Source organism: Brassica napus, chromosome A5, assembly GCF_020379485.1.
Source record: "Brassica napus cultivar Da-Ae chromosome A5, Da-Ae, whole genome shotgun sequence".
Taxonomy (NCBI): domain Eukaryota; kingdom Viridiplantae; phylum Streptophyta; class Magnoliopsida; order Brassicales; family Brassicaceae; genus Brassica; species Brassica napus.
The window spans coordinates 25,205,362-25,471,245 of record NC_063438.1 but is presented as its reverse complement, the minus strand read 5'-3'; the positions used below and the strand labels follow the sequence as shown (position 1 = coordinate 25,471,245).

Sequence of the window (265,884 nt, the reverse complement as noted above, 5' to 3'; positions counted from 1 at the left end):
TAAACTGTTAATAATGCAAGTCTAACCCTGAGAACAAAAAAACGGTACGGAAAATAGAACAAAGATTCTCTTTGAGAAACCACCAAAACAGAGAAAAATTTGGAGAATACGAATCGACATCAAAGGTTTAAGCTTTTTTTTTTTATTGAAAACATAAAAAAAAACTCTTTTTTCAATAATAAATAAAGCTGTCGTCAGTGGAAAAGGTACCAGCTTGCTCACCTATACGGGAGTCAGATACTTTATACGTGTCGTTTTGAGAACAATGGCTTGTCTTGGTAACCAAAAATTTTTCTCTTTAAAATCTAATCAGAGCATAACTTGAGGAAAAAAAAAAGATACCAAAGCTAAAGAAGAAAAAAAGATCATCGTCAATGGCAAATGCTTCAGCTTCCTCACCGACCAATCCACATTTTTTCAAGCCTCTTCTTCCCAGTTTTCAAAGCCACCTCGTAATCTATCTCACTCTCTCTGAATATGCATGGCTCTGTTTGTTCTCTTTTTTCTAAGAGTTTCTTTTGTTTCAGAACATTCCAATGACTTTCTTCTCAAAGCACATAAGGGGAACAACAAACGAGGACAATGCGGTGGTAACACTAACATCAGACGCTTCAGATAAGACCTGGGAAGTTAAAATGGACGGTCGGAGACTCACCCGAGGCTGGCAAAATTTCGCCAACGGTCATGGTCTCCGAGTCGGGGACATAGTTATTTTTAGACGTGATGGAGACTTGTTGTTCCACGTCACGTCTTTTGGACCTAGTTGCTGTCAGATTCTATATGATGACGTCATACAAGTATTCTCCGGTAAAGTACTTTGAAACTCGATTTACTTTTGTTTGGATTCTTATTTGTAAAGTTGAAACAGATTCAGATTCGGAGAAGTATCATCAAGACACAAGAGAAGAAGGATCTCCATCAGATAACTCCTGTTTTGTAGCTCGTGTCACCGCGTCGAATCTAAGTAGAGATATGCTGGTGAAAGCTTTTGCTTCTGCTTTTGCATTTACTTACTATTTTTTGAACCTAAACAACATATTAAACTTTGCAGTTTCTACCAAGAGGCTTTTCAAGGTCTAATGGATTGACGAATCGTAAATGCGAGATCATTCTGTTGAATGAAGACGGGAAACCATGGAAAGTGTTCATGAGTTACCACAAAACACATGGTCGTGTGTACATCAGAACTGGCTGGAGAAGATTCTGCCGCCAAAATAGGAGAAGATCTAATGATTTATTGACTTTCAAACTTGTGGAGACGGGTACAAAGCCTGTTCTCCAGTTGTGTTCGTCCGTGTACAACCGAGACTGTCTCCGAGATTCTTCTTCAACAAGCCAAGACAGATTCTTGACATTAACTCTCACACCATACAGCATCAGGAAGTCTAAGTTGGTAAGTTTTCATCAGTCATTTGTAGCTGAAATGTTGTAATGTTTTTAAGTCTTTGTTTGCAGTGTCTACCAGCGGCATTTTTGAAGTCGAATGGTATCACGAACGCAAGGAAGATAATTCTTGTGGATAGATACGGTATCAAGAGGACAACGAGTCTTAAACCTGATAATAACAATGGAGCAATGAGAATGGGGAAAGGGTGGAGAGAGCTCTGTAAAGCTAATGGAGTGAAGGCTGGTGAGTCCTTTACGCTGGAACTCATCAAGGAAGAAGGAGAAACAGCTACTCATCTACTTAAGTTCTGCACCAAAGTCTGAAACTCTATCTGAGTTCTTTTGCTTCTGTAATATCTACGTGCAATGTAGTTTGTATTTGTTTTTCGGTTGGCTTGTAACATGCAAGGCTTTAGCAGTTTAGGATGAAAAAGACATTACCCTGATGTTCCTCCAGTTCATTGACATTGCAATTCTTTTTTTGCTAATCTCATCAAAAGCTTCTTTGGGGGCAACTCAGACTTATCAAGTATTCATAACCTTCCAATAATCTGATGCTTTTTAGACATATAAGAATCATTATCAGGATCCCTAGTGAGGTTAGATTGAAGAGAGATGCTATTTTTGGACACAAGTCTTCTTTATATGGGTTTTGTTTTATAGAGTTGATTAAAATCTGTAACTAACTGTATGAATATAATTTCACAAACCACCCAAACCATATACCATATGTCTTTTTGATTATTTCCCTTGTACAAATCTCTGTTTAGCTCATGTTTTGATCTAGTTTTTTCGTTTATTTACAACCAATCAGCGAACCTTGCAAAGCCCTTATTGTGAAGTTGACTAATTAAATTAGAATTAAATTTTGCTAATTATAACCTTCAACGACATCGTTTAATAACGTGCTTGACAAGGAGGATAAAAGAAACCCTCTGAGCGATCCAGAGGGTTACATAAGACTTCTTCTAGTTCTAGCCGTCGTCAAATTGTATTTCTCGATTTGCCCGAGAACCCGGAATCCAACTCTCAGCTGCTTCCCTCCGTGTCCCATGGCGAACCCGACCGAAAACCTCGACCCGAATCCACCAACCCGAGAACCAGAAGACGAACTAGAAGAACTGAACGGAGACGAAGGAGAACTAGAAGAAGAGGAGGAAGACGAAGAGGATACAGTATCCAACGCGTACAGAACCAAGACGGAATCGCTCTTCCGTCGCATGAGATCCGCTCCTGTGCCTGTGCGCGTTCACGACGTGATCGTGAAAGGAAACAGCAAGACCAAGGACCACATCATCGAGGCGGAAGTGGAAGCTGTGATCAGGGAAGCGAACACGTTGCAGGAGCTTCTAGAAGCCTCTAGGGTTGCCAATTCGAATCTCCGAGCGCTCGATATCTTCGATTCCGTCAACATTACGCTCGATTCCGGTCCTCCTGAGCTTCCCGGTACAACCAATGTGGTTATCGAAGTCGTCGAGAGCAAACACCCTCTCACCGGCCAAATCGGCGCCTACACTAGAGCTGAGGTATTGCTCTAATTAGGCTTGGTTCGGTTAGTTCCGGTTACTGGGTTTGGATAGTTCGGTTTAGTTCAGTTTTTGAAATATCATTGATTTCGGTTAGATTTTGGTTTAATTTTGTTAGAAGTTTGGATAAATTTGATTAATTTGGTTATTTTGGTTAGTACCGTTCAGGTTTGGATAGTTCGGTTAGTTCAGTTTTTGAAAAATCATTGATTTCGGTTAGATTATGATTTAACTTTGTTAGAAGTTCAGATAAATTTGGTTAATTTCAGCTAAATTTGATTAGTTTGGTTAGTTTGGTTCAGATTTTTTGGTATAATTTTTGTTAAAAGTTCAATAAATTTGATTAATTTCGGTTAAATTTGATTAGTTTAGTTATTTTGGTTAGTTCGGTATGGTTTGGTTATAAATTTTTTATTTTTTTAAAAGAAGAAAACCGAAATAACCGATTGCTAAACCGAACCGAAAACTGAATATTTTAAGAAAATCTACCGAATCGAATCGTACTTCTAAGCGAACTAACCGAAATTTCAATTTCCGGTTCGGTTCAAAATCACAGGCGTAGTTCTAATCTTAACAATTCACTTGTGTGCGATCTTGTTTGATAAAATTGTAGACTTGGACATGACTGTTGATGATACTCTTTGTTGTAGGCTAAGTCATCAAGCGTTGAAGCATCTTTGAAGTACAAGAACTTTTTCGGGTATGGAGATATATGGGACGGGTCTATGGTCTATGGACTCGACAGCTCTGCTGAGGTTGGCTTGGGGATGTATCTCCCTAGGCTCAAAGGACTCCCTACTCCTTTTAGCTCTCGTCTTTACCTCTCGACGCAAGACTGGCTTAAGTTTTCTTCTTATAAAGAAAGGTCTCTCGGACTTTCTCTCGGTCTTCTCTCTAGCAAGTATCACGAGCTTGTCTACACTGTCGCGTGGCGTAGCCTCATAGACCCGTCTCGGTTGGCTTCAGAGTCAATAAGGAGGCAGCTGGGACATAGTCTGCTTTCTGCGTTGAAGTATACTTTTAAGTATGACCAGAGAGACTCTTACCTGAGGCCGACGAGTGGGTACGCTTTCAGTTCTACTTCTCAGATCGGTGGTCTTGCCCCTGATAGCAGAAGCCTACGGTTTTTCAAGCAGGAGATTGATCTTCGGTGTGCTGTTCCTTTAGGGTTTTACCGAGCTGCTCTAAACTTTGGTGTGTCTGGTGGTGTCTCGTTTCCGTGGGGAAGCGGATACAGGAACCGCGCTTCCTCTGTGCCGGAGAGGTTCTTCTTGGGTGGGAACTCATCGCCTGTGTGCTCTTTGAGTGGGCCATCGGCGCTGTGGGGGTTCAGTACCAGAGGACTCGGTCCCAACGAGGCGAGGAGGAAGGGTGATGTTGAAAGAGATTTTGTTGGAGGAGACGCTGCGGTGACTGCGTTTGCGGATCTCTCATTTGATTTGCCGGTGAGGTGGTTGAGAGAGAGAGGAGTACACGGTCATGTGTTTGCTTGTGCGGGGAATACGGCAAAGCTAACGGAGAATGAGTTTAGAAACTTGAGTGCTCCAAAGTTCATGGAGACGTTTAGAACTTCAGTTGGTGCTGGGATTGTCTTACCAGTTAGTCTTTTCCGTATGGAGGTTTGGTTCACATCACTACCCTCTCTATATTATATCGAAATGAATGTGAGATGACTAACAGTAGACTCCATCTTTTGTTTTGTTTTTGTTATGAGACCAGATTAACTACTGCCATATAGTGAAGAAACAAGAACATGATCGAGCAAAATCTGGTTTTTTCCTGACATTCTCGGCCTGAGGAATTTATAGTTGGAAGAAAGCTATCATCAGCCTTGCCGCAATTTCTGGCAGAATCTTCAGTTTCAGGCAGTTTGATTATTATCTTATCTGATAAATTTTAGAAAAGAGTTGATTCTTTTGCCATGTTTGCCTCACGAGGAATGGATTATCAAGTTTCTTTAAAAAAACTCAAGTTTCTTTGTACTCATTTACATAGGTTAAAAGATTTCAAGTTCCTTTGGTTTTGTAAAATTGCTATTCTTATTTACAAAGGTTGAAATTTTTGAAGATTGTTAGGATTTTTGTATTATAAACGTTTGATTTAACAAAAGATGGAATTTTCTTGTGATTGGTATATTCACAATGATAATGAATGATGAGTAGAAGAGGAGGAAGAAGAATGAATCTGGATAGTGAAGGGGTCGGTGGTGGTGGTGGTGGTGGGCTTCTCATTCCCTCACTTATCTTGTCAAACGTCTTGTCTTCTCCATTTCCACACTCCAAATTCTATGTGCAACTTATGATTTATTCGCTTAAATATGCACATTCTATATAGTCCATGATATAAATACCAATGTGAATGAAATCTATATCATATTCATTTTTATATTGACTTTTTCGTCTAACCAAAGTCTCAAACAACTGATTAGTTACTTTCAGTTGCTCTCTCTCTGCTCTTACAACGTCATCCTTTGATTTTTCAACATTATACTCAATACCAAAATCTCAAAGATAAACTACTACATGATTGTGACTTATGACCTACGAGCTAGAACTCAAACCCACGAGCCAATCATGTAATTAGCAAAAGAAAAGATCAATCCAACACAAAAATGATGAATAGGCCCATGCCTTGTCCCATTATGTTCCCTTCTCAATTACTACAACAACACTCTTCTCCACACACACACACAAAAATGCTAATAAAGAATCCAATAATATATAAAGGGAACCACCAGATAAACCTTACAATCAACCATAGCCTAACATTTTACCACCCAAAAAGAAGGTTTGAGATGAGAGGGCATGAGCCAAGATCAAGCTCCTCATGTGCAGCTTGCAAGCTCTTGAAGAGAAGATGCACGCCCACTTGCATCTTCGCTCCTCATTTCCGCTCAAGCGACCAGATAACTTTCGCCAAAGTCCATAAAGTCTTTGGAGCCAGCAACGTCAGTAAGCTTCTCAGCGAGGTTCCTGAAGAGCAGAGACAAGAGACCGTTAACTCCTTGGCTTATGAAGCTGACGTTCGTCTCAAGGATCCTGTCTACGGTTGTATTGGAGCTATAGCTTCTCTTCAGAAGAAGATGCTTGAGCTTCAACATGATATAGCCGTTGCTCGCAATCGGCTACTTGCCCATAATGCTGCTGGTGGTGTCAACAACAACAACAGCCACGTGTTGTTGTCTCCTTTGGTTGATGATTCTTCTCAGCTTGCTGCTTTTCTTGATCTTGTGCCTTATAGTGACTTGATGCTGCTTGATGGGTCTGGTCTTGATGCTTACTTGTTTGATATTGGACAGCCTCCTTTTGTATAGGCCTCTCTTATCTCTTTTATCCTATGTATTTCACTTGCTAATAAGTTATCTTCACTAATGTAATATTAATCCTAATATGAAAAATCATTTGCTTACTTCATCATTTTGTATAAAAGCTGAGATTAAATGCAAAATGAGCAGACTAACGTAGATGATGAGTGTCCTTACCAGTTTTGGACCAAGCGGGTAGGCCATGATGAGTAAAGTTAGGTTTCTTGTTTTTAAGATGCAGAGCTTCTTCATTGTAAGTCAGGTCTAAAGAAGAGAGCACATGCTAATGTCAGCCCCCAATTTTACCAAACATGAAACGTTGATAGATATGGTTCTGAGATTTTCCTTTTGAGAAGCTTCAATAATACAACCTGATGTGTCACTTCTTGTCCATCAGAGTGTCACAAGAGTCTTGTCCTTGAGATTCTAGATTGATGCAAAATCACATAAGCAAAAAGCCAAATCAAATAGCTTGTGGTGGGTTTGATCAATGATGTATTGTTGTTTTCCTGGAGCTCATTGTGTGTTAAGTTTGTATAGCTATTCCTGAAACTTAATTAATCAAAAAGACTAATTGCACATAAATTAATACACAAGCCCCTCAAACATTAATACTTCACAAAAGTACATCTTGATATGTCAGATTACTACATTTCTTTCACCAATCTGCATTGCTATCAAAGTACCCTACAATGGTAGAGAAGAGAAGGTAAAAGAAAAAAAAACATTGATCTAACTTGAAACCTAAGGATTAAGAAAAATAAAAGTTTCTCCAATTTATATGAGCTCTCAGATCCAACCATTGCTCCTTGCTTCAACACAGTATAGCTTCTCCACAATCTAAATACTACAACTTCTTACCTGTACATCAACAAAGCACAATTCAAGTTTTCAGTAAACTTATAATACAACCTTAAGAAACATAATTTAGAGTAACTGCACCAAAGTTCCATCTCAAGATTCAATCTTTAACATGAGATAAAAATTAAAACTTTACCATATATAATTCAAAATTTGCTTAAACAGAGAGACCAATAAAAAGATTATAATTTTTTTTTTAAAAACCTGAAGCAGCAGCTCTACGTTTGCCAAGCTTAGACTTCTCAAGCTCCATCTGCATATCCATCAACATGTTCATACGTTGTAACTCAATCTCCTTGGCAGCTTCCATCCTCTGCTTCTCCAACTCAATCATCATCCCCTGCTTCGCGCTCTCGATCCTCTCGTACACCTCTCCTAGCTTCAGAATCGCTCTCGCTAGCTCCCTACACGACGATCCTTCACCCGGATCTGGACATAGATCTTCATCCTCCACTCTCCGATGCTTCCTCGCCACAAACCCCCAATCACCCTCCACGTCATCATCATCGTCATCGTCATCGTCGTCAAGAGAGCTTCCACTCGAAATAGATCCGGCCTGATTCAATTTCAAACCAGCCTTCGTCGACGGCGATTTGAAAACTCCGGCAGGACCGGCGGCGGTGGATTTCTTCAGCGCGACGGGGCCGATGAGGAAGTCTAGCTTGTCGAAGAAGCACCAAGACGACGGAGAAGGCTTCGCCTTCTCCGTCTTGTACTTCTTCTTCAGCGTGTCGATCCGGTTCTTGCACTGCACGTCGGTCTTCGGCCGGCCGTTGTTGCCGTGGCGAGAATTGACGGCGTCGGCGACTTCTTTCCAGTCGTTCTGCCGGAGGTTTCCGCGGCTGAGGTGGACGTATCGGTCTCCCCAGGCTTCGATCAGCGTCGCCGTCGCGTCCTCGCTCCACCAGTCTTCGCGTCCCGGCGGGAGACGGCTTGAGCCGCCGCTCTTCGATTGAGTCTCCGGCGTCGTGTCCATTAGGAAGGAGGGAGGGAGAGAGAGGCTAACGTGCGCGGAGGAGGAGGAGGAGAAGGAGAGGCTTAGGATAAAGGATAGGAGGAAGAGAAATCGGATTTTATGATTGGTTGATTACCGGCGGTGACGTCAGCAACGGCGATTATCGTTTTCTAACCGAACTAATCTCTAATTCATACATCGAACCCGGTTTGGTCCTAACTTGGGTCCCACTAGTATTGGTCATTTTGTAAAGCTTTGTTTAGTTCGTAATTAAGTAAGTGCTAATGATATGACTAAAGTACCTTAATTAAACTCATAGACGGGTGATTTACGTAATGACGGTTTTGGGTTTCGATTGTGTTTGCTGTTATCAACTGGATGGGATTAGTCTATTTATCATTGTAAAACTCTACCTATCAGGGGCGGATCTATAAACATTTTTAATCGGGGACACAACATTAAAAACAGCAAAAAAACTTTTTGTTGGGGCACATGTTCTGTTCAGTTTTCTTCAGTAAACTAACAATAGTTAGTCAAATTAATTAATGTTATTCAACAAGAAAAAAAAAACAAAAATCAAAAGGGAGTAGAGATGTCAAATGGGTAGGTTGGACCCATTTGGGTATGTCTATATAAAAGTGTTTTTTTGCTGGATATCTTTGGCCACCGACACCCAAATAAGATCATATAAGATCATAATTTGTTGGGATGTCTATTGAGTTCAGACGTCCATTTAATATAAATAACCTAATTTTTATTGTAAAAGATGAAAACATATTAAATTTCATATATATTATAGACTTAAACTTTATTATTTTGCAATTTGAATTTTTGACAAAAAAATTGATTTTAAATCTTTTTGTGATTCTGATGAAAATTATGACTTTTGATTTCAGAAAAATGTGATTTTACGGTTTTGACCAAAAAAAAATAATTTTAACGGAAAATTGCGTTTTTGCAGTTTTGACGAAAAACACGATTTTATAGTTTTAATGGAGAAAATACAATTTTTACAGGAAAATGTGATTTTTTAGTTTTAACAAAAAACTCGATTTTATGATTTTGGTAATACAAATTAAAACTGTATTTTTTCTCCCTATTTTCTAAACCTAGATATTTTAGTTATTTGGACTACCCAATGGACCATTGCCCATGAACCCAATCGCGTTTGTTCATTTAAATCCATTTAATTTTGGTCTATTATGGATATGTCCATATTAACCCATAATAATTTGGACAGGGGGGCACCCATGTACAACCCACCCATTTGACATCGGTAGGGCTCATGACCCCGTACCGTAGTAAGTACGTCCGCCCAATGTTATAGTAACATAATAAGAAACTTTGGGTATTCATGTGGAGGGGTCATGTACGTTAGGATGTAGTAACGATGGACGTATGAGAGTTTGGAATTGGAAAAATTTAAGATGGTGGGATATAGTTAAAGGAAAGAGGTGAGTGGGCTAATAGTTAGGTAAAGGTAAAGAGAGATCATCCAAAAACGTGTTAGGTCTATCATAGACTATATAGTGTGTATGTTTCGTGCCGTGTCTTGTCTATATGTCTTTTTGCTATCTCACACCAATTAATATGCCACTCCATGCCTAATCACTACTCATAGAATAGAAGTGGTGTTAGTTGAAACGTTTATTAGTTTGCAAATCGTTTTTATTGGAGTGGGGTTTTATGGTTATTAATCATTGTTGCTAACCCATCCAATCCATATACATCAATAGAGTTTATAGGACTTTACGAGGAAAATTTGACACTCTTTGGATACGAATCTCTAGTAGTAATGTAATCACTCCTATAGTAATATAAGGCAAACAAACAAACAAACAAAATGGCTTCCAGGACGGTGTAGTGTAGCTAAGAAGAATCCAAAGGATCATCAGGATTATGATCAATATATCATTTCTCTTGAATCTTCAAACTGATTCTTGAAGACGTCATATCACGTTACATTTATTTCAACCACATCCTTCATTCCAACTACTAGTACTACAAGTAATTGCACTAGTTCAAAACATCAAATATGTGCTCAAGATCAAGTATAGCTCTATAGGTAAAAAGAACAAAAGAAGATGAGATGGTGTACATTAATTAGAATCTCCTTTTAGCATGATAATAAAAGCTTAGCTAGTATATATATTTTCTGTCATAAGTAATTTGACTATCCTGGTATGTTGCTACACCATTTGAAAACTGAAGAGAAATTGCACCCTATACACAAAACTTTCTTGCTAATTAGGTGAATATCCTAAATCCTATATAATGGTACTTTGATTGCTAGACACCAAAGTTTACTGTTATAATTTACTGTTATAGGCAGATTGTTAATATCCATGTTCTTTTTGTATTATGAGCAAATTGACTCAGAAACATAAACGTGCTTGGCGCCTACAGTTATCTAATTAATTTAGTCCCAAAGCACTCTAATAGGTAAAGAACTAATTAAAGAAGATGAGATGGTGTACGTTAATTAGAATCTCCTTTTAGACTGATGATAAAAGCTTAGCTAGTATATATATTTTCTGTCATGAGTAATTCAACTATACTGGTACGTTGATACCATTTGACAACTGAGAAAACATAAACGTGCTTGGCGCCTACAATTAGTCTAATCAATTTAGTTCCCAAAGCACTTTAAGAACCTAATAAACAATTTTTAAAGCCCACTTTCCTCCAAACTTGACGACTTGCGGAAACTGTTAACACTGGTTAATATTTAAATGCAAACAATCACGTGACTAACATTAAGTTGCATATATACACAGTACCCATTGTGCATCTACAAAATAAAACGACCAATAAACACCATCAATCACCACCAGAGAAATGACGTCATCATCACCGTCTCCAAGAGCCTCTATGCTTCTGTACTGGCACGAGAACCAGTACGACGACCGGAACTTCAAGATTCACGGTCGGACAGTTTTCTTCGTCGTGGCTTTATTCTCCGTCGTCCTCTTCTTCGCGTTACTCACTCTCTACATCCACCGGAGCTGCCTCGTTCGCGATCTCACCGACTTCCACGCGCCGTCTCCTCCGTTTACGCCGTACGTCAGCGGAGGTCTTGACCCGACGGAGATTCGGAGTTTGCCGGTGGTGCTGTGCCGGAGAGAAGCGGAGGAGGAAGAGAGGGAGTGTTGTATATGCCTCGGTGGTTTAGAAGAAGGAGAGAAGATGAAAGTGCTTCCGCTCTGTCGCCACTGTTACCACTGCGAATGTGTGGACCGGTGGCTTATGACCGAGTCGAGTTGTCCGCTGTGCCGAGTCTCGATCAGAGTCGACTCGTCCGTGTCGTTGCCAGTGCATGGGACTGAAACGACAACGTGTTGAGTGATAGTGATTTTAAGATATTTGTGGTTTTGTTTTTGTCATGGGGTTGAGTAAAGATATTTTAGAAACACAGACAGACAGGAATAGCAATGGTTATAGTTTATTTGAAAAACAAAAGATTATTATGTAAATGTCTATATCATGTGATTGTGAAGTTTTTTTATCACTTCTTCTGCAGATATTTTTTTAATTTGTATGATTAAGATCTTTGTTGTGCAGATATTTTAAAAGTTGAGAAAATAGAAGTCTGAGTTAGTAACTAGTACCCAAGAGGTTTGGCAACAAGTTATAATCTTCAAGAGGCTTTATTTATGGGCTTTAATTTGGTTAAAAACAAGGATCGATAGGCCCAAGAAAGACGCAGTAGGAGCCAGATGAAATTAAACAATATGCTTAATGATCATTGAGACGCTCGTAAGTTGGATTCGACTGGGAGACCTATACGATGATTGCTTATCAGATGCTGAAAATGGGAATATAAAGTCCAGTAGTAGATTAGTGGTCGCACCTAGCTAAAGATTGGGGTGAGAGCCTGAGCCATATAAAATCAAATTGTTGACTGCTTTTTTGAACTAATTTAGTTCAATCTTTTTTTTTGTTGATCAAAGGCACACCAACAAGACAAATCAAGTCGAGACAAACAAACAAAAAATTCACAAAACTCAAATGTATTAAATGTAGTAAAATAGCCTTCAACCAAAAATGACTCTTCTAAAGACCCCAAAGAATATTATTACAAACGGAAGTGTAACGAGATTATTATCCACACCCCTATAAAATCAGAGAAAAAAGGAAACATTCCGTACGAGTAACGGTCACAGTTCTGTAGTAGACGCAGACGAATACCACTGTGGTAGAGATGAGTTTTTGTTTTCGATAGTCTTAGTAGCCGCCCATCGGTGGCATTCCATATGGTGGCATTGGAGGCATTCCAGGCATTCCTCCCATCTGTGGTGGCGGACCGTAACCGCCTCCCATCCCTGGACCTCCTCCCATTCCTGGCATCGGTGGGGCAGGTAGAGCCAGTGGCAATAACTGGGCGTACATGTTCTGTTTTCATTACAAAATCAAGACGTGTAAGTGTGTTTTTCGACTTATATATCCTTTTAGCAGTTTTGGGATATGGTGTATGAGTGTAAGCTGAAAAGAGTAGTACCTGTTGGGACATGACATCCTTCTCTTCCTGCTCTTTGGCCTTCACTTCTTTCTGTGCCTCTAGCTTGTCCTTGATTAGTTCGTCCACTTTGCCAGAGTACTCTCGGATAAACTGCCATAAAAGAAAAGGGAGAAAGAGAGTGATTATATATAGCGTTTACATGGTTACTATATCGTTTTGAGTAATTTGGAGGATAAGTCACCTGGAGGAGATACGGGAAGGCAAAGTCGAGCATATTGTTGATCCAAGCATGTTCCAGAGCAACATCTGGTCGGATTAAGTCATAGCAGACAAAGAGACATGTGGCAAAACATTCCTTCTTCCCCTGTACAGAAAAAAACCCCAAAAAAGATTCTTAATTTCATCTTCTCTTTTAGCCAATTTTCTCATAAATAAATGGCTGTTGATGTACTCATGCTTGAAATACATATTATAAATACCTGTTCAATGAAGTAAACCAGAAGTTGTTCTGCAAGGTCATGGTCGCCGGATTGTGAAGCAGTTTCCATACAGTCCTTGTACATGTTATCTTTCTTCGACAATGCAATTGATTGCTTCCATCTACCAGCTTTCTTGTAGATATACGCAGCCACACGTCTCATTTCAACAAGCTCGTGTTTCTCAATCTTCGAAGATATAAAGATTAATGAGTATATATATAAGCGAAGATATAAAACGTTATCACGAAAGGTAGACTTAAAACTCTTACCTTCTGAGCGAGGCCTATCTGGTCAAAGCTGTCATGCAAATCAATAGATTCACGCAACCTATCATAGTCTTCTTCTTCTACGTATATCTCATTCAGAGCTTCATTCACAGCGGAAACATTATTGCTCTGAACTGCAACCATATAGGGCTTGATAAGGCGCAGCTGACCAGCCTGAGATCAGGAAGAAAAATATCATCAGAAATCAATCATTATTAAGCCACTGCTGATAATAAGCTTCAAGGGCCAAAAAAAAAATCAAGGGTCAGCCTCGAACCTTGCGCATAATATCCACCACACGTGTGTGATCTAACCGCAGAGCAAGCACATTGAGAAGATCGTTGATTATATCAGGGTGCTCTTGCAAGTAGAAGTGAACGGCCTTGTAGTAAAGCTCGACATTTGCAACCTTGGCGACAATGTCTTTGAATTGCATGTGCTCCCACGCTTCAGGAGAATGGTTCATGACAGTAGTTGCAGCATTATCAAACTCATCATATTGAATGTACAGATAGGTAAGTTCCTGCCAATGCTGTTGCTCATCACAGGCGCGGATAAGCTTGGGAATATTGAGACGAGTCGAGAACAGCTTGATGTGTTCCATAAGCTTCTCATAACGATATCTGGCGTACAGTACACCCAACTCGGTGAAGATCCCCATGTGAGCCCGTTCCAGACCAAGTCCACTCTCCATAAGTGAGATTAATTCATTGAAGCATCCTCTGTTCTGGTAGTACTCGCTGACTTCTTCCAGGTCATCCACCTGTTAAAGGATAAAAAAGATTAACCCGTGGATAATAAAATCATGCAAAAGTGAAGAAAACTTTCATCAAGATCAGGTCTTTGTTCACCTGTATGATAATGTTAAGTCCACATATTTGAGCCAATCGGAATTCTTCTGCATCAACACAAGCAAAGCAGACTTCCTTCCAAGTCTTTGCACTGTTCGCTTTCCTTGCAGCATCAACAGCACCTTGGAACTGCTGCAACTTCACAAGTGTGACGGCTAACTTGCCCCAGTTCGATATGAACGCATAGATTATTTTTGCAGCCTCATACAAAGCTTCATCATAAAGGCGATCGCCCACTTGTTGTAGGTTAGCAACGTTCGGCATCAGAATAAACTCCTCTATCTCACCCAACCTTTCAATCTTTGCATAAGCATATATGAGTTCACTATCAACCTTGGGTTCCTTCACCTTCTGTCTAACCATAAGAAGGTATTTGACCAAGTCATCATAGACATTAGCATCTTCAGTAGCACGTATGACCTCCAAGAAATGAGTGGCATCATCAGCTCGAATAAAAGACTCAATTGCATCACTGACTAGCCCATCCCTGAGTTGAGCTTTGGCGACTTGGCTCCAAACAGAATCTTCTTCGACCCGGAAAGCAAACTCAACAGCACGCTCAATGCTTCTGACGTTGTCCAGCAATACGTTGACAGCCTGAACATTTAAGTTAAACTTCTTAAAAATTGCAAACGCTTCTTCATATAATTGGGCATCAACCGCCACATCTCCAACAGCCGGACCATCAAAGTTATCCAGCCTGTTAATGTAATCCATAACTCTAGACGGATCTGCCTTGATAGCTGTCAGTATAAGCAGATTTTGCAGATTGAAGTTTCCGCTGAAGGCAGAATTTTGAAGCACAATCTTTTCAAGAAGCTCGATAAGCTCGTGTGGCAGATCAGCAGTCATGAATGCTTTAACAGCTGCAGAAACTTGCTCTGGGCTCTTGCTTTCAGGTAAAGCAGTAGACACAACTTGGTCAATAAGTTGTCTTCTATACTCATTTTCTTCCAGAAGAACCTTATCCCAGAGGTCACCATCCATCCTCTCCACTACATACCTGCAGTTGAAAATCCGTGCATAAGCTAACTACAGACGACCCACTGTTGAATAAGTAAGAAGTTTGGTTAGTAGTAATCCAATACCTGGCTTGTAACTTGAACAAAGAGTTCTTGTTGGTGACATTGATGAGCTCCTCATCACATTGTCCTCTTCTGTATGCCACAACAGCCAGGGTGGGATCACGTTTTTCACAGTACTTACCCACAACCTTAGAGTCGTAGTAAGGGTTGGTGGTCAGGAAATGCTCAGGGTTGTTGTTACTGTCTATGATAATTTTACCCAAGGCATTATGGACATGCACATCTTGGCTTCCCTCACTAACTAGATGCTCCAAGAACTGAGTGAGGAGACGGAGTCGATTTCTGAAAAGACATACATATTAGCTTTAAAAACAGAGGGGCATATGATGGGAAACCAAGATGACTAAAGAGATTGACACCTTTTCTCGCATTCGTCGACAAGGGGCTCAACAGGAAGCAATGAACGAACAGAAAGAATGAGGCCTTTTATGAAATCTTCTGGGCATTCGTCATCAAGCAACTGCCCCACAACCAGGGGAGCATTCCCAGGGTTCACCTGCGCAAAGAATCACATTATGATTATAATGCCTAAAATGCAAAACTCCCACACATGACACATTAACAGTAATCTCAAGAAACTCCATACCTTCTGCACGTAACCTTCGATGTAACGAAGCATGTTGTTTGTGTACAGGTAATGAGTAAGATCAGGCACAAAGCCAAAACGGTCGCAGACATTTATCAAAGGTCTGGCATCAGGAAGCTTAGCTTCCATCAAAAAGTTCTTCGTCTTTTCAGCATCATAAAAGTTAGACTCTCTAGTTACACGCTCAACTTCCTTAATTTGACCCGTCTTGGCAGCTGCTTCAATGTACTTGAAGTGAATTTCAGGATCCTCACTATCGCACAGAAAGAGAACATTATCATCATAATACAAACACAAGGATTTTGCTTATAAACATGAATGATAGTATCTGATAAATCACCTCATACTCAAATATGAACCTAGGAAAAAGTATAGCCCTTCATAAGACTTGAACTGCTCAAAGAGTTTAATGCATGAATCAACACCAAGTTGCTCGCAGTACTCCTTGCAAGCCTGCAATGATATGGATATGTCAGTGTCATATTAAAGAATACAAACTTCATATAATACAATAGCACATCACTTACCTGAACTATTATCTGAAGGTTGCCTCTCAGGTTGACCAGCAAAAGATCCTTCATGCACTCCATAGCCCACTCGCTAGAAAGAGTGCCAAAAAACTCGACAAGAGCCTGCATTTTGAGCAGAGATATGTTCAACAACTCGACCATTAGGAGTTTAGCAACCAAATATTAGTTCAGAGGTATTACCTGGGGCTCAATAGCATGTGTGTTCACAATTACACGTTTAATATCAGGTAACTCCGAGTAATGCTGCACAAAGCAAAGGGAAAAGAAGTTAGGGATAAAACATAATACATCTATTAGGCCAGCCAAAAAAAAAAAGTAAACATCGAGCAACAACCTTTAAAGATTGGATATAAAGTCCAGCCTTTTCACAAAGCTGAGCAACACGAGGCCGGTCATAGTGGCTAAACATCCCATTTGCTAAAATTGCATCAGCCACATTGGGAAAGGTTACCAAATTGATCTCCAGAACCTAAGTTGACAGTGGAATAAAGCTCTGAGAAAGGAATATGAATAGGAAAACCACAGCCAGATACAATGTGGCAACTCTTTTCAACCTTAGTTTGCAGAAAAGCATGCTCAGGTAAATTTGGCTTCAGAACATCCAGAAGGAAAGCAGTCGCTTCACGGATCAGGTTTCTCTGTATATGCACAAGTAAATTAATACATGATAATTCTCTTGTAATGAGCTATATATATTGTTGTATACACTATTTAAACATATTTACCGACCTGAAGGAAAAGATCAGTGATGGTATTGTAGTCAACTGGACAGCCTCCTTCCATTTGGGACATCATTAAAGCAAAATTTACTGCTCCCTGCACAATAAACAACATCAGGTTAAAAAGTAATCAATCGAAGTTACTTCTTCATGACTCTTCTTGAGCGTACGCAGAAAGCATCCAGTAAACCTGTTTTTCAAGGGTTAAGATGTTGCAAGTTTAAAAATGCACCATACTAACCTGGGGATCCGTACGGAGTATGGTTTGCAAAAGAAACATGTAATCAGGTGTGTACCCAACCTAAATTCACAATACAAAACAATAGTACATTATTAGTACAATTAACTTCTGGGTAACCATTACATGGGAGCGGAAAACATTTAAACTTATAGCTTACCTGCTTTGAGTAAATCAGTATTTTGTCAAACTCCCTTCGCTCTGCAAAAGCTGCTACAACTTTTGGAGTAGCTCGAGCTTTGATGTATATTTTCAGAGCAAGGTCATTATCTACAGTCTGGAACAGAATAGATTATCGTTACAAGATGCTAAAGGAGACAATGAAGGACAATGATAAACTTTATGATTACCTTGACAAGGTCTCCAAGCTCTTCACTGCATTCTAATTTATCCTCTGCCAACCAGTTTTCCAAGAGGTTCTTCTTGTTTTGATTCACAACAAGACGAGATAGTTCCAATGACTCATATGAATTGAGCTTCCCTCTAGTCAAAAGGGTCCCAAAATACTGTAACAACGGAGGAGTTTGCCCTGCTTGCACTGGAACACTCTGCAAAATTGAATAGTGCGATGTTGTAGTTTTAGATTGGCGCTACCTACATCTAACATCAGTTAGCATGTCCGCAGAGGATTACTTGTTTAAATATGGAGCAAATACCTGGAATTTAGCCACCGTATCAGGTGTCCGTAGAATCCCCTGAGGAGATTCAGCAGCAAGCTCAGCAGCCTCCTTGTACTTAGTTTGAGCAAATAACTCTTGGAACCGCTGGACAACCTGCAACATTCAAACTGACTATGAGAAATCTAACACAAACGGATGACTCTCTTTCCGTCCAGCTGGCTTCCGTTAACTTTAATTACTTCAGCAACAGAACAGATTCACATATCTGCACCAAGGTAAACATCACATACCAGATTTTCTGCACCAGGGAGGTTTCCTCTTTTAGCCAGATTGACAGCAAGTTCCAAATTGTTCAACTGTTATACAAAATCATAGAGTTGTTAACATGTTATGAAGAAATAGATAAATTGTATCGAGAAAACACTGGAAAAGGTAAACATACTTGACCGCTGATAAAAGGTATTATCGTAGCCTCATTTACTGTAGCCAGGAGAACTTGTCCTCGCCTATTAATGGCATAGAAACCCCCAACTGAAGAAGCTTCAGAAGTCAAGAAGATTGGGTCTGGGCTTATCCGATTTCTGTAGATGGCAGAAGCCGTCTCTAAATCGTATACGAACAACAGGCCAAGCTTGGTGATGACGTATATCAAGTTAAATTTGTGAGAGACCTGTCCGAAAAGGAGAGAAAAGGGTGTCATAAAACATTCACCGGAAACTCACTGAAGTTACTGAACTTCTAATGCAACTACAAACCTGCATGGCTACAGGAAAATCATCAGCAAAATCTGGGGGGAAGAAGAGATCTGCCTGCTTCTTGGAAAATGATGGTTTTCCTGCAAAAAAAATTTGCCCAATGTTAATGATCAGACAACAATTTGCCAAATAGGCTAACAACCATTAAAATATAGAGCAGCTGAGGAAGCTAACCTGGTTGGGCGCCAAGCTCAATGACATGCAATTTTGATGTTATCTGTCCAGCGTTAAAGCTCTTGCTCGCAAAGGATATAAGAATAGAAGGATTCTCATTCCCAAGGACCTATCGTTAATAATGATGCTTGTTATACTACAATTCAAGATCAGACCACGGAATGAAAACACAAAAGAACCGCATAGTTCACCTTAAACTGGGCAAATGAAGCAGCATGTGCTTCAAGGGCCTGACTCCGCTGTTGATCAACAGAGAAAAGCTGCATATTCCCTTTCACCAGTTGTGGTCTCTACAGAAAATAAAAATGGAAAGCTCCAGTCAAGAATATATACGATGCCGGCCATTATAATGTCTTCATCCAACCTAATATGTGTCGCAGTAAACCTACCTCAGGAGAGCCAGGGGCAATTCCAATCAACACCAACCACTTCTCATTAGGAGAGCACTTATAGTTAATAATTTGATTGTTTGCCAAATTGGCCGTTCTATCAAACATCTTAACAGGCTCAGAATCACCTGGAAATATTGGAGCAAAATTAGAAACAACATAAACATGATATGCAGAAGATGACAGTAAGTTAAAGATATAAAACCTTCAATCGACCAATGATACACGGAAGTTTGTGTAACCAGCCCCAACATCTTTGGTGTAATCCATTTCCAAAAAGAAACCTATAAAACATGGGTGGTTAATATCCAAACAAAAAATCCCAGAACCAATAAAATCAGAGTCTAATAAAGGGGCACAGCATGAAAGATAATCGACTAACAAAGAGTTTGTTTCAATGCTCACCTGCTCAGGCATCTGATGTGATTTCAACTTCGCTTTTGCTTCGATGTTAAATATCTGCAGATGATCCTGAGTAGTTCCTGGCACTTGAGCTATAAACAAATTAAGGAAAAAAGTGAGCAACAAAGGAAGAAATAAGTAATAGCTAATGTAACGAAACATCCACTACACACCTAATTTGAACAATAGCACATCTCAGAAACATAGACCTCTACACTGATTACTGAAGTCTCCATTACCCATACTATTGGAACATGAGAATAGGACCGAAAATATGACTGCTTTAAATAGGTTTTCTATCAAATGATGCATCACAACGGGCACTTACGGATTTAAACTTTTATGATCACGCGGGTTTTATTGAGAGCAAAAAATTAAAATAAACCAAAAGCTAACAAAGCGTAGGAGCTATCAATGATAATCCCAAGAAAAAAAAAACTTCAAAAGGAAGCTATTCTCTAGGTACAAGGTTTAGTAACGCAAGGAAACGGTCAAAATACCTTTCAAGGCAAGAATCCTCGAGTTCGGGTTCATAAGAGCAGAATCAGCAGTAATAGGTCTCCTTAGAGGCTGCATCGGCATATTCATATCAATAATCACAACGCTGTTCTGAGGCGCCGTCTCTCGTACACATATGTACTTGTCAGACTCCATAGTAACATTCGTAAACGTGATGAACTGCTGATTGATCCCAATGCTCGGAAGCTGTTAAAAAAATATCAAACAAAGCGTACTTAGTTACTAGATCCGAGTGAATCAGCACAATCCAGGCTCGATACATTGACGTAACACAGATCTGAGCTCGATACAATCCGAAACGATCGATCGCGAAATTCGAAACAGTCATCAGAGATTGCAACTACAGAAACATGTTAATCGTCCAAAATCTAAGCTCGATTCCAGCATATGTTACTAAAAATGGAGGCGGGACTCACCGTTAGGACCTCCTTCATCGTGATGGGGGCGTTAGCTGCCGCCATGCTTGACCTCAGATCGCGGCGAAATCAGATCCACGGCCGGGACGGGACCGTCAACGGCCAGGAGAGAGAGTACCTGGAGAAGATTTGGAAAATCGATGTCAGATCTGAGAGGTAAGTGAGCGGTAAAGGTGAGAGAGAGACGCACCTTTTTTTTTTTCTTAAGGTAGTGAGAAATGACAAACAGCGATCCAATCGAACTCACTCGTCGAATATAAGGGGCGAACCAAAGGAGACGACGTGCTTTTAACCGGGTCGGATCGGGTCGATCTTGATCCGAGTCAACCAATGGGTCGGGTTCTGAGAATATTATGCGTATATATATGTACGTGGAAAGTAGAATAAAGTCAAAAGTCGATCGAAAAGCATATCAGTTACTCGGAGTGTGGCCCTATTATATCAACGAATAAAAAGCCCATTAAGAAGCCCATAAAACTTTCCGCGGGTCTTTTGAAGGGAGAAATCACAAAAATCATAGTGATCGTTTCCGATCATGCAGTTTCATCTTCTGAGACACGTCTTTGCCGAGCTAGGGACAAATAGTATAAGGATAAAAAGACAAACCCTAGCTTCCGATCATGCCGACGAACAATCTGTGATCAGTCAGTCCTCAGGTAGATCGACGATCCTAAAAATATACAGTGCTCGTATTACGGCCGCAACTTCTCTTCATACCGTAGCAGCTACGGTAACGTTATCTGATTTTCGCATGAAATTATTAAACTCGATCACGAGTGTAGGGTTTCGATGCATTCATCCGAGCAAGAACAAAACCATTTTTGCTTATTTTTGGTCATTTGAGATTGTAGAGTCAAGGGAGCAGGAATGGTAGATACCCTAATTCGAGTCACAGGAACCCTTCTAGGGTGTTGCGTAGGTATGGAGAGTGTGCAAGATTCAGTTCACTTAGTTTTGCATCAAGGAATCAAATAAATTAAATCAGCTGTGTGATTTTTTTTTTATTTTTGTATAAACGAAAGGTTATATTGTACAAAAAAAAAAAGCTGGGTATAAGATCTTGAGAAGAAGCGGCAAAAGTTACACAGGACAAAAAAAAAAAATTGAATGACATTGTAACAATTGATATTATTTAACCTTCACCATCTCGTGTGTGCTTATTATTTTCAGCTTGTGAGGCGAGGGAGTCTTTTTGGTACCATGGGGACCTGAAGATCTAAGGGAAAAGATGTGGTCTGACTTTAAGGTAGTAAAGATGTGGTCTGATCTAAAGAAAAAGATGTCCTCTCTTCCAGAGGGAGTAAAGATGTTGTCTGATCTAGGGGATAAGGCTTGTTCTGAACTAAAGGGAGAAGACGTTGTCTGATCCAGGGGAAATGATGTCGTCTGATCTTAAGGATGAAGATGGGGTCTGATCGAAAATCAAACATCTCCAAACTTCGAAGATCATCGTGTGGAATCTGAAATAGTATTTGGTTTCGTTTTTGTGAATTACTTGCGTCTTGCCAATAAGTAGTGTCATATTGGTTCTTAACGATCATTACTGTAAAACCCAACAAAAGAAAGAAGAAAAGGGCGGGGGGTAAGGCCCAACAACAATATTGGCATATAAAAGAAAAACGTAAGCCTATTTGTTTGTGAGGGAAGTGCTATTTGTTTGTGAGGGAAGTATGCCGGAGACATTTAAATCAAAGATCTGTGGAAGACTTGGCTTATGGTTCATACTCTCAAGTATATGATGATGATTTTCATTTTTATGTATCCAACATAACTAATGATCTATATAGTCACTAACAAGTTTAAAAGTAGCTCAAAGAAGAAACTTCAGACATAATTAGTTTTACTTGTTGCAAGGAGTGACAACTCAGTGAACAGAAATGGGGACAAGTAAACTATTGTATCAATTTATCATTCACCCAAAGGGTTGCTAACTTGCTATATGATATAATATTTAGAATGACATGACTTTGCCAATGGAACCAAACACAAGTTTATGTAAACACCATCCTTGAATCCTTACATTATCACCCTCATGGAAACAAGTATCGTCCACAAAAGCAAATAACGCAATATAGTCATATAGAACCAATCACTGATTCTCATTCGGCAACCATCAAAACGTTTTCCTAGAGCACTTCCAATAAAAAAATTCTAGCTATACTAATAATATAGTTTTTAATTTTACAGAAAACTCAGCTCAAAGTATCTAAATCAAAAAAACAACGATCACCAAAATGAAATCAAAATCCACTTTAGGTGTTCTGACTACAGTGACTACTATTGACATTACTGCGAGTCTCCATCAAAATAAAAGCAGAAATTGGTGTAAACATATGAAACAAAGAAACGTAGTTGACTCAAATTATCAAAAGATGGCTTATTCGCCGAAAAAAACTCCTTACTTTTCCCTTCTAACAATATTTAGAGTCATTTAAATAATGTGCCTCAACTCAAAAGGAATAATTATTTTTTGTTATATTTAATGTAGGTCATGAAACATATGCCTCATTGTTTTTCTTTCTTCCACTTCATCTCTACAAAAAAAAAAAGTAAAAAGAAAAGAGAAAGAACAACAACATCAACTAAATACGCGTTGAATAATAAGCATATAAAAATATTGTGGTCAAAATCCAAAACTTCCCCACACGAAACAGAATTGTGAATTTAGTTGCATATAGGCACACATACTACTTGCATAAATGTAATTCTAACTCACAACCTCAGAAAGGAAAACACTTTGTGAACCAGAGAATAGCAAGAGAGAGAGATAAACTGAGAGACGACAAGCAACAAGAAGCACAAGTCTACACCTTTCTCTCTCTCTCTCGCTCAAGTGGAGGAGGAGGACAGATATATATAACCAATCTCTCATTACATTATCTCTTCCTTGCTCTCTTCTCTTTCTATTAACCTCTCATTTAATAAACAGTAAGAGAGAGAGAAAAAAAGAGTCTTTTTTCTTGTGGGAGAGAGAGAGAGTTCTGGTAATGGCGAACTTGGTCTTGTCAGAATGTGGAATAAGACCTCTCCCGAGAATCTACGCCACACCCAGATCCACTCCCCTCTCTACCAACAAACCCACCTCCTTCAAATTCAGACAATCCCCTTCTTCTCCCCGGTTTCGTCTGAACTCTCGAAACTGGGCGTTGAATGTAACCACACCTCTAACAGTCGACTCCTCATCATCTCCTCCAATCGAGGAAGAACCCAAAACGCAGAGATTCGACCCAGGCGCTCCTCCTCCGTTCAACCTAGCTGACATCAGAGCGGCGATACCTAAGCATTGCTGGGTTAAGAATCCATGGAAGTCTATGAGTTACGTCGTCAGAGACGTAGCCATCGTGTTCGCACTAGCTGCTGGAGCTGCTTACCTCAACAATTGGCTTGTTTGGCCTCTCTATTGGATTGCTCAAGGAACCATGTTCTGGGCTCTCTTTGTTCTTGGCCATGACTGGTAAATAAATATTTTAAAAAAAAAATCCAATCTTTTTGTTGATTCCTTGTGATTTGGTCAATTTTGGATGATACCCACTTTTCAATTTTGAACCAACTGAATCAAAATCATCATCATGTTGCTTGTGGACAAAACTTAGTTGGCAACTAGTAGTTAGTTTTGTAATTGTCAAAACAAAACAACTTTTTTTTTTGGTTTCAGTGGACATGGAAGCTTCTCAAATGATCCGAGGTTGAACAGTGTGGTGGGTCACCTTCTTCATTCCTCTATTCTAGTCCCTTACCATGGCTGGTTAGTTTTGCTTTTCTCTCACAAACTACTTGCAGAGTCTTTTGTCTTCTTCATGTTATAAAGTATGAGACTTTGATTTGACCTGCAGGAGAATTAGCCACAGAACTCACCACCAGAACCATGGACATGTTGAGAACGATGAATCTTGGCATCCTGTAAGTTATTAACACAGGTCATGTGGTGTTTCTTTTATTTATTTATACACTGTTTGTTGTGACTGCAGATGTCTGAGAAAATCTACAAGAGTTTGGACAAACCCACTCGGTTCTTTAGATTTACATTGCCTCTCGTGATGCTCGCTTACCCTTTCTACTTGGTAATTAAAAACTCATCTATTTGTTACTTTAATAGCTTAAGCTGACACAAATCAAGTGTAAAAACAAGGCTCATGTTTTCTTCATTATGTTTCAGTGGGCAAGAAGTCCAGGGAAGAAGGGTTCTCATTACCATCCAGACAGCGACTTGTTCCTTCCTAAAGAGAGAAACGATGTTCTCACTTCTACCGCTTGTTGGACTGCAATGGCTGTTCTGCTTGTCTGTCTCAACTTCGTGATGGGTCCAATGCAAATGCTCAAACTTTATGTCATTCCTTACTGGGTAATGCGCCTCTGTTACTCCCCTGTTGCGTATTATGTTATTTGCCTGACGCCACAATTTTTTTTTTATGTCAAAATACAGATAAATGTAATGTGGTTGGACTTTGTGACTTACCTGCATCACCATGGTCATGAAGATAAGCTCCCTTGGTACCGTGGGAAGGTAGTCTCTGGCCTTTGGAGACAACACCATGCTATCTTTCTCTTTAAGGTTGCCTAAAGTCTCATGTTTATCTCGAAAACAGGAATGGAGTTACTTGAGAGGAGGACTTACAACATTGGACCGGGACTACGGATTGATCAACAACATCCATCACGACATTGGAACTCATGTGATACATCATCTTTTCCCTCAGATCCCACATTATCATCTAGTAGAAGCAGTAAGTAGTTGAAACGAAAGTTTGATTTTTGGTGTGTTCATGCTACTACAGAAGCTTAGAACTTATCTCTGTGTGTCTGTTGGTTGCTCTGTTTCTCCTTCTGCAGACAGAAGCAGCTAAACCAGTATTAGGGAAGTATTATAGGGAGCCTGATAAGTCTGGACCTTTGCCATTACATTTACTGGGAATCTTAGCAAAAAGTATTAAAGAAGATCATTTTGTGAGCGATGAAGGAGATGTTGTATACTATGAAGCAGACCCTAATCTCTATGGAGAGATCAAGGTAACAGCAGAGTGAAATGAAGCTGTCAGATTTATCTATTTCTGACCAGCTGATTTTTTTTGCTTATTAATGTCAATTCATTGTGTTACCATTATCTCTGAATACAATCAGATGGAAACCCCAACTTTGTTTTCAATACTTGAAGCTATATATATATATATATATGTAAGATACATTGTATTGTCATTAGATTCACCATTCTCAAGGTTCTTATACATATTTTGGATTTGAGTGATTAAACCAAACATTATTCAGTTTGGTTGGTTTTGTATTTTAAGGTTAGTTTCATTTATAATTTCATTCATGCGGTGAACATGTAACTACAGTCATAGACTATTTCCACAATCAAAGTGAAGATTTGCTTTTGACAAGCAATAGTATACATCAGAGCTCTTCTTCCTTTTATGGAACCTCATGGTAGTAGTACATGTTGGTTCGCTTTTGGGTGGTTGTAGTGAAAAACATAGGACTACTAAGATTGCTCCAGAAGTTGCTAAGTGAATCTTTGAGCTTGATCAGCCACAAAGTGCTGGTAACGATGTTCTTGCTTTGCTTCTATCAACTATTTATTGCAGCTATAGAAGCTAGATTAGTCTACAAACAGTTGTCATTTTAACTTTCCTCGAACTTAACAAGGCTTTCAAGCAACGGTGCCTCCGAAAGGTAGTTGTTTATTGTAAGAGCTGGCTGTTTCACTTCTTGGTGTCAAATATCTATATCTTTTAATCGGAATTGTAAGTGTTGTTTGTTGGTGGTGTGAACGATGATGAGAGACTTCTAAACTTGTTAATGAATGTATTATTAGTACGCTAGTGTGATCATCATCATATCATACTACTTGAGAGTTTAACATAAGACATGATTCATATTCATACACATAAGCCAGAGGGATTCTCTTACAATAATATCAAAACTATACTCTGATTAACATTCAAAATCTATTGTTGTCTTGCACCTCCTGTATTCATCTTCGATACCATCAATAAAAACATCTATTTTCTATAGTTGATTATATTCAGTAACATATCTTCTCTATTAAAAGAGAAGTACCATTTTTATCTACCACAAAAAAGTCATAATAGGTCTATTTCCTTGATTACATATATATTAATTATTTACATTAATCTATTGAATATATAAGATTTCTAAAATTTTAATAATTATAAAGACATTAAATTTAAAATATGTTGAAAAAATCTAACAAAATCTAACTAAATTTTTTAAATATTGTTTTTAACTAATAAATTAAATAATTTTGTAATTAGTAATAAAATATTATTATACTTAATTTTAAATACAACTTTATTATAAAACAAAGAAAAATAAAATTATATGCTAACCTTTTATAAATTTTATAATTATGTATGTATTATATTAAAGTAGACGCAATATATGAATTAAATATTAAAATATCTTCTCTATTAAAAGATAATTATACAATTTTTATCTACTACAAAATAGTCATACTAAAAGTCTAGGTCCATATATTCAAATAATTTTTATTGTTTACATTAGTTTATTTAATTTATAAAATTTCTAAATAATTATAAGAATATTAATAACAATCCATTTTAACTAGGGATAATTTGTAAATTACCCTATTTAAGATTGTAAATTTGAAAAATATACTGTTTTAATATTATTTTGAAAACTACACTTAGTTATGTCTTATAAGACTATTTGGGCCTTTTGAATTTTAAATTCAAAAAATTTTAAGAGTGAAAAACTCGAGATTGTTATTTGTGATAATTTTACTGAATATATAACAAATTTAGCAAATTAGAATATATACAAAATATATATGGGTAACTATAAAACTGTATAACACAATCTTATATAAAGAGTATTCGTAAAACCCTATTATCGTATTTGTTATTAAGTGTTTTTGAACTATAAAACCTGTTGTTTAATCATGAACTTTACGAGAGTTGGGTATAAGAAAACCTAGCGAAGAAATTAAAAGATATGTTATTTGCTATATATGTATTCCAAATTATGTATACTCGTGTTATATTAAGAAAAGCCAAAGTTGTCAAAGAAGCAGAGTGAATAACTATTCTATCTGAGAAACTACTATTGATATCTTTGCATTTCGCCATGATCTTAGAAAGAAATAGAGTCAGAGTTTGACTAATTTTTTGACACCACATTCGTTCTTTTGACAACTACTGATATATTAACTGGAGATAGAAGGCAATCTCTTAATTTCCAAAGCACATGAAGCTATTGTTACGATATGGCCCTAAATTTTGATGAAATAAGAAAACTGTGGTGATTATCAAATGTATCTAAGAGTCTAAAGTTTATAACAAAAAACATCAAACTCCAAAATTATGTTGGCACGTCTTCCTCTTCAGATACAAAAGAAAAAAAGAACTACACTGATTCGATAGTTACGAAAACCAGAATTTCTAAACAAATCATACCAAATTTCCGATTTTCTTGTATACCAAATCAATCGTTTTTTTATTTTTATTATTTTTTTATTTAACTGTTGAAATTTTCTACTTTCAATAAGGTTAATTTAGTCACTTCACTTATAAATAACTGTAGTTTTCAAAAAATTAAAGATATGGTGTAGTTTTAAAAATAAAATCTCATTTTATGGCATTTTTCCAAATTTTCCCTTTTAACTATAAATTTAAATTTTAGTTTGAGGAATAACAAAATCTATTGAAAAAAAATCTAACAAAATCTTTTTAAAAATTTAAATATTCTTTTAATTAACGCACTTATTAATTTCGCAATTAGTAGTATAATATTATTATACATTAATTTTAATTAAATTTTTATTATAAACAAAATAATGAAATTATATGCTAATTTTTAAAATATTATAAGTACATTCTACATTATATTAAAATAGAAGTAATTAATGAATTACATATTAAAATTATGTTTTTTGTGCAAACATATTAAAATTATGTTGAATTGGTAAACCAATATATTTTGAAAAATACTTTAATTATGATGAATAAATAAAATATCATTCACCGTTTAAAGTGACTAAAATATCATTCAAATTTTAAAATGATTATTATTCATAAATTAAGTAATAATTTTTACAAAAAATAAAATTGTTAACATATGTTAAATTTTAATATTTAGAACTATATATCATCTATTAAGTTATTTTTAAAATGACAGCAATATATTATCATAAATTACTATATACAAAATAATATAAAATTTTATATCTATAAATGAAATGTTACCCGCACGGATGTGCGGACTAGAATCTAGTTACACCTTATTACGCTAAAAACATCAGCAAAATTTTATTAACATTCTTTTTCTTTTCTTTGACAAATGCGTAGTATTATTTTCAATATTATTTTAGTTTTAGTTTGGTAAAGAAAAGCATTTATATTTACATTGGCATGCCGTTGGTCTATCTTTTACAACAACGCAACTACCAACCCCTTCGTTATAATGTCTTGGACAGAAGGCGCGGCAGACTACGTGTATACATGCCACTGTGTTTTGATGAAGTTTTACACATTGGCCTTTTCCTTTCCGAGCAACCACCGTTTTTCCTGTTATTAACATAGCCTTAGTTTTCATATTTAAAATAGAAGATGTTTTTTTTGTAAAACATATGTTTAGAAAGTTTTCTGTATATTTATTTATAGTAAAAAGAACTAAACATCTAAACATTTTCTTTTAAATCGTTCATTATTCTTAAAAAATCACTAAACTCAATATTATATAACTAACATTCTATTTATATATGTATATAAACTAATACATCATCAAATGAAATTTATTTTGGAATGATTATATAGTATATTAAGAAAGTTGTAAATGTATATATAAACCTAATAGAAGAATCGTGAGCATAACGAAACCAATAAGCAAAAGTTTAAATGCGTTTTTCATCTTAGATAATGGAATGATGGTGTTTTAAAAATTTGGATAGATACGTACATTTATAGATAAATCACAAATTGAAATATATCTAATTTAAGCAACATAATTTTTCAAATTCCGATATAAAAGGATCTAGTTTGACCAAAAAAACGAACTTTTTTATTTTTTATTTATTTAATAAATAAAAAGTTTATTTCATTTATTTTTAAATTTATTTTAAACATTTCTTGATATATATAAACAATCAAATTTGATTAGGTCACATATTCAGAATTTATATAATACATATTGAGAAAAGAAACAAAAATGACAATTTGGTATGATAAAGTAGAAATATAATTTTGAAGTGAATAAAAAGAGTTAGTTATTTCTGACAAACCGACTGGATTCTTTAGATTTACACTGCCTCTTGTCATGCTCGCTTACCCTTTCTACTTGGTAAACGAACTCTTATGTTTGTTACTTAATAGCTTAAGCTGACACACATCAAGTAAAAAACAAAGCTCATATGTCCTTCATATGTTGTTTCTGTTGAGATTCTTAAATCCCGTGTCCAACTCTATATTCTCTGATTAATACGATATTGTCCACTTTGGACCTAATTGGCAAGTCCGCATGGATTTACTTTTGGTTTCCATCCCAAAAGGTCTCGTACTATTAAAGTTGGACATCTCTTTATATATTAGACTCTCATTGTCTAATTCTCCAATGTGGAACTTAGTTTGTTATATCACATTCTCCCCCTCAAACTAAGGATCACATTCATCTCGTGTCCCACAACTGACTTCCAGGATCTTCTGACTCGATATCTGCTACACACCTCTCATTCCTAACTCATAGGATACCCATTCATCACTCATTCATCATTCAAAGGGTATTTCGGTCTTTCTTGCAGATTTCTCATCAACCGCTCTGATACCAATTGTTGGGATTCTTAAATCCCGTGTCCAACTCTATATTCTCTGATTAGTACGATATTGTCCACTTTGGATCTAATTGGCAAGCCCGCATGGATTTACTTTTGGTTTCCATCCCAAAAGGCCTCGTACTATTAGAGTTGGACATCTCTTTATATGTGGAACTTAGTTTGTTATATCACAGTTTCAGTGTGCTTGAAGTCTGGGGAAGAAGGGTTATCATTACCATCCAGACAGCGACTGTTTCCTCCCTAAAGAGAGGAATGATGTCCTTACTTCTACTGCTTGTTGGACTGCAATGGCTGCTCTACTTGTCTGTCTCAACTTTGTGATGGATCCAATGCAAATGCTCAAGCGTTATGTAGTTCCTTACTGGGTAATGCGTCTCTGTTACTCTACTGTTTCGGATTAAGAAATTTGCGCATTGTTTCCTTTGCCTTAGCTGATAGTTGTTTTTAATGTCAAATACAGATAAATGTAATGTGGTTGGACTTAGTGACTTATCTGCTGCATCACCATGGTCATGAAGATAAGCTCCCTTGGTACCGTGGGAAGGTAGTCTCTGGTCTTTGGAGACAACACCATGCTATCTTTCTCTTTAAGGTTGCCTAAAGTCTCATGTTTCTCTCGAAAACAGGAATGGAGTTACTTGAGAGGAGGACTTACAACATTGGACCGTGACTACGGATTGATCAACAACATCCATCACGACATTGGAACTCATGTGATACATCATCTTGTCCCTCAGATCCCAAATTATCATCTGGTAGAAGCAGTAAGTAGTTGAAACGAAAGTTTGATTTTTGGTGTGTTCATGCTACTACAGAAGCTTAGAACTTATCTCTATGTGTCTGTTGGTTGCTTGTTTCTCCTTTGCAGACAGAAGCAGCTAAACCAGTATTAGGGAAGTATTACAGGGAGCCTGATAAGTCTGGACCGTTGCCATTACATTTACTGGGAATCTTAGCAAAAAGTATTAAAGAAGATCATTTTGTGAGCGATGAAGGAGATGTTGTACACTATGAAGCAGACCCTAATCTCTATGGACAGATCAAGGTAACAGCAGAATGAAATGAAGCCGGCAAAGAGAGAGAGAGAGAGAGAGAGAGAGAGAGAGAGAGAGAGAGAGAGAGAGAGAGAGAGAGAGAGAGAGAGAGAGAGAGAGAGAGAGAGAGAGAGAGAGAGAGAGAGAGAGAGAGAGAGAGAGAGAGAGAGGAGAGAGAGAGAGAGAGAGAGAGAGAGAGAGAGAGAGAGAGAGAGAGAAGCTGTCAGATTTATCTATTTCTGACCAGCTGATTTTTTTTTGCTTATTAATGTTAATTCATTGTGTTACCATTATCTCTGAATACAATCAGATGGAAACCCTAACTTTGTTTTCAATACTTGAAGCATATATATAAAATACATTGTACTGTCATATTCACCACTCTCAAGGTTTTTTATAGATATTTTGTATTTGAGTGATTAAACCAAAATTTATTCAGTTTGGTTGGTTTTGTATTTTAAGGTTAGTTTCAATTATAATTTCATTCATGCGGTGAACATGTAACTACAGTCATTGACTATTTCCACAATCAAAGTGAAGATTTGCTTTTGACAACCAATAGTATACATCAGAGCTCTTCTATCTTTAATGGAACCTCATGGTAGTAGTACATGTTGGTTCACGTGGTTGTAGTGAAAAACATAGGACTACTAAGATTGCTCCAGAAGTTGCTAGGTGACTCTTTGAGCTTGATCAGCCACAAAGTGCTGGTAACGATGTTCTTGCTTTGCTTCTATCAACTATTTATTGCAGCTATAGAAGCTGGATTAGTCTACAAACAGTTGTCATTTTAACTTTTCTCGAACTCAACAAGGCTTTCAAGCAACGGTGCTTTTAAAGGTAGTTGTTTATTGTAAGAGCTGGCTGTTTCACTTCTTGGTGTCAAATATCTCTATCTTTTAAACAGAATTGTAAGTGTTGTTTGTTGGTAGTGTGAAAGATGATGATTCATCCAATTATGGTGAGAGACTTCTAAACTTGTTAATGAATGTATTATTAGTACGCTAGTGTTATCATCATCATATCATACTACTTGAGAGTTTAACTTAAGACATGATTCATATTCATACACATAAGCCAGAGGGATTCTCTTACAATAATATCAAAACTATACTCTGATTAACATTCAAAATCTATATTGTTGTCTTGAACCTCCTGTATTCATCTTCGATACCATCAATAAAAACATCCATTTTCTATAGTTGATTGTAGCCAATTTTATGTTTACTTCTCAATCAAGTTACTAATTTTGCAAACCTTATTTCTGACTGAATTTTAGGATGCATTGTTCTTTTTCTTCTTTTTCCACGAATAACATCGGAGAAAAATATGTGCGTAGCTTTGACGATCGTTGCGGACCTCATTAGTTTAGATGAGACCGTAACCTTTTGTAATGTTATATTTCCTCGTTTTATTTAATTGATTTTTTTTTGTCTAAAACAAAGTTTAAGTAGTCATAAAACATTCAAGGAATATTTGTTTGTTATATAGTTCATAAAAAAAACTATCACAGGGTTTTTATCATGAAACATAGTTTCGTTTTTTTTAATATACAAACTAGTCTCGTTTCTCTTTCTTCTAGTTTCTCTCTCTAAAAGGGCCTTAAGAGCATCTTTATTGCTTTCTTTTGAGCGTCTCTTGGAGGGAGCCCACAGTTTAGAAAAAACGGTGTGTTATGTGTGCAAAATAAGAGACGAGACGTGTGTTGTGTGTTTTTTGCACTGTTTGTAGGTCTTATTGACACGTGGCGGCCTACGATTAGCGTGCTTTTTAATTTTTTTTTGTTAATCAGAAAAAATAATTAAGAAACCTTTAATGGGGTTTAGGGATAAAAATGCTCTAAGTAAATGAGATCCTACCAATAGGAAAGTTCCAAACCAGAAGAAGAAAAAAACAGAACAAGATGAATGAAATAAGTTCATACTTGTCCATCACAAAATTTACCCACACGAACCTGTCATGTTAGTTATGCCTTAGCCCGAGTTACCACATATTGTTTATGAATCATGCTTAATATTTTATTATATCAAAAATGTTATTAGTTTGTGTATTTTAGTTAATGCTTTGCTTTGTGTTTTGAATATTATTTTACATCTTTACCTTTTAAAATGAATAATTTTCAGTAAATTGCTGTTACAATATGTAGTTGGCTACCTATGTACATGTGCGTTCAAATTCAGTGAATCATGTTTCCATTATTGGGAAGTCGGCCTTCTATTCAGGGAACAAACATGCATGGTCAACCGACCATATCTTAATACGAGTTTTGCCATTGTATATCAAAATCGTCTCTATTTATTAAGGATTACACGTGATAATTTAAACTCCACTTAAATGTTCTCTTACAAGTAATCTCGAACAAGAGTAGTTTAAACAATATGGTTGGCAAACGAATAAAGTTTGATTGGTGTGTTGAATATACAACAAGCGCGTGGTGAATATTCCTGGGGCGACTAACTTGCTATTGCATGACAGAAAGTTAATCATCATTTACACTCACGAATTTTTGTGTTTATTGTAATTTTTTTTTTTTTTGTGTTCAAAAGATCAATAATTGTCAATCGCATAGTGGCATAAATTTGCATGGATCACCGACTCGCATCGTCCGATGCTGACATATAATAAAAGCCACCGTCCACTTACGGATGTAAGGAAAATTTACATATGCAAATTCATTTAGCAGAGATGAAAAAGTGACACTCATAAGTTAATGTTATCCAATGTTCTAAAAATAGGTGTAAGTGACACCTAGGCGCTCTTTAGATCATCTTCGCATCTACTCCATAATTTACTCTATAAATAAAGTAATTTTTTTATTTTTTTTGTTCATACTCCATTTTTTACTCCATTTTAAAGTAAATTATGGAATAAGAATGGAGATGTCCTTAGACAGCATTCAATTATAGTTCATAAAATCTGATTTTGTAGCATCTTAAAATTTGATCTATGTGATTCAAATCAAATCGGTTTAACCGTTCAAAATCTATTAAAAATTTTCTACGTCAATATAATTGGTTTAAATATGTTTAATCAAGTAATAATGTTAATACATATTCACATTTTATACGAGGCTTAAAGATAATCTGATTAATCACTAGTCCTCTATAAATGCTTAGTTACTTCCTAACAATTTCTTAAGCATTGTTATTATGTCTAGAAAAGTGTTACTTTTGTAATATTCTTAAAGGAAACAGAGGCATGCCTACAGTGTATTGAAAAAGACATTCGCTTCAGGTCCCCGATTAATATGACTGTTTTTAGAGTTCCAAAATTTTAAATAATTTCTAGTATAGTGATTTAGACTTATTTAAAAAAAAAAAATTCTACGAAAATTAATTAATTCTTTTTTTTGAATTCATGTATTTTTTTATATGACATAATATAATATATTTACGTTATAAACTTATTCTTTTACATTATTAAACTTGTGTATTTGGTGAAAATAATATATCATATTAAAAAAATATTTTCATTACGATTGTAAATAAATTTATTTTTAAAACTTGCCTTAAGCCCCTAAAACTCTTCACATGGCACTGAAAGGAAACAACAACATTGCAAAAAATGGATAACCACTTAAAAGCGTACTATTCCATTGAGCATGAGTCTCCATGTTAGCTCACATGTTCCAACAGAAGGACAACATATATATAGGAGTTATGTGATATGAAGAGGCGTTGCATGCTCGTTATTCAGAGTTCAGACCCTCCAAATCAGCACCTTGTACGGTGAGGAGCTTGAGAAAAAGGCATGAGGTTTTTCTGCTGTGCAAGCAGTTTGAAGTGGCTTCTATCTCCAGCTTGATTTAACAAGTTCATATCAGATTCATTTTGCATGAGGATGTTAAGGAAAAGAAATGGAGATTACTACAACTTAGAGATAGAGTAGACGTCAGCTAAAAGAGAAAAAATGTTGTTCACCATGAAAAAGTCTAGGGAACGTATAAGGGTATGGTTGATGGTGACTCTGGCATGCGCAATGGTAATTAGGTTAAGAACTCTTCCCAGTTTAGCGTTCGTGACGGGAATGTGAACCCCATCTGGACATATAGAACTCGTCAGCTAAATTACAAAGCCACGAGCAAAACAGTTATACACCAATACTAGTTTACATTATTAGGAGCTTATAAAAGAAACTACTGTAAACTATTTACATATTTTTTAATGATAAAATATCTACTAAGTTTTACAAACAGTAACCGAACAAAGAACTCCAAACAAACATGCTATACACGTTCCACGTCATTTTCTATCTTTTAATACCATGTAGTAGAAAACGTTTATATTCACATATTATACACGTTCCATAAATTAACAAACACATGGCCGCAATCCCATGAACTCAACTCCGGATTCCCTCGTCGGTTACGATTTTTGGTTTTCATCGTCGGTTACGGTTTCTTGAGTTACTTTCGACAGAGAACTAAAATGGCTATTTAATATCCACAAAACCACGAGGAAAAAAATCAAGATCTTTTATTTTATTTTTTATTTTATTTTGTCAACCCACAGTTTTTCCCTTCATGGCTTTCTCGTTCTACGTCTCTAACCACGCACTCTATAAATAGATAACAATCCTTCACAACTTAACATGAACAAGTAAAAGAACACGAGCAATATCAATAACTCAAAACAGAAAATATGAATAACCAAGACAAAATCATGATCGAGAAGGAGACCACCGACAAGATCGAGATCAAGAGCAAGAACGGCCTCAACGAACAAGAACTGGAAGTCAAGATGGACAACATGAGCGACCTAAACAAAACCACGAATGGCCTCGGCGAGAAATGGCCAGAACCAATCATCCGAGTGCAGTCCCTGGCCGAGAGCAACCTCGCCACCGTCCCCGACCGTTTCATCAAGCCGCCGTCTCAACGCCCTAATGAAACCATCACTATCAACAATCAACCGGAAGCTGCCGCGATAAATATCCCAGTCGTAGACCTAAGGAGCATCTTATCCGGCAACCAAGAGGAAACGGAGAGGATCTCGGAAGCATGCCGTGAGTTTGGCTTCTTTCAGGTAAAAAAATGAAATTTGATGTTATGCTTTTGTTTTCGTTTTGATTATAGTTTTTACGGGTTTTTTTTTTTTTGTGGTTCAATATATTTACAATATAAATAATTACTAAATATATAAATAGTCTATATATATATATTTCATAATAAATCTTGACTTTAATGTATTTAGCAAAAAACGTGTATATATATGATAACTACAACAATCATGAGGTTTCATTTTTATTGCACCAAAATCAGTTTCGGTTCAGTATTAGAATATGACTGATCGATTTGGTTCGGTTTATACACACATGGTCGTATTTTAAGGTGATCAACCATGGGGTGAGGCCGGAGCTGATGGCCGCCGCTAGAGAAGCTTGGAGAAGCTTCTTCCATTTGCCTGTAGAAGCCAAAGAAGCTTACTCAAACTCCCCAAGTACCTACGAAGGTTACGGAAGCAGATTGGGTGTGGAAAAGGGAGCACTTCTTGATTGGAATGATTATTACTTTCTAAATTTTCTTCCTCTTGCCTTGAAGGATCTCAACAAATGGCCTTCTTTACCATCAAACATTAGGTAATTGATAAAGTCTCCCATCTTCTTTTTCTCTTGTTTTCTTATGGGTTTGTTTATAGTATAATTAACGAACTTTTTGTTTGATATGAAAATTGAGAACTTGTAGCAAGTATACTTGATCTTTGTAATTTAGTTACATTTAGATTTGGATATTTTATCCAAATCCAAAAATAGATCATTATTTTCGCCATAATAATCAATGATCATTATTTTACCCTGATCTTTCAAAACTTCGCCATAAATGATCAGTTTCAAGACCCATCTAGTTACCTTTTTATTTTTAAATAGTCATTTATGGCGAAGTCGTATAAATTGATATTGGACTTTTTTCCTGCAATATTAAAAGAAGACTATCATTATGACAACTAGTTGGGCGTTATGTTTTTCTGTTTTAAAAACATGTTTTTTTTTTTTGAACTTCATTTCATATTAAATTGCATGAGAAAGAAAAATACACAGCCCAAAAGCAGAGTTTTAGAAACATGTTTATAATGGATATTATAGAGAAGTGGTGGACGAGTACGGTGAAGAACTAGTTAAGCTAGGCGAGAGCCTTATGAGGATATTATCGTCAAACTTGGGAGTAAATGAAGAACAACTTCAAGAAGCATTTGGTGGAGAAGACTTTAGTGCATGTATGAGGGTTAACTATTACCCGAAATGCCCTCGACCAGAGCTTGCCCTCGGCCTCTCCCCTCATTCAGATCCCGGCGGCATTACCATCCTCTTGCCGGACGATCAAGTCGCCGGCCTTCAAGTCCATCACGGTGACACGTGGATTACCGTTAATGCTCTCCCCAACGCTTTTGTCGTCAATCTAGGCGATCAAATGCAGGTAACCCTATTTTTATTTTAACGTTTTCTTCTTCAATTTTGGTGTGGCTTTGTTTTCCTTTGTCTATTCCCATTTACTTACAAACCGCAAGATATACTTCGCAAAGCAAAATAGCTAACTAATATGAATATAATGTTGACAAAAGAGTACAAATTATGTTTTCATGCGGCAGTTGGTGAAAGATGATAATCCTAGTATAGTCCCACGTTTTCGACATGTCGGAGAAAATATTAATATGACAATCAGTTTCAACTTTATGGCAACATTTAAAAAAAATAAAAATATCTATTTAACTTTTTATTGAAAAGTTATAATATGTCTCAAGTCACTTTCAACACATCGATTTATATAGGATGATATTCTAAATAAACAAATTGTAACTAGTTGAATAGTCAGTAACCCAGAAAAAAACTTATTCGAGTAGTTTTTCAAAGCGCATTCACAAATCGAGCGTATTGAGGAATGAGGAGGATGGTCATGGCTCTCACGTTTGATGGAATTGAAGCGTGATATGTTAGTTATGCAATATTATAAGCTTTTGCATTTTTGTTTTGACGCTAAAATACTTCTTTTCTTTTTGAACTAAACGCTAAACATGCTTCTAAACGCGGTTTATATATATATATACGATATAGCTATCCTAAGAAAATATTTTTTTATTGTGAAAATTGCAGATACTAAGCAATTCGATATACAAGAGTTCGGAGCATCGAGTGATAGTTAACTCGCAGAAAGAAAGGGTTTCACTTGCATTCTTCTATAACCCTAAGAGTGACATTCCTATCCAGCCACTGGAACAACTTATCAGCTCTACAAATCCTCCTTTATATCCTCCCATGTCCTATGATCAATACAGACTCTTCATTCGAACTCACGGTCCACGTGGAAAATCCTACGTTGAGTCTCATGTATCCCTCGTTAACGGATAAAGAGACGAAATGTAAGTCGACTTGTTTATGTAACTCAAATACTAGTGCCGTATTAATATTTAATCGAGCAATGTGTACACATTAATCTTCTTTTGAGCAATGTGTAAACTGAAGGATATATCATCTGATTAGGCTACTTGGCGAGGACATCGAGGTTATGGAGATATCAGAAAGATACTAGAAGATGCTAATGATCGACGGAGATATATATTGGAGATCAGAATGAATCAATAAAACATCTATAATACTATCGTTGTTTATAGTTCGTGTGATTTGAATAATTGTGGTTGATATGTATTTTCAGTTATTGTAGTATAAAATATATAATATTAATTAATGTGGTATTTTATCATTATCATGTAATTGCTCTTTTTCCAACAACGATTACCTTATTCATATTTAATTGGCCAATAATTGTTTACTAAATGAAAAAATGTAATCTTATATTCATTTTCTGAGGAAAAAAATTGACTGAAAGACTTGACTGATTGTGGATCATTTATGGTGAAGTTTTGAAATTGATATTGGGATGCCCCAAACTACTTCAAAAAAACAAAAAAAAAGACTTGGACGTTTTGTTTTTATGTTTAGAAAAAAAAGTTTATAGTGAATATTATAGAGAAGTGATGGATGACTACGGTGAAGAACTAGTGAATATGTTCAACAAAAAAAAAAAAGAACTAACTAGTAAATCTAGGCGAGAGATTTATGATGATATATTATTGTCAAATTTGAGACTAAAAGAACAACTTCAAGAAGCGTTTGGTGAAGAAGACGCGCATGTATGATATATATGGTTTATTTTCACCGGAGCTTTCCTTCGGTCTCTCCCCTCATTGTGATCCCGGCGGTTTGTTTGGTTTCTATCTTAACCCATTCCTAACCAGTGGCGAAAAGTATAGAGGCCGATCTGACTCCATATATCTCAACATGTCGCTAAGCTTCTTTTTCATCGGCTAATGGACCATTTGATGATCGACCCTCTTGCCGGAAGATCAAGTCGCTGGCCTTCAAGTCCGTTTGGTGATCGTGGATTACCGTCAAAGATCTCTCCCACGCTTTTGTTGTCAATCTAGGCGATCAAATTCAGGTGACCCTATTTTTCTTTTCAACGTTTTTGCTTTACCTTTTTCTCCTTATTTATTACGTAAGGTCTAAGTGTATGTCTTCATTTTGTGTAGATCTGTTATCTGTTGGACCGTTGTGTATTTCCATTTATTTACAAATTACAACATATACTTCAGAAACCAAAACAGCTACGATTATGAATATAATGCTGACAAAAGACTACAAATTTTGTTTGTATGTATGGGCAGTTGGTGAAAGAGGATAATCCTAGTTACAGTCCCACATTTTCGACATGTCGTACAAAATATTTATATGAAAATCAGCTTCAACTTTATGCCAAAACTTTGAAAACATATATATTGTAATATATTTTCGGAGAAGTTATGATGACGCAGTCACGCAGGTCACTTTCATAACATCAAACAATTTATGCAGGGTGATTGTTTAAAAAAACAAATTGTAACTATTTTATTAGTCATTAACCCAAAAAAAAAAACTATTCGAATACATTTTCAGAGCGCACTCACAAAATCGAGCATGTTGAGGAGGATGGGCATCAGTGGCGGAGCCAGTGCTATACCATGGGGTCACATGACCCATGTGATTTATGTAGATTTTTTTTTTTGCTACATTTTCAAAGAAAATTGTGATGAATTAAGCTTAGTGACCCTTGTAAAATACATATCTTACCAAATTGACCCTTCTAATAAAGAATTCCTGCCTCCGGCACTGATGGTCATGGCTCTCACGTTTCAGGAGGTTGAAGTGCAATGTTTATTATGTGTATACATTAATCTTGTTTTGACCAATGTATAAACTGAAGAATATATCATCTGAATAGGTCATTGGTAAGGATATTGAAGTTGTGGAATATCAAAGAGATACTGAAAAGATTCTAATGATCAAGGGAGATATATATATATATATATATATATATTGGAGATCCAAATGAATCAGTAAAATACCTAAAATAGTATCAAAGTTTATTTGTTCTTTTCGATATTTTGTGGTTGCTATAAAATTACAGATTTATTGTATATAATAATAAAGTTAATAAAATGTAGTTTTCTCTTTCTCCTTTCCAACAACGATTACCTAATCCATATTTACTGCTGAGGGTTATATTTAATTGGCCAGTAGTTGTTTAATAACTCTTATCGAAATGACAAAAAAAATGTATTGTTATATCCGAATGACTTGACTGATAGACTTGGCTGAAAGACTTGACTGATAGACTTGGCTGAAAGACTTGACTGAAATATTTGACCGAGAGAGTGAGTACATATTATTTTACAAGTATACGAAAACCATCGTTGAACCTCACCACTAATGTTGCGGTGATCCGTGATCGTTGAAGCATACTAATGGACGATAGTGCTTCCTCTCGTGTTAACAATAATGTAGTTTAGCAACTAATGCACCCGACAATATTTTTTCTATAAAAAGTAGCATTGCATACCAAATGACGAACATGTGAACGCAATGAACATATCAAGTATCTAGTTGTTTTAGTTTCTGTATATAATAAACAATTCGTGTTGACCATATCGTAAGATCTTGTTAGATCCAATTTAAGTTTATTATATAGTTAGGACTTGAGGGATTATTATGAACACCGGTTATGAAGATTAGAAGAGTTGATTGGACGCTTCAATACCATAAAAATTAAAATTGGTGTACCGTGTGGATGTGGTGAGCCACATGCTGGCTCATCGCTCTCATACATGCATCTCTTTTTGGCTACTATTAATATATTCAAGCTAGACTATACTCAAACTAATAGGGCGGTTTATTAGATTGATGATATAGATTGACTTAAAAATCCCACCACAGCATTTTAATCATTCAATTAGTGATTTTAATACTTTAGTAAATTTTAGTGTTATTCAATTAGTAAGTGTGTAGGTTTGAAAATATGTAGTTATCAAATTAACAATTTGAATACACGTTTAGATCTTTATGCATTGAAGAAAAACACATACAGTACTATCATATATATCACATTGTAATTGATATATTTATTTTAAAATATTAGATTTGAACTTGGAGATGATTTGATCTAATGAATGTTTTAGTATGATTGGAAACCTTTTTACCGCCAAGTGTTCCGCTAGCACATTGTCTCCATTGGGCTTTGGGCAATTATGTGTTTGATTAATGTTTGTTTTCAGAAATTTGCTCCAGTATAGATGGTGGTCATTATCTATTTAGTCGACTACAAAGCTAAATGTTTTTACATCTCATTGACCCACAAAGCTCTCTACAATCACTCACCTTTGACATCTCATATAATTTCAAACAAAAGGTTCTTTGAATTATATGAAAAGGGAAAAAATCTTAACATAGACATCAAATCTTAACATAGTTTTTTCTTAACATCAAATCTTAACATAGTTTTTTCTTAACATCAAATCTTAACATAGCTACAATCATTCACCTTTGACATCCATATAATTTCAAAAAACAAGTTTCTTTGAATTATATGAAAAAATACAGAATCTTAACATAGATAAAAGACCTAGCAAGACCAACAAAAGAAGATTAAACAGTGCATATACAAATCCCATGAAACATTTGATGGAACAAACCAGTCGTCTAATATGAATAATAATACTCAAACAGTTGCTACTCTCTCTTAACTTCTTGAAATCTCTTTCTGGAGATCTAAAGAGAGAGAGTTCTGTATGCTTTGAAATTAAAAGGTCAAAGAAACAACAACAACAAAAAGAAAAAAGGGTTGATTAATATATCATTAAGACATGAGAACCAGAATCTGTGTGGGAGGTGATCATCATCAGTTCATCACTGTCTTCCTTTCTTTGCACAGCAAGGAGGGCATTTATACTGCTTGATGCTATCTGCTTTGGCAGGAGTGATCTTCACGCATTTTCCGTGATACCAACGCTCACAAACATCACAGCAAATCCAGAACTCATCTTGTGTGTAATTGCCTCCACAGATTCCACAGAGAGTGTCTCCATGCTCGTCTTCTTCTTCGTCTTCATCTTCATCCTCGTAGCTCCCTTCCATCGGTTTTGGTGTTGTGCTCTTTGGCTGCCCTTCTATTGATCTCTGCAACAAACCCCATTTTTGTTTTTTTTTTTAAGAACAGGAACACAAAAAATCTACAAATCAAAACCGTTTTCAAGTGTACCTTAGTGCCGTTTCTGGATTTACTTCCGGAATCCGAGCTTGGTTTGTTGTCTTTGATGGGTTTCCTACCAGTCACTACATCGAAGAGAGTTGGGAGATCGTTGATCAAACTGAATAACCGCTTCCTGCAAATTGAAAGTATGAGTTTATGAACATAAAACTCCATCCATGAGTGAACAATACATTGAGAGATAGCTACAACTTTGATTAAGGGAAAGAAAAAACAAAGAGTCTTCATATCAGTATACCAATTGTGAGTCAACGTGATGTTTATTTAGCATTATATGTTTCTAACAATGTAAGTTTAGATTCTCCACCCTCAGGAAAATAAAGTCTACAACGTTCTTTCTACTAGTTCACTGAAGATAACACCAAAGAACTAAAATGATAAGATAACTATGACTGTAGAAGCATGTTCATGTTTAATAAACTAGTGGTGGCTGGTGAGCTATAAAGCAAAGTCTAGCTTCCATTATATGCCAAAACCAGCTTCCCTCTTAAAGAAGAAAAAGTGGAAAAAGATAATAAACCAAAATAAGATCTTTTTCTAGTATAATAAATATATAAGAATGAAATGATCTCACTGGTACTAATGAAAGAGCCATTATTTTGTCATTATACAGCTTTCACATATCCAATTTGCAGCAAAGTTCATGGGAATTCAATGAAACGGTGAAACTCATCAATCGGAAATGTCTGGCTTTTAAGATAAGGGAGATCAAGCAAGTAACAACAACAACCAAAAGATACGTTTCAGGTTTTGCCATTACAATATCCTAAAGATGTCAGAACTAGCTGAGAGAAGCTTATACAGATGAAGTAACAAAGGAATCAACACGACCATAGAATATGAGTCAAAGCCACATGAAAAAAATAGCCAAAGAAAAGAAAACAAAGATCCACACACATCCAAGGGCAAACGCAGCAATCAAAAACAACCTCATTCAAACCAAAGTCAATAACTATCACAAAACTTTCAAGTTTCAGACTAAAGATTTTATCCTTACACAGCTCCTAGTCAGGCCTAAAAGATCCCACAAAAAAAGTCCATTGAGACCAATTAAAAAGTGTTTTAAGACTTTAAAACTTAACATTATTGAGATAGCTGAATCAAAATTGTCAAGAGAGAATAATACCTCTCGTTGCGATTAAGGCGAGCACCAAAGTAGAAAGAAACAGAGAGCAACCAACAATCACTGTGAACAGCAACAAGAGAGAGCCAGTCTTTCCTCTGCATACCATCTCTAGCGAAGTTGATCCCAAGCGCAGGCTCAGGAAGCTCCGGTGGAACTTCCTCCGCCGGTAGATTCACTTCCCACGACTCGTTCGGGTGTCCGTACAAACAAAGATTCTCCTTTTCTACACAAATTCGAGAATAACAAAAATCAAAAAAGGAGAGAACTTTATTGAGCTGAGTGGTTAGAGCTTGACTTACCCGGATCGCATTGAGAGTAGAAATCATCAACATCTGGAAGAAACAAAAAAAATAAAATCAAAAAGGCATTAATTAGGAAGAAAGATAGGAACTTTCGAGATGGGTTTTGGTTTAGAGAGAGACCTTTGGTAAGAGCACGGAGAAGAGCGGAGCGACGAGAGGTGTAATCTTTGAAGATCTCTTCGACGGTGCGAGGGTTAGAGGAAACGGCTGCCATAGCTCTCTGTACAGATAATATTAAAGACTTCTTTTTTTTTAATGTGTATAGATCAGTTTCTAGTGGAGAAAGATCGAGGGTGATAGCAATTGTTTCTCAGACACGATGCGTTCGTTCGGACATAGAGAGAGAGTTTGGAAAGAGATGGAGAAGAGAGAGAAAAGTTTCTTATTTTTGGGAGTTAGGTTGCGTCAGCGAAAAGGTTTGGTAATTGAAGATGCGTTCGCTTTAGGTAAGGATTCCTTATTGGGCCGTATGTTCATAAGCTCAGGCCCAAACTAATCCAGTCTTCTAGTTGTAAAACTAATTGCAGTGATTAAAACCGAATATTTTCTAGAAACTTTTAATTCTATCTTTGATTAAACCTAAAGTGTATGTGAGTGAGAATGTGATAAATAAATTTTCTCCTTTTTTTCAAAAATATAAATAAATAAGTTTTGCCCCTTATTCCAATGAGTTCTAATGATTTGACTAAAGGTTCATTAATGCTTCTACACCAACATTTCTATGTTTCAATTCTCGAAAAAGTGATTTATTAAATAATTATGCAAGTTACGAAAGAAAAGCTTACAAATGACTTTTAACATGGTGCAAGTAAACTGTGTCATGTGTGTTTTTCATAGGACAGCTCAAGTGATGCAGTTAGATTTAGATCTTTGTAAGACAGGTGGTATTATCGGTTACCGGATTGTCTATGTAATATTTCTCGTATTGTAATATCATAATAAATAAACGTTAAAAAAAATACTTTTTTACTTTTTTAAAATATAAATATTCTTACAAGTGATGGGAGAGGTTAGTCAACATTAGCATCTCTTCCACCTTTTGACCATTATAATGGAAATTCAACTTTCAACTTTGTAGACTTTTTCTTCTGAAGCCGTCTAACTTTAAGATAAGTAGACAAGAAAAAAAAATCTATGGAGATTATTAGATAGTATTAAGATTCAAGGAACTAATCAAGCGCAAACCTATCTACCAGTACTTCTTAGAGAAAGAGTAAACGCAAAAAGCATGACAAAACACAAACACTGATGAATAATAACGTTAGAATCGAAATAGCCAAGGCAAACAACAACACATTCTATAAAGGTCTTCTTCTTGTTATTGTTGTGTGTGTGTTGTAATGTTTAATCCCACTGTTCTTCCCAGAAGTACGTCCACTCTGAAGAGTTGACCGTGCTTTTGCCATCTGCTGAAACAAGATCGTAAGGTGAGTCCTCAGAGAACTCGGTTGGCATCGATTTCCAGTGAAGCGACGGTGTCCACTCCGCTTCTTTGATCACTCTCAGTATCTCCGCAGCCACCAGCTTGCTTCCTTGTGCTGACAAATGAATCCCATCTCTGCAAGAAAGCAAAACATTAATTTTAGTTATTCAAATATATCTAAATATGTTTTTAGAGCACAATGGATCATGAATACGTACGTGAAGCAAACGGTTTCCCAGTCATCTGCTTTCTGAAGAGTAGAGAAGAGATCAACTACTTGTAAGCCGAGCTCTTGGCACAGCTCCACACAAGCGTCTGAGTAAGTCTTGCAGAGCTCGTTTGTTCGGATCACCTCGCTCAAGTATGGGCTTGTGAGAGCAAATAAGATTATTATTGAACTTTAAGTCAGGAGCAAGCAACAGAGAGATGGTGGAAAAAGGCAAGGGAAGTTTACCTTTGGTTCTGACGAAGTTTGGCCTCGTCCACTGGAGGGCAACTAAGGAATATGATACGAGTTGTGTCTGAAAGGCTCTAATGAAAGCAGAACATAGAAAGAGAGGTTCAGAAGTGTATAATGGAAGATAAGCCTTTAGCCTAAGGAAGATTAAGAATCAATAAGTAACCTGAAGATGAAGAGCGATGTTCTTCATGTTATCAACGTATTCAGAAAGAGGAACGTGAGGTCCTAGACCAGAAGGGTGAGGAGCCATTGAGTCGTTTCCTCCGAAATAAACAACTACAAGAGAAGGTTGTACCGCAGCATCCTGCATTCATTTACAAGTTAATATACTATTGCCAAACTGTAAATATTCGCTAAACTGTAAATATTCATTAGTGAAAATGAAAGTGCTACAAGTTATATGCTATGAGTCTATGACTGCCATCTTTTGGCAACACTGTGGAAGAAAATATTAGTATTCTACACTGATAGTTCTTTACAAATTTAAGCTCTTCCTACCAAGATTTTAAATGATGGGAACATGGAGAAAACAAAGAGACATTTCACTGGCAACAGCTTTTAAAAGTAGACGCTTGGGTGATCCTTTTGAGAAATTTTAATTGTAATTTTTAAGGTTTCCAAAGAATTTTAATTAGGTAACTAAGATTAAGTTCAACATCTTATACTGAACGGTCCATCATAATCTAGTAGTATAAAGAAGGCTAAGGATCCAAAGGAATCTATACATTTCTCAAGAGAGAAGTAACCTTAAAGAAGAGTACCTTGGGGAAGACTTGGTCCACAACTTCCAAAGCACGAGTTGAGTTCCATCCATAGTATCCTCTCAAAATGATGTCAGCCTATTCTCACGTTAGTTCACCGTAGATAAAAGTCACAAGGAGCCCACATTAATAAAGTTCTCACAACTCAAAATCCTCACCAAACTTAGGTTTTTGCATTAAATGCATTTTTGTTTTGTAGTATCATTCCACCGCAGACCAAAGACAACAACATTGGTAATGATTAACTTTTCATTTCCGACATTAGCTAGGGAAAGAGAAACACAACACTCAACAAATGGAGAAAATAATAATAAGCATCTGCAAAACTAAACTTGTCTATTACGTTGCCAAAGCTCATGATTTTTCCAAGAATCAATGCTTAATATTCAGGGGAAAAAAAGACGAATCTCGAAGGACATATGTATGATTAGAAGAAATAACAAACAGTAATTAGCAACAAAGGCGATCCGCTTAAGATAACTCTGAAAGCCAAACAAAGAGTGATCACGCGAGCGACATTATACCTTACGAGCATAGACCTCGGAGAGAATGGCCCCCCAACCTCCATGGCCGAAGCTCATCTGGACGATGGATGATCCAAACAGAACGATCTGAGGCCGCGACGGTCCAACCATTGTCTCTCACGCTCAAATGCACAAACCACACGTGTCTTTCTCTCTTCACAACAGCTGAAACTGGCTGTTTTTTTTTTCCACCGCAACTGATTCGACCGCTGAGAGATCTACCTCTCTCTCTCTCTCTCTGTATCGATCTTGCACACTGTTTGTTATAAAGGTCCGAGTTAAATGCGCGAACGTCTTATTATTATTTTTTTATTTTAGAAATATAAAAACAACAAAAAAACAGACAAAACAAAAACCTAGCTACATCCTCAGCAAGTCATGACTCATGACTGTTAGGGCATCTCCAACCTCACTCCATATTTTACTCCAAAATTAAGAAAATAGAGTGGGAAATGGAGTAATGAACAAAAAATAAAAGGATTACTCCATTTATAGAGTAATGCTTTTATTTTTTGTTAATCACTCCATTTCCTACTCCATTTTTTTTTATTTTGGAGTAAAATATGGAGTGGGGGTTGGAGATGCTCTTATTTCCTTTTCTAAACAATCTGTTTCTTATAGGCCATAATATTCTCTATTTTGTATTTTTTTTAAACAATATTCAATTAAAAATATATACAATGTTATTATTATTACTTTTCTATGTTTGAAGCTACCAAAATAAAAATGATGTGAAAGGTTTTATATTCTGAAATTCGTTGTTTATGAATATCTCTTGGACATTTGGGAAGAAAAGTCAATAGAGTACAAGTAAAGGAAGATTGATGAGGCAGTAATTCAAATGATATGGTTTGTTGGTTGGTAAGTAAAGGAGCACCAAATATATAGATCAACCACAATTTTGAACACCTCATTCAATGCTCCAACTCTTTATCTTCTTTATTATATAACCATGTACTAATCTGTAAATATTTAATTATATTGAACGCTGAGTATATACTTAGCATCTATTATTGGTCGTCAGACTCAGAGTTTCATGAATATGATAATACACAAATGAAACAAAATAGATTTCAGTTTCTGTAACTCAAAAGACGAATTGTAGATACACTTTTAGCTAATGTGATAACTGTTTCTTCTGACCGAACACTATAATGGCCAGTTTCTGAAGTGAAGTCATTTTAAAAAGCAGCTACGAAGAAAATGAGAAAAAACTAACTCATTAACTCAGAAATCGAGTGCTCCGGATTTGGATGATCCAGAGCAGCTCCCAGATGTGCCATACGATGTTCCACTGGATCCGTCTACAGGGGCTTGATTCAGACACTCTAGAGCCAAGAACCTTCTCTTCTTTAAGCTCATTGAGAAGGTCTTTGCCTCTAGAATTACAGGCACCTGTTCCATTAAACAATTCCAGACATAAACCAATGTTTTGGATAACTTGATTGAGTAGAAATTTTGGACTTCATAGGACTTTTCTTGATTGAATTTATTTGATTGTGACTCTGAGGTAAATAGCATGCCTACAATGAGATAATTAATACCTGTGTGTTGATACGCGCAACCTTGTGTACGTTGAGGAATCCATTTATGTCCTTATAGCCAGTGAGAAGCTTCTCCAATTCCTTGTCACCATCTGGAGAAAAAAAAGGTGAGGGCACATGTCAGACACAACGAGGTTAATCTACTAACGAATAAGAAGATCAAGGGGGACAAACCTGGGATCGCTTTGATAGAGAGTAAGGTATCCGCCATGTGCTGCAGTCTTGTTGAGGAAGACGGGGAGAGCATGGAAGGCGGGAAAGTAACAATGGCTACCGCATTTGAAACCATCAGCATACTTTTCAGCAATCTTATGAATGAAAGCATTTCTGATTCCTGTGTTTGACAGAAATAACAAATTAGAAAAAAAACAACAAAATAGTATCGAACAACATGACCCTGGTACCAGATATATTGTTGAATTAAAAAAAAAATAGGCTAGAACGTTATAACGAGCTATTCGACCTTAATTTACCTTATCAGAATACTCACAAAGGGGAGAGCAGAATGACTGGATGGCGATGCGGCCAATGGATGCAATGTTACTGCTGTTTCTGTGGAAATCATCACACAAGTTCTTCAGAATGAAGTATAGGCTTCTTAACAAAGCCAGAAAAAACTAATATGGATTTGAAACTAAAGAGAAGTAAATGACCATCAAATAAGAAAGAGATGATACACAACCTCGGAAATTTTGATAAAAAAGTAGCGCAATGGTCCTCAGCAACAGAAAGATCGGAAGAATCTAGCAGACTGACACAATCAATCGGCCGTCCAGCAAGAAACTGCCTCTCCAATGGCTTTCTCATATCAAAGTCATTGGAGTAATCATCTGATCCATAATTAGATAAAAAAAAGGATTAGCTTTCCACAGAATGATATTAGCCGAGATAACTAGATTACCAATAGAACTCTTCTGGTTTTCCATATACTTCCGATACTGCCAAGCAATCCTCAAGCTCTCTCCCTAAAATATAGACATCCAACTTGTAACTAACTCTTCATGTCATGCCAGGAAGAAAAAAACAAGTAAACAGAACAAGAAAGAAGCACCTGATCAAGGTCTGGGGCAGTAGGCTTATCTTCTTTGGACGATCCGGGATTCGGCAAAGTACCAAGAAACCCTCTAGGATCTTTGGAAGGACTAGCGTAAAGAAGTGGCTGGTTGTTAACAAGCCCTTGAGACATAAAAGTCCTCAGGAGATCCATATGATGCGGCGCTTCAGGATCTTCCATCACCATCACTAAGCTTCCCAAAGGATACCCACCACCTAGTATCCCTGGAAACAAACAAACGAAAAGACAAATCCTTTTTAGCAACATTCTCTCATCCTCAAATGTAGAACTTATAAGAAGAAGGAGAAAACTCACTGTCGAGATCACGAATCCCAGTGGATATGAAAGTAGTGCCATTAGGACCGCATTTGAGACCAGGTATTTGAGGGGATGAGGAGACAACTGATATGTTGCGAGAGAAGCTGCTAGTACGAACGTTGGGTGCAGCCATAGCAGAATCAGAGTAATCACAACAAGGAACTCGCTCCACGTTCAAAATCTATCAATCCACAAACCATTGATAAGCTGTTAGGATGATACACGAACAAGTTCAATACTTTTTTTTAATTCATTCAGACATTCCATCGAACATCTACCCTGCAGCTTATACTAGGACCGTACATAGACTCACCAGTAGTTCAGAAGCTCTTTGGGGGCCTCCAGTGACCAACTGAGAGTCAGCGATGAGATTTAACTTGGACGACGAACGAGGGAGAAAGATGCGGTTGCGTCAGTTGCGGGCTCTTGTCGTCTGGTTTCCGAGCTAGTTTGCGGCGGCTTAAGACGGAGATTGGAGAGCCTCTAGTAAAGACTCTCACTGAGGCAGAGGGTTTAGGCTTACTTGTTTGTAATTTTTAATGTATTAGGGGAAATTTGGAAAAACCAAAAACAAATGAATTCTTTTTAAAAAAAAAAATGTAAAAGATTTATTACCATTTTCAGAATTTTTAGATATAAAAAACAGAAATGTTAAAATGCAACTAAACAGAAATTTCTAATTAAGTTATACTAAAATTAACACAACGATCAAAGCAGAAGACACATCAAAAACTTAGTACAATTAGCTTGCCACAAAAGAAAGAACTGCAATTAAAATGAGATTTAACGAAATTGGCTTGCCTAACAGTATAATAGTATATTCTTATGTATGTATGATATACTCTCAATTATACATTCGGTCACGTACATTCATTCCATCAATCTAGTAGCAATATGAACACAGAAAAATCAGAAAACATAGAAGTAGCTCTTCATGATAAAAAAAAGGCCTATTTAGCTAGAAATCAAAATTGTGGGTGGTAATTGCAGAAGTGTGCAAATATTTTTAATAATTAGCGAACCATGATAATTTGGACATGAGTTCCCAATTCTCTCCTTCAGCCCCACATTCGTGGTTACCTGCTACCCGGGTTGCTCCCAAATAATTCAAGTTGTACAGAAAACGCAAAATACTCGGAGAAACCGGATACATTCATTTAAAACTATGATATTAGATATTGCAACCGGATGTAGCTCTAATAATTAAAGAGAGAAGAGTTTTGATATATTTTACAAATTGTTAGGCCGATCACTTGATTAAAAAAAACAGGAATGTAATGGAGCGAAGTGTTGTCGCACACGACGGAGATGCAGAAGATCGCCGAGAGTGCAAGAATCTTCAAAAACTGACGGCGGGAGAGGATGTGCTGACAGGCACGATTCCGGTGATGTTGATCACGGCGGAGCTGTAGGCGGCGCAGGAGAGCGTGTGCGTCATGGTCAAGAAGATCGGGTAGCAGAAGCCGTAGTAAAAGAGGAGGTACTTGTTCAGGAGGAAGACTTCTATGTTGGAACCGAACCAGGCGGTGACGCCGCCGTAAGAACGGAGGGAGATACCGTTGGGGAGGAGAGGAAGAAGGGTTTTCCATTGGAGGAGGCGGAGGAGTGTGGAGGTGTTCCGGGGATGTCGATGACTGTTGGTGTGGTGGTGGCGGCGGCGTCGAACCTCGGGTTGCTCATCCGCCGCGTCGTCCATGATTGAGCTTCCATCATTTTGGTTAGAGAGAGTTTTTTTTCTTTGTCTGAGATCTGAGAATGTGGTGGTAGCAAGTAGAAGAAAGAGGGAGATGAATGTATTATTGGACGGTGGAGATTCAGATTTACCTGTAAACGTGTTGAGTAATAAGGACAATTTTGGTATTACCTCATTTTGCAAAGTATCTTTACCAGATACCCAATTACCACCCATAACTTTACTATCTAGTGCAATTTCCCTAAAAAAAAATAGTTTTCGCATATTCCCAGGCCATGACTGGGCCAGCTCCACGAGGTGAGCATATTTTTTGAAAAAAAAAAATAAAAAAAAATATATCGTCAAAGTAGAGAACACTGAATTTTCTCCATTTTATTATAGTTTTCTTTCTTTTCACCGAAATTGATAAAATCCTAAAAACGCCGTGGTCCGTGATTAAATGATCGCTTGCATTATACAATTTTATCAATCAGCACAGTCTCGTTGATTTCTATAATAAAGATCGGTTCCTAATTGGATTTTGATCGGTTTCTGGAAGAAGAAGAAAGGATGGGGAGATTGTTCTTGGTGAATTTGGAAGGCAAGTCTTACAGTTGTAGGCACTGTAAGACTAGTATCGCTCTCTGCGATGATGTCGTCTCCAAGGTTTTCTTCCGAATCTCTAGATTTTGCTGCTAAATCTTACTAATCTGTGATATTGTTTATTGCGATTTATATCACTGATCATCATCATATTATTCAAATTCACTGATTGATTGATTACATAAAATCAGATGATCTAAATTGATCGGTGGAGAATCGGTGTCGTTGCTTGCATTGTATTTTTTTTGACTATATTGCCTCTTTAATTGATGATCCGATTCTCAAATAGCTCATCATTAGATCAACTTTTTTAAGACTCTTTCTCTCCTATTTGGCTATGTGAATCTTGAGACACTGTCTCAATACACATTTTACTGATTTAATAGGTCTCATCTCGCGTATTAGATGCTAAATGCATTCGACTAGTTCATTCTAAATGCTTTTATGGTTGTATAAAGACTAAAATGTTTGGTTTGGGTTTTTAACAGTCGTTTCAATCCCGCCATGGGAAAGCTTACCTCTTCAGTAAGGTGTAAGTTTTTCTACTTCAGAGTTTGGTTTCGCGGGTGAGTTTATGCATGTTTACTAGTAGTGGATTTTTTTTTTGTGTGTGTGGACAGAGCAAATGTGTATGCTGGGAAGAAGGAAGATAGGATGATGATGACGGGTATGCACACCGTTGTCGATATTTACTGCGTCAAATGCGGCTCTTATGTTGGATGGAGATATGTAAGATTAAAACCATCCACGTCTTCCTTGGCTAATCTCTAATGTTTCTTGGTAATCAAACCTTTTGTTTGTTTTTTTTAATTCAGGAGTTTGCTTTTGAGAAGAACCAAAAGTACAAGGAAGGCAAATCTGTTCTCGAAAGGTCTGTAGTGCCCTGATTCATCTTAATCCCTGGTTTGGTTTTTGTTGGAGTTGAGATGATGTATTTGTTTCGTATTCATTTTGACAGGTACAAGGTCTGCGGACCAGATGGGAACAACTACTGGGTGGCGGCTCAAGAAGTTGAAGCCGGAGATAGTGATACTGATGAATGAGTGAATGAAATGATATTGCTTCATCATCTCAATAATTCACCATATCTGATTTGTACATTCTATCCTCCTTCCTTCGATTATTCTTTTTATGTCTTTTTTCTCTTTATGTGAACCATCTTTATCTTCCATTAGTACAAACTTCTTCAGAGATCAATTGGTTTGTGTTGCAACTACTTGTGGAAACACATGCAATTATAATATATCTCATTATCTTATCTGTCAAAGCGTTTCCTTCTCTAAAGTTCTTTACTACATGAATAAGCTTGGATTCATTCCTAGTCTTGACACAACTAGCCAAACTCACTTTGGTTTAAAGCATAGTTCCATTCTATAATCATATTGTTTCACTTTGTTTTACTGAGAAAACATGACAAGACGGAGAAAACATGACAACACTGAGATTCAGTGATATATAGTATCACTGTTATTAATGTTACAAAAGAGTATTAAGTGATCTGAACCAAGCTTAGCTTAGTGTTACTGTAGTTCATACACCATTCTCTCCGAAAGCTCAGCTCCCACGACTTTCCGGTAACTGATAAACATCGGTTCCAGTTGTTTACGAACTGCCATGTTTATGATCCGTAGTAAATCCTTCAAAAAACAATTTTTAACAAAGATTCAGAACTTGATGATCTGGTAAGAAACAGGAGCGGCTGCGGAGTAGTGAACTAGTGATAGGGGTATTACCTTGTACCGAAGCCTAGCTCCATTAAGACTGATAAGGATATTGGCAATGTCATTGCCGTTAACACCAGAATCGGAATCTGAGTCTTCATCAGAGTTGTTCATCTCCATGTCTTCCCGTTCCCTCGTGGACTTCACTAGTGTTTCAGAAGCTTGAGGTGCAGGTGATAAAGAAGCTTTAGTGAAATCAGACAACACAGAATACCGCTTTTTGTCAAGTAGAGGCTTAGCTACTTCAAATGGAACCCATCTGAAAACAAAACACAAGATCTCTCTCTCAGAAGTGACAACAAGTAAGAGGAGTTTAGTAGTAAACTTACTGGTAACGGAGAGGACATAGAAGCTCGGAAGGACGATAAGCTGCTTTATATCTCATCTTGTTGCAAGAATGTATATAGTAACCAAGATAGTAATACTCAAGAGCAGAGCAATGAGCTTGGTTCTGTTTCACCCAATCGATCTCTTGTAGTGCTGAGTAGTTTCCAAGAGACAAGGATGCAAAATCCGGATCCCAGAATAGGTATTTACTAGACAAACATTTGGGAAGAATGTCGATTACTCCCACAGCTATAAGACGTCCATCAACTCTGTATTGTTGATGGTAAGAACCAAAGCCACAAGGAGGAACGTTTTCATCATCATCATCACCATCACTTGAAGGGAGAACTTCGATCAACGGAGTGTCCACCAAAAACCTTTTGTATGAAGTTTTTGAGATGCTTTCTGGCTCATCGTTATGAACTCTAAGTTGATAACGTTTGTATAACTCATACTCCTCTGGATCAAAACTTGACCGTTTCAAATGTATCTCCAGCTTCTTCTTTCTTACCTGAAGGTTTGTGGAACAAGACTTTGTAGTTGTTGTAGCAGAGGGGAGGCTTTCACCTTGATCTCTCTCTGAGGAAGTGACTTGTGTAGCTGAAAAGAAGTTGATATGGCCTTTGCAGACCTTAACAGCCAAGCCAGGGAACTCTCCCACCTTGTTCATTTCACTTAACAACTTCTCAGAAACAGTCTCTGCGCTGTTGCTTCCCTCGCCTTTATGAGATGTTTGTGTTTGTTTTATAGCAGCTACAATTGGAAAAGCAATGTTGCTGGTGTACAAGAGTTCTTCTGACCCTTCAGCTAGCTTCTTCCTTTTAGCAGAGAGAACTTTCTTCACCGAAGATTTTGGAATCTGAATGTTAGAAGGAAACTCCCCGCTCTGTATGCATCTTTGTACCGCATTATCAATTTGTTCAGACAAATCTTTCATGACTGGTTCCACTTCATTGTTTTGTTCTCTTTTACCAGAACCAAGTAACTTTCTCACCGGCTCTGAAACTTCCACATCTTGATCTTCCGCTCGCTCTCTCGGCTTCAGATCTAGCTCACCATCCAAGAACCTTTATATACAGCATCACAGAAACAGTTAAAGAGAGAGAGTAAGTTTATCATTCAGAGACTACGTTGAACAAGTTCATTGACATAACTTACCTTGGTAGAGCTTTCATATATTGATCCATATAAATTAAAAAGGAAGCGGGCATCTAAAATGCAATACCTTTCTAGTCTTCTACGGACTCGTTGCTGCTCCTTAGAGGGAACAAAATCATTTGCTCTCAAGCGGATAGTGTAAGAAGGGCAACAAGTTTTAGCCATCTCAGGTTTGTAAAGGTAGCAACCAGACCGTCTCCATCCACGGTCAAGAAGAGCTACTCAAAAGAAACACACATCAAAAACGATCACTAAGCTCAGATAAGAATCAAAATGATAAAATAATAATTCAAAACTATCATAAAAATCAAAACTTTATTCCACACTTTGTATCTACACATATCAAAAACTATGAATCACAAGATGGATGCAACAAACCTTGATAATCATGAACAGTGAGTCTCTCTGTCCACAAACCTGCATTGGAGATAGATACATAGTTAACAATGAATAAGCTAGAAACATAAGCAAAGGTCGCATCTTTATCGATCAGATCATCGTTGTAAGTATCAAATTGAATGGAGAGGCGACGAACCGTGAGAGATGCTGGAGCTGGTAGGGGATTTACAGTAGCCGCAAGTGGATGTATTGCGCCCACAATCAGCGACGATACTCTCTCCACCACGGCTGCTACTCGCCTTCGACGACATGATGATCGGAGAGGTTCCGATACAATTAAGCCGATGAGAGTCAACGGTGGCTCTTATAACCCTTTAAAGCTCTTTCCCGGAGAAGAAGAATTGGAAGAAGATGTTTCCCTCAGGAAATAATAATGGGTCAACGCCGTGTGATTTTTACCAATGTAAACGACACGAAGTTCCCTTCGTTGTTGAGGAAACGTCACGCGTGTTTTCTATAATTTGTTTATAGAATACACACACAAGAACTAAAATAAATATATTCTATTGTTCATTGTGATTTGTCAATAGTTTAGATTCAGGTCAGAATTTTTAACAAAATCTAACTTTGAGATGAAGATTTAAGGAAATTTAAAATTTATATATACATATCTATACGAGATTAAATGGAGTAACATATACTTGGAACCACTGACTTACTACACGATGAAGCTATCGAGTGGTATAAACACAATTACTTCATATATGCATTCTGAAGGCTGCACTGCATCAACGGGCCATAGAACTGTGTGTTTTGTGAATAATCGGTCAATTGAGAAATTACTCAGTTTTTGCATGCATGTCTATATATTTTTATGGTTTGGTCAGAAGTTCGGATGCTCTGCTCAGAAGAGATGCTGGTCCAAACCGCGCGCTGCCACGACAATCTGAAGCTTCATGGCTTTGCTTTATCGCTCGTTTGTCGTCTCTCATGATCGTATTTTATGGCTAATGTCGCAAACTTTTTTTTTTCAATTAAATATTTACTTTATTAATAAACCCGAAACGGGGATTCAAGTTTCGGTTCAAACAAAATGAAATGTCACAAACTTTTACTTTAGTTGTTTCCTAGTTTTCAAATTCTCTTTATTGAGCTTGTAAATAACTTCTTTTGTGTCGAATAGATATTACAATGAACCAAAAACATAATAAAAAGTTTGGATCCACCAAGTGTATTTTAGGCTAGAAACTACTTCGTGAAACCTTTCAAAATTATGCGTCTCTATTTAAGTTCAATCATATAAAGAACATTAGGTTTTCCTTCGGCCAATACTTTTCATTATTATGTTAATTGAAATATCTTATATAACTGCAGTAACAGTTGAATTATTGAAATACAAATTTTGATTATATATTTTGAACTACCCGAACAAATAACATAACCATCAGTAGGTAAATAATTTTCTTATAAGAAAAATCCGTAATACAGTTATGCAGTACTACACGATATTTCAAAGTTTCTAGAAGAAAATAGTAGAAAAGGGAAAGCTACACGTTTGGCACTATTAATATAGTAATTTCTTATAAGAATTGGTTTTGAAACTTTTGATAAGTAATGGGAAAATATGAAACCTATTAAGAAAAAAAAGTTAGATAATACTACGACATTGACCTAGTAGTTAGAGCCTAAACATCACTTGCCAAGAATTAGTACCCAAATTGAAGTCATAGTGTTATTCTGATAATATATTCAATTTTCTTTTTAGATTCAAATATTTAATTAGCGTGTATATTGTATTTATCGGAATTATGCATGGAACATCATAGGGAATTGAATGTGAGTTAGCATTTCAATGTGAGACCGTCCTCAACTTTTTTGACTCGGATAAGAACGCAATTCTCGCTCTCTGAGAAATATATTTTCCTATAAAATACTGAAAACATATAGCAGACATGTTCATCTGATTATACTAACCGAGATGATTTTTAGAGCTGTACAATTTGATATAACTCCAGTGGTGCCTGTATAAAGATAGATGTGGATTTGTTGATGGTTTAGGATACGATCATTTTGCTGTGTCATGAATTTTAGAGATTTCTTGATGGTGTCTAAATATATATAGTCATGTCCAATTTTTTTTTTGCGATAGTTAATAAAAATTATGAATCGAATTCGGTTTGCATTTGTACAATCATAAATTTCACCACAAATACATATATGTATTTTCATATTTAAAGTTAGGAAACCACTTTCTTAAACTTAGTATCTCGACTATTATTTGGTAGTTGGTTCTCACTACTATAATGGAGTAGAAGTTTTTGTTCGAAAAGTTGCCACACATCAGTTACTTAAATCAAGATTGCTGTCCATTAAGGGCAGAGCCGGGCTTGAGCATACACCCACGAAACATTTGAATGGGGCCCCCATTTTTGTGGGGCCCCCATTTTACAAAAAAAAATTATTTATACATATATATTCATATATATTTATATATAAATGTAAATATTGAATTAAAAATAAACAAAAATACATTTATATTATGCATAAATTTAACTGAAAGTAACAGGTCTTTTCTTATTATAATTTAAAAATGAATAATTCTTTTTGATAAACAATACAATACATAATTCAAACTAAGTTTTGCTGAAATAAAAATTAATGAAAATATTATTAATTTTTTTTAAAAAAAATTTAAATAGGGCCCCCAAAACTTCAGGACCGGCTCTGATTAAGGGCTAAACAACTTCCATAGGTGTGATTGCACTAACACAACAGGATTGACTGGTTGCTCTCTCAATAATAGTTTTAATAATAGTAACACAAATAAACTTAATTTAGAAATCAAAGTTGCTTTTTAAGGTTCCCAAAACTTGGAACCCGGACTTGTGTTTAAAAACAAAACACTATGCAAACTAGTGAATGTTCATAATAAAGGCACGCATATACAGCTGAAAATATTGTATAAGATAAAGTATGAAATATTTGGAAATATATGAGTTTTGTATAGAAGAGTTTTGAAAATTCTAATCGGCGACAAGCAGACAGATATATCTAAACCTTTTTGTGCAGAACTCATAACTTTTGTTTGCCATCCAGATCCAGTAATTGGGTGCATGCCTACTTTTAGATCGTGAAAATCTGTTTCTAAGAAATCAAGGGTAGCTAATTTGTCTGCACAAACGAAATAAAAAAGTATAGCTAATTTAATTATGCTTATGATGTTATGATGTCTATTAAGAAACTTGATGTAAGTTAACTGGCCGGATGATTCCAAATAACATAAGCCATGTGAACTTTGACTTTGACACCGAATTAACCTGTTTTGAAAAAAATATAAAAACAAAATGCAAATTTATATGCAAGAGAGACAAATATATTTGTAAGTACTGTTATGTTGTTTAGTGAAGAGTTACTTTGTTTCTAAAAACAATGTTTGGTTTTATTCACATTGTCATTTTATTCCTTGGACCATTTTCTTACTTGCTTCGCATCCCGTGCATGTCTCCTCTAAATCACCACCATTGATACATTTGTATATACCCATGAATATAAATAAACGGCAGTTAAAAAGAAAAATAAAACAAAATGAGATTTAGTTCGAGTTTTCCTTTTCTGTTTTAAATTATTTTTGCTTGTTAAATCCCTTTTGTATTTGGCTTCAAGTGTCATTAGGAATCAAAAAAAAAATTCTGTTAAAACTACTAAACATGCAAAATTGTTGTTAAACGAAAATAAATATTTGCTTTTAATGTTAAACATATATTCTTTGACACCGGATTAAACTTAAGGAAGGATTATCCATTTTTGTACCGAGGGATGACTATTTTTCTACATATTACATTTTGTAGAATTTTAATGAATTGCAAACCGTTATATATATTTTGAATGTTATATTTTCTTGTATATATAAGAATAAGATTTTGAATTTCCTCCCCTCTGCAGTTGCCGACCAAGCTCCCTCAAGTGTCACATCTTTGTGTAAAACAAAATACAAAACTACCGTTAAATAACTTGTGAGATTGAAGTGTCATTTCTTTTGTGGAAAACAAAATAAAAACTTACTGTTTAATAACTAGGAAGTCAATCTGTTCACACAGTGTCGTGTTATGATTATTCCTTATCATATTCATGTCATCATTATTCATTGTCATGATGTTAATATTTGCGGGTATTGGTCAATAATAACGATCGATCATATAGAAATTTACGATATGGTTTATTTTTTTACCTTCGAATCTGCAACAACCTCTGACCAAAGACAACGACTAAACCATCCTCTATATTTTGTGCAATATGATCTCAAATCCAAAGACCACTTCGCATTTGCACCCCTAATCTAGAATGAAATATATTTGAGTTTATTTCAATCGTTAGAACGTCCCATACAAAAAAAAAAAATTATGCAACATGAACATCTATACGTGTATATACATGGTAACATCATGGGACGGAGGCCAAGATAGGTTAGGACAAGGATAAAGAAGAAATCTGCAAAGATCAGTCTCTCCCAAATCCCAAGAAAAAACAATGCATTAAGCATGCATTTCGTAATAAACAACTCATCATAAAACGACACATAACTCGAAAACCTCTCCCCCGACAATTTATCAATTTATTTATCTTTTAACTTGAACACCATTACTAGATCTCCGCATTTATATACGAGTATACAAGTAACAAGCCCTAAAACGTAAACACTTGATTAAGGATTATAACTGAAAATGTCTTTCCCCCTGAAAGTTCGTAGCGTACGTGGCAACAATGGAGGAGGAGGAGGAGGGACGGGGACAAAGTGCGGGAGGTGGAACCCAACGGTGGAGCAGTTGAAAGTATTGTCTGACTTGTTCAGAGCCGGTCTTAGAACTCCGACCACAGACCAAATTCAGAAGATCTCTACAGAGCTCAGTTTCTACGGCAAGATCGAGAGTAAGAATGTTTTCTATTGGTTCCAAAACCATAAGGCTAGAGAGAGGCAAAAACGCCGTAAAATCTCCACTGATTTTGATCATCATCATCAAGAAAATGACTATATCTCTCATCATCATCATCGTCAACCATCAACTAGAGGTAACCTCTTATGATTTTTGCGATACCAATCTATATCTAAATGTTTTTCTGGTTATTTTCTATTTCCCCTAACAAGTCTTTTAAAAGAATTAAATAATTTCATGATGATATACAAAAATGTATTTAATTTGTTAAGGATGATAATTGGTACTACTTGTAGATGTTTTGGAAATAAACGAAGACGAGGAGGAGAGGGTAATAGAGACGTTACAACTCTTTCCGGTGAATTCATTCCAAGAATCCAAAGTGGAAAAAATGAGAAGCAGAGTCAATAACCAGTACCGTGAATACATACGAGAGACCAACACGACCACGTTTCTTTCCTACTCATCATGTGGAGCTGAGATGGAACATCCATCGCCGTTGGAACTTCGATTAAGCTTTCTTTAAATTCGTGATCACCTAAATAATGTCGTGGAAGTCCGATAAAATTCTAAAAGAAGTCATGTTAGGAGATCTTATGTATTTTGAATTATGACTCAGAATATCCAATGTATCAATTATGACAACAAGTCTAAGCTGCAGCTTTAGCAAAAACAAAAAAAGATATCTAACCTGCAGTTACTTACTTTCTGTTAGTTTAATAGTATATTGTAAGAACTAATATCATGGAAGCTATTACAGAAGTTTGACATGGAAAATTATAGTCTACCATGGTACACACATAAAGAGCTATTTGGTCCGAGACAAAAAGAGAGAGAGAACAAGTTTTAATCTAATGCATCTTTTATTGTGCTAAGTATTTTTAATACTAATTTTGTACTATTCTATTTAGGGGTGTTCAATCCGGATATCGGTTCGGTTTCGGTTCGGTTTTTTTTGGTTTTCGGTATTTCGGTTAGTAAAATATAACTACCATTCTAAATCCATATTTACTTCGGTTTGGTTCGGTTTATATACCGTCGGTTTTCGGCTTATTCGGTTTTATACCAAAAAACATAATTATTTTGTTTGAGATCATATTATATGAATTTTAGAGTCATATTGTCAATACAGTCATTTATTAAAAATATATTACATGTTCAAATAAATGAACAAAAGGTAAAAATGCCTCCACCATCAAATAAAATAATCAAATCTATAACTAAAATCAAAACTTGAAATTTTAAAAATAAAAATATGAAACAAAATAGAAACATGAAAGAAAAGTTTTTCCACTTCTCCATATTTAGTGTTCATTAAAGTTATACTTTTTCAATTGAAAAATTTCCATTAATTATTGTCTATCAAATTTATAATCTTCATATTAATTTAGTGAAGACTAAAATAAATAAAAAAAATCAAAAAAGACTTAGAAAATAAGATGTATGAATTGCGATGTATTGTTATTTAGTTATAGTTTAAACATTTTACAAATTAAAGTTTTTTATTACTATAAAATTATGGTAATAGTTATTAACACAAATTTAACTTATGTAACAAATAGATTTTCATGTATTGTTATAAAATAGATACATATTTACATGTTTCTACTTTTAATCGGTTTTGTTCGGTTTATTCGGTTTAATCAGTTATATACCAAACCATATCCAAATCCTACGGTTTTTATAAAATTGTATCCATTCGGTTTATATGGTATATACCAAAACCAAACCATATTGTCTATTTTGGTTCGGTTCAGTTCGGTACGGTTCGGTTTTACCATATTGAACAGCCCTAATTCTATTCAATAATGATAATTATTATATTCATGATTTTAATATTAGATCATTTTATGCCATATATTAAAGCATTGCTTCAAAGTATTTTCGGTAACAAATCAATTTAATTTTTTTTCTCATCACAAAGCACTTCAAAGTATTTGGGTAATTAATCAATTTACATTGTTTTTTCTAGTCACAGAGCACTTCAAAGTTCAAACTGTCTTTTTGGTAACCAAATCAATTTACATGTACACCCAAACCGGGCCAAACAATAAACCAAATTATTTTAAAATAAAATGTTTGCGAGACAAATATAATTGGTTGGTCGCATCCCAAGTATATAACTGGCCAAGTATGACTGGGCTTAGAATACAAAAACCATTATTTGATTTAGCCCATTAAGCTTTGTATATCTAAATAGATATACGAGAGAAGATATTTCGTTTAAAAAGTTTGTTTCTTCACCTCCATAAGGCTAATCCATTTATATGATAGATGATCAAAATTTTATGGAACTGTTTGTTTGTCTATTCAAATACTTGTCAAGATGAATTATTTAAATAGATTTACGTTTGTTTCTTTATTTTTATTTCCATTCAAATGAATTTAATAAACCATTTACTAAAATAGTTTTGTTTTGATTTAATCAAATGCAATTCTCTTAAATAGTTTTTTAGTCTTTGCCACAGAGAAAAATGACAAAATAACCAATTTTTATTTTAAAAATTTTAATTTTAAGTTTTTTTTTTCAAAAAAAAAGAAATTGAAACTTCATCCATAATATCTCACCCCTCAACTCTAAACTCTAGATTAATTAACCTTATGGTATAAATGTATATTTATCGTTTAATAAAAATTATTTTGGTCATTTCCCCTTTTTAAGGGCTATTTTGTGAAAATAAACTAAAAATGCTTCCTAAAAAATTTCTCATTAATCATATCTTATTTTTGTTTCACTATATTAATTATCTAAAATATAATTCTTTTAAAATATGGTTTTAGCGGAAAATATTATTTATGGTTTTTGCGGAAAAATACATATTTTTGATTTAGGTGAGAAATTTAGTTTTGCGATTTTAACGAGAAAAATTAATTTTGTGGGAGTTCGCAGATAAGAAGAAAGTGAAATGTGAATCGGAGTTTAGTGTGTCTATGAAGCAAAAGGTTTATATGGTGGGCCTGCATGGGAGAGTCAGTACGTATAGTCCGAGAGAAGGTATAAACAATGAAAGAACGGAGGTGCTAAGAAAATATGTGAAGTTCTTGTGTGTGGTGAAGAATGTACTCTATGCTTGTTTTGGGTGTAGTGGGTTAATGTGGTTTAACACAAAGCTCAAGGTTTGGACAAGAGTGGTTGATCGTGATGGCAAGGATGGGAAGTTAGAACTGTATTCATCTACTGCTCAAAAAATGGAGGAATACGAGGGAATGAATGATTGCGCTTTTTTGGCCACTACCTAATATTGATCGAACGAAGAATGATCTTATCTGTAAACTGATCGCATTGGATAGGTTAGGAGAAAATATTCGTGGGAGGATTGAGTGGTCTGGTATTGCGGCCACATTGCCGCATAACATTCGTTTGAAGGATTGTTTAGTTGTTGCCGGTTGATGGGCTTATTACATGATTTAACGTGCTATACTATTAAGTCACAAGTTGTTATGTGAAATGCATAAAGAGTGGCACATATGACATATGTTGAACTTTCTGATAGCCCAGACAGAGCAAATTATCATGTCTATTTATCTTTACTAATTTTGTTTATTTGTGTGCATTACTATATACATATATACCTATCTTCGTTAGTTTACTTGTTTTAAACCGTCTGATTCTTATGAACAACAAACACCTCTGACAACATCGGGCTACTGCCCACAAACAAATGCACACGATGTCTTCACCCCTCGTGGCTTTTCGGTGTTTCCATTCGGAACGTTAGTCCGCTGGCGACAGAGGCTCGTAGCAAGGAACACCAATGTCCTTATGCTTCTTCTGGTAAGCGCCTTTGGGTGTAGTGGCTACTGGAAAAGCATGGTGATAAAGTGTAGTATCCGGTAAGCTTCGTAAAATAGATATAAGAGAGAAGAGAGTTCGTTTAAAAAGTTTTCGGCGAAGAAGCAAACTCAAGCTCCGTCGGAGAGAAAACTTAATCAAAAAGTTCAAATTTTGATTGACCAATGATTTATAAGAACAAAAACTTAATCAAAAAGTTCAAATTTTGATTGACCAATGATTTATAAGAACTAAAGAACCTTAATCTACTCTGTGATATTGTCATGAAAATAGAAAAGACAGAGGCTAATTCGAGCTTGGGAGGTTGTAAAGAGGGTTGGGTTAGGAGCAACCGGGTTCGGTCTCGTCCCATCGATCTTGTCTTCTCCCTCTACTATTGTTTCTTCAATAGTAATGATAATTATTTTTTATTTGTTTATTCTCCATTCGGTGTTTCATCTATAGTTTTTTTACAGGGAAATTTGATCTAATAATCAAAGAAAAATTATATTTCACTAAATAACTATATCACTCTTTTTTTTTAATCTTTTTATTCTTATCTCTCTCTACCTTCTTACTATAAATCAGATAGTTTCCTCCAATATTAGTCATTCTTTATATTGTCATAAAAATAGAAAACGAAAAAGAAAATAAGGAAAATTGCATTTTATTGGAAAATAAAGTTTAACTAATGACGCATGCTTCGTGAAAAGGATATGATGATAAGCAAGAAAAGAAATGAAATTAGGAAATCAAGAACGTGCTTTGTTACGCAATATTTGCTTTTAAGCCTACTTTTGAAGGAACATTCTTTTTTCTTGATAAATGTTGTGATTATTTAAATTAAAGTCTACAATTAAACAAACTGTTTGCATACAATTTAATATGCTCATGATTAGGATTAGCCTTAGGTCGCAAAGCTTCTCGATGATTCTCGTACTTATTTAATTGTTTCAATATTCGCCATGATGTTATTATACTCACGCAGTCCCTTTGTGCATATGTCGCTTGGTATAATACACTAATAGCTACATGTAAAAGATGGTTTCTTTCAGTGCGGGTAGTGTGTTCATACTTGGACATACATAAGAAAATACAAATTTCAAAAATAAATCATGCATAAAAAATTCACGATTGTTATATTTAAAAGTTAATATAACAGTTCTTTAAATTTGGTACTATACTTTTGCTATGGAAAAGATCTAACAAATCGTCATTCCAATCTAAATCTATATTTTATTTTTCTCCATGTTGTTCTCAGAGTTATCAGTATCATCGCAAATCTTAGTCATCAAATAGTGGATACACACACACTCACAATATATATCTGTACCAAATAGTGTATACTGTATAGTATATATTAATGCATGTATGACGTAAGAACATTGAACGTTTTAGAGATTGGTATACATCAGTGTTAAGGCATGTAGATCCCATCGAGGCGACCAGATCGAAAGTGACAAAATAACTAAAGGTTGGCAAAAGAAATAAAGCCACAAAGTTGCGAGAGGAAAATAACAACTTTATTTCCTTTCTCTATCCGAAACAGGACTAGCAAATTGCAATGCCATATCACAATTGATGATCAAAATTCATCTAATATAGACGAAAAATATTTACATGAATTCGACTTATTTAATGTGAATGATGATAAATCATTAGCTTGATTAAGTTTAGTCATTGTTATATATAATCGGCTAGCTAGCTAAATCTAAACCCTAGACTAATTTCCGAGATATGGAACAATGTGTATTTTGTCACTTACAACATTCATAATAATTTGTTGGGGAATTGCCACTAATACCACTTTCCTAATACCACTTTTCAACTTTACACTTTTCAATTTTACCATTAAAATTTTAATGGCTAAAGTACCATTATACCCTTATTTAATCAAACATACACCTATTTTCTTTCTCCCAGGATTCAAACAGTTCCCAAATTGAATGACGAGATTCACGACTCCGAGGAGATTCTACGATTATGATGATTTCTCCGGCGAGATTCGACGACTCCGGCGAGATTTGAAGACGCTGACGTCCGACGAGATTTGGCGAAGACTACAAGCTCAAACGAACAAAACATGACGAATGCGTAACAAAGGTGAGAGGATAATAATATATGGTGATTTTCGTCTCTTTCTGTAGTTTAATCTTTGATTTCTCAAAATCGATCAATTTCTGAGAAGGAAGACGAAGTCTTTCTCATAAAGTTTTCAAATCTCAAATTTATAAAACTTTATAAATTTATCGATCAAGAACATAGTGCTTATGAATGAAGACGACTAACCACCATCAAGTTTTTTCGATTGTGTTTATGAATTCCATGGAAGCTCCACTGTTTCAATCTCCTTCTTACTTTCTCGATTCAACTTAGTTTTACAATCTATACCAAAATTCCGTAAAAGCAATCACTAAAGCTTTTGGATATCGTTTTTGGTTTCGGCTTAGAGTAATCAGAAGAATGCTGAAAGAACCCTCCTTTATCCACTTGTAAGTCTAAATGAGACATATAAGCTTGTTTGGTAGTTGTCTCAGTGTGAGATGCTTTTATCTTTGGGTTGCTTATGAATTCTTAGTTTAGTATGTGTCTCTTGCTTCAGTTTATCCATTGATATTCCTTGTTAATTTGGAAAAGTTTGTTAATTTGGTGAATATCTTGTAGTTTCAGGGCTAACTGCAACTCGATATGTGTATATTTTATGTTATACAGAAGTTTATACTACTTTTCTACTAGTTTAGCTAATAGAATGTTTTCATTGGGTAATTATGCATTTTATGTACTTGTGCTGTGGGTATATATATGCTTTGGTTCCGCCGTTCCAGTCTTTAGTAGTCATATACTTTGGTTTTCAAAGCAGGAGCAATCCGTTTCTTTTGCTCTAACATTTTAATTATCAGGTGTGGCAATGTCAACTGGGCTAAGCGTTTAAAATGTAATGTCTGCAACACCAATAAACATGGTCAGAATGAATGTGGTGTGCGGTATGACTCAATGTCAATGACAACTTTCATTTGTATTGTTCTTTAACAGTATTCGAGCTGAGGATTGGTATTATAGATGCTTTTGCGGTGAATTTAGGATACATTTATAAGATTTTTGTTCGATAATGGTAGTCTTCGTGTCAGCTTATTCATCTTTAAACATGGCCTCGTAGATAACTGGAAAAGGGGAAACAATATTATCTTCTGAAATTTGACCGAATGCTTTCTTTGGTAATATGTTCAGTATGACAAAGCTCCTAATGCATCAAAATGTGCTTTCTCACTTGAAATGTTTTGGCCAAATTAGTTTTGCATTAAGAAACGTTATGTTTCAGCCTGATAGGCTGTTGTTCACTGTTCTCTTGAAAGACCTGTGCTTATTCATTTATTTTCTCCATATAGGGGAGGTCGTGGTGGTGGCTACAAGGAATTGGATGAACAAGAATTAGAGGAAACAAAGAGACGAAGGAGTGAGGCTGAAGAAGTAATAGCATATGCTTCTAATGCAGAGTTCTTTGTTACTTCTTTTGTTGCATTTAGTTCTTTTATAAATGTTTATAAATCATTTTTGAGTTCCTTGTACTCATTTTGCCTAGCATTCCTCAAAGACTTCCCAAGTTCACACATTTATATGTTTTTTATAGACATATGCGATCCACTTTTGTTTGAAAACTTCTTTATAAAAACTTATAAATAGTCCAGTTGTACTTTTAACAATATCCTAAAATTCAGATTTATAAGGAATTATAGTTCTGTAAAAATGTAGTGTTCACTATCCGAAAATCTTAATCTTAACCAGAACTATTCAAATAACAAGTTAAGCCTTATTTGTTTTTTTGGATAACAGAAAGAAGCAAATCCTAAAATTAATTGAACTCTTGTTTAAATACTTCTTTATAAAGATTTATAAATCGTCGAGTTGTACTTTTAACAATATCTTGAAATCTAGATTTATATTTATAAAGGTGTAAAAAAATATTTGGAACAAATTTAATTTTTAGTAAATAACTCTTGTTTCCTTCTCCTAAGGTCTCTGACACTGTTGTTGAGCCATATAATGCAACGCTCTCTGTGCATCAGCTCGTTGAAAACGCTGACGAGTGTATTGTTCTCGACAATGAGGCTCTCTACGACATCTGCTTCCATACCCTCAAGCTTTCTGACCCCTCCTGTGAGTAAAAGACTCTGTATATATTAACCTTAATGTAACATTTGGGTCTTGACTTGTTTGTTTTGTGTGATTTGCTAGTTGGTGATCTGAACCATCTCATCTTGGCTACAATGAGTGGTGTTACATGCTGTCTTTGTTTCCCTGGTCAACTCAACTCCGACCATAGGAAGCTCGCTGTGAACCTGATCCCTTTCCCAAGGCTCCACTTCTTCATGGTGGGTTTTGTTCTGTTGACATCGAGAGGATCACAGCAATACAGTGCCTTCAGTGTCCCTGAGCTGACCCAGCAGATGTGGGATGCGAAGAACATGATGTGCGCTGCTGACCCTCGTCACGGACGATACTTAACTGCATCCACTGTGTTCCGTGGAAAGCTGAGCACTAAGGAGGTTGATGAGCAGATGATGAACATCCAGAACAAGAACTCATCCTACTTTGTGGAATGGATCCCGAACAACGTCAAGTCCAGCGTCTGTGACATTGCAACATTAACTCTTATAATATTTTTATAAACTCTTATATACAGATTTATAAGCCTCTATAAAATTTTATAAGACTTCATAACATAATTACCTTTTGAAATTCTACAAATCCTCATAAATGATTTTATAAACCCTTATAAATAATTTTAAACATTCTTATAAATGATTTATAGACCCTTATAAAAAGTTTCTATATATTCATATAAATGATTTTTAAGACCTTATAAATGAAATTACCTTTTTAAATATTTATAAATGATTTTATAAAACCTTATAAATATTTGGTATATTCTTATAAGTGATTTTATAAAGGTTTATAAATCATTTATAGGAATATATATAAACTATTGATAAAGGTTTATAAATGATTTCTAAATTTTCATAAATGATTTATAAACATTTATAAATTATTTATTATCTTTATAAAGCCTTATAAGGATTTTATTATGATGATATAATTTGATATGGTTTCTCTGCCTTTTCTTTATAAAACAATTATATCATTTCTCAGATTTTCTTAGCAAACAGAGGTACATCATTAACATCATCTACAATCAACTAAAGATTATATATATAGACTCGGTAAGGTTCAATCATGATTCATGAGCAAATCTACACTCAAGAACGATTCAACATCCAGAAATATTCTATAATTCACCACAAAACAGCCACAAAGATCGTCTGATCCACATCTAAAGCCGCCTCCGGAGACTTCTCCAACACTCCCCATTCTTCTTGGAGACACTCGCTCTTATTCTTAGCTAAGAACGCAACGATATACAGCAAACTCAATATCCCCACGAACCTCTGCTGCCTCATCTTGCTGTTTTCCACCACATGAGAAATATATATGAACTATTGATAAAGGTTTATAAATGATTTCTAAATCTTCATAAATTATTCATAAATATTTATTAATTATTTATAATCCTTATAAAGCCTTATAAACTGATTTTATAAACTCTTATAAATGAATTATACTTTAATAATATATTTAAAAAACTTTATAGACTGATTTTATAAAGTCTTATTAATTGTTTTATAAACCATTATAAATAATCTTTTATTTATTATAATAATTTACAAACATTTATATTAGAATTATAGACACTTGCTTTATGAATATTTTACTACTAAATGTTTGTAAAGATTTATAAACTCTTGAAAAAGATTTATTAACTCTTATAAATTGTGGTATGAAGATTATTAAACTCTTATAATATTTTTATAAACCCTTATATACAGATTCATAAACTTTTATAAATATATTTACAAAACCTTATAAATGATTTATAAGTTCTTATAAATAGTTTTATAAACCCTTATAAGAGGTTTCTAACATGCAAGATAATATAGATTAGCTAGAACCCAAGCTGCAGCAAGACTACCTTCCTTTCCCTTGTATCAGAACTTTGCAATTGATCAACCTTCTCAGTGGGAAGATAAGGGCCAGTTTCATCCATCCTTGGACCAACAGAGCCTCTCTCACGTTTGTCTAACAGATGCTGGAGAAGGAGGAACATGCGAGTGGTTCCTGTTTGCATTCCGAGGAGCTTTGTTTTCCTTCATTGTTTCGTTTGCAAATGAACATCCCGCATAGAACTTATCCGAAAGACCATCTTCTGGATCTTTAGATTCCACTTCTGCTAACATCTCAACGGCTCTGTCGTAAGACTTCGTGAACGGTTCATCTCCGAACTCAATCTCTGCAGAAGAATCTCTCACAGCATCAATCAGAGATTTAGCTTCTGGGATTCGACCCATACGCATCAAGCAGATGGCCAGGTTGCACTGTTTGTTTTTGTCTGGCTCCAAACACAAAGCTCTCCTATTCATAGATACATAAGTGCATATAAGGAAAAGACTCGCAAGGGCAAACACAAACTAACAAGAACCAAACCTTGTAAGCATTGAGTTGTACTATCAACAATATCTTAAAACCCACATTTATATGAGGTTATAATTTTTTAAAATACAATGTTCACTATCCGAAAATATTTCTCCTAACCAGAACTATTCAAATGACAAGTCTAAATCAACCTTATTTGTTTTTTGAATAACAGAGGAACGAAAATCCTAAAATTACTTGAACCCAGATTTATAAAGGTTTATAATTTTTTGAAAACTCAATGTTCACTATCAAAACTCTTTCTCTTAGATCGACCTTTATAAACCAACCTTCGTTGATTTTTTTTTATAACAGAAAGAACAAATCCAAAATATTACTTGAATCGAACAAAACAAATACACAAATTAAAAACATACCAGTGTGAATCGTGGAGAGGAGCCAACATCTTTGAAGTTTTGAATCGTGATTCTCGTAATTGCTTATCGCTAGATGCGTGAGAGAGAGTGACGATGGAACTCAACGGAGACGACGATGGATCTCGTCGGAGATGACGACATATCTCAACGGAGAGAGAAGAACGATCTCCACAGGGAGAGAGACGATGGATCTTGGAAAGAGAGACGGCGGATCTGACGGAGAGAGAGACGGTGGATCCGACGGAGAGAGAGACGGTGAATCCGAAAGGAGAGAGAAGAAGGATCACGACGGTGGAGAAGAAAGAGACGATAGATTGAAGTGAAGATAAGGTTAGTTTAGTCTTTTACCAATTAATGAATGTGTTATTTATGAAAATGTCCTTTGAGTGGTGGTATAAGTGAAAAGTGGTATGATGTAAAGTGTATAAGTAAAATTTCCCCTAATTTGTTTTAGATACTATAGAATAACCATTTAAAGAAAAAAGAACTCGAAGTATTAATAACTCAACTTTCATGATAAATCTTTTAGCTATTATACAGCATGAATTAGTATACTTTTATTTTTTTTAGTTATGTTGATCCCTTAAATTATCAACTTTGAAGGTGAATCCTGATAATTTCTAAATGATTATCCAACATTCAAATCATCTTATAGGCAGTTTCCATTTTAGAAAACAAAATTAAAATATGGGTCATATATTATCATGCAGTCAGTGCATATCACTATGCTTTATCGTTATTCATATATGATTGCATATATATTTTTAAAAAAATTGTTTCAAGTTGCATAATTAATTATGTGACGAGGACTCTTAGTAGTATTTTGGAGTTGAGACTCGCATGAAATTCATGCCAGAAAAGGAGACACGCATAAGAATATATAATTGAATAAAACAAGTTGTTTTATAGTATTTTGTACATATTTTGTTGAAAAGACAATATATTTTCACTATTTAACAAAAATAGAAAAAGAAAGTAGACTTTCATGTCGACAAAAAAGAAGTAGACTTTCATACCGCTGTTCTGTTTTTGCTACTTCTGCTAGGATTCTTGATTGTCTAACCTCTGCCTCTTCTGCTGAGATAGTCTGTTGTTTTGACTGAAAGATTAGTATGATATTTTGTTTGTCTTTGTTTTTGTTAATCGGTTTGTAGTTTGCTTCCCATGTTTAGTGTCTTCAAATCTGTATTTTTCTTTGATCTTCATGGTTTATTAATGAAATTTACAGATGAAAAAAAATCCATACTACTGTTCGTAATCTGAACGATAGATTTGCTGAATATGGTCAGCAACTTAGTTATTTGGGAATATCTTTCTTTTTATTCTCTTGGTGATTTGATTGGGACAATAAATATTTTGGAAACAGCATAAATTAAAATTTATTTATTTGTTTTCTTTGTCGAAGGTCTAATAGTGACACATTTATTTACAAAGTTCAAAAAAAAATCAGAGGTTTTTCAAGTGATTTCTTAGTTCCTTTATATTTTTTCCTTTAATTTTACAAAGAGATAATTTCTGCAATGATGTGATGAAAATATAATTTTACTAAGTTTACAGAGGTTAAGTACTAAGTATTTTATTTCTTAAAATAGCTTTCAAACTACTAAGCATGGTAAATATTTTCTTAGAACAGCATAGTAAATAAATCATTTTATTAAGCGTATGCTTAAAGTACACAACAATATATTTTCTAATAATATTGTAACCTATTTTTGTATCCAAATGACACCATTTTATTTAACTCTAAATATATATGTGGGGAGGCAAAGGGGTTGGTGTAATAGATGAGAAGAATGAGATTCTTTGGTCAGAAGTGGAAAGCAGACTCAGCCTCTATTGTATACTCAAATCAATTGTTTATACCTTCCACCTACACTCACTCAACATTTCTATTTCCCCATATTAATTTGTAAATTTAAGTATTAAATAATATTCGGGTGAATCCGTGATCTTGTTACTAAAACTATAGAATTTCTCTCATACAAATCTAAACAAAAACATTAAACTTTGAACAAATCTCTCATTTATGTGTGGTGCTGGATCTTCCTAGTCTTGATATCTTTGCATTTAGCTTCATAAAATAAGTTGTGGTTAAATGTTATCATAACCCACGTCCTTTTAACAACACTATATTAATGTAGTAGAAAACATTGAGATTATAATTTTTAATATAGATTTCGTAAACACAAACAAACACACACTGACGCACATACAACTTCACATTGATGTATAGAAAACAAGATTGTGACACAACAACATATATAAACTTGAGTTTTTCATTAAAGTTTTACAACGCAACTTCATTAGAACTTTTGAGTTTGGTGATTATATCTTACTTTACGCTCCGGCACTAAATGCATTTACTCCAGCAAAGTTAAAGGCATCATCAAAGGGAGCTGATGATGGAGAGAAAAGATTCGGACTCATACACATTAGTCCCTCGGCATTATCCTTTTCGATAAACACTAAATCAGGGAGGATATCTCTATGATCAGAAAAGGAACGGTTGAGATTGGCATTTAGAAGATTGCCGGTTGTGATGTCATGGATGCTTGGCCGGCGCTTATCCTTGGCTCCTGAGAGTTGTCTCTGGTAATACTTTTGGGCATGGCTTGCCACTTGCGTTGGGGTCTTAGACACGACGAAGTTTCTCGATATGTTTCTCCAATCTCCTTTCCCGTACTTGAGAAGCCCGAGCAAAAATCTCCTGAAGAGAACAAGAAACAGCAATGTAAGCCCTAAAAACAGGGGAATGACTTGTGTAACAAGAAACATAGGAGGAGTGACTTGCGTGAAAAGAAACCAATATAGGGCAAAGATTTTCTTAACCTGTGTTCTTCCTCTGTCCAAGGGACTCCTTTCTTTCGATCGTGATCAGATCCTCTGGCTCCATTAGGTCGCTTTCGATACGTGTCTTGTGCTAACCCTAAGGGAGAAGGGTAACCAGGAATGGGGACGCGTCCTTCTTCAATATCGAAAACGTCTTCTTCGAGCTTACTGTATTGCTTCATAACATCAAAAACAGTCTTTCCAGGGATCATGGAAGCAATCTTGAACCAGCGATCGGGGGAGTCTTCAGGGTAGATGGCAAGGGCTCGTTCAAACATCTTGTTCTCTTCTTTAGTCCAGATGCTGCTCGGGCTTTGTAAGCTCATCATATCTTGACCAACAAACCGGTGATCAGAGATAGGCACGTGAGAGAGTGGATTCAGAGTCTCCATAGCTAAGCAAAAAAAAGAAAGAAAAAGTTTAAACTACAAAAACATCTCAAAAAAGTCCATTTCTGTGTGTGTGTGTGTGTGTGAACGACTGATGAATGATTTGTGGTATGTCTTAGGAAAATATGGAAGCTTATATATATATATATATATAGGACTAGTTTAATGATAAATTATATTAGGAATCAAAGTGAGAAAAAATGACAAAAGGGAAGGTAAAATCAAGAACCATATACTGAAGGAATCAAGAACCTGATTTGGGTGAGAGATTTCAAGCATATAAAACCGACCCCCCGAATCTGGAAGAGACTTAGAGCTTTGAAGAATCTATGAGAATCTGCAAAAGTAGGTCGTCTAAGGAAGACAAAAGACAGCAAAGCCACCAGATGAGAATAATGAGAAGTTGAAGCTGTGATGATGAGAAGAGTCGGAGTGTCAGACTCACAAACTGAAGACTCAATTATAAAGGACAAGGAGGAAGAGTATTATAGAAAGAGTCACTATTAATTTGGAGGCACTTAGGAGAAAAAGGATAGGCTCTTTTGTTTTTTGTTTTAATAAGTGAAATTTGGCATATTCTGAATGGAGAAAAAGTAATTGGTTACCACTCGGATTCTTGCGGTTCATTAGAAAAGATTTATTGATTTGTTTAAATGATTTTAGTAATAAAATAGTCGGAATAACACGACAAATTTATTCTATCGTCACTATTTCTTCTGGTGGTCACACGGGTTGACTATGTAATTGACAAATTTATTAAGTACTTTATATAATATTTTACATAGTTAATGGTGTAAGCATACAAGCGCCTGTAGCTCAGTGCATAGAGCGTCTGTTTCCTAAGCAGAAGGCCGTAGGTTCGACCCCTACCTGGCGCGTATTATACATTTTTTTTTTGTTTATGGGCATTGTTCAGTGTAATAACCATTCGGTTCTGCGGATATGAGATAAATCTTTTTTATATCCAATAAATCTTTCGGTCCGGTGTCGGTTTGGTTTAAGATCGGTTTTAGATATTCATTTAATATTTGAATCTAATATATTTTTAAAATAAATTAGTTAATATGTTAATCCAAGTGATTTACTGGTTACACTATTACATTTTTGTCAATTTAACCAGAAGTGTTAATTTTATACGTATTTTAATATAAAAATATAGTATATATTTATAATATAAATAATACATAAAAGATAATATGATCTGGTGGTAACAATATCCTCACTATTTATGTTTGAGTGGGGTTGATGATATTTTAACTTATATCAAAAAGTTGAGACTTGTTTTTGGATATTGAGTGCCAGTTCGGTTATTTGAGAGTTTCAGACATTCCGATTCAGTTTTTCGGTTCTAATTTTTTTTTCCCAGGACTATTTAGTGTATCTATGTCGGCCGAGATATTTTTACAAATTCAATAGTTAAAGCTCCCACCATCTCTCCATTTAAAGTAATTTTTACTTGTTTGATGTTTAGAAAAGTTACAGATTGCTTTCCCTAAACAGAAAAATCCAATGAACTCCACCACCTATTGTTATTATTACAGGTCTACCATACCAAAATTTAATCTAAACAAAATATTATATCGCTTTACAGCTGAATCGACATTGCATAGCATGATAAACATATATGGTTACTGGTTATCTAAGTAGAAGTCTTGTAATTTCATTTATGTTTCAATCATAAATTACTTTTTTGTACAAACTTAACAAGAACAAAGAGAAAGAACAAAGAGAAACAAAGACCTGAGAAACATAGAGAAAGAAAATAGGCAAAAGACCTGAGAAAGTCTTCTAACTTTTCAGGCTATTGAATCTTTCTTGATTGCACAAGTAACAAAACAATTCTCAAAGCTCAACATATGAAGAAGATCTCTTTTAGCATTTGGGAAGATCACTTGGAGGCGGTGGAAGTTTTTCATTAGAATCTTTGCCGTCTTCCACTAGAAACGCCATCTTAAGTCCCCAAGAAGTATGCACTTCCAAGTGACAATGGAAGAACCAAACACCTAACCCACATTCAAAATTAGTTTGAAATCACTTAAAACAATATACATATGTTAAATTTGAGATTATCATGGACGTTTAAATTAATTGGTGATGGATTGATCCTAATATTTTATATTTTAATTTATTATTTATTATTTATTATTTCTCCAACTACGACTGATGTAGTAACAATATACTTCAAGATTTGTTACCTGGATTGTCTGCTATAAACCGAATGGCTGTCCATCCAGCAGTAGGGACACTAACAGTGTTCCTCTCGACCGGATCAACGAGGTTAAACTTCTTAGGATCCATCAACGGATCAAAGTTCCCCAATCCCTTACCAACCACAAAGAAGTTTGATCCATGCAGATGCGTAGGATGGCTCTCCGGTGCTATAACACTTGTCCCTTGGATAACAATCTGTACCGTTGCGTTAAACTCAAGTCTATATACTTGCGTTCCGTTCTTTGTCTGAAGATTACTCAACGGTATACTATTATTACCGCCGGTGTAGTCAAACGGCGTCAAGGGTCTCCCCGGAAAATCATCGGTGAAAACGCCTTGGCTTTTGTTGAAATAATGTGCTTGAAGCAAAGCCATCGTTGGCATCACAAAGGTAACGTTGTTGATGTCGGCAATGGTCTTGGTTCCGTTAATGCACGTGGCACACGGGTTTACGCCAACTCCTATAGCGAAGAACAGCGAGTGGTCGATCTTTAAAGGAACGTTGGTCGGATACTTGAGCGAGTTTAGGCTTCTTAGAGAGTCTGAGAAGTTTTGAGCGATGCTTGTAGCGTTTATTGGAGGAGTCTTGGACATAGTCAAGGAGTCTGTTGTTGTTGTGTTTTTGTAACGCAAAAAGGCGGTTGCGGTTGCGTTATCAACGGGGACAACGGTGTCCATGAAGGGAGAAATGGTCATTAAGAAGTTTCCTGTGGGATGGTTAGCGGTCAAGACTGCGTTTGCTGTTTGGCCTGGACCTAAGAAAAGCGTTTCGGTATTATACGGTTTAGTGTAAGATGCGTCTACTTCAACCACGGTTAAGTTGTGTTGTGCGATCTTGAAGAAGAGCTCGTCGTTAACTGCAGCGTTTATGATCCTTAAGAGGTAACTCTTCCCGGTTTCAACGTGTATTGTGTATCCTGCGATCATAGACAAACAAACCTAAAATAACCAAACCGGATTAAACCAAATAGCATAATGTTCAGCCTAGTACATACTACATACCATGAGAGTTGTTGCAACCGGTGATTGGACCGGTTAGTCCGTTAATGGTGTGAGCGTCTGAGAGATTTGGTGGTAAACCGGATTGTGTTGATTGCTTAATCACATCTTCAACATCTGACTTCCACCATTCACCTGAAATATTCATCTCATAAAATAAAAAGTTGATTGAAAACAACAAAAAAAAGTGAAAATAAATTCTATTTTATAAAAAATATTAGATGAATTTTATATTGTTATGATTTAGATATAAATAAACAATATACTATGAAAATTATATTTTTTCTTAAAAAATGTTTATGACATTTATAAAAATATTAAATAATAGGTAAATATTTTAATTTTTTTATAAGGTACCAAAATCTCATGCTCTGCTAGCTAGTAACTAACTAGCTATATAAAGCTAACCGAAAACGATGACTTTATCGGTATGAGGCCGAGGAAACGGGTAAGGTACACCGCGTTTTGGAAGAATGACTATAGCACCGTGGACCGTAGCTCTAAGCCACGAGATATGAGCATGCCATAGAAGAGTTCCTCGTTGTCCCGTGAGCGTGAAATTGTATATAAAATTTCCTCCTGGTTGGACCGGACATTGCGTTATATAGGCCGGACCATCGGACCATCCTGTCCTTAACTGTTTCACACCATGCCTGGAAAAAAAAATGGAGAGATATGTCAAAGATTTGTTTAAACAACTTGAATACATGGAGTCACTCACTCTTTTTGAGTTGTACCTACCAGTGGATAGTGACGTTGTAGCTGACGTTGTTGGTCAGGTTAACGATCACATTATCATCTTCTCTTGCGTATAGAGTTGGTCCAGGGAACTTGCCATTAATGGTAACTATTGGTTTGGTTGAACAGAGCTTGGTCATGTTCTTCATCACTACCTGTCTCATAAAGGAGAAGATTAAACTAGTTGTGGATTACTTGTTCTCCAAGAAGACTAGCAAATGTGTAATACTTACATTGAACTTGTAGTGACGAATGTTTGCCTCAGCCAAATATAGCAAAGAGAGAAACACAAGAAGAAAAATTCTAGCACAAGAATAAGTCATTTCTCTCTCTCTCAGTCTTTGCTTGGAACTGAAGTTGTGACGACGAATCTATGAGTCTATAAATAAAGGCTGTGTGTGTAGTCATTTTCTAGGTTTCATTATTGAGTTTTTTTAACTTTAAAATTACATAAAGAAGAGAACGCTACATAGAAGATAGGATAATAACACTTTGAAGTTAACTTCTCATCTGCAAACTCAAGTTAAGAGAGTAGAGCTACAACAATTCACAAGTAGCTTTCCATGGTGGAACTAGAGACAAAGCATACCCTTATAATATTTCCAACTGTCATTAAATCTCTCTTCGCTTAGATTAGAATCCACCTACCTACTATGGAAGATTCTTGTCAACTTCATTTTAATCACTCAGATTTTCAAAAACTAATAAATAGAAAGAAAAAAACATGAATAATTAAATAATTCAAACTGTTGTAAAGAGATATCTTGCTCTAGGTTACTCCCAACATATTTTAGTTGTCCCAGTCTTCATCACTAGCACCGAGAGTGTTTCACTCAGAATCCCATTTCATACAGCACACTGAACAAGCCTACGCCATATTTTCCATTGTTTCAACATTGCCTCCCAATGATTCTTGAGCTGCATCTTGTTAAAACCTCGCTCTACTCTGCTGTTGAAGAGGCTCCAATATCTTTGGCTAACTCCACGAATACTCTGCGGTGTTCAGGTTCCCATGCAGCTTTCACATTCATAACTTATTTCTATATATAGTATTTAGACAAGAAAACTAATAAGTTTAGTGATTGTTTGGTTTTCTGTGATATTAATATCCTTTTAGCCACCTGAATAAACTACAACTATACATGCATTGATGCACATATACACAATATGCCTTTTATCATTGTGTGGCTGGACCATTATAGTCAGTATGCTCTTGTTCTCTGGAAAAGACTGAAGTGTAATTGGTTTGGCAAGACAAAACATTGTTGCAGAAGAATAACACCTAGTCTTGTCTGGTGTCACTTGTCTTGAATAATCTTGATCAACATATATAAGGCCAATTCTATTATATGTTTGAAATGGAAACGCTGACTTGAGATATGCACAATCCAGTGAAACTACAGAACATAAAGTCGGATTCACAGACAGGTGAAAGAAAAAGCCTTTTGTCTTTTCCATTAATTAATCAGTGTTTGTAAATTGTTGATATCACAAAACTAGATTGTAAAAGAATCGACAAAAAAATAAGGAAAGCTAAATCCAAGTTACTCTCGGAACAACAACCTACGACAAAAGCTGCAGAAAACACAAAAGAAAAAGAGCAAAGAAAGGGAAAAAAATATCACGTATTTGTCATCAAGTCCTCTAAATGATTGCTTGTTGGAACTCTGATCCTTTGATGCTTGGTCCCAAGATGCTGTGTTAAGGTTTCTTGTTCACAGTAAAAAGAAACTTCTCATTTGCTTCGTTTCTTGGCTTCACTGTAGAGGATAACTCCGCAGACAGTGAGCGAGTAACCCAACATTCCAGTCACTGAGACAGGGTTCTTGAATATTAGGATCGAAACCACCACCGCTACTGCACCTTTGGCGTTTCCTAGCACCTGTCATAGAGTAATTCATTAACTCACTTATTAGCTGATAACATGTGGTCACGCACAGAATGGCTTCATATGATAGAAATGATGCCAATTTAGACAAATGTATAGAAGAGATGTATTGTTGTTACCTGCAGAGTCAAAGCGCTGGTGTGTTTGGTGACTAAGAAATTGGTCAAGTTCACGAAATAAGCGAGAGCAGAATTGAAAAGCAGATACCAAACGATTCTAAAATCGTCTCTGGCAAGTGCGATTGTGATGCCAACAACGTTCTTCTCCATGATAAGGGTAGCAGGAAGAAGGAACACAACAGCTATGGGAGCCATGTAAAGCAGGAGATTCATGGAGTTCAGCTTCTCCCTTCAATACAAAATTTCAGTAAGAAACTTTCAACACCACTCTTACCAAAATACAGACTCATCAAAGACGATAAATCTTCATCAAAGATGATATTATCTCTTACCCTTCTGAAGATAGCAAAATCCCTTGAAGAACTGATTTAAGCGCTCTCGCAGCTGTAGCTGCAATGCACATAATGAACCCAAACAGGTGGAAACTTGGCTCACCCTGACCAATACATCAAAAACGAGAAAAGAAATAAGACAGAGAGTCAACTCAATCCAGATACGAAGCTCAAAAGTGAAACCAAACAGATGCCAAGGGTAAGCATACGCTGCACACAAACAAGAAAAGCTTCTCTTCTAAATAAAACTTTTGCACATCATATAAAATTCATAGTGAAGTCATTGAGTAAGAGTAATAACAGAACTCAGCAATCCCAAAAGTTCCCTAAGATGAAAAGTTCCCTAAGATAATCTATCAACATCCAAATATGAATTAAATCAATCAGATTCAAGCTCGTAACACTCTATTGCACTTCAACTTCACAATCTCCACCTCCCTAAAGCTACACACTTTCATCACCTACCCAAGACAAAACCCTTGATTTCAACATATGCTATGATTCACATCAGAAACCATCTCAACTTTAGGGAGATAATAATCCCAAATATAAATTTGAGTATATTCGAGCTTAGATCAGTCCCAAAAGTTCCCTAAGATGAAATATGAATGAAACCAATCAGATTCAAGCTTGTAATCCTCTCTACTCCTATAGCACTTCAAAACAGTAAAGCTACAAACTTTCATCACCCAAAAAAAAAAAAAAAATCAAAAAGATCACATTTTTAATTTATTTCGAAAGTAAAAAATTACCCCACTGGCAATGACAACACCGGTAACGACAGGGACGAGCGTGACATAAGTCAACCAAGCCTCCCTCTTCATCGTTATCAAATACGCAAACACCGCCGTGAAAAACGGCGTCGTGGCACCAATCGCCTGGTTAAACGAAACCGGAAGGAACCGGAGGGAGATGTTCCCGAACACCACCGACACGCAGAACACGAGGCTCAGCGCCGCGATCTTGAGGAACTGAACGCGGGATCGGACCGTCTGCATAGGGACCATCTTCATCCACGCGATGGCCACGTAGCTGAGGAGCGAGCACGCCGTCATGTGGCACATCGTGAGGAAGATCGGGTACTTGAACCCGTAGTTGCTCAGCAGGTACTTGTTCAGGAGCAGCACCCCGATGTTCGACGAGTACCACGACGCCACGAGCCCGATTGTGAAGAACCGGCCGTTCCCCGCCGCCGCCATCTTCATCTGATTGAAATCGACCGAATCTGATCGAATCGATTGTTGATTAGGTCGATTGGAGAAGAAGCAGAGAGATTTTTTGTATTGGTTAAATCTTCTTCTTCGTCTTCGTCGGGTCTCTCTGTTTGGAGTTTCATGAGAGTTTTAATGTATATTTTTATAAGCTTTTCTCTCACTGGATACCAGTTTCTGTAAGTATTTAATTCTTCAATAAATGCATTCATAAATTAAAAGGAATTGTTTATTGATTACTCGAATAATAATCAAAGTGGTCATGGATCATATGTGTATGAACCAAGGAAAGGAACGTCTTTGACTTTTTACTAGTTTCTCCATTATATATCAAATAAAATATAATTCAGATATATCTCGATTGATCCGGTCGGCCTAAAAAAAACGCAATTAGTGATATAGAATGAATTAGTTAGACATGAATTTAGAATACTTTCTGTGTTAGAAGTTAGACCGATCATCTGTTACGATCTAATATGTAAACTATTTGGACCGAAACTCAAACTCAGACTAATCAAAATAGTGTTAATATATTAATTCATGACTTTTTTTTTGTCCATTATATATCAAATAAAATATAATTCAGATATATCCCAGTCGATCTGGTTGGCCCCGAAAAAAACGCAATTAGTGATATAGAATGAATTAGCTACCGCACTGTGTGACCTTGATCTAATATGTAAACTATTTGGACCGAATCTGAGTTTGACTGACCAAGTAACGTTAATATATAATTCATGACTTTTTTTTTTGCTAAAATTTGCTGCATAATTCATGACACTTTGAGTTTACTATAGTGACAAATTGATGTAATATGTAACTATGATACCTGCTCAGTTTTCTAATAGAAATGTAGGTTGATTTTCAAGAGTTGGCAAGTTTTGTAAACTCACTAAACTGTATGGTTAACAAAGCACTAAAAGGATTTAAATAGTTAATAGACAATGCAGAGCAAAGTATATATTAGTTCCAGATAAGTAGTTGAAATGTCAATTGTTCGGTTCTCACAATAATATATAACCTATTCAGATATTCGTTTATAGTAAAATAAGAGTATTTTTTTGGTAATATTATACGACTTTGTGGTGACACACCAATAAGACACCATCTTGTCTATGAAAACGTGTTTTAGGGGTCATCAAGTGGAATATCATCCGTTTATGCCACGCACTAGGCACGACCTTTTTGTCTATTGACTTGAAGAAACGCGCTCAATCTTATTACCCACCGACGATAAACTGAAACCACTAAGTCGGTGAAATTAATGTTCAGTTTAGTGCTGTTGTGCCCCCATTATATCAGACCAAAGAGGTATAGCATCAGTAGAGAATCACCATTGCCATGTCTCTGGAAAGATCAACGGATCCAAGACGCGTTCATCAAAATAAGTAGAGTGCTTCATGTTTCTCATATATTAGATTAGAGTCATTACATTTTTAACTTTGATTTTTTACATAAGGAAACCAATCAAAAGAAAGCTCAAACACAGAACTCAGTTAAACTCCTTTGAGCTTTTATTAACCCACAAAACATAAGCAAATTCCGTGAAGGTTTGATTTTAAAGTATGAACCTAAAGTTAAATGACAGGGCATGACCTATCAGAAAGAATCAAAATGGTAAACAAGTAAAGAGTCCTTCATTATATACTCTAATGAGAGAGAGAACCAGCTGAAAGGAGCAGCACCACCATCTCTTTGGAAACAAAGAGTTATTCGAAGTCAAAAGCCACACATTCATAGCTTCTGCTCAAGGTAAGAGTCTCGAGGAGAACCCGATCCCAGATACTCTGAAACATCTGTGACATATGTTTTCAGCTTGGACGTGGTTCTGGTGAGCCACCCGGCGTTTGCCTGCTCCATCTCCTCCTCCATTTTCCTCTTCTCCTCTTCTTCAAACATACTTATCCTTCTCTTTCCCATATACATCTTCACCACTTCTGCACCTTCCTTCACCACTTCCTCCGGTGGGACCACGAGCGGGTTCTGGCTCACATTCAGTTTCGTCAGGCTTTCTAGTGAGCCGAAAGTGTCAGGGAGGGCGTGGATCTGGTTGTTGCTCAAGTCGAGCTCTTGGAGATTTATGAGGTCCCCGAATGAAATAGGGAGCTCAATGAGATCACTGAAGTTACTGCTTAGGTTTAAGTACTCGAGGTTTGCGAGCAAACAGAAAGAATCAGGAAGGCCTTGAAGCTCGTTGAAGTGGGCGTCGAGGTACGTTAGGGATATCATTTCGCCTATACTGCTCGGGAAGGATCGGATCTTGTTGTATTGGATCATGAGCTTCTCTAGGTTCACTAGCTCGGACCCGATGTTGGTTGGTAAGTAGGTGAGACGGTTGAAGCTCACGTCCAAGATAACCAACGACCTGAGAGTTTGATGTAAGAAGTAGTTAAAGTGGATTTAAAAAAAAAAAATGAAAACTTGACAAAGTGAGAGTTATGTATTACGTACCCACAACGGCAGATGGAATCAGGCAAGACGGTGAGCTTGTTAGTAGAGACATTCAGAATTTTCAACTTGGAGAGTAGACCGATAGAGTCTGGTAATGTCTCCAGAATATTCCCAGAGACATTTAACTCAACAAGATCATGCAGTCCCGCTATTGAATCAGGAATAGCCTGTTGGACAGTGGTAAGACAAGTAAACACACAGAAACTGAGCTTTTGGAAAACTCATTATGTATCACTAACAAAGTCAAGAAAACTAATGTAGCTTGAGCTATAGATTATAACTCAGAACAATCAAAGAAAACATATTTATATAGTTAACAGGATTCGTTTGCAAAACGTGAATAATTAACCCATTAGGCCATACCTGAAGCATAACTTATTGAACAATATCAATGACGGCAGAACCAAAACAAGCAAATGGGTAGAATCTCTTTAAAACTACACCAGACTACTAGACATCATTTCTTCCAAAATCTCAGAACGCAAAACAAAAACAAAAACAAAAACACATATGCCGGAATCTCTTGAATTCCACATCATACTATACTAGACATCATTGATACAACATGTATTTGCATCACAACAGAAGAAGGCATTGTTCGCAGCTCAATAAAGTAAGGGCAGAATCAAGTGCAAGTATTAATAATGTGATCACTCGTTATATTTTACTAAAAGGATTGCCCATCAGCCATTGAACAATGCTATCCCAATAAATTAACCTTTACGCTACACTAAAGATTACCAAACTCCCAAACCCCTATTGGCTATTAAAACCCAAGTTAACTTCTTCGCCATCCAGAAAAACCAAGAACAGATTCAAGACTTACCCTTTAGGCAAAAATGTAGCAGATTATGAATGACAAAAGAATAAGACACTGTTCTTCACTCAATAGAGTAAGGCCAGAATCAAATGCACCTAGTAATCTTGTGATCTCTCTTATTATATGTTAAACTTACGCAACTCAAAAGATTACCCATTCAAGACTTAACACCCATGTAGCAGATTATGAATAACATAAGAATAAGGCATTGTTCGTTACACAATAGAGTAAGGCCACAGAGTAAAAACGCACCTAGTAATCTTGTTATCTCTCACTATATCTTTTACTCTTACACTACACTTAAGATTACTATATTCCCAAACCGTATAGGATCTTAAACCAAAGTTTTCATCTTTCAACATCCAGAGAAGCCAAGAACAGAGTCAAGACTTACCCTTTACGCAACTAGTAGTCTTGTGATCTCTCTTATTATATTCTACACTTACGCAACTCAAAAGATTACCAATTTCCCTAACCCTATAGGATCTTTAACCAAAGTTGCATACTTTAACATCCACAGAAGCCAAGAACAGAGTCAAGACTTACACTTTACGCAACAATGTAGCAGATTGTGATTACAGAAAGGAACAAAAAAAGGTAACCTGGAGCTGATTGTTGGAGAGATCAAGAACAAGCAACCCTTGGATCCTCCCAAACGCTTCAGGTAACAACCTCAGCTTCCTCCCAGACAAATCCACACGCTCCACCCTATTATCCAACGCCTGCTGCAGTATCCCCACAACCTCCTCATTAACCTCCACCGCCGCCGCAACGCCCTCCTCACCCCCCACCACCTCAGCTTCATAAATCCTCACCAGCCTCTCCTCCGCTTCCTTCAACAGCTTCTCATACGAATCATGAACCTCGTCCAGTTTCAAAATCGACTCACACACAGTCTTATCCTTCCCCATCTCTTCCCTCTTCTTCTCATCCTCATCCTCGTCCTTCCCCTCGTTGATCGCGATGTCGTTAAGCGATTCGGATAGAATCCCCTCGATCTCCGAGAGCTTGGCGCGCGCCTTGTCCACGGACTCGTGATCGGGCCTGGGCCCGAGGGTGCGGAGGATGGATCGGGTCTGGGCCACGTCGGAGATGGCTTTGGTCATGGAGGCGAGGACGGAGGGGTGCGCCAAGTGAGGCATCTGGGTGACGATCTCGATCGGCTGCTCGACATCGAAGGCGGGAGCGGAGGAGGAGGAGGAGGAAGGGGAAGATGATTTGGTGGCGGTGAAGGAAGGGAGACGAGACAGGACGTAGGAGAGGACGGGGAACTTGTTGGGGTTGGGATCTGCCGCCATTGTTGTGGTGATGATTGGATCTGAATCGAGGAATGAATGATGAAGATGATGTTTGCTTGGGTCTCACGCTATCTTGGTGTTTGCTTGCCTCTTATCTCTCTGCTGGTATCTGGTGCCGAGTCGCCACGTGTAAGCGAATGTTGCTGACTGGATGATGTCGTTATTATCAGTATATATTGAGAAATTATCGTATTTCAGAAGTGAAAACAAAAGGTGAAAGGAAGCATTTATCAAAAAAATAATTATCTATTCTGAAAAAACATAGAGAAGAAAATTTAAAATACATTTGGAAAATAAAAATAGTGAAAAATAATGTATTATTAGAAGATTACAATTTAAAATTAGCAATCTTTTTAGTCTTAAATCATATTCTCTTTATATATTTAATGTTACTTCAAAATGTAAAATACTAAATTTTATTCAGTATATCTCATTTATATTAAAAGAAACTAAAACTTGTTCAACTAATAAAAATAGCATTGCATAATACAACTGATCACAAACATCAAATTCATTTAGATTTTGCATATAAACTTAAAAACATCATTTAAACTAAAGAAAAAAAAAACTTTAAAACATCACCTATGAAATGAAACAGAGAAAATATTATATAATTCTATAATTTTGTTTGTCCGTTTTATTTTATTTTTTTTTTTGAAAGAATTTTAAATTTATTCAAATCAAAAAAAAACTTTTGTACAGAAGTGTTTTACTGCCTCATTTTTACAAGTAGAAAATTCCTAAGAACATACTACTATCCTTTATCCTCTTCCAAACCAAGCCTCCATAGTCTTCTCATGTTTGTCCGTTTTAATTAGTTAAAGTATTTTGTTTAAGATAAAAAAACACCAGATATAAATATAAATAAATGTTTAAGAGAGTGTTATTTATCTAATTTTACACTTAACTTTTGCATATAAATTTGATACATCATGTAAACTGAGAAACAAAAAAAAATTAAAACATCAACTAAAATGAAACATAGAGAATATTATATAATTATGTAATTTTGTTTGTCCGTTTTAATTAGTTCAAGTAGTTTGTTTAAGATAAAAAAAATATCAGATATAAATATAAATACATGTTTAAGAAAGTGTCATTTATCTATTTTATCTTCTATTTTTCGACTTTGACTCACGAGGTATTCACAACAAATATTAATTATGCTTAAATCACGTATTCTTTAAATTTTTCATATAATATTTTTCAGTTGAGCTAACAATAATTACTGTTAAAGAAATCATTTATCTAAAACGCATCTAAAGAGAAAACTATTGGAGATGATATCGACCATTTGCCAACCTTGAAAGCTCATGTTGGTCTCTCTCGGCTAAAAACCCATTTAACCATTTTGGACTCATATAACCACCAGTTCAGTACATATTAATATTTATTTGGTTTGAATAGTTTAGTTAGAGAATCTGAGTCGAGTATAGATTTTATAAAAGCAAGTCGTGCTCAAAAACTATAATAAGCCAAAGCCAAAGTCAACCAGTTTTGGAGTTTTGTTGCAAGAACAGTCATTGCTTTGTCATCTCATGTTCTAAAACATTGGTTTCTTTTCTTTGATCAACAAAACCCATTTTGGATTGTTTTTGTTTGATTCATTGATAGAGCTCACACTGCAAATAACAGAGTAAGTAGCAAATTCATCTTGAGATACCAATTTGAATTTGAGTTTTGCTGGCCATCCTCATTAACATACAAATTGTGAATAAAAGAAAAAAAAAGATTCAATGCATCAAAATAATCAAATAGGAAAAAAAAAAAACTTAATTTATTTCTTGAAAAGTGTCTAAATTTAAGATATAGGGTTTTTTTCCTAGTATGGGTAAAAGCTGGCTACAGCTCAATTTGTATATTATTTATTTTATAAATTTAGAAAGAAAGTACCACCAAATTAAACACATTCACATGTTATGAAAGATTGGTAACCATGAACATGTTAAGGTAATAAATACGAAGAAGAAAAAAAACGAAGAAGTATTATCCCACATGCGTTTAGTCATTCTTTAACAACAAATAGACATAAATATATTTAGACTGAATCAGCATGATTACGTATTTCAGTGACGCAATAGATGTCGTCGTCTTAGTCGCCAGTGCTACTGCACTTCTCTATAATAGTCAAACCCGTATGAAGCAGAACAACACATAGAGAAACACAACAACAAAAAATGGTGATTAGAGAAACAAAACCAGTGATCTTTCTCTTTACTTTCCCTTTACAAGGTCACTTAAACCCAAACTTCCAGCTTGCCAACATCCTCTGTAAAAGAGGCTTCTCCATCACAGTGATTCACACTGAGTTCAACGCTCCAAACGCTTCCAACTTCCCTCACTTCACTTTCGTGTCCATTCCCGACGGTTTGTCTGAATCTGAAGCCTCGAATCCTGACGTCATCGAGCTTCTCCATGACCTCAATTCCAAATGTGTTGCTCCTTTTGGTGATTGCTTGAAGAAGCTTTTGTCTCAAGAACCAACTGCTGCTTGTGTGATTGTAGATGCTCTTTGGTACTTCACTGATGGTTTAACAGAGAAGTTTGGTATCCCAAGGATGGTTCTTCGGACGGTTAACCTCTCAGCTTTCGTTGCTTTCTCAAAGTTTCATGTCTTACGAGAGAAAGGGTATCTTTCTCTTCAAGGTATGTACCAATGTTCTCAAAACCGTTTTAGTCGCATCTAGGCACTGCTTAGGCGGCAAATCAGTCATAATCAATTTTTTTAAATCTGATTTATACGATTCAAATTGATCTGAACCGTTGTAAATCAGTTAAAATTACTTTAAATCTATCTAAACTGGTCTAAATGTGTTTAATCAAGCAATAATGTTAGGACAAATTATCAATTTGTCTAGTTTTCTTTTATATATATATCTAAATTTTGTAATCATCAAAAAAAAATTAAACCAAAAAAAAGTTAATAAGTTAAATATATTTTTAAAACATATCATTTTTTTTGTTATCGGTCAGCCTTCATCTAAACCCAGTCTAGTCACTAGTTTTCTATAAAGCAATTAGTTACCACCTGCTGATTTCTTAAACATTGGTACTTACAAATCGAAATCAAGATTTAATATCTGAACTTTGCTTTATTCTCGTTGACTTTTTTTCTCTCATCTTGGCAGAGTCTCAAGCCGACTTCCCAGTTCCAGAGCTTCCACATCTTAGAATGAAAGATCTTCCCTGGTTCCAGACAGATGATCCAAGATCAGGTGATAAGTTAAAGAAAGGTGTGCTGAAGTCACTAAAGTCATCATCAGGAATCATATTCAACGCCATTGAAGATCTTGAAGCAGAACAGCTAAAACAATCCCTCAAAGAGTTCCCGGTTCCACACTTCTGTATTGGACCCTTTCACAAGCACGTTTCACTTTCATCAAGCAGCTTACTTACACAAGACATGACCTGTCTCGCCTGGCTAGACAAGCAAGAACCTAACTCTGTGATCTACGTAAGTCTCGGAAGCATTGCTTCAATAGATGAATCTGAGTTCTTGGAGATTGCTTGGGGTCTAAGAAACAGCAACCAGCCTTTTCTATGGGTGGTTAGACCCGGTTTGATCCGCGGCACTGAATGGATTGAGAATCTCCCTAAAGGGTTCATCGAAAGCCTTGAAGGTAAGGGTAAGATCGTCAAATGGGCACCTCAGATAGAGGTTTTAGCTCACCGTTCAACGGGTGGATTCTTGACGCATTGTGGATGGAACTCGACGATAGAGAGCATATGTGAAGGCGTACCATTGATATGCAAGCCTTCTTTTGGGGACCAGAGGGTGAATGCAAGGTACATTAGTGATGTTTGGAGGATCGGTTTGCATTTGGAGAACAAGATAGAGAGAGTGGAGATCGAGAGAGCGGTTAGAACACTGATGAAGAGCTCAGAAAGAGAAGAGATCCGTAAGAGGATCATGCCCATGAAGGAAACTGCTGAGAAATGCCTTGAGCCTGGAGGTTCATCGTTTAGGAATCTCAAAAAGTTGATTGCTCATATATTGTCCTTTTAATGTCCACATTCTGTTTGCTTTGTTTAAATTTGTTCTAAACTCCAAAAATAAAGGCACATCTGATTTGTTACATATCACCACACAATTCTTTTAACACTAAAAATTTCACTGATAACCATGGAAATATACAAATGATGGGTACTTCATAAAAAGCAAAAGAAAATCCAATAAATTTCAAGTGTCAAATTTGTTGAGATAAGCTTGAAGAATAAAGAAACTTGAGGAGCAAGTAAAAGACCTAATCCTATTGTGATTGAAATTTATATTATATTTAAGAGTTATCTAGATATGTTTGTTTAATAGGATTAGGATTTTATAATCTCTATATAAGGATATGTCAAAGTGTGACATAACTTGTGGGATTAGAGATTGAGAGTTTGTGTGTTTTAGTTTTTAAGTGAGTTTTCTAAAGTTTAATAAAGAAGAGTGAGTTCTTTATATTTGTCAATATTTGATTCTATATTTAGTATCAGAACCTTAGGAAGAGATGAGTGACATTGTAGCCGCGACCGCGAAACCTAGAGATGGAGGAGGATCTTCTTCAATCAAGTGTCCAATGCTTAATGCAACTAATTATACGGTATGGGCAATAAGAATGACAAATTTTGCTGCCTGGATAAACTTAATAGTTTGAGTTCTAGGGGTCACAATGTTTTCTTGGCATTTTCTGCTGCAGGAAATATCCCACCACAAGTGTATTCTGTACAGTTATTGTCTTGGCAAGACCTATCAACAGTTGGAAAGTGCAAGAGTTTGCACCCAAGACCTGAAGACCGAACACTATTCAAGTAAATCTCACAGCGGTTAAAGAAGAGCGGATTAATAATACGCTTTGGTGATCCAATAAAAGAAGATCCACAATAATATTAACAAACAACATGTGAGTTGGTCGATAACACATTTTACAAGTGTCTATATTTTTTAATCAACCAGTTATTCGTAAGTCAGTCAAGTTGTACCTTATATCATAAAGCATTTAAAAAGATTTAAACAATTTGACTATTAGTTGTTTTGCAATCCAATTAAATAGTCAAATTAAATCCAATAACTCTACCTATTAAAGATCAATCATCATAATGATTGATTTAGGAATATCTCTATATATGGTTACAATATATATTAGCATTAACTACTAATGTAACGACAACGATTTAAAGCAAAACGATACCTCTGCAAACGGTATCCCTACGGTTGTCACTGACACACCATTTGAACCGACATTTGATTGTATACCACATCCAAACCGAAACTAAACCAAACCAATTCAACATACCCGAACTCAACCGTATCAAACCGAAATAGAAGAGTTTCCGGCTAGCTTTCCTTTTCCTTTTCTTTTTTTGTTTCCACATCGGAGAAGAAGAGGAGCAGAGTCCCCCTTCCCGCATTGTTCAGATTCCGAACGATCGTTGAATCGCGAAGTCAAAACAAAGTCAATAATGACTACTAGAAACTTGGTGGAGCCTTCGTGGCGTCTTCTCGCAGCGAGCGGCGGAGACACGGTCAAGCTCTTCGACGTCTCCGCCGGCGCCGAGTCTTGCGATGATCCCTGCATTTTGAGCTACACTCCGACGCCTCGCTCCGTCGTCAATTCCGTCAAATGGAACCATACGAGTAAGCAAAAACCCTTAGATTAGGACTGTAACGGCTTCTTCACCACTGATCTTAGATTTTATTATAATTTTAAGGAAAAAAATCAGAATCTAGGTTTAACTCACTTCCCTTGGGGTTGATGTGCTGCTGTTTTGGGATGTAGATATGGTTGTAGCGAGTGTGGGAGAAGATAAGAAGATATCTCTGTGGCAGAAAAATGGGAAGACCTTAGGAACTGTACCTAAGAACAGCAACGATATCAATGAGGTTACTACTTTTCTCATGATTCTTAGCATTTCTCTAAGGTTGTTGCATTTCACTGTAAACAATGTTAATCTATGTGTATTTGCTTGTGTGATGGTATTGTTCAGGAATGTTTATCAGCCATTAGCTTCAGCAACAAAGGGTCTAGGTACATATGTTCTGGAGGGACTGGGCAAACCGTAAGGATATGGGATCTGCAAAGAAAGCTTTGTATTAAAAATCTGAAGGGTCATACAAGTACTATAACGGGTGTGATGTACAATTGCAAAGACGAGCATGTGGCTTCTATCAGCGTTGGTGGGGATCTGATAGTTCACAACCTTGCGTCTGGAGCAAGAGCTTCTGAACTCAAAGATCCAAACGGGCAGGTTGTTTGGTTAGTATATACATGCTTTCGTTTTTAGTTGAGAGCTTTTTGTTCATCATACTAATTGGCTTTTGGATTGTTGGTTCGAGAGCAGATATTGAAGGTTCTCGATTATTCAAGGTTCAGTCGACACCTTCTGCTTACTGCAGGTGATGATGGGACCGTGCATCTCTGGGACACGACTGGTCGTAACCCAAAGGTTTGATCTATTGTATTGCCATGTATTCCATGTGGGAAATAATATATTACAAGTTCTCACCCTCTTGTTGATAACTGGAATGAGTCAATCTCTTCCCCTACATCTTTTTTTTTGCTGAATCATTGCTCACTGGAATTTCATTTTCACAGATGACCTGGTTGAAGCAGCATTCTGCACCAACTGCTGGTGTTTGTTTTTCTCCATCAAATGACAAGGTTAATGAATCCTTATGAACGGTCTACTTACTTATACATGAACAAGACAGATCAATTTATTTGTATATACATGTGCATAAGTCACGAATTACATTAACCTCTCCATTGCTCTAACTTACGAAGTTTATCTACGGTTTGACAGATTATTGCTAGTGTGGGGCTAGACAAAAAGCTTTACACTTACGACTCTGGTACCAGAAAACCTTCGTCCTGCATTTCATATGAATCACCTTTCTCTTCTTTGGCGTTTGGGGATAATGGTCACATACTGGCAGCTGGAACGGGTAACGGTAGAATAGTATTCTACGACGTACGTGGCAAGCCGCAACCTGTCACTGTCCTCCACGCGTACAGCAGTTCAGAGGTCAATACTTTTTTTTAACCTTAGTTCAATCTTCTAAGCACTTTACGGTTTTACTGTGGTTACATGGATGCCACATTTTGCACTTACTCAATGCAACAGAAACAAGTTTTTTGGTAAAGATGTTTATTCTAAGCTTTTTACTTTGAATTGAAAACCGAACTAAGCTTTTGCTTTTATTGATCAGGCTGTCACAAGTTTATCCTGGCAAACATCAAAACCAGTTATTGTGAACGAAAGAAACTGCACGCCTGAGATGGCTCTTTTTGGTGGTACTGTGGAAGATTCAGTTGTCATTCCAGACCCCTCTCCTGCAACGACTTCATCTTTAGCTTCACATTCCACGGTGTTGCCAGGCTCTCATGGAGCTGCCTCTAGTACGTTAAATCCATCATCGGCAGAAGAAACGCCGAAAAGAAACCATCTATGGCCTGGTGGACCACTGATCAGGCTACAAGCACACCGTGCCAGTGATAGCTCTAAAGATGATATGGACATATTTTCCCCAGTCGTCGGCGTACAATCTGTTGAGAAATGGTCTGACACCGAAGGATTGAAAAGGGATCATCTAGTTCTTGATAAGAGGACTTCCTCCTTGACGTTTCCTTCTTCGAGCAAAGGAGGGTTTCCGTTTGGAGATGACGGAAACAAAGACTGGAAACTGAGTTCCACTTCTAAACAGGTTTGTGTTACTTCATCTTTCCACTACGATTTGGTCTCTGAACTCAACGTTGTTTGAGCTTTAAGGTATTGAATGGTTTAGAAGAATCAATATGATTCAGTCGTGTTTGTTAAATCCTCTACTATTTAGCCTTCATCAGTGTTTAATCTTCTGCTTTTTGTATGTACTATATACAGGATGACACAAGGGCTGCTTTTTCTCCTTTTGGATCAACGCCCACAGCATTATCGAAAAACGAATTCTCTGCTCTAACACCTCCAGAAGCCTGGGGTGGCGAGAAGTTTAGCCACTTGGCTGCTAATGACAAATTTTCTGATAAATTTAGTCACCTGAACCCGCCTCCGCGTCTCGGGATTTCCAGCTCAAGCGCTAGTACATCTGGATCGATGTATTCTGGTTCTAGAGATTTCCCTTTGTCGCTTGGTCAGAACCAGACGAGCCTTGCAAACGTTAGCATTAGCTCAGAGTTCCCTGGCGTGAGAGACTTCAACTCAAAGTTCGAGAAATCCTCAACTCTTCTGGCAGATAACTTCCCATCCAGCCCGTTGCTAACCAAAGGCATCGCAGCTCCGGGGAACATTGATTCATTGAGGCTTTCACCGAGTTTGACTCGTAGGTTCTCAACTTATGCTGAGAGAATCGGCGACGGAGCCTTTCTCTCTTCTGGTTCGCCTAAGATAAAGAAAACAGGAGCCGAAACCAGAGAAGAAGTTCTGAATAATCTGTTGCAAAGACCTGAGAGACTGGCTGCAGATGCAGCAGGAGGTCTTCCGGTTATGAATGTATAAAAAGTTAACGAAACATTTTATTCTTGATCAGTCTCAGTAACTTGACCGAGTTTTTTTTTTGTGGTAATTGTGTTCCAGGGAGGAGGAAGCTTGCAACAGTTGAAGCAGCCTGAAAACAACTTCACGCTTCAGCTATTTCAAAGAACACTTGAAGGAACACTGGATAATTTGAAGAACTCAGTCCACGACGATATGAGGAACCTGCACATAGAGATATTGAGACAATTTCACATGCATGAGGTAACGTTCGTGTTTAGCAACAGACCTTAATCACAGTACATTTTTAGATAAAATGTGTTTTTATCTTTTCTGGTCTTTAACGAGTGGTGGTGAAAACAGATGGAGATGTCGACGGCGTTAAACTCGGTTCTGGAGAACCAAGCAGAGCTCATGAAAGAGATTAAAATGTTACGGAAAGAGAACCAACAACTTCGCCAAATGCTTTAGAGAGCGAAAAAAGGAATGAGAGGTATATGAGTGCGACCATTTAAAAGCTTTAATGTACTCGAATGTTTTTGTGTAGAAAATGCATTTAACTGGAGTGAAACAAAAAGATTAAATGGATACTATTTCACTTTTTTCAGCTGAACTGTTGATGCATCCTATAATTTGTAATTTTCTAGCAGACATATATAATTGTCAAGTGCTAACGGTGGACTGGATCCACAGATGTATATAACTCTGTCTCTGCTAACAAAACTAAGGAGTTTTTCTCTTCTTTTCTCTCTCTCTCAAACATTGGCCTATAGTCTCAATCCTTCGTTTTTTTTGTTAGAGATTTAAAAGGATAGCAATAGACAAGTCGTCTGGGTGGTGTAGTCGGTTATCACGCTAGTCTCACACACTAGAGGTCCCCGGTTCGAACCCGGGCTCAGACATTTTCTTTTTCTGCCGCGTTTTTCGCCATTTATCCAATGCAATGGTGCCACGTAATGATCTGCTACACGCTATATTTTACTTCGCACGCGTTGGCAGACGTGTGCGTGTTGATTTTCACTTTACCTTCAAACTAAACATCCTCTAATCGAATCAATCTAGAAATTTGAGAATCAATTGAAAGAAAAAAAAAGTTCATCAAACCCTTATTTTCAATCTTATTCAGAGTAGATTGTTATTGATTGATTCATCTTGTGTGACAAAAGAGAGATGGATTGGGATAGCGTAGCTGCAGGGGATGTGGTAGAGGCGCTAAGAGAGGTTGAGTGGTCGACGAGTCCTCGTTCTTTAGCAGAGTTCTTCTCCAGATTCGCCTTCCCTCGCTCTTTCTCTAAATGGATGAGCCGCCTCAAATGCAATCTCTACTAGTATCTCACCCTTTCCCTCTCTCTCTCTATCTCTATCTCTATCTCTTTCTATATGTGTATTCGTGTTTGTGTTGATTTTGATTCTATCTGGTTTTCTTGTTGCAGCTATAGGACGAACTACTTCATCTTGTTGATTTTCGTTCTGGGTATGTCAAAGCCTTGAACTTTCTTTCTTTTTTAGCTCTGATTGAGAAATCTGATTTATGATCAACTCTTGAGCTCATCAGGTCTTGCACTTATCACCCGACCTCTTGCCATTATTGGTGCTGCTCTTACTGCTTTAAGCTTAGCTTTCCTTAACGACAGGTGATTTTTGATTTCTCCTTAGTTTCTACTTTTATATCGCTGCCTTACTAATTCATTTTCTGTTGCTTCTCTTGGTAGTTGAATGTTTAGGAAGGGGATCTATATATAGTTAAAGTATTAGCACTTTGTGAATAGTATTACATTCCAATAGATTATGGCGTTGGGTCTTTTAGTTCAAGAGTTGTATTAAGCTTCTCTATTTTCAGTTATTTAGTTTTTTTTTTTGTGTGGGCTTGACCCTAAGAATTGTATGTTTATGTCCTTTGAATGCTCATGCGTTGTGGTAATTTGTGTTGCTCTTTTTGGCAGCTTTGCAGCTACTTTCAATGAAAAGGCTATCCGGACCATAAGGCAATTCTCGCCGCATTTGGCTGCAAAGATGAGGCCTCCCCACATGTTTGTTCTTTTATTTTCTTTTTCATCTCCATGGAAGTTTTTTTTTCTTTAATTTATTACTTATGAACGCTTTTTCAGGCCTGTCATTCGTGGGCGATCTGCGTCTAGAAAGACGGTCTACGTTTGTGGCCAACCACGTTTGGTGTTCGTGTTGCTTGGCTTAACCGGTACTTTTAAAATACTCAAATATCTCTAAACCCTCCTCTTACCTCTTGATATGCAACTGATGCAAAGTATTGTTTTTTTCGTTATGTGTAGCTAGCTTTGTCTTGTGGTTTGCTTCCTGCGGTTTGTTATGGATCCTTTATGCACTTGCCACTGCTCTTCTTAGTAAGTTGTTAAACTTCTTGTGATATTTCTCTAAGTTTTTCGTTTTTGTTTTTGGTACGATTTTAGACCTCTAAAATTGATTATTTTATTTCTGAATTCCCATAGTGATCATGCTTCATGCAAGCCTGAGAACTCCGAACCTCAAGGCACGCTTGAACACATTCCGTGAAGAGTTCAGGGCTGTGTGGCGTAACTACAGTGAACTTTAAAGTCAACAAGAAGCTTTCAAGCTTGAAGCCAAACGAAAGTTTCAAGTTACGCATAAATTCCAAGCCATTCCTTCATGTGCGTGGAAAACAATCAAAGTTATTCTCATCGTGTAGCTAGCTAGTAATTGTAAAGCCACTTTGTCTGGTTTAGTTGAGTAGAATCACAGGGTTGGTTGATAAATCACAGACAAGAACTGTAGTGTTGTGTGCTCTTAAGGTTCATTGTAATGCTTCTGCTGCTCTCAACAACACCAAGTCTGTGTATCCATGGTTCATACTCTTTTACATTGTGTTAGTGATTCAGCTTTTCAATACCTTCTTTTGCTACTTCTCCGCAGAGTTTCGGTTTTCAACATGTGTGGTATTTGCTTGTGGAAAAAGTTAACAGCAAAACAGAAGTTAAAAAACTTTTATAAGCAAAAGCCCAAAATATGCGGAGACTGTATTCGAACACGTGACCTCATGCTACTTTCCCATATTATCTTATTTAAACTCAAAACGCTGCGTTTCAGTCATAGACGGTTACCTGAAGTAGCACACAGATAAGATACGAAACCCTAACAGCTTCTCCTTCAGTTTCAGAATACATCGAAAGAGCATTAGGCGGCGCATCTGAATCAAAACGAAGAAGAAGATGACGATCGACTCACAGCAGAAAACGAGCAAGTTCAAATGGGGAGAGATGGACGAAGACGACGATCTCGATTTCCTCCTCCCTCCGAAGCAAGTGATCGGCCCCGACGCCAACGGATTGAAAACCGTGATCGAGTACAAGTTCAACGACGAAGGCAAGAAGGTCAAGATCACCACCAAGTCGCGCGTCCGTAAGCTAGCTTCCGCGAGGCTCAACAAACGCGCGATGGAGCGGAGGAGCTGGCCTAAGTTCGGTGACGCAGCGAACGAGGACGCCGGAAGCAATCTCACCATGGTTTCTACGGAAGAGATTGTCTTGGAACGACCTAGAGCTCCTGGTCAGTTTAATTTGCTTAAGATCCGTTCGTTTAATTGCTTATTATTGATTCCTTTAGCTGTTTAATTGTGTGAATAGGTTGTTAGTAAAGTCTCTACCTTTATCAATCATGTGTTATAACTTTGGACCGAACCTAAACTCATTGTCTGATTTTATGAACCTAATGACTAGGGTGAACTATTAGCTAATGACTAGGGTGAACTATTAGCTCATCAATTGTGTGAATAGGTTGTTAGTAAAGCGGCTACTCTTTTTGTTTGATTGGTCAGTTTGTCACCAACAATGTTTAAGAAATACTGAAATTGTATTTAAGAAATTAGACTCATTATATGTGATTATTGATTTTTTTTTTGCGCTTACACTCATTTTTTATTTTTTTTAAATCTTACACCGATTTTTAAAAGTTGTTCAATAAAATCTTTTGGTTTATATCTGATTTGTCGACTAAGGCGGCGTCTTCTAGACCGATTTTTAGAATATTGGTAGCCAAATATAGAGTAAAAAAAGAACATTACTGTATATTTCACTCGTAACTCTATTATAGAGTGAATCATTGGAGCAAATCCAACTCTATAATAGAATTACTCTATTTTAGTGTGAAATATAGAGAGAATTTTTGTGTACCATTGGAGATGCTCGCTTAATAAGTTTTCTAGTAAGAGGGTGCTGTCAAGTTCCTTGTTAGTGTTAGTGGGCCTTTCTTGAAATGTTTAGACTTTCTTTTTTCCTTGTTGCTTTCGGATCTAATGGGGGTAATGTGATGTTCCAGGCACCAAAGCAGAAGAATCGAGTGGAGACAGCTTGTCTCAGCTGAGTAAACCTGGTGCGGTCCTCATGGTCTGCAGGACATGCCACAAGAAAGGTGATCACTGGACATCAAAGTGTCCTTACAAGGATCTAGCTGTACCAGCGGATGTCTTTGTGGACAAGCCACCCACTGGGGAGCCATCTGCCGTATCCGCTGCACCTGGACCTGGCAAGGCCTCTTATGTCCCGCCCAGCATGAGACCTGGTGCGGACAGAAGCGCTGCTGGTTCGGACATGAGGAGGAGGAACGATGAGAACTCTGTTCGTGTCACCAACTTGTCTGAAGACACCCGTGAGCCTGATTTGATGGAGCTTTTCCATCCGTTTGGAGCTGTCACGCGTGTCTACGTGGCGATTGATCAGAAAACTGGAGTGAGCAGAGGGTTTGGATTCGTTAATTTCGTGAGCAGAGAAGACGCTCAACGTGCAATCAACAAGTTGAATGGTTATGGTTATGATAACCTCATCCTCAGGGTTGAGTGGGCTACTCCAAGACCCACCCAGTAAAATCTCGTTTTGAGTCATCCAAAAACTCGTTCTTATTTTCTGCTGTGGATTCTTGTTGACCTACCGTTTTGTTTGGTTTTGTTCGAATTAGGTGAGAAGATATTATTTTTATTTTTTTAATACCTAAGGCATGTTTTGAGTATCCAAAAGGTTTTAAGCAATCTTGATAGATATGCAAGAACAAAAGTGTTCTTGTCTCACTTGAAGTTTCAGGTAATAATTAATTTTTTTATGCAAAACAAAAGGATTAGAAGAGGAAAGTTGAAAGAATGATGTTTGTATATACATACAAACTTAAATCCCCATCTAATAGCATTTAGCTATGTCTAGTCAGACTACTTTCAAAATCATCTATCACATGGTTGATTAACCTAAATGTTAATTAATAATTTAACAGAAAAAAAAACAGTTATGCATTGTGTGGTACTTGCATTGTGGTATTTAAAAATACTATTCAACAATTTGACCCCGATTATTTCATTTCTGTGTGTGTTGTGATACTTTGATTACTTGCATCGTTCAAGCTAATATCGCCAAAAGGCTGAACAAGTTGTGGCAAACACATAGGACTTCTTAATATAACACGCGATGTGTCATGTAGCCTTCTTCAATAAGTACAGTTTAAACCTAATGTGTTTAGTAAGAAACAAGATGAGACAACATCATGATATATTGAGAAGAAAAAAAAAGGAAAGAATAATTGAGAAAGAGAGGTCAACATCAAATCTTTGAAACCAAATCTCACATTAGACCAAATAGGCACGTGTCGATGTTTGATTGTCACAAGTATGCATAATCTTATCTTAGATTCCACTTGTGTTGTGTCCCTCTCAGTCTCCTACTCTTTTTTTTTTTTGGTGCCCTTTCGCTCTTTCCACGAACCCAACAGGCACCAGCTGAACCCCATCATTGTGCAATATAAACATTATGCAAGTGCAATCTAAGAGCATTTCCAACCCATTGTTATTTTCACCTCTATAATAGCATTTAGAGGTGAAATTACTCCAACTCACCTCTATTTCTTCTTCTATAATAGAGATCTCTATTTTTTCCTCTATTTAGACCATCTCCAATGTATTTCTCTATTTTTACCTCTAAAATAGAGAAACTTTATAATAGAGATGGGTTTTACTCCAATGTATTTCTCTAAAATAGAGATCTCTATATATAAAGCAAAATATAGAGGAATGCTATTTCTTCCCCTATAAATAGAGGAAAAAATAGCAATCTCTATTTTAGAGGCAAAAATAGAGATGAGTTGGAGTGATTTTGCCTCTAAATGCTATTATAGAGGTAGAAATAAAGGTGGGTTGTAGAGGAAGAAATAGCATTCCTCTATTTTTTACTCTATATTTTAGAGATTGCTATTTTAGGGGAATACATTGGAGCATATCTCACCTCTATTATAGAGTTCTCCTATTTTAAAGGTGAAAATAGCAAAATACATTGGAGATGGTCTAATAGTTTTTGTCTGCTCCTTATCTTTTGATGGTGAAGTCTCTTATTTTCAACCAGCTGTTTCGTGTTGGATTATAGAGTTGATCTCTTTGTACGTAGAGAATGTACATAAACTCAACTTGTGTTTGGTTTTAAACGTCAGGAATGTAATTTTTGTAAAATCACAAAATAACATATATTGAACAATCATCATTTAGAAGGTTGATTAAATTATATTTAAGTTTACTCTAATAAAAAATAAGGTTACTCAATGTCTAAACACTCATTCACCTTCCTAGCCCGAATTAATACGTAACAAACTTTCAAAAGATTAGTGTGGAGGTTTAGTTTGTATACAACATGATTGAATAGAAGAATATTTGATTATTTAAAACACATTAACAATAGTAGATTTCTCTCTCCTCTATCCACATTCTCTCTCGACCTTTCATCTCATCTGCGACTGAATCTTACTCTCCGGCGTACGGACGTCGCGTCAGAGCGCGTGCCGGAGCCGGAGGGGTCTCTTCTCCTCTGTCTCGTCTTCCTCTTTGCTCTAGGTCGTCTCTGCTCTCCCTCTCCCGATATGCTTGCTCTTCTAGGTTCGAGCTTGCGTCGCCGGTGGAAGCTTCAGTCGCGAGGAGCCGATTCAAGGTAGGGGTAGCTCTTTCTCCGGAATTGCGGTGAGGGTCCGGCGAAGTAGAGCGATCTAGAGTCGGCTTTTGAGTTTATGGAGAGATTCACTTTTCCCTTTTATGGATCTCTCGGGTTCTCTGTCGTCGAGGAGTGGTAGCAAAGGGTCTTGTCACGGTGGCTTCGGCGGTGGTCTGCAGCTGCGGGTCTGTTGCTGGTGCTCGTGCTTGTTCGGTTATGGTGGTGTTTGCTTAGGATTTCTTCGGGTCGGAGAGATTCCGATGCTTGGCTTGCCGTAACCAAGAGTTCTCTCAGGTTCTTTGAGGGCTTAGGAGACGAGGGTTGAAGGCGGATGTGATCGTGGTGAAAGTGTCCGGTCTGATTTCTTCGTGCGTGTGTTTTCCGGTTCACCTCGAGTGGTCGTCTATGGCCATGAGAGGTCTTCTTGTTGCCTCGCAACTCTTTCGGAGCTCCTGCTCCTGGCTTCCTGTTTTGTTCTTCTCCGAGAGTAGGTGACGGCTTCACTCGACGAGTTCAAGTCTCTCGCTCATCATCGTCATATCACACCCCGTGGCTCAGGGGTTGATAGTTCTTGATCAAGAAATTGGTCCTTTGGTTCTCAAAGGCCTTGGTTGCTTAGGCGGTTCTCGGGGGTCATTCGCCGCCTCAGAGTCAGCATCCAGTCGAAGCTCACATCCCGGCGCCGTGGTGATTGGTCTTGTTCCTTCTACGGTGGTGAGGCTGGCGTTTCTTGCACAGGTTTAGAGACTGCATTTCAGGAAGTGGCGGTGGAGGCAACTCATCTTTGTACAGGTTTCGTAGATGGCAGAAGCGAGTGCTTGCTCGTTTTGGGATGCGGTCAAAGTGTCGGTGGCGCTTTATACGAGCTGGCCTTGGTGGCATTCGCAAGGCATTGGTAAGTATATGATCTCTCCCCTTCGGTCGTCTTGCGCTTCATAGACAGAGAAAGTTATGAGCTTGTGGAGATCATCGGGAACTAGCTACTCCGGAAATGTCAAGGGATCTCCCGGCATCCGCGGAAACGCGGAGAACCTCACTTTCCCGAGAGTCACGTTGATGGTTGAGAACGGCTACCGATATCGAAGGATTTCAAAAAACATCTTAGCGGAATGCGCCGGGTTTAGTGGGTGGGCGAAGCTAGGTTTGTAATAGTCAGATTTCGATAATTTTGTTCAAAGCGAGCTTGTAACCGTATCTGATTCCCGATCTTTCGGGCAGATTTTATATAAAAAAAAAAAAAAAAAAAAAAAAAAAAAAAAAAAAAATATTTGATTATTTGATTGATCATCGTGGCAACTGGCAAGTGGCAAAGCAATGGACGGTTCATGATGGTTCATATAAATATTTTATGTTCAAGTTGATAAAGTTAATCAACAAAAAGAAAAAATTGAGGATCACCTTTTTTTTCTTTCATTTCCTTCCTTCCAAGTGGATATTAACTAGTCAATTAAACCAAATCCGTTTAATTAATGATTCATTCCGACATTAACTGACATTAAGCATTCGACAAAATGTTGCCCAGACCATTCTCTTGATTATCTTACATTAAATTAAACTAAGTATATGTATTAAATCATTACTTTTATTTAGATTCCAGTGAGTTTACCCCAGAATCAGAGTTTTTAAAAGTCATCGCTAAAATGCTTAAAACTCGAGAATCAACATTATTAGTAAAGCGATTCTTGAAACGTTCCATTTACACAATTGATTTCTTGGTTTTTTTTTTTTTTGGGTCAAAATTGATTTCTTGACTTATGAATTTAGTATCCATGAATATTATTACAATACGATATTTCTTGATTCGAATGCACTAAAACGACAAACGCTACGATACGCCACGCCACGTTTGTTTTCCCATACCAATAAATAACTTTGATGCTTAAAATTTCGTACCAAAGCGGTTTACATTTAAATCGACACTATGAATCTGTAACCATACTAAACCACATCGAACCGGCTAACATTAACCATGCAGGAAAAGAACGTTGCGATCAGATTATCCGTTATAACTTCACTTTGTCATCCATTTCTATGTGTCCAAGAACGCAATTGTGGCTTAGCCAGAGACATGTTTGTGTTTTATCTTCCTCCGAATTAACGTAATACTTGTTTACATCTCTAATTGATCAGAAAAAGAGAAATACACGTATATGATAATAATGCCTAAAAAAAATATGGAAAATAAAAGAAATACGCAACTTTTTAATCAGCTCCTTTCCTTCCTCAGCTTGAATTAAGAGCTGTTTAAAAAAAAACTTAAAACAAGATAAAACTAAAATAGAAAAATAATAAAAATCAACAAAAATTACAATTAGGTATGTAACAATTTATCTAATCTAATACTACTACTAATTAAATCACTAAATCAAGACACTTGATTATTACTCCTCCTTTTCCTCAAGTCAACCACCACGACACTAACGTTATCGGAGCTCTGTCTCGCCAGAGCCAGCTTCGTCAGAAGCAACGAAGCGTCCGAACACGCGTTGTGCGCCGTATCGGAGTCTCCACCATCGGCAGCAGCAGCACCTTGAAGGCACATGCGAGCAACGCCGCACGCAGTCTCGTTCGTCACAACGTCCCAGAGTCCATCACTCGCAAGGATCAAGCACTCGTCGTCGTCTGTTCGATCCGTCACGGTCACCTCCGGATCCGGAATCACATACGGTTTTAAATAGTTATCACCAATAGCTCTCGACATGGCGAGAACTCCTAGAACCCGAGCTCCGTCCCAGTAGATTACCCGCCCGCCCGCTTGTTGGATCCGAATCAATTCATCGGGTCGATCCGGCTGTTACATCAAAATAACAAACTGTTAGAGATCACGGTAACGGTAACGGAAACAGAAACGGATTCTATATGAAGTCGTTATAACTACCTTATGATCTGAAGAGAGAGGGATGGCAACACCGTTACGGCAAAGCACGGCGCGAGAGTCTCCGCAGTTAGAGACGACGATCTTCTCCGGCGTGACTACGGACACGACGGCGGTGGATCCGACGGCGTCGCACTGAGGAGACTGCAATTCGCATCTGCACGAGCTCTTCACGCTCCGACTCGCCGCACCGTTAGAGTCTCGCTGGCTAACTTCTCTATCCATCTTCTGGAAGCTCTTCGCCATCGTCTCCTTCCACTCGTCCTCTCCTCCGGCGGCCATAGCCTCGACGTCCCGCTTCACTATCTCATGCAACCGCTCCCTGCACTTCTCCGCGACGTGAGAGCAGCCGTGGCCGTCGAAAACGCCGTAGAAGTGGAGATTCTCGGAGTTTTTGTGGATCAGCGAGTGGTGAACCGAGACGGCGTCTTCCATGTCTCTTCTCCTCCCGCAAACCGACGTCGTTCCGATCTTAGGCGCATCGGAGACGAAACAGCTCTCTGCTTCCGTCGCGGAGCTCGGAATCAAATTTGAATTCTTAACCGGTGGTGATGATCGCGCCTTCTTCTCCACGTTCCTCTCACTACGTACATTCGATTCCAGATCTTGATTTCCCGACGGTGTCTCACACTTCTGCCGCTTACGGGAGCTCTCGAGTGGAGGAGCGACGATTTTGATCGAAGGGAGTAGATCTAACCTCCGTCTCAGAGAAGCTCGAGTAGAGGAATCAACCGTAACCGTTGGTTCACTCTCCCCAACAACACCACAGCAAATCCCAGCCATTTGATCTCAGCAACAACTTCAATTACAGATCAAAATAAACAAAACAATTCTCAGATACAATCACTGAGACGAAGAGAGAAATAGAGAGAGAGATATTGAGCGTTAAGAAATGCAATGAGGATTCTAAAAAGGAAAGGTTTGATTTAAAAAGGAAAGGAGAAAAGAAAAGTTTTTTTTTTTTCTCCGCATGGAAGGGTAACACGTAATTTACGGGCAGGGGGCGTGAATGAAAGCTTAATGAGTTGCTGACCGTCACCCCCATCGACGGGCAGCATCCGACACGTACCGTTTGGTGTGACGTTCCATTTCCTGGTACCTAGATACAATCTCTGCCGTCCATTCTTCTTTTTTTCTTTTGAGGATGTGTACACGTGTTCCGGGTACGCCGTTAACGTGGCCCAATTAGAGCGCGACACGGATTAACGGTAACGACCGGCCTTTCTTGACACGCATGTGGTCCACCCCTTCGTTTTGTTCTTTTCTTTTCGTTTGTTTAGTTATTAAATAGAGAAAATATGCTGTTAATTAAATAAGTAGAGTCAGAGGTCAAAAATAATGGAAGAGTGACAATCTTTTTTTTTTTTTTTTTTTTGGTAACAATGTTAAAATTCCATTACCATTTTCAGATTTTTTACAGAATGACAGAGGTAACAAAGAAACAGAGAACATAAATAAATCTAAACACATACTCCATCTAAACTGGTTGGGACTGACTAGAAGCTAGGAATCTAAGGCAAAAGATACTTGACAATTTGAACAACGCTTGCCGCAAAATGAAGCCTGCAGTGAATCCGAGAACTGAATCCGGTAGAGTTTGGGATACTCGATGATCAGTTCTTTATAATAGGCTCTTCAAGAACAGCTTACGAAGACATCTTGGCTTGCAGCCTTCACGGATCGACACCTTCGCCCGAGACCAAGACACCCACTCAGACAAAGACGAGCTTTATTTGGAAAGGAGCCACCAAAGCCGCCACACACCACCGAACCTACACCAAATGACAGAGAAAGCAAGCCCCGTCTTAAGTCAAAACGGTCAAGAGGAAGCCCAAGATCAACCCCCTGAAACTTGCAAATCCGCACGCGCCGCCACCGAAAAGAGAACCCGTGGTTGACAACTCCAGCGACTACCTCCTCGCACGCGCTCCCGCTGCGGAGAACCCGCAACAGACCAACATGGCTTGGAACCGGTGGCAACTCCGACGAGCCCCCGAGAGTCGTACTGACCGGCTTAACGAGAACGACACAGACGACCTCCGAAGTAGCATAAGAAACACCGCAACTCAGCTACCCCGGAGACACAGCAACGTCTTCAACCTAGCGAGTCGACTCACCCGAGCCGAGAAAGCAAACCGAAGAGGCAGAGGAAGAGAGAGACCCCGCCTCCGAAATCCAGATCTGACCCAGATCTAGACCACCACCACGACGATTTGCCAGAGAGAAACCACACATCCACTTCTCCGTCTCGATTCTCCGGAGATCCGAAGTCAAAGCGCCAGATCTGAGCCGCGGGTACGCAAAACCCTAGAACTCCAAGAAAGGAACCGATGGGGAGGATGGAGAGGAGCGGCGAGAGGAAGGAGAGATTAAGAAAGAGGGAGGCCCTCCGGCGTCGGAGAAGGCACGGCCACGCCGGAGGAAAAACGGTGGTTTAGGTTTTTTTTTCTTTCGGAGACTTCTCGACTTGGAAACTTTTTTTCTTTAGTCCACTATTTTTTTATAACGTTAAGAGTGACAATCTTGTTCTAAAATACTCGAGCTGCTTATTTATCAACTTTTTTCCATAAAATAATCATCAACCAATAATCACTGTGATATACATGCATGTAATAAAGTCTTTAGTAGTAGAAGGTTATAACTTATAAGTATGTCTCTATATAGTTCTACTACCCAAAGAATTGATAATCACTGTGACAATAATACTTTTACTAGTTCTAAACAATCGATAATAAGTATGACTCTATAGATAAACAAAGAATTGATACCTATAAATTCTGACAATGAGTTAATATCCACAGTTAACAATTAAAACGTGCACTCTAAAATGTTGAAGATTTAGATTTTTATTCTTATAAATCGTAAACGCATGTAAATCAACTTAAATAAAAAAAAAGTGTAAATATGATGGGTTAAATTTCAAGAGAAATCGAGTTAGCTTGTCATTTAGTTCAGGCATTTGCAAATTCACATACGCAGGATTTAGAATCCTCTGTCTATATATATTTCAGCTCGTTCCACGCATTCTGCATGGAGGATGGAGCTCTAATAATATCTGGTTATTTCAGAATACGTGCTTCTATATTTGTTGACAAATAAAATGTTTGAGAAAATTCTTTATCAATAAAGAAAATGTTTGAGATATTTTGGTTTCGTATCGACGACTGAATTACATATATTTTATTTTGTTTATGATTTCCCCTATGCTTAGTCGATGCAAGTGTTGGATAATCGACACGTAGTAATGTGCGTTTCCCACTTGTGATTAGATTCAACCCGCATTACCGATTCACCTTTCACGAAGAGGTGTATACGACCACGTCTATATATTCGTCGTCGAATTTTTTTTTTTTTTTTCACGTCTGATAATATTAATTCAAAAGAGTAATCAAAATTCGGTACAATAGTAATGTACTAAATCTATATATTCGTCGTCGAATTCTTTCTTGTTCATTATGAAGAAAAATGAATATTAAATCTGAAAATATATACTATGTACTAAAATCAAGAAGATATACGTATATTTATATTAGAAGATTGATATATCACTAAGAGCATTTCCAACTCATTGCTATTTTTACCTCTATAATAGCATTTAGAGGTGAAATTACTCTAATACACCTCTATTTCTTCCTTTATAATAGAGATTTCTATATTTTCCTCTATTTATAGAAAAAGAAATATCATTCCTCTATTTTTTATAGAGATTGCTATTTTAGGAGAATACATTGGAGCATATCTCACCTCTATTATAGAGTTTTTTTATTTTAGAGATGAAAATAGCAAAATACATTGGAGATAGTCTAAACTATTCAAAATATCTTAAGTTTTGTCAGAATGAAAGAAAAGATGGATATAAAATCCTTCCTTGCGTGTTTTATATATGTGATTACAAGTATTTGCAGCAGATGAGATCGAGCAAATCTCTTGTTGGGGAAACTGAAAAAATATAATGATCACAAGTTTTAAGTTTTCATGGTGCTGAAGAGCAAATATTTTTTTAAAAATGTAGTCATCTGCCTCACAAAGTCATAACACATATAACCAAAAATTATATATCGATTAATATCAGTTCTTAAATGCTAAACGAAAAATACAAAAAATGATATCATCAACTTTTGTATCAAAATAATATGCTGAAAATACTCGACTTACGTGAATACAATGGTCTGCTGAACAAATCAGCCAGTTGTAATTTTCCTTCCACGTGAAAACATATAAAACATTATTCAACTGATCTAGTGATTATCAGATTCACGTACGTTAATGTTTTCAATCAATCCTTCTGTTCTTGATCAGAGAGAAGTCATCACACCACTTGGAAGAAAAAAAATCTAAACACAAGCGAAAACAGACACGCAATGAAATCGCGCGTGGAAGAGAATATGTCACTAGTACTACTCCTTCGCATTTTATGCTTCGGACAAGTTGTGGGGCATGCATGGTATGTTGCATCTGCACCACAATAACTCCCCCGCATCCAGCTGTGACCAGAATGGAATGCGTTTACGTAAGCCCGTGAGAAAGTCCGAAACACGCGCCTTTTTGTTGGGACCCAAACTCAGTCTGAAACTGACTCCTGCCTGCTCAAAGTATCTTGTTTTTTTTTTATAGATTTTTCTGTAGCCTCCGAGACGAGGCCTGATCGACACGTTTACAATCTGACGTGGACGCTGTGAGATGCTTCCTCGGTGACTTCTCCATGACTCGAATTCGGCGCTTATCCACGTTTCCATTAATTACACGCATATACTTTCCTCTGTTATTTTTTGTATTTATCTTTTAGACCTCATATTAGTTATTTATTTATATGTACAGTTATATTGTTTTGAATCTTATAGTATAACCCTGAATTTATATGACTAATTTTAACTTGGATCCCTTCACCAAAGAGTTTATTCTTTTAGACTTTTTACATTAATTATTGTTCTAACTATGTTTTAAAATTATTGTGCACAAAACTATGTTTTAAAGTTAACATTTCTTCCATTCCAAAAATATAAAACTTCTAAATATTTGTATTGTTCCTGAAATATAAATTTCTAGTTTTTAATATAAACTTCTCGATTTTAAAATATTATATTAATTAATATTAATAAGATATATAATTTTAAACATCTTAATTAAATATATTAAAATTTCGTAAATACAATTGGTTGATAGTTATTGATAATATGTTGTAAAAATAACTTTAATTGTATTTTAATATGTGTAACTAGATTTTGATCCGCGCTTTAAAGCGCGGATTTTGTTTTCTTATTAAAATCTTGCTAAAATTATATATAGACTAACAATACAATGATGCTGGTTCGGATCCAAGCCCAAGGTAAAATACCTATTAATATTTTTTTAGATATGCGGGTCTCTGTTTGAGTTTGAATCTTACTCGAGATCCAATCGGATAACTAATGTACATGAAATGTTTGTGTATATTAGATATATTTATGTATTTCTGTTATGTTTTTGTACTACGAATATTATTTTAAGTTTCGGATTTTGGTTTTTGCTTATAGTTTCAGACTTCAGGTAAAATTTCAAAATTTTAAATATATTTTGATATTTAGATGAAATTTTAGAGTTTTTTTTGGTTTATCTAGTCAAATTTGCGTCATTTTGAGTATTTAAATACTTTTGGATATTTTTGTGTTTCATGTATTTTTAAAGTTTTTGGTACTTTGAATATTTTTTTGATCCTAAATATTTGAACCGATCTGGACCCATTAGGTATCCAAAAATTATACGTAGTTTACATGTATCTTAATTAATTATCCAAACACAAGAAAAACTGACACGAACCCAAAACAAAAAAAAATTCAAATACCTACTTAGGTCTAAATGTCTAGGATCCGAAAGATCCATGCTCGAAAGAAACCGATTTGTATATGATCTGAAGATCGAATGCCTAAGCATACTCTCTTTTCTATTATTATTATTATTAAAAAAAATCTAGGATAGTTAAGTAAAAATTTAAACAATCAAATATTAATTTAGAACTTAAAGTTTTTGATTGGCTACTATTCGTATATTTTAAATTACCTAACCAACATTTTAAAGAAGCCAAACAGTGAAAATTGATTAATAGTACATTTTAAAAATGAGTACTATATTACCTCATGGAATAAGCAAATATATATCTAATATACTAATGTGTGATAAAAGAAAATATAGTATAATATTGTACAATTATATTATTAGGGAATCTAGAAAACTATAAGATTTGGACTGATTAAACCACGAAAGTAACCTATATATTTGAATGCAATGTTACATATCGATATATATACAAAATCTATTTTCAAATGTTATTTGGTAACCGTAATATCTAGATAGTAGATATACATATTTTTAATAGATCATATATGTCACACAGATTTTCTAAATAATGAACAAATATCTAACAATTAGAGAATTAATATATTACCTAAACTATTAGAGAAAGATATTCGCTATAATCTTATTTGGTTGTTATAATAAATGTTATTATAATATTTAGTTATATATTATAGATTTGACTAAAAAATGAAAGGGTGCAACAACTTTTTTTAAGCAGATTTTTTAAAACTCTTTTTTTTTAATAGTATTGATTGTGTAAAATTTTAAATATTTCATTTGTAAGAAAGGAACATATATACATTAGACAAAAAATTAATCTAACTGGTTATTTGGTCAATTACTATCTTCCAAAAACTAATAAAATAATTTGATGTATTAAGTTACAGAAATTATTGACAACAAAAAAAAATAGAGAAATTTATTGAAATTTCGGTACATCGTATTGTACATAACTAGGTAGCGATGTGCAAATACTGAAAACAAATCATTTTCTTGTATGGATTCCATGAGAGCACACAATAATATAGTAGTAGAATACTGAATTTCCAAATAATATTTTTTCATAAAGCGAGGAGATTATTACACATGTCGTCTTTAGGTCTAAAGGAGCAGGTCTAATTTCACCAAAGCTTAGGACAGCAGGAAAGCACGATAAACCACTTGTACTACAACACGTTGCATGTTTCAGCTGTCACGAGACAGACCTACCGCTACCGGCACGTGACGGTCAAAGGAAAGGCGTGTGGCCAAACATTTAAAAAGAGATCACCGGGACGAACCTAACACATCGCGAAAATCGACCGGTCTCGCTCGACACGTTTGCATGTTTTTCTTGTTCGTTTGATAACTCTTTTGCTTTTTGTATTAATCAATAAGTACAAAGAGTTGGCAAGTTAGGTTGATTACATTAAATATTTGAATTAGGAGACTAAACTATATGAGCTAATTTGTACACGTAACCTTACTTAATTGTCTTGGAAACTTCTTTCCATATGATGATTCACCAGAAGGAATACGGCACTTCGGCCTATAGATTATTAAATGATTAGTTTAATTTTAGTCTAATGCCAGACATTCAAATATCATCTGATTGGCCGTCTAGTTTTTTTATTTTATGTTTATATTTCCTACTTTAATCGTTGTTACACTTCAGGTTGATTACGTCAATGTTCTAAAAACTTCAACTACTATGCTTGTTAAACATGTTAAAACTAAGAGACTACGAAATGCACAGCCATTTTTTTTTTTTTTTTTTTTTAAACACACTCAAATTTCCTAGGCATGAAATCTACCGAAAGTTGCTTAAACACAGCTGTGCCTTATTGTATATTTTGATTCTTTGAAGATATACTAAATAAAACTGTTACTATTTAATTAATTGCGTCTACTTTGACATCTGTATAGTAGAAATAATATTATACACAACACGTCGTCGTGGATTCAGCATATCATGCACCGTGACATTTTCCCAACATGCAAGCATACAATATACTTAAATCATTAACAAATTTCTAGTATTGTTCTCTTTTTTCATCGAATCAAACTCCAGAACCTGGGACGACGGGCCCTACCACATTCACTGTAAATTCTACTGTGATCATTCACGTGGTATATTTTTTTTTTTCCGTCAACTGATTATATAGATGAGATGAAACTGATACATGACCAACGAACGAAGGAATGTCCGTGGTTAGCTAAGCCGGCAGACAACACAATATCTCCGGAACTAAAACCCATAAAGGGATGCATAAGCCCAAACAACAACAAACCAGGGCAACTTTAGACTAACACTTCAAACAAAGTAACAAGACTCGTAGACAGCAGGTAGAACTCATGACAAAACAAAGAAATCTAAATGATAGAAAATCTATGAAAGCTGTTTAACGTGAATGCCCCTGGCCAAACCACCGAAAAACCACTCCCTCCTAGTACAACGAGGAAACACCTCAGAACCCAAGTAACACAAGCTTCACAAACCGGCAAGGAAGAATCTCTCAGATTCTGTCAACCTCCGGACACGGCTGAGTCGTACACACGACTGATAAACGCCAAGGAATGAAGCCACAACCAAATCAAATCTCCACGAGATCTGAACAAGAAACTAGGAGCCAAGCCCACCAAATCCGGAGCACAATGAGCACAGGCCACAAACGGCATAAAGACGGATCATAGGAATCCATAGAAACCTCTACCCATTTAGATAAACCTGAAATAGAGAGATCCACACAAGAAGTCCAGAGATATGCAACACAACAAAACTAACCAGGCTGAGATTTGTATAACAAGAGCTTTGTAGCAAGGCCACACCGTTAATCACCAGATTCGGAGCTTTTATCAAAAATCAAACTACAACCAGACAACGATGAAGCAAGACAGAGATTGGGACCGGCGCCGGTGCTGACAGAGCCACCACGCGCCGGTCGTCGGAATTCACGCGTTCGGACGGGAGTGCAGGAGCAGAGAGAAAACGAAGCGATAAGAAAGAAAGAAGATTATTCACGTGGTATATATATATATAGAGAATCGATAAATCATAAATTGTTTAGTCTTCAGACCAACAATGTACGAAAATTTTTGTTACAAAAAATCAATTTACCAAAACAACCCAAGTGTATATGGCCATTAATAATATCACTTTAATCTCATTTAGATGAGATATGTATTCTCAAGTCATCAGCTTGATTGAACGCAATACACGTTGACAGAAAGATTGTAACCCAAATAAAAACGTAGGACAAGAGTCCACGAAACTAATCTAAAACCTAAAGATACGTATGAAAACATGCAAAGAAACTCTAGCTAATATATTTTTAAAAATATGAATGAAGATTTCTAGGTATTATTTAGCTCCAAGCCTAACTTCCTTCGGTTTGGGTTCAAGACTGGATCTGATCATATATGAGGATGCAGCCGGAGCCCAGGGTCATTGTTATCCATCATGTTTACGATCCTCAACACATCATCATGACCCAAGTGCTATATCGCAAAACCAATTTGGAGAGCGTGCCTTGCCAAGGCCCATACAATGGCCCAGTACTGTTGGCTAATAAGCCATTGTTTCTTGGAGCGTGCCATTTCTAAGCAAATATTCTCTCTTTTTATCTGTTTCATGTTTCACCTTTCTATGCTCTTTGGACAGAATATAAATTGTAAAGCAGCACCAACTTTATGGATCCAGAAACACACAACTTTATATTCTTTACACTAAAATGAAAGAAAGATCGAAACTTAATATACCTCAACATTCTCGAAATTGTGATGAACTAACCATAAGTTACAGGGTTTAGATTCGAGCTCCAAATGGAAATGGCGTGTGATGTGGGCAGAATCGTATGAAATTTTTTCATGTATTACGTCCGTTTTCACTCGAACCTCACACACTGTAACATATCTTGACGTATGGTTCGGATATAGACTTTTCAAACACACCCCAATCTATCTTATTTTTAGCTGCTCTAAGCCTCTAACTCTTCTGTATTTATCTCTTACACCAGCACAACATGAATGTCATAAAACCATTCCTAATGGAGCATCCTTGCAATTAATATCTATCTATCTGTTTATATAGTTTGTACTAAAACATGAGACGACGAGTATTTCCTTTTAGGAAGCTCAGTTTGGACAATTCACAACGTGGTATCGACATGTATATTCAATGTCATTATTGGGATGGTTCAAGCATCATAGTGCAGCATCAAAGCATTGTTTCTGACTATATAAATATTATAAATAAATAGAAAATCTATGAGTTAGAGATTATTACATACATTAAAGCTCCGTTTCCATGCTTATCAATAGTCCAGAAATAGTACTTCCTATTTATATACCTTTTCTATAACGCTTCCCTACTTTTTCTCAACTATACGCTTAATAACTAAAGCTCTAACCACATTTTATCCACCCCGTAACATTCTGTTTCTTCTGTTCGTTTTTGTTATAGTTTGAAACTTGATATAAAATCTATTAACGCATATATTCGAAAGTCATCTCACCGTTGACTGAGGCTATCTCCGTCATTTGTGTATCCCAATCACGTGTCTACCTCTTCTTCTTCCTTTTATGTGTGTTAACCTCAGGAGTTGTCACACTTAAAAAAAGGGGGAAAAACCAAAATAGCTTCTAAAAATAAAAATAATCTCACCCACCGTCGGGGGTAATTCCGTAAATTTCCAACAGAACTCCATTCCCGCGGCGTAGCAAGAGGGCAGTTCTGTAAATTAAGCAATATCCACTCGGCGGAGTTAGTTTCACGGTGTCGTCATCTCTCTCCTTCAATTAAAAAAAAAAACATGAAACTGAATCGCGGCGGTGGAGAGCACGGCCACCACCACCACCACCACAACCACCACGAGGCCCTGAAGTTTTCCAGTTTCTTCTTCATGCCGGAGCGGCCACGCGAGTATCTCCTTCTTTTCACTCGCTTCTCCGTCCTCACCTGCCTCATCGTCTCCATCTCTCTCGTCCTCCGCACCACCTTTTTATCCTCCTCCGCGCCGGAATATTCCTCCTCTTACGGTCTCCGTTTCCCCGCCGTGCCACAGAAAGCCATAGCTCTCCCGCCGACAAGATCCACCGGGCCGGTTACCATCTCCCACATCCAGTTCTGCATCGCCGGAGCAGCCGAGACCTGGCTCGATCGGAGCCAATACACCTCCTTATGGTGGCGAAACACCACCCGTGGATTCGTCTGGCTCGATAAACCGGTTAAGATCCCCGATAACCAATCCGATAACCGATTCTCAATCCCGGTTCGAGTTTCCGATCCAGGCTGGACCCGGTTCAGATTCTCCAGCTCGCAAGCCGCGGTTCGGATCGCACGCGTGATCTGGGATAGCTACCGTCTGAACCTCCCCGACGTGCGGTGGTTCGTGATGGGAGACGACGACACCGTCTTCTTCCCGGAGAATCTCGTCAAGGTTCTCTCGAAGTACGACCACGAGCAGATGTGGTACGTCGGCGGGAACTCGGAGAGCGTCGAGCAGGACGTGATGCACGCGTACGACATGGCGTTCGGCGGCGGCGGTTTCGCGATCAGCGGCCCGCTCGCGGCGCGTTTGGCGAACGCGATGGACGGGTGTCTCCAGCGGTATTTCTACTTCTACGGCTCGGATCAGAGGATCGCGGCTTGCGTTAGCGAGATCGGCGTTCCGTTCACCGAAGAACGCGGGTTTCACCAGGTACGTTTCTGTTTGGCACGTGTCGGGGTTGCGATTGGTTGTTTGGGTTACACGTGGAGAACTGTCTTGGTCTCGTTTGTTGGAGTCCGACATATTCAACAGGGTTTAGATGCTGAGAAGTGTTTGAGTTAAGTGGATTTTTGCCACGTGGAATTTCTTGACTTATTTGTGAATAGAAATCTTAGTGGTCAAACGTAATAATTAATAATCACTTTAGGTTGTGCTAATAAAAGAATTTAGGAGTTGATTTATTGAGTAAATTACGCAATTGTTGACCCAAAATAAGAAAATAGTGTCACATTAGGAGGACTTTTGCCTCTGAAATCTGAACTTATATATTACGTTAATCACTTCATTAAATTGAAGTGATAGTTTTATGGTCTAGATGAATACTATCCGACCGGTTTTATTTTTATTTGTTTTTGTTTAATGAATGACCTTAATTGCTTGTGGTCCTATGAAGTGTTGGAAAAAATATTTATTTATTGGAGTTTTAAATATTTTGGTGGAGCACATGATTCTGCCATGTTAGGATACAAAGCTTTTAATCATGACTTCTTTGTTTTAAATCTATTTTTTCAGCTAAAAGCTTATTGTTAATCAAATCTCTGTTTCTAAGATAATAATGTTTATTCATCAACTCTCTATATGCGTGTCATCATCACTACGGCACCACATGTAGTGTCCCTCAATGAAAGTTTCATTTTAGGTATCTAGTGTCAGGGAAATTCAACATCTGCATGTTGTTTTGTCCAGTCTATTATTAAAAGAACCATATTATCTACCATTGTTTTGTTTTTGGACTAACAGTTTGTGTTGTGTTCAAAAATGTAATGCAGCTTGACATAAGAGGAGATCCATACGGGTTTCTAGCGGCGCATCCATTAACACCTCTTGTATCGCTGCATCACCTCGTTTACTTAGATCCGATGTTCCCTAACAAAACCCCCATCGAGTCTTTACAAGCCCTTATGAAACCTTATACGTTAGACCCGCATAGAATACTACAACAGATTCATTGCTACGACCGCAGGCGTCAATGGTCCATATCCATCTCGTGGGGATACTCCATTCAGATATACACTTACTTCTTGACCGCTAAGGAGCTGGATACGCCGTTGCAGACTTTCAAAACTTGGCGGTCTTCGAGCGATGGACCTTTCACGTTTAACACCCGGCCCTTGAAACCTGACCCGTGTGAGCGTCCAGTGACTTATTTCATGGATGGGGCGGAGGATGTGAGGGATAGTGGGACGAGGACATGGTATAGCGTAGGGGATAAGAAGTATGGGCATTGCGGAAAGAGTGAGTATTCTCGGGTGACCAAAGTGAAGAGGATATTGGTGACTTCGATGAAGATGGATCCTGAGTATTGGAACAAGGTTAGTGTTTTTAGCTTGTTCCATATTTTGAACTTTAAATGATATTAGAGTTTGAAGTTTTTTATTTACGTTTTTATTGTTGACAGGCACCACGGAGACCGTGTTGCGAGGTAATGGAAGGAAGAGGAAGAAGAAAGGAGGAGGAAATGTCGATAAGGATTAGAAAGTGCAGATCTGCGGAGATGATATGAAAGCAACGTTTTGGTTAGAGAGATACATTTGCACATACGACTTCTTTTAGATTCAATCATAGTTGGTTTCCTAAATTTCTGGTACCATGAAGTGACGATTTACTCTTATCAAATACCTGGTCTCATGTGTATTTCAGTCTGCAAACGTTTGTTTCTGTGTATTATTAGTCAAATAATATCAAAACTCCATAGTTATACACTTGTACTCATATATGCATGGTAAATATGTCAGGATTTAACCGTTGATAACATTTGTTTAAGGTGTATATTAACTCTTTTGAAGAGGCTTGGACTAGGTATAAACTTCAATACACACGTGAATTTTTAAACTAAGTTCGAATAATGATTTTTGTTAATTAATGTGAATCAACGTGTAGAAATCTTTAGGAGATCCATGTCTATAATGTCCCAAATCCAGTTTATATAGATTCAAATTATGATTTTTGATATATCGATGTAAGATTTTGTTAAAAATTTTGTATGTTTGTCATAGATTTACATCATAAATTAACAACCTCGTCCATACCATTTGGTCATAACTATTTATCTATTTAAGTACATTTATTTAGTATTTTATTCTATCAAATTTGGTTGATAAGAAATCTAAGACACCCTAGCGGAATTCTAACTATTTAATTATATAGTTTTATTAAAATCAAACCAACTGAACCAAACCAATTCTAACAGTAACTAACAAAAAAACTGGTTACCTGAAAACAAATCAACGTGTCTTGTTTTAATTTTGTGTCTTCTGATGAAAGTAGCCGCTTTGTTTCCTACCAAACCTCATCTAACATAGTTAGAGACGACAGATAGGAATTTGCGTCAAGAAAAACGGCTTGTAAACACGCAAGTTTATGTCAGAAATAATATAGACTCGAGGAATTGTGTAAAATACTAATTTATCAGCTGAGATTTGTGTTATTCTTATGTACTGAGATTTACAAGCATTCTCATCTATCAGCTGTAACATTATCGGCCAGGTAGGCAACCAAACCGGACCAGCTTAATTAAACTGAATTGTGATAAGATCAATTAGTTCACCGCCTCACCCGGAAAAGTAGCATATGCAAAGCGTAGAAATCACATGATCTTTTTTTTTTGGGTGAAAAATGTTAACAAATTACATGATCTTTGGAAGAAACCTATGTGGTTTCGAAGTATTATGGGCGGCCTACAACCGGGTATATATTTAAAAAAAATTACTTTGAAATGATCTCACAGACCAACATAAGAAAATCTAACCAGACTAAGATAAATTGAACAAAAAATCAATTCGGTTGGAATATATAGGGATAAGTTCTCTCCAGTCAAATTAACATGCATAAACTATATGCTATTCTCACATGATACGGTCAGTAACCTAATTACTCGTATATTTGCCTGTTTTCACAGCCTAATTTTGGTGCATTATGCCAACAATCTGGACATGATTGGTTAATTTTAAACCATCATTTTTTTTTGCTATCCACATAAGATTACGTGAATTACTTCACCAGGAGGAAAACAGATGACGTGTATAATCGTGTTTTCTTCACATATCTCTATATATAATATTGACTTATCGAAAAAATCAACTTAAAAAAACATGTACAGTTACGGTAGGTGCAATATTGATAAACTGCCATTGTGTTATAGAGACGAGCCAGTCCACACCTTTATAACATAAAACGTTACAATCCATTTTCTTCCATCTTCAAACCAGTCAAAACTCAAAACTAACATTCGATCAAACAAACCGAAAGGAAGAGAAGAAATAGAATTGGTGATGGAGCAAGCAAGAACGAGTTCGGATTCTGTGGTGTCAGAATTTGAAGGGACAATACTAAAGAACCAAGATCCATTCTCTTACTTCATGCTAGTTGCCTTCGAAGCATCTGGTCTTATTCGTTTTGCCGTCTTGCTATTTCTTTGGCCCGTAATCACACTCCTTCACGTTTTCAGCTACAAAAACGCCGCCCTCAAGCTCATGATCTTTGTATCCACGGTTGGTTTACGTGAACCGGAGATTGAATCGGTGGCTAGAGCCGTCCTGCCGAAGTTTTACATGGATGACGTAAGTATGGACACATGGAAGGTTTTCAGCTCGTGCAAGAAGAAAGTCGTGGTGACTAGAATGCCTAGAGTTATGGTGGAGATGTTCTCAAAGGAGCATCTTATAGCCGATGAGGTCATTGGTTCAGAGCTGATCGTGAACCGGTTTGGCTTTGTCACCGGTTTGATACGTGAAACCGATATCAATCAATCTGTTTTCAGCCGTGTCGCTGATTTGCTAGTCGATGGAAGGCCTCGTATAGGTCTTGCGAGACCGGGCAAGACGATTTCTACAACTTTCTTATCGTTATGTGAGGTAAACACTACATCCTTGCATGAAATCATATAAATATACATAGAAAATGTCTCAACTAGCAAAACTTTTTAGCTTATTATCCAATTTAACGTACAAACACGAATCATTGTACATTTTACAGAAAAAAAACATGCATTTCTATATATATATTGTCTACTCAGTTTCAAACTGCAGATCTATTTTTTCAAAAACTAAAATTTAAATATTTTTCAATATTTTTAGTTAATAATGGTTAACTATAACATTCGAAGAAATTATGATAAATAGTTATTCGCAAAATAATATATTTATAATCAAAATTTAAAATATTTTTTTAATTTGTATAAAATTCTAAAATATAGATTTTTTTTGAAACAAGTGAGTATTAATTATTATCAACACTAATGTTAAATCTTCATGCATGTATAGGAGCATATTCATGCACCAATTCCGGAGAGCTACCACCACCACACCCAACAACTTGAGCTACGGCCACTTCCCGTGATCTTTCACGACGGACGCCTTGTGAAGCGGCCGACTCCAGCCACCGCTCTCCTCATCCTCATTTGGATCCCATTCGGAATCATTCTCGCCGCCACCAGGATCTTTCTTGGATCCATCCTCCCACTGTGGGCAACACCGTACGTCTCTAAGATATTCGGCGGCCAGATCATCGTTAAAGGCAAGCCTCCTCAGGCACCAGCGCCCGGACACTCCGGCGTTCTCTTTGTGTGCACACACAGAACCCTAATGGACCCGGTGGTATTATCTTACGTGCTCGGACGCAGCATACCAGCTGTTACTTACTCTATCTCACGCTTATCCGAGATCTTATCTCCCATCCCAACCGTCCGGTTAACAAGAATCCGAGACGTAGACGCCGCAAAGATCAAGCAGCAGTTGTCTAAAGGCGATCTAGTTGTTTGTCCCGAGGGAACCACTTGTCGTGAACCGTTCTTGCTAAGGTTTAGCGCGCTTTTCGCTGAGTTAACGGATAGGATTGTTCCGGTTGCTATGAACTATAGAGTTGGATTCTTCCACGCGACCACGGCGAGAGGGTGGAAAGGTTTGGATCCTATTTTCTTCTTTATGAACCCGAGGCCGGTTTACGAGGTTACGTTCTTGAACCAGCTTCCTATGGAGGCTACGTGTTCGTCAGGGAAGAGTCCGCATGACGTGGCGAACTATGTTCAGAGGATCTTGGCCGCTACGTTAGGGTTCGAGTGCACTAACTTCACGAGGAAGGATAAGTATAGGGTTCTTGCGGGGAACGATGGAACGGTGTCGTATTTATCGTTTCTTGACCAGTTGAAGAAGGTGGTGAGCACTTTCGAGCCGTTTCTCCATTGAAATCAAATTAGTAAACTACTATTCGGTCGATAATTTTCTTTTTTCCAATGCCTTCCTCTTTATTTATTTTTGCATGTGCTTTAAATCTGGATGCATTTTGTTTTATAGATGTTTGTGTTTGTATTTTTTTTTGTTGATAAATGTTATTCTTTTTCAGTTATGAAACTAACTCCCCATAAGTATTGTTGAATAATAAGTATTTGGGGATGAATGTATAGTTTTGTTAATGAGAATTGTTAATTTTTTTTTTCCAAAAATTAGTTTGTTACAAAAGATATTTTGTGTCAATTATTTTCTCTCTCGAAATTTGCAAACTTGCAGTCATCACGCTTTGTTTTAGTTTATGTCTTCTAAAATTCAACAGAACTTAATCTTTTATTAATTTAAGTAGAGGTAAAAATAACTGAACGGAAATTGCATTGTAGTCACGCTTTTTTTTAAAAGAAAAGAAGTTTCTTTAGAACTATATTTAATTTAAAACGTAGAAAATATCTGAAACTAAAGAAATCTGAATACACAATGATATTGAGGAAAGCATGCATTAAAATGTCGGGTGAAGATTATGCTTGGCATCTGGTTATTTTATTTTGTCATCTGAACATCTGATATTGGTTTTGATGTTGTTATCTTATGGAATGTCAAGGTTGGAGTATCACTTTGTTCTTGGTGACACTTTAAATTTTCCTCTTTTCTTTACTCCTTTGCACAATAAAGCGCTATAAGTTATTTCAATTTCTATGTTTGGTTTCTAGTTTGTTAGGCTCTCTTATAGGAATTAATGAGCTTATTTTGAATCCTGGATCTAGCAAGAGGAACATAAGATCGCATCGTTTGATATAAGATAATAAGAAACACATCTATATGTAAACTACGTTTGGCTACTACTACCTCTTCGTTAACATAAATACATCTTGCCATGTGGTTCAGATTATATGTAAAAGATAATTAACATATTTTGACTCGTTCTATCAACAAAAGAGTCATTGTTTGTGAGATACCCCTGCTCTAGAGATCGTCAGTCAAATCCCTTACTCTTTCACCCACCATATACCGTTCATTGAAGATCAACTGGTGCAAGTAGATAATGATCTCAAGCGTTAGCTTTATCACGAACCAGACCACAATCAAGGCTAATGATGCGGGCCAGATAAACCGCTCAGTAGCTGCATTGAAGCTTTGGGAATATCCAAGCCACGGTAACAGAGACTTCACCAGCACGTAAGGGATGGATAGTGTGGTTAGAAGTGTGTTTATGATGGAGCCAATCACATCTCGAAGCAGCCACATTGAAGGAAGCTTATTGATTCCCACGCTCCTGATTCTTTCAAACTTCCTTCGCCATGCCTTGGTTGCGAAACACTTGATAGGCGTGAGCATTGTCTACAGGACCACAAGATAAAGCAAAATATATTAGTTGCTCTGCAAGAAAACTGAGACTTGGTTAAAACCCTTTTGATGTTTATCATACCAGAAAGGTCCAGAGGTGAAGCACCACTACTCCTATCAACCAATCTTGGATCAAGAAATAGAGTGGTGATTCATTAAGTGGCACTCGTGATGGGATGATGATCATAAGGTCGATAAGTACGCCAAGCAATCCCGGTATGATAGAGATCTGTTCATCAGAGTTTACCAAGTCATTGGAAAGTCATAATATCGAAGAGAGGCTCTGATGAAAATAGAAGGTTGTTCTTACCCATATGGAGAAAAGAAGAGCATTTGTTATTCGTATCAAGATATATTTGAGAAGGAAATCACTTCTTCCCGTCAAAATATGATCAAATGCAAAGCAAATGCTGACATAGATTGCTCGTAGGATATAACATCCAATCCAAAAAGCACAAATATCTGCAATGACAAGCTTAAAACTTTATAATCATGTATAAGAAACTGGTCTAAGTAAAGCAAGAAACTAGAACAAACCGTCATGTTTGATTCCAACTCTTCGCAAGATGAAGGAGATAGAGTAAGAGAACACTCTTCCAACCACAATTGGCAAAACCATAAAGGCTGTGCTAACGAGAAACAAACTCAAAGCAGCTAGCATCAACATTATAGCAATCCTCGTCCTATACCTAAAAGTGCATCTTATTCAGTAACATTTCAATAATTTTATTAAGAGATTGTAAATGTCAGTTAAAATTACCTGTTATCTCTTTGCTCTTTGATATCGTCTTCATCATTCTGTGATTTGTAAAAAGTGACCATAGAGCCTTCAGCTAATGAATACAATAGTAACCAAGGGTTATCATCAGCATGTTGTTCAAAAAAAAAAAAAAAAAAAAGGGTTATCATCAGCATAGTGAAAGTCCTCCTCTCCTCGGGGCACTACTAGCAAGAGATCACTCAGCAGAAGCCAAGAACAAACAGTGACAATCCACTTGTGAACTAAGAGTGCGATAGCTGGTTTGGTAAGTTCGATTAACCATTTGGGCCCGGCATGCATTAGGTTGACATAAATTGCGTATGCAACACCAATAAAAGGACTTCTGCCCCTGCGTTTTGTTCAATGTACAATTTAGTTAGCAACAATATAAGGCAAGGGTAAGAGCTAGGGAAGTAAACGACCAAGCTTACCATAACTCAAGAGGGAAAAACGATGGGCTGATAAGTGTAATTGCTTTAATTGGTAAGCGAAACAAAATCACCAATAATACCCCATGAGAGGCAAACACAAAGAAAACGTGTCGAAGATTCAGTTTGGTGATCTTGTAGTCTGGATCTGTGACATCTAGAAGATACCAATAGGCTCGTTTATGCATGATCTGTCAAAAGAAGAAGAGAAAATCTTGATAAAAGAATAAGGTTCCATTAGGATGATGAACCCAAATTTTAAACTATTACCTTGGGGATATGTTTCATGTAAGAGACAGCAATTATCAAGCAAGAGAGTCCTGAAAGCCAACGAAAGGCCACCATCATGCACGGATTGTGTGAAAGAATCTCAAATATCTGAAAACTCCTGGTTCCAAACATAGGGGAGGTGCAGATTCCGAGGAACCAACCAAGAATCCAAGGCAGAACACCAAATTTGAAGAACAAGACAAAAGCATCCTTGATGAGTAATATGTTTGCTAAGAAAGCCAACAGGTGACAAGGCAATGTCACGGTTATGAAGTGAAACCCGAGAGAAAACCAGCGAGCTAAGACTGGAAATGGGTTTTGATGGAGAATGAAGAGGATTCCAAAGTAAGCAAAGCAGATTGACAGCATCATCATGTATCCAAGAATAACAGGCGAGTTTCCAGACAAATAGCTGCCACCAACAGTTGCTAATACAACCCATCCAATAGAAAATGGCAGAAGAATAAAGAGGCTAGAAACATATACGCTGATAGCAAGGACCTGGAGAGAACGAACAAAAGAGCATTATTATTGCATGAAGGAAAACTGAAGAAGAAAGAGAAATATGTAAAAAGACTCACAGCAAAGGCATCATCATCCAGAAAGAAAAGCACCCGTCTGATAACCCCAAACTCATGAAGCGGCGCCTCAGGAGGAAGAAAGATAAGCCGAGGAGGTTGGCCCAAGAAATGTATGAGTTTATGAAAATACCAATCACAAAGGATCTTCATATACTTGGACAACAAGTGCAAAACTGCACCAACAACTCCTCCATTCCCGAAAAAACTATCACCCCGGCCTCCTCCGAGATCTCCTACTTGAATCCTTATAGTAGTGAGAATCAGCATAGAAGAAGCGATGACAGTGCTGTAGAGCAAGGTAGCCCACAAAAAAAGCTAACTTCCGAGACATGAACACTCTCTGGGAGCCAGCAACATATTCTTGGCCCAAAGGATGCAAGGCAATGCAGAATACGTTGAAGAGAATCACCACAATCCAAGCAACAATCAACTTCAAGTAGCGTCCTGCTCTTGATAAGACTCCAATCAGAAACTCGTCGCAAGGAAGCCTCTCCGGAGCATTCTCGGAGTAAACGGGAACAAACGAGTAGCTACGCCCACACACCTGAAGGAAAATTAGAACCATAACGATAATCCCCTAAAATCAGAAACCCTAATTTGTAGATTCTAACGATAAACCCTAAACCACTGATTTCAAAATCCCCCAAACACTTGCAGGTAACCTCGCATTTGTTGTTTCCGCGGCGGCGATTGAGCCAGGTACGAAGGCAATGCTGGTGAACGAACTTGATCGAGCCTCGGCACAAGCACGGATACCGTAACGGGTTTCCTGGCTCCTCCGGCGATCGGCAAATCCGGCACTGGTCTTCGTCGTCTTCCGCTGAGAAACTCTCGTCCATTTTAGGGAATCAAAGCTAGTTCTAGTTCTAGTCGTCGTCACCTGCGTTGCGTGTATTCATTCCCTCAAGCGGCAAATGCATATATATATGACCAAAACCAAGTGATAATTAAATTTATTAACTAAAACAATTTCAAATAAATCTTAATTTACTAATATTGGTGTGATGACTCATGACGATTCCTGAGTAGTTGAGTAAAGAGTTTCTACGTTGCTTCCTCTCATTTTCGCTACAGAAAAAGAATCAATTACCACGGTTAAATTAATTTTTCTTTTAACAAAGATCAATTTTGTGTGACCAAGACCAATACTCCAACTTAATTTTAAATATCTGATATTTTAAAATAATCCAACAAAGCTGATGTTCGATTAAATTTGAGTTATTTTTCATCCACATTAATTTTCTATGTTTATATTCCACTTGTTTCGTAAAAGTCACTTTCATATTTTTCTTACAAATTAAAAAAAATGATTAAAATTTATTTATATTTTAATAGTAATTTTTATTTAACCAATAGTTTTTTAAATAAATAAAATTATTACACTTAAGATTATATTTTTAAAATATATAAACTATATTAGAAAACTTTAAAATGACATTTTCTTCTTTTTCTGTCAACTGATTAAAATGACATTGTCTTTGTAACAAAAAAAATGCGAAAGTAATACTCTTTATGAAATATAAATAGTATTTTTTTTGTAACAAGAAAAAGTGCTAAATAAATACACTGCTTGATAACAAATATCTCATTCAAAAATAAGACAACATCTACCGCAATAGAAACCTAACCATTGCTAACATATTTTGACTTGACTATCAACAAAAGAATTCTTGTTTTGTTTTTCATACTCTCCCTTCTGCTCTAGAGATCTTCAGTCAAATCCCCCACTCTTTCACCCAGCATATACAGTTCATTGAATATCAACTGGTGCAAGTAGATAATAATCTCAAATGTTATAGCTTTGTAATGAACCAAACCACAATCAAGGCTAATGATGCTGGCCAGATAAACAGCTCAATAACTGCATTGAAGCTTTGGGAATATCCAAGCAACGGTAACAGAGACTTCACCAACACGTAAGGGATGGATAGTGTGGTTAGAAGTGTGTTTATGATGGAGCCAATCACATCTCGAAGCATCCACATTGAAGGAAGCTTATTGATTCCCACGTTCTTGATTCTCTTGAACTTCCTTCGCCATGCGTTGGTTGCGAAACACTTGATAGGCGTGAGCAATGTCTATAGGAACATATATAAGAATAAGCAAAATATATTAGTTGCTCCGAAAGAAATCGACTCTCTTTGATGATTCTCTTACCGAAATGGTCCAGAAGGTGAATATTAGTTGCAAATCAGTTCTTCCCGTCAGAATATGATCAAATGCAAATTCTGACATAGATTGCTCCACAAACACATGTTCAAAATTTTAATAAGCATATATAAGAAACTGGTCTAAATAAAGCAAGAAACTAGAACAAACCGTCATGTGTGATTCCAAATCTTCGCAGGATGAAGGAGATAGAGTAAGAGAATACTCTTCCAACCACAATTGGCAAAGTCATAAAGGCTGTGCTAACGAGAAACAAACTCAAAGCAGCTAGCATCAACATTATAGCAATCCTCGTCCGATACCTAAAACTGCAACTTATCAGAACATTTCAAAAAATTTATTAAAAGCTTTATATCAGTTAATTACCTGTTATCTCTTTGCTCTTTGATATCGTCTTCATCATTCTGTGATTTATTTATAAAAAGTTTACCAAGATATCAAGCATTATTTTGTAGTTTAAATCCTTGCAATATATTAGCATCTCGAAAGAACAAGACGTGGTAAAAAAAAAGACGTGATCTTTCTAGTTTGCATCTGTTTAAAAGAAGTGTTTTTTTTTGTGTGGCAACGAGTCAGAAGATGAATACAGGCCTTGGACTGGAGTGGGAAGAAACTGGTTGATGCATTAAAATCACATTATTAAATGAAGTATTAAATTACAAATAGTGGTGTTTTGGTGTGGTGGGTTCCTTTTTCGTCGAGACGTGTACGTATATACGATTATATACCAAAAAATAGTATAATTTGCATTTTGACACATTTTAAAAATATTATTATTCTGAATTTCTGATTACCATTTCGAAAATTAAATATTGTATTTGTTGGGTGCATTCATAAACACGCACACAATTTCGTTTCTCTATGAATAAATAAAATTTCTCCGTAATTGATTATATATCTATATCGGAAAGAAAAAGTAAAATAAAGAAAGGAAAGTCTGCTATGTAATAAAAGAAGAATTAATAAAAGAGTATTTATTTATTTTATTTTATTGCTAAATTTTGATCCCTTTTCCACTTCTGTTGAGCATCCCGAGCTGCTGTGATCTACTATCTCTGTGTATCGTTTGATCCCTCGATTCGATTCTCCGAGAAAACAACGGCGAAGCTTTCCCGCGTAATCTCTCTCTCTCTCTTTACTTCTTTCTAGATTGTTCTTTCCGATACTAGTACTTCTAGATCTCGAATCCACTTGCTCAGATCTCTGATCTTCAATCCCTGCATCGATGATCCGTGGAGAGGCTTAGACTTGTGAGCTATAACGATTTTGTGTATCTTCAGCTCAAACTCGAGCTCCGATTTAGTCTCATGTGATTATAAGAAACCTTTTTAACGCTAGATCTCGTCGTGTGTGTAGAGATTCACTTCCTTGATTGTAGTTTATGAGTAATCGATAGCTTTGGGAAACTGGAATCACAATCTAGAGATTGGGGGTTAGGGTTAGGTTCTTCCTTTCCTGGAGTTCGATACGGTGCCGTTTTCAAATGTCAGAGCTTCATGAATACTACTTTAGAGACTTACTAATATACTTTAGAGAAATTAAAGTGTGTTTCTTGTTTTTTTCTCTTAAACTGGTTCAGGTGGGAGCTTGCTTGATGTCTATATGGTTATTGAGGTGCTGAGGTTTGTATTGAGTTAAGGTAGTAAGAGATGAGTTACACGGCTGAGAGTGATGATGATGGTATGCACTCACCAGCTGGTGATAGTATTGGTTATGGATGCAAGAGCCGAGGGAAAGGAAGTGTTCTGAAGAAAGGACCGTGGACTTCGACGGAAGACGGGATTTTGATTAATTATGTGAGGAAGCATGGAGAGGGGAACTGGAACGCTGTGCAGAAATACACGAGCCTGGCTCGTTGTGGGAAAAGCTGTCGTCTCAGGTGGGCTAATCATCTTAGGCCGAACTTGAAGAAAGGAGCGTTTAGCCAGGAAGAGGAACGGCTCATTGTTCAGATGCATGCCAAGATGGGGAATAAATGGGCACAGATGGCTGAACATGTAAGTAGTATTGTAAAGACCAAAAGGATATTTTGTGGTTGCTACTTGATTATGGTGTTCATTTCATTTATTAATCCTTTTTCTCTCTTACCAGTTGCCTGGTCGAACAGATAATGAGATAAAGAATTATTGGAACACTCGTATCAAGAGGCGACATCGAGCAGGCTTACCACTTTACCCTCCTGAACTCCACGTTGAAGACCTGCAGTGGAGCGAGGAGTATATCACGAGCAATGTCACCAGGGTGAATAGAAGAAGACATCATCAAGATATCTTGCAGTTGGGGAATTCCAAAGCAGATGTCTTGTTTGACGATCTTAATTTTGCTACCAGCTTGTTACCTGGAGCTTCTGACGTATTAGATATGTTCACATGCAACATGTTAGGAACTGGTGCAAGTAGTTCCCCGTACGAAAGCTACATGCCACCAATACTGCCTTCCCCAAAGCAGCTCCGAGAATCTGGATCTCTGTTTCCCATCTGCAGCAGTAACATAAAGCAAGAGTTCCACTCTCCAGAACCTTTTCAGAATCCCAGATCTTGCAGTATCTCGCCTTGTGATGTTGGTCATCATTCTCCTTACGGAAACCAACGTCCATCTGATGTGATGATTTCAGATAGCCATGCCTTTACGGATGGCATGCTTCTTACTTCTAAGCCCTTGTTTGGGGCAGTGAAGCTGGAGCTCCCTTCATTCCAATATTCAGAGACTAGTGGATTTGATCAGTGGAAGACGACACCGTCACCTCCACACTCAGATCCTCTTGACTCTGTTGATGCTTATATTCAATCTCCGCCACCGTTGGAGATAGAGAAAGACGAGTCAAACTGTTTCTCGTCATGCGACACTGGTCTACTAGATATGTTACTTCCCAATGCCAAGATCAAAACTAGTGCAAAGCGTAGTTTGGCTCTCCCCGAGATTCCAATCCCCACGCAACTTAGTGCGGGTGAAAATTCACCAGGTGAGATCAAAGTCACTCGTTGATTGGTATCTAATCTATTCCACTTTCTTAATGATTCTTTAGTTGCTGTCTTGTGGCTGAGAGTTGCTTTATCATATTTTGTTGAAGATTCTGCAGGGAACGTTGTGAAGACAGAAGAGTTGGATCAGGTTTGGGAACCAAAGAGAGTTGATATAACACGGCCTGATGTTTTACTTGCATCGAGCTGGCTAGACCAACAAGGCTGTTTCGGGATTGTTAGAGACTCGAGCAACATGAGTGATGCACTTGCGCTTCTTCTCGGTGGTGAAGACATTGAAAACACGTACGTTACCGTTGGGTCATCATCATCAGGTCAAGCACAACAAGGAGTTGAGTCTTGCACATGGACTAATATGCCTCCTGTTTGGTCCTTATAACAACATGAACCACATCACAGTTTGATCTTTCTGTATTTTTCATGCTATACTTCACTTCCTTCGAGGACTTCATGGTTTGTTATTGTTGGGACTTGAGAAAAGATTTATGAAGTTAAGAAAAGTAAAACTCTGTATGATTTTGATTCTCTCTGGCCATTATACTTTGATTTGTTTGGTTTAGTTTGTAAAATTGACAGATCGGATATTTCAAATCAAATTATACATAAGATTAGATAAAAGTATTAAGTTTGTGATAGCAGGTATCAGAAGCAAATGAATCATTACAAATAATAGTAATAAAAGTTTCAAGGTTTTGATCTTGCAATGTAACAGTGCCCTCATGAGGATTACAACCCAAAATTCTCATGGAGCTCCGATAACATTTTAGACTGCAGTTTTCTTGCTTCTGATGATTTCCTTGAGCTCTGCAAACTTCTTCTTGCACTGAATCACAGTCTTCCCAGGAACAGCAGCAGCTACTCTCTCCCATCTTTGGCTTGTCTCTTTAGGGAATGTCTTCAAAGCCTGAACCAAAGCTCTTTCTTGCACAGAAGACCAACCATCTGTGTCCACTGAACTTCCACTTGCTTCACCATTGCTCTCTGAGCTTTGACCAACAACAACAGTCTCTTTAACAGGTGGTTTCACCTTTGTTGTTGCTCCTGCCGGCAGAGACTCTCCGAGCTCCTCTCTTGTAGAGAGAGGGGAAGCTATTGTAGCGGTCGGTTTCCTCTTCTCGAGGAAGGAATCAAACGCTTTGGCGGAATCTGGTTTTTGGAGAAGAACGGTCTTAGTTGCTTTAAGAATCTCCTCAACTGATCTTCCTGTACCGATGTACTCTGATATAACTTCCCATCTCCGAGACGTCCCCTTTGGATATTTGATCATTCCTTTTCTCAGCATGTCAATCTCTTCCTTGCTCCACGGCTGTTTCTTCTGAGTGCTCTCCAACACAGAAACTCTTTCTGCCCCGCCACCGTTGGGTTTCTCACTTTCTTTCTCTTTAGAGTTGGCTTCTTGGTCTCTACTACCATCTTTTATCACTTTAGCCAACTCCACCCCTTCTTTGTTTCCCATCTTATCGCATAGACTCTGCAACTCCTCGATGTTAAGCGTCATGCAAAGACTCTCTATATCTTCCTCTGAGATGTCAAGCAGACGCTGAGCCACCACAGGAGCTGAGAGGGCTCTAAGACGGTTACGCTCTTTGCGTATGAGCTTCTTCTCCTTCTCCTTAGCCTTCTTCTGCTGCTGCGCAGACTCCACCACTCGCTTCTCCTCTTCTTCCTTTCGCTTCTTCTCTTCCGCAGCGGCGATAGCAGCTTCCTCCTCCTGCTTCTTCTTAGCCATAAGCTTCGCGTCTTTCTTCTGCTGCTTCTCAGCCTTCTCCTCTTCTTTCCTTTTAACAATCCTCGGATCCTTCCTATACGCATTGTCGACGAGAGTCCTGATCCTAGCGTGCTCCTCCTTCCTAGCCTTTGCCGTTGCTCTAGCGTTCTCCTTCTCCATCCACCTCCTCTCCTCGCGCGAGTCCGCTTGTTCAAGATCATGCTCCTCTTCATCAGGAAACTCCCTCCAGCTCTTGAACGCGTACCAGAAGTTGTAGAACCTATCAACCTCCTTGAGCTTCGTGTTCTCGTCTCCCAAATCAGGTATACGCTGGTTCACAGACCACCTAGCGTTCCTCTTGAAAGCTGGACCGAACACCTTGAAAAAGTCCTGCGGCGCGCAGTCCGTGGGGACCTCGTCATCAAACTCATCAGTGGAGTCGAAGATTCTCCTCTTTAACGGATCCATCAGCACCTCGTAAGCCTCTTGGATCGCCTTGAAGCGAGACTCTATCTCCTCTTTTTTCGCCTCCTTGGCTTCTTCTGTCTCCTCCGCAAGAAGGAGACTAGCCATCTTATCAGGATGGTGCTTCAACGCAGCTTCGCGGTAGCTTTTCCTGATCTGATCCTCTGTTGCGAGGTACCTCAAGTTGCTCAGCCCCAAGAGCGCATAGTGGTCTTGCTGTTGAGTACCGGACTTCTTCTTTCCTTTGTTGGAGTATGAGTTGAAGGAAGGAACGTATTCCTTCTCTTTATCGTCTCCTCCGGCTTTCTTGTCATCGCCTTCGCTGTCTGTGGGCTCCTCTGCGCATCCGTGGAGTTTGAGAGCAGCGGAGTGGAAGGCGTGACCCGCAGGCTCGCGGTTTAGAGCCTTCACGGGAAGAGAGTTGGAAGAAGCGTACAAGGGTTTTCCATCCACAAGCTCCTCGGAGTATGTGATTAGTAGCTTAATGGAAGAGTCGCTTCTAACGCTCGGCATGGTGAAAAAATGGTTCAGATTCTGTCACAAATGATTACAGAGATAGTGTTAGCTTTAGGCAGCAACTTTAAACGGATAAGGTCAATATTCATGTAACCTATATATGACTTAAAAAAAGATACACAAGCCAAGCCTGAAATCACAACCCCAACATATTACAAATGAAATTCAAGGCCAAATGATTTGTAATCTGTTGGGATTGTTTATTTGAGGCTTGGCTTGTGTATCTCTTTTCATAGTATCTACATCAAGTTTAACACAAAAAGGCAAATGCAAAAGGAAGATATAAGACTGGAAAGAACAAGGCCATACAGACAAATGATGCAAGTGGTACAGATCCAGCAGCAAAAGCAATAAACAAGCTTTGTTACAAATATGTTTTGAACTCTAAAACACACAACCTCATATGGTTACTAAGGCAAAGAATTTCAAATGAAAAGGAAGACAAAAGAAGCGAAGCCCTTGTTATTGCAAGACATAGTAATAACAAATCCATTTCTCTAAGGACAGTGGTCTCTCAAATCCACGATTTTTAACAAAAAACCCTACTTTTTCGACTTACGCACACAACCACGATATGATATCTTCGATCTTAAGAAAACTTAACGAAAAATCTGATGGCGATAAAAAAAAGCAACCATATCGAAAAAAAAACAGTGTTAAATCCACTTTTCTTACCAGACACTCCGATCTATTGGTCGGAAGCTGCTCCAGCGATCACTTCCCGCACGAGCTTCCTCCAACCCGCGGCGGTAGAGAGAGAGAGAGAGAGAACAATAAGAATACAAGTTCAATCTGCGTTCACAGGAAATGAAATAGCGGCGGCAACGATTTGCTGATGGGAGAAGAAAGGGTCTATCAGATTATAACCTGTTTGGTTGTCTGAATAAAACTATTCTTTTAATGTTACATCACGCAAATAAATTGGGCCAGGCCCATTTAGATAATTATTGGGCCTTACTCTAATTAAGATATATTCATATTACTAGTTTTAACCCCAAACTAGTGATCACCGGCGGAGAAGCAATGGCAACCGGAAGAAGCATCGTGCGGCGAGTGGCTTCGACGCCATGGAACGCGCGTCTGAGAGAGCTCGCTTCCCAATCATTATTCTCCGAATCGATCTCTCTCTACCGGTCAATGCTCCGCTCAGGCTCCTCTCCAGACGCATTCTCTTACCCTTTCACTCTCAAGTCATGCGCCGCGCTTTCTCTCCCTGTCTCCGGCCAGCAGCTCCATTGCCACGTCATCAGAGAAGGCTGCGTCGCCGAGCCGTTCGTGATCACCGCTCTTATCTCGATGTACTGTAAATGCGGTTTAGTAGAGGACGCACGCAAAGTGTTCGACGAAAATACTCAGTCGCATCAGCTCGGAGTTTGTTACAACGCTTTGATATCTGGATACACGGCGAATGCGAAGGTAGCTGATGCCGCGTGTCTGTTTCGGACAATGAAGGAGAGATGTGTTTCGGTTGATTCAGTTACGATGCTGGGGCTTGTCCCTGTCTGCACGGTTCCTGATTACGTCTGGTTCGGGATGTCTCTTCACGGAGAATGCGTTAAATTAGGTATAGATTCTGAGTTAGCTGTTTTGAATAGCTTTATTACAATGTACATGAAGTGCGGATCGGTGGAGTCTGGTAGGAGGTTGTTTGATGGAGTTCCCGTGAAGGGTTTGATTACATGGAACGCTGTGATGTCTGGATGTGCGCAGAACGGATTGGCTTACGATGTTTTGGAGATTTACGAGGAGATGAAATCTTACGGTGTTCGTCCTGATCCTGTTACGTTGGTTAGTGTTTTGTCGTCTTGTGCTCATCTTGGAGCTCAGAGGATTGGTCAGGAGGTGGAGAAGTTAGTTGAGGCGAATGGGTTTGTGTCTAATGTGTTTGTTTGCAATGCGTTGATTAGTATGTATGCTAGATGCGGTAACTTGGCAAAGGCGCGGGGTGTTTTCGACGTGATGCCTGTGAGAAGCTTAGTTTCGTGGACGGCAATGATTGGTTGTTATGGGATGCATGGAATGGCTGAGACTGCGGTTAAGCTTTTCGATGATATGATCAAAAGTGGGATAAGACCCGACAAGACGGTCTTTGTGATGGTTTTGTCTACGTGCAGCCATTCAGGGCTGACGGAGAAAGGTTTGGAGTTGTTTGATGCGATGAAGAGAGAGTATAAGCTGGAGCCTGGTCCTGAACACTACGCTTGCGTAGTTGATCTACTCGGGAGAGCTGGTCGAATAGATGAAGCCATGGGGTTTATAGAGTCAATGCCTATTGAACCGGATGGTGCTGTTTGGGGCGCTCTATTAGGTGCCTGTAAAATCCACAAGAATGTGGATATGGCAGAGATAGCTTTTGCAAAGGTGATTGAGTTTGAACCGATGAACATTGGCTACTATGTGTTGATGTCGAATATATATACGGACTCAAAGAATCAAGAAGGAATCTGGAGAATACGGGTGATGATGAGAGAGAGAGGATTCAAGAAAGAGCCTGGGTATAGTTACGTGGAACACATGGGAAGAGTTCATTTGTTCTTGGCTGGCGATAGAAGTCATGAGCAAACAGAGGAAGTCTATAGAATGCTGGATGAGTTAGAGGCTTCTGTTATGGAGATTGAGGGAAACACAGAATGTGATAGATGCGGAGAGGTTTCTAGCAGTACGCGTGAGCACAGCGAGAGGTTAGCAGTAGCGTTTGCGATCCTCAACACTAGTCCAGGGGCAGAGATTCTTGTGATAAAGAACCTGAGGGTTTGTGAAGATTGTCATGTGTTCATCAAGATGGTTAGCAAGGTTGTAGATCGTAGGTTTGTTGTAAGAGATGCATCACGGTTCCACTATTTCGAAGACGGGTTATGCTCGTGCAAGGATTACTGGTGATTCTTCAAGAGTCTCACAAACACGATGCTCAGAAAGTGATGTATATAAAAATGATTACAGAAGGTTGAAGGTTGCGCACAACTACAAAAATATTCTTTCAGAAATAAGTTGGTCTTCTACAAAGGGGATGGTTTTCCGAACAATCACCCTCATAGGAGCTCCTGCAAAAAGAAAAAAAAAGATGTGATGAAAAAACCACTAAACCAGTGGATCCTTCACTATCAAGAGATATATCACAACTGAAACTGCACCTTCGTTAGCTTGATCATCTTCAATACAGACTGCAGCATAATGAGAATCTGCCAGCTCCAAAGGGGCAAACTTCCATTCTCCGTTGCATTTCTTTGTCTCCTCCAGTGGATCGGCTGTCACTTCAGATGTCTACAGAAAAAAAATCAGAGATCTTTAAGGAAGGAAGTGAACAATAATACAACACTTAGAATCTGAGTTGAAGTCTAAAACAAACCTTGCAAAGACTGTAGCCTTCCTCTGTTCCAGGTATAGACTGGATTGTGAAGGTATTAAAAGGTGCAGCGGAGAAGCCTTTTCCTAATGCTTTCACATACGCCTCCTGGATACACAATCACCACAACAGTTTCTAACTTTTGAGAAGTAAAAATTTATTTCAGGCTCAAGTGTTATCTGTTGTTCGTAGAAACTACCTTAAGAGTCCATAGCTTAATAAATTCCTTTCTCTGAGCTTCCGGGTCCGGTATAGTTGCCAAAAAGTTCACTTCATCAGCAGAGTAAAATCTTTTTGCGAACGCTAAGACATCATGTTTTATCTTCCTTTCCTTGTCTTCAACATCAATACCAACCTAAAACAGTAGTAAGCTGTGACTGTTCAAATACAAACAAAACTATATGTAATGTGCCTAATAAGAAGACTTACCGGAACATGTACTGTCACCCCACAGGCAATTAAAGAATCTGTGTGGGAGATGTTGAAATGCAATGGCTGATGATTGCAGTTCTTACAGTTCTGCCAATCTACCTGTAAGAAATTCAAACAAGAACAAGTGAATTTTTGCTCTAACCTCAGACCATGACTCTTAGTCTACTTCCTAAACAACTATCTCACTCACCTCAGGCTTCCCATACACATTCTTCTTGAACATCAAGGATCGAGGATCAACCTCCTTGTTTGTCTGATCTAATAACAAAACCAAGATTACAGTTAATACCCTTCAAAATTCAAACTCTTTTCTGTGAGAAAAGTCCTACTTATAGTAAAAACCAATATAACCTCACAAATTCAGCTAAGTCTGACTAGCTATCATATAGAAAGGCCGAGGCTTTAAGAGACTTAGATGAACATACATCTAGCAACGGTGGTTCGAACCAAGGTGCGGGCAAGCAAAGCATTCTTCTTGAGCTCATCGCCACGCATCTGATCAACTCCATCTTTCTCAGTTTGTGCGAGAAGCTGAGAGTAGCGTTTCAAAAGAGATGTGCTTTTCACTTCATCTGGTATAACATACCATAGGTGAGTCTCCCTGCAAGAGATTTAGAACATAAGCTTCAAAGCCTATCAACCAAAACGTGGGATGAGGAACGTGCCTACGAGATGGAAGTTGCAGAGGAATCAGTGAAGGCAAATCGATCGAGAAGCTTCGCTGCATTTGGGACATGACACTGATTCTCATCAGCAGCTCAATCACAGGTGATTGATTCTCCGGCTAATTTTACGGTGAGTCGGTGACGGAGGTCAGATGCATACCCTAACCAGCTAGGGGTTCTGAAGTCATAACAGAATCGTACCGAACCAAACCATTTTAAACCGAGGGATTTTGTTTAATACTCAAACTTCACTAAACCGAAATTTAGTTCTGGTTCCGGTTCCGTTCGGTGGATTGATCAATCTATCTATCAACTGGGCTTGGGCTAGAAAGGTTCTATTACTATGAGCTTTCTTTTGGCATTGGCCTTCTGACTAAAAGTCTGTTAGGCTTGTAAACATTTTATTTTGGCCAATTCTCTCGCATAGTTTTTTTTTCTAGTTTTTGTCACAAAAATAATAGTCCTCAACCACTGCATACCAGATAGCCGTGACGTTACTGATCTCGAGAGTTATTTCGTCATCGGGTTTTTTTAATTTTTTTCTTTTGTTTTTTTTTTAGCTTTGTTAGGAGTGGGAATACTATAGTCTTTTGATTTATTAATAAAAACTATTATTCTGATTTTTAACTCGAAGTGTTAGTTTTGAGATAAAAACTTGAATATAATTATTTTTTAGACAAAATTTAAATATGATTATTTAGGAGAATTGTCTAAATTTTTTTTTTTTGCTTAAATGGCAGAATATACGCATATATATAGTATTACTATACATGCATTATACCATCAATGATCAATATTCGCTTTTGGTGAGAAGATTCAAGTATTATAAACAAAGTTTACAATACAATTAAAAAGGATTTAGTGCTGCTAATCCAACTCCAAGTATTACGGTAATCTCACACGGTTTGACTAAACGAACCCTCGTCAGCACAGAGTCTGTTCGCAATTATTGGTACTAATTTCAACCAGTTGTCCCTACGTACCGACCACCAAAAAACACTCTTCTGCGACAATCTATATAACTACCTCACCAAATCCAAAATTGGTTCTAATTTCAACCAGTAATCTGACTCTGGTTAACTTCATGGACTTGTAATCTGACTCTGGTTAAATCTGGTAACATATTATGTAGAGATTTGGTTTATTCATTTGTGATTTGTAGAACAAATCATAATATAACATTCTTCATTATTTTCCAGTCACACACGTTCTTCTATTATACTTTATACATCAAGATAAGTACTTCCCAACCACTGCATACCAACTCCCACTAGTGTTACCCAAGTCTTAGCCTAGTTTCACAACTAGACAAGACATCTCTAGTACTCTTACCTTTAATCCTTTGGTTTCTTGGTCTGGTTTGAGAACCAAGAGCATCTCCAATCCAAGATTTTATTTTAAGGAGAGCAAAATCTCAAAATGAAAATTTGAAGGGTGGTTATTCCAACCAACTTCAAAAAAATCTTTAAAAGTTTATTTTTTTTTTGCATTATAGTCTTTAACATTAACAAAAGTTACTAAATAAGAATAAAACTTTACAAATACATATAAAACATACTTTTAAATAATATACAACGTACAATATTAAAATATTATATAATAAAAATAATACAAATTACATATATAGTAAAACAACACACATACACACAAATTTTAGAAATTTATATTATGTAATTTGCTTTAATTTATGTCAAATTTGTTTAATACATTTTTGTTTTGTGTGAGCTTTATTTAAGATATTTTCTCTGTGTGAATTTTATTTTGTGCGAGATTTAATTAATGCATTTTTCTATTTGTGTGAATTTTATTTTAATGTTATATAATATTTATTCTATTTTATTTTATTTTGGTGTATTTAAAATATTCTAAATAAAGTTAGTGGATCTATTTGTTAAAGAAAATAGTTGTAAGGAGTAAAAAGAAAATGAATAGTAGTTTTGAGGTTTTGAATAGTAAAACCTCAAATTTGAGATGTCACTATTCAAACTTCAAAATTTGAGGATTTGAGGTTGGGTTGGAATGGCAAAAACCTTAAAATTTGAGGTTGGGTTGGAGATGCTTTAAGGTTCTGAATGGTGACGTGCGGAACAAGTGCGGTTGTAATATTAACAAAATATATATAGATACATAGGTATATGTAGAGATTTTTGTTACTATTCATGCGATGCGGAACGGTTCGTCACCATTCGAAACCTAAAATGGCATTACTCAACAATTTATCACAAGGGCATCGGCATTGCTCACATGGCGCGTTTCATGTGTTTTTTTGTTTTTTGTTTAGTATGATACTTTATTAAGTTCCATCTCTCTATAAATTGAAGTGAAAGTTGCATTTTCAACGCACATCTTCTAATCAGTGCCGTGCGAAGGATTTTAGGGGCCTAAGGCAAGTTTTAAAAATAAATTTGTATACAACTATTAAAAAAAAAAAATTTCTAATACGATATATCACCTTCGCGAAATACATAAGTTTAACACTTACAAGAATAAGTTTATTACGTAAATATGATATGTTATATCCTATAAGAAAAAAGTATATAGATTTAGAAATTGAGTTATTCGATTCTCGTGGAAAGTTTTTTTTAGAAATAAATTTAAGCAACTAAACTAGAAATTATTTTAAATTTTGGGGCCCTAGAAAACGTAATATTATTCAGGGGCCTAAGGCGAATGCCTTTTTTAATACACTATAGGCACGCCTCTGCTTCTAATAAGATCTCACGGAGTCTTTTCATTAATAAGTACGATAAAAGATGGATTCAAGATTCAACGATAGCGTTCCTTCCCTGAGGTTTGTCTCTCTAATCAATACTATTAAAACAGAATCAATTTTTATCTACTTACAAATAGTCTAGGTTGGACCATTATATTTTAATTATATTTCCTATTATTTCTACTCATATCTAATTTAATTGTTAAATATACATCATACCTAAAATTAAGGAACTAACTAACTAATCTATTATTTTTTAAACTAATGAATTTAATTTATATTAATTCGAAATTCAAATAACTAATCAATTATATTTTAGTTATTAATGTAATAAATAATTATATATATATATATTCATTCGTATATATACAACTATATATTAATCTAAATGCAAAAAAAAAACAAATTGTTTAAAACCCTCACCAAATACATAAAAATATAATTCTTATAGTTAGAGTATTAAAATATATATAAATATATATTATAAAATAAATATTAATAGTAATTATATGATGAAACATGTTACTATTGATAGTTTAATGAATATATTTTTTACGGGTTACTCAAACAGACATGTAATATATATATCAAATATAAACTAATTGAACAAATATATTAACACAAATATATCATAAAACATTACATTAACATAAATTGAAGCCAGAGAGTAAGAGTCAATATTTTAATTGTTTAAAAATATAATTATATATATAAATTATAAAAATTAAGAACTAAATATAATAAAAATATGTATCAAAATTAAAATAATAAATATTTACATTTCTAATGCGAATAATGAAATTAACTTTTAAATTTAAAATAAGCCATAGACAAAACATCAAAAAGTATCTAATAATATGTGAATAACAAAAGTAAACTAACTAAATAAACAATTATATTTTTTTGTAAACGTAAATCATTAATTTGTAATAGACGTATACACATTATTGATGCTCAAATCTATTTTATTTTTAGTATGCATCCACTCAAATATTAATCTATTAACAAGTTGGAATTTTAGGTGGACTAAAATTGTATTAAAATTGGAAAATCAATTTCATAATATATTCACTATTCATCTGAATGTTCATGAATATATATTACAATACTCTAAATATAATAATAAATCATCAGTTCAATCGATAACCAGATCTCGGGTTTTAGCGGTTGTTACGAGTTTTATAGAATTTTAAATAACAGTTTTTTTTTTGAAAACTAAAATTGATTACATATGAACCACCGAATTTGGCAATTATATTTTCTTGCAAACGTAAATCATTAATTTGTAATAGACGTATACACATTATTGATGCTCAAATCTATTTTATTTTTAGTATGCATCCACTCAAATGTTAATCTATTAACAAGATTGAATTTTAGTTGGATGATGTTAGGAGTTTTCAAGGCTCCTAAGACAAATGTTGTAGTATAGAAGATTGTCGAACCAGTTCTGAGGGATATCAAAGCACTGAGAATGCAAGTACTCACTTAATCTAAGTGCAACCAATGATTTAGAAGGGTTTTAAACTATGACTAAAACTAGAAAGCAATAACAGAATGATACTTTCTTGACTAAAGGAAAAGAGAACTCATGGGTATAGGGATTAGACCTCGGGTGATCAAGTATCGAACTAAGGATGGCAGAGGATCAATCAAACTATCAACCTTAAGCCTAGACACAATTCTAAGCAAGCTCTATGTCTAGATGAATGCTCATTTGCTAACATATCTCAAACATCAAATGTCTTTGGTTGAATAATATGAAAGCAATCATTACTAACAAGTCTATTAGCTATCTTAGTACCTTTAACAACAAATGTCTTTGGCAAAGTATACTAAAAGCCTAGGAGAGTTGTCTCGGGCATTTCATCGAACACCTTTCGGGTGAGAAATGCCTAAGGATCAACAACTGAATGGCCAACTCAGAAGATGCATTATGATTACTCTACTAGCAAGGAAATATGAATGATCTACACTAAAACATCCTAGCTCTAACCTAATCACCCTTAATCTCCCTAACCCATGAATTCAAAAGGTGATTACTCACTAATCTCCATGATTCCTCTTAAACCCATATTGGATTTCAGATTAACCATGTAGAGAAATAGATAAGAAATCAACAAGAACACAAGAACATAACAATCAAAATCCAAGAGATTCTTGTGTATTTCTCAATAGATCAAAAGATAAAAGATAATCTGCCACTGGTGGCTACAAAAGATGTTTAAAACATAGGTTTTTCCAAGTGCAAAACGTCCAAAATAAATTGCAAAAAGGTCCTTAAGAAATCATGATTTTCGGCAGCAAAATAACGCGGAGCGACTTGCAGGTGTCGCTCCGGGAAGTCGCTCCAGGGCCGATTTTTGGTGTCTCCGGGCGAGAGGTCGCGAGCGACTTTGGTGTGTCGCTCCAACGGGTCGCTCTGGATCGGGAGCGACCTTGGTAGGTCGCTCTGAGAGGTCGCTCCAGGCTTCGCTTCGTGTCGTCTCTCCATAAAGACGCGAGCGACCTCGGGGTGTCGCTTTGGGAGGTCGCTCCGAGAGGGGTGTGAGATGCGAGCGACTGCACGGGGTCGCTCTAGCTAGGTCGCTCTGAGAGGTGCTTTGGAGCGACCTCATGACGTCGCTGCGGAACCTCGCTCCCATGCTCTGCTCGTCCAATGATCACCTGTTTCACGTCCTTTAAGCTCCAAATGCATCCAAATGTCCCCAAGAACTCCATGTGGCACTCCAACACCTAATGAGGACAATGAATGCAAAATGCAACCTAGACATGGCTAAATCCTAATCTATATGATGAAAATGCTAATGGATGAATGGATAAAACAATGCAAATATGCAAGATATCATTGGACTCAAATTGTATTAAAATTGAAATATCAATTTCATAATATATTCACTATTCATCTGAACGTTCATGTATATATATTACAATACTCTAAATATAATAATAAATCAAACCGGATTACATATTGGGTCATCTATCAGTTCAACCGATAACCAGATCTCGGGTTTTAGCGGTTGTTACGAGTTTTATAGAGTTTTTAAATAACAGTTTTTTTTAAAAACTAAAATTGATTACATATGAACCACCAAATTTGGCAATTTAACTGCGGGTCGGGTCGGGTTTCAAAACATTGAATATAATATTTCATTTGTAATATTTAAATGTAGATACAATTAAAATACAAATGTTTCAAATATAATTCCGCGCTTTGAAAGCGCGGGTCAAAATCTAGTTCATCATTACAACACCTAGCAAACTTATTTACTTTGACTTAATTGTTTCAAATATACATATATACAATTATACAAATATTATGTATGTATATATATATATATATATATATATGCTGGTTAATGTTTTGGACCGTTATTCATAACCCCTTACCTCTCTTAACATTTTGTTCGTCATTTACCAACTAAACTACAATTCTTTTGTGAAACTATCGGCCGAAACTTTTACTTATTCTAAAAAAGGCCGGAAGCACATGCCTCCACGGCTTCCTCTCGAAGTCGCTACTGTATATGTCCATGTCCATTACTATTCTATGTATATCGGGATGCAGGTATATTGATGAAAAGAGTGGCGATGAATATGCAGTTGTGAAAGCTTTACATATGAGTGGTGGAGATGGAGCCAACAGTTACTCCGCCAATTCTCTTTTTCAGGTTCTTCTATATTTCAACATGTTTCAGGTTCGATCCACCTGCTGCGCGAAACTAAGTCACAATTATCCTGGTCACCCAACACGGATATGAGCCCATGCTTTAGGGCCCATTTGAATACCCGGAGAGAGGGTCTATCCGTGGGCTGCACCTCCCCTTGGGGATTAGTCTGGGCCTCTCCATGGGCTTGGGATACCTCCAGGTTAATCAAAAAAAAAAAAAAAAAAAAAAAAAAACGAAAAAATAATCATTTCATCATTCTGTGCTGAAATTGTAATTTTAAATATTAACCAATAAAGTTATAAGGTGCTATACAAGAAGAAAGTATCTAGACTTGCTTATATAAAATTGTGAATCAATCAAAATCTTATAATGTTGAACTCCGCATCCTCTAATGATCCGATGCTCGAATTAAATAGAAAAATCCTATAAACGATTAGACAACAACTCATTAACATAGTCTTTTTGTTTCTTTTCTAGCAAAGTTCGGGTTTAAATTAAATTAGCAAATTTTAAGTGGCAAAAAAATCTGAATTTTTATGGACCTCATGGGATAAGTTCTTGAGTCTATAAACCTTTGGAATCTCCACTTTTATTTTAAAAAAACATATATTTTAAAAAATCAACATGAAGCTAATAGAGAAAAAAAAAACTTCGGTATTCTAGTTTTCAAAAACATAATTGGAATCTTGTATGTTAAAAAATAGATCATGTTAGACTGTGTTCCAAAAAAAAAAAAAGACTGTTCAAAAAAAAAAGAAGAAGATCATGTTAGCTATCTACTAGGATACATCGTTTATATCTGAAGCTGGATCCCAGTAAAATATTTGAAACAAGGCTATAGTCTCGACATATTTTCTTTTAAAAAGTATCTTTCTACTTTTTGGTTCGTAGAGAAGAGTTTTATCAATGGCCAAACCAGTCTTGGTAAAAAACACCGAAGAAATGATGATGAATTTAAACTTTCCTAACTATATCAAAGTTGCTGAATTGGGTTGTTCTTCGGGGCAAAACACCTTTTTTGCTATCTCTGAGATCGTCAACACCATCAATGTGTTGTGCCAAAAATTGAACCAAAACCCTCCAGAAATCGATTGTTGTCTCAATGATCTTCCGGAAAACGATTTCAACACAACGTTCAAGTTGGTACCCTTCTTCAAAAAGGAGCTCATGATGACTAACCAAGGATCGTGTTTCGTCAATGGAACACCAGGTTCCTTCTACTCTAGGCTCTTCTCTCGCAATAGCCTCCATTTTGTACATTCATCTTACTCTCTCCATTGGCTCTCTAAGGTACTTCTTAAGAGTTAAGACTGCTATAATATTTTCATTTACATAGAACTTAAGCGGTGGAGCTGTGTGTTTATAATCACAGGTTCCAGAAAAACTCGAGAATGATACGGAAAATGTGTACATATCAAACTCAAGTCCTCAAAGTACTTACAAAGCTTACTTGAATCAGTTCCAACGAGATTTCACAATGTTTCTAACGTTACGTTCTGAGGAAATGGTCTCTAACGGACGAATGGTTCTTACCTTCAACGGTAGAAACACTCTTAACAGTGATCCATTGTATAGAGATTGTTGTCACTTTTGGACACTGCTATCAAACTCTCTCTGTGACCTGGTCTTCGAGGTATATATACTTAATACTAAATTGTTCATTCTTTAATCATTTTAAATATGAATATTATTGTTATTTTTTCGTGCAACTATTATTACTGTTTATATTATCATAATTTACTTTCTTGAATTTAGACATGGTCCTAATCAACAAACTCTTTATTAAAAGGGCCTAGTGAGTGAATCAAAACTGGGTGCATTCAACGTGCCGTTTTATGATCCGAATGAACAAGAACTCAAGGAAGTGATACAAAACCAAGGCTCTTTCGAAATCAATGACTTAGAGACACATGGATTCGATCGTGCCCATAGTAAACGCGACAACGGAGAAGATAACTATGACGCAAGATACAATAGAGCCAAATCTGTAAGAGCCATTGCTGAACCAATGCTCATTGCTCATTTTGGAGAAGATATTATCGATACCTTGTTTGATAAATATGCTCGCCATGTGACACAACACGCGAACTGCAGAAACAGAACGAGTGTCACTCTTGTCCTCGCGTTGACTAAGAAATAATCAGCATTGGCTTGAATATAATTGCTTGTATATTTACTTATTATTTAACGTTCCGTTAATAAATTCTAAGACATGCCCATGCCCCTCATGCGATGATGTGATGCTTCTCCTGGAAAGTATATTCTGATTGTAATATGTTACTAGAGCTTGATTGCGGACAGTGGATTTTAAGGTTGTTGCACATCGATTAATGAATTATAAAATTTTATTCAATCTTTCTCGTGTGTATAAAAAGAATAATAAATACAGATAATTCAACAAAAAAAAATCATACTGCAGAATACAAATAGTCAAAACATAAAATTGTATTTACTTTTTACATAGAAACTTGAAAACATCAATTAAAATAAAACAATTTTTTTCTTTTAAAACACAGCTTAAAGTGATATGGAGGGAGTATAAATAAATATTTATATTGTACAAATAATAGTTTATACATTTTTAAAATTTACCTAATGAAATAATTGTTTAATATGACATTGTTAAACACAAAAATATATCTTATATTGATTAATTTTGTTTTGGTTTTCAAACCGTTAACTGTATCACCCACATTTTTAGAATATGAATCACGCGTCTGTACTGTATGGATAAATTTTTTAATGTATGATAAAATTGTTATATATATTTAAATTTGGTGTTGTATATTTTATACTCTTCCACATTATCATTGGACTATTATTTATATGAAAATTTACATAAAATTATGTATTTTCGTATATACGGGTTTGCTTATGTAAAACAATAATTTCTTTATTTTAATTATGTTATGTATCAAAGGTATCCTAATATAGAAATAAATATAAGAGTTATGTATATCACCATATTATTAATATAAAACCTAACAGTAACAAATAACCTTTATTTTTTAAAAGATATTCATTAATACTTCTGTAATTATAGGCATCTTGTTATATTTTGGAAAGAATAACCTCTTCTCAGAAGAAAAGGACAAAATGTATTCCACATATATAATAATCTTTGCATTCATTCATCTAATACCTGCAGTTTATCCTTGTCACTTAGGATTATAAGACCAATAAAAGTTTTTCACCAATAATGGGATTATCCATGTAGATCATTTGACATGAACATACATCTTGTGTGATAAGGACATGTGGCCATTCCTGGAAAGATGCACACTCTGACCTTTCAAATTAAAACCTAAGGAAGTGAAGCAAAAACCTTATCTTTGACATTATATGCAGAAATGCAGCATCTCTTGATACACAAGCAACCATCATCAAAACCATCCCACAAAACCAAAATCAAGAAAACCCAAAAGTTGGATCAAGAACATGAATGAATGGAATCTATTTTTTTCATCGCCAAGCTTCAAAAAGCTCAACTCTGTAATTCACACGTCCCACAATACTACTAGCATTCTTCATCTTCCTCTTCTCCTCCCAACCTTTCTGCTTCTTTCCAAAACCTCCATTGTTATTATACTGGCAGCTTTTAATCAGAGACGACTTTACACCAAGAATCTCTCTAGGTTCTTGTACTTCAGACTCCTCTTTGTCTTTCATTTCCACCTCAACGGTATCTACAGCTTCCTCCTTGTTAACTTCTATGAGATGCAACAACTGTCTGCTACTCTGATCACCATTCTCGTCCCTAGGACCCGGGTTCGAACCTGGAACCAACCTATCTCGAGACTCTTTCCGGTCCTTAAGCGTCTTCACAATAAGTGTCTTGAGAAAGTTCATGACTTGCACAGCATACATCAGAGCCGTCAAAGGATCCAACATCTGCATTCAAAATTACACATTACTCATTTGCCAAAACCTCCACAAATAAAAGAGTTTCAAAAAACTAACCTGAGTCATGTTAGGTGCGAAAACCATAGCTATGTTCCTAGCATTCATCTTGTTAAGACATTCCATCTCCACAACATCAGCCATCAGATTGATTGACCAATCCAACAAAGAAGCTTCCGTTGAAGGAAGCATCCTCACAAGCTCAACACACTCTTCTTCGCTTTCAGACTCCATCACTTTCTCTGGCGAGAGCGAGTCCAACACACCAGTAGGAAGCTCCCTAAACCAAGCCTAAGTAGAAAAAGACAGTAAGTAAAAAAAAAAGAAACAACAAGAGAGAGAGAGTAAGATCATCCAACTATATACCTTAATGAGACTTGCCAAGCAATGAACATCAATGTTATCAGGCACAACACCTTTGTTCAACTCTTCTCTTACATACTCCTCTTGACCATTCTCACCGTTAATCCTGAAGATTCCTTCCACCCTTAACCCTCCTCTACTGTACAAGTGACTCTGCATCATCAAGAGTATCGTAGGCACAACGTTCCCTCTAGTATCGTAAGACAGCTGCATTGACTCAGTAGAGACACCAAACACCTTTGCACTGCAAAGAGAAATTAACATTTCAAGAAACTGTTTTTTACTTTTTACTTAAAGATTAAAAGCAAAACGAAACCTTGCACTAGGAGGGCGTGTAGGGACTTCAGGTTCGAACTCAACGGGCAAGCCGAGGAAGCCGTGGAAACGGTCGAAGGTGACGTGAGCCACGTGTCTAACGTCTGTAGGGACACCAATCTCCATTGAAGAAAGATTTATCTCTTCGCCAACGCAGCCACTGATTAAAGACTTTCTGATAGCAGAAGCGAGAATCTCAAAGGAAGATGAAAGCTCGAATCTTTCTCTCTCTTTCTGGCTTGTTTCGTCTTCTTCTTCCTCGAGGGGAATGTTAAAAAGAGAATGTGGGTCTCTGTTACCATCATTGCTGCCTACGCAGGAGCTTGAAGGTGAAGGGAAGTGGCATGATTGGGTGGATTTTAGCACTCTAGCCATCTTTATCCTTATTAAAAATCAAGACTTGGAGTGATGGGTACTCTCTCTCGAGGGAAAGAAGAACAGTGGAGGTGGTCAAACTCAGAGGGGACTAAAGAGACAATCTTTAATGTGGGAAGGAGATTAGTAAATGGGTAGTTAATGATGGCTGTTGGGGAATAGAAAGATTAAAACTTTTTGGGTAGTAAGCGACGCGTAGAGTTGAATTCAAGAAAGGGTTTTTAGACTTTTAGTTGGTGGGTTGTAATTATCACACTTCAATCTTTCTTCTTCTACACAGAGAGAGGAGAGTGGTGGAGTTAGGTGAGAGAAGATGATGAAGGGCTAACGAGGAAGGTGAAGGTCGAGCTGTCTTTTTTAACTCTCTCTTTATTAATATGATTTTGCTGTTGCTGCCTCAGCTCCAAGAAGAATATCAAGCAGAAGAAGTATTAGCTTTTGTTACCATGTGAAATATCAAATTCAGATTTACTAAATATTACTCCCTCTCTTCCTAAAAGATAAATTTTTTAGTATTTTTACACATATTAAGAAAACACATTAAACTACTATATTAAATGTATCGTTTTCTGTAATTTTCAATTTTCAATAACTTTTAACCAATACTAATTCAGTAAAGTCAATTAATTTTCTTGAAGTTTACAATTTTTTCATAGAAAACACAAAAAATACATCTTTTTGAAACAAACGTTTTTTCTAGAAAGTCTATTATCAAGGAACAGAGGGAGTATCAAATTCTGAGTATTAATTTACTCCTTTTCATTCAATGGTGAAATTTTACAGTAGAATCAGTTGAGAAAAAACAGTAAACTATTATTTACAGTAAGTAAGACCAGTTTGTGTGACTTTTTGTTGATTGATAAGTATTAATCAGATTTTGAAGAAATCCAAATAGTATGGTGAAGTTTCATTAAACAACTTGCATCTAGTGTGATTCTTTTAGTTACTTGCAATGGTCGGTATGGTCCACGAATTTTGATAAAAAAATACTTTAGTTACCGTTGTAGGGAAGCCATCTACAAGACTTTTTACCTTTTCCCCATAACTAAAGAGAAAGGTGCAAAAGAAAAAAAGGAAAAGAATAGTGAAGTTGGTGAAAGTTCTTTTCGGATTAGTTGTTGTAGAGATGTAAATTATGTTTTTGTGTTATATGAGTTTGAGATTCCCCGACCATAGATACAGACAGTAATACCTACTTCCAAATCGTAGTAGATGACTTGCAACAAAAGTTTAGAAGAATTTTGTAGACAAAACACAAATACCTACTTTTCTACCAATAAAGTACATATGAGTCATGATAGTTCGTGGTAGATGTGACTTATAAGTTATGTTGTTGATTTATAATAACGATAAGAAGAATGGCACTTGGTATTAGACCATCACCCCCACGTGTGCCGAACATTCCGTTGTATGTTACGTGTTGTTGCTGTTAGATTCGAAATGTATCATTTTCATTCTTATTTGCCTAACAACAAGGCTTCGTGGGGGCACATGTCTTCCTTTATTCCTTCCGCTTTCACTTCTTAAAGCAGCTTTCAATCAAAAACAGAGGAGCCAAACGGCATAATTATGATCTCACTAAAAAAAAGTGTGGAAAGGAAAAAGATTGCAACCGTTTGGAGCTTATTTACCCCAAACTCCAAGTCCCCACAACAAAGGGCTTTTGCTTTGCTTGAGGTTTGGCCCAATAAAACTTAGCTTTTCTCCATGTCTGCTTTGTTGTTTTTTTCTTTTGTAAAAGGGTGTAGCAATGCATCTTTAATTGTAGGAACCAAAACTCTAAATTGTAAGGAATATAGAACCTAGAGAGACCCGTTTAACCTGCCACAGTTCATAACTCAAGGATAGTAATTACAAAAACAGTAGAGAGAAACTTCAGAACACAAGAGTAAACAAAGAAGAGGAATTCATCATCATATCAAACTTGGTCGAGGTAGATTCATGTTGATAGTCTACTAATTAAGTTTCAATACAGAGAGTCAAAATACAGAAGATGGTGACGGATAGTGCAAAGTAATAAGAAAGCTAAGATCTTCCAACTGGTTCAAGCGCTTCAACTGTGACAATGCTGTTTCCTCTTATCACCTGCATCCAAGAAATCATGGAATATAATTAAAACATGACAAATGATGAAAAAGACTACTACTACTACTACTCTTATGAGATTCGTGTGGGTTTTAAAGAAAGAGACAGAGGGACACGTACCACCATGCCAATGTCAGTTTTGTCATCACCATTGACTTCAACAGTGTTATCCACCACAAGATTCATGAACTGGTCAAACCCACGGAGAGTTCCAACCACCATTCTGTTGGCATTCAGCTTAACTACAATCGAGAGAAAGAATGTAAATGAGACCATACCACAAGATACAATAAAATGAAAACTCTAGCAAAGTTTCAAAAAGAAACAAGAACAAATAATCTATCTCTATAATATACCATTTGTAACCAGTGTAAGCAAATAGCTAAAAGTAGCAATCACAACGATACAGTTCAAACAAATTAAATTGTATGGCTATTAAGAGCTGCAAGCGAATTTAAGCGTGGAAGAAGAGATTAAACTTACTTTGGAGCTTCTTGTCCATGTACCTGTATCACATCAAACCACAACGAATATAATCAGAATCACGAAGAAGAATCCGGTGGTTGTAATTAAAGAGAAGAGTCGAAAATCGAAAGGAGAATAGGTGGCGAAGAGAGCTTACTTCTTGAGATCCGGAGGTTGACCTGATCGACTCATGCTTGCAGAATCGGAGAAGACGATGGAAAAGGAGGAGAGATTAGGGTTTTTCTCAGCTCGGAACGAACTCGAATGATTCCAGAGAGAGAGAATAAGCAAAAAAAAAAAAAAAGTCTGACGTCGGTCTGTTAATCAACGGCGTCGTTTAAGGCCCAGTGTTATTGGTGAGGCCCAAAAGGGTTTCACCTGCTAAAGGAAAAAATATAGGGGGTGTTCCGAGAATCGAACTCGGGACCTCTCGCACCCGAAGCGAGAATCAGACCACTAGACCAAACACCCTTGATGAACGACTGGTATCTAAATCATTATTATCTCTGTTTTATTGCATCCCCATATTTGCCTAACAACATTTATTTACAGTTAAACTGGCCAATGAAGTTTAATTATTTGATCGAAAAGTTATTTGAAAATCTTTTATCCAAAAGATTATTAATGAATTAAACCTATATAACATGATGAGGGAGTAGATAAGAGGCGAGAGAAGAGTAAGTAATAATAACACAACGTGATTAGAGTCGCTAACTTTTTCTCATTCCCAAAACTCCAAATGCAAAAGTTACAACGTTGAAGAAAGACACAACTTATAATGTTTTAGAAGTAACATGAAAGATAAAATGGAACGAGACGCAAACTAACTTCGAAGTGTGAACCCAAGAAACTACCACAGAGTCAAGGGCACAACCATAAGGAAATCAAAGTCTTCTTCCTCTACGTCCACCCTTTCTACGTGTACTGTCGGTGGGTACTGGAGTCACATCCTCTGCACAAAATACATTCAACAAAGACTCCTATCAACCAAAACGCACAAGTATCTAAACTTAAAAAAAAAAAAAAGAGTGTTGAGTTTCTTTCTTACCTATACGACCAATCTTCATGCCGGAACGAGCAAGGGCTCTGAGAGCAGACTGAGCACCAGGGCCTGGAGTCTTGGTTTTGTTTCCTCCAGTGGCACGGAGCTTCACGTGCATCGCAGTAATGCCAAGCTCCTGTCACATATCGCATTATAAGATTATTAGGATAATCATTATTTAAAAAAAGCATGGATCCTGAAAAAGTTTGCTGACCTTGCATCTTTGAGCAACATCTTGAGCAGCAAGCATAGCAGCATAAGGAGAGGACTCATCACGGTCTGCCTTCACCTTCATCCCACCGGTGATACGAACGAGAGTTTCTCTTCCCGAAAGATCAGTCACATGCTGCAAAGAAAATTGACAAGAGAGTCAACATATATACTGGTATAGTGATATTATAATAAACATGCAGCGAGAATCAAAGAGGAAAGTTTACAATGAAAGTGTCATTGAAAGAAGCAAAGATGTGAACAACACCGAACACTTGCTCTCCGTCACGAACAGCGGGTCCGAGAGTGACAGTTTCCTCCTTGGGCTCTCTGGTCTTTCTCCTCGACTATAAAAGATCAAAACGGATATGAAGAGAAGAATCTACGGGTACGGAACATCGGGATATAGATAACCTAAGTGGAATCTAAGAAATAATCTGACAGCAGAGTTCGGATCCTAACGAGTTTCTAGATTAGTGATTGGAGAGAAAGAGCTTACCATGTTCAACAATGGATGACGAGAGACGAAATGCTAGGGGCTTTGGGATGTTGCTCGTCTCTGGAAGCTGTGGCCGTGATATACACTCGGCGCTTACAAATCAACTTTATAGATTAGGGTTACGTCGAAACCACTGTGTCAATTGACGTGATTACCCTCACCTCTTGGCTTCCTTGCTACGTCGTCGTTTCGTTATCATGCAAAAAAAAGTATTAAAAGAAAATCATATTCCTAGTTACGTTGTCGTTTGATTGATGTAGTGCGGAGTGAAAACACTAATCAAAAGAATTTTCAACACTAGTCTGCTTCCGGCGTAAGAGCTAAAATTTAGTTGAGGTTTCAATCACGGGCGTTCTCTAATTTCCAAAACCTCATTTCACTTTTTAGCATGATTGGCGTTGAGTTCAAAGACTGCTCAGCAACAATAATTGTTGTTTATGTGTTATGTTTGCTCCCAAGGGCAAAGCTAAGTTGGTGCTTTGGGTGCAAGTGCAACCCGTAATGTTTTAAGAATTGTCATGCTACATTCAATAATTATGTTAAATTAGTTCAATTGGTAGAGAATGCACCCAGTAGATCTTGTGGTAGGGTGTTCAATGCAACCCACAATCACATTAATTTCCGTACATAATATATTTTATCAGCACTATGCATCCACTAATTTTTTTCCTGGCTTCGGCCCTGTTAGCTCCTGTCTAATGGTGTTGTATCTCATTGTTCTGTTTTGCTATGGTAAACCGCAAATATTTTAATTGGTTTAGTTTTGTTATTGCTTGATGTAAACAATTTCTCTAGCTATAGAGACTACTGATTGTATGATTTACAAAATTTAGTGTTACACTAAGATTGTATTCCAACTAAAAAATCTTTAAATCGAATGTGGCCACAATACCAAAACAATTCTAATATGAAATTCACTAACATTTTGAGTCCGTGGGTAGCATTAGTTCTCAAACGGCAGAAGAGAACATTTAGTAAAAAAACAATGCAGACTTCTTCCAAGATTTCTTCGAGGAGTAGATGACAAAAGAGACTTTGGAGGTGACAAAAAACAACAGCACATCTTTCCGATTTCGAATTTTACTTGAACACTCGGCTAACAGCTTGCTCTCCCACAGTGGATACTTTGCTGGTGATACCAAAGCAGCATACAATATTTTTTTGCTTCTCGTTTATACAAAATGATGTCTAGTTTTGCAAATTTTTATTTGACACTGGATAGTTTTTAACTTTCTATTTGACAAATTAGAACAAATAATATCCCACATATTGTCCTTGTCGACCTACATTTAGGCCTATGCTCATCTTTGTTACCAATGTAACTAATCTTTAGGGTTTAGGAATCATGATTTATATACAGATCATTATACTTAATAGTCTTTTAAACTAAATCTTCAGAAAACTAGTTTATCTCTCTCTACACCACGAACATTTGACGAAAGATATCAATCTCTTTTATCGTTCGTTGAGCATGTGGATTAAATTTGAGTAACTTGTTATTCTGTTGTTCGATTAGCAGAGTTTTCTTTACTGTCCGTGACTACGGTGTATATTTCTATATCAATTTCACAGCTTGGGGAAAGTACCCCATACACTATCGGAATAAAACGAGAAAAGAAAACAAATTGGGTTAAAAAACCTGGGAAAATATTGGGAGGAATGGAAGTGTCAGATAAAAATTGCCAAATTTAGTGTTGTGTGCTCATAATGAAACCATTCGCACATCTAATTGAATCATCACTCACAATCCATTCCTCAAATTTACAAGAGAATTAAAAAAAAAACACAAAGAAGATGACGGCGAAGTCAGATTAATAATTGCCAAATTAAGTTTGTAAGCTCATAATGAAACCATTCGCACATCTAATTGAATCATCATCCTCGCCGCTTCCAGAAAAAAAGAATAAACCAAAGAATTAAGAAACACTTTCACAGCAACAGAACAAAACTAAGATTAAGCAACAACGAAACCTTTTTTTTTGAACAACAACAAAAAGACGAAACCTAAATTGCAAAGACGAACACTAGCAGACGGCTAGACAGTTTATGAGATTAGGGAAGATCCGCGAGGATATATATACATGCAGGGTGTGAGGGTGAGTTCTATTGAAACTATTTTACCCTTATTGGGCTCAATATTAGGCCCATGGGCTTTTGTATCCACGAAGAAATAATGCTATATTGTTATGTTCAAAGAGGGAAAATAGGCCCTGACCCAGTTGACAATGAGGTTGGTTCCTTGTCCGTGAGAGTACCATCTCCTTATTGAGAAGGAGATTGGTTCCTTGTCCGTGGTTACCATCTCCTTAGAACAAGTTTAAGGCCACACCCTTTATAGACTTGTTGAGTCTTTGTTACTTGTTACAAAACTTATAAAGAAAAACACAAAGCATCACATTAACTACGATGAATAGTTTTTTACAGAGACACTGATTGATACAAAGCTTTACAAAAGAAGGAGACAACACATCACACTTCAACTCTCTCCTCTCTCTTTCTCTTTCTCTTTCTCTTTCTCATGCGAGTCCAATTAGTAAATAACATACAACAACTCATCTGTTACCAATCATCATCCAGGCTAGCCCGGTGAAAACACATGACGGTGCATATGAATATGAAAAACGATGTGAATTCTATCAGCATTGCACCGGTTTCAATCATTCCTGCATGCCTTAAAATGATTGGAATCGCCAGGCTTCCCACGGTTGATGCTCCTGTCAAGAACTTCGCTGCATCTATCCACCTGCGTTTTTATCAAGAAGCAAATTCAGTGATTTAATGTTTTGTACTTTTGAATTAGTATTCGAAGCTATAGTTAACTGACCCTCCACCATCTCGACTAATCAAGGATTGGGTTGAGCCTCCTCCAAAGAACATACATGGCATAGGCACAACCACATACATGAGTGCTGACAGCATTGGCCACCAGTTACCATATATCGCACACGCCTGACAATTAGACCCAACGAAACGCTCAGATGACTAGAGTTTGTGATGCTCATCAAACGATACAATCCAGTAAGATGAGAATCATATGATAAACTTATCAAATACGAAAAAATCTGACAAATCTTGCTTCTCTTTATCGAATTGCAAGAGAAAAACTAGACTTAAATCAATCAGGAGGGAAAGTGTTTGGATTTGGAGAAGTTATTCAGAAAGTATAAAGTCATTAGCAAGTTAGACATTGCCCTCATAGAGGTTGCAGTTGAGTTTTCCAGCTTAGCATAAACTAAAGTCCACGTCGGCTAGCGTGGGAAAGTGACATGGGATAACGATTCTCAATGTTATTTTGGTTTTTGAAGTCCAAATCTAGTAATCAACATACAAGAGAGTAAACCTCAAAACCTTGAGATATGCAGAACAGGAGAAGGTTCAAAATGTTCCACTGCCAGAAAACATTTTCCACATGTACAAAAATAGACATATAACCACAGCTCTGCTACGTAAAGCTAATAATAAGTCTAGTAACCAGGAGAATGATCTAAAGCCTTGGCTTACAGTTACAGAACTAAAGCTAATAATAATATTATAATCATACCAGGATCTGAAGGAGGATACTAGATGAAAACATGAAGGCAAGTCCAGCAAGTCTGTGTAACAAGAAACATAATTCTATAATACACTATTATGTAACAACAAAAGCAACATAAAAGAGGTTTCGAGTGTTAAAACTTACACTGTACCAAAAACATCAATTCGAGCATTCCAGAAGATATTCCGCATCAAGCAAGGAGAGATTGAACGAAAGGGGAAATCAATATCGAATCTGATCCCGATTCTGTCAGGGAGATAATAAGAGAGAGCGGAGAGAGGTGAATTTTTACCTTCGATAGTCATCGGCATGTCGGCGATTGAGGAAAGTTGTGGCTAACGGAGGTCGACTGTTGACCGATCGCCGGTGACCGTAAAGAGACGGTGAGATTTCGTTGTTACCTAGAGAGAGAGAGAGAGAGAAGGAAGGAAATGGACTCGGGGGTTGGGTGGGAGCGAAACCGAAACGCAATGTCTAACCCAAACCAATACCCGGTTCAATTTGGTTTTCTTATTGATTGGTTCTAATCCTTTTTGTTTTTTTTTTTGTTTTGCTATGAAGGTTATGATTATTTTTAATTGATGAACATTTAATCTTACTTACTTGATCATGATATTCAATTTTGGATATTATGATATTTATTCTATTGAAATTGAAATACAAAGTAATACTTGCCTAATTTTAAGTGGTTTCTTACATATTTTCATTCATTTTTTAATTAATTCTAAACACTTCATTTATTGTCTTTTCTAACTAATTCGATTTTATTTATCACAGAATTACAAAACATAACTATTATATATTTTACATACATTTTTTTCATTTTTTAAACTACTTCATTAATTGCATTTATCATAATAATTCGACATAATTCATTTTGCGTATTAACCATAATAATTTTTTTAGGTTTGAATAAAATTACTCCATTTCGTGACAAAAATTCATATCGGTTAACAAATATATATTTTTAATTGTTTACATAGTTAGTTATACAAAGATATTCATAGTACAAACCGTGGATTGTTTTCTTATTTATTTTAAAATAAAACTCTGTTCGCATATAACAAATTTTCTGGACGGAGTTCGAATCAGATTCTTACAAGTCCATGTAGGTTTATAGGAACTTAATATTAGACAAATAATCCATATGTTTAAAAAGTCACTAAACAATTTTACAAAAAAAAAACTAAAATCTACGCGGGTGCACAAGTCAAACTCTAGTTTAATTTAAAATTATTATAAATTATTATACACTCAATTTGTAGAAATACAACTTTAAAAAGGGGAGATCAGACATATAAGAAATTTCTATTAGGTTATGCAACTCTTTATCATTATTCATCTAACGAAGGGGGGGGGGGTGTATTCAATATAACATTTGAGGTGATTTGATTTTTATTGAAATTTTAGATGATTTCAATAAGTTGCAGAGATTTATGTGATTTTTGTTAAACCACTCTAGAATATACCTAAAACCATATGATTTGGGTTTTATTTTTTTTTTAACTAAAAAATCTCACCCAAACACCCTAAAATCATCCGAAAACTTTAAAACTCCACAACTTAAAATATTTTCAATAACAGTGGATTCTAGAGTACTCTGAAAAATGTTAAGTTCAATAACAGTAGATTTTAAATGAGTTTTTAAAATTCATGTTTGAATAACAGTAGATTTGTCATTTTCATACAAATCACATGAAACTCTCAGTTGAATATACCCAATAATAGTTTTGTTTTGTTGTTTTGCTTTACAGACCGAAATGTTGGTGCATTATTCACACTGTATAAATCATACTACAATTTTTGTTTGTCAAGATTGTTGAGCCCTAATTTTAGCAATACACATTGTTATGCTGTTTTCAGTTAAAGCATTTTTGGTGGGTTTTAAATTGGAGTGGCGACACATTGACATCAACATCAACACAAAGCAATTGTTGGTTCCTAGCTTCCTACATTACATATGGTGTTGTTTAAAAGTTGTTTGTTTTGTTCATGCAGTAAATAAGTCTCTTTGGATAATCGAAATTATAAATAGCATAATGTTTTCTTGACTTTAACCAAAGCATGGTCCAGTTATTATTCCAAACTGATTTGACATTTAGTTTGCAAATCACTAGGAGACAAAGTGATAGCTAAACCAAAGTAAGAACGAGAACGCAAAACGCAAGTGGGCCGACACAATCCTAACTATTTTGACGCCCACTTGTGTCACCTTCTCTGTTCATTGCCCACTCTTTTTGCACGCGAAGAGTAAATTTTAACAATTCAGGTATTTAACCACAATTACTCGAAAATAAAAATAAAAATAAAAATAAAATAATAACAACAAGCCACGAGAGGACGTTGCCTCTCTCAGCTGTCTCGGACCGACCTCAAACCTCCCGCTTTGCCTTGCCCCCCGGGGAGCTCAGAGGCTACACCGCCGCCTCCGCCTCCGCTCCGTCCAATTGCAAACCTCTCCACCGATTTGGTTCGGGCTCACGAGAGCTATAAATCCCTAAGTTTTTGCTACTTACCGATCAACGCTTTCTGTTCTCACGGCGGAGCGAGGTGGAGATCAGCCTCCTCTATGCATACTCGCCGTGATCATTCCTCCTTTCCCCCTTCTTCAGCCGCTCGATTTCGTCTCTAGCGGCTATAGACTTTCATCACTAGACATACAAAAGTTCATCTCTCGCGCTCACCCGTAAGTGCTTTTGTAAAGCTTGGATTTTTAGGGTTTTTCTGTGATGTGATCTTGGGTTTGGGGCTTATACTGTGAAAGATCAAAGCTTTAGCTTCATCGGAACTTCATTTTTGTATGTAAAGATGTAATTTTTCTTCTTGTAAAGGCTCAGGAGATGGTTGGGATAGAAGATAATACTGAGAGGGAGAGGTCACCAGCTGTAGAGAATGGTTTTGCCAATGGGTCTCTCTCTTCTCCCACCGCAGACGTTTTGTCTCCAACGCCAAAGGCGACTCAAGGGAATAATGATACACTTTCCTACGCCAACAAGTTTGCTGATGCGCTTGCTCTCTACGAGACTATGCTGGAGAAAGACTGCAAGAACGTCGAAGCTCACATTGGGAAAGGGATATGCTTGCAGACGCAAAACAAAGGGAATCTAGCTTTTGATTGTTTTTCCGAAGCGATTAGGTTGGATCCGGGTAATGCTTGTGCCCTCACGCACTGTGGTATACTTCATAAAGAAGAAGGGAGGCTCGTCGAAGCTGCTGAGGTTTGATATTAGCTTTCCCTCTATCTATGCTGAATTGCTGATTTAGCTTAAGTGACAATCTCTTAACGTAAAATGGTCATACCTTTGTGCAGTCCTACCAGAAAGCATTGATGGCAGACGCATCATACAAGCCAGCAGCGGAGTGTTTAGCCATTGTTTTGACCGACCTTGGAACTAGCCTGAAGCTGGCTGGGAATACGCAGGAGGGAATTCAAAAGTACTACGAAGCCCTTAAGATTGACCCTCACTATGCTGTAAAATTTTTCTGATCCTCTTCATTTTCATTCTGTTTTATGTGGTTTGCCACTGGAACCATTTGACGGATCCTTTAATCCTTAACGCTAAAATTTCGTTATGCAGCCTGCGTATTACAACTTAGGTGTTGTGTACTCCGAAATGATGCAATATGACAGTGCGTTGGGATGCTACGAGAAGGCTGCACTCGAGAGACCTATGTATGCTGAAGCTTATTGTAACATGGGTGTCATCTATAAGAACCGTGGTGACTTGGAGATGGCAATCACCTGTTATGAGAGGTAACATATCTTTTATTTCATTGCTAAATATTGGTTGTTGTTTTACTACTACTTTGTTGAAGGTACAATTGTGGCACTGATTTTCTTCTTCTCCCATTAGATGTCTAGCTGTATCTCCAAACTTTGAGATTGCCAAGAATAATATGGCCATAGCTCTGACAGATTTAGGAACAAAGGTAATAATAATCCTTAAGTTTTATTAAAATTTAGTTGTTCAGCTGTGAGTGTATCTGAGTTATCAGTGATGTTTCTTCAGGTTAAACTTGAAGGCGATGTGAGCCAAGGAGTGGCGTATTACAAGAAGGCTCTCTATTATAACTGGCACTATGCAGATGCTATGTATAATCTTGGGGTCGCTTATGGTGAAATGCTGAAGTTTGACATGGTATTTAATTTCTGATTTTTTCATTTATGTAAGTCAGTAATTGTGTGCGTGTTTATTAAATTCTTCGGATCGTTTATTTGCATGATATAATTATCTATATCTTGTTAAGTTTGTCTACCTATAGCTGCATCCTTCTGTCCATGTTCTCGCAACCAGTACAAAACTCTGTACTTAGTTTCCTGATTATTTAGAATGAGAAATGGAGGTAAATAATGAACTATGTATGTGGTCATGATTGTGTTCTTTTGTGCAGGCAATTGTCTTCTATGAGCTTGCTTTCCACTTCAATCCACATTGTGCTGAGGCTTGCAACAATTTGGGAGTACTTTACAAAGACCGTGACAACCTTGATAAAGCCGTGGAGTGTTATCAGGTATTATTTATGTAAAATTATTTCATTGTTTATTGTTGCTAACAATACTCCCAACCTTTGTAGATGGCTCTATCAATCAAACCAAATTTTGCACAGTCGCTTAATAACCTCGGTGTCGTCTACACAGTCCAGGTTTGATATAGATCAAATATGGCTTCATGTTTTCTTGATAGAATCTATACAGTCAATAGAAGGCTAATTCCTCTGATTTTACAGGGAAAAATGGATGCTGCTGCCAGCATGATCGAAAAGGCAATCCTTGCTAATCCCACTTATGCAGAAGCTTTTAACAACTTAGGTTTGATTTCTCTCCTCTGTACTGTTCCTTACGTGAGACCACTGCTTGTAAATTAATTTCTTTATGAGTTTTAGGTGTTCAGTTTCGGTTTTAACCAGTTTCATGGTGCGATTCATATGTAGGTGTTCTTTACAGAGACGCTGGAAATATAACGGCGGCTATTGATGCTTATGAGGAATGCCTTAAGATAGATCCAGATTCTCGCAATGCTGGCCAGGTAAATTGCCTACTTTAGCGTGCTCTTTGTGATTTGACGTATGTGTTTGAAACCTACCTTTCCATTATGTAGAACCGATTGCTTGCCATGAACTACATAAATGAAGGACTCGATGACAAACTATATGAGGCGCACAGGTTAATAACATGTATATTATGAGAAGTTTGGGTTTTGGTTCTGTTGCTTTTATGGGACTTACAGTGAGAAGCTCTTATGAACACAGAGACTGGGGTTGGCGTTTCACAAGATTACACCCACAGTACACTTCGTGGGACAATCTTAAAGATCCAGATCGACCTATCATCATCGGATACATCTCCCCGGATTTCTTCACTCATTCTGTATCTTATTTCATCGAAGCGCCCCTCTCGCATCATGATTACACAAAATACAAAGTTGTGGTTTATTCAGCGGTAGTTAAGGTATGGTTTTTCTTGAAAAAGCTTCTCCATATATGATTATGTTTTATGTAAAAGCAATTCAATTCATTTTTTTTCTCCTTTGAGCGATCCTTTCTCTCTCATGGTTCTACAGGCAGATGCAAAAACATTCAGGTTTAGGGATAAAGTGTTGAAGAAAGGAGGAGTTTGGAAAGATATATACGGAATAGATGAGAAAAAGATTGCAAGTATGGTCCGAGAAGACAAAATCGACATTTTGGTAGAACTCACTGGCCATACTGCTAACAACAAGTTGGGAACAATGGCCTGCAGACCAGCACCTCTTCAGGTGAGAGAGGGTCTATAATATTGTCTCATATTGTTCTTTAGGAACTTTTTTTGTGGAATTTTTCATTTCAAGTCTACTTTTACTGGTTAAAATATCAGGTTACTTGGATCGGCTATCCAAATACTACGGGTCTGCCCACTGTTGATTACAGAATTACTGATTCGTTGGCTGATCCACCAGATACCAAACAGAAGTACGTTCTTGTTCATAACAGGATGGTTTTCTTGGGTTTCAGAGTGAATCCACATAGAATCTTAGTGTCTCTTTTTGTGTGTATTTAATTGCAGACAGGTGGAGGAGCTGGTCAGGCTTCCGGAGTGTTTTCTTTGCTATACACCATCTCCCGAGGCTGGTCCTGTTTGTCCAACACCCGCTCTTTCCAATGGCTTTGTCACATTTGGTAGCTTCAACAATCTCGCAAAGGTTAGATATACTTGTCCTTGGATCGTACACACTAACCAACCTCCCCATAGTATTTTTCTTTTAATGGTTTTATCTCTGCGTTTTCTGGAATCAGATCACTCCTAAGGTGCTGCAAGTGTGGGCTAGGATACTGTGTGCAGTTCCCAATTCTCGTCTGGTGGTAAAATGCAAACCTTTCTGCTGCGACAGCATTAGGCAGAGGTTTCTCACGACGCTGGAGCAGCTTGGGTTAGAATCAAAGCGGGTTGATCTATTGCCGTTGATTCTTTTCAACCATGATCATATGCAAGCTTATTCCTTAATGGATATAAGGTCAGTTTTGATACATTGTACTACTGAATACGATGAGGCTAATAGAATTTACATATGAATCTGAATTCACATTTTTATGCAGTTTGGACACATTCCCTTATGCTGGAACGACCACTACCTGTGAATCTCTCTACATGGGAGTTCCTTGTGTTACAATGGCTGGTTCAGTACATGCTCATAATGTTGGTGTTAGTCTTCTCAGTAAAGTTGGTAAGCTCTCGGTCAAGTTTGGTTTCTTTACTCAGGACATCGTTTTGCTTATGCAACCGTTTCTTTGATTCAGGTTTAGGACACCTGGTTGCTAAAGACGAGGATGAGTATGTGCAGTTATCTGTTGATCTAGCTTCTGATGTCACCGCTCTTTCAAAACTGAGGATGAGTCTTCGGGACCTAATGGCGGGATCTCCTGTTTGTAACGGTCCTTCTTTTGCTGTTGCTCTTGAATCCGCATACAGAAATATGTGGAGAAAGTACTGCAAAGGTGAAGTACCTTCCTTAAGGCGAATGGAAATGCTGCAAAGAGAGGTCCAAGAAGATCCTTCAATTTCAAAAGAGTTGGGATCATCAAGACTCAACGTTACTGGAGAAGCCACTCCTTCTCTCAAGGCCAATGGCTCTGCTCCTGTACCTTCCTCTCTGCCAACCCAATCCTCGCAGCTCTCGAAGAGAATGGACTCCACTAGTTAACAGGAAAACCAGAGATGCTGTTTAATGCGGGAATCATGTACCCATATGAGTGAAGATGTGAAAGAGAGTCCTCCCTGTTTACTTCCAAAACTATAGGAACTAGACTTTTAGAGCACTGCTTGTGTAGTAAAAAAAAATCTTTTTTCTTTGTTTGGTTATGTCTCCTACCAACTCTTAGTTTAGCTTTGACAATGATTCTTCGGAAGTCTAATAGGTGGATGTGGGTTTGGAGATCAAGTTGTTGTATCAAATAGGTTTTAAGGCTTTTTAGATTGCTTGTTCTCGTGACTTGAGTAATGGATCATATGATAGTAAAAAATATAGTTTTATAACCAAAGCTTATCAGTGCCTAAATTTAAAAATCCTGCTAAATAGTTGGCATGAAAGGAGACAAGTGAAGACTATACATTATGAGCACACTTTTATTTAGTTAAATGAGACTTTTGACTTTACATTATTGTTTACTTATGTTGACCAACTCCATCTCCCTTTGTTTATTTAGTGTGTAGAGAGGAAAAAAAGAAGCAACTACTCTTCATTATCCACATCTTCTGCTCCATTTATTCCAACAAAACCCTGAACTTCCTATAAAAACTCTTAACCCCGTTGCTCTTGTTCACCACCAAAGCAGCAAACTCTCTTTGATTCTCCTTTCAGAAACAACACAAAAGATTAGTCTCAAGCAACCAAAAACAAGAGATATGAAGAACGAATCTACATTCATCGATGTTCCTGCAGAGTCCAGCTCAGCAATGAAAGGAAAATCTCCTCTAATCGGTGTAGCTAAAGACCACACTACTGGTGGATACAATAGAGGTCTCTCAATCTTCGACTTCCTCCTCCGTTTAGCTGCCATTGTTGCAGCATCAGTGGCCGCTGGAACGATGTTTACTAGCGACGAGACTCTTCCTTTCTTTACACAGTTCTTACAGTTCGAAGCTGGCTACGACGATCTACCAACTTTCCAGTAACTGACTTATACTGATGCTTGATCAGTTATATAGTTTCCTTGTCATTCAAGTCACCTAACTAGGTCATATCTTTTTTCACAGGTTCTTTGTGATTGCCATGTCCATGGTTGCAGGATACATCGTCCTCTCACTTCCTATCTCCGTAGTCACCATCGTTCGCCCTCTCGCCGCCGCTCCAAGACTCCTCTTGCTCGTTCTTGACACTGTATACATACTCAAAACACTTCAATACTATTACATGAGTATGTCACTGAAACACTAACAATGCTTTGTCTTGGTGGACAGGCGATTATGGGGTTGACCATGGCGGCTGCATCATCGGCGGCAGCGATATCATATGTAGCACACAATGGAAACCAGAACACGAACTGGCTTCCCATTTGCCAGCAGTTTGGTGACTTCTGTCAGAAAACCAGCGGAGCTGTCGTCTCCTCCTTTGTCGCTGTTGTATTCTTCATGATCCTGGTCGTTCTCTCCGGCGTCGCTCTCAAGAGGCACTAATCAATACTCTTATAAATGTTGTTATCATTATTGTAAAACCATTGTCACGTGTGTATATTATTCATCCTTGTTTATGTTTGTATTAATATTTTCTGAAAGTGTGATTGTAGCTCTGCTTTTGTGAAAAAAGAAAAAAACTAAATGATTTTCTCAAATTTAATCTCCTTTAAATCTTTAATCCTGTATTATAAACTACTAATTATATTTTTGTTTTCGTTTACCTGTCGCCCTCGCTTATGTATATTATATGCTGGGTAAAGATAGTACTACGGAGAGTAGCACAGAAAGGTACTACGTGGCGTTTTTAAAGTGGACCGTCACGCAGTTATTTAGTCGACCGTGACGCAGTCCAACAAGGATAAAGAGTCTTCATGGTGCCACGTCACCTCCCTTTTATTCTTCATCTTCTTCATCGTTTTCTCGTCAATCTTCACCAGTTTCTCTGACCAACCAAAATCGTGGAAAATATTTTTTTTCCCGCTGGTTTTTTGAGTAAACGTTTCATGTAGATGGAAGCAGCTAAACTACATCGACCTGCTCTCGTATCTTCAAGGTAAATCAATTTTTAATCCTTGTGGATCATCTTCATCAGTATTCGCTTATAAATACCTTTCGCGATTGTTCTTGAGGATGATCCTGCACGTACTTCGTTTATTCCTTTAATGTTGCGGAGACATGGATTTGAACCCGTGACCTCAAGGCTATGAGCCTTGCGAGCTGATGGTTTTAGGATTTTAAAATTAGAGGTTAGGAAGAAATTGATGAGGAGTCAAGTCTTGGTGGTTAGGAAAGGGAAACTGAGATTGATTGATTGCTTAATCATGGATCTGGCTTCTTCTTTTGTAGCTCTTCAACTCCATGCCAGCCGCGGATCTCCTTTGTATCTTTCGTATCCTGCAAAAAGGCGGCTGTGCGGTTGGATTGTTTGAGCAGTCCTAGGAGCCAATTGTTTGTGAGATATGGTTTTCTCGAAAGGAGTTCGCATTACAAGAAGAAGAAAGCACGGAGGAGGCTCGTGCAGCCTTTTCTCCTGGCTTCTGCTGAAGATGGAGTGGCTGTTAATGGAAGTAGTGTTGGGGAGGTGAGGGCTAAACTCACCGGATCGTTGCAAGAGGAAAGCTACTGTAATGGACTCATCCAGTCTCTGCACGATGCTGCGAGAACTCTTGAGTTTGCTGTCAAGGAGAAGATTACTCCGCCTCGGTTTTCGTGGTTTTCTGCTACTTGGCTGGGGGATGATAGAAATGCTTGGTTGAAGACTCTTTCCTATCAGGTTTGCGTCGTTTTGTTACGCTGTCATATTTTACTATTGATCCATGATGAATGTGTTCATTAGTTTAAATCCGCTTTCCACTTGAAAAACAAAGTGTTTCTTGTCAATGTTTTGTTCTCAGTATGCTCAATTTATCTTACATACTTGATTTATAGGCTTCTCTGTACTCCTTACTACAAGCGGTTAATGAGATTTCCTCCAGAGGAAATAACAGAGACGAGGATGTTAACGTCTTCGTTCAGAGGAGGTACTCCGTCATTAACCTTTTTTTTAAATCTGGCATTTTTGATATCCTTTGGCTTGCTATAGATTACCTCAGCTGCTTCCTTTTCAAGAGATTAGATTTCTCATCCTGTGCTGGTAAATAGTTATCTGAAATAGCTTCGCTATCCATGCAATATCTAAGTTGGCTTTCTGAGTCTTACATCTTCTCCAGCTAAGCATTCCTAGTTAATCTCAGCATGGCTATGTTAACTAGTTGAACACAAACTCGCTAGTCTTTGCAGGACAGTTAACAATAAGATTCTTTGAGATTTGGGTTGGCATTGCTTCTTGGTATTTGTTTTCCTGCATACCCATCGATGTTTAAATCTTACTGGAAATGGCCCGTGCTATCTAGAATTTAACCTTTGAATTCTTTTTAGTTTTTTTTTTCTGTTAAATTTTTTGGCATTTTACAGCTTATCACGCCAAGCTGCTCCCCTTGAGAATATGATGCGGGATACTCTATCATCCAAACATCCTGAAGTCTATGAATGGTTTTGGTCTGAGCAAGTTCCTTCTGTAGTGACATCTTTTGTGAATTATATTGAGGGGGATCAACGATTTCTTTCCGCAACTTCTTTGTATGTTTTCTCTTTTAAATCTCCTTCTAGTAAGTTCTATAGAACACTAGTTTGACTGTGGAATTCTGATGAAGTGACGGTGCTTTGTGGTTCCGTCCAGCTATACTAAGGGAAAGTCCTCCGCTGCAAGTAATGAGATTGAGGTGTCACTTCTCATGCTTGTGCTAAATTCCATTGCAGCAATCACGAAACTTGGCCCGGCAAAGTTTTCCTGCCCGCCCTTCTTTTCTTCGCTTCCAGATACAACTGGAAGATTGATGGAAAAAGTTGTAGACTTCGTTCCACTCCCTCAAGCGTATCATTCAGTCAAAAGCATAGGCCTACGAAGAGAATTTCTTACTCATTTTGGTCCTCGAGCAGCACTGGGCCTAAAAGGTGACGTTGCTACAGATGAAGTTGTTTTCTGGGTCGATCTTATACAGAAACAACTGCAGCGGGCTATAGATCGGGAAAAAATATGGTCAAGGTTAACAACTTCCGAAAGCATAGAGGTAAAAATTAGAGGACACACCTAAGCAGCTTTTAGCTTTTTTTGCAGTTGTCATATGAGTTCGTAAATGTGTGGCTATCAGGAACATAATATATTGTCTAGCTTACTCTACTTTTTGAACATGAGGAAGTGACGCAAACAGTTTATAAATTGAAGGGAAATTGCTACAGGATCTAAGATAAAGTGACGCTTGTAGGAATAAAAAGCTTATTGGAAGACTTTAGTTTATAGAGCTTTTCAAGTAAAAAAACAGTGATTCAAGTTCGTCTCTGTTTTATTATGTTGAAAGATTTATGGCAGTATACTTGTGTATAGTTCTTTTGGGGTTAATTGAGACCTGTCGGTGCCTTGCAGGTTTTGGAGAGGGATTTAGCCATCTTTGGATTCTTCATTGCCTTGGGCAGGAGCACGCAGTCCTATTTAGCTGCAAATGGTTTTGATTCTCTTGAGAACCCTTTGGAAGACCTTGTTAGGTAACTGTCATTGTTTAACTCTCTTTCCATTTCCACTAACTTTTGTAAGTTTGTGTTTGCTTATCACAGTCTTGATTCATACTCGTTCAACTTCTTTATTTCAGGCATCTCATTGGGGGCAGCGTCCTGTACTATCCTCAACTTTCAGCCATTAGTTCATACCAACTTTATGTAGAGGTAGGCATAATCGAATCATCGGTGGAAACTTCACATAACCATTTTGATGTCTTATCATGGAAATTTTGTTGTATAGGTTGTTTGCGAAGAGCTAGAATGGATTCCTTTCTATCCAAACAGTACTGGCGCACAGCCTCCGAAACAATCACACGGGCATAGGAGCAAACCAGAAGGGCCACCTAATTACGAAGTTATTCCCCAAGTGCTGGATGTTTGCTCTTATTGGCTACAGAGCTTCATTAAACATAGTAAATGGCCAGAGAACCCTTCTAATGTCAAGGCTGCAAAATTCCTATCCAAGGGGTATTTGCCATAGCCTACTCAGTATTTGGATCATAGATGGAGTAATAAGGAACCTTGTTGACTTTGTTTCTTAAATGTTTAGGCACAAGAGTGTAATTCGGTGCAGGGAAGAACTAGCGATATCAAAGTAAGATAACTGAAACCTCCCACTCTCTGTTCTATGCACTCATGCCTGCATTTGGAATTACTCTCCTGCCTGACTGGTGTATTGTACTAATACTGGAGAATGCACTTGAGAATGCTTAATAGTAATACGTAAAGCAAAATGTTAAGCTTCTTGGATACCTACAATTTTGTTGTAGTTGCAACAAATTATGTGGAAAATATCCTTTAATTTTTGGGGCCTGCCTTTATCAGTTACTATCGAGTAGATCGTAAGCATTTGAATAATGCTCGATGGAAGTAACATAAACCGGTTTTTACAGGAATGCGTCATCAGCTGTTAGAGAGTCGGACTCCTTTGACAAGGTTGGTCTTCTAACAGTTGTTTTTTTGGGAAGGACCTCTATACTCTGTACATTACTTGGATCAGATTCCGTTGTCGTATCGAATACAATATATATACTGACAGTTCATCATCTCCAGGCACTAGAAAGTGTAGATGAAGCCCTCGTGAGATTGGAAAGCCTGCTACAGGAGTTGTATGTATCCAACTCATCGTCTGGAAAGGAACAAATAAAAGCCGCTTGCTCTGACCTTGAGAAAATACGGAAGCTTAAAAAGGAGGCTGAGTTTTTGGAGGCAACTTTCAGAGCCAAAACAGCTTCCCTGCAACAGGTTTTTATATCTCATTTGTCATTTTGTTTGGTTCTGTCCAGATTCGAGTATGATATATCTGAATGTTAAGGTTGCCAGATGGACCAAAACAGATTAATCGTATCCCTTTTTAAGCGGTGGAGCATTAGTCGAAGAATTACAAAGTGCATGTTTTGTTTTTAAATCGTGTGGGAAACTAATACCTCATATGGTTAACTCAGGAAGGTGACAAAAACGATTCTCGGGAATCCTACGAGGTACAAAAACGTTATTTTAAAGGGAAAATCACAAAGAATGCAACTAGTTCTGAAGATGAAGGCAAAAGGTATGTCACGTATTCCTTGGTATTATTCCTCTTCACGTCTACTTTGTTAGTTTGAACGATATAAGCGTGAATACTCTTTTTCCACTCTGGTAACAATGACAATATTTATTGTTTCCTCTGCATTAGTGTTAGTCGTGGATTCTGGGGATTCTTTGAACCGCGTCCAAAGAGTAATCCTGATCCTGAGTTATCGGTAAGTACCTGAAATCGCTTGCATAGAACTCTGTGTTTTGTTCTGTCAATTACTTGGTATATATAACTATTTGGTTTTCCTTGAAATAAGGAGATGATGCATCTAAAGTCCAGCCATTTCTACCACCACTTGTAAAGGTTTCAGGAATTGTTTTTACATATGCAGGGTGGTGATATTTTGGGGAAATCCAGTGGAGACTTAATTCGCGTGGACTCGGAACCAAATGAGATCAGTCGATTTGATATCCTAAGGAACGAACTGATAGAACTGGAAATGCGGGTTAAAAGAAGCACTGCTCAGTCAATTGATGACGAGGTTAGTAAACAGCTGCTGCTGCAAGATGTCTTTAAGTGTACAATTCTAGTTTAGAAAATGCACTCATTTTCTCCAAGTCAAATAAAATACAGATAACTAAAGCGGATATAAATATCACGGGTACCATTTAGTGAGTTCCAAATGGATTAACTGAGGATTTTAAGAGTATTGTGGGAATCATCTTCATGCAAACTATCGTTTTAGAAACTTTTAAGTCAAAACGTATATGATGAATAAAAATTCGATACTAGCAGAATCCTTTGTTTGCTCTCAGCTATATTACGTTCATGATAAAGCTTCTCAACATAGGACAGGATGACCCATCAGCTTCCTTTTTAGTAAACTGAATTGTTGGGTTTTGGACTATATATCACCAGTATAAAGCTTCAAAGTCGTTGTTCATATTCTGCAGGAAAGAATATCTGAGGACCCTCCTCAACCAAGCAGTAGACCAACAGGCGTTCAATTGGTACAAATTTCAAAGAAGGAAAACATGATCGAGAAAACTCTTCACAAGCTAAGAGAAACCACAACGGTATCAATGTCTCCCTTAAAGACTAAAGCTATATGTCACGTTCAGTTTCATTGGGTCATTTTCTTCTCTGTCAGATTTGTTAACTTATTTCCATTTACAGGACGTGTGGCAAGGTACTCAGCTTCTTGCCATTGACTCGGCAGCTGCTATGAAGCTTCTTCGGCGGTCTCTCATTGGTGATGAATTAACACAAAAAGAAAAGAAAGCTCTGCGCAGAACCATGACTGACTTGGCATCAGTCATTCCCATCGGTATTCTGATGCTTCTTCCTGTAAGCAAAAATTAACCTTACACACAAGTTTATTGTTCACTTCTTTTCTATTCTGATAAACACTGTCTGAGTTACTCCAAGTTACATCTTTAGTTAATTTACTTTGTACAAAACTATGTTAACATTTGTCATTCTCAGCTCCATTTGTTTAATAGTATCTAATGAGTAAGCTATTCTGAACAGGTTACAGCGGTTGGTCACGCAGCTATGCTGGCTGCAATTCAGAGATATGTCCCAGGCCTGGTACGTACACCTTCTCTTCATAATCCATCAATATTCAAAAACCTTTTCTTTGTATCAGTGTTGATAGTATCCGCCTTCATTCAGATTCCTTCCACATACGGGCCAGAAAGGTTGAACCTATTGAGACAGCTTGAGAAAGTGAAGGAACTGCAAACAAATGAAACTGAGCCCGAAGAAAGCATCGAGAAAATAGCATATGACTAAGAATACTTGTGTACCTCTTTTTCATTTTGTTCGGTAATTCATTGCCAATAGCTGCGCATAGAGGATCTCATTCCATGTGTCGGGGACACCGGGTAAGCACCAGTGACTGCAATCTTGAGGAGCATCTTCAGGAGTTCCTGGCTCTCGATACCGCGAAGGATGAGCATCTTTCCTGAACTCGGTCAGATATGTAATGTTCAAAAACTTAACCTTACTATGTTCATATCTCATTCCTTGTATTACTTCAGAGATATAATTGTTGTGGATAGGGTCAGGTTCCATTTTCATCATATCAGTCTCTGGCTCTGTATCTGCATCACACAAACCACCCAAGTTCCATGTCCCATTCCTGCAACATCCCAAAAAGCTTAATAAACCTCAGATCCTAGAGACGCTTAATAGATTTTTGTGAAACAAGACCTGTAATGCACGGGAGAAAAGCTTCTGAAGAAGACATAGCTACTCTCAGAATCTAGCTTTTCTAATATCCATGACTTCCATGTCTTTAAAGACTTCTCAAATCCCTCCATTACTCCCATTGTCTTGTTCAGTTTACCTCCCTCTTGAAAATAACAACCTCTGCAACAACCACCAAAAACATCCAGTAAGAGTACTCATCATCACCTTCATCTTGTTTCTCAGAATGTTTGAATCAATATGAAGATTTTTACGAGTTAAACGTTTTGTCTACGTTCCACCAATGTCCTGTGTTGAAGACCAGAACATCAGAACCGACCCATCTTTTCGACTGCCAGTTAAACTCATCGACTCTAACCGTCATCTTGACATCTTCCGGTGAGTTCTCAGGAGGTCTAGCAACCACGACAAGAAACGGCGTTCTATGATATTCGACCGTTAGGTTTTGTTCCGGGAATCGCATGGAAAGGAAACCCTTATGCTTGCTTATAGGGTTTCCGTTTACTTCATATATCTCAGACTTGTTAGAGACGGCTTGTGAAAGCATACATAAAAGAGATTCCCATTGGTTTCTTCCGATGGAATCTCCAACGAACACAATCCTCCCGTTCCGACTCCTCTCCAGAAAATCTCTTGCGTTGAATCTATAATCGTTTCACACCAAATAAACCAAGTCACCATTGGTTAAACAAAAGAATAAAAAAAATGAACTAGATTGGCGGGAGATTCATATCCAAAGGTCTAGTGAGCCGCTCGTAACCCTAAAAGTTTGTTTTAATCCCGACCAATACCTTGAGTTCCAAGCAAAATACATACCGTGGAAGATCGCAGCCGTGTGGTTGCCATCTCCATTGTCGGAAACCAGAATCTTTTCTTCCGTTATTCAGACAACGAAAACCAGGATCTAGAAACCGACAATCTTCTCTGTAAAACGTTTCTTCCAGGTCAAGTTGTTGTCTACGAACCCATTTTCCATACGAATAGTTGCATACGTTGTTGTTTCTTTGTTCCTTTGTTAGGCTTTTCGATGATGAAGATAAAAATCCAAAATATAGATGAGGCTCGAAGCGGGCTAGATCGACGAATATAACGGAGATTATTAAGAAACTGATGAGTAGAGAAGTCCCCACGAAAATATGTTTCTTAGTCTTGAAGGTTGAGAAGAAAGGAGATGAAGATAGAGGGAAGAGCTGCTTTGGAGAATTTGATTCTTGATGATGATCCATGTCCGCATAAGATTTGATCTCTATCTCTCTTCTCTTTCTAAAGAAGAGACGTGAAAATTATGAGTGCGGTATTCTTTTGCCAGATGAAAGTTATAATAAAATAAATACATACATGTTCCGGTAACGTAATAACTCGTAAGATTCCCCTATCAATCCATGCATGTGACATAAACAAATATTAATAGATGCATCTCACAAAATCAATTAACGTACAGTAAAAGAAGTTTTCTCCCACTTTCGGGTACATGTTTAATTTAGATCGATCATCTGGACAATAAAACAAAGCTATTCATAAATTAACTTGATGGTTTTCTTCTTATGATAAACGCGGGTATATTTACAAGTTTTGTACGCATACATACAAAGTATTGTTACATATTGAAAGAGATGGTTTGTTTATTTACATAAGCTATAGTAATAGAGAACAGACTTCATTGAACTGGTGGATGAAAACTCTCGAAGATAAAAAGGAATAATTTGAGCTTATCAGCAAGCACTTAAAGGAGCCAAATAGAGGAATATCTAAATTTAAACACGAAGGAGAATACTAAAGTCCCGATCTATTCGTTTGAGTTTGCATTTGCAATTGCGTCATGTTATATTCTAATCATAGAAACGCAAAATCAAACTCAAACTCCAAGAAACAATTGGGACCTAAATTTTTTTTGTCAAAGTATCTTGTAAAAATGATTCAGAGATTCCTTCTACACTTTTTTGCGATGCAAAAAAAAGACAATAAAGAAACCAAAGTAGAGTAAATAGAATAAAATGGTCCTTAGGTTTTGCTCTGGACCAGATAGAAAAGACGATGTAATAAACATTTTACACACATGCTATGCACTATTCTTTAATCTCTTGGCTAGGCCCACACTTTGTGTTCCAAAAAAAAAGTTAGCCCCACACTCTTTTCATCTTGTAATCTCATCCCATGATCAACACTTTCCAAATACTCTTTCATCATCATTGAGTCATACATATGCATAGACCTGATACAAGTTTCCAAATGCTTTCTGCAAGCTTCATTGAATTATCTCAGATTCTCAACCTCAGGCATCAAATAATATACCATATTTACTTCTTTTAGAATTCTCTGCCTCAAATGTAGGAGAAAAATATCCTCTTTGTTTTTTTCATATATGTTTTCAAGTTAGCTGAATGGTAGGTAAATAACTGAATAAACTAGATTTTGACTCGCGCTTTAAAAGCGCAGGTTTTTGATATCTTTAATTGATTTAAAAAGTACTACTATTTTGTGTTTCACGTTATAATTATTGATTTTTAATGTTTTATTATTTTTTAGATTTGTTCGAAATAGATTCAAAGATGATATATATTTTTTTAACTGTAAAGATATTCAATATAAAAAAATATATTTTAATTATTGAAATGTACTAACCATTTTTTAAACCGGACCAAGCCGTACGATCGAACATGTCATACCAGGTCAGACCGTGACTCACACTGGATTGTGCTAAAAGCTGGATTTGAGTTAAACCGGCAAACTTGGTCGAAAACCAGTTAAATCATTAAAACCCGTAATCCAGTTTGATAATAAAATCTGGTTTTTTCAAATTCAAGTGAAATAAATAAAATTAAAATTCAAAATTTTAATAAGATTTCATCAAAAGTTCATATTGTTTCCTAACACCTATCTAAATAAATTAGTTTTTGTCATTTTTTTTTTGAATTTTTCATTTTATTTTCATATCATTTTAGAATATAACATTGATATAAAGTTGTATCAAAATTATTTTATAGTTATACTTACATTTATATAGTTACTTAATTTAAAATTAAATTAAAATTTAAATCTGGTTAAATTGATTAAACCGGTCTAACCATTGACTTGATCTGACCATTGACCCAGCTACAATGCCGAGTCAATATCCCGTCTGATTTTGAAAACATTGATATTAACACTCGAGCTGTCAATTTTAGATTAAAAATGAAATTTCCTGGCATATATGATAGTTATAACTATCAATTTACATTATTGTAAAACCAATTATTTTTGTGATTGATATAGTTTTCAATTTCAGATATTAAAAATGTGATAATATTTCATAAAATTCAAGAAACACATGAATAACATATCACTTAATTAGAACAATGAATATTGTCAAATTTGTATTACGAAGGTATTCATCGAAATGGTTTGTATTATGTTCGATTATCTATGTAGAGTCCAAAAACTATATACATTGAATATTAAATTTGTTTGTTATGATTATTTCTTTACGTAGTTTTTCTGTATTAAGTGAAATAATAATAGAATATTTATGTAGAATATTGTTAAGGTTGTTATTCTCGTGACATTAAGGAAACTATATACTGATGTATGGAATATCATTTTGGCATAAATATAGGCTGAATTATGCGGTGTTAGTTTAATTAATAGGTCCAATAATTTTTAGTAGTAGATTTTTTAGAACTTCTTCCCTTTTAATAGTATAGATAACGGATAATTATTAATTCTCCTCCTTTTTGTGTTTTATCTATGACAATTGGGCCAAGTATGGAGTGCGCTCATAATCTAAAGTTAAAACTAAAGTTGTCACTTCTTTTTGGATGATTATCAACCTCGTCCATCTCCTACCTGCTCCATTGCTTCTCCAGCAAATGAGATATTCTGTTTCACAAAACCAACACACAATTAAACTGTTATTATTCACTTTATTTTCTGCATTATATTGTAAGAGACAGATAACATATTCAATATAATACAGTTTTAATTTTCCGATTTCTTATGAGATCTTTCAATAATATATATATATATATATATAATATATATATATATATATATGTTAGAATTTTAAATTATTTTCAACCATTATTCGGCTCAAAACTAATTTTATTCATAATTTTTAATGCTTACTTAAACTTGTATACTGGATGTACTATATTCCAGCTACCCTAACATCAATGCTGCAGTACTAATACAAGTCCAGGTAACACTGAAACGACAGTTTTAGCGAAACGACAGTTTTAGCATTAGTCTTTGACTTGTACAAGAAAACACATGACGGTGCCAAACAAATAAGAATGGTAAAACTAAACTTCATACTTGAGGCATACAGCATATAGATTAATAAATTAAACTTGACTTTAAAAAAAATGTAGGCTACAGAAGAAAAATCAAAATCATGGTAGGCTACAAGTTATCAACAAATTGGCCATGTGCGTTTACAGTCAAGTGTAGTATTATTCTCCATGATTCCTTCTTTATACTATTATTTACTAAACAGTAGCTCTTCCATGTCTATTTTAATAATACTAATTTCATCTGTCTCATCTCGCGAAACAGCCACGACATCTGTTTTAATACTTAGATCAATTCAATTTTATATCGTATTCATTCACGTAGTAGCATGCACGTACTAACGTCAGCAAACTGATATGACAGGAATGTAAAAGTAAATTTACCATGGGATGTGGAGTTGAGTAATAGTAAAAGTGTTGGCCGTTGTAGGCGTCAGGACACGGTGGTGGCTCCACAACGTCACTGTGACATTCGAGGTTAACTCCAAATAGCCTCACCGTCTTCGAGCTCCCTGCAGCTACCGTCGGTGTCTCAGCAACAGGGCCTACAATTTCCACCGTCACAACACGTTTGCGTCTCTTTTAGTTACATATATTTTAAAATGAATTAAAAGGAAGAAATAATGAACACGTTAGTCTAAGTGGATTGGACGGTTCTCCTTACGAGCGAGTAAGGATTAGTTACAACTTGGGGAAGATTATTGAAATTGTCGGGGTTGTTTTCTTGTCCAGAATTAAAAAGACATATGACAAAACAAGAAAATATCTATGTATAACAAAATGTTATCTCAGGTTGTTATTTTACGTGCATACACACGCAACTAAACTAATCGTCACATATTTTAGGATAAATAAAATAATTTTATTCCGACAAGATTTATAAGAAAAGAAACAACACCAGCTAAAATGGTTGAGCTCTCAAATTTTTTGCTCGAAATATATTTCCTGGGTAAATTCACACTTTAAGAATAAAAACAATAAAATAACGTATTAAAAATACTATTATACTAAAATTACAATAACGAAGAGTTATAGAAGCAAATAAAACATTTCGCTTTTAAAAGATGAATGTTTTTTTAAATACCATGTGAATATGTATAACAATCTAAAACACAATGCATAAATTAATAATCTAGGATATATTTAAAAAAATGAGATAAAAGATAAAGAGTTTTATACCATAATGTGAATACTCTTGGTGGATGTTGTTAGGGTAAGAACTAGTTGACGCGTGTACTTGACGATAAGGTGTAGTCAAACCGTTCCAGTACGCCGTCGTGTTAGCTCGAGGATCTTGAGACACGGCGGAGGAGGAAGAAGCCTCTCCGCGTCTCCTCCAGCCAATGAAGAGTCTATGAATATCAAAACGGTGCCGTTGAAATAAAACGACGTCCCCTGCGTTGAGGTGCTTGTCTTTGACGTACCTGCTCCATCCTTTGGTCAACACGTAGCTTTGACTACTGTTCCAATATGAGTATCTGAATTTCCAAGACTTGCCCGACTCATCCTCGAAGCTGAGAAGCACCCCTTTCTCCGTCGACTCCGCCGTCACGTCGTCGCCGCCGCCGCAATTATTGAGAGGGAGGTATCTCTCGGCGTGTTGTTTTGGTATGACTAAACGGTTTAGCTTTCCAACATCGCTTGGCGTGAGTGACTTCTCGAACAAAGACTCTTTATGTTCGTTGTGGTGATTGTGCGACGAGAGAGTGTTTGAGTAATGGTTGACTGACATTTTGTGATTGTTTTCTTGGAGAGTGAGAAAGAGAGAGAAAGAGAGAGAACAGAGAGGATGTGCAGATGTTTGGTGGTGAAAGAGTGATGGGTAATGGTACTAAATATAGTATTATACGAAGGTAACAGAAAAAAAGTGAAAATTGTGAAAATGGTTAAGTTGATGTGAAAACTGTGGGAACTATTTTGATGTTAAAAGAAAAAAAAACTATTTTGATGTACATGAAGAGGAGGAGGACACGACATCGAAAGTACTTTTAAGGTTTTGCGTGATGATATTTCTTTTCAATCATTATTTAATTTATTTCAATTTCCTTTGTTTCTCTCTTGCAGTTCATGTATATCAAGTGAACATTTTTAGACAAAAAAAAAAAAGCGAACATTTAAAAATATAGTATTGAATAGTTTTAGTCATTGTTTGATGCAACCTTGTCTTAAATGGTACTAGGTGACTTTCACGGATAAAAATATTTTAAAAAATAAATATATTATAAATTAATTAATGTTTAAGTTTTTATTCTAATTATTTTGTAATTTATATGTAAGATTTTGATTAATATTTTGTTATTTTCATTAAATATGTGCTTTTAATTTATAATATCTAATCGATTTGATTATTATTTGGATATATTATAACGTAATTTGACTATTTTTATTGTTTTAAATAGATAAAATTTGGTTAATGATTTTGGGTATAAAATTTTGGATTGTTTAAGTTACGTACTTTGTAGGTTATATTGAGTTATATATATTTTTTCAAATCTATGTACAACTACTTTTGATTTTAGTTTAACAAAATTCGATGGATTTTATTTATTACAGTTCTTCATCATAAATATCTAACTATACTTTAATAAAATTTTAAAACCTCATGAACAGATAGATATCTACAAAGTAATTTCTTTTTGTAAATTTTAAATAACTGTATACTTTAAATGTATAAAAGATAAATTAAAATTTTTTCTAAATAATCGTAACCATAACAGTTCATATTGGTTTATGTATTCTTATAAAATGTATATTAGGTTGTATAAATATATTAAACTTTTCAATAAAAAGGAAAAAATATTAAGCCTTACAGAAACTTTAGTGGTATATTAGGTTTGATTATAGTTTGTATATTTGTATTTATAATGTAATTTGGTAAAAAAAAATTGCAAATGAAAAGTAAAAAATACACAAAAACAATTATGCAAAAATGAAGAAAAATATCAATTATGGGCCTGACTGGTTCAAACGCATCGGTTGCGGTTGCGGTTGCGGGAGTTTGTGGATGCGAACGGTTGCGGTTTCTAGCGGTTTTAAGAGATTTGTACGACTGGTACTGCGGTTAAAAATTGGTGCGTTTGCTGGTGACTTATGACTGGTTAACTACCAAATGCGGTAACAGTCAAATAATAAATTAATAATATTTATATTTAATATAATTGTAAAATATCAAAAATCATAAAATTATAATAAATATAAAATTTATATTAAGAAAGTTATAATTTTAATTTTTGAAAATTTATTGAAATTATTATTATAAAATTTTATAATATTAATTAAAATATATCTCTTTTAATATTTTCTTAATTTCAATTTTAAATTTTTTATTAAATATTTTTACTTTTGTATATATATTGTTTAAAAAAAACAGAAAAAAATTTACCCTCCCGCAACCGCCCGCAACTGCAAACGCTAGCTGGAGCCAGCTTTTGAATTTATGAGATTCGGAACGGTTTGAACCGGTTTAGAGTGATTTGAGTGATTGTTGCAAACCGCCGACAACCGCTACCAACTGCAAAAGCTGCGTTTGCGGGTGGTAACGGAAAAACCAATCACCCCCTATAGCATCTATAAAATATTTTAGTTCATCAAAGATATCCTAGTTTATGTTATTTAGATTACTTTTTTAATAATCTAGGAAAATTTATTGATAAAATTAAAATAATTTATTATTGGTAAAAGAGATGTTTATTTCACATTAATATCAAGATTGTTTTTTTTTGTGGACTTTCCTTTTTTTATAAAGTCACATTATATATAGTATAAATTTTCCTAAAATATGTTCTTTCTTTTTTTGTAAAATATTTTTTATTTACTCTTTGAATATTTCGTTTTTATTATATATTTCATTTTGAAAAATAAATAAAAAATACTAAGATTGAAAAATCAAAAACAAATAAGGAAAAAGGGAAAATACTTAAAATAAGGAAATTGAGAATATTATAAAAAATAAAAAAATCAATAGTGACAATTATAATTATAATTAATCAATTCATTAAGGGTATCATTGTAATCAACTACTGTGAGAGTTAATGTGAGCGCGACACGTACTAAACTGACTTCTCAAATAATATTATAGAGATTGGATCCCAAATCCTAACATGTTATAAGGTTATTTATAAAGTTAGTGTGGCTTTGTCTTAATAATGACTTTATCTCGTTCATGAACTTATATGGTTAAATATAAACTTGTGTACAAAATAAAAGGGATACAAGCCAACCAAGTCTGGTGATTACTTTATTCGTCTGTTAATGACTCTTCGGTAATGACGTAACTATGCGTATACAAAGTTTAATTTGATAAACAAATTATTTACATATATGATAATATAAAATTTACATGTTTAACAATAAAGATAACATGCATAAAATTAACTTTCCATTTTAGGTGATTTCTTTAAGATCTCCTAGCAGGATCGAACGGCTGAAAAGTGAGGTGGTTCGTAATAAGTAAAAGTAAGAAGATACAGGGGATACTTAGCCCTGACGCAAGTGAGAAGTTCAAGGTGTGGAGCATGTGCTTTTGCCTTTCCGACACACCATCGCATGCATCTTCACTTCTACTTCATACCTTCCCTTATGTTCCTTTCCCTTTCTCCCTCTCACACATTGTTTTATTTTCCTAAGAGCATCTCCAACCCCACTTTATTTTTCACTCTAAAATAAAGTTTAGAGTAAGAAATGCTCCAATGATACTATATTTCTCACTCTATAATAGAATGAAAAATATGTTTACTCCAAATATAGAGTAATTTGTTTTTTTTTTGTTCATCACTCTATTTTCTACTCTAAAATAGAGTACCATTGGAACAAATTTAAACTCTATTATAGAATTGCTTTATTTTAGAGTAAAAAATAGAGTAAGCCATTGGAGATGGTCTAATCATTTTATAATCGAGAAGGATAAAGACTCAGTAAACTATTTGTGAAATGGACTTGACTTTGTGGTCATGTCTCTTTTTCTTGTTTACAATATTGAACAACCACCACCATCAGTGCCAATTAATACTCAACATGCAGAGATATACTAGTATATTTTTAGCCCCAACATATAATTCACCAAGATGATCATTTTGGATAACACTAGTAATTTATAGCGATGTAGTGAGTAAAACTGTAAAAGTAAAAAACACAAATCAAACTACCATGAATTATATCCTTGATAGGTCTAAAACGTTGGTCTCGTTAAAAAAACAAAAAACTCTGGTCTCGTTAGTCATAAATAAGGGTAATACGTTCAGTTAATAGAAACCCATTTAAATTTTATTATTTTCTAACAAAGGTTTTATCCAAAATATGTAGAAATTTATGTACTATATAAAAAGTACTATCGAAGTGCAATAGTTTAACAAGTTCAAGTACCATCTAAGGTTACACGTCTGTAATCTATTATTGTTTTCTAACTGGAAGTGAACAATAGTAGCAAATGTATAAAAGTAATCATGAAATACTCTCTGGTGTTTGAATCGTTCGTTTATAATTCTACATCTACGATGTAAGATATTCTTCTCAAATAAATTAAATTAATGTCTTTGTTGTTCACTTTCAAAACCACGAGACTATCTTTTTTTTTTTTTGAAAAAGTATTATATCAAGGAGTTATTTGTGAAATAACCAAAACAAAAATCAAAATTAGCTTTTTAGAGAGAGGGTAGAGAGAGATAGGAAAAGAAAAGAAAAAAGAGAAGGTGATTTTGGTTAGTTTGTTAATTTTGGTTTTTTGTTAAGTTATTGGGTGCAATTTCTCTTATATCAATGATGTAACCAAATTTGGTCTAGATGCTTGAGTAGAAATTTATTTTTTGTTTAACGAGTAATTTTTGTATTTCATTAGCATATTAATTAAGTCGTGAGTTTGAGAAAATTGTTTACTGAGAAAACAAATAAATATACGACTTTGGAAGTGCAAATGTTACGTACGTGGTCCGATCTTCTATATTTTCGTCAAACTTTTCCAAGTGTCGTTTTATTTAATACCTTGTCATCTGTAAAATTATATGACCATGAGATGTCACCTGCTTTCAGGACTCTATCTTTAGTGCTTACACATTTCTATATGTTTCTTAGTTTTTCATAACAAAAATATTACTAGTATCAGTTTTTAACAAAATAATAATAATAACAATAATAATAATAACAATAATAATAATAATAATAATAATAGTACCATGATATTCGTTCAACAATAATTTCCTAAAGAATAAGTTCCTCCCAATACAATTGTCTTTGCTAGATAAGACTTTGCGTAAGAGCATATTATAGGTTCTCAATTACCACTGATTCATGATGAGCTCAAGTCTTATGACTGGATTAAAATCTTTAAATTATGTAGACATGTAAAAGATATACTCTGAAAGTCGAGATTTAATCGTTCAACCACGTTTGTAAAATGCTTACTTTGCAAGAAATAACATAGTTTTAATGTTTGATATTAAAACATATGTTAATTTTACTTTGGTCTATTTTATGAATAAACTTTTCAGCAAGAGTCTTAATCACATTAATCTCCTCTTTCAACAAACACTAAAGCTTCATTAGGTACGTCACCGTCTCATAAACGGTCACACAACTTTCTCACCAAAATCGTCATTTCAACTATTTAATATGAATTTTCGTGAGACGACGTGAATGAAACTTCCTATAAACTAATAGTTATTTTCTTTATTAGAAATAACTCGAAGCAAAAACAAACTTCCAACGAATGCGACGTAGCCTCTTAGGCAAAGATCTGAAAGCATGTACGTAGTAGAGTTTTTTTTGAAGAATTACCTTCGGTACTACTTTTGTTTACCTTCGTTACTAGTACTTAATTACTAGTATACTTTTCTTTCAATCGTTTAATAATTTTCTAAAAAAAATATTTGTTAGAAGTATTTAGTCTTGAACAACAGAAGCACTGATGTGTGAAATTAATACTTAGGTCGTTTATAGGTTTTACCTTTTGAAAAGAAAAAAAAATAATATTTAGGTTGCATCCATAAGTAAATTAATGAGCATCTTAAGAACTTAAATATTTTTTTCCCAAAAAAATATTTTGTTTATAAAAAAAATTATAAATACTTTATTCATGTATTATTCTTTGTTTAGAAAATGGGAAACGATTGTGTTTACATATCTTCGACGATCATCTAAATTTCATGACGACAGCTATACATTTAATGAAAATCAATAACGAAGCCAAACTACGCAATTCTTACCATCTTAGGTTTGCAACAAATGTTTTTTTTTTTTTGCTTCAAGTTTGCAACAAAAGTTGCACCATTTATTTACAATTTCACTTAATTGGCCGCTTGTAACCATACTAAACGACAGTTTCACAGGTAAATAAACAGCATCACTCAAAATATTGTCAACCAGTTGCTACGATATATATAAATAATTAATATCATTTAAAACACTGTTCTAGATACAAAACTTATTTTGCTGTTTATAAATTAATGCAATAGCATTTTATATTATATACCATGGGTATATACTAGCTAGTATATACCCTTTACCGCGCATGGAAATAGATCATAAGAAGAAAAAAAATGATCCCTTTAGCACAAAGAAAAGGCACGAGAAGAATCTGCCATGTAATTCGTGGATGGTTCCTAAAATGATAAATCTACACATTTCTTGATATAAAATGTTCAGAAGACGGCATAACTATTTTGTTGTTTGTGGAAAGTGTTGCGAGATGTTTCATGAAACTCAGAGTAATAAGTTGCTACTTTTGCTTTTTATTATTTCTATTTCTGACATTTTCTCCATTCCCTAGCAAATTAAAAACAACTTTATGAACTGTAAATGTCTACTATTTTTCCTTTTAGTTTTGATAATTTAATGTCGATTTCCTTATCATAATTATAAGACAAAAAACGTACACTGCATTAAATGATGCAAATCATGTTGAAGCCAATGGTGTACCTCCTGCATGACACAAATACGTCGGCACCACAAATTGAGATAATTAAGAATTTACCGTAGCTATGATGAGAATACTGTAAGGATTCCATTAATTATGTATCATTTGCTATTCAAATATTTCGAGCGTTGATTGATAAGGGTTAAGAACTACAACTATAACAAGATCACTTAGATTTCACCAGTATCTCTCACATTTCCGGACAAAATTATATTTTCGTGTACTGATGAACTTAACCTTATATAAACTCTCTATTTACAGCCGTAGTTTTGGGATGTCTGACTGTCAACTACGTCGATTAACTCTTAGATTTTGAGTAAGTATATATACGTACCATATAAGATGTCACTATATTACACATTTACCTGTAGAATTTAATACACCTGATGATAATATTCGCTTGCATATTGTTTTACATTTATTTCTCCTAAGTAGGGGACCAAAGCTATTTGTTGAATTTTATATGAAAACCAAGGCTTATGCATGCGGAAGGAGAGGACCACATATTTCCTTTACATAATAAAAACATATATGCACTATTTAGATATATAAAACCCTAAAATTTATGCAGCCGATATCTTAGACTTGGACCGACAATACTAATTTCTCAATTATATGTAGAAAATCACAAGCAGCCAATAAATTCACGTTGAGAAAATACGCTAGTAGATTCATAAAAGTAAACTGAAGCTCAATAATAGAAAAAAAAAATAGAAACAAACAACCATAATTTAATACAATTCATGCACATAAAGTTTTGACTGCACTTGCTGCATTTATTTATGGATAATTCTTTTAAATAGTATTTTTTAAGTTTTTGTCACAAAAATAGAATTTGACAAAAAGAAAATGATCAAAATAGTTTTTTTTTTTATTTTGAAAATTTTTATTTTAATTTTTTTTATTTTTTAAAATTTAAAACTATATCCCCAAAAACAAACCCCTTAACTCTAAACCTTAAGTTTAAATTAGTTAACTCTATGGTAAAAATGTATTTTTATGTTATAATAAAATTTATTTTGGTCATTTTTCTTCATTGAAGACTATTTTTGTAAAGGTAAACTAAAATGGTTATCTTATGGAATTTCTCTTTATTTATTAACCAGATTCATGTTATTGATGGAGTTGAACTATTGACTATTGCGTAATTATCGTTATTCACAATACTTAAAGAAGTTTTAAGCTTTCAGTGCATAATCTTACTAACAATGACATATAATGCCTTCAAAATTTTATCCAACTTGGAGGATAAGTTTAAGAGTGTGGGCTGGAGGAAGACAAAATCTATTTGAAACTTTTACGTATAAAAATAAATATACAAAACGTTATTTGATAAGAAACAACAAAATAAATAACATAAAATAAAAGGCACGGCTAAGTTTGGCGGTTGGGAGGGTTGAAAACAAGAAAGAGATGGCCGGACACTGGAAACAAAATTTTTTTGCACGCCTCTATTTCTCTTCTTCAGAGTTCTTCACTGTATCAAAGATTCAGGTCCCACTTCTATTATGTGTAAAGGTCCCATTTCAAATAAAAAGTTAATTGCATAAAATATACCTAAAATGATATATTTAGGATTAGAGGTAGTATAACTCCAGCTCCAAATAAATTTCATTTGTTGACTCCTACTCTCGTCAACGAGAGTGAACGTGTTCCTTGGATATCATTATTCGACAACTTCTGATCAAAGAAAATTATAATCCATTTGAAATATTCAATAATATTGACAGATACTTTGAAAAAAGTTTTCAGTTTTCTTTTAATCTAACTTAACTAGATTTCGATCCGGGTAACCGTACAGATTTTTGTTTTTATTTATTTTTATATAAATATTTTTTTTTCAATTATAAACTGGTATATATTATAACAATATGTGTCTATCAATTTTTAAAACATAATAAGTTTACGGTATATTTTTTCATTGAATAAATTATTTTAAATTTTCACATGTATTTGTATTTCTTCTATATATATATTTTCTGATTATTATTTCATTATTAAAATAATAACTATATATATAAAGATTAGTAAAATATTATTTTACTGTCATATTCAAAGCTATTATAACATTTCACAAATTTAGAAATTTTTTTAAAAATTAAACTTTTCGCTTCATAAATTTATATTATCGAGTAAATAATTAAACATTTAGTTTTTGTTTAATTTTTAAAATAAGCTATATAGTTTAAAATTTGTTTTCTTTGATTTAAAATAGTAAAGATTAATCATTGTTAGATAATATGATTTTTGTTATTTACAATTTTTTTATAGTTTTAAAAGTTAACATTGACAAATATTTAAAATATGAAGGTATAGTATTACAACATTAAATTATATCTATTTAATTTGTACTATTTATAAATCCAATGGATCATCTATTTTTTAAATCTAATTATTAATAATCTAATAAATTTTTTTGGTAAACTTAAAATTTAAATAATAAGATTATATATTAAATCTAACATAATTTTATAGGAATAAGTTTATTAGATTTATTTTCTAAAAATCACACATGAATTAAAGTCGTGATTTCTGTTTTAATATATTACATATTATCTCGAGGTTTCACGTGAGATGGTTAAGAAGTCACTATGAGAAAAACAGAAGTGGGATTTTAAATTGGGCCCACGCTGTGGCAGTAGCAGGCTGAGAGGTTATGGCCCACTTATGGGTCCTACAAGCCCATGATCCCAAAATTTCCAAAGAAAACGGAGACAACTTCTGTGTTTATCCGAAAGCCACCCTCACGCTTTGGATTATCTTCATTGGTACTTAATTATTTTTTCATTTATAAATTTGTCTTTTTATTTTACTGACAATATAACTATTTGATGATAATATGAAATTATATAAAGAATAAAACTGAAGAAAATGCAGTGCTCAACAGACGTCCACATTCGTATGTTCACAAGTCACCGCAGTTTTCGATTACTTTGATATGGCCGTTCATAGTTTTGCATAAAATGAGGTAGGTGTTCAGAATTGCAACGGGTTAAGTCTTCAAATGAATAAATTGAAGATACTAAATACCAGGTAATAACTGATGTCTTTGTGTGAAAAACAATTGTAAAAGAGAATAAATTTTCATTTTAGAAACTATACTCAAGAGTATTAGCTAGTAAGCCGTCGACATCTTGTTGAAACAAACGATATTAGTTTGGTAAAATAAATAACCCAGTAAGGAAAAAATTGTTTGAAGTTTTGATACATTGGCCATTGCCATATGTACTTTTTTTATCAATGCCATTGCCATATCTTTTTTTTGAAACACTTTTTTTTTTAAAACACAGCCATTGTCATATCATGTCTAAACTTTAGGCAATCAATTATTACTGGGCTTGAGCTGGGCTGGAATGACTTATCTATTTTTGTGTGTTTACATGTGGACTTTTAGTAACACTATTCATGATGTTCGTTCATATTACAGATTACCTTTGGACTTTTATCACGCAACATTATAGGTTGAATAGTTCTTTCTATAAGACTTTGTTTTCAAATTCACCATGAAATTTATAAGTGATGTACCTGTTCAAAAACTTGTCCTGTTTTGACGAGAACTCGGCCGATTAATCGCTCAACGGTAGGTCAACATGTTAAAATGGTGAAATTGTGTAAAAAAACTGGTTGTAACAGTAAACTTGAACAAAAAATTATCCAGTTAATCGTTTTCCAAAGTTAAAATTTTATCATTTTGATTGCAAGTGGTTACTACTTTCAAAACACCACAAGCAAAGATAATACTCGTAACACACACTAACATCGTTAAAACCAGCTATTAGAGCATCCACAATGGGAGCTCTTAAGGGAATCCTTAGAGGGTGTGGAGTCCACTTTCTCAGAGTTTGTGCAAAAAAAAGTCCTTAAAATCCTTTGAAAATGATTGATCCTTACACTGTTCACGGGTCCCATTGACTACGTGACGGCCCGTGAATGATCATCTTTTTTTTTTTTTTTTTAAATCTAAAATATCCAAGATTAATCCGAAATGTCCTTGTGCTAAATGTTTTGTCATTAGTGACAAAATGTTTTGTTTTAAACAAGCGGGTTGGTTTGAAATATTGTTAAGTTCGGTCGGTTAATCAGCTGGTGAAATTTATGGATATGAAAAAATCTCGAAAACTAAATAATTTTGGCTCATACTCAAACATATGGTCTTTGACTGGGTAGCATTTTTAACCCAAATTACAATGACTGTTTGTCATTTTCTTAACTATTCCAAGAAGTTGTTAATCAGGTGAAATTATAGTTCTTTTCATTTATTCTCACTACTGATAGAAGAAAAACGTACTCTCTTTGTTACTATAGATTTAATGAAAATAACACCCCCTTTTTCCTTCTCTTCCCCACTTAACTTTTTCTTCTCAATTCTACTTTTTTACATTTCTCTCTTTTACTCCACAAAGTACCAATCACAGCATGATGCCTTCTTTAATATCATAATGTCTAGTTCCTCTAGGGTTGAGAGACCAGACAAATGAATGATAATCCAAGTATCAACTTGGTTCTGCTTCATTCAACTCTAATCATCTCTCTCAACTTTAATTGATTTATCTATTCCTTGTCTATGACGTGTTTGTTGCTCTCTTTTACTTTCTTCTGTTGTATGTGCTCCCATTGCAGTAAACTTTAAATGATGTCTTGTCCTTGTAAAAAGGAAACAAAAGAAGATGATTACAAATATAGAACTCAACTCCAAAAACACACAAAAGCATAATTCAAAATTATAGTTTAACGATGCTTCAAGTGATAAATTTATCTTGTAACATTTATCCTGCAAACCATTTGAAATGAATATCCGAACAGTTGGAATTATGATAACACACAGTCATAATGAATATTTAAAGAAAGCCGGTTCACTCACGTTGTCTAATGGAGAAAAAGGTATTTTGGGAACATGATCATATGATTTATGAGTCATAAGCATGATATTAACACGATATGGGGGTCCACCTTTGAATCTTCCAAATGAGCTACTTTATAAATAGAACCTACAAAATTCTTTTTCCCCATTTAATATTTATAAGAAAATAGCAAACTACATAAGCACATGCAGAACCGAACATACACTGCCTGGTTCTGCTTGTACATTTGGTGAAAGTGAAACAAAGAAGAATACAAACTATACGTATTAACGTTTTATGATCATTTTATAAGGTTTCTTTTTATAAATGTTTCGCTGTGATTGTCCCAAGCGGTTGAATGAAATTATCGTTTATATCAAATCTATAATGCATTACAGTTTCAAAAAAAAAAAAAAAAAAATCTATAATGCATGCATCCGATTCATGTAAGAGAAGCCTAGAAACAATCTCTTATCTCCGAATCAAATAGTTGGTTGACTGATGGACATATATATGGTTAGGCTAGGCAGAGGCACATATTTTAACCGAACATAGTTGCTCTCAACGATCCGTCAAACTAACGTGAAAGTGAAAATGGATATAAATTTATGACGCAACCAGATAAAATACAGTATGGTTATTTACTTCTTTACTTGAAAAAAAAGTCAGAAGTCCAAGTCAAAAAAAGGCCGTCTAAAGTGAAATAAGTAGTGATTTGGTTTTTAGTTTTGGTTAAACTTGGTTTCTTTGGTTTATTCATTTTTGTATAAAGATTAAGAGGCAAAAAACAAAACAAAACAACGAATTAAAAAAAAAAAAAAAAAAAAGATCGGATCCATTTTATTCGAATTCCAGACATAAACTATGCAAAAGTACAGAACGTATTTCTTTATTTATAAAAGTTCAGGACACGTGAAGAGAGGACCGATCTCTTTATTCAATCTGGTTTCCATTAAATTATTGTTCCGGTTTAATTCGGTTTACACGCTGTAAACCACGGGACAAGTTCCATTGACATTTCGCATATACCACCCATCCAGATCAAACCACGTGAACATGTTATATACAGTGTACCTCACCACAGAGGATCAGCACTCCCTTCGTCTTTGCCCTTTTACACTCTGTACTCCAAATACAGCAACCGTCACTTTTCGAATTCTCCCAATTCACTTTATCTTCACTCTCCCGAAGAAGATAGAAATCGCCATTGAAATGCTTTGAAGCTCTCTCTGTAAGTACTCTTTTCTCTTCTACTTTTTAACAGATCGATGAACTCTGATCCATGGCTTCGTATCTCCAGGTAAGAGATCTCCCTTCTTTGGAAAATGCCGAGGCAGAACCAAACGGTGGAGAATCTCCTCCTCCTCGGGAAAATCAGGAAGCGCGGATGCTCCTCTCCGACGTCGTCGACTTCCTCCGTTCTCAGGGAAGGCTACCGTTTCAAGAGAGCGATTGTGGTTGGGAAAAGAGGAGGATCCACCACTCCTGTCCCCACGTGGAGGCTCATGGGCCGATCTCCTTCTCCGGCTGCTTCTCCGGGGTACGCGCCGTCGCAGTGCGGGAGCAAGACCGGGAGAGGAGGAGCACCTGCGGCTCCGGTGTCGGCGAGGAAGCTGGCTGCGACTCTGTGGGAGATGAACGAGATGCCTTCTTCGCCGAGAGGTGTGGAAGAGGTTAGAAAGGTTAGGAAGGAGAGAATCGCGCCGCTTCCTCCTCCTCCGCCGAGGTCGAGGTCGGTTCGTTCTGGTTCTCTGCCGCCTCACCTCTCTGATCCTTCGCATAGTCCTGTCTCTGAGGTAAACTCTTATTCCTTTTACCAGAGGTTGGTAGCTCAACTGGAAATGATCCTCGCCATTGTGTTAGAGGTCCCTGGTTCGAATAACGGCTGGGACGAAACTAATATTGCATTGTTGTGGTTATAAAAAGATTATGAGATTTGGCCCCGAACCTAGTGTTATTATTTTTGATTGGCGAGGAGGTAAAGGAATGTGCTTTGATTCGGTGTTATTGCTGGCGCCATGTGATTTGGTTTTTGACTGATCAAAGGAGAGAGAAACGGATTTGGTTTTGCTATGATAAGAAGTCTTTTGTGTGATTCTGAGGTCTGAATTTGGTCAAAGTTGCAACCTCCATTGAGTATTTTATTAATTAGTGGAGAATGTATTTTATAGTTATTTAGGTGCAGTTTCTGATTGATGTTAAGAAGTGGGATTAGAGAAGATTAGAAAACTCTTGATCCTCAAGAATCTTTTGTCATGTGCTCTAACAAATCACGTTTAAGTGCTTGTGAAAGGGTATGGTTCCTTTATAAGTTGGTGCCGTTTAGTTTTTGCATAATTGAGTTTTTTTTTTCATTGATCATATGGAGGTAGTTGTGGTTGGTTATTAGCGGTTGATTTATTGGGGAATAATGTAGGCCTAGATTCTCTTATAATTGAGACCTAAGAAAAGATATCTACATATATAATGCTAAATATGGCAATAGACAGACAATGAGTTATAGGGAAGCTGAGAAACTCGTTGGTTTTTTGTAGAGGATGGAAAGATCAGGGACTGGAAGTCGACAGAGAAGAGCATCCTCCACTGTGCAGAAGCTTAGGCTTGGAGATCATAATGTGGTGGCTAGGGATCGTATTAGCAACGCTAGCTTCATGGATGTAAGTTGATTTCCTTTTTTCTTTTTCTTTTTTTTTTTACTTTTGGGGCTGTGTCTTTGAGCATTATAGGTAAAGCTTTCATTCATTTAGCATACTCTTGATTGCGGTTTTCATATCATATGATTCTGGATGAAAGTGAATGATTGAGCATTGTTGGCTTTAATGTCGTTGGTTATTAACTAAAACCAATCTTCTAATAAATCGGTTTAGGCAGCAAATCAGACCTAAACAAAGCCTACTTTTCTTGAAAGATTTCTTAAAAATTTCAGTAAATTGGTCTTCCCGCCCGCCTAATCACTAATCCTCTGTAAAACGCCTAATTACTGCCTAGCAATTTCTTCAACATTGACTAAAAGTATACTTACTCTTTCACCTATACAAATGTATTTTTGTCATGCGCATATACATTACATGCAAGGCAATAAGAAACTAAGAGGTACTGATGCCATATGCTTTCAAGAGAGTGATGAACAAATGATTTCACATTGTTTTCTTGATTGCAGATTGAGACAAGATCACGGGCGGAGACACCGACTGGATCAACAACTGTGGGAGTCAAAACACGGTTGAAGGACTGTAGTAACGCTCTCACAACATCAAAAGAGCTTCTCAAAATCATCAACAGAATGTGGGGTCAAGAAGACCGCCCATCTTCCAGCATGTCCCTCGTCTCAGCTCTCCACTCCGAGCTCGAAAGAGCTCGCCTACAGGTCAACGAGGTCATCCGCGAACACAGACCTGAAAACAACGACGTCACCTACCTGATGAAGCGTTTTGCCGAAGAGAAAGCAGCGTGGAAAAGCCACGAGCAAGAAGTCGTCGAGGCCGCGATAGAATCCGTCGCCGGCGAGCTCGAGGTGGAGAGGAAGCTGAGGAGAAGGTTCGAGGGGTTGAACAAGAAGCTAGGCAAAGAACTATCCGACACAAAAGCAGCTCTGATGAAAGCGGTGAAGGAGATAGAGAACGAGAAGCGAGCGCGAGTGATGGTCGAGAAAGTCTGCGACGAGCTAGCGAGAGACATCAGCGAAGACAAAGCCGAAGTCGAGGAGCTGAAGAGAGAGTCTTTCAAAGTGAAAGAAGAAGTCGAGAAGGAAAGAGAGATGCTGCAACTAGCCGATGCCTTGCGGGAGGAGAGAGTGCAGATGAAACTCTCGGAGGCTAAGCACCAGCTCGAGGAGAAGAACGCAGCTGTTGATAAGCTGAGGAACCAGCTTCAAACCTACCTCAAAGCAAAGAGATGCAAAGAGAAGACCCTCGAACCGCCTCAGACTGAAGAGTACCTCAACCACCAGCACATTGGTTTCGGTTCGTATAACATAGAAGATGGAGAAGTGGAAGACGAAAACGAAGAAGATTCTGGGGGAGAAAGCGATCTTCACTCCATAGAACTGAACATGGAGAACAAAAGCTATAAGTGGCCTTATGGAGAAGATAACAACAGAGTAGGGAGAAAGTCAACGCCGAGTAAAAGCCTTTCTTTACAAAGAAGCATCTCGGATTGTGTTGATTGGGTTGTACAGAGCGAGAAGCTTCAGAAAAGCGGAGACGGAGGATTAGACTGGGGAAGATCTGTTGAGGTTGAGCCTAAAGGTTACTTGGATGAAACGCAAGCTTATAAACCAAGCAAGGCTTCTTCAAAAGATCATCTCCTCTCGGGTCCAAGACTAAGTAACTTCCGTGGTGGATCAGTTTCGAAGTCGCGGTTATCTGATGCAGCCAAAAGTGAAAACCAGAATGCTAGAAAATCGAGATGGTAATGAGTTAAAAAAAGCTAGCAAATTTGGGAGCAGAGATCAATAGAATCTATAAGACTTTTTACATGTACTAATGATCTACATTTCCTCTGTTCCTGCTCGTTTTGTCAAGTGTGGTTATTCTTCGTATGTAAGTTGAGAACAACAACAACAAAAAAAAGGCTTGAATTTTTGGACCGGAAATGATCCAAACATGCAAGAGCTTGCAGAAACTGTCTAAAACACTATCCCCTCCTTTTTACCGTCACAGTCTGTCTAAAAATAAACACCGGTTAATTCGAACGGGCTTCTAGTTGTGGGCTTTTCTAATGTCCAGTTTCTCAACAAACTTGATGATTAGGCCCTTTATCTTCCGCGCTTGTATACTTATCCCTCTGTCATATTTTACATTTTTCGCACATTTTAATAAAACACATTAAATTTAAATAATTTTTTGTGTTTATCTTTGTTTTATAATTTTAAACTAATAAAAATTCAGTAAGTGCAATCAAGTTTTTTAAAATTTGCAGTTAGTTAATAAAACATGTTTTGAAAATGTAAAAAATAATTTTTTTAAAACAAATCTTTTTTCTAGAATATGTAATATTAAAAAACAGAGAGAGTATATAGCATACCACAGGAAACCCGACTGGTAGTTCCCAACTTCCCATTATGATACTTGCACGAATTATATTATTTCTGAATTCTGAGTAACGAACTTTAAAAAAAAAATTTGGTGTAACGAACTTTTTAATTTTAACCATGTATACGTATTGTTAACACCATACGTAAATATGTACTCATTCTGTTCCGAAATGTAAGATTTTCTATAAAAATTTGATGTTTCAGTATATAAGATGTTTTCAACTTTCTAACTAATTTTTATTTTATTAAAAACTATGTAACTAATCATATTTATTAATCTATTTTCTATTTGGTTAACTACAATTATTTTATAGTTTTAATAATATTTCTAGACAAAAAAAAATTTCTTCTTAATATGTATGTATTTTCCTAAACATCTTATATTTAGGAACAAATGGAATATATTACTATGTTGTCAGCTCATCACATTTTTTGAAATATGTATAGCAGACTTGTTTTTTTTGTATATACCACATGAGACAGATCCGTTGTTATCGTCTCTATGTTTATGATCCTTGGTCTGTTGGTCACCTATTTTACGTATCGTTGTCATGGCTACGTAGAAAAACTATCCAAGGTCAACTTTCGCATATGGCCGATTTAGTATCATTGGCCTGTTTGCTGTGCATAAAGTAAGATATTTGGATGTTTGACAAAGTTGATACTCGTATTTTAATTTCCACGTTATAAAACTCTTAAGATAAAAAATGTTGGAGAAAACCAACACGCAAGAGTTTTTTGTCAAAGAAAAATGATTTTAATTGAAGATTGAATATGAAAAACTGGAATTAGATAAATCTTTTGTCTAAGCACTTGCACCTGCTAATTTTTTTTCTACTCGTTTTAGAAACATTCATTTTCTTTATGACAATTATAACTTTGTCTTTTGCATCGTGGCGTAAAGAATAATTAAACCAAAATGTACAAAGTCATCTAATCGTTTGTTACTCTGCCCATGTCGTTTACACGAACGCTACTATTAGTTCTAAAGATTCACGTATCTATAAAGAGGGTTTAGTCAACGAAGCTAAATCATTAATGAGTATACATTTTGTTAATTATATATCTAATCACAATTCAACTAATAAAAATAATTGATATAATACAAAATATCTTATAATTTCATTAAAAAATTAAAATTAAATATATTTTAAAATTAAAATAATTTTCTAAAATAGTAAAAACAGAAATTATAGTATATTTCAATAGATTGTTATCTTTTTTTATTATTGTTATCAATAAGATAATATATAAATTTGTCTTACCAAATCCTTCTTCCAAAAAAATCATTAAATAATTTCACATGGGAAATTAACTCACACTGCAATAATAATCGCTTGCTTTTGGTGTGAAGCTACGTGATATTCTAGTCACAACAATTAACTCTGACGTAGCCATTTTTCTATTTTCCTAGTTTCTGTACAAGATTTTGTTATCTTGTGATTAACATTAATAGACATTTAATTCTTTTCCTGCATCGATTAAGACACTTTTGCATGTACGTATGCGTTCTATACAAAATTACAAAGACGTATACATATCTGTTTTCATTAATACAATCAAAGACTATTCGTTCTCTGCTGTCAACATATACTATTCGTAATTCTTCCTTCTTGATAAATACCAAATGAAATTTCGGAGAAAAATAGCACTTATTTAATACGATCCCCGTAGTAAAAGATTATGGTTGTACCTTCTTTGCAATGAATGTATCCATTAAATATTCAAATCTAGTTACTTGATTTACGACTTCAAATATTGTATGTATGTATAGTGTTAATATGTTTTGGAAAATAAATTTATCATGCAAACTAGAAATACATAATATACATATAATATTATTGTATTTTTAAGTATTGTAAACAATAGATCTATATATATATATATATATATATAAATAACCTACGATATTTTGAACAATTAACAGAATTTGATAACAGTTAAAGCACTTACAAATATACCCAACTGTGAACTAAACTGAGATTAGTTAGTCTGTCCGTGAACTTCTTTATCACAATATTATATTGTAGAATACAGATTTTACTTAATTAAATCTAATACGTATACAATAACCCATAAACATACTTTAAATTTTGGAAAATATAGTTGAGAGCCATTTAAAAAAAAAAAGTTTGAAAATCAAAACTACCAACTAAAGTTTGTAGTATGTTGGTTTGTATAGTAATTAGTACAGTTTATCGTCATGTCTGGGTGAGTTATAGATACTACCAGATATAATAAAATCTAGTAATCAAAAACGATAAAAAATTTTATTTTTATTTTAGACGACGTGTCAACATTGCCATTTAAAAAGGTGATAATTAATTTCTAACAGTATATGATTTATTATATTTTCACCAGCCGTAATTAAATTCCCATTAAATCAAGCTGTAATGAAAATCTCTCTCTCAACAGTTTTATGTGGATGTTTGTTTTATAAAATGGCCTAACCAGAACAACAAGAAGTTTTCTCAATAAAACCAACACCTCTTTCTCAACCCCCAAAGAGAGAGCGAGAGCAGAGGATCAATGAGCCGGAGGAACAGGAGCGGTCCTAAGCTCGAGTTGAAGCTGAACCTTTCGCCACCTCCTTCTCAAGGCGAGCAGATGAGTATGGTTCGGTCTCCAAGCAGATCAAACACAGCTTCACCAAACTCATGCGTTTCCTCTGAACCGAGCCAGGAGGAGATGGAGACACCAATCTCAATGGTCCTCGTCGGTTGCCCTCGTTGCCTTATGTACGTTATGCTCTCTCAGGATGAGCCCAAGTGTCCCAAATGCAAAAGCACCGTCCTACTCGATTTCTTCCATGAAAACGCCTCAGTCGATACAACCGCTCCCGCCGTCACCACTAAACGCAACAAGAGCTTAATAACCAATATTTAAAACTTAAACCTATAGGCTGATCCAACCGTTCTTGTTTCTGTATTTTCTCTTGCATCTTCTAGTAGTCGTTTGTCATTGAGTAGTGCTAATCACTGCTCCACTTTGAAATGTTGTCTATTGTTTTGCTTGTCCAGAAAACATAGTTAAAATGTATTGGAACCGTATGATATAAATTAGTTTTTATGGACTATGGTACTACGTACTACTAAAGAAAAAAACATATATGATTCTTTGGGTTTGCGTACGAATATTTTACTCCCGTAAACTCATATAAAACTATACTTAATATGCATTTTGAAAAAAAAAACATAACCATCGAATATGCAATTTCCTTTTGTTCAGAGGCAAGCTTAATATGCAATTAAATAAACTAACAAACTCTCAGACTTTAGTTTATAACTAATGATATGTCCAAAAACTGATTTTTTTTCCTACAAAAAAATAATAAAATATAAAGAGATTAGAACAAGATTTTGCCTGAAATATGAATTTATCAGTCAGAGAGAGAAAAAACTGAGGGTTTCGTCAGACCTACAATTGGGAAAAATAAAATAATGAAACTTTAAATGTGCATGTTCAGAAATTCTGGCAACTTGTTTTCATAGCTAAGAGGGTGAAAAGTTAGTTAGAGTTGAAGAGGGGTAGTTACAGCTTCAACAGATTTTAAAGTGATGAAATCATTTAAATCAAATATAAATGCAAATTGAGGCAGTTGAAAATAATGAGCGTTACGTAAGAATGATAAATAATTAAATACTAGGTTAAGACCCGCGCCTTGCGCGGAATAAACATTATATATATAAATTATTTTATATATTATATGTTTATAGCATATTATGAAATAATAAATATATATTGAATAATTAAAAAATCATTATCTACTACTTATATAATTAAATTGGTGCGAACATATAAATAAATTTTATAAATCAAAAAAATATTTTTTCTATTTGATATGATATATAATTAAATTTAAATGATAGTAACATATATATGATATATTTTAATATTAATATTTATTAGATGATGCTTTTTGCTCATATTTTTTTTATCATTTGTATTTGTTATAGCAGAAAGTCTAAATTAGCGATAACAAAATTTTCACTGTGTGATTAATGGTTTAAGTAATTTATAATATTTAAAAAAATTAAGTTGTCAATATTTTTTCAACATTTTTATCAAAAAAACGTTCAAAGTAAATTTCAAAATTAAGATATTTATGTATTTTTATATGGCATATAGTTTAATTTAAAATGATACATATATTTATATATCTTTTATTTTTGATTCTTATTAAATGAGACTTTCAACTTATATTATTTTTTAATTATTTGTAGCATGTCATAACAAAAGTTTTAAATCATAGATCACAAAATTTGAATGTGAAACTTGTAACAGTTTTAGTAATTTATACTCGTTTTTAAAAATTCAAAATATAATATATAAATAATTTTTAAAAAATTTTATTATATGGTTACTATGATTGTTTAATTTTTTTTAATAGCTTAAAATTAAACAAATATAATTATAATACAAACTTATTTTTATCAAATCTTAATTATTCAAAATCATTAATTGTCATATATACTTTAGCCACATTAGGTAATTCTGTAATCTTATTTAAGGAAATAACGAAGCACATTAATAATGTATTTATTGTGGTTTAATAAAAACCTTATTATATATTTAGATGGACCAACCTATTTCTCTAAGGATTCTAAGAATCATTCTAGTGATGACACGTGGCTACAAAAAATGTTGCAATGTTTCTCAAATAATATATAGGGGATGTATTTAATTCCACCTTCAATAACTAAACAATTTCTTATAAACCGGCTAAGCTAATTTTATTCGCTGCATTCAACTCCAGTACCCTAATTTTCTGGTCTTAAATTCTCACTGATCGCGATTTGTTACATTAATGCAACTCTATGAAGATGTTTTCCCGTTGTAATTGAACGAAGTAGATATGTTTGGGCCAGAACAACTCGGCTCATTGATTTAACGCTATTGATGGTTCAAAATGAAAATTCACAGACCGGTTTATTTGGTTTAAAAGTCAGGACAATTTACATTTACTGGAGGTGCGTAAACCGGTTCTTGATCAGAGTGGCTACATGCTGCGCAACCCACACGGAGCCAGCCACCGTGCAGCAGAACGCGTGCGTGTGACCTTCCCTCTCAATAGACAAGGAAGTACCAGGAGCCAGCTTTGAAATCTGAACAATGAAGATTGTCTATGAGTGCTTCATGTGTCAGAAAATGAATTTAAGACTAGCTGAGAAAGTGAAACTAGTTTAACCTCTTCAAAGAGTTGCAGTGGACCCCAATGATCATCAATGCCAAATAAAAATGCAAGCCTGGTCTGGTTTTCTCTCATGAACTCCCAATCTGGCTCTGCTGCGAGCTTATACGCAAACAAAAAACGGTGAAGTAGTGTTGTCATGTTAAATGCTTTGTTAGATATTAATTATAGTTTGTAATATCATAATTATCCAGGTTCAAAAAATATTAGTTATAGTGCAAATGCTTAATCATGTTTTATTTTATTATACACTTTGAACTCATATCTAGACCCTCTAAACTCCATAAGGACACATTGTCAAAGAAGAAGGGTACCTCTCTAAACTCTGTCATTGCCATATAGAGAACATTGCGCATGGTGTGATACTGCAAGGGAAGGAAAAAACAAGAGTGCAAGAACTTGTCATAACGATTTTTATTTCTGAATTTATACAACTATGCAAGTGTGTTTCAAAAAAAAAAAAAATACAACTATGCAAGTAAGGACTAAAACAAGACAGTACCTGCCTCAAGTGAGTGCAAGTAGCTTGAACTGCAGTATCAGACCATGAAGCTCCAAGGGAGTTAGATACAAGCCTCCGTGCAGCCCACATAGGTAACAGTCTCAGTGATGCAATGAGAAAACTCGCTGTAGCCGATAGAACAGAAGACCTGAATAAAAAGATAATTTGGTGACATTCTAAATAAAAGATGATTTGATTGGTTCTTTTTTTGATAAGAGATTGAGAATAAAAATCTCACGCTGCAAGTTTTCCAATTAACGATTGCTTTGTTGACTGTTTGTTGAGAGTCAGAAATGGATATAAGCCAATACAGTATACCACCTGCAAAGCAATCCAGAGAATATAAGATGATATGATCACATTGCACAGAGAGAAATTAAGATAGAGGAAAGTATCATAAGACTGAGTGCATACCTTTTCAGAGAACTTCCTTAAAATGTCAAGGGATATATAAGACCCAATAGAGTGTGCAACCTAACCAAAAGCAGTTAAGATTAATAGATGTTGTATGTAGAAACTATGTCAATGGAAACATGTAATGAGACAGAACTAGTTCTTACAAGTATTAGTAAGAACATGTAATGTTTAGTATAGATGGGACACAACTAGTTCTTACCAGTATTATTATCTACATAAATGGATATATGTAGAAGCTATAATATGTCAATGGAAACATATAAAGTTTAGTATAGATGAGACACAACTAGTTCTTACCAGTATTATTGGAACTTTCACTCCCTCAATGTCCTGTCTGATAAAATTAACCTGTACAATAATTAACAGAATTAGACTATGGGATGAACAATACAAGAACTTGAGATGATTTTATTTTCAACTTGAGAAGGAAGATAGTTAGATCTGTATTTACCTTATGATCGATTTGTTCTTGTAACGAAAATAGCCTCCCAGACTCCCAGTCCTATGGGACAAACCAAAAACAAATATGTAAATCATCAAGCTATCATGAAAGCAAAAAAAACTAAGAAGCAGTCATCAAACTCCAACAGCATACGAAGGCAAGTTATAGTATATACCTTGCTCGTCTGAGATATTTGACCAATAGCTAATGCAAGAACAAAAACAAACCAGTTAAACCATTTAAGGGAAAAGGAACCAAATCAAAGTCATGGAATCATAGAAAACAACCCGTGATAGATGCATTTCCATCAAGAAACTCGTATAAAGATTCCAAAAAGTCCTTGTAAAATGGCACAACACCTGAAGATTGATTAACAAGGCAACGTATGCATGAACATAAAATAATATTCATATCTTGTTTGCATGCATAGTAGTAATAAATAATAGTAATAATAAAAGAAACCTGGATTCCCCGGGATGAACAATACATGGAACTTGAGATCCTCAGCTTGAATTTCCATTATCTCCGTCATCAAACTTGTTCACAAATATTTAAAAAAAAAGAGGTGTAACCATTAATCAAATCAGAGTCGAACAAGATTGACTAATTAGAAAAAGATAAGAGTTAAATACTCAGAAACTCTGGACAATCTGGAAGTAACAGGAGTTTTAGCATTGTTCATCAATCCCTTTTCACTCTCCATATCTTCTGGCACGCGATTCAACCTATATCTTCTTCTACGAGAACTAAAGAGACGATAATCAATGAGTGACGGTACTGACATAAATCAAAGAAAAAAGACTGAAGCAGAGAGGAAACTAGAGAAAACATGTTTTAATACTAAAAGATTACTACAGTTATGACTTATGAGCAGCACCTTAAACAACAGCAGGAGTAGACAGTTTGGAGAATCGAACTGCTGATGGGAGGAAGAAAGCAGCGGAGAGAGACGGAGTTACCGAAGGTACAAGAAGAAGAAGTCCAAACCGCATTGTTTTTTTCCGCAATTAGTATATAACGTCCGAACTTGGAAATACAAATTTGTTTTTTTTTTCTTTCTTTCTCGTTATTTTTAACAAACAACGTTTACGCGACGTCGTTTCGAGTTTTGAGGTCTTTTTCGTTTATCTCCAAAGAGAGGTCGTTGAGACTTGAAGACACACACTCACAGTCACAGAGATAAGTGTTTTGTAGCCTCTGAGTAACACAGAGAAGAAGTGTTATCATCAATGGCGTCGTCTGTAGCTTCTTCAACCACTCTCATCTCCTCCACTCGAGTTTCTCCAGCCAAGTCTTCGCTTCCATCTCCCTCCTCCCTCTCTTTCCTTCGTACCATATCCTCTCCTCTCCGCTCTCGTTTTGCTCTCCGCTCTTCCCTCAGCTCCTGCTCTCGCCGGAGCTTCGCTGTCAAGGCCCAGGCCGTAAGTTATCTCGATGCCGACACTTCTTCTTTGCTTTAGTGAAACTGAGTGACGTTTAAGCTTATTATATATGCTCGATGAGTTAATAGGATGATCTTCCATTGGTTGGAAACAAGGCGCCTGATTTTGAGGCTGAGGCTGTCTTTGATCAGGAGTTCATCAAGGTTTCTTCCTTTTGCTTTTTTTTTTTTTTTATCTTGAACACTTTCTTAACCAAATGTCTGATCAGTACATACCTGCTGGCTTCTGCTATTTAATCTCAGACATAAGTTTAAATGAGTAGTATTGGTTAGTATGTGTCTTATTGTTTATAGAAAACTAATTTGTGGTTGATGGTTTGCAGGTTAAGCTCTCTGAGTACATTGGGAAGAAGTATGTGATTCTCTTTTTCTACCCTTTGGACTTCACTTTTGTCTGCCCAACAGGTTACCCCATTGCCTTAAATTTAGTATCTGAGGTTCATTCACTGCCTCCTAATCTCTCTTTTTTATTTTTGTCTTGTAGAGATTACTGCCTTTAGTGATCGGTACGCAGAGTTTGAAAAGTTAAACACAGAAGTGTTAGGTGTCTCTGTTGATAGTGTGGTAAGTCTTAACACTATTCATATATTTTACTCCATTTTCTCATCTTTCTTTGTTTGTAAATTGCTTGACTCGTCTCTGTTTCTTTTTGCTGGTGTCCCACTTAGTTCTCCCACCTTGCTTGGGTCCAGACAGACAGACAATCCGGAGGCCTTGGTGATCTGAACTACCCCCTTGTTTCAGATGTAACTAAATCAATCTCAAAGTCTTTCGGAGTGCTCATCCATGATCAGGTAGCTTACTCAAATCTTTTGCTTCTTTTAAAAAATTTCAAAGTGTTTTGTGTTGTTGATAAAGAAGAGAACTTCAGGGAATAGCACTGAGAGGGCTTTTCATTATCGACAAGGAAGGAGTGATCCAGCACTCCACCATCAACAATCTTGGTATTGGCCGAAGCGTCGATGAGACTATGAGAACCCTCCAGGCCTTACAGTACATCCAGGAGAACCCTGATGAAGTCTGCCCTGCAGGATGGCAACCGGGTGAGAAGTCAATGAAACCTGACCCCAAGCTCAGCAAAGAGTATTTCTCTGCTATTTAATAATATAAGTACAAAACCTTTGTTATAAATCTGCAAAATGTATCAAATCACTTTCTTTACAGTCCCTTTTGTATGAATATTATTATTATATATCAATGCTGAGACTTTGTGATGAAGACTGTCACTTTTAAAAACAAATCAAACAAGAATGTATCTTAAAACCCAACAACACCAAATTTCAGAAGTTGAATATTAGAACTAGAATGTATAATAAAAAAAACATGAAAATAATAAGTTTTGACTAACGGAAGTCAAAGTTACACTGCATAGTCTGAAACTTAAACCCGCTGGTCAAACTAGAGGAACCGAGAGGGATCTTCAGATCATCACACCTAATCTTCGGTTTAACCTTCCACGACTTAATAATCCAAAACTCAAACCGAACACTCATCACCAGCCTCACATTGATCCGGTACACTCCGGTTAAGTCATCCTCCTTCAGATCCGCCTTCGCTCCGTCCCCGAGCACCACCAAGTTCTGCCCCTCCATCTTCGTCACCACCACCGTCGTGTTCTTGTGCCCCTGATAGAACGGCGCGATCTCGACGGAGCCGAACCGCTGATCCCCGTAGTATCCACTGACCTGGACGACGTCGTAGTAGATTCCGAGACGCTGGTTAGGGTTCCGGATCGTGAAATTGAGGTCGAGGTCGTAGAGGAGGTTGCTGTTGTCGCTCGAATCGAGGCTGAACCGGTTCAGATTGGCGTCGGCGACGTAGAATTTGACGGCGTTGGGGCGGAAGATCAGCCAGAGGATCAAGGCGGTTACGCCGAGGATCACGGCGACGGCGATGAGGATGTTCCAGACCAGGCTGAGGATGCAGCAGCCGCAGCAGCGTAGGCAGCTTCCGAAGCAGCTGCACATGCAGCTCAAGCAGCAGCATCCGGGGGCTTTGTATCGGCGCTTGGGTTTAGGCGGCGGCGGAGGAATCGGTGGCCCGTAGTATCCGCCGTTGAGGTGTGGTTGTTGTGGACCGTAGTATCCGCCGTTGAGGTGTGGTGGTGGTGGCCCGTCGTATCCCCGGTTGAGGTGTGGTTGTGGTGGCACGTCGAATCCGCGGTTGAGGTGTGGTTGTTGTGGCCCGTCGTAACCGCCGTTGAGGTGTGGTTGTTGTGGCTCGTCGTATCCGTCGTTGAGGCGTGGTTGTTTCATGTCTCCCATGTGTTCGACGAAATGCCTCAGAGAGAAACAATCAGATGGTTTTTTAAGAATTTGAATCGAATTTTTTTTGTTTGTGAAGAAGAAGAGGGGAGAGGTGTTGTGTTTTTATTCAAGAGAATGTGATTAATGTAACGCGTTTTTTAAATTAGGAAACGAATTCAAAAAGTCGTGCTTACTCTAATATGTATATTTGTTGCCATTCCGTGACAAAGAAAAGAAGAAGTAGTATATTTGTTGCCATTAAACTCTGTCTGATCTGGTTAATAAATGCTTTCTTGTTTTGGTTATGGTCACGACTAAGTTTTGGTGTTACAGTAAGCAAAGATATTAATGAAATAAAAACCGGTTAAAGCTTAACCACCGGTTTAGTTTTCAAAAAGAAAGTGCCGTTACGTTTTGGTGCAGAAAAGGTGGCCTTTGAATGTGGTGTGGTCAGTGCTTTTTCAACAGTCGATAAGCATTTCAAATTTAAATGTTTATTACTCCCTCCATTCCTTAATGATATTGAAAAAACGTTTGTTTCAGAAAGATGTATTTTTTATGTTTTTTATGACAAAATTGTAATTTTTAAGAAAATTAATTGACTTTATTGAATTATTATTAGTTAAAAGTTTTTGAAAATTGAAAATTACAGAAAACGATACATTTATTATAATAGTTTAATGTGTTTTCTTAATATGTGTGAAAATACTAAAAAGTCTTTCTTTTAGAAACGGATGGAGTATAATATTTTTTTTATTTATGAGGTTTGTCTATAGTTCCATTGAAACAAGGTTTTAAGCAGGGGCGGACGCAAGACAACGGGTACGGGGGCACGTGCCCCCAACTGTTTTGAAATTCTCTTTGCTAAATACTATAAGGTTTATTGAATGCTTCCACCCTAAAACTAAATCATAATGAAAAAAATCATTGTGCCCCCTACTAATTAGCATCCTACATCCGCCCCTGGTTTTAAGTAGAGGTTGTTGTTATAAAAGAGAAAGAGTTAATCGTGTGATGTGTGGTAAATTTACATATGTGTGAAAGAGTAAAACGTGCGATGTGATTGTGTGGTAACTGGTAAGTTTGGATGTCGATCGGTGATTTTTATAAAATTTATATCATTCATCAAAATAGTCCAGCATCAGTTTAGTTCAAGCGACCAAAATAATAATAAGTCCACATTGTCTCTCGCCTGCAAGCGGTAGCAACCTCACTCTTTATCAGTATCTCCAACCTAACTGCATAACTTACTGTAAAATTGAAGAAAAAACACAGTAATGAATAAACAAAAAACATTATTTCATTTATAGAGTAATAAATTTTTGTTTGTTCATAATATCATTTTTTATTCTATTTTATAGTAAATTATGCAGTTGGATTGAAGATACTCTAGCTTATCGATCTCTGACTCGATCCAATATATAGAGGTTCATAGTTTTGATTCAACTGTTGCCACTATAACAAAGCCGAAACAGGGAGATGTGAGATTAAAGCTATGGCCTCTAGGATAACACTGGGGGTATAGTGAATATGCTTATGATGTAAATTTAAATAATGCTGAATGTTACAACTTACAAGCAAAGAAACCAATAAACACATAGTTTTAATGATTAAATATCCCTTTTTTGCTTTATTATTGTCTAATCGGTGAAACCAAAATTTTATTTGGTTTTGTCCATCTCTCACAGTTGTTTTGCTTCCATTAAACAAAACAAAAAAGTTGGAAAAAAAATACAAAAGAAAAAAAAACAGTGTGGTATGGTGTGACACTAGAACTTGCCTTTCTTCGTTAGACGGCTAACGACACTAGGCCTTAACAAACCCTAACGAATAGCAATTAGGCCCAATTCTACGAACGTAAAAACGTTGATATATATACACCTGATTGGTTAACTCTGGCTATATGTTTTAGATTATACTTTTTTTTGTAACAAAAAAAAAAGGTGATTTCGCATCTTTATCAAAAACTTAAACATTGTATATAGTTTCTCTCAACGTAAATCAAACTCAAGTGACGGTAGTTACAGCCGCAACCCCTTTACCAATATACCAACTCAACGTTGGTGTTTTAGATTATATTTTATTAGTGTTCTTGGTAATTTGCTATTTACAACCAAACATATACTTCGAAGAAATTTGCATAAAGTATGATGGAAATAGATGTACTGCTGTAAAAGAAACAATGATTGTGAAAAGATTTTACATCACTTATTTTATTTTATTTTATTTTTGAATCCAAGGAATTTTGAACCAAAATTCATAATCTCTTTGGTACAGAGACAAGAACTGATTGTTAAATCTCTCTCCGTAGTTGTTGTACATCACTTGGCATATAGTAATAATTCAAGAATACCTAAGCTCTTTGCCCAATAAATAATACCTCAACTGAAAATGTGTTAACACAGTTTAAAATTATTTAGTTATACTCTGTTTGCTTTGGATAAGATTAATTGTAGAGATAGATAACTGCATATGTAATCGATATTGACCAGTTCCAAATTTTCCTATGTACTATTGAATCATTGATCAATTACCTCGACTTTCCGATGTTGTACATTATTTTAGACGTTAGGTGAAAAAGACCATTTTTATAAAATTTTGCGAGTTTGGCAGTGTCTTATTCATATATATCGTAGGCTTTGTAGCTCTTGTCTGTGTGTGTGTGAACAGCCCACATACCACGTTCATTACCACCATTTTTATAAAATAAAATTCAAGTTTAGGTTTATCAGTCAACTTTATTCAAAAAAAGCATGTGTATATATCATGCGCTTTGAAATCCAAATTATAGATTCAAGAAAACTAGATTGCATAATTCTCTCATATCTATAATAATAAAGTTGCTGAGAAAGGCTCCTCCTGCGTCCACATCACCTCTCCTATTCTCATATTGTGCCACGTGGCACACTCTCTTCAATCACAAAAAATGTTCCGTCGCGTTGCAATCTATTTGGTTTTTAAATGTCAAATTCAGTGGCCCACTAATTTTTTCCTCATACTTTGACCAGAATTTATTTTGGATTTCTTTCAATAGGGGGAGGAGGCTAACAAAGTTGCCGTGCCGTTCGAGATTCACCAAATCCCAGCAGCTTCTTTGTAACGTTTGCAGTTTCTGTTTTCCTCTGCATTACTCCAATCATTCAAGTGATTTCGATCTCCTCCCACTCTCTCGCAATTAATCAGCCTCATCATCATCTACGGTAACCGATTGCACCTTCGCCTATAAATGTGTTCGGTGAATGCGATGAGCAACTACACCTCTCTGTTCTCGGAAAGAACACTCTCTGTTAAGCATCAACCCGATGGCGGATTCAAGAATTTTCCTAGCGGATTTTAAAGCTGGCTGCTGTTCAAACATTGCCGAGATCGTCGTGCGTCTTGGATTCTCATCGCCTCCGGATCCTTTCAGTCCCAGCTCCGTAAATGCTTTTATCTCCTTATTCACCTTAATCTTCGACGCCGCTTCAAACTTCTCCAGCTTCACATCAAAAGCTGTCTTCTCTACGGTTCTATTCTCAGCTGAGCCAGATGTGTGAGCAGCAAGATTATCAGCAGCTACAGACACAGTGGAGCCGTAACGGTTGATACCGAGTTTATGGCTGAAGAGAATTGGAATCGTAAAGCTAATCATGTTTAGTTTGAGCAAGCCGTCGGTGTTTTGGTCGATCTTCTTTGTCATGGTTTTAGGAGATCCGACAGTGGATAGGTGGCGAGTAGTGGCGGTCAAAAGCGTTGCGGTGGAGGAAGACGGTGGATCTTGATCAGAATCTGGAGATCAGAGCTCAGGTTGCATTTTTGCGTTCCGTTCGATTTCATTGCCCAGTTAATAGTTAAGGCCCATGGAAAAGACATCATCTATTAATAAGAAAAGAGACCGTATGTATAAGGCCCTAAAGGCCTAAAGTCCCTTAACTAGGAAGATGTCAATAACTCAAAAAATACCGTCAATGAAATTGTTCCAACGTGAGTTTTTGTTTTTGCAATAGTCCCTTGGTCATTCTTTCTAATAAGCACTAGCAGCCAAACAATAAACACACAAATTTTACGGTATATTCCAATTGATCTCATCTTGGACATGGCGCAATCTTAATTTAGATATGTATTCTAAAAAATATTTAGCTAATCATTTTTTTAACGATCATCCTCCATTTAATTCTTTGTAATACGTTTTCTTTAATCAATGAATATGCAAACTTATTTTACAAATTAGGCAAGAAAGGGACCATTAACCAATCATAATCCTTTTGTCGGAAAAATCAGTTAATTATAACACTAACTACACTTGGATGGTTCTAATGGTTACGCTTGAGGGACAGAAGTTGCCTGTCATTTTTACAAGAGAAAAAGACTAAAATAGCACTAAATCAAGTTTTTGTTCTCAAACTAGCACTCAAGGCCAAAAGTCACAAAAATAACACTCAAGGAGTGGGGTTTAGGGTTTAAAATTTAGGGTTTAGGGTTTAGAGTTTAGGTTTTAGGGTTTAGAGTTGAGAAGTGAGGTTTTGGGGATAAGATTTCAAATTTTGAAAAATAAAAAAATTTAAATTTTTCAAAAGATAAAATGCTATTTTGGTCATTTTAGTTTTTGAGTGCTATTTTTGTGATATAAACTTAGAAATGTGCTATTTTGGAGATTTGCCCTTTTTACAAACATGAACCTCCGATATTTCTCTGATAATCCATCGAGTATATTGGATAATTTCACTTTTATAATAGAGAAATGTTTGGAGAATAACAACGTTGAGGCAGTGCCGGTCCAACACTTTCAATGACTTTAGGGTTTGAAGTTAAAAATTTTATAAATAAAAAATAAATATTAAAAATTTGAAAATAAAAATATTTTAAATAGTTTCAAAAAGTATTTTCGAATTTCAAAAAAAAATTGAACACAAATAAAAAAAATCAAAATTTTTTTATAAAAAATTTTAAATTTGAAAAAATAATAATAATCTGAAACTGCAAAGAAGACTTATTAAATGAACATTTTGGTCATTTTCTTTCTGAGAATCTCTTTTTGTAACAAAAGTTTGAAAATAGTCTATTTACGAGAATTCTATTCTTAGTGTCACATGCACATAATATAGACAAATTCAGCTAAGTACAAATGCATAAAACAGTGCTTGATTTTAAGATAAACCTGCATATAACCCAAACAAAACAAACAAATACTCCTTAGTGAAATAAATAAATAACTCAAACATATTGATAAATTATTTTGGCAAACGGAACACCGAGTTGATCCCCCAAACTTAATTACTAAACTATTACCAATGTAAGAGGATCATTGTTAATTTCAAAATAATTAATAGCTCCCCTACGTTACAAAAACATACTCTCTCTGTTTCCGAAAGTAAGATTTTCTAGAATTTTCAATTTTATTAAGAATATAATAAATATTTACAATTTAATTTTCAATACATTTTTCAATAACTATCCACCAATAAAATTTAATTAATTCAAAATATTCACAATTAATGTTTCTCAAAAGTATACACCTTAAAAATATAGAAAATCTATTTTAGTGGAACAAGAATATACTCTAAAAAATCTTATTTTCGGAAATGGAAAGAATATGTCTTATAATTAACGCAATAAAATTTTACAACTGATTACACTACCACACCAAAGATGAAACGTCTTATTAATATAAATTTTACATGACTATAAATCAAAACCTCCAACACAAAAACAACAACTATCTCTTACACAAAATATGTAACAAAATGAAAGCAGATCAACCAACATCAAGTTTCGAACAACTCATTCAAAACATCCAATGAGATATCATCTCTAGAGTTATGTAGTCGTCAAGAACCAACATCAGACATGTCATGCCATCATCTCTAACACTGGCTGAAGCTGCTCAAAACAGCCATGATAACAAGAATTTCACACTCAAACTATTGACTATCCATACACTTGCAAAAAAAAAACTGCATATCAAATTTAAAAATACAATGGAATACAACACATAAATAATTGAAACAACATCCCGCCCATAGGGCGGGCAAACCACTAGTTTATATTAAATTAGACATTCTCTTGATTAAAAGATGCATTAACAAAAACTAGATGTTGATTGTCTAACTACCGATATACAAAGACCCACTTAATTTATTTTTTTATGAGTTTATTATGTCAAACAGAAAAGGTCGAGAAGATTAGTATTTGGACTAATTTCTATCAAGAAAAAAAAATCCCCTATATATTATTTGAGAAGCATTGCAACATTTTTTTGTAGCCACATGTCATCACTAGAATGATTTTTAGAATCCTTAGAGAAATAGGTTGGTCCATTTAAATATATAATAAGCTTTTTATTAAACCACAATAAATACATTATTAATATGATTCATTATTTCCTTAAATAAGATTACGGAATTGCCTAATGTGGCTAAAGTATATATGATAATTAATGATTTTGAATAATAAAGATTTGATAAAAATATGTGTGTATTATAATTATATTTGTTTAATTTTAAGCTATTAAAATAAATTAAACAATCATAGTAATCAGATAATAAAAATTAAAAAAATTATTTATATATTATATTTTGAATTTTTAAAAACGAGTATAAATTACTAAAACTGTTAAAAGTTTCACATTCAAAGTTTGTGATCTATGATTTAAAACTTTTGTTATGACATGATACAAATAATTGAAAAATAATATAAGTTGAAAGTCAAAAATAAAAAAATATATAAATATATGTATCATTTTAAATTAAACTATATGTTATATAAAAATACATAAATATCGTAATTTTGAAATTTACTTTGAACACTTTTTTGATAAAAAATTTAAAAAAATATTGACAACTTAATTTTTAAAATATTATAAATTACTTAAACCATTATTCTCACAGTGAAAATTTTGTTATCACTGATTTAAACTTTTTGCAATAACGGATACAAATGATAAAAAAATATGAGCAAAAAGCATCATCTAATAAATATTAATATTAACATATACCATATATATGTTACTATCATTTAAATTTAACTATATATCATATCAAATAGAAAAAATATTTTTTGATTTATTAAATTTATTTATATGTTCGCACCAATTTAATTATATAAGTAGTAGATAATTACTTTTTAATTATTCAATATATATTTATTATTTCATAATATGTTATAAACATATAATATATAAAATAATTTATATATATAATGTTCATCCCGCGCAAGGCGCGGTCTTAACCTAGTGAATTTGTAAAAGTGTTGTCTGGTTAAAAGTTCTTAACGTTGGTTAAACTTAGATTATATTACATAGCCCGTCCCGAGTTAGTATTAGTAAACTGACTTTCTTCATCAAGATTTGCCTACTGATTACAACGTTTCGTATATTATTTTTATTCAATGGTTTAATAATGAGTTTTAAGGGACCATGTTTTATTCCCATTTCTTTGTCAATACTGAGTGGACCATGTTTTAAATTAAATGAATGAAAATAGTCATAGCAAAAAAAAAAAACTTCTTGGACACGTCCCGAGCTGTCGAGAGGTGTGCGATGATCGGACGTCACGTAGTCCCTCTTGGATCTTAATTAGAGATTTAGAGGTACGTAAATACTAAATGTTTTGTTTGAACATCAAGTAAATACTAAATATTTAGATCACAGAAACTATTAAATCCCAAATCTGAAAAAAAAGAATAGTAGTAAGAAACAAGCTGAATTCTTCTAAGTTGTACTTGTAACAGTGAGTACACCAGATCCCGATACAAGATCCAAGAATATTCTCGATAATCCCTAAGTCACGTCACCCTTACTAACTTTAATGTTACGTAAGATTTTATAAGGATGTGCTTTATAGTGCAAGAAAACCTTATCTTAAGCAATACATCATTTTAGACAAGAAAAGTCTACAAATCCATAAGATGGCTAAAATAAATCTAACCCACATCATTTTTATTTTTGAACGTTCTTAATTTGTTGTGGAATATTGTAGAGATATATATTTATGGATCTCAATTTAATTTAAGAAAAAGATGGAGACATATATATCGATGATGACACCGTAACACAATGTCCACAAAACATTAACAAGTCATAGTCTATTCGATAAAATGTGAAGTCTATCACCGTCCAACTTTATCGGCTGCTAAGAAAATTCATCAAAAATTTTGAAGCTAAAGTTGATTTGATAGGATCACAAGATGCATCTTAGTCACCGGAACTATATTTCAAGAAAAAATTATATAAAAAACTATTTTTCAAGAAAATTACAACTTAAAAGAGAATTTAGAATTTAATTGTAAAAAGTATTCATATTTAAATTCTCATAACTCGTTACAACAACATCACGGATCTGTAATAACTTGCCATCGTATAAGCAAAATGTACAATTCACATCATATATAATATCTAACGGAGACCTCTGCTTACCTGCTTTCGCTCCGTTGCAGTTTTAGACACTAACACTACAACCCTGAGCATACGTATACTTAACGGCGTTATCTCCGACAATAACTCCGGCAGCAGCTTTATTACCGAAGTTAATAAACGCCTGACACCTCACATAAAGATGATACTTCCCTGTGATAAACGCCCCAACCTTCCACCTCACTCTGCCGTCAGCACGAATATCCAACCTAATGACGCCGTTTTCTTGATCGCCGTCAAGACTGACGCCGTTAAAAGGAGCGATGGGGACGGAGGTTCCGTAGACAAACGGCGACCAGATGTTGACTTCTTTGTGTCCTTGGTACGTAGGAGGGATCGATGTTCGGTAAGTGATCTGCTGGTTCTGGTAAGCAGCGTATACCTCGAGACGGTCGTAGTAAACGCCGATCTTGTCGTTAGGGTTCCGGGAAGAGAGAGTGACTTGGAAGTTGGAGGTGAGGAGGTTCGGTGGATTACCGGAGACGTTGAAGGCGTAGACGGTGGCGTCTTGGAGGATGAAACGTGGCTTTGTAGGCTGGAGAATTGCCCAAATGAGGAGGATTGTGAGGAAGATTATGAAGAGGATGATGATTATTGACCATATTATGCGACGGATTAGTTTCCGACGAGAGTGACTATGGGAGCCACAGTCTTTGGAGGTCATGGTATGGTGGTGGGTTTTTTTTCTCCGGCGGTGGTGGAGAAGTTGTTAAGAGAGGCTTTTGTTATTTTTTGGTTGATGTGTTGTATACTTTATACTTTTATAGAAGAATGATACGCAAATAAAGGAATTCTTTCTTTTATATTAAAATCAAAACGATAATAGTAGTTGTACATGTATTTTACTAAAGCAACAATAGTCGATAAAAAAAAACTGAAGCAAGAATATTTATACAAATCATACATGACATTTTAATCATCAAAAGTTTTTTTGGTTAATTAATGTAAGTTTATGTATTTGGATTTTGGTACATAATATTTTTTTTATAGTGTAACTCACTAACTGTACATGTGCAGCCAAGTATTTTAGTATACTACATGGTTTGTATGGCACTGTATTGGTTGTTGAATAATGAATACTACTTTCATTGTAGTTTCTGTACATCAATGAGTATATATGTATTTATTTCTAGGAATGAAGAAAATTGTGAAATAGAAAATGATAGATATGGTCGGTCCATGTCTTCTGTAGAAAGGTGACTTTATTTGTGGTCGATTTTTTTTTCTGTGGCTCCAACAATAAACCCATTACTAATTCATCAGATAAATATTACTTCCAGCTTCCTCATTTGAAAATGAAACTTAATTAAAAGTTCTAAACCAGTTCTTAATGTTTCTCATTTTCCATAGTATTTATAAAATGTGAAATCAAAGATAAATATATACAAGAAAATAACCAATGTTTGATTGAAAAGGTAATATATCACATAAATAAAAGCAGATGATATTAATATTATATTTGTAAAATCGTAAAATGGTTGAATGTAAATCGTAATTCAACCAAATTATGTGGTTGATCGATGATGAGCAATCGCAAAATCATTATCCATTGAGCCATGTTTTAACATTTTGTTAGCATTGATTTTGTAAAACAATTAGTTTCTCCCTTCCCTACTAAAGGTGGACATTTCGGTTTAGTTTAGATTTAGTTTGGCTACTAGGTCTAGGTATAAAGTTTTCAACAAAAAAAATCTCAGACATACAAAAAGTATCATCGGAGCTATCACATGGGTAGATGAATATTCAATACCTAATGACGTTTAAGTATTAAATGATCAAATACTTTGTATACATATATGGATCAATAAAGAGATAGAGACTGAAAGATAAGTTCATCTATCCACGTAAGTCCCCCATATTGGAAAAGAGGACGTAACCAAACACTAATTGCCAAAATAGAAACCACCACTTGTCTGTCATCTCTTTTTTTTTTGATCAACTTGTCCGTCATCTCTACGTGTCTTGTTACGTTGATTAAAATTACAACAACTGATCTAAACATTGTGTTGTAATTAGATTGGAAATAATTTTTCAACTAATTATCGTATTTCTAATTGATATCGGTACCGGTCTACATAGTTGAATGAAATTTTAATATTACAATGTTACATATTTAGTTGTTGTGCGCATAACAAATTGTATCATATCGGATCTTCATATATGTTCCAACTGAACTCACACAATGAAGAAATGAAAAGAAATTGAATAGCAAACATCATTCCATGGTTTAGTTGATATTCCAATTAAACAGAGACAAATTAAAGGAAGGAAAAAGAAAAGAAAAGAAGGAAAGCCCATTACACCTAGATAAGGGAGATTCTGAACGAAAAAAGAACATACGACCATACAAACAAACCGGTGCACAAAATTGTCAGATTATCTTTTAACTATAACATTCCAAACAATTATGGAAGCACTTTTTGCATCCAAAAATTCACTTTGGGATGCCTGGCCATGCCGATTCCCCATCATCAGTTTTACTATATAATAAGTAACATAAATTATAATCGAAGTTCTTGTTTTCCTACCAACTTTCTCAAAATTATACTAATAAAAACCAAAAACTTAAACGCCAAAATCAACCCGACCGGTCTAGAGCGTGGACCAGTTCAATAGAAACCCTACATTGCCTAGAGTGTAAAATGTAAACGCTGAAATTGTTTTATTGTATAACAACCTCTTTGGTTATTACTTCATTACAATAATGAAGAGACGCTAGGTAGATTAGTTGTTGTTGATGGAAGTAGTGTATATTATCCATTCATCCTCTCTCTGTTTTTGTTTCAATTTATCTATTTTCAGTTTGCCAAATCTCGTGTTCACTGTCTTGTTTGTAAAAAAAAGCAGCTTCCATGTATCAAGGGTAAAGATGAATGACAAGAAAAACTATTCCGAGAAGACAAAAACGTAGTGTTTTGAGCTCCTCTCGCTTTGTTTTGACAGCTTCAATTTTGTGAAGTATGCCCTTTTGTGATTTCTCGATCTAGAAACAATATTTAGAGTGAAGGCCATCATGTTAGTACGGACCAAAGCTGTGTAATAAATATATGCGATTAAATCTTTTGGGGGTTCTCTAAGTTTATAGATAGCTGAAAACTCTTATAAGCATAATTTCTTTATGTTTTGAGATTTTCAAGTTATTGTTAACTTTGATCTGTTTGTCTCTATCATTGAGTTGTCAGAAACTCTATTTAACATAGTTAGGAAAATAATATTCAGGTTTTTATTCTTTTGTGGCTCTTTCTTCTCCGGCAAGTGACAGTAGCTTTAGTGACAAACTAAGGATACGTATTGTTGCAACTTAGATTCTGATTTTTATCCTTCCATTTAGCCAGTGCTTTATATTATATCATTAGAAGTTTGCAGACTGTAATAAAATCCAAGCCCTTAAGAGCATGATTAACAAGCTCTAATGGGGTTTTAGGCATGATTCGACACTTTTCTGCTAAGAGACGTATTTTATATCTTTTATTTAGAATAAGTTTTTTTAGTGTTTCTTAGTTAAAAGCTATTTTTTTAATTCCTAGCTAGATTTTAAAGCGCGTGATAATTTTCTGGCGAAAACTTTATATAATCGAATTTTCTCTTTATTTAAAGTAGTCTTGGACATAAAATCTGTAATCGAAATATCAAATCAAAGTCAAACCAAAAAACCCGATCTGTGCCGAGTCCCAAATGTGATAAATATCAAAATGAATCTTGTAGAGTGTTATAAAACATATCCGAACACGAAGTGTTATTATCTGAATCCGAAAAGGTAACCAAAAAACTGAAAGACCCAAAAACTATTTGGAAACCATTTTAAATGTCCAAATTAATCACAAATACAAATATTTGAAACATAAATATGTACTTAAGATATTCAATTCTATATTTATTTTGAAATGATATCTAAAATAAGTATTTAAATTTTAAATAAGTACCTTAAATATCAAATTCTATATAAATAAGTATTTATTAAATTTAGTAAAACTTTATAATACTCCCTAAATTGGGGGACTAACCACTATAAAATCGTTATTTTCTAGAGAAACGGAGTCAACAAAAGTTCCAAACCTCTTTGACCTTCATCATATGTTAGTGAAGGATGCAACTATGCATTAAAATAGTATTTTCATAATTTTAAATTTTTCTCATAATCTATATGTTAACCCCTACGAAAATATTGAATTTTTTGGTAAATGCTCTATATACTAAAGTCTATGATCTTAAGTGTTGTTTTAAAATTTCTAAACACATTCTACATTTGTATTGATGTATATTAAACTCTATTTCACGGTATATGAACATCGTTTTAATTTTTTGTCAATTAATTTAGTAAAACTTCATAATACTCCTTAAATTGGTGGACTGACTACTATAAAATTGCTATTCTCTAGAAAAACAGACAACAAATGTTCCAAACCTCTTTGACTTTCATCATTTGTTAGTGAATGATGCAACTATGCAATAAAACAGTATTTTCATATTTTTGATTTTTTTTTCAAAATCTATGTGTTAACCTCCACGAAAATATTGATTTTTTCGGTAAATGCTCTATATACTGAAACTTATGATCTTTAGTGTTGTTTTAAAATTTCTAAACGCATTCTACATTTGTACTAATGTATTAAACTATCTTTCATGGTATATACACAATGTTTTAATTTTTTTTGTCAATTAATTTAGTATAACTTTATAATACTCCCTAAATTGGTGGACTAACCACTATAAAATCGTTATTTTCTAGAGAAACGGAGTCAACAAAAGTTCCAAACCTCTTTGACCTTCATCATATATTAGTGAAGGATGCAACTATGCATTAAAATAGTATTTTCATAATTTTAAATTTTTCTCATAATCTATATGTTAACCCCTACGAAAATATTGAATTTTTCGGTAAATGCTCTATATACTAAAGTCTATGATCTTAAGTGTTGTTTTAAAATTTCTAAACACATTCTACATTTGTATTGATGTATATTAAACTCTCTTTCATGGTACATGGGCATCATTTTAATTTTTGTCAATTAATTAAGTAAAACTTCACAATAGTCCCTAAATTAGTGGATTAACCACTATAAAATCGCTGTTCTCTAGAGAAACGGAGACAACAAAAGTTTTAAACCTCTTTGACCTTCATCATTTCTTAGTGAAAGATGCAACTATGCAATAAAACAGTATTTTTATATTTTTGATTTTTTCTCAAAATCTATGTGTTAACCTCCACAAAAATATTGATTTTTTCGGTAAATGCTCTATATACTGAAACTTATGATCTTTAGTGTTGTTTTAAAATTTCTAAACGCATTCTACATTTGTACTAATGTATTAAACTATCTTTCATAGTATATACGCAACGTTTTAATTTTGTTGTCAATTAATTTAGTAAAACTTTATAATACTCCCTAAATTGGTGGACTAACAATTATAAAATCGCTATTCTCTAAAAAAACGGAGACAACAAAGGTTCCAAACCTCTTTGAACTTTATCATATGTTAGAGAAGGCTGCAATTATGCATTAAAATAGTATTTTCATATTTTTGAATTTTTCTCAAATCTATGTGTTAACCCCTACGAAAATATTGAAATTTTCGGTAAATGCTCTATATACCGAGGCCTATGATCTTTAGTGTTGTTTTAAAATTTCTAAACACATTCTACAGTTATATTAATGTATGTTAAACTCTCTTTCATGGTACATGGGCATTCTTTTAATTTTTTTGTCAATTAATTTAGTAAAACTTCCTAATACTCCCTAAATTGGTGGACTAACCACTATAAAATTGTTATTCTCTAGAAAAATGGAGACAACAAAGGTTTCAAACCTCTTGGACCTTCATCATATGCTAGTGAATGATGTATTTATGCATTAAAATAGTATTTTTCATATTTTTGAATTTTTCTCAAATCTATGTGCTAACCCCTACGAAAATATGGAATATTTCGCTAAATGCTCTATATACCGAAGCCTATGATCTTTAGTCTTGTTTTAAAAATTTTAAACACATTCTACATTTCTATTAATGTATATTAAACTCTCTTTCATGATACATGAGCATCGTTTTAATTTGTTGTCAATTAATTTAGTAAAACTTCATAATACTCTATAAATTGGTGGACTAACCACTATAAAATAGTTATTTTCTAGAGAAACGGAGACAACAAAAGTTCAAAACCTCTTTGACCTTCATCATATGTTAGCGAAAGATGCAACTATGCATTAAAATATTATTTTCATATTTTTAAGTTTTTCTCACAATCTAAGTGTTAACCTCTACGAAAATATTAAAATTTTCGGTAAATGCTCTATATACTGAATTCTATGATCTTTAGTGTTGTTTTAAAATTTCTAAACACATTCTAAATTTGTACTGATGTATATTAAATTATATTTCACGGTATATGGACATCGTTTTAATTTTTTGTCAATTAATTTTGTAAAACTTCATAATACTCCCTAAATTGGTGGACTAATAACTACTATAAAATCGTTATTTTCTAGAAAAACGGAGACAGCAAATGTTCCAAATCTCTTTGCCCTTCTTCGTATGTTAGTGAATGATGCAACTATGCATTAAAACAGTATTTTCATATTTTTCATTTTTTCTCAAAATCTATGTGTTAACCCCTACGAAAATATTGAATTTTTCCATAAATGTTCCATATACTGAAGCCTATGATCTTTATTATTGTTTTAAAAATTCTATACACATTCTATATTTGTATTAATGTATACTAAACTCTCTTCCATGGTACATGGGCATCGTTTGAATTTTTTGTCAATTAATTTAGTAAAATTACATAATACTAATTAAATTGGTGGACTAATAACCACTATAAAATAGTTGTTTTCTAGAAAAATGGAGACAACAAACGTTCCAAACCTCTTTGCTCTTCATCGTATGTTAGTGAAGGATGCAACTATGTATTAAAACAGTATTCTCATATTTTTTATTTTTTTCAAAATTTATGTGTTAACCCCTACGAAAATATAGAATTTTTCCGTAAATGCTCCATATACTGAAGTCTATGATCTTTAGTGTTGTTTTAAAATTTCTATACGCATTCTATATTTGTATTAATATATACTAAACTCTCTTCCATGGTACATGGACATCGTTTTAATTTTTTTTAATTAATTTAGTAAAATTTCATAATACTCCCTAAATTGGTGGACTAAACACTATAAAATCGCGATTTTCTAGAAAAAACAGAGACAACAAAGGTTTCAAACCTCTTTGACCTTCATCATATGTTAGTGAATGATGCAACTATGCATTAAAACAGTATTTTCATATTTTTCATTTTTTCTCAAAATCTATGTGTTAACCCGTACGAAAATATTAAATTTTTCAGTAAATGGTCTATATAGTGAAGTCTATGATCTTTAGTGTTGTTTTAAAATTTCTAAAAATATTCTATATTTGTATTAACATATATTAAACGCTCTTTCATGGTACATGGGCATCGTTTTAAACTTTTGTCAAGTAATTTAGTTAAACTTCATAATACTCCCAAAATTGGTGGACTAACCACTATAAAATCGTTATTCTCTAGAAAAGCAGAGACAACAAAGGTTCCAAACTTCTTAAAATTTCATCATATGTTAGTGAATGATGCAACTATTCATTAAAACAATATTTTCATATTTTTCATTTTTTCTCAAAATCTATGTGTTAACCCCTACGAAAATATTGATTTTTTCTATAAATGCTCTATATACTGAAGCCTATGATCTTTAGTGTTGTTTTAAAATTTCTAAACACATTCTATATTTGTATTAATGTATACTAAACTCTCTTTCATGGTACATGGGCATAGTTTTAATTTTTTTGTCAATTAATTTAGTAAAACTTCATAATACTCCATAAACTGGTGGACTAACAATTATAAAGTCGCTATTCTCTAGAAAAACGGAGACAACAAATGTTCCAAACCTCTTTGACCTTCATCATATGCTAGTGAAGGATGCAATTATGCATTAAAATAGTATTTTTCAATTTTTTGAATTTTTCTCATAATCTATTTGTTAACTCTACAAAAATATTGAACTTTTCGGTAAATGCTCTATATAGTGAATTCTATGATCTTCAGTGTTGTTTTAAAATTTCTAAACACATTTTACATTTGTATTGATGTATATTAAAATCTATTTCACGGTATATGGACACCGTTTTAATTTTTTGTCAATTAAGTTAGTAAAACTTCACAATACTCCCTAAATTGGTGGACTAACCACTATAAAATCGTTATTTTCTAGAAAAACGGAGACAACAAATGTTCCAAACGTCTTTGCCTTCATCGTATGTTAGTGAAGGATGCAACTATGCATTAAGACAGTATTTTCTTATTTTTCATTCTTTCTCAAAATCTATGTGTTAACCCTTACAGTATTTTCTTATTTTTCATTCTTTCTCAAAATCTATGTGTTAACCCTTACGAAAATATTGAATTTTTTCGTAAATGCTTCATATACAGAAGCCTATGATCTTTAGTGTTGTTTTAAAATTTATATACACATTTTATATTTGTATTAATGTATACTAAACTCTCTTCCATGGTACATGGGCATCGTTTTATTTTTTGTCAATTAATTTAGTAAAATTTCATAATACTCCTTAAATTGGTGGACTAAACACTATAAAATCGCGATTTTCTAGAAAAAAACGGAGAAAACAAAGGTTTCAAACCTCTTTGACCTTCATCATATGTTAGTAAAAGATGTAACTATGCATTAAAACAGCATTTTCATATTTTTCATTTTTTCTCAAAATCTATGTGTTAACCCGTACGAAAATATTAATTTTTTTAGTAAATGCTCTATATAGTGAAGCCTATGATCTTTAGTGTTGTTTTAAAATTTCGAAACACATTATATATTTGTATTAATATTTATTAAACTCACTTTCATGATACATGGACATCGTTTTATTTTTTTGAATTAATTTAGTTAAACTTCATAATACTCTCTAAATTGTTGTACTAACCACAATAAAATCGCTATTCTCTAGAAAAACGAAGACAACAAAGGTTCCAAACCTTTTTGAACTTCATCATATGTTAGTGAAGGTTGCAACTATTCATTTAAACATTATTTTCATTGTCTTGAATTTTTCTCAAAATCTATGTGTTAACCCCCCTACGAAAATATTGAGTTTTTCGGTAAATGTTCTATATACTGAAGTCTATGATCTTTACTGGTGTTTTAAAATTTCTAAACACATTATAAATTTTTAGTAATGTATATTAAACTCTCTTTCATGGTACATGAGCATCATTTTACTTTTTTGTCAATTAATTTAGTAAAACTTCATAATACTCCCTAAATTGATGGACTAAACACTATAAAATCGCTATTTTCAAGAAAAACGGAGACAACAAAGGTTCCAAACATCTTTGACATTTATTATATGTTATTGAAGGATGCAACTATGCATTAAAATAGTATTTTCATATTTTTCATTTTTCTCAAAATTTATGTGTTAAATGCTTTATATACTGAAGCTTATGATCTTTTGTGTTATTTTAAAATTTCTAAATACATTCTACATTTGTATTAATGTATATTAAACTCTCTTTCATGGTACATGGGCATCGTTTTATTTTTTTGTCAATTAATTTAGTAAAACTTCATAATACTCCATAAATTGGTGGACTAACCACTCTAAACCACTATTCTCTAGAAAAACAGAGACAACAAAGGTTCCTAACATATTTGACTTTCATCATATGTTAATTAATGATACAACTATGCATTAAACATAATTGTCATATTTTTGAATTTTTGTCAACATTTATGTGTTAACCCCTGCGAAAATATTGAATTTTTCGGTAAATGTTCTATGTACTAAATTCTATGATCTTTAGTGTTGTTTTAAAATTTCTAAACACATTCTATATTTGTATTGATGTATATTAAACTCTATTTCACGGTATATGAACATTGTTTTAATTTTTTTGTCAATTAATTTAGTAAAACTTCATAATACTCCCTAAATTGATGGACTAACCACTATAAAATCGTTAGTTTCTAGAAAAATGGAGACAATAAAGGTTCCAAACCTCTTTGCCTTTCATCGTATGTTAGTGAGGATGCAACTATGCATTAAAACAATATTTTCATATTTTTCATTTTTCTTCAAAATCTATGTGTTAACCCCCTCCAAAAATATTAAATTTTTCTGTAATACTCCATATACTGAAGCCTATGATCTTTAGTGTTGTTTTAAAATTTCTATACACATTCTATATTTGTATTAATGTATATTAAATTCTCTTCTATGGTACATGGGCATCGTTTTAATTTTTTGTCAATTAATTTAGTAAAATTTTATAATACTCCCTAAATTGGTGGACTAAACACTATAAAATCACGATTTTCTATAAACAACGGAGACAATAAAGGTTCCAAACCTCTTTGATCTTCATCATATATTAGTGAAAGATGCAAGTATGATTAAAACAATATTTTTAGTTTTTCATTTTTTCTCAAAATCTGTGTTAACCTGTACGAGAATATTGAATTTTTCAGTAAATGGTTTATATAGTGAAGCATATGATCTTTAATGTTGTTTTAAAATTTCTAAACACATTCTATATTTGTATTAATGTATATTAAACTCTCTTTCATAGTAAATGAGCATCGTTTTAAATTTTTGTCAATTAATTCAGTTAAACTTCATAATACTTCCTAAATTGATGAATTAATCACTATTAAATCGTTATTCTAAAAAAAAAATGGAGATAACAAATGTTCTAAAATACTATTCAATCAAAATTCCACGTGACCACCCATTTAGTCGGCCAATATTTTGAACCGTAAATGGGCTTCAACCAAGGGTCCATATAAGTCCACTTTTTATGAAGTCATTGTCATGAGCCCATCCCCAATCGTGATAAATCTCGTAAACCAATCAATACACGCCACGTCATTGACAAGTCGGACTCGCGCCACGTGAGCCGCGGGTCAAGCGGTCATCATCGTCCGACTTGGTATATTCCTCTTCCAGAACAATATAGAGAGAGAGAAGAGAACCAATTAAAAAAAAAGACACTCATCCAAATGAATCTCAGCCGTCCATTCCTCACCCTATTGTTTTTCCTCTCTTCTTCTTCTTCTTCTCGCTCGACGAATCGTAACTAACTCCTTCACGAAACCGTCGTGAGAAACCCTAAAATCATGGCGAAAGAGATTCAATCTCAATCTCCTCCGTCGTCTACGGCCAACGGAATCACGTTTTCTTCTTCTTCTTCCTCCTCGCCGTCTCTGTCGATGATGTTATCCTCCACCAACGCGTTCTCGCTACTCTCGAAAGGGTGGAGGGAGGTGAGGGACTCCGCAGACGCGGATTTGCAGCTGATGCGGAAACGAGCGAACTCCGTTAAGAATCTAGCGTCGACGTTCGACCGCGAGATCGAGAATTTCCTGAATAACTCGGCGATGTCTGCGTTTCCCGTCGTGTCGTCTTCGTCGTCGTCGTCGGCGTTTGGCAATGAGATTGGGATCATGAAGAAGCTTGAGCCGAAGATATCGGAGTTCCGCAGGGTTTACTCGGCGCCGGAGATTAGCCGGAAGGTGATGGAGAGGTGGGGGCCGGCGAAGGCGAAGCTGGGGATGGATTTGTCGGCGATTAAGAAGGCGATTGTGTCTGAGATGGATCTGGATGAGCGCGAAGGGGTTTTGGAGATGAGGAGACGGCGGGATAGGGATAGGTTTAGGGAGTTTTACGCTGAGGGAGAGGGAGAAGGTAGTTTTGGAGATTGGAAGCCGATTAGGTCTTTGAAGAGTAGGTTTAAAGAGTTTGAGAAACGGAGCTCGTTAGAGTTATTGATTGGATTCAAGAACAGTGAGCTTGTGGAGAAGCTCAAAGCCAGCTTTGTAAGATTCTTCGTGTTTACGCTCTCTCAAGCTTTGACGTGATAGATTTGTATTTTGGAATGATTAGTTAGAGTTTCCTAAGGTATTTTAGCAACTTTTCTAATGGTGTTTTCTCTTTTGTTGAATTTGCAGCAATCACTTTACAAAGAAACTGATGAGGCCAAGGTTGGTGTTTTTGAAGTAGCAACTCACTCTCTTTTCTTCTAAGTTTAACAGGATTTGCACACACTAATATTTGAGAATTTGAGATTGACACTCGTGTGTTCTCTGCTGGAATTTTCTTGTTACTCCGTATATTTTAGTTCACTGTTCAGTTAGGAGTTTGACGTGGATGCCTTTAAATTTTGGTGCAGGATGTGCCACCACTGGATGTACCTGAACTTTTGGCTTCCTTGGTTAGGCAGTCCGAACCTTTCCTTGATCAGATTGGTGTAAGAAAGGGTAAGTATGTATTGCATTTATCTCTTCATGTTGCTTAAAATTTTGATTAGTTGTATGAGTCTGAGTTGTGAATAGTTGGAGTTTCTCTGCCATAGCCTATCGGTGATTTAAAAAAGAAAAAAACTTAACTTTTCTCCCCTGATATTAGGAGGGGGTTTGTTTAGTGTGTTGCTTGCCCATTTTTTCAGTTTCAAATAGTTTTAGGAATTAAAATCTGCCTTTCAGTGGCTTGTTAGACATGAAATTTTCTGTATATATAGGTAAATGTAAATGTTTATAAATCACGGTTTCTTGTAGTTTTAATCTAGTTCTTGGTGTTTACATGAGAAACTCAGTCCCTGATTTTGCTCGATTTAATTGTCTTTCAGATTTGTGCGACCGCGTAGTAGAAAACCTTTATAAATGCAAGAGCCAGCACCTCTGGCGCCTGCCATCTTCACAAGCATCTGATTTAGTTGAAAATGATAACCATGTTGATGATTTGGATATGAGGATAGCCAGTGTTCTTCAGAGCACAGGACACCATTACGATGGTGGCTTTTGGACTGATTTTCTGAAGCCTGAGACGCCAGAAAGCAAAAGGCACGTGGCAATAGTTACAACAGCTAGTCTCCCGTGGATGACCGGAACAGCTGTAAATCCCCTGTTCCGGGCTGCCTATTTAGCAAAATCTGCAAAACAGAGTGTCACACTCGTGGTTCCTTGGCTCTGCGAATCTGATCAAGAACTAGTTTACCCAAACAATCTCACCTTCAGTTCACCTGAAGAACAAGAGAGTTATATACGTACATGGTTGGAGGAAAGGATTGGTTTCAAGGCTGATTTTAAAATCTCGTTTTACCCGGGAAAGGTAAGTTGATCATTTTGGATATACTATATGTTTTACTATTATTACTTGATTGTGACTGTGTTTTCTTTTCTGATTTTCTTATAGTTTTCGAAAGAAAGGCGCAGCATATTTCCTGCTGGTGACACTTCTCAATTCATACCGTCAAAAGATGCTGACATTGCTATTCTTGAAGAGCCTGAACATCTCAACTGGTATCACCACGGCAAGCGTTGGACTGATAAATTCAACCATGTTGTTGGAATTGTCCACACAAACTACTTAGAGTACATCAAAAGGGAGAAGCACGGTGCTATTCAAGCATTTTTTGTCAACCATGTAAACAATTGGGTCACACGAGCATATTGCGACAAGGTGGTCTTTCTAACTCTCTATCTTTTCAAGTTCTTGTTCTGTTGCTTTGAATCCTCTTAAATGCTAATATACATATTCTCTCCACTCATGAAAGGTTCTTCGTCTCTCTGGAGCAACGCAAGATTTGCCAAAATCAGTTATATGCAATGTCCATGGTGTCAATCCCAAGTTCCTTATGATTGGGGAGAAAATTGCTGAAGAGAGGTCCCGTGGGGAACAAGCTTTCTCAAAAGGCGCATACTTCTTAGGAAAAATGGTGTGGGCTAAAGGATACAGAGAACTAATAGATCTGATGGCTAAACACAAAAGCGACCTCGGGGGCTTCAATTTAGATGTGTACGGAAACGGTGAGGATGCAGTCGAGGTCCAACGTGCAGCACAGAAACTAGATTTGAATCTCAATTTCCTCAAAGGAAGGGACCATGCTGACGATGCTCTTCATAAGTAAGTTCTGAAAAAAAACGCTTATCTGCTCTTGAAATTATGTTAATGTTTCTCTCTCGTTTTAATGAAGGTACAAAGTGTTCATAAACCCGAGCATCAGCGATGTTCTATGCACAGCGACAGCAGAAGCACTGGCCATGGGGAAGTTCGTGGTGTGTGCAGACCATCCTTCAAACGAGTTCTTCAGATCATTCCCAAACTGTCTAACTTACAAAACATCCGAAGACTTTGTGAACAAAGTGAAAGAAGCAATGTCGAAAGAGCCGTTACCGCTCACTCCTGAGCAGATGTACAATCTTTCTTGGGAAGCAGCCACACAGAGATTCATGGAGTATTCGGATCTGGATAAGATCTTAAACGATGGAGATGGAGGAAAAAGGATGAGAAAATCAAGATCGGTTCCGAGCTTTAACGAGGTGATCGATGGAGGACTGGCATTCACACACTATGTTCTCACAGGGAATGATTTCTTGAGACTATGCAGTGGAGCAACACCAAAAACAAAAGACTATGATATGCAACATTGCAAGGATCTGAAGCTTGTTCCACCTCAAGCTCACAAGCCAGTCTACGGCTGGTAGAAGTTTTACCAACAGTTATTGCGTTTTAGATTTGTTTTGAAGTAAACCACTACTACGTTTTTTATTTGCTGATAGTTGTTGAAGGCCGTTTGTTAATAGATAGGTAGTAGAGAAAGTCATTTTGTGGGATATTTTGTAGTGTGTTAAATACAAAGCGTATTTAATGCCATATGTAAAAATATACTCTCTCTGTTTCAATATATAAATAGCTTTGAAGGTTTTTTTGTTTCATAATATAAATTGTTTTGAAAGTCTAATGCACAAAAATAAAGTGCTAAAATAATATTTATACAAAAAAAATAAAAGTAAAGTTATAAGTTGATTTTCATTGGTTACTTTTTATGTAATTAAATTCTAGAAACAAAAAAAAATATTTTTCTTAATATTTGTGTGTAGATTATTTAGCTGCTGTATCATAGTCAATCATGATATACACATTTTCAAATCTTAATTGTTAAACCGTCACTACTTACTTATATGGACATTTGTCCTATGATAATAGTCGGTCATATTCAAGTACTATGTGATCTCTTTCCACTCTGACCTTTGATCTTATCACATTTTTAAACGGAAAAAGGTCAAATCAGTGATTCTCCTCCAACTGACTTGTTTTAATTTTTAATTTTTAACCCATGGTTATATATAATTAGTACTGTACAATGAATCGATGAAACGCATTAAACTTCATGCTTAAGAATGGTCAGCCTTACAATACACTAAGTAATTAGATTTGGGGATCTAAACCCCTTTACAGTTACCATGAGTTAATGTCAGAGTAAAGATCCTTACTTTTGTGGTTTTACTATTTTTTATTTAACTTGATTAATAACTAGTAACTCAAATAAACCAATTCACACACAATTTGACCTGCCTAGTTCCACATGCTGACGTACTTAGTCCCTTTAAGTGGAATATTCGGTTTGTGACAAAAAAAAAAGTGGAATATTCCATCTCTTTCAGTGACATATTCTGATTTTCACGACAGAAATCAACTAAGATCATTAGTTTTTTTTTTCATTTTAAAACATATCATGGCGAACAGAGCAAAGGCTTTCTTGGGTTGAGCTTTTGGATCCCAAAGTTGATTTTATTCTCTAGTCGTTATGTCATACATGTATGAATTGATGAGTCGAAATACATCTATACGTGTGGTTGATTTTTAGAGCCTTAGACTATCTTCAATGGTTTACTCTATTTTTTACTCTAAAATAGAGTAACTCTATAATAGAGTTTGAATTTGCTCCAATGGTACTTTAAAATAGAGTAGAAAATAAAGTGATGAACAAAAAAAACAAATGACTCTATATTTAGAGTAAACCTATTTTTTACTCTATTATAGAGTAAAAAATAGAGTACCATTGAAGCATTTTTTACTCTAAACTCTATTTTAGAGTAAAAAATAGAGTGGGGTTGGAGATGCTCTTAATAAGACCATCCGCAACGGAGGATTTAATGAATCCTTAGCACATAATCCTAAGCAAATACTAATATAATAATAATATAAAACCTAAATAAGCTAAGGAGCAATCCCTAATTAAGGATTAAAATGAATGAATCCTTGTTGACGTGGCCTTCTTCGTTTTCTGTAGTCTCTCTCTGTGGTCTCTCTTTCTCCTTCACTCTCTCACAATTGAATTTTTTTGTGTTGAGATCGTGTGTTGATTTTCTCAATAAATCCCTCTCCTATTCAAGAGAAATCGTGTTGTTGATGGTGCTCGATTGCTGCTTCGTACTCTTCCAAATCCGCCCAGCCAAGACCGAGAAGGTTCGTTCGGTGATTCCGATCACAAAGTTTTGATCTTTTAATTTGATCTCTTTTCTAAACTCTGGTTTTTGATTCAGGAAATCGAATAATGATTTCAGAACAGCTATGTTTGAGAGGAAGAAGTCTCCTAATCGACTTGTTGTCGACGAAGCCATCAAAAGAATCTGAGTTTGTGTATCCTCCTTTCGATTTCTATTTTTTGTTACTGCTGTGTCGATTTCGTTTCACATATGACATCGGAGAATGGCGTTGTTCTGGTTCAAACTTGTTAATGAAGTAGATAGATGCATTGAAACTTCACTTGAAATTGAGATGAGAAATTGTGTGATTTGATAGATAGATGCATGTGTATGATGAATTTGAATGTTCTGGCATGCTCACAAGGATCTCACATGCTCTGAAATTTAATGTTCATCTGAAGTTTGAATCTCTCAGAATGAGAATGTACGTTTTGTTTGCTGGAGTGTTAATGTTAAAGATCGCTCTTTCTAATGCTATACATGTTCTTATTTTTTGGTAGAAATATTTAATATACATGTTGCAGAAGTTATACAAGCTGGTTTGGTCTACATGTCTTGACAGGAAAACAAGAAGAAGACAAGAAGAAACAGAAGTTTTGCATGTGAAAAAGAAGAAGACAAGAAGAAACAAAAGCGGCGCATATCTCCTCCTGATTGTTTCGTTTGATGATATGCAGAGAGCCATGCCTACTTTCTCTTCAAGTGCTTTTTCATAATTGCTTTGGTTCTTTCTATTGTTGTTTAGCTAAGCCACTCTGATTGATAATCTTTCCTCTTTATTTTTATAGTTTGTTGATGAAGATTGTGAGAGCAGTGATGATGATGGATTGCTTAAGTTTCAACAACCTTAATCTTCTTACTTTTAAGGTTTTACAAATTTAATATTTTTTTCTTCTTAAGGATTCTATATTGGGTAATACCATTGCACATACATTTTAGAGAAAAGTCCTTAACTATTTAAAAAGCAAAAAAGTATATATTATATAGCTAAGGACTCCAATGGTGGGTAACACCATTGGAGTTGCTCTAACTAATATATTTCGTTAAAAAGGTTTAATATTACATTAAACTAATATATGACTGAAGATAATACAACTCTATATCATATTTCAATTCACTAAATAGTGCTTTTTGTCAACACAAAACTTGGAGCACCTCCAATGGTTAAAGTTTCTAAAATAAATTAAAATATTATTATTATTATTATTATTATTTATTTATGTTTTTTTTTTTTTTTAAATCAGTTGATCATCTATTTGAATGACATCTGTTCTTTTAGTATCCTATAGTTTTTTAAAAATTCATAGTTCAAAAATTTTGCTATTTTTCTCTTCTAATTTTTTTTCTGTTTTTTGAATGATAAGAACTCCTGCTAAAACTATCATTAGAGGTGCTCTTAAGATTTTTATTGTGCATGTGTGCTCGTATCTTCTCTCACATATTATTGGTTTTGTTACAAGTATGACAAGCAAGTTCTCATGCATACTCACTTTTTGTAACACCTTTACTTTCATTTCTAATAATATTTACATTATTCACAATAAAAACCCATGCATAATCCAATGGATAAATGAGCTACACATTCACGGTTTATAAAATCCACTCTCGTAATTATCATAAGACATCATATAACATTCATTATTTATATGATAAATTCTTCGTTTTCTTTTCAAAACACTAAAAGGTTAACAAGAATCCAAATTAAATGATGATGAAATTATGTTGAAACATATTATATCACCTCGCTTTAGAAATCTTTACTAAAATGTTTCGTGTAATTTGTGAATCAGTTGACTAATGTATTTAATCTTTTAATCATAAGGTTCTTGCAGATCACAGTTATTTCTAAATGAATTGATAATAAGTAGAATGAGTAATATCTTTTTATATACTACTCGATAATGTTAAAACAAGTTCCCGGCCGTCAAAGAGTTTTTGAATTATTGACGATGAAAAGCTTATTTACACGACAACAACTGTCGTCTTCTCTGCTCCCAAATTAACATTATTCTCGTTGACTGTTGGTGGCTGTTCATCATGGACTGCGATAACAACATGAGGAGAGTTATTGCATTCTTCCTCGTTGTCACCCTCTAGAACAGGCTTTACAGTTCCCTTGTGAAGTAGGTGATGTTGTCCTAACTCCGGCGATAATTTTGGATCCAGATTCTCTTTAAAGTGTGCCAGAACTGAAAATTCGTCCACAGACTCAGAGATCTTCTCGACATAACTCACGATGTCGATCAATGTTGACGCCATTGTGACTACTGGAATGATCTCCAGGAGATCTTTATCTGTCTCCGGGAAAGAAACTTTGAGTGCAAGCCTTAGGTTTTCTATGGCATTTTTGGAGTTTTTAATGTGTGTATTCACACAAACATGGTATCTGCTCATTGTTTTGATAGATTTGGCTATGGCTTTTAGGGCTTCGCCAGCTTCTCTGCTAATAATCGAGCATGGCTCTTGAATCTTGCTTATGAAGTCTTGCGGTGCCTGCTTGCGTCACACGTAAAAAAAAGCATGCAAATTATCAAAAAAAAAATTGTAACATAGCTTATAATTTATTTGTTTAAATATAAGATACTAAATTTATGTGATTTCGTCGTACTAATTTTTTTGGTAACATAACTTATGATTTATTTATTTAAATATAACATACCAAATTTAAATATAACAAACAAATTATCAATTTATTTGTTTAAATATAACATACTAATTTTATATGATTTCTGACGACGAACCTTAGCGTCAGAGAGAACACAGCCATTGAGAACTTCGAAATGAATGGCGCATTGGCGAACGAGTCCTGCGATCTTTAAGTACTTTGTCCATGGATGGCGTAACCTGAATCGGCCATGTCCTGGTTCCCATCTCGCAAGATTCGCCTGCAAAACAAAAAAAAAGTTTATATTATAACTTGATAATAGTAATAGTAGTTTACAAAAAAGATAATAGTAATAGTTAATGATGAACATGTACACGTTTGAACATTATTTATTGTATTGAGTTTTAAAAAATATACTAAAGTATCTTCAGTGCTTTTTGATGTTAGAATGCTTTTGTATTCTCGGACGCTCGAGTTTGTCCCCTTTGAAGTCTTCTCCGATGATGGAAAATATTCACCCTCGAAACCTTTTTTACAGATATCAAAGCACGTATGCATGCATAAGGTATAGATTTATATATTTCATTTTATACCGAGAATAAAGCAATTGTAAGTCACCTTCTAAGGAGTTAGCGAGTTTGATAATGTTGTTAGCAACCATCTTGTGAAGATCTTCGCCTGCCCATACCGGAAAAACGAAGATCGACACAAGAATGCATATTGTTCCACCAATGAGAATAGTCGATAGTCTTTGATATGCAATAACCAATATTTCATCTGTACGGTACCCCGAAACAGCAACCATGCTAAATGTAAGTATGAATATCAAGGCACCATAGTCATATCTCTGTTTAATCCTTGGAAAAAACCGCGAAAATGTCGCAGCTGCACCTAGTGAGAACACTAATATCCCAAGAACAATAGGCTCTCCTTTGTGTCCACACAATCGAGCAAGGTGTACTGCACCAACCCCTAAGGCACCGGCTATTAATGTTGCGAAAGCTCTGTTTAAACCTTTTGAAAGTGTCCCACCTATAAGAAGAAAAATGTTTTATGTAGCTTTGTTTTAAGCAAAAGTCGTGTGGTTTAATAGACTTAGTGACTTACCAACAGTGAACTCGGAGACCACGACTACGGTTAGTATTGCCCACATACCGGAAACCCCAAAGCTATTATAGAGTGGCCTTACATAGTACAACATTGAAACTAATGTGAGAGAAAGTCCCACTTTTATGGAATGGATGATCCTTCTTGGGTCATCTTTCCCAAACTTTTGCACATGCTTTATGTGCTTGGTGACACCGTCTTTGAGCTTGCTAGGGAAATCCTTAAGCCTTTGCAAGAAACATGCCTTCTTCACTTGTGCATTCAAATCCATTTCCATCAATGGAAGTGTTAAAGCTTGTGAAATTGGCTAATATTCGTATAACTTTTGGGGTGTGTGTGGTGCTTATATGTGGGATAGTTTTGGGTTATATTTATAGGTAGAAAAGGCATAATATGTGAAACGACATATTTTCATTGCTGACTAAGCTTGCATCTAAACCAATATTTTATCTTAAAGTCTTGATTTCTAATGATATAAATATTAAAGATATAAAAAGTGATGGTCAGTACTTTCCTTATATCTAATTAATTGATGGATGGCTATTCATCTACTAGCTAGAATATAGTTCGATGTACAAATTGATGTTACGTAGGTACAATATAAGACCAAATATTATTATAATTTTTTTTACTTTTTATATACTTACGAGCTCCACTATTTAACACATAGTAAAAGTCAGAAAAGGAATATAAAATTATATAAAAAGGAAAAAAAAACAAGAAAAATAGGACCAAGTTGATCGAACCCACTAAAGGTAGACATAGCATAGAAGCTCTCAAACCAAAGGCTGAGAATGTTTGCTTCTAACTTTACAGCAGTTAATGTTTTAATTTGATATAAATAAAATATTCAGACAACTTTATGTAAGATAATAAATATTATTGTAAAAATTGTCCATTTTCAAGATGCTTTCATGTGAATTCTCTCAGTTTTGGTCAAACAAAGTGCTCTCAATGTTTATTATGAATGATTAGATAATGATAATTGATTAATTAAACATATAAAATAATGATTCAAATCAATGAGACTGATCATCATATGGCTGATAAGTGATCAATGCTATAAGGAAGAACTTATAAGTAACAATGATATTTTCTTATTGAACTATTCCTACTAAAATTTCCTGAGATCAGAAAGTATTCCAAAAATGTAATTTCTGAATTAATTTATTTTAATGAAAGTGATACACATTTAAGGAAAGTGATACATATTCTTACAAATATATATAGAGAAAACATGGTCATATCACCCGCATTATGAATAATGCATGATGCTAATTGCTATGATATGTGAATATTTGAGAATGGTTCGTAGGCATGAAGAAGACGTGTAAGGAGATATTTATTAAATTGACGAGCCGATCTCTATAAAACATTGATTTTGTAAAATAATTAGGTGTTGGGTGAATTTACGTTCAAGATCTATTTTTAAACAATGGTTGTTTCGTCCATTCTTTTTAGTTCTAACTTTAGAATTCGTAAAAACATCTTTTTCATGTTGCTGGCACTAAATCTAAGCATTATTCCAAGAATATTACATGAATGTATGATCGAGATTTCATTCTAAGCTCTGTTGCAGTCCGTACTTCATATAGCATATTCTTTTTTCCTTTTTTCCTTTTTTTGGTTATCTTAAACGTGACAATATAACTTATCACTATAACAGAATAATCTTGTGTCGCAATAGATCTAATAGTACACTTATTTTCAGTTTTAGAATATTTTTTTTGCATGATATATGATATGGATTACTTGATAGTCCATAGCAAATAACTAATTAGAACATTTTGTCACAATATATGTTGTCGCAAAACTGCTTTGTGATAGATTTTGATTTGTAAGATTTCGATATATATGTCGATGGAAAACCAGAACCTATTGAGTAATATTTTTGTAGCTGAACCGACAGTAAAACATAATTTGTGAAATTTCATATATTTCGAAAGAAAATATATGTTCGTGCCTAGCTAGTGATTTACAAAATATTCTCTTTGCATATGTTTGCATGCTTGAACATCTATTTGCTGAGACCTCTCGACCACCCGTTATCATGTCCGGTCATGTACCAACTCTGAAAACTTTGAATTTGAAATTAGAAAAGTTAAAACAAAACAATATATATGTATATAATTAGAATAACTAAGTTTGCTCTGAACATGAAACATAAATTAATTATTTGATTTAAAAAAAAAACTATCATCATGCAAGTCACGGACTGAAAAACAAACCACTTATAAAATAGCTGCTAAACATTAAAATATTAGTCTTAGGTTATCTATACTGGACATCTTAGAGCATCTCCAATGGTGTTACTACCATTGGAGTCCTTAAATATATTTTATTATTATTTTTTTTTTTAAGAGTTAAGGATTTTAATGAAATTTGTATATCCAATGGTGTTACTACCATTGGAGTCCTTAAGAATAAAAAATTAATAAATTTTTAAAAAGTTTAAAAAAGATATAAAAATTTATTTATTACATGATTAAACATATCAAATTACAATAACTATTAATTTTCATCCCCAAATTTGTTCCAAATATTTTCAATTAAATCATTCTTCAATTGGTGATGTGTTTCCGTCTCGCGAACCTGAAACCGAATGGCACGCATTTCATTGATGCTTGGAGGGATGTCTGTACCACGAGACTTATGCACTCGTGAACTGCTGGCTACATCTCCTTCTTCAAATTCAGATGTATCGTACTGAGTGTTGTATCCATCTCGTTCATTTTCGACTATCATATTGTGCAATATGATACATGCTCTCATAGTCTTCCCTATCTGTTCCTGGTCCCATGAAAGTGCCGGGTTTTTCACAATCGCAAATCGAGCTTGTAAAACTCCAAAAGCCCGCTCCACATCTTTTCGGATTGATTCTTGAACTTTAGCAAATAACTCTGCTTTAGGACCTTGAGGGAGTGAGATAGATTGGATAAATGTTGACCAGTTTGGATAAATACCGTCTGTGAGGTAGTACGCCAAATTATACATGTGTCCGTTGACCACGTACTCTACCCTCGGAGCCCGACCTTGAATAATGTCATCAAAAACAGGAGACCGATCGAGGACATTAATATCGTTTAAGGTACCTGGAAGACCGAAGAAAGCGTGCCATATCCAAAGATCTTGTGAAGCTACTGCCTCTAACACAATTGACGGTTTTGTTGATCCCCGGGTATACTGTCCTTTCCAAGCCGTTGGGCAATTTTTCCACCTCCAATGCATACAGTCGATGCTTCCTACCATCCCAGGAAACCCGCGTATCTCTCCAATATGGAGTAGTCGCTGAAGATCCTCTTCTGTCGGTCTTCGTAGATACTCAGCACCAAATAACCGAATTATTCCTTCATTAAAATGCTTTAAACACGAAATTGCCGTGCTTTCACCAACTCTGAGATATTCATCAACCGCGTCAGCTGCAGAACCATAAGCTAGGAGACGAATAGCAGCCGTACATTTTTGTAGTGGAGAAAGACCAAACCTCCCCGTTGCATCTCTTCTTTGTTGAAAGAATGGAACGTGTTCTGAGAGGCGATGGACAATACGCAAGAATAATTCTTTGTTCATACGGAAACGGCGTCTGAATAAATATGGCGGAAATGTCGCATCTTCGCTGAAGTAATCATTCCATAATTGGTTGTGTCCTATTTCGCGGTCTCGTTCTATATAAGCGCGTGTCCTCGGCTTAGAGGGTTGGCCTTCCACAATGTTGATGTAGGTTTCGTCTATGATATCGTCGATAATTTCGTCCAATCTTTCTTCAACTTCATCGGACGACGATGATGACATTTTTTTTGTAGTAGCTCCTGCAAAAAAAATTTCCGTTAAGATTTAAAAAAATGGATAACGATTTTAAAATTATAAATATAATGGAAACTAAGCTTATTTTTTTTATTATAATCCTAACTATTTAAAAAAAATTTCCACGAGTTAGCAAGATTATATATAATAAACTGTGCATGATATTTTAAATTTAAGCTACTTTCTTAATCAAAATTCCGGTTTTTCATTTGAGAGTTGGCAAGATTATATATAATAAACATGAACCTGCGACCTTGAACCTGTCGGTTTTTCAGTTTTACAAAATGTCGGTTTGTCTTCGCTTTGCCTTCTCCTTCCTTGTACCTGTCGGTTTTTCAGTTTAAGGAGATGATTTGTGTTTGATTTGAAGTATGAAAAGTTAATAGAGAAGAGTCTGTTTGATTGAAAGAGAAGCAAGTTGTTTAGAGATCAAATCCGACATTACAAGTACCATACATTAACTAGGAAGAGAATACAGTTGCATAGGAGAAAGAAAACTAAGGAAACAAAGGAGATACATAGCTAAAACGACTAAACAGCTTCACTTATAGAAGTGAAACTTCACACCCGTGACTTCCTTCAGACCCGTGAATGGGAAAACAGCAAAACAGACCCGTGACTTCCTTTCACACCCGTGACCTTGTACTACCTGCAACAACCAAAAAAAAAAATCCAAGAGTTAGCAAGAGTTACCAAGAGTTAACAAAGTGTACTAACTACTCAACACAACATGAAAACCTTAACTAGTCCGTGACTTCCTTTAACTAAACATCACAGCATTTCAGACAGTAGTTTCATTTTTAAATGAAAAGAGAGCTGGAAGTTGATATGCGATATCTATCTAAGTTACATTTAAAAGCAATCAAGTCAGCCAGAGTTAGGAAGGTAAAAAGCAGTACAAGTACATTTAAACCCATCAACTCAGAGGAGTTAGGAAGGTAAAAGCATTTATCAGCTTCGGACTTTAATTCTAAATACATTTATCAGCTTCGACTTTATCAACAAAATCTAGTTTACCGCTTAGTTTATTATATTACCATTATTATCCAGATTCAATGACAAATACTATACACTTTGATTACTCAATGAAAAGAGAGCTGGAAGTTGATTGTACATTACCTTCTAAAGGTCAGACAGTCGCATTTTCATCCTCTGAAGCTCTTCCTGAAGCTCTTCCTGAACAGACATAAGATAAAAGAGTCATGTTTTTCAAGAAAATATGGAAAAAAAATTATAAGCAGAAGGAATGAAACTAACCATGCTCTCTGTTAACACGTTCTCCTTCTCTGCAACCCACTTGAACATGATCACCATACATAGTAGAAATACTACACTAAGCAACACACATACAAGCAATGGATAGCCATTTGCAATCCCTGTTTTCTTCTTAGCTAACTGCCCCACAATCTGCTCGACCTTAACCAGCTTCTCGTCACTCTCATTAGCTTGATCCTTTACCTCCCTAAGTTGTCTCTGATAATCACGCAACTCCTCCATGACCGCCACATCCCACCATTTCCACACATGGCAGTCTCCATCATCCGCATTCCCGCAAGTGAAGTACCTTCTCCCTGGATCTTTGCTTGTGTAAGAAGTTTCAACAACTGCCTCACCACCACAGTAGCAGGTCTTGGGGATTCCGTCATCACACTCAGGTTGAGGAAGGTACTCAACCGCCTCAGCTATGTTGTCCCTACTGTCAGCTTCGTCAGAGTAGAGATCAGCTTCCGCTTGAAGAAGCGAAGTTATATCTATATCATACTCCTCTGATGATGAAGGCTGGCTGTAGCTATATCGTCCCATGTTTCCTTAACCTGAAATCATAGCAACAGAGGCGTTAAAACAATTCACATAATCAAACAACTTTTGGACTACATTTCTATAAGCTCAATAGAGTCAGAACACATAGGATAAGAGGATTAGAAATCTTTATAAAAGACTAATCTTTTTGAAACAGTTACTACAATCGCAAAAATCCCCCAATTGATTGAAAAATTAGATTCAAAATAGATTCAGAAACAAATCGTTATCAAACGCTAACTGATCTCCAAAAATTATGTAAATCGATTGAAATCCCAAATCCGAACCCTAATTTGAGAAGAAACCAAAATGAAACCTAGCGTAAATCCCTAAATCAACAAGAGGATCCTTCGATTTACCTTCGCTACCGTCGAGAACCCTTCGAGTATCCTCTTTAGTGACGACAACCCTTCGATTTCTCTTCTCAGCGGTCGAGAGAAAGATCGTCTTAATTGCCGTCTCTGATTTTTTTTTTTTCGTGTTGCGTCCAAATGAAATGAAGTCGCGAAACCCTACACGAGTTGGACCCAATTGCTCCTGCCACGTCAACAAGGACCAACACATTTTAATCCTTAGCTTAGGACTTATCCTTAGCTTTTCTCGGCTAAATATTAGTATTATAATCCTAATAGTTAAGGATTAGCTACTAAGGATTGTGTTAAAACCACCGTTGCGGATGGTCTTAGTTTCTTGTAGGTTATCGACAAAATGAGTTTACACTTCATTGCAATTTAGTTTTCATGATACAAACCTTCAGACAACGTATTTACATTACCAAAAGCCTTTTCAAAATATTATGATCCTATATCAACAGTTTTAAAGATACAGACTGGAATATGAAAGATTTTTTTTAGTGACACTTGAGAGATAATCCGGTAAACCCGCAGTTCGATTCTCGTTAGCCACCAGAAAATTTACAAATGTCAGCATCGCTGGAGTCCACAGATTAGTCGGTTGACTTTTGTCGCCGGACCTTCTGGTTAATTGAAAAAAATGAAGTATATATATGAAAGATTTTGATGTTTTTAAGTGAATACATATTCCATTATGAGTGAAGTGTCACATGTAAAAACAGTGGTGAAATGACTGAGAAGGAGCACTTGAATTAATTCCATCTTAGAGGCTGAGAATTTCGTGTTGAAGTTGTATCTCGATTGATCATTTCAAATTTTCCGTTTATAGAATTTACAAGGTTTACACTAAACTCACTATCAAATTTCTAAATCCAATACCCCCACCTTAGTTACTTTATCTCTTAGACATGTACATGACGAATCATAAACAATGCTTTGGTGATAAGTTCCAACAAAGCGTAGTGCATGACAAATTCCAAAACGAAGAAGATCAATGTGACTGGAACGTGAGTCTTCTCATGAAACGTAAGATTGGTCAGAAAAAGAACATAAAAATTCACGTCGGATTGGTCGGAAGAGACCGGCCAAAAAGGAACCGTTCCTCGCTATACGACAAATTAGCTTAACTTCTATACTTTTTTCTGGTTCTTGCTTTCCCCCCTTAAATTTCATTTTTGTAATATTGTTCTTCGTATACATGCTTTTGCAACATGTGTAGTTGGCGTTTATATATATATATATATATATATATATATATACTTCTTTTTTTTATCAATGGCGTTACCCATAAACTTGAAAACACACACTCAAATTTCAGTTAAATATAAGCTCAAGCGCACACAGTCGCACACTCGTTGATACTGTATGTAGCCATATGGTGCGGATACAGATGCAAATACAAACAAATAAATAAATTGAAACGGGCCATTTGAGAAAAAGTTGACCAGCTTAATTGGGTCGACCTTCGGTTCAGGTCTCTTTGAGGCCCATAAAACGTGATTCTGATTCTGGCTCGGCCGCTTAATATTTCAACCCAGTTAACCGGTATCTAAACTCTACTAGACCCTTGACGCAGACCCTTAAATAGTTTGCATTGGTTTAACCGAACCGACTTCATTATTAAAGCATCAATGATTAACGAAACTTTTATTTTAAAATAACTAGGGATTAACCCGGGCTACGCCCGGGATTTTTATTTTTTTTAATTTAAGTTGTTAAATTATTTATATTTAGGCTATGATATATATTTATATAAATGTTAATTGCATGTCATAATTAAAATTTATTTTTAAATTTTAACACGTTAAATTAACATATTTTTTACTATTGAAATATTTTTTTGTAATTTTATTGGCTATCTAATTATCATATTTAGCAAAACTATCTTTTGAGTGTTGGAATAAATGTTTTAGAGATTTTATTAAACTGCAGTGTATTTTCGGATCAACCACATGCTCAACATTCGATCGATCCGTAAAAAGATGGTCGATCTCCTTGGCCAGGTAAGTACAATTTTAGCAAAAATATCTTTTATTTTCAAATATTAAGTATATAAGTATTCTTTTTAATTTTTTTAATTGTATTTTTTGATTAAATTATTGTATTATAATGGTTATGTAAATATTTTTTGTGATGTTTGAATTTGTGTTGTTCGTATACTTAACGTAGATAATATTGATGTTTAACAATTTATTGTGTTCTGGAAATAGAAAATAATGATATATCAAAACATATCTAATACTTGTTAAATGATAGTATAATGTAAATTACATCCATTATTTGAAAATAACAATTTGTTGTTTTTATTTTTATTTTAAATCAGAAATTATTTTTATTTAAAACAATTATTCATATATAATATAATAGTTTAAGTTTGGAAGATTAATCTATATATATAAATTATGTATATTTTTTAAAAAATAATTTAAAATATTATATATTGAGTATCTGAATAAAAGCTGAATTTCTTATCTTGAAAATCAGATATTTATATTTTTGTCTTCATGTTATACTCACCAATCCATCATTGAGATTTATAACTCAATATGTTTTTTAAAAAACTTAGTTTTAAGTAATAAACGAATTTAATAAATTAAATTCATCACCTATAATGTTCTGTAAACTATATTTGAAAGCTCTCTAAAATTATATTTTAAGCATAATATTATTATTATTTAATTTAAGTTATTTTAAACATAACATATGCTAAACCAACTTAAATTATATTTACAATAGGACCATCCTAAACCGGTTAGTAAACCAAAAACAATACTAAACCAACATGAACCAATACCTGATTCGGCGAGGAAAGAAGTGTTTCGGGATAAACGCTTGAATGGTTATTAACTGAAATGGTTTGATCATGAAAGAGTTAGTATGAATATTAACAATAAAATTATGGATTAGATTAATTTAAATTTGTAAGAATACCTTTGAGTCTATGAAAAGCAATTCAATTCCCATGAATAAGTTTGGCTTTTGGAAGTTGCGGGTTTCCCAACAATGAATCCACCTAACAAAAAGTTTGTTGTTATAAAAAAATCTCATTCAAGGTCATTAAAGGTTTCTGGGACGGCAAGAGTTGATGGTGAAACCATTTTTTGCTCGAGTGCTTTGAAATTTTCCTTAATAGTGTGAGGTTGATGTGGATAGAATAATGAGATTTATAGGGACTTTCTTGATGAAAAACTATACATTTTTTTTTTGTTTAATGTGGTATTTCCATTTTTATATAATTTACTACCATTTTAAGATAGAAGTACATTTTAAGATATATGCTTAAATCTTAATGTACTTTTTTCATTTTTTAAAATGTTTATTTCCATTTCATATATTTTTATTTACGTAATATCTATATTTTATATTTTAAAATAGATATTTAAATATTAATGTACTTTTTCCATTTTTTAAATTGTGTATTTACTTATATTATATATTTTATATTTTAAGATAGATGTTTAATGCTTGATGATCTTTTTCCATTTAAAAAAAAAAATTGTGTATTTACTTATTATTACATATATAATTCATATATTATATATTTACATTATTTACTTATTATTTATTTTCGTGTATATGTATTTCCATTTCTTGTACTTTTCATTTACTTAATATCTATATTTTACATTTTAAGATAGATGTTTAAATCTTAATGTACGTTTTTCATTTTTTTTAAATTGTGTATTTCCATTTGTTATACTTTCTATTTACATAATATCTATATTTTAAATTTTAAAATATATTTTTAAATCTTAATGTAATTTGCCATTTTTAAAATTTGGTATTTACTTATATTATATATTTACTTGTTATTTACTTTTCTTTATGTTGTGTATTTCTATTTCTTATACTTTCTATTTACTAATAATTTTATATTTTAAGATTGATTTACATTTTAAGATAGATGTTTAAATACTAATGTACTTTTTCCATTTTTTAAATTGTGTATTTCCTTTTCCTATACTTTCTATTTACTTAATATCTATATTTTTCATTTTAAGATAGATGTTTAATATTTAATGTACTATTTCCATTTTTTAAAAATTGTGCATTTACTTATTATTGTATATATAATTCGTATATTTATATATTTATAATATTTACTTATTATTTATTTTTCTATATATTGAGTATTTCTCTTTCTTATACTTTATATTTAGTTAATGTCTATATTTTATATTTTAAGATAGATGTTTAAATTTTTACGTATTTTTCCATTTTTAATGTAAAACGGCAATGTTTAATAGAAGAACTTGGACAAATAGTCAAATAGTTATATTTATTTTTTTTTTCTTTTTTTTTATAAAATGGTAATGTTACATTATGAAGATAACCCGTTTTTTAGTGAACAATGGTAATCTTACATATGTTTAATGTAGTTTTTCCATTTTTTTATGTTGTATGTTTACATATTATTGTTATTTTTAAATGTAAAATGGTAATTTTGCATATGTTTAATGTAATATTTCCACTTTTTATGTTGTATGTTTACATATTATTTATTATTTTCGAAATTATATATAATTTTTTTTTACAAAATAGTAATGTTACATTATGGAGATAAGCCGTTTTTTTAGTGAAAAATGGTAATCTTACATATGTTTAATGTAGTTTTTCCATTTTTTATGTTGTATGTTTACATATTATTTTCTTAAAATAAAAATGTAAAATTGTAATCTTACATATGTTTAATGTAGTATTTCCATTTTTATGTTGTATGTTTTACATATATTTATTATTTTCGAAATTATATATAATGTTTTTGTTTTTTTATAAAACGGTAATGTTACGTTATGGAGATAAGCTGTCTTTTTTTTAAGTTAAAAATAGTAATCTTACATATGTTTAATGTAGTTTTTCTATTTTTTTATGCTGTATGTTTACATATTTTTTATAATTTTCGAAAATAATAATATTAAATGTAAAACTATATTTTATGCCACGTGTCATCTTTCGAGATTATATTATATATTTACTTATTATTTATTTTTCTTTATATTGTGTATTTCTATTTATTGTACTTTCTATTTACTAATAATTTTATATTTTAATATTGATTTACATTTTAAGATAGATGTTTAAATACTAATGTACTTTTTCCATTTTTTTAAATTGTGTATTTCCCTTTCTTATACTTTCTATTTGCATAATATCTATATTTTATATTTTAATATAGATGTTTAAATCTTAATATACTTTTTCCATTGTTTTTAAGTTGTGTATTTCTTTTTCTTATATTTTCTATTTACTTAATATCTATAATTTACATTTTAAGATAGATGCTCTTTCCATTTTTTAAAAATTGTGCATTTACTTATTATTGTATATATAATTCGTATATTTATATATTTATAATATTTACTTATTATTTATTTTTTTATATATTGAGTATTTCTCTTTCTTATACTTTATATTTAGTTAATGTCTATATTTTATATTTTAAGATAGATGTTTAAATCTTTACGTATTTTTCCATTTTTAATGTAAAATGGCAATGTTTAATAGAAATACTTGGACAAATAGTCAAATAGTTATATTTATGTTTTTTGTCTTTTTTTTTTATAAAATGGTAATGTTACATTATGAAGATAAACCGTTTTTAGTGAACAATGGTAATCTTACATATATTTAATGTAGTTTTTCCATTTTTTTATATTGTATGTTTACATATTATTGTTATTTTTAAATGTAAAATGGTAATTTTACATATGTTTAATGTAGTATTTCCATTTTTATGTTGTAGGTTTACATATTATTTATTATTTTCGAAATTATATATAATTTGTTTTTTACAAAATAGTAATGTTACATTATGGAGATAAGCCGTCTTTTTTTTAGTGAAAAATGGTAATCTTACATATGTTTAATGTAGTTTTTCCATTTTTATGAGAAGTTTAAATCTTAATATACTTTTTCCATTGTTTTTAAGTTGTGTATTTCTTTTTCTTATACTTTCTATTTACTTAATATCTATATTTTACATTTAAGATAGATGTTTAATATTTAATGTACTCTTTCCATTTTTTTAAAATTGTGCATTTACTTATTATTGTATATATAATTCGTATATTTATAATATTTACTTATTATTTATTTTTATATATATTGAGTATTTATCTTTCTTATACTTTATATTTAGTTAATGTCTATATTTTATATTTTAAGATAGATGTTTAAATATTTATGTATTTTTCCATTTTTAATGTAAAACGGCAATGTTTAATAGAAGAACTTAGACAAATATGTTTAATGTAGTATTTCAATTTTTATGTTGTATGTTTTACATATATTTATTATTTTCGAAATTATATATAATTTTTTTTGTTTTTTTTATAAAACGGTAATGTTACATTATGGAGATAAGCCGTCTTTTTTTTTTAAGTGAAAAATAATAATCTTACATATGTTTAATGTAGTTTTTTCATTTTTTATGTTCTATGTTTACATATTTTTTACAATTTTTGAAAATAAGTAATATTAAAATGTAAAACTTTATTTTATGCCACATGTCATCTTTCGGCAGAAATTTTTTCCGCTTATGTGGACGCCATAAAACGGTAATGTTACATTATGGAGATAAGCCGTCTTTTTTTAAGTGAAAAATAATAATCTTACATATGTTTAATGTAGTTTTTTCATTTTTTATGCTGTATGTTTACATATTTTTTACAATTTTCGAAAATAAGTAATATTAAAATGTAAAACTTTATTTTATGCCACATGTCATCTTTCAGGAGAAATTTACTTTATTTTATGCCACATGTCATCTTTCAGGAGAAATTTTTTCCGCTGATGTGGACGCCCTATGGAGACTCAAAAGCTCCATTAAAATGTAAAACTTTATTTTATGCCACATGTCATCTTTCGGGAGAAATTTTTTCCGCTGATGTGGACGCCCTATGGAGACTCAAAAGCTCCCTTTTATTAGTAGAGATGTTACATTATGGAGATAAGCCGTCTTTTTTTTAAGTGAAAAATAATAATCTTACATATGTTTAATGTAGTTTTTTCATTTTTTATGCTCTATGTTTACATATTTTTTACAATTTTTGAAAATAAGTAATATTAAAATGTAAAACTTTATTTTATGCCACATGTCATCTTTCGGCAGAAATTTTTTCCGCTGATGTGGACGCCATAAAACGGTAATGTTACATTATGGAGATAAGCCGTCTTTTTTTTAAGTGAAAAATAATAATCTTACATATGTTTAATGTAGTTTTTTCATTTTTTATGCTGTATGTTTACATATTTTTTACAATTTTCGAAAATAAGTAATATTAAAATGTAAAACTTTATTTTATGCCACATGTCATCTTTCAGGAGAAATTTACTTTATTTTATGCCACATGTCATCTTTCAGGAGAAATTTTTTCCGCTGATGTGGACGCCCTATGGAGACTCAAAAGCTCCATTAAAATGTAAAACTTTATTTTATGCCACATGTCATCTTTCGGGAGAAATTTTTTCCGCTGATGTGGACGCCCTATGGAGACTCAAAAGCTCCCTTTTATTAGTAGAGATTATCTATTTTTAGCGATACACATAACAAACTAAACAAATACTCTCTCCGTTTCATATTAGATGATTTTTCATCTTAATGCACATATTTTAAAAAAAACTATGTTTTAATCAAAAATATTAATAAAATTTAATTTAAAACTAATTTATTTAATTATAAATAAATATAATAAAATTGCAATTGACTACAAAGTCGTCTATATTTTTGTAAACATCACGAAACAATAAAAATTCTTTAAAACATCATTTATATTGAAAGTATCAGCTATATATTTTCATATTAATATCTAAAGTATGGAACCAAACGACTAATCATTGATGTCCATATAGACTTGGTTAACATGATTTTTGGTCACTATTTGGAAAATGTACACGTGTGTGATTGTCATGGTTTGTGTGTTTTATCTAATACCAATGATGATTTTGTATGTTTATTCTAGATTTTGGTGCTATGTTTTTTATTTCGTAAATACTTTAGTGACATTGTTAGTCCGAGACTTCGAGAGGCGGTGAGATATATGCATTTATGACGTTTTCATGACTGGCTTACACGTGTCATTGGATTCATTTTCTATCACGAAAATGGCCATCAATCAAGCAGAAAATTACCCTCTTACGTCCAAATCTTCAGTGTCATCTTCTCAGTTATTGCACTATCAAATGAAAATTACCTTCTAGTTACATATAAAATCTTTAGTCAATTCATAAATGCAAGTACAAAACAAGCTTCAGATGTGAGAGTTCGTAGTCTTCTGGAACTTTCACAAATATGATGAATGTGAGAATGCTTCACGGTGTGTCCTTTTCGCGTCTTTCTTCTAGCGCTCTTGCTTGTCCTCCTCCACTCCATCCTCTTAGCCCCTTTCTTTTCAGAATTATTATCTACTTGATGACTAGAGGTTGTGTAGATATCGTTGAAATCAAGCTGACTCATATCTACAGGAATACAGATATGTTATTGAGATTGCGTAGGTGAAGTAGAAAATGACTTCGATTGAATCTTTCTCTGTCCACATTATGATTTATGGATGCATAGCGAGGGTCCACATACTAGTGTGTATTGGAGCAAGAAGACCTAATTTGAAACATAGTTTATATTATTTAATTCGTATCGATTTTGGTCGCTTGCTCCTACTCTCGACAACCAACCGGACCCATGCAAGTTGTTAATAGGTACCTCGAAATAGAAGAATATAGTTTGACGTGAGAGGCTATCTTTCACATTAAAAATAACAATCAACGTTAGGTGCTAACTATAGTTTGGAGGTAGCTTTTAAAATCTAGTCCTGATTGAATCCACGTGTACGCTCGTTATTTTTTTGACCATCTTTTGTCTTTGTGTTTTACAAAATATTAAATATATATTGTCTAGCTAATCAAACGTATCTCTTGCATATCAATCAACTGGTTTGATAATCTCTAATGGTTTACTCTAATATATTTTAATGATATTTTATTTTAGAATAAAAAATAAAATGATGAACAAAGAAAAAGTAAGTTACAGTAAATTTATTTTTAATTCTATTATAAAGTGAAAAGTAGAATATTATTGAAATATATTTATTCTAAACTCTATTTTATAGTGGAAGATAGAATGAAGTCAAGGCGGTTTACATCGTTTTCAAGCTTCAAAACGAGCACGGTTTAATTGTTTCAGATTGTGTATTGGATGTCACTGTTTTATTTTTTTAATTGGAGCTTAAAGGTCTGAAAAGATGCAATGTTCTGTTTCAATATTCCAATGTTCATGTTATCATGTCCAAACTATTCAGCCCAAATGTTTTTAAATGCCCCGCATGAAATATCTAGTGATGTTTGGCTTTGCTTTGAATACTTTTATTCTTGACACTACCCAAAATACTCAAATATTTGATTTAATATACTCAAAGAACAAGTACGTACTACATATACGATCGTTCAAGTCCCTCTAATTAAGACATGTGAGAATTATCTTTAATTTGTTCTATACATTGTAGCTGGGTCGTGAGGAATCTTCTGATCCAATCCGGTCCATTGCTAGTGATGAGTGTCCTCTTCAAATTTAAAGGAAGACATTTAAACTGTTCATTCTTTCTTCATTTATAGTCTGTTTTAATGTATTTACCTTTGCCCACTTTATGGATTGATTCTTCTCGTCTCTAGTGTGTTGGAGTTATTATATTACGATTATATACTTTTTACATATTTTGGGAGGTAATATAAAAGTTCAAAGGAATCTTTCTAACGATAATTGATGTTTCTATTTTTAAAAGGTTTTACGTAAATAGATCGTGGCAGTGAGCTGTAATTGTTATTTGTTGAACTTGAAAAAAGCAATGTTAAGTGGTATATTGATTATCTCCCGCCAAAGATATGTCTTTTTCCATGTTGTTTTCTTTTATGCTATCTACATAGATGCATGATGCAACTTGTATTCATCAAAATACAGAATGAAAAGAACTCGTATCTTGGTCGTCCAGTGAAAGTAATTAAGAGGTAAAGAAGGAAAATGGATTTATTCTCTAAACAATCCATCATTTAGTATTTTTCTCGCTCGGATGCGAATATTTTCAAGATGGTACGTACTTGCATTGACCTTTTGAAACTTTGTGTCTTAACGGCATGAACCAGTCCCCAAAGAATAAGAAAATAGCTTTTTAAGATAACATATATAACTATTGGTATATACTTACAATTCATAGTGGTACGCCACACTTTATTTTTGTTTGTTTTTGATTAATATATATTCTTACAACGCATCAGTTCGTTGACGAAGATAAGAATATACAAAAAGAAACAAACCAATCAACATCTAACAACCACGGGAAGACTACGTCTAAATAGATTAATCCAGATACTGTCCGATTCTAATACACATACGCGTATATTAATGAGTAATATTAGGATAAGGGGTAATCATTATTATCACTAATTCATCAACAACAAATGTCATCATTTTGTTTTGATTTTAATAGAGCAAAGATATGCTTCTTCTTTTTTTTCTGAAATAAGATTTTGTATATATATGAATAACAACTGTTATAGATCCTTTAAAGAAAAGATTTACGTTTCCAGTTGCAGATATTTTTTTTGGTCAAAAGTTTATTTTACAGCTACTTTCTTTTTCGACAACTAATAATAAGTAAACATGATGACAAAGATGATAAGTATAAATCCAGTAGGGGAAAAAAAACAACCGTATAACTATTGTGATCAGAGAAAGTACCAACCTGAAGAAGATAACAAATATTAGTAAATAAATCTGGTGAAACTTTCTTTCTTCTCTATATAAATATAGACCAAACCATTCATTCACCTTCCTCTCCTTCTTCAATCAGAACCAGACCAATCCTATCTCTCCCTCCATTTCGGTCGACCTCTCAGACAAAATTAAACCTCTGAGTTTTCCCGACAAAGCTTTTCTAATTTTTCTCCTTCAGAACTCAAAAAAACGATTGGAACCAAAACTCATCGTGTCTAATTTTATCAGTTTGGTGTTCTGTAATAATAATTTTTTTCTTCTACAAAGTCACTCGACATTCTCCATTATTTTCTTTGGGCCCTTTCTTCTCGTATCAGCCCCGCGACTGTTTTAATCCGCCCATCACCGGGAGAGATTCCGTTGGTGCTGCGTTTTGAACCGGTCTTAACCATTTGATCTTGAGGAAACTTTGAGTTTTGTAAAATCTCTTTTTCTCCCGACCAAACTGAACAATGAATACAAGGTTACGTTACGATCCGAGCCACATCTCGAGGCAGACGAAACCGTCTGACACTCCATCGTCTTCTCCGTCACGTAGCCACCGGAGACACCCTCTCCTCCAGAGAAGCCTCTCCTCTCCTTCTCCGACAGCCACTTGCGGAGGATCCACACCCGCCGAGTTCTGCGGCGGTACGACGGCGAGTTGCGCCGCCGTGTGCTGCTGCTGTCCTTGCGGGCTCGTCAACCTCCTCGTCCTCGCGGTTTACAAAGTTCCTCGAGGTATCTGCCGTCGCGCGTTACGTATTCGCCGCCGTAAACACCTCGTCAAGAACAGGATCCTTCCGCCGCTTCCGGCCAACGGGAGAGTGTTCCAGAACTCGGAGTTCGCGATCCATCCGGTGGATAGCAACGACGTCTCCGACGAGGACGATGATGACTTCTTGGATCTTAAATACTTCGGAAAATCAGCGGCGGCGGGGCTCACGACGGACTATGAGACCGATGAGGACGATGAGGCGGTGTTGGCGTTGGAGAAAGAGATGTGGAACAGGTTTTACGGTGCAGGGTTCTGGAGAAGTCCGTCGCAGAGAGAATCTGTGTCTTCTCCGAGAGGTTCAAAGTCTTTTTCGTTATAGCCGAGGCCTGGAGGAGGAGGAGGAGGTTGTAAAAGCTTTGTTAATAGTTCTTTGTTTCTTGATTGTGTGTGCAAAGCAATGTGCAAGTCTTTCTTTAAATTGTTCGATCGATCTTTGGTGTGAGATTTTATTTTCAAATGTTTAATGGGATTTTGTGATCATCAAAGATGAAATTTCAAATTTGATTCATGCGATTTTGTTGATTAAAATTTGAATCATGCGATTTAAGTGACATGACATGAAATGTATACAAGAAAATTACGCCACTCCCTATAATAATTTGGCAGATGAATATGATGCAAGGATAACGCTATAAATCGTTTCAAATCGATCTAAACCTTTTAAATTTAAAAGTTGATTACAGGTAGCACTTGCGGACGATTGCGGAATGGTAAAATAATTTTTTTTAAATTATATAAATATAAAAATAAAATATTTAGTTAAAATTTCAAACTGAAGTAATAGAAATACTATAATATATATGTATTATATTTTATATTAAAAAAATATTTTTCTATAATTTAAAAAAAAATTAATAGTACAATTTTATACACACTTGAGTAAACAAGAGTGAAAGGGTAAAGAATAGATTAGGGCTAAACAGAACGGAAGTCTCTTCCGTGGAAACTGTCCTTTTCCTAAAGTGTTTTTAATGAATTTGTAGGTGTTCTGGTGACTGGTGAGAGGCAGTGAAGCTAATGTGGGGGACGACAGAACTCACTTGGCATTAGTGTTTAGCATTAATTCAGGTGTTGCTACCACGACGACTCTCTTCTTCTGCATCTCTAATTACTCTTCTTTCCCTTTCCTTGTCTCGTTTTTTTCCTGCTTTGTTTGTTTTTTCAGGTGTCTTTTATTATAAATCTTCACTAATTCAGCTTTGATGCGACCCTTCTTTATTCCTCCCCATTATCTGGTAAACATCAAATACATCATGCAACTGTTTATACTTCATTTGGTAAACTGAACACCCAAAGGTCCCAAACCGTCTTCAACCATTAATTTTTGACATGAAACTTTTGTTTGGATCAAACATGTCTGAGATTTGTTTTATGGATTAATGGATGTGAAACAAAACTAGAGGATATTGTTATTAACATGGATGGAGGTCATCTAACAAAATAATAATAGAAATTATATAAGATAAAATCTAGCTAGTCTTCTACATGAAATCATGCTTCTATGATTTTTAATTATTAAAATGTTTGGGTTGTTTATTCTTAATATAAAATTTGTCAGGCTATTAAGACCGAAAAATAAAATCCATAGGCCATTCTGTTATCAACTTTTTTATGTTTAGTTACCTTTCGGCTCTTTCGGCAACTTTAACCAATTTGGACCTTACAGTTTCTTTATTATTCAAAGATTCGAATACTTAATTCTTAATATAACAATTGAAAAGCAAAAGGTCGTCAGCAAAATGGATCACATAGGTTTACAATAGAAAATATAAAGTAATGAGCTAAGGCCCATTGATATGACTGAACTCCCATTGATATGACTGAACTCCAATGCAATAAGACAACTCGGGCCTAGTATAAGCAAAACTTTAGTAAGTTGTGTGTGTTAACAAAATTGGGCCTTAATAGGTTATTCTTTTCATTAGGTAATGAGTATAGTTTAGAGCCTTAAAACCCATTAGTCGAAACGCGTGAGTGCACCTTCGAAGCTGAAGTACGTGGTAGAAACAGGTAAGTAGAATTGAGGTGGGACATTACACGATTCACGAACTTAACGTAGCTACCAAAAAGGTGTAATAAGTATAAGAAAATGATGGTTGTATTAGGTCATACACCGACAGCTTCAATTTAAGCCACGTGGTCTTCCCTACTTCTTCGGCTCAGCTTCACATGTCTTTTCTGTTTGGTTGAATTTCTTAATCTCACTATCTATTTAAGTAATCAGTACATCATTAACTAATAACTATAGAAGATGACTGATTATTGATTAACTATCCTTTTATTATCATCTTGATGAGTTCACGGATTGTCTTAGTCTTTATTATAGTAAACTTGAAGGAAAAGTTCAATACCATCACTTTCTCTCTCTACCGTATTTGACGGGTGGATGTTGAACAAAAATTTATTGGAGGCAAATTATATGTAAATATACACATAAAGCTAAAACATGATTTTTAATAGAGAGACAAATAACTAAATCTTGGGTAATTTACAAGAATTTGATAATTTTATAGAGAGCAAGTGACATCTCCGTCAGTCAAAACTCAAATAGATCCGCCAGTAGTTACACATTGCTATTTTATACAGTTGCAACTATATATAAATGAATATCGAATTCTTTAATGTTTTGGTACAATCACCATTCCTTTGTTGCACATGGTCAGTTGATACGTAGATTACTGACCAAAATAAATAGTTACTCAATTGGTAAAGTAGAATTTATCGGAAATGTTCTAATATAAAACTTGTTTGGTCTGAAATAGTAGTACTATTTTTGTCTATTACAAAATAGGTTAATAAAGACAAAACAAAGTGGTGTTTATTTGGTGATTATACAAAAGATTTAGCCAGAAAATAATTGAAACATAATGGAAGTCGAGCTGAGTCGAGCCGAAGGCATAAAAAGCCAAAGTCAGCTAAAATAATTAAAATTTTCAGACACCGTGTGGTCCCCACCACCAGCCTGTCCGAAAACCCAAACTTGTTTTGATACACAACATAGACAAGAAGAGACCAGCCAAACTCACACATCTCTCTCACATCTTTCTTTCTTCTTCTTGCCTGTCCCTCACTCCCACTTTCCGATCACCGACGCTTCAATTAATCACTGAACACGAAGTATATTCTCCACCGAAGAGCATTTTCACAATCTTCCAGAGCACCATGGGTCGCTGCATCTATGGTTGCTCCGCTGTTACTTTCTTCTTCCTCCTCGTCACTGCATCGTCTCTCGAACCGGGCCACCACAACAAAACCGGGTCTGGTCAGATAAACTCAAACTCAGTCCTCGTCGCTCTCCTCGACTCTCGTTACACCGAGCTCGCGGAGCTCGTGGAGAAAGCTCTCCTCCTCCAGAAACTCGAAGACGCCGTGGGCCGTCACAATATTACCATTTTCGCCCCTCGCAACGAAGCTCTGGAGCGCGACCTCGACCCGGATTTCAAACGGTTCTTGCTCCAACCAGGTAACCTCAAATCCCTCCAGACGCTGCTCTTGTCACACATTATCCCCACCCGAGTCGGATCCAACCAATGGCCCGAGGAGAATTCGGTTCGGGTCAAGCACCTCACGCTAGGGAGCGACCAAGTGCTGCATTTGAGCAAAGCCAAAGGAAACGGGAAGAGGCTAGTGAACTCCGCCGTGATCACCCGACCCGATGATTTGACCCGACCCGACGGGTTGATCCACGGGATCGAACGGCTTTTAATCCCCCGCTCCGTCCAAGAAGATTTCAACCGGCGGCGAAACCTCCGATCGATCTCCGCCGTGTTACCGGAAGGAGCTCCGGAGGTCGACCCGAGAACAAACCGTCTCAAGAAAGCCTCCGCCGCCGCCGCGGTTCCCGCCGGATCTCCGCCGGTGCTCCCGATCCAATCCGCCATGGCTCCAGGTCCGTCGCTAGCTCCGGCACCGGCTCCGGGACCCGGAGGTCCACGTCACCACTTCAACGGCGAGGCTCAGGTCAAAGATTTCATCCACACGCTGTTGCATTACGGCGGGTACAACGAGATGGCGGATATTCTCGTGAATCTGACGTCGCTCGCGACGGAGATGGGACGATTGGTGTCGGAAGGTTACGTTCTCACGGTGTTGGCTCCGAACGACGAGGCCATGGCGAAGCTGACGACGGATCAGCTGAGCGAGCCCGGAGCTCCGGAGCAGATCGTGTATTACCACATTATACCGGAGTATCAGACGGAGGAGAGTATGTATAATTCGGTTAGGAGGTTTGGGAAGGTGAACTATGAAACGCTGCGTTTTCCTCATAAGGTTGCGGCGAAGGAAGCTGATGGTTCGGTTAAGTTCGGTTCTGGTGACCGGTCTGCGTACTTGTTTGATCCGGATATTTACACGGACGGTCGGATTTCGGTTCAAGGGATTGATGGTGTTTTGTTCCCTGAGGAGGAAGGGACTGTTAAGAAACAGACTAGTCCGGTTAAGAAAGTTGTTCAACCGAGAAGAGGTACGTTTGATTGATATTTTATTTGATTGATTATGTGTTGTGCGTCTATGGTTTATAGATTATGGTTTCTATGAAATCTATTTCACATAGTCATAAATCATAAATCATTAGATATTTGATGAATTGATCTAATTTCTTGAAACATTAGCATAGTGACTATAATTGGGCTTGAAATGGTAGGGAACATGATTAGGATCGGTTTGAGGATACAAGTTATAGTTTTTGTGATCAAAGTAATCTGTGAACTTCGAATTTTGTATTAATCATGTGCTAATAGTAGAGAGTGATGAGGATAGTATTGGAAGATATCAAACACAAGTAATAATCATTAGAAGCTTCATCAACATTACCTAGAGCATCTTTTCACGTTTCCAAATATTTTAATTTGGTAACAGGAGATTGTGATTGGAATTAATTGATTGTGATCATGAACTAATAATTAAAAGTTGTTTTGTTAATTAATCAACAGGGAAGTTGCTGGAAGTAGCATGTCGAATGCTTGGAGCTATTGGCAAAGACTCGTATTTAAGCACATGCTGATGAATTCACAAACAAGAAGAGATTATTAAAAGACAAATCTCTGAAGAATATCTGTAAACACGCACAAAAGGTTATGATTCGCATGTTCTTAGAGAAGAATGAAGGCTTGGAAGAGAAGGAAAGAAAACGAGGAACATCATCATCAGCAATGTTCAAATCATTCTTCTAAGGAATATGAAAAGAGGGTTTGTTGGGTTTTTCTATAAATATATAAAAAATATATTTTTGGGCAGGTTGGTTTTTGGGTTATAAAAATTGTAATTAGATATATGAACTCTCAATTTTTTAATTGATTTGTGGTGTATGGAAACATAAATCAAAAAGTGGGAAACAAAAGAAAAAGACTTGAGAACCCACTACCACCTTTTCTTCAGTAGTAAGGATCTCTCTTAGTTTCTTTTACTAGGTGTTGTTTTGTGTGTGGGTTGTTTGGTAGGTACTCCACTTGAATGGTATCATTATCATCACCACTTAACCATTTGAAATAGGAACTAGTGGTGCCAAAGCAAATATGTAGTACTTGGTAGGCATAAAATTTGCTTGCCTTTTTTGGTTTTATTGTTTTAGCAAAAAATAAATAAATATGAAAGGTATTAGGTAGGAGCCACAATGAAGCATGTGTTGGAGGGAGACAGAGAGGAGATGAGTTGGCTTATGGCTGTCATGTTAGATATTATTTGATTCGAGACCCAATTACAACCCACAGCTTAAAGCTGTCTGACTTTTTTTATGTGATCATCATTCATGAAGATACATATTTTGTTTCCTTTCAATCGACGACTTTTTGTTTCCCTTTCAATCCTAGTAAAATAGGCTAAATAGCTGTAAGTCTAAACTAGTTTATCAACAGCATGCCATTTCAACCACTTTGACAATAACACATTATAAAATCATAGGTTTAACTTTAAAAATTATGGAGCAAGTAATACTTTTATATGATCATTGGTTGATAGAAACAAAATCTTGCGCTATTTAATATGAGAACGAATTTACAATTAGAAAACAACAAACGAGATCCAAAAAAGCCTTGAAAGGTTTTTGATAATGACAAGTTGACTGTAAAAATGTGGGTTGTTCGTACATCGAAACTAAATTTGCACAATAGCAATTGGACTACCAAACTTTAGAGGCATAAGAGATGAAAACTGTGCTCTACTCTCCTTTGTTATCTGCTTGCAAAGAACCTGTAACAGAATAAAGGTGTGAGAAAGTTACCACGGATTGTTATTACCCCATTATCAATTAGATTGTACCTTTAACGGTTGCTGGATCGTCTTGTGGTCTCATTGCCGGGAAGAGAATAACCTCCTGCATCATTTTTTTTTTCAGTTCATGAGTTGTCCCCAAAACAATTACTCAATAACAAGAGATTGAGATAATATACTGACCTTGATGTTCTGCGAGTCTGTCAAGAGCATGGCAAGCCTGTCTATACCCAATCCCCAGCCACCTGTAGGAGCCAGTCCATATTCTAATGCATTGCAGAAAGTCTCATCTTCACCATCATCACATCCTTCTTCCTCAATCTCAGTAACATCTCTTTGCAATGTGAAGATTCCAACTTTGATTCAATCTCTTCACAACCTCTTCCTTCTTGGCTACGGAACTCATTTGCTTGGCAGGTTTCATCAGTAGAATAAAGAGCTTGACGTATCATCATAGTATACAATGGATCAGCTAAAACTCTCCTGTAGTCATCAGACTTAGCCACCGAACCAATAGTCTGTTTACACGTTCAAAGTGAAACACCACAACATCACACAAACTGTAAATATGTATCAACATGATCCCCATCGTTCAAACTACTAAACGTTACCTTTTACACGGAGCTTTAGATGCTCCATCACTAGCACCAGTATCAATAGAATCCATGGATAGTTTAGAAATCGCTTGCGTGTTTGATCAGCCGAAGAAGAGACAAAGAGAAATTATGTATATCGTCAACGGTGTAGAAGATGAGGAACGTAACTGGAGACGAGTCTTCTTCTTTAGAGGTTTATTACTCTCTTTTCACGCGGGCGGGTACGGCCATTTCATTGTTCGTCGAGAAATCGTCAAGAATTTTTTTAATCATCTTTTATTTTGTTAAATTTATTATTTTTATCTCCACTATTTATTAGCAAAAATTAATTAAATTTTGAAATAGAAAATAATAATTTAAATTCGTAAAACTAATATTAAATTACCTAAAAGGTTTCATAATTTTTTGAAATTAATTAAATAAAAATAAAAAAGATCGACAAGCAAAAGTAATTATATTGTTTATTCTAGAATGAAAAGTAATTAAATTTGTTAAACAAAACGAAAGACAGACATATATAAAGTCAGTCATATATAAGCAAAGAACAATTATGTTCCTATATCTTATTCATTAGTATATACTCTGATATATGATCTTAGCCGTTGCACGGAAGTTTAGTAAAACAAGTGCAACCATAGCCATCTTGACGTGAAATTTGAATGTTTTGACAGTCACAACGGGCAAACGTTTGGCTGGTTCGTGGTGACTTCATTTCATTTTCACACTTCTTGCTTCCATCAGGACCACATCTTCCAGTTTTTCCCTTAAAATATCTGCACGGAGGTATATATTGTGCATCCACTTCTACTGTTTCAAAATAACAACAGGAAAAAAACAATTTCAATGTACATCAACGTTTTAGCTGAACAATGATATTATAGGTTTTGTAAAAAAATATTTTTCTTGTTTTCAAACAATCTTTTTAATAAGATCAATTGTTGTTCTAATTAAAAAATAAATTACCTTTAACATGGTTCAGAACGAGGAACATGAAAATACCAAAAACTATTAATAAAATAGCCAACCTCATGATTCCAAAAAATATGAAAAAATTGCTTTATTTTTTTTTATTTATTTTTGTTAAGAACAAATTGCTTAAGTTGCTTTAGGAAATTCTTGTTTTCTTTATCTCCTAGTATTTATATACTTTTTTGTTCACACGCTAAAAATAGATATTTTTGTTAATTGTTAAATTAAGGATTTTAAATATATGAAAATATTATTTGGGCCAAGTCAACGAGATATAAAAGAGCGGTAATTTCTTTTTTTGGAACAAATACCTTTCAATTTCATTCACAAATGAAGGTTGTTTAGAATTTATTGTTGAACAAGTCAAATATTATCAAAGCATTGATTCTGAAAACAATAAATGGCTAGTAGAAAATGCTTATTTTGATTGAATTAAAAACACTTTATCAATGATATTTGGTTTCAAGAAAGACACTTGTAAACTTTGATGTATTTGCTGAAACACTTGTTGCAAATCTTAAAGTATCCAAATGTGTAACTAGAAACAATCTGATGTTTCCTATATGTTGTAGTATTTGGTATAAACTATTTTCAGGTCCTTCTCATCCATGACCTGATTCTGAAGCAGCCTGGTTTACGTTTTCTCTGCAGAACCGAGCTCTTACCTCCATTTAATCCGCTTGGCTTGTCGTCACTGTTCTCTTCTGTTTGGTTGAAAAGAGTTGTGGCTTGTGAGATTGTTATCCTAGTGACCTCAGGGGTTGTCGTAGGAGCTATTTTGTTGCCTTCTCTTGCAAAAGAACTTGATCCACTTCGCCTGTAAACAATTCTTAAAAGGTCTAAATTATTTAATCCATTAGCAAACATAACTTCTTGAAGTTCCTTAACTTTTTACCGATTGTTGTTGTTGTTGTTGTTGTGGTGGTGGTGATAATGTGTGAGTGACGCTTCATCAAGAACCTCAGTGTTAGGACCTTGAGTACAAACTTTGCTGCTTGAAACAATCTCAGCTCTTTCTAAATGTAGCTTTGGTGATGATGAGGATGCTTCTTCTTCTAAAGATGTTGATGATGTCTTATTATTATTATCTGTTCTGGATTTTCTAACCATTGTTATCACTTTCTCTAATGTCCCTAAAGCTTGCTTCACCTCTGGACTTATGCAGAAAAGTGTTTTACCATTGTAGGTCTTCCCAATGTAACTTTCATCCTCCTCTCCAAAAGAAGAAGAAGAAACACTTTTATTCTCATCTTCATCTTCATCATCACCACATTCTTCTTCCTCAATCTCATGATCATCTCTTTTGCAACCACTTTCATCTTGGCCATGGAACACATTTGCTTGGCAGATTTCATCAGTAGAATACAGAGCTTGACGTATCATAGTATACAATGGATCAGCTAAAACTCTCCTGTAGTCATCAGATTTAGCCACCGAACCAATGGTCTGTACACGTTCAAGTGAAACACCACAACATCACACAACTGAAAATCATTAATTCTATGAACTTAAAAGAAAAAGAAAAAATAACCTTCTTGAAAAGTTTGAAACCGTTGCCGAGGAGCTGCCTAGACACCAAATTTATTAGAGATGTAGGGACCAAGTCCAGCTTTATATCGATCTCCGATATGTATCTACAAAAGTTTCACAGTTATAAATAACCAAAAGTCCACGTCAAGTTTCTGGTTATATATGTTTTAATATTAATGTTCAAAGAAGCTGTTAGGCGGGCAACTAGGTGCTTTATAGGAGATTATTGATTAGCTTGACGTCCAGATCGGGTTTTTAACACCTAAACCGAATCGTTTAGTCCTGATTTACCGCTTAGGCGGACATCTAGAGTGTGACCACTCACTCACATTTACCTTAAGTAACTTCTCTCCAATGACACCTTTTGTATAGCAACGCCGCCTACTAAATCAACCCTCACAGCATCCGCTGCTTCATAAACACCCTTCTTTTCGAAGTTCTCTACTTCTGGTGCTGAGATCTAAAGATGATACTAACAGAGAGTGTGTTATGATAGAGTCAAAATCATTAAGAAGAACTGGATTAGGATGAACACAATTTTTACCGAGTTGAGTAGAATGATGACTAAACCGTCTTTAAAGTATTCGAATAAGAAAAACTGCAAAACAGCTTCTCTGTTTGCCATTGGCCACGGTACTTTCATCCTTTTCTTACAAAACAAAAACATCATCAAAACCTTCAAATTTAGAAAGAAAAAGAAGTTTGCAATATGTGAAACTGACCTCACTAAACATATCTGTTCATTGATATTTTCCTTTTGCAAACTTTTAGTTTTTAAGATTCTGAATGCTGGAAATGCAGAGATTGGCCACCTGTAAGACATAGAATCCATTAGTTCCCATCTCAGATAAGTGAAACCAAAATACGCATAAAATAGAAGGAAAAAGACACTCTCACCATTTCTCGTAGAGTGATGATTCCCATGATACACATAAACCTTCATTAAACACAGTTACAACCCAAATGAATTTTTTTTTTCCAAATATTCGAGCGCTGAGACAAAACTAATATTACATGTTCTGGTTTCGGATTTGAGGGGATTATGGGTTTCGGCCCGCCCAAAACCTCCTAGTTATTTAAAAACAAATATTTTTTTGTTTCCTGTACCAGTTCAAACACTTGAGAAAACTTACAGTCTTGGATAGGGCCATCCATGTAACCTTCAACGAGCAATGTGTGGAACGGACTTCCTTCAAGTCCTTCACGGTACATAACACGACAGTCTTCATGATCATGTTTCACCTGTTAAAAAAGAGGATAATACTTTGCTACATTAGGACAGTTCTGTTTTCAAAGTAAAAAAATCAGAAATAAGTAAATGAAAACATACTTTCCAATCACCACGCGATGCTTCATTGGTTGATTGAGACAAATCTTGATCCTTTGCTGATGCACTCCTAAGCTTCTCAAGAATACTAGATAGATCAGATACTCTTTGATCCAATACATACACACTACACTCTGTTAAAAACAACATTAACGCAAGGCAAATAATAAAGCAGGAGTTTTAATTTTATATATAGCAAACACACAACAACAAGAACAGAAAACGAAACCTTGATCGAGTTGTTGTCTGATTAACGTTTTGAGAGTTTGGTCATTGGTGAGGTCGGGAGACGACAAGGTCTTGTCAAGTCTCTCTCTGTACTCACAGATCTCTCGTTTCTTCTCCATACTCACATTTCAATATTGAATCCCTTTTGAAACAAAAAAAAAATAACACAAAGAATCTTCAAATCAAAAATTAAAAAACAGAACCAAAACCAAAACCGAAAATTTCTGTTATTAGATATTAGATCCCAATCAGTCAATCAAGGTTGATAAGAAGATCAAAGATCGTCCAGATCAAGAAGCTACAATAGGAGAACCTCAAGGGTACGGCAAATTATAAAAAAAGGAAGCTCAAAAGCACAGCTAGCTCCTGATATGCGTTACCTACGAGACGGGAAAAAGAACGTGGAGGTGTTTTCTTTAGATTCTTTCTCTCATTTTCTCGGGAAAATGCAAAAGGGAAAGAGAGAAAAGTCTCGATTCCCAAAGTGAGTACAGTTGCACGCCCATTCGAAACGGATTGAGGTTTTTCTTTTGTTGACTTTTATACAAACTTTTTTTAAAGGTCGGTTAAGTGTCGCTGTCAGTTGACTTATATCAATGAACCCTTCTGTTTTTTTATTTCCTATAAAAGGAATATATCTACTTTAAATGCAAGATGAACTTATGAAGTGTGATTTTAATGCAATCTATATACCAAAACGGAAACTGTTCTATTTTGAGTTATAGTCATTCATTTCACCATAATTATAGCAATGTCTTTGGGGTGATTGGTTGGGATGTAATTGTATAAAATTTACTTTAGAATTTAGTCTGTAAAATTTTTTTATTTAGTTTTAAGGGATATAGCTTTAAAATTTCTTACAGTTAAAAAGATGGGGCTTTAGAAAATAAGATTTTTACAACCATTTTTTGTATGTTTTTGCTGTACCTTTAGTTTTTTTGGTTGTAGCTTTAAAAACTAAATAAAACATGATTGGTAGTATTTAAGGTTATAAATGAAAATTAAAGTTAAAGTCACTTCCTAAACCCCAACCAATCACCCCCTTTGTCTTATTCTTGTGCCAAATCAAATGGGAAGCTAAGAAAAATGCCCTATTACAAAATCAGTTTGTTACTAAATAAAAGAGAGAGGTGCGAATCAGTTTGTTACTTAATCAAAAGTATAAGAAAACAATTGAATGCCCTTTTACAAAAAAAAAAGTATAAGAAAACAATTCTAGTTTTTGTTTATGCATGTAGTCATCCAACATTTATGTTATCTATTTTGAAACATGAGCCAACATGTGGTATGTTGGTCTGATTAGTGTGCTAGAACTTGTAAAAGCATATTGATTTCATAAAACTTGAACACAGACCATAAATTACTTTGATTTTAATAGGAAGTATATAGAATGTGCATGAATGAAATTCTATTTTCAAATTGTGTTAGATGCATGAATCTAAGTTTGAATCGATTTTATAAAAAAGAGAAAAAAAATTGTCGAAGTTGTTTTGGTTATATGGATGTAATCTAAAAATTGTTTTGGAAGAAGTCGAGTTGGGTCTCTAGAGTATAAATCAGGTTTCCATTATATTCTTTAATTGTTTTTGTTCTCATTCTTTGGACTTAGCTGCACGCCTGCACGTTTTCAAAAATCATATCCTATGGTAATGGACATGACCAGCCTAAAAGTTACATAATCAAAACCATGTGTTCCAAACTCGAGTGATAGGCCAAAAGGTTACAGATGTACTATGTTAAAGGCAAGGATGTGACAACTAACACCATAGATAATGTTGACTTATGTTTCAAAAGGTCAAAAGATGTACTTGTATTAAAGACTCGGAGGAAACAACTTTATTTTCAAACATTCTCATTCTTGTTACCGATAAGAAGCTTGCAAACACTATTCATTAGCGTATCTTTGGATCTCACTCAACCACCTGCTTGACGTTGTTGAAACTCTCCATCTCAGTACAATCATAAGGAATTCAATATTGATTTGTGCTGTTGTAGACTAAACAGATTTGTAATGAATAATTCTTGATGCTTGATATCAAAGAGCAAAATAATGAAAGAAAAAATAATTACATTCCATGGATACAATTCTCTTTGTCTGGACAAAGGATTATTGAACACAAAGTTTAGAAGGATATCATCAGTTTCCTTGAATTAGTGTTTTTGCTGTCGGAAAATCTCGACACCTAAGTAGTCAATACCACTCTTGATAAGTGCAACATTTGGCTTCACTAGCTTCACTTGAACAGCAGTTACCCGAGGAAACTTTTCAAGCGTTTTGGACGCGATGCGTTCCGCTACTGCTTCCAAAAGGTTTAGTGGTGGCCCTTCAACAATTTCTTTAGCTATGCTGCATAGATCATTTTCCCACCAATAAACCATAACTAAAGTTAAGACATGGATCAAAAAGTCTAAGTGGGTATATTGGTAAATGGGCAAGAGCTAACCTGAAAATGTCAACGTAACTGATTGTATCTGCTAAGTTGTCAGACACACCAGCCTTTTTAAGACTCACACACGCATCAATGTCAACAAGAAACATCTGCCCCAATGTCCTTTCTTCTGCAATGACTCCATGGAAACCGTAAAACTTTAAACCTTTCAGTAACAGTTTGTCTCCTCCAGTTATTGGCAAATCTTTCTCCGATGTTTCTGTTCCAAGAAGTATATAGTAAAACTGCAAATAAGCCTAACACTGACGAACAAAATATATAGAAATGTTTTCATCCACATGTTCCTTGTCACAATCTATACACACAAGAGATTGCAAAAGTTAAATGACATGTCCTGAGATTTTGGAGACTATAGATGATTTAGTAAGGGTTTATATAATTTATTTTTTTGACAAATTTAAAACCATATATATGTAAATTTTTCCTACAATTTTGGGGACCATAAACAATTGTTTCACCAGCCTATGCTCAGAGAAAGCCCTGACCAGACACTATCTTTAATTACTTATTTTAAGCAAACATTTACTGTAATAAACTCAAACGATCCATCTTATTAGTCCCCATTAGAGCATCTTTAATGTATAACTGACAAATGAAGAAACCACCAAATTAAACAAAGGTTTTGTTTGAACAGTAAATCATTTCAAGGAGATAGTAATTCGAAGATTAGTTGAAGAATATCAGATCCAATCTTCATTACCCAACTAAGTCATAAATGTCCAAAAAAAACATTTGTTACTGACTTGTGATGAGATTTGGGATATACCTTGCGGTTCCAACGTAGCCGGAGCCGTCGTTTCAAGCGAGCTATACATATCTACTCCTCCTTTCACGGCAATGGATTTAAAGAACAGAGAGATAGGAAGAACTGAGTTTTCAAGCGTGAAGAGAAATGAAGCAGATGATAAGGGGGTGTAACCCAATGTTAGGTATTTTATAGGCCCAAAATTCAACAAACATTTTAATCATTTCACCAAACTCTTTCCACAATCATACAATGTGATATTCGTGTTTGGTGAATGGTGATCCAGCTATTCATCTATCATTACTACCCACTATAATGATTATATCGAGTTTTGTTATAGTACCGTATAAGTTTCGTACATTGATAACTAGTATTATTAATGAATGTAAAATATATATATTGTAGACTTTATAAATAAGGAAGATACGCTTGACATGCAAGAGATATAGACTTGGTGAGCAAGAGATATATTTGATACGTAAGAATGTAAACTTGATAGGTACGAATGTATCTATATATCTTTAATATGGTATTGATGTAATTAATCAGGCTGGTGGTGGGGGAGTAAACGTAAGCTCAAAAGAAAATGTGGATTCCATTTGCTATTTGGATTTCTTGATAAATTGTTTTTGGTAATACCATTTCTACCCACTAGAGAAGTCCTCGCTTAGCTTGTAAGTGATATCTAAAGGAGTAAGACCGCATTATGACACTTGTAAATGTTAAAAAAAAAAAAAGGAAGTGCGAAGGGAGTTTTTGGTACGATTTCTCAAACATGGAGAAACTTTTGAATCAGAAATTAAAGTCTGTGTTTTAAACAAAAAAAAAAAATTAAAGTCTGTGTTGTGGACATAGAGTTTGTCTCCTCTTTTTTACAACAACAAAAATTAATGCATTCACACAGAGTTATATGATTGGCATAAAACTGTGTCATCAGACTATATATAAAGGCTTAATTACATTTTTGATACATCAATTGGTGAACCATGATGAGCGCAAAACTTAGATATGATCTCTTAAACATTTGATATTTCAGTTGGTGAAACATGATGAGCACAAATATTAGACATCATAAACCTGAAACATTTGATATTTTCTTTTTTCTATATGCACTTTTATTCAAA

The 265,884-nt window shown here is 35.5% G+C and overlaps 55 protein-coding genes, 2 long non-coding RNA genes, 5 other non-coding genes and 1 pseudogene across 76 annotated transcripts; 29 read left to right on the top strand and 34 right to left on the bottom strand.

The window, feature by feature from the left end:
* The first annotated feature begins 267 nt into the window (after positions 1-267).
* On the top strand, positions 268-2,062 carry LOC106345536 (B3 domain-containing protein REM10-like). Its single transcript, XM_013784730.3, has 5 exons — positions 268-452; positions 528-807; positions 869-978; positions 1,052-1,393; positions 1,456-2,062. Exons 1-5 carry the CDS (start codon positions 375-377, stop codon positions 1,708-1,710), a joined length of 1,065 nt encoding a protein of 354 aa, XP_013640184.2. The 5' UTR covers positions 268-374; the 3' UTR covers positions 1,711-2,062.
* Positions 2,063-2,246: 184 nt separating this feature from the next.
* LOC111215761 lies at positions 2,247-5,039 on the top strand. The gene is made up of 3 exons (XM_022719820.2): positions 2,247-2,912; positions 3,563-4,531; positions 4,632-5,039. Exons 1-3 carry the CDS (start codon positions 2,439-2,441, stop codon positions 4,707-4,709), a joined length of 1,521 nt encoding a protein of 506 aa, XP_022575541.2. The 5' UTR covers positions 2,247-2,438; the 3' UTR covers positions 4,710-5,039.
* Positions 5,040-5,272: 233 nt separating this feature from the next.
* LOC111215760 (LOB domain-containing protein 21-like) lies at positions 5,273-6,320 on the top strand. The gene has a single exon (XM_022719819.2). The coding sequence runs from the start codon at positions 5,524-5,526 to the stop codon at positions 6,223-6,225; it is 702 nt and encodes a 233-aa protein (XP_022575540.1). The 5' UTR covers positions 5,273-5,523; the 3' UTR covers positions 6,226-6,320.
* A 481-nt stretch (positions 6,321-6,801) lies between these two features.
* Positions 6,802-8,382, bottom strand: LOC111215759 (trihelix transcription factor ASIL2). The gene is made up of 2 exons (XM_048779977.1): positions 7,282-8,382; positions 6,802-7,077 (listed from the first exon to the last, which is right to left on the bottom strand). Exons 1-2 carry the CDS (start codon positions 8,051-8,053, stop codon positions 7,064-7,066), a joined length of 786 nt encoding a protein of 261 aa, XP_048635934.1. The 5' UTR covers positions 8,054-8,382; the 3' UTR covers positions 6,802-7,063.
* A 2,278-nt stretch (positions 8,383-10,660) lies between these two features.
* LOC111215758 (RING-H2 finger protein ATL66) lies at positions 10,661-11,540 on the top strand. The gene has a single exon (XM_022719817.2). It carries the CDS (start codon positions 10,871-10,873, stop codon positions 11,372-11,374), a length of 504 nt encoding a protein of 167 aa, XP_022575538.1. The 5' UTR covers positions 10,661-10,870; the 3' UTR covers positions 11,375-11,540.
* Positions 11,541-12,026: 486 nt separating this feature from the next.
* Positions 12,027-20,849, bottom strand: LOC111215757 (clathrin heavy chain 1). The gene is made up of 31 exons (XM_022719816.2): positions 20,711-20,849; positions 20,521-20,638; positions 20,086-20,290; positions 19,589-19,677; positions 19,389-19,467; positions 19,184-19,311; positions 18,986-19,084; positions 18,795-18,903; positions 18,621-18,700; positions 18,308-18,535; positions 18,156-18,221; positions 17,902-18,018; positions 17,596-17,793; positions 17,406-17,522; positions 17,249-17,308; positions 17,018-17,104; positions 16,843-16,926; positions 16,623-16,757; positions 16,469-16,531; positions 16,286-16,390; positions 16,099-16,211; positions 15,759-16,011; positions 15,532-15,668; positions 15,176-15,454; positions 14,088-15,090; positions 13,514-13,999; positions 13,240-13,410; positions 12,971-13,156; positions 12,733-12,855; positions 12,531-12,641; positions 12,027-12,424 (listed from the first exon to the last, which is right to left on the bottom strand). The coding sequence occupies exons 2-31, from the start codon at positions 20,563-20,565 to the stop codon at positions 12,257-12,259; spliced, it is 5,124 nt and encodes a 1,707-aa protein (XP_022575537.1). The 5' UTR covers positions 20,566-20,638; positions 20,711-20,849; the 3' UTR covers positions 12,027-12,256.
* A 2,377-nt stretch (positions 20,850-23,226) lies between these two features.
* On the top strand, positions 23,227-31,393 carry LOC111197728 (omega-3 fatty acid desaturase, chloroplastic-like). 3 transcript variants are annotated; one of them, XM_022719813.2, is made up of 8 exons: positions 23,227-23,974; positions 24,176-24,265; positions 24,354-24,420; positions 24,489-24,581; positions 24,677-24,862; positions 24,944-25,024; positions 25,107-25,244; positions 25,351-25,746. In XM_022719813.2, exons 1-8 carry the CDS (start codon positions 23,508-23,510, stop codon positions 25,540-25,542), a joined length of 1,314 nt encoding a protein of 437 aa, XP_022575534.1. In that variant the 5' UTR covers positions 23,227-23,507; the 3' UTR covers positions 25,543-25,746. The 3 variants fall into 3 exon arrangements, with proteins under 3 accessions (XP_022575534.1, XP_022575536.1, XP_022575535.1); XM_022719815.2 differs by lacking the exons at positions 25,107-25,244; positions 25,351-25,746 and adding exons at positions 30,952-31,089; positions 31,194-31,393 and having other exon boundaries at positions 23,245-23,974; XM_022719814.2 differs by lacking the exon at positions 25,351-25,746 and adding an exon at positions 31,194-31,393 and having other exon boundaries at positions 23,251-23,974.
* Positions 31,394-35,936: 4,543 nt separating this feature from the next.
* On the top strand, positions 35,937-39,052 carry LOC111215756 (jasmonate-induced oxygenase 1-like). The gene is made up of 5 exons (XM_022719812.2): positions 35,937-36,383; positions 36,689-36,936; positions 37,441-37,771; positions 38,446-38,711; positions 38,833-39,052. The coding sequence occupies exons 1-4, from the start codon at positions 36,000-36,002 to the stop codon at positions 38,698-38,700; spliced, it is 1,218 nt and encodes a 405-aa protein (XP_022575533.1). The 5' UTR covers positions 35,937-35,999; the 3' UTR covers positions 38,701-38,711; positions 38,833-39,052.
* Positions 39,053-42,222: 3,170 nt separating this feature from the next.
* Positions 42,223-44,775, bottom strand: LOC111215755 (PHD finger protein ALFIN-LIKE 2-like). Its single transcript, XM_022719811.2, has 5 exons — positions 44,480-44,775; positions 44,357-44,389; positions 44,058-44,280; positions 42,923-43,046; positions 42,223-42,840 (listed from the first exon to the last, which is right to left on the bottom strand). The coding sequence occupies exons 1-5, from the start codon at positions 44,571-44,573 to the stop codon at positions 42,571-42,573; spliced, it is 744 nt and encodes a 247-aa protein (XP_022575532.1). The 5' UTR covers positions 44,574-44,775; the 3' UTR covers positions 42,223-42,570.
* Positions 44,776-45,481: 706 nt separating this feature from the next.
* LOC111215754 (GDSL esterase/lipase CPRD49) lies at positions 45,482-47,867 on the bottom strand. Its single transcript, XM_022719810.2, has 6 exons — positions 47,528-47,867; positions 47,004-47,081; positions 46,406-46,546; positions 46,237-46,313; positions 46,001-46,150; positions 45,482-45,917 (listed from the first exon to the last, which is right to left on the bottom strand). Exons 1-6 carry the CDS (start codon positions 47,636-47,638, stop codon positions 45,704-45,706), a joined length of 771 nt encoding a protein of 256 aa, XP_022575531.1. The 5' UTR covers positions 47,639-47,867; the 3' UTR covers positions 45,482-45,703.
* Positions 47,868-48,576: 709 nt separating this feature from the next.
* Positions 48,577-51,000, bottom strand: LOC111215753 (elongator complex protein 4). Its single transcript, XM_048779975.1, has 9 exons — positions 50,757-51,000; positions 50,441-50,624; positions 50,123-50,349; positions 49,973-50,036; positions 49,754-49,901; positions 49,545-49,623; positions 49,246-49,405; positions 49,072-49,163; positions 48,577-48,922 (listed from the first exon to the last, which is right to left on the bottom strand). Exons 2-9 carry the CDS (start codon positions 50,574-50,576, stop codon positions 48,755-48,757), a joined length of 1,074 nt encoding a protein of 357 aa, XP_048635932.1. The 5' UTR covers positions 50,577-50,624; positions 50,757-51,000; the 3' UTR covers positions 48,577-48,754.
* A 1,476-nt stretch (positions 51,001-52,476) lies between these two features.
* Positions 52,477-53,976, top strand: LOC111215752 (protein yippee-like At3g11230). Its single transcript, XM_022719809.2, has 5 exons — positions 52,477-52,781; positions 53,207-53,250; positions 53,339-53,447; positions 53,534-53,589; positions 53,677-53,976. Exons 1-5 carry the CDS (start codon positions 52,686-52,688, stop codon positions 53,759-53,761), a joined length of 390 nt encoding a protein of 129 aa, XP_022575530.1. The 5' UTR covers positions 52,477-52,685; the 3' UTR covers positions 53,762-53,976.
* Positions 53,977-54,065: 89 nt separating this feature from the next.
* LOC111215751 (arginyl-tRNA--protein transferase 2) lies at positions 54,066-56,697 on the bottom strand. Its single transcript, XM_022719808.2, has 6 exons — positions 56,460-56,697; positions 56,303-56,341; positions 55,992-56,142; positions 54,769-55,833; positions 54,452-54,698; positions 54,066-54,355 (listed from the first exon to the last, which is right to left on the bottom strand). Exons 1-6 carry the CDS (start codon positions 56,572-56,574, stop codon positions 54,239-54,241), a joined length of 1,734 nt encoding a protein of 577 aa, XP_022575529.1. The 5' UTR covers positions 56,575-56,697; the 3' UTR covers positions 54,066-54,238.
* A 195-nt stretch (positions 56,698-56,892) lies between these two features.
* LOC106345515 (WUSCHEL-related homeobox 5) lies at positions 56,893-61,842 on the top strand. The gene is made up of 2 exons (XM_013784713.3): positions 56,893-61,330; positions 61,491-61,842. Exons 1-2 carry the CDS (start codon positions 60,985-60,987, stop codon positions 61,718-61,720), a joined length of 576 nt encoding a protein of 191 aa, XP_013640167.2. The 5' UTR covers positions 56,893-60,984; the 3' UTR covers positions 61,721-61,842.
* Positions 61,843-67,925: 6,083 nt separating this feature from the next.
* Positions 67,926-69,633, top strand: LOC106403225 (tubulin beta-4 chain-like). The gene is made up of 6 exons (XM_048779157.1): positions 67,926-67,950; positions 68,000-68,037; positions 68,195-68,241; positions 68,353-68,434; positions 68,980-69,121; positions 69,200-69,633. Exons 1-6 carry the CDS (start codon positions 67,926-67,928, stop codon positions 69,631-69,633), a joined length of 768 nt encoding a protein of 255 aa, XP_048635114.1.
* A 4,373-nt stretch (positions 69,634-74,006) lies between these two features.
* Positions 74,007-75,576, bottom strand: LOC106452539 (transcription factor DIVARICATA). Its single transcript, XM_013894689.3, has 3 exons — positions 75,339-75,576; positions 74,698-75,091; positions 74,007-74,575 (listed from the first exon to the last, which is right to left on the bottom strand). The coding sequence occupies exons 2-3, from the start codon at positions 75,087-75,089 to the stop codon at positions 74,206-74,208; spliced, it is 762 nt and encodes a 253-aa protein (XP_013750143.2). The 5' UTR covers positions 75,090-75,091; positions 75,339-75,576; the 3' UTR covers positions 74,007-74,205.
* Positions 75,577-75,891: 315 nt separating this feature from the next.
* Positions 75,892-75,964, top strand: TRNAR-CCU. Its single transcript has one exon. It is a non-coding gene; the product is annotated as a tRNA-Arg (tRNA).
* Positions 75,965-76,726: 762 nt separating this feature from the next.
* LOC106345514 (laccase-22) lies at positions 76,727-79,424 on the bottom strand. Its single transcript, XM_013784712.3, has 6 exons — positions 79,268-79,424; positions 79,038-79,189; positions 78,705-78,949; positions 78,300-78,431; positions 77,282-78,214; positions 76,727-77,089 (listed from the first exon to the last, which is right to left on the bottom strand). The coding sequence occupies exons 1-6, from the start codon at positions 79,355-79,357 to the stop codon at positions 76,959-76,961; spliced, it is 1,683 nt and encodes a 560-aa protein (XP_013640166.2). The 5' UTR covers positions 79,358-79,424; the 3' UTR covers positions 76,727-76,958.
* A 1,039-nt stretch (positions 79,425-80,463) lies between these two features.
* LOC111215750 (probable sugar phosphate/phosphate translocator At3g11320) lies at positions 80,464-82,821 on the bottom strand. The gene is made up of 4 exons (XM_022719807.2): positions 82,126-82,821; positions 81,374-81,477; positions 81,042-81,270; positions 80,464-80,916 (listed from the first exon to the last, which is right to left on the bottom strand). Exons 1-4 carry the CDS (start codon positions 82,576-82,578, stop codon positions 80,770-80,772), a joined length of 933 nt encoding a protein of 310 aa, XP_022575528.1. The 5' UTR covers positions 82,579-82,821; the 3' UTR covers positions 80,464-80,769.
* A 1,255-nt stretch (positions 82,822-84,076) lies between these two features.
* LOC111215749 (plant intracellular Ras-group-related LRR protein 9-like) lies at positions 84,077-87,274 on the bottom strand. Its single transcript, XM_022719805.2, has 3 exons — positions 86,458-87,274; positions 85,036-85,202; positions 84,077-84,949 (listed from the first exon to the last, which is right to left on the bottom strand). The coding sequence occupies exons 1-3, from the start codon at positions 87,151-87,153 to the stop codon at positions 84,319-84,321; spliced, it is 1,494 nt and encodes a 497-aa protein (XP_022575526.2). The 5' UTR covers positions 87,154-87,274; the 3' UTR covers positions 84,077-84,318.
* Positions 87,275-89,286: 2,012 nt separating this feature from the next.
* Positions 89,287-91,231, top strand: LOC106452536 (UDP-glycosyltransferase 76B1). Its single transcript, XM_013894686.3, has 2 exons — positions 89,287-89,799; positions 90,282-91,231. Exons 1-2 carry the CDS (start codon positions 89,331-89,333, stop codon positions 91,157-91,159), a joined length of 1,347 nt encoding a protein of 448 aa, XP_013750140.2. The 5' UTR covers positions 89,287-89,330; the 3' UTR covers positions 91,160-91,231.
* Positions 91,232-92,488: 1,257 nt separating this feature from the next.
* Positions 92,489-96,217, top strand: LOC106452535 (protein NEDD1-like). The gene is made up of 10 exons (XM_013894684.3): positions 92,489-92,773; positions 92,916-93,019; positions 93,124-93,384; positions 93,478-93,582; positions 93,732-93,797; positions 93,940-94,161; positions 94,346-94,840; positions 95,017-95,622; positions 95,707-95,868; positions 95,968-96,217. Exons 1-10 carry the CDS (start codon positions 92,599-92,601, stop codon positions 96,073-96,075), a joined length of 2,304 nt encoding a protein of 767 aa, XP_013750138.2. The 5' UTR covers positions 92,489-92,598; the 3' UTR covers positions 96,076-96,217.
* Positions 96,218-96,432: 215 nt separating this feature from the next.
* On the top strand, positions 96,433-96,506 carry TRNAV-CAC. The gene has a single exon. It is a non-coding gene; the product is annotated as a tRNA-Val (tRNA).
* Positions 96,507-96,605: 99 nt separating this feature from the next.
* LOC106452534 (PRA1 family protein A3) lies at positions 96,606-98,487 on the top strand. The gene is made up of 7 exons (XM_013894683.3): positions 96,606-96,932; positions 97,038-97,078; positions 97,160-97,238; positions 97,548-97,634; positions 97,713-97,801; positions 97,893-97,964; positions 98,070-98,487. Exons 1-7 carry the CDS (start codon positions 96,775-96,777, stop codon positions 98,171-98,173), a joined length of 630 nt encoding a protein of 209 aa, XP_013750137.2. The 5' UTR covers positions 96,606-96,774; the 3' UTR covers positions 98,174-98,487.
* Positions 98,488-98,675: 188 nt separating this feature from the next.
* LOC111215748 (eukaryotic translation initiation factor 3 subunit G) lies at positions 98,676-100,599 on the top strand. The gene is made up of 2 exons (XM_022719804.2): positions 98,676-99,144; positions 99,913-100,599. The coding sequence occupies exons 1-2, from the start codon at positions 98,808-98,810 to the stop codon at positions 100,455-100,457; spliced, it is 882 nt and encodes a 293-aa protein (XP_022575525.1). The 5' UTR covers positions 98,676-98,807; the 3' UTR covers positions 100,458-100,599.
* Positions 100,600-104,642: 4,043 nt separating this feature from the next.
* On the bottom strand, positions 104,643-106,734 carry LOC111215747 (protein phosphatase 2C 37). Its single transcript, XM_022719803.2, has 2 exons — positions 105,427-106,734; positions 104,643-105,339 (listed from the first exon to the last, which is right to left on the bottom strand). Exons 1-2 carry the CDS (start codon positions 106,204-106,206, stop codon positions 104,914-104,916), a joined length of 1,206 nt encoding a protein of 401 aa, XP_022575524.1. The 5' UTR covers positions 106,207-106,734; the 3' UTR covers positions 104,643-104,913.
* Positions 106,735-113,426: 6,692 nt separating this feature from the next.
* Positions 113,427-114,537, bottom strand: LOC111215746. Its single transcript, XR_002664634.2, has 2 exons — positions 114,064-114,537; positions 113,427-113,962 (listed from the first exon to the last, which is right to left on the bottom strand). It is a non-coding gene; the product is annotated as an uncharacterized LOC111215746 (long non-coding RNA).
* Positions 114,538-115,479: 942 nt separating this feature from the next.
* BNACNNG31240D lies at positions 115,480-118,705 on the top strand. The gene is made up of 3 exons (XM_022719802.2): positions 115,480-116,933; positions 117,773-118,315; positions 118,402-118,705. The coding sequence occupies exons 1-3, from the start codon at positions 116,046-116,048 to the stop codon at positions 118,504-118,506; spliced, it is 1,536 nt and encodes a 511-aa protein (XP_022575523.2). The 5' UTR covers positions 115,480-116,045; the 3' UTR covers positions 118,507-118,705.
* A 1,333-nt stretch (positions 118,706-120,038) lies between these two features.
* Positions 120,039-122,442, top strand: LOC106345512 (glycerol-3-phosphate acyltransferase 5). Its single transcript, XM_013784711.3, has 2 exons — positions 120,039-120,856; positions 121,265-122,442. Exons 1-2 carry the CDS (start codon positions 120,275-120,277, stop codon positions 122,183-122,185), a joined length of 1,503 nt encoding a protein of 500 aa, XP_013640165.2. The 5' UTR covers positions 120,039-120,274; the 3' UTR covers positions 122,186-122,442.
* Positions 122,443-123,004: 562 nt separating this feature from the next.
* Positions 123,005-126,926, bottom strand: LOC106399099 (annotated as a pseudogene).
* Positions 126,927-127,168: 242 nt separating this feature from the next.
* Positions 127,169-128,481, bottom strand: LOC125609083 (probable E3 ubiquitin ligase SUD1). The gene is made up of 3 exons (XM_048779974.1): positions 127,930-128,481; positions 127,768-127,838; positions 127,169-127,688 (listed from the first exon to the last, which is right to left on the bottom strand). The coding sequence occupies exons 1-3, from the start codon at positions 128,057-128,059 to the stop codon at positions 127,404-127,406; spliced, it is 486 nt and encodes a 161-aa protein (XP_048635931.1). The 5' UTR covers positions 128,060-128,481; the 3' UTR covers positions 127,169-127,403.
* Positions 128,482-128,713: 232 nt separating this feature from the next.
* Positions 128,714-131,284, top strand: LOC111197803 (transcription factor MYB65). Of its 4 annotated transcripts, none has more exons than XM_022719796.2 (4): positions 128,714-128,895; positions 129,359-129,776; positions 129,871-130,741; positions 130,850-131,284. In XM_022719796.2, exons 2-4 carry the CDS (start codon positions 129,429-129,431, stop codon positions 131,137-131,139), a joined length of 1,509 nt encoding a protein of 502 aa, XP_022575517.2. In that variant the 5' UTR covers positions 128,714-128,895; positions 129,359-129,428; the 3' UTR covers positions 131,140-131,284. The 4 variants fall into 4 exon arrangements, with proteins under 4 accessions (XP_022575517.2, XP_022575518.2, XP_048635929.1 ...); XM_048779971.1 differs by lacking the exon at positions 128,714-128,895 and adding an exon at positions 128,903-129,264; XM_022719797.2 differs by having other exon boundaries at positions 128,766-129,776.
* A 58-nt stretch (positions 131,285-131,342) lies between these two features.
* Positions 131,343-134,311, bottom strand: LOC106452528 (dnaJ homolog subfamily C member 2). The gene is made up of 2 exons (XM_013894675.3): positions 134,125-134,311; positions 131,343-133,467 (listed from the first exon to the last, which is right to left on the bottom strand). The coding sequence occupies exon 2, from the start codon at positions 133,444-133,446 to the stop codon at positions 131,524-131,526; it is 1,923 nt and encodes a 640-aa protein (XP_013750129.3). The 5' UTR covers positions 133,447-133,467; positions 134,125-134,311; the 3' UTR covers positions 131,343-131,523.
* Positions 134,312-134,440: 129 nt separating this feature from the next.
* Positions 134,441-137,223, top strand: LOC106452526 (putative pentatricopeptide repeat-containing protein At3g11460, mitochondrial). Its single transcript, XM_013894672.3, has one exon. It carries the CDS (start codon positions 134,473-134,475, stop codon positions 136,327-136,329), a length of 1,857 nt encoding a protein of 618 aa, XP_013750126.3. The 5' UTR covers positions 134,441-134,472; the 3' UTR covers positions 136,330-137,223.
* Positions 136,355-138,210, bottom strand: LOC111215745 (4'-phosphopantetheinyl transferase gsp-like). 2 transcript variants are annotated; one of them, XM_022719799.2, is made up of 8 exons: positions 137,890-138,210; positions 137,650-137,825; positions 137,415-137,482; positions 137,222-137,323; positions 136,992-137,147; positions 136,796-136,900; positions 136,581-136,710; positions 136,355-136,490 (listed from the first exon to the last, which is right to left on the bottom strand). In XM_022719799.2, the coding sequence occupies exons 1-8, from the start codon at positions 137,973-137,975 to the stop codon at positions 136,411-136,413; spliced, it is 903 nt and encodes a 300-aa protein (XP_022575520.2). In that variant the 5' UTR covers positions 137,976-138,210; the 3' UTR covers positions 136,355-136,410. The 2 variants fall into 2 exon arrangements, with proteins under 2 accessions (XP_022575520.2, XP_022575521.2); XM_022719800.2 differs by having other exon boundaries at positions 137,415-137,477; positions 137,890-138,069.
* Positions 138,211-140,286: 2,076 nt separating this feature from the next.
* LOC111215744 (salicylate/benzoate carboxyl methyltransferase-like) lies at positions 140,287-146,501 on the top strand. 2 transcript variants are annotated; one of them, XM_048779969.1, is made up of 5 exons: positions 140,287-140,680; positions 144,171-144,273; positions 145,165-145,563; positions 145,646-145,906; positions 146,063-146,501. In XM_048779969.1, the coding sequence occupies exons 1-5, from the start codon at positions 140,643-140,645 to the stop codon at positions 146,411-146,413; spliced, it is 1,152 nt and encodes a 383-aa protein (XP_048635926.1). In that variant the 5' UTR covers positions 140,287-140,642; the 3' UTR covers positions 146,414-146,501. The 2 variants fall into 2 exon arrangements, with proteins under 2 accessions (XP_048635926.1, XP_048635925.1); XM_048779968.1 differs by lacking the exon at positions 140,287-140,680 and having other exon boundaries at positions 143,483-144,273.
* A 1,085-nt stretch (positions 146,502-147,586) lies between these two features.
* Positions 147,587-149,613, bottom strand: LOC111215948 (rho GTPase-activating protein 4-like). Its single transcript, XM_048779966.1, has 4 exons — positions 148,853-149,613; positions 148,540-148,780; positions 148,234-148,464; positions 147,587-148,164 (listed from the first exon to the last, which is right to left on the bottom strand). The coding sequence occupies exons 1-4, from the start codon at positions 149,224-149,226 to the stop codon at positions 147,736-147,738; spliced, it is 1,275 nt and encodes a 424-aa protein (XP_048635923.1). The 5' UTR covers positions 149,227-149,613; the 3' UTR covers positions 147,587-147,735.
* Positions 149,614-151,115: 1,502 nt separating this feature from the next.
* LOC111216092 (probable small nuclear ribonucleoprotein G) lies at positions 151,116-152,108 on the bottom strand. The gene is made up of 4 exons (XM_048779967.1): positions 151,934-152,108; positions 151,795-151,817; positions 151,432-151,553; positions 151,116-151,311 (listed from the first exon to the last, which is right to left on the bottom strand). The coding sequence occupies exons 1-4, from the start codon at positions 151,966-151,968 to the stop codon at positions 151,252-151,254; spliced, it is 240 nt and encodes a 79-aa protein (XP_048635924.1). The 5' UTR covers positions 151,969-152,108; the 3' UTR covers positions 151,116-151,251.
* A 67-nt stretch (positions 152,109-152,175) lies between these two features.
* On the bottom strand, positions 152,176-152,247 carry TRNAP-CGG. Its single transcript has one exon. It is a non-coding gene; the product is annotated as a tRNA-Pro (tRNA).
* Positions 152,248-152,477: 230 nt separating this feature from the next.
* LOC111215742 (40S ribosomal protein S14-2-like) lies at positions 152,478-153,712 on the bottom strand. Its single transcript, XM_022719789.2, has 5 exons — positions 153,528-153,712; positions 153,256-153,375; positions 153,033-153,164; positions 152,825-152,954; positions 152,478-152,728 (listed from the first exon to the last, which is right to left on the bottom strand). Exons 1-5 carry the CDS (start codon positions 153,528-153,530, stop codon positions 152,661-152,663), a joined length of 453 nt encoding a protein of 150 aa, XP_022575510.1. The 5' UTR covers positions 153,531-153,712; the 3' UTR covers positions 152,478-152,660.
* A 1,473-nt stretch (positions 153,713-155,185) lies between these two features.
* On the bottom strand, positions 155,186-155,280 carry LOC125609692. The gene has a single exon (XR_007339843.1). It is a non-coding gene; the product is annotated as a small nucleolar RNA Z266 (small nucleolar RNA).
* Positions 155,281-155,323: 43 nt separating this feature from the next.
* LOC125609691 lies at positions 155,324-155,416 on the bottom strand. Its single transcript, XR_007339842.1, has one exon. It is a non-coding gene; the product is annotated as a small nucleolar RNA Z266 (small nucleolar RNA).
* Positions 155,417-155,900: 484 nt separating this feature from the next.
* Positions 155,901-157,553, bottom strand: LOC111215741 (vacuolar protein sorting-associated protein 55 homolog). 2 transcript variants are annotated; one of them, XM_022719788.2, is made up of 4 exons: positions 157,355-157,553; positions 157,069-157,120; positions 156,352-156,476; positions 155,901-156,270 (listed from the first exon to the last, which is right to left on the bottom strand). In XM_022719788.2, the coding sequence occupies exons 2-4, from the start codon at positions 157,099-157,101 to the stop codon at positions 156,087-156,089; spliced, it is 342 nt and encodes a 113-aa protein (XP_022575509.2). In that variant the 5' UTR covers positions 157,102-157,120; positions 157,355-157,553; the 3' UTR covers positions 155,901-156,086. The 2 variants fall into 2 exon arrangements, with proteins under 2 accessions (XP_022575509.2, XP_022575507.2); XM_022719786.2 differs by having other exon boundaries at positions 157,207-157,526.
* A 1,805-nt stretch (positions 157,554-159,358) lies between these two features.
* Positions 159,359-164,528, top strand: LOC111215739 (probable UDP-N-acetylglucosamine--peptide N-acetylglucosaminyltransferase SPINDLY). 2 transcript variants are annotated; one of them, XM_022719784.2, is made up of 18 exons: positions 159,359-159,748; positions 159,900-160,280; positions 160,373-160,534; positions 160,641-160,816; positions 160,917-160,992; positions 161,073-161,201; positions 161,455-161,574; positions 161,638-161,706; positions 161,791-161,872; positions 161,995-162,089; positions 162,162-162,226; positions 162,313-162,511; positions 162,624-162,818; positions 162,917-163,011; positions 163,106-163,241; positions 163,336-163,553; positions 163,636-163,763; positions 163,837-164,528. In XM_022719784.2, the coding sequence occupies exons 2-18, from the start codon at positions 159,903-159,905 to the stop codon at positions 164,238-164,240; spliced, it is 2,727 nt and encodes a 908-aa protein (XP_022575505.2). In that variant the 5' UTR covers positions 159,359-159,748; positions 159,900-159,902; the 3' UTR covers positions 164,241-164,528. The 2 variants fall into 2 exon arrangements, with proteins under 2 accessions (XP_022575505.2, XP_022575504.2); XM_022719783.2 differs by having other exon boundaries at positions 159,360-159,748; positions 159,894-160,280.
* A 189-nt stretch (positions 164,529-164,717) lies between these two features.
* On the top strand, positions 164,718-165,883 carry LOC111215740 (casparian strip membrane protein 2-like). Its single transcript, XM_022719785.2, has 3 exons — positions 164,718-165,207; positions 165,293-165,416; positions 165,497-165,883. Exons 1-3 carry the CDS (start codon positions 164,942-164,944, stop codon positions 165,710-165,712), a joined length of 606 nt encoding a protein of 201 aa, XP_022575506.2. The 5' UTR covers positions 164,718-164,941; the 3' UTR covers positions 165,713-165,883.
* Positions 165,884-166,055: 172 nt separating this feature from the next.
* Positions 166,056-172,405, top strand: LOC111215737. The gene is made up of 18 exons (XM_022719781.2): positions 166,056-166,265; positions 166,559-166,985; positions 167,141-167,232; positions 167,666-167,830; positions 167,931-168,321; positions 168,675-168,793; positions 168,898-168,970; positions 169,047-169,273; positions 169,356-169,400; positions 169,699-169,741; positions 169,859-170,050; positions 170,251-170,354; positions 170,481-170,547; positions 170,713-170,862; positions 171,275-171,397; positions 171,498-171,668; positions 171,852-171,911; positions 171,996-172,405. Exons 1-18 carry the CDS (start codon positions 166,222-166,224, stop codon positions 172,113-172,115), a joined length of 2,613 nt encoding a protein of 870 aa, XP_022575502.1. The 5' UTR covers positions 166,056-166,221; the 3' UTR covers positions 172,116-172,405.
* Positions 172,129-175,978, bottom strand: LOC111215738 (protein trichome birefringence-like 8). The gene is made up of 4 exons (XM_048779965.1): positions 173,349-175,978; positions 172,787-173,176; positions 172,536-172,694; positions 172,129-172,464 (listed from the first exon to the last, which is right to left on the bottom strand). The coding sequence occupies exons 1-4, from the start codon at positions 173,756-173,758 to the stop codon at positions 172,137-172,139; spliced, it is 1,287 nt and encodes a 428-aa protein (XP_048635922.1). The 5' UTR covers positions 173,759-175,978; the 3' UTR covers positions 172,129-172,136.
* A 226-nt stretch (positions 175,979-176,204) lies between these two features.
* Positions 176,205-178,659, bottom strand: LOC111215736 (B3 domain-containing protein At3g11580-like). The gene is made up of 3 exons (XM_022719780.2): positions 177,977-178,659; positions 177,182-177,342; positions 176,205-176,387 (listed from the first exon to the last, which is right to left on the bottom strand). The coding sequence occupies exons 1-3, from the start codon at positions 178,527-178,529 to the stop codon at positions 176,334-176,336; spliced, it is 768 nt and encodes a 255-aa protein (XP_022575501.2). The 5' UTR covers positions 178,530-178,659; the 3' UTR covers positions 176,205-176,333.
* Positions 178,660-190,620: 11,961 nt separating this feature from the next.
* LOC111197796 (golgin subfamily A member 5-like) lies at positions 190,621-194,138 on the top strand. Its single transcript, XM_022719778.2, has 4 exons — positions 190,621-190,775; positions 190,845-191,340; positions 192,079-192,201; positions 192,705-194,138. Exons 2-4 carry the CDS (start codon positions 190,870-190,872, stop codon positions 193,956-193,958), a joined length of 1,848 nt encoding a protein of 615 aa, XP_022575499.2. The 5' UTR covers positions 190,621-190,775; positions 190,845-190,869; the 3' UTR covers positions 193,959-194,138.
* Positions 194,139-197,108: 2,970 nt separating this feature from the next.
* Positions 197,109-197,465, top strand: LOC111215947 (protein GL2-INTERACTING REPRESSOR 2-like). The gene has a single exon (XM_022720201.2). It carries the CDS (start codon positions 197,109-197,111, stop codon positions 197,463-197,465), a length of 357 nt encoding a protein of 118 aa, XP_022575922.1.
* Positions 197,466-199,433: 1,968 nt separating this feature from the next.
* On the bottom strand, positions 199,434-202,131 carry LOC106345499 (lipid droplet-associated hydrolase). 2 transcript variants are annotated; one of them, XM_048779964.1, is made up of 13 exons: positions 202,009-202,128; positions 201,764-201,877; positions 201,594-201,667; positions 201,419-201,490; positions 201,307-201,335; positions 201,141-201,191; positions 200,987-201,037; positions 200,687-200,746; positions 200,511-200,593; positions 200,273-200,420; positions 200,085-200,135; positions 199,768-199,872; positions 199,434-199,684 (listed from the first exon to the last, which is right to left on the bottom strand). In XM_048779964.1, the coding sequence occupies exons 2-13, from the start codon at positions 201,832-201,834 to the stop codon at positions 199,541-199,543; spliced, it is 939 nt and encodes a 312-aa protein (XP_048635921.1). In that variant the 5' UTR covers positions 201,835-201,877; positions 202,009-202,128; the 3' UTR covers positions 199,434-199,540. The 2 variants fall into 2 exon arrangements, 1 of the variants encoding a protein (XP_048635921.1); XR_007339584.1 differs by having other exon boundaries at positions 199,454-199,684; positions 199,768-199,865; positions 202,009-202,131.
* Positions 202,132-202,141: 10 nt separating this feature from the next.
* On the top strand, positions 202,142-203,790 carry LOC106452491 (2-Cys peroxiredoxin BAS1, chloroplastic). Its single transcript, XM_022719777.2, has 6 exons — positions 202,142-202,552; positions 202,642-202,716; positions 202,896-202,977; positions 203,057-203,136; positions 203,241-203,366; positions 203,444-203,790. Exons 1-6 carry the CDS (start codon positions 202,361-202,363, stop codon positions 203,672-203,674), a joined length of 786 nt encoding a protein of 261 aa, XP_022575498.2. The 5' UTR covers positions 202,142-202,360; the 3' UTR covers positions 203,675-203,790.
* Positions 203,791-203,864: 74 nt separating this feature from the next.
* LOC111215735 (NDR1/HIN1-like protein 2) lies at positions 203,865-205,115 on the bottom strand. The gene has a single exon (XM_022719775.2). The coding sequence runs from the start codon at positions 204,834-204,836 to the stop codon at positions 203,916-203,918; it is 921 nt and encodes a 306-aa protein (XP_022575496.2). The 5' UTR covers positions 204,837-205,115; the 3' UTR covers positions 203,865-203,915.
* Positions 205,116-208,038: 2,923 nt separating this feature from the next.
* LOC125608702 (50S ribosomal protein L7/L12-like) lies at positions 208,039-208,497 on the bottom strand. The gene has a single exon (XM_048779156.1). It carries the CDS (start codon positions 208,495-208,497, stop codon positions 208,039-208,041), a length of 459 nt encoding a protein of 152 aa, XP_048635113.1.
* Positions 208,498-213,072: 4,575 nt separating this feature from the next.
* LOC111215734 (NDR1/HIN1-like protein 1) lies at positions 213,073-214,287 on the bottom strand. Its single transcript, XM_022719774.2, has one exon. The coding sequence runs from the start codon at positions 213,869-213,871 to the stop codon at positions 213,233-213,235; it is 639 nt and encodes a 212-aa protein (XP_022575495.2). The 5' UTR covers positions 213,872-214,287; the 3' UTR covers positions 213,073-213,232.
* A 9,915-nt stretch (positions 214,288-224,202) lies between these two features.
* LOC111215733 (digalactosyldiacylglycerol synthase 1, chloroplastic) lies at positions 224,203-227,955 on the top strand. The gene is made up of 7 exons (XM_022719773.2): positions 224,203-225,068; positions 225,201-225,233; positions 225,422-225,509; positions 225,878-226,359; positions 226,444-226,710; positions 226,805-227,154; positions 227,225-227,955. The coding sequence occupies exons 1-7, from the start codon at positions 224,370-224,372 to the stop codon at positions 227,733-227,735; spliced, it is 2,430 nt and encodes an 809-aa protein (XP_022575494.1). The 5' UTR covers positions 224,203-224,369; the 3' UTR covers positions 227,736-227,955.
* Positions 227,956-231,381: 3,426 nt separating this feature from the next.
* Positions 231,382-233,974, bottom strand: LOC106395951 (aluminum-activated malate transporter 8-like). The gene is made up of 5 exons (XM_022720387.2): positions 233,233-233,974; positions 232,744-233,157; positions 232,543-232,652; positions 232,262-232,405; positions 231,382-232,013 (listed from the first exon to the last, which is right to left on the bottom strand). The coding sequence occupies exons 1-5, from the start codon at positions 233,507-233,509 to the stop codon at positions 231,483-231,485; spliced, it is 1,476 nt and encodes a 491-aa protein (XP_022576108.1). The 5' UTR covers positions 233,510-233,974; the 3' UTR covers positions 231,382-231,482.
* Positions 233,975-233,997: 23 nt separating this feature from the next.
* Positions 233,998-240,919, bottom strand: LOC111216091 (putative nuclease HARBI1). Of its 4 annotated transcripts, none has more exons than XM_048779962.1 (4): positions 239,196-240,919; positions 238,294-238,850; positions 238,156-238,212; positions 233,998-237,685 (listed from the first exon to the last, which is right to left on the bottom strand). In XM_048779962.1, the coding sequence occupies exon 4, from the start codon at positions 237,022-237,024 to the stop codon at positions 235,744-235,746; it is 1,281 nt and encodes a 426-aa protein (XP_048635919.1). In that variant the 5' UTR covers positions 237,025-237,685; positions 238,156-238,212; positions 238,294-238,850; positions 239,196-240,919; the 3' UTR covers positions 233,998-235,743. The 4 variants fall into 4 exon arrangements, with proteins under 4 accessions (XP_048635919.1, XP_022576106.1, XP_048635920.1 ...); XM_022720385.2 differs by having other exon boundaries at positions 239,196-240,402; XM_048779963.1 differs by having other exon boundaries at positions 238,294-240,919.
* An 8,941-nt stretch (positions 240,920-249,860) lies between these two features.
* LOC106412258 lies at positions 249,861-251,221 on the top strand. The gene has a single exon (XM_013853162.3). It carries the CDS (start codon positions 250,404-250,406, stop codon positions 251,025-251,027), a length of 624 nt encoding a protein of 207 aa, XP_013708616.2. The 5' UTR covers positions 249,861-250,403; the 3' UTR covers positions 251,028-251,221.
* Positions 251,222-253,711: 2,490 nt separating this feature from the next.
* LOC106415460 (fasciclin-like arabinogalactan protein 18) lies at positions 253,712-256,083 on the top strand. The gene is made up of 2 exons (XM_013856176.3): positions 253,712-255,170; positions 255,640-256,083. Exons 1-2 carry the CDS (start codon positions 253,871-253,873, stop codon positions 255,708-255,710), a joined length of 1,371 nt encoding a protein of 456 aa, XP_013711630.2. The 5' UTR covers positions 253,712-253,870; the 3' UTR covers positions 255,711-256,083.
* A 605-nt stretch (positions 256,084-256,688) lies between these two features.
* On the bottom strand, positions 256,689-257,934 carry LOC106414529. The gene is made up of 4 exons (XR_007339583.1): positions 257,527-257,934; positions 257,099-257,433; positions 256,964-257,018; positions 256,689-256,894 (listed from the first exon to the last, which is right to left on the bottom strand). It is a non-coding gene; the product is annotated as an uncharacterized LOC106414529 (long non-coding RNA).
* Positions 257,935-258,885: 951 nt separating this feature from the next.
* On the bottom strand, positions 258,886-262,091 carry LOC106411750. 2 transcript variants are annotated; one of them, XM_013852568.3, is made up of 11 exons: positions 261,946-262,091; positions 261,567-261,707; positions 261,341-261,471; positions 261,144-261,252; positions 260,908-260,947; positions 260,733-260,822; positions 260,555-260,654; positions 260,346-260,470; positions 260,012-260,114; positions 259,376-259,926; positions 258,886-259,297 (listed from the first exon to the last, which is right to left on the bottom strand). In XM_013852568.3, exons 2-11 carry the CDS (start codon positions 261,682-261,684, stop codon positions 259,072-259,074), a joined length of 1,593 nt encoding a protein of 530 aa, XP_013708022.2. In that variant the 5' UTR covers positions 261,685-261,707; positions 261,946-262,091; the 3' UTR covers positions 258,886-259,071. The 2 variants fall into 2 exon arrangements, with proteins under 2 accessions (XP_013708022.2, XP_022575489.2); XM_022719768.2 differs by lacking the exon at positions 261,946-262,091 and having other exon boundaries at positions 261,567-261,903.
* Positions 262,092-263,594: 1,503 nt separating this feature from the next.
* On the bottom strand, positions 263,595-265,036 carry LOC106411793 (dihydroneopterin aldolase 1). The gene is made up of 3 exons (XM_013852620.3): positions 264,782-265,036; positions 264,010-264,214; positions 263,595-263,912 (listed from the first exon to the last, which is right to left on the bottom strand). Exons 1-3 carry the CDS (start codon positions 264,828-264,830, stop codon positions 263,717-263,719), a joined length of 450 nt encoding a protein of 149 aa, XP_013708074.1. The 5' UTR covers positions 264,831-265,036; the 3' UTR covers positions 263,595-263,716.
* Between the last annotated feature and the right edge of the window lie 848 nt (positions 265,037-265,884).

Excerpts from the sequence above, each read along its gene's own strand:
- LOC111215757 (XM_022719816.2), bottom strand. The coding sequence starts at position 20,565 with ATGGCGGCAGCTAACGCCCCCATCACGATGAAGGAGGTCCTAACG. Across the intron at positions 16,758-16,842 it reads ATGCTTTTCTGCAAACTAAG|GTTCTGGAGATCAATTTGGT; the intron begins GTTGAAAAGAGT and ends CTGTCAACTTAG. Across the intron at positions 15,091-15,175 it reads TTGTTCAAGTTACAAGCCAG|GTATGTAGTGGAGAGGATGG; the intron begins GTATTGGATTAC and ends TTTCAACTGCAG.
- LOC111215750 (XM_022719807.2), bottom strand. The coding sequence starts at position 82,578 with ATGAAGATGGCGGCGGCGGGGAACGGCCGGTTCTTCACAATCGGGCTC. Across the intron at positions 81,478-82,125 it reads GTGTTGTCATTGCCAGTGGG|GGTGAGCCAAGTTTCCACCT; the intron begins GTAATTTTTTAC and ends TGTATTGGTCAG. Across the intron at positions 81,271-81,373 it reads ATTTTGCTATCTTCAGAAGG|GGAGAAGCTGAACTCCATGA; the intron begins GTAAGAGATAAT and ends TTTGTATTGAAG.
- LOC111215761 (XM_022719820.2), top strand. The coding sequence starts at position 2,439 with ATGGCGAACCCGACCGAAAACCTCGACCCGAATCCACCAACCCGAGAA. Across the intron at positions 2,913-3,562 it reads GCGCCTACACTAGAGCTGAG|GCTAAGTCATCAAGCGTTGA; the intron begins GTATTGCTCTAA and ends TCTTTGTTGTAG. Across the intron at positions 4,532-4,631 it reads TTAGTCTTTTCCGTATGGAG|ATTAACTACTGCCATATAGT; the intron begins GTTTGGTTCACA and ends TTATGAGACCAG.
- LOC111215736 (XM_022719780.2), bottom strand. The coding sequence starts at position 178,529 with ATGTCAGTCAACCATTACTCAAACACTCTCTCGTCGCACAATCACCAC. Across the intron at positions 177,343-177,976 it reads CCAAGAGTATTCACATTATG|GCCCTGTTGCTGAGACACCG; the intron begins GTATAAAACTCT and ends TGGAAATTGTAG. Across the intron at positions 176,388-177,181 it reads ACTCAACTCCACATCCCATG|AATATCTCATTTGCTGGAGA; the intron begins GTAAATTTACTT and ends TTTGTGAAACAG.
- LOC111215734 (XM_022719774.2), bottom strand. The coding sequence starts at position 213,871 with ATGACCTCCAAAGACTGTGGCTCCCATAGTCACTCTCGTCGGAAACTA.
- LOC106345536 (XM_013784730.3), top strand. The coding sequence starts at position 375 with ATGGCAAATGCTTCAGCTTCCTCACCGACCAATCCACATTTTTTCAAG. Across the intron at positions 808-868 it reads CGTCATACAAGTATTCTCCG|ATTCAGATTCGGAGAAGTAT; the intron begins GTAAAGTACTTT and ends AAGTTGAAACAG. Across the intron at positions 1,394-1,455 it reads GCATCAGGAAGTCTAAGTTG|TGTCTACCAGCGGCATTTTT; the intron begins GTAAGTTTTCAT and ends CTTTGTTTGCAG.
- LOC111216091 (XM_048779963.1), bottom strand. The coding sequence starts at position 237,024 with ATGTCATCATCGTCGTCCGATGAAGTTGAAGAAAGATTGGACGAAATT.
- LOC106345514 (XM_013784712.3), bottom strand. The coding sequence starts at position 79,357 with ATGACTTATTCTTGTGCTAGAATTTTTCTTCTTGTGTTTCTCTCTTTG. Across the intron at positions 78,950-79,037 it reads TACAACGTCACTATCCACTG|GCATGGTGTGAAACAGTTAA; the intron begins GTAGGTACAACT and ends TTTTTTTTCCAG. Across the intron at positions 77,090-77,281 it reads GTTTATAGCAGACAATCCAG|GTGTTTGGTTCTTCCATTGT; the intron begins GTAACAAATCTT and ends AATGTGGGTTAG.
- LOC106345515 (XM_013784713.3), top strand. The coding sequence starts at position 60,985 with ATGTCTTTCCCCCTGAAAGTTCGTAGCGTACGTGGCAACAATGGAGGA. Across the intron at positions 61,331-61,490 it reads TCGTCAACCATCAACTAGAG|ATGTTTTGGAAATAAACGAA; the intron begins GTAACCTCTTAT and ends TACTACTTGTAG.
- LOC106411793 (XM_013852620.3), bottom strand. The coding sequence starts at position 264,830 with ATGTATAGCTCGCTTGAAACGACGGCTCCGGCTACGTTGGAACCGCAA. Across the intron at positions 264,215-264,781 it reads GGCTACGTTGGAACCGCAAG|AAACATCGGAGAAAGATTTG; the intron begins GTATATCCCAAA and ends TTCTTGGAACAG. Across the intron at positions 263,913-264,009 it reads AGTTACGTTGACATTTTCAG|CATAGCTAAAGAAATTGTTG; the intron begins GTTAGCTCTTGC and ends TGATCTATGCAG.
- LOC111215948 (XM_048779966.1), bottom strand. The coding sequence starts at position 149,226 with ATGGCTAGAGTGCTAAAATCCACCCAATCATGCCACTTCCCTTCACCT. Across the intron at positions 148,465-148,539 it reads GCTTGGCAAGTCTCATTAAG|GCTTGGTTTAGGGAGCTTCC; the intron begins GTATATAGTTGG and ends TTTTCTACTTAG. Across the intron at positions 148,165-148,233 it reads TCGCACCTAACATGACTCAG|ATGTTGGATCCTTTGACGGC; the intron begins GTTAGTTTTTTG and ends TTTTGAATGCAG.
- LOC106403225 (XM_048779157.1), top strand. The coding sequence starts at position 67,926 with ATGGTCAGAATGAATGTGGTGTGCG. Across the intron at positions 67,951-67,999 it reads CAGAATGAATGTGGTGTGCG|TATTCGAGCTGAGGATTGGT; the intron begins GTATGACTCAAT and ends GTTCTTTAACAG. Across the intron at positions 68,435-68,979 it reads GAAGGAGTGAGGCTGAAGAA|GTCTCTGACACTGTTGTTGA; the intron begins GTAATAGCATAT and ends CCTTCTCCTAAG.
- LOC106452491 (XM_022719777.2), top strand. The coding sequence starts at position 202,361 with ATGGCGTCGTCTGTAGCTTCTTCAACCACTCTCATCTCCTCCACTCGA. Across the intron at positions 202,717-202,895 it reads TTGATCAGGAGTTCATCAAG|GTTAAGCTCTCTGAGTACAT; the intron begins GTTTCTTCCTTT and ends GATGGTTTGCAG. Across the intron at positions 202,978-203,056 it reads CACTTTTGTCTGCCCAACAG|AGATTACTGCCTTTAGTGAT; the intron begins GTTACCCCATTG and ends TTTGTCTTGTAG.
- LOC106415460 (XM_013856176.3), top strand. The coding sequence starts at position 253,871 with ATGGGTCGCTGCATCTATGGTTGCTCCGCTGTTACTTTCTTCTTCCTC. Across the intron at positions 255,171-255,639 it reads AGTTGTTCAACCGAGAAGAG|GGAAGTTGCTGGAAGTAGCA; the intron begins GTACGTTTGATT and ends ATTAATCAACAG.
- LOC125609083 (XM_048779974.1), bottom strand. The coding sequence starts at position 128,059 with ATGTTGATGCTAGCTGCTTTGAGTTTGTTTCTCGTTAGCACAGCCTTT. Across the intron at positions 127,839-127,929 it reads ATTTGGAATCACACATGACG|AATTTGCATTTGATCATATT; the intron begins GTTTGTTCTAGT and ends AATCTATGTCAG. Across the intron at positions 127,689-127,767 it reads TCACCTTCTGGACCATTTCG|ACATTGCTCACGCCTATCAA; the intron begins GTAAGAGAATCA and ends ATGTTCCTATAG.
- LOC111215759 (XM_048779977.1), bottom strand. The coding sequence starts at position 8,053 with ATGGACACGACGCCGGAGACTCAATCGAAGAGCGGCGGCTCAAGCCGT.
- LOC111215747 (XM_022719803.2), bottom strand. The coding sequence starts at position 106,206 with ATGGCTGGGATTTGCTGTGGTGTTGTTGGGGAGAGTGAACCAACGGTT. Across the intron at positions 105,340-105,426 it reads CTCTCTCTTCAGATCATAAG|CCGGATCGACCCGATGAATT; the intron begins GTAGTTATAACG and ends TTGATGTAACAG.
- LOC111215758 (XM_022719817.2), top strand. The coding sequence starts at position 10,871 with ATGACGTCATCATCACCGTCTCCAAGAGCCTCTATGCTTCTGTACTGG.
- LOC111215751 (XM_022719808.2), bottom strand. The coding sequence starts at position 56,574 with ATGTCGTCGAAGGCGAGTAGCAGCCGTGGTGGAGAGAGTATCGTCGCT. Across the intron at positions 54,699-54,768 it reads CTATGTCCTCTCCGTTACCA|ATGGGTTCCATTTGAAGTAG; the intron begins GTAAGTTTACTA and ends TTTTGTTTTCAG. Across the intron at positions 54,356-54,451 it reads GAGCTAGGCTTCGGTACAAG|GATTTACTACGGATCATAAA; the intron begins GTAATACCCCTA and ends TGTTTTTTGAAG.
- LOC106452536 (XM_013894686.3), top strand. The coding sequence starts at position 89,331 with ATGGTGATTAGAGAAACAAAACCAGTGATCTTTCTCTTTACTTTCCCT. Across the intron at positions 89,800-90,281 it reads AGGGTATCTTTCTCTTCAAG|AGTCTCAAGCCGACTTCCCA; the intron begins GTATGTACCAAT and ends TCATCTTGGCAG.
- LOC106412258 (XM_013853162.3), top strand. The coding sequence starts at position 250,404 with ATGAATACAAGGTTACGTTACGATCCGAGCCACATCTCGAGGCAGACG.
- LOC111215744 (XM_048779968.1), top strand. The coding sequence starts at position 144,130 with ATGTCCATGTCCATTACTATTCTATGTATATCGGGATGCAGGTATATT. Across the intron at positions 144,274-145,164 it reads CCGCCAATTCTCTTTTTCAG|AGAAGAGTTTTATCAATGGC; the intron begins GTTCTTCTATAT and ends TTTGGTTCGTAG. Across the intron at positions 145,564-145,645 it reads CTCTCCATTGGCTCTCTAAG|GTTCCAGAAAAACTCGAGAA; the intron begins GTACTTCTTAAG and ends TTATAATCACAG.
- LOC106452535 (XM_013894684.3), top strand. The coding sequence starts at position 92,599 with ATGACTACTAGAAACTTGGTGGAGCCTTCGTGGCGTCTTCTCGCAGCG. Across the intron at positions 93,798-93,939 it reads TTTCTCCATCAAATGACAAG|ATTATTGCTAGTGTGGGGCT; the intron begins GTTAATGAATCC and ends ACGGTTTGACAG. Across the intron at positions 94,841-95,016 it reads TGAGTTCCACTTCTAAACAG|GATGACACAAGGGCTGCTTT; the intron begins GTTTGTGTTACT and ends TACTATATACAG.
- LOC111215754 (XM_022719810.2), bottom strand. The coding sequence starts at position 47,638 with ATGGTTGGACCGTCGCGGCCTCAGATCGTTCTGTTTGGATCATCCATC. Across the intron at positions 46,547-47,003 it reads TGGACCAAGTCTTCCCCAAG|GATGCTGCGGTACAACCTTC; the intron begins GTACTCTTCTTT and ends AAATGAATGCAG. Across the intron at positions 46,314-46,405 it reads ACATCGCTCTTCATCTTCAG|AGCCTTTCAGACACAACTCG; the intron begins GTTACTTATTGA and ends TGCTTTCATTAG.
- LOC111215745 (XM_022719799.2), bottom strand. The coding sequence starts at position 137,975 with ATGAGAATCAGTGTCATGTCCCAAATGCAGCGAAGCTTCTCGATCGAT. Across the intron at positions 136,901-136,991 it reads TTAAGCTATGGACTCTTAAG|GAGGCGTATGTGAAAGCATT; the intron begins GTAGTTTCTACG and ends TTGTGTATCCAG. Across the intron at positions 136,711-136,795 it reads AAGGCTACAGTCTTTGCAAG|ACATCTGAAGTGACAGCCGA; the intron begins GTTTGTTTTAGA and ends TTTTTTCTGTAG.
- LOC111215733 (XM_022719773.2), top strand. The coding sequence starts at position 224,370 with ATGGCGAAAGAGATTCAATCTCAATCTCCTCCGTCGTCTACGGCCAAC. Across the intron at positions 225,069-225,200 it reads AGAAGCTCAAAGCCAGCTTT|CAATCACTTTACAAAGAAAC; the intron begins GTAAGATTCTTC and ends TTGAATTTGCAG. Across the intron at positions 225,510-225,877 it reads TCAGATTGGTGTAAGAAAGG|ATTTGTGCGACCGCGTAGTA; the intron begins GTAAGTATGTAT and ends ATTGTCTTTCAG.
- LOC106395951 (XM_022720387.2), bottom strand. The coding sequence starts at position 233,509 with ATGGAAATGGATTTGAATGCACAAGTGAAGAAGGCATGTTTCTTGCAA. Across the intron at positions 233,158-233,232 it reads GGTCTCCGAGTTCACTGTTG|GTGGGACACTTTCAAAAGGT; the intron begins GTAAGTCACTAA and ends TTCTTCTTATAG. Across the intron at positions 232,014-232,261 it reads GTGTTCTCTCTGACGCTAAG|GCACCGCAAGACTTCATAAG; the intron begins GTTCGTCGTCAG and ends TGACGCAAGCAG.
- LOC106452539 (XM_013894689.3), bottom strand. The coding sequence starts at position 75,089 with ATGGAGACTCTGAATCCACTCTCTCACGTGCCTATCTCTGATCACCGG. Across the intron at positions 74,576-74,697 it reads TGGACAGAGGAAGAACACAG|GAGATTTTTGCTCGGGCTTC; the intron begins GTTAAGAAAATC and ends TGTTCTCTTCAG.
- LOC111197796 (XM_022719778.2), top strand. The coding sequence starts at position 190,870 with ATGCCGAGGCAGAACCAAACGGTGGAGAATCTCCTCCTCCTCGGGAAA. Across the intron at positions 191,341-192,078 it reads CGCATAGTCCTGTCTCTGAG|AGGATGGAAAGATCAGGGAC; the intron begins GTAAACTCTTAT and ends GGTTTTTTGTAG. Across the intron at positions 192,202-192,704 it reads GCAACGCTAGCTTCATGGAT|ATTGAGACAAGATCACGGGC; the intron begins GTAAGTTGATTT and ends TCTTGATTGCAG.
- LOC111215752 (XM_022719809.2), top strand. The coding sequence starts at position 52,686 with ATGGGGAGATTGTTCTTGGTGAATTTGGAAGGCAAGTCTTACAGTTGT. Across the intron at positions 53,448-53,533 it reads CTTATGTTGGATGGAGATAT|GAGTTTGCTTTTGAGAAGAA; the intron begins GTAAGATTAAAA and ends TTTTTAATTCAG. Across the intron at positions 53,590-53,676 it reads GGCAAATCTGTTCTCGAAAG|GTACAAGGTCTGCGGACCAG; the intron begins GTCTGTAGTGCC and ends TCATTTTGACAG.
- BNACNNG31240D (XM_022719802.2), top strand. The coding sequence starts at position 116,046 with ATGAAACTGAATCGCGGCGGTGGAGAGCACGGCCACCACCACCACCAC. Across the intron at positions 116,934-117,772 it reads AAGAACGCGGGTTTCACCAG|CTTGACATAAGAGGAGATCC; the intron begins GTACGTTTCTGT and ends AATGTAATGCAG. Across the intron at positions 118,316-118,401 it reads ATCCTGAGTATTGGAACAAG|GCACCACGGAGACCGTGTTG; the intron begins GTTAGTGTTTTT and ends TATTGTTGACAG.
- LOC111215738 (XM_048779965.1), bottom strand. The coding sequence starts at position 173,758 with ATGGATCATCATCAAGAATCAAATTCTCCAAAGCAGCTCTTCCCTCTA. Across the intron at positions 172,695-172,786 it reads GTAGACAAAACGTTTAACTC|AGGTTGTTATTTTCAAGAGG; the intron begins GTAAAAATCTTC and ends TGGTTGTTGCAG. Across the intron at positions 172,465-172,535 it reads TTTTCTCCCGTGCATTACAG|GAATGGGACATGGAACTTGG; the intron begins GTCTTGTTTCAC and ends GGGATGTTGCAG.
- LOC106411750 (XM_013852568.3), bottom strand. The coding sequence starts at position 261,684 with ATGGAGAAGAAACGAGAGATCTGTGAGTACAGAGAGAGACTTGACAAG. Across the intron at positions 260,948-261,143 it reads GGATGGCCCTATCCAAGACT|GTTTATGTGTATCATGGGAA; the intron begins GTAAGTTTTCTC and ends TGTTTAATGAAG. Across the intron at positions 260,471-260,554 it reads TCATCATTCTACTCAACTCG|ATCTCAGCACCAGAAGTAGA; the intron begins GTAAAAATTGTG and ends TATCATCTTTAG.
- LOC106452534 (XM_013894683.3), top strand. The coding sequence starts at position 96,775 with ATGGATTGGGATAGCGTAGCTGCAGGGGATGTGGTAGAGGCGCTAAGA. Across the intron at positions 97,239-97,547 it reads TTAGCTTTCCTTAACGACAG|CTTTGCAGCTACTTTCAATG; the intron begins GTGATTTTTGAT and ends TCTTTTTGGCAG. Across the intron at positions 97,802-97,892 it reads CGTGTTGCTTGGCTTAACCG|CTAGCTTTGTCTTGTGGTTT; the intron begins GTACTTTTAAAA and ends CGTTATGTGTAG.
- LOC111215760 (XM_022719819.2), top strand. The coding sequence starts at position 5,524 with ATGATGAATAGGCCCATGCCTTGTCCCATTATGTTCCCTTCTCAATTA.
- LOC111215947 (XM_022720201.2), top strand. The coding sequence starts at position 197,109 with ATGAGCCGGAGGAACAGGAGCGGTCCTAAGCTCGAGTTGAAGCTGAAC.
- LOC111215756 (XM_022719812.2), top strand. The coding sequence starts at position 36,000 with ATGAATAACCAAGACAAAATCATGATCGAGAAGGAGACCACCGACAAG. Across the intron at positions 36,937-37,440 it reads TCTTTACCATCAAACATTAG|AGAAGTGGTGGACGAGTACG; the intron begins GTAATTGATAAA and ends TGGATATTATAG. Across the intron at positions 37,772-38,445 it reads ATCTAGGCGATCAAATGCAG|ATACTAAGCAATTCGATATA; the intron begins GTAACCCTATTT and ends TGAAAATTGCAG.
- LOC111215739 (XM_022719784.2), top strand. The coding sequence starts at position 159,903 with ATGGTTGGGATAGAAGATAATACTGAGAGGGAGAGGTCACCAGCTGTA. Across the intron at positions 160,817-160,916 it reads GCAATCACCTGTTATGAGAG|ATGTCTAGCTGTATCTCCAA; the intron begins GTAACATATCTT and ends TTCTCCCATTAG. Across the intron at positions 162,090-162,161 it reads ATTCTCGCAATGCTGGCCAG|AACCGATTGCTTGCCATGAA; the intron begins GTAAATTGCCTA and ends TCCATTATGTAG.
- LOC111215753 (XM_048779975.1), bottom strand. The coding sequence starts at position 50,576 with ATGGCTGCACCCAACGTTCGTACTAGCAGCTTCTCTCGCAACATATCA. Across the intron at positions 49,406-49,544 it reads TTTGTGAGTATTCTGATAAG|GAATCAGAAATGCTTTCATT; the intron begins GTAAATTAAGGT and ends TGTCAAACACAG. Across the intron at positions 49,164-49,245 it reads CTCTATCAAAGCGATCCCAG|ATGGTGACAAGGAATTGGAG; the intron begins GTTTGTCCCCCT and ends TTTTTTCTCCAG.
- LOC111197728 (XM_022719815.2), top strand. The coding sequence starts at position 23,508 with ATGGCGAACTTGGTCTTGTCAGAATGTGGAATAAGACCTCTCCCGAGA. Across the intron at positions 23,975-24,175 it reads TTTGTTCTTGGCCATGACTG|TGGACATGGAAGCTTCTCAA; the intron begins GTAAATAAATAT and ends TTTTGGTTTCAG. Across the intron at positions 24,582-24,676 it reads TCGCTTACCCTTTCTACTTG|TGGGCAAGAAGTCCAGGGAA; the intron begins GTAATTAAAAAC and ends ATTATGTTTCAG.
- LOC111216092 (XM_048779967.1), bottom strand. The coding sequence starts at position 151,968 with ATGAGTCGATCAGGTCAACCTCCGGATCTCAAGAA. Across the intron at positions 151,554-151,794 it reads CATGGACAAGAAGCTCCAAA|TTAAGCTGAATGCCAACAGA; the intron begins GTAAGTTTAATC and ends TCTCGATTGTAG. Across the intron at positions 151,312-151,431 it reads AAACTGACATTGGCATGGTG|GTGATAAGAGGAAACAGCAT; the intron begins GTACGTGTCCCT and ends TCTTGGATGCAG.
- LOC111215749 (XM_022719805.2), bottom strand. The coding sequence starts at position 87,153 with ATGGCGGCAGATCCCAACCCCAACAAGTTCCCCGTCCTCTCCTACGTC. Across the intron at positions 85,203-86,457 it reads TCTCCAACAATCAGCTCCAG|GCTATTCCTGATTCAATAGC; the intron begins GTTACCTTTTTT and ends ACTGTCCAACAG. Across the intron at positions 84,950-85,035 it reads GATTCCATCTGCCGTTGTGG|GTCGTTGGTTATCTTGGACG; the intron begins GTACGTAATACA and ends TCAAACTCTCAG.
- LOC111215740 (XM_022719785.2), top strand. The coding sequence starts at position 164,942 with ATGAAGAACGAATCTACATTCATCGATGTTCCTGCAGAGTCCAGCTCA. Across the intron at positions 165,208-165,292 it reads GACGATCTACCAACTTTCCA|GTTCTTTGTGATTGCCATGT; the intron begins GTAACTGACTTA and ends CTTTTTTCACAG. Across the intron at positions 165,417-165,496 it reads TCTTGCTCGTTCTTGACACT|GCGATTATGGGGTTGACCAT; the intron begins GTATACATACTC and ends CTTGGTGGACAG.
- LOC111215741 (XM_022719786.2), bottom strand. The coding sequence starts at position 157,373 with ATGCCGATGACTATCGAAGGTAAAAATTCACCTCTCTCCGCTCTCTCT. Across the intron at positions 156,477-157,068 it reads GTATCCTCCTTCAGATCCTG|GCGTGTGCGATATATGGTAA; the intron begins GTATGATTATAA and ends TCTAATTGTCAG. Across the intron at positions 156,271-156,351 it reads ATTAGTCGAGATGGTGGAGG|GTGGATAGATGCAGCGAAGT; the intron begins GTCAGTTAACTA and ends ATAAAAACGCAG.
- LOC111215735 (XM_022719775.2), bottom strand. The coding sequence starts at position 204,836 with ATGGGAGACATGAAACAACCACGCCTCAACGACGGATACGACGAGCCA.
- LOC111215742 (XM_022719789.2), bottom strand. Across the intron at positions 153,165-153,255 it reads CTTTCAATGACACTTTCATT|CATGTGACTGATCTTTCGGG; the intron begins GTAAACTTTCCT and ends TTTTCTTTGCAG. Across the intron at positions 152,729-152,824 it reads CATGAAGATTGGTCGTATAG|AGGATGTGACTCCAGTACCC; the intron begins GTAAGAAAGAAA and ends TATTTTGTGCAG.
- LOC111215755 (XM_022719811.2), bottom strand. The coding sequence starts at position 44,573 with ATGGCAGCCGTTTCCTCTAACCCTCGCACCGTCGAAGAGATCTTCAAA. Across the intron at positions 43,047-44,057 it reads CGCCTTAATCGCAACGAGAG|GAAGCGGTTATTCAGTTTGA; the intron begins GTATTATTCTCT and ends TTCAATTTGCAG. Across the intron at positions 42,841-42,922 it reads AATCCAGAAACGGCACTAAG|AGATCAATAGAAGGGCAGCC; the intron begins GTACACTTGAAA and ends GGTTTGTTGCAG.
- LOC106452526 (XM_013894672.3), top strand. The coding sequence starts at position 134,473 with ATGGCAACCGGAAGAAGCATCGTGCGGCGAGTGGCTTCGACGCCATGG.
- LOC106345512 (XM_013784711.3), top strand. The coding sequence starts at position 120,275 with ATGGAGCAAGCAAGAACGAGTTCGGATTCTGTGGTGTCAGAATTTGAA. Across the intron at positions 120,857-121,264 it reads CTTTCTTATCGTTATGTGAG|GAGCATATTCATGCACCAAT; the intron begins GTAAACACTACA and ends ATGCATGTATAG.
- LOC125608702 (XM_048779156.1), bottom strand. The coding sequence starts at position 208,497 with ATGACAAAGAAGATCGACCAAAACACCGACGGCTTGCTCAAACTAAAC.
- LOC111197803 (XM_022719796.2), top strand. The coding sequence starts at position 129,429 with ATGAGTTACACGGCTGAGAGTGATGATGATGGTATGCACTCACCAGCT. Across the intron at positions 129,777-129,870 it reads GGGCACAGATGGCTGAACAT|TTGCCTGGTCGAACAGATAA; the intron begins GTAAGTAGTATT and ends CTCTCTTACCAG. Across the intron at positions 130,742-130,849 it reads TGCGGGTGAAAATTCACCAG|ATTCTGCAGGGAACGTTGTG; the intron begins GTGAGATCAAAG and ends ATTTTGTTGAAG.
- LOC111215748 (XM_022719804.2), top strand. The coding sequence starts at position 98,808 with ATGACGATCGACTCACAGCAGAAAACGAGCAAGTTCAAATGGGGAGAG. Across the intron at positions 99,145-99,912 it reads GGAACGACCTAGAGCTCCTG|GCACCAAAGCAGAAGAATCG; the intron begins GTCAGTTTAATT and ends GTGATGTTCCAG.
- LOC106345499 (XM_048779964.1), bottom strand. The coding sequence starts at position 201,834 with ATGGAGAGTGAAAAGGGATTGATGAACAATGCTAAAACTCCTGTTACT. Across the intron at positions 200,594-200,686 it reads TAAGGAAGTTCTCTGAAAAG|GTGGTATACTGTATTGGCTT; the intron begins GTATGCACTCAG and ends ATTGCTTTGCAG. Across the intron at positions 200,136-200,272 it reads CTTGCACTCACTTGAGGCAG|TATCACACCATGCGCAATGT; the intron begins GTACTGTCTTGT and ends CTTCCCTTGCAG.
- LOC106452528 (XM_013894675.3), bottom strand. The coding sequence starts at position 133,446 with ATGCCGAGCGTTAGAAGCGACTCTTCCATTAAGCTACTAATCACATAC.
- LOC111215737 (XM_022719781.2), top strand. The coding sequence starts at position 166,222 with ATGGAAGCAGCTAAACTACATCGACCTGCTCTCGTATCTTCAAG. Across the intron at positions 170,355-170,480 it reads TCTGAAGATGAAGGCAAAAG|TGTTAGTCGTGGATTCTGGG; the intron begins GTATGTCACGTA and ends CCTCTGCATTAG. Across the intron at positions 171,669-171,851 it reads GTATTCTGATGCTTCTTCCT|GTTACAGCGGTTGGTCACGC; the intron begins GTAAGCAAAAAT and ends TATTCTGAACAG.